General features: G+C 42.7%; 15 protein-coding genes, 1 long non-coding RNA gene, 1 other non-coding gene and 2 pseudogenes across 45 annotated transcripts; 12 read left to right on the forward strand and 7 right to left on the reverse strand.

Moving 5' to 3' along the window:
• The first annotated feature begins 469 nt into the window (after positions 1–469).
• LOC110500259 (cadherin-related family member 5-like) lies at positions 470–29,079 on the forward strand. Of its 2 annotated transcripts, none has more exons than XM_090214294.1 (15): positions 470–902; positions 4,784–4,890; positions 5,169–5,380; positions 5,518–5,574; positions 5,720–5,812; positions 5,908–5,994; positions 11,139–11,249; positions 13,051–13,224; positions 13,461–13,551; positions 13,758–13,864; positions 14,053–14,253; positions 14,383–14,514; positions 15,913–15,991; positions 19,515–19,705; positions 27,336–29,079. In XM_090214294.1, exons 2-15 carry the CDS (start codon positions 4,824–4,826, stop codon positions 27,372–27,374), a joined length of 1,641 nt encoding a protein of 546 aa, XP_090070420.1. In that variant the 5' UTR covers positions 470–902; positions 4,784–4,823; the 3' UTR covers positions 27,375–29,079. The 2 variants fall into 2 exon arrangements, with proteins under 2 accessions (XP_090070420.1, XP_021433193.1); XM_021577518.3 differs by lacking the exon at positions 27,336–29,079 and adding an exon at positions 24,327–26,212.
• A 15,255-nt stretch (positions 29,080–44,334) lies between these two features.
• Positions 44,335–58,609, forward strand: LOC110500261 (interferon regulatory factor 5). 2 transcript variants are annotated; one of them, XM_021577522.3, is made up of 10 exons: positions 44,389–44,775; positions 48,091–48,324; positions 55,356–55,542; positions 55,737–55,762; positions 55,857–55,884; positions 56,030–56,491; positions 56,991–57,046; positions 57,170–57,380; positions 57,767–57,888; positions 57,968–58,609. In XM_021577522.3, exons 2-10 carry the CDS (start codon positions 48,148–48,150, stop codon positions 58,136–58,138), a joined length of 1,440 nt encoding a protein of 479 aa, XP_021433197.1. In that variant the 5' UTR covers positions 44,389–44,775; positions 48,091–48,147; the 3' UTR covers positions 58,139–58,609. The 2 variants fall into 2 exon arrangements, with proteins under 2 accessions (XP_021433196.1, XP_021433197.1); XM_021577521.3 differs by having other exon boundaries at positions 44,335–44,775; positions 56,991–57,380.
• A 2,091-nt stretch (positions 58,610–60,700) lies between these two features.
• LOC110500260 (transportin-3) lies at positions 60,701–87,236 on the reverse strand. Its single transcript, XM_036957666.2, has 23 exons — positions 86,938–87,236; positions 83,640–83,840; positions 83,203–83,276; positions 82,824–82,980; positions 82,137–82,280; positions 81,701–81,876; positions 81,345–81,483; positions 81,115–81,261; positions 80,805–80,912; positions 80,608–80,699; positions 80,264–80,403; positions 79,802–79,993; positions 75,626–75,717; positions 75,415–75,491; positions 75,200–75,260; positions 74,793–74,933; positions 63,810–63,926; positions 63,603–63,697; positions 63,244–63,400; positions 62,800–62,967; positions 62,390–62,502; positions 61,718–61,809; positions 60,701–61,548 (listed from the first exon to the last, which is right to left on the reverse strand). Exons 1-22 carry the CDS (start codon positions 87,049–87,051, stop codon positions 61,749–61,751), a joined length of 2,766 nt encoding a protein of 921 aa, XP_036813561.1. The 5' UTR covers positions 87,052–87,236; the 3' UTR covers positions 60,701–61,548; positions 61,718–61,748.
• A 6,597-nt stretch (positions 87,237–93,833) lies between these two features.
• LOC100135983 (SWS1 opsin) lies at positions 93,834–95,843 on the forward strand. The gene is given in 5 exon segments (NM_001124321.1): positions 93,834–94,220; positions 94,363–94,531; positions 94,857–95,022; positions 95,132–95,371; positions 95,530–95,843. Coding segments are annotated over 5 exon segments (1,005 nt in total). The 5' UTR covers positions 93,834–93,880; the 3' UTR covers positions 95,620–95,843.
• Positions 95,844–95,972: 129 nt separating this feature from the next.
• Positions 95,973–108,582, reverse strand: LOC110500262 (calumenin-A). 4 transcript variants are annotated; one of them, XM_021577525.3, is made up of 7 exons: positions 108,249–108,582; positions 107,254–107,475; positions 100,253–100,434; positions 99,859–100,025; positions 99,674–99,734; positions 97,301–97,500; positions 95,973–97,186 (listed from the first exon to the last, which is right to left on the reverse strand). In XM_021577525.3, the coding sequence occupies exons 2-7, from the start codon at positions 107,472–107,474 to the stop codon at positions 97,082–97,084; spliced, it is 936 nt and encodes a 311-aa protein (XP_021433200.1). In that variant the 5' UTR covers position 107,475; positions 108,249–108,582; the 3' UTR covers positions 95,973–97,081. The 4 variants fall into 4 exon arrangements, with proteins under 4 accessions (XP_021433200.1, XP_021433198.1, XP_090070431.1 ...); XM_021577523.3 differs by having other exon boundaries at positions 100,241–100,434; XM_090214305.1 differs by having other exon boundaries at positions 108,245–108,394.
• A 3,205-nt stretch (positions 108,583–111,787) lies between these two features.
• On the forward strand, positions 111,788–130,072 carry LOC110500263 (regulator of nonsense transcripts 2). Its single transcript, XM_090214308.1, is given in 23 exon segments — positions 111,788–111,873; positions 113,490–113,858; positions 113,996–114,775; positions 114,956–115,116; positions 116,937–117,125; positions 117,218–117,361; positions 117,860–117,963; positions 118,123–118,208; positions 118,514–118,622; positions 118,779–118,892; positions 119,740–119,856; positions 120,411–120,596; positions 121,689–121,892; positions 122,400–122,675; positions 122,839–123,022; positions 124,258–124,418; positions 124,794–124,898; positions 124,968–125,066; positions 125,204–125,377; positions 126,307–126,448; positions 129,420–129,540; positions 129,863–129,937; positions 129,939–130,072. Coding segments are annotated over 22 exon segments (3,951 nt in total). The 5' UTR covers positions 111,788–111,873; position 113,490; the 3' UTR covers positions 129,991–130,072.
• Positions 130,073–135,935: 5,863 nt separating this feature from the next.
• Positions 135,936–168,811, forward strand: LOC110500266 (serine-threonine kinase receptor-associated protein). Of its 2 annotated transcripts, XM_090214304.1 has the most exons (10): positions 135,936–136,340; positions 142,132–142,241; positions 161,284–161,419; positions 163,019–163,100; positions 163,290–163,362; positions 163,448–163,547; positions 163,876–164,013; positions 164,293–164,429; positions 166,125–166,274; positions 168,068–168,811. In XM_090214304.1, the coding sequence occupies exons 2-10, from the start codon at positions 142,217–142,219 to the stop codon at positions 168,133–168,135; spliced, it is 909 nt and encodes a 302-aa protein (XP_090070430.1). In that variant the 5' UTR covers positions 135,936–136,340; positions 142,132–142,216; the 3' UTR covers positions 168,136–168,811. The 2 variants fall into 2 exon arrangements, with proteins under 2 accessions (XP_090070430.1, XP_021433216.1); XM_021577541.3 differs by lacking the exons at positions 135,936–136,340; positions 142,132–142,241 and adding an exon at positions 159,293–161,065.
• On the reverse strand, positions 136,545–144,492 carry LOC110500264 (uncharacterized). Its single transcript, XM_021577530.3, has 4 exons — positions 144,216–144,492; positions 142,886–143,114; positions 140,736–141,009; positions 136,545–140,428 (listed from the first exon to the last, which is right to left on the reverse strand). Exons 2-4 carry the CDS (start codon positions 142,976–142,978, stop codon positions 138,819–138,821), a joined length of 1,977 nt encoding a protein of 658 aa, XP_021433205.1. The 5' UTR covers positions 142,979–143,114; positions 144,216–144,492; the 3' UTR covers positions 136,545–138,818.
• A 116-nt stretch (positions 168,812–168,927) lies between the features above and the next one.
• On the forward strand, positions 168,928–193,020 carry LOC110500265 (lamina-associated polypeptide 2). Of its 11 annotated transcripts, none has more exons than XM_021577531.3 (14): positions 168,928–169,633; positions 184,788–184,905; positions 185,104–185,253; positions 185,659–185,768; positions 186,798–186,923; positions 187,406–187,483; positions 187,607–187,762; positions 188,037–188,195; positions 190,024–190,119; positions 190,342–190,407; positions 190,561–190,767; positions 191,054–191,185; positions 191,539–191,642; positions 191,882–193,020. In XM_021577531.3, exons 1-14 carry the CDS (start codon positions 169,403–169,405, stop codon positions 192,240–192,242), a joined length of 2,094 nt encoding a protein of 697 aa, XP_021433206.3. In that variant the 5' UTR covers positions 168,928–169,402; the 3' UTR covers positions 192,243–193,020. The 11 variants fall into 11 exon arrangements, with proteins under 11 accessions (XP_021433206.3, XP_021433207.3, XP_021433210.3 ...); XM_021577532.3 differs by having other exon boundaries at positions 191,057–191,185; XM_021577535.3 differs by lacking the exon at positions 190,561–190,767 and having other exon boundaries at positions 191,057–191,185.
• A 4,396-nt stretch (positions 193,021–197,416) lies between these two features.
• On the forward strand, positions 197,417–207,692 carry LOC110500267 (solute carrier family 25 member 3). 3 transcript variants are annotated; one of them, XM_021577543.3, is made up of 8 exons: positions 197,417–199,951; positions 200,359–200,516; positions 201,538–201,662; positions 203,121–203,300; positions 203,559–203,740; positions 204,391–204,563; positions 205,292–205,402; positions 207,243–207,692. In XM_021577543.3, exons 2-8 carry the CDS (start codon positions 200,375–200,377, stop codon positions 207,401–207,403), a joined length of 1,074 nt encoding a protein of 357 aa, XP_021433218.1. In that variant the 5' UTR covers positions 197,417–199,951; positions 200,359–200,374; the 3' UTR covers positions 207,404–207,692. The 3 variants fall into 3 exon arrangements, with proteins under 3 accessions (XP_021433218.1, XP_021433217.1, XP_036813574.1); XM_021577542.3 differs by lacking the exon at positions 201,538–201,662 and adding an exon at positions 202,500–202,630; XM_036957679.2 differs by lacking the exon at positions 201,538–201,662.
• LOC118943022 (small nucleolar RNA SNORA53) lies at positions 203,988–204,220 on the forward strand. Its single transcript, XR_005038758.1, has one exon. It is a non-coding gene; the product is annotated as a small nucleolar RNA SNORA53 (small nucleolar RNA).
• Positions 207,693–209,072: 1,380 nt separating the features above from the next.
• Positions 209,073–224,913, forward strand: LOC110500268 (L-lactate dehydrogenase B chain). Of its 5 annotated transcripts, none has more exons than XM_090214302.1 (9): positions 211,454–211,890; positions 211,984–212,085; positions 221,397–221,536; positions 221,779–221,896; positions 222,100–222,273; positions 222,543–222,716; positions 223,411–223,528; positions 223,912–224,035; positions 224,184–224,913. In XM_090214302.1, exons 3-9 carry the CDS (start codon positions 221,408–221,410, stop codon positions 224,349–224,351), a joined length of 1,005 nt encoding a protein of 334 aa, XP_090070428.1. In that variant the 5' UTR covers positions 211,454–211,890; positions 211,984–212,085; positions 221,397–221,407; the 3' UTR covers positions 224,352–224,913. The 5 variants fall into 5 exon arrangements, with proteins under 5 accessions (XP_036813575.1, XP_090070427.1, XP_090070428.1 ...); XM_090214303.1 differs by having other exon boundaries at positions 211,585–211,890; positions 211,987–212,085; XM_036957680.2 differs by lacking the exons at positions 211,454–211,890; positions 211,984–212,085 and adding an exon at positions 209,073–210,138.
• A 1,434-nt stretch (positions 224,914–226,347) lies between these two features.
• On the reverse strand, positions 226,348–227,087 carry LOC149973026 (uncharacterized). The gene is made up of 2 exons (XM_090214306.1): positions 226,848–227,087; positions 226,348–226,712 (listed from the first exon to the last, which is right to left on the reverse strand). Exons 1-2 carry the CDS (start codon positions 227,008–227,010, stop codon positions 226,411–226,413), a joined length of 465 nt encoding a protein of 154 aa, XP_090070432.1. The 5' UTR covers positions 227,011–227,087; the 3' UTR covers positions 226,348–226,410.
• A 1,023-nt stretch (positions 227,088–228,110) lies between these two features.
• On the forward strand, positions 228,111–236,083 carry LOC110500270 (glycogen [starch] synthase, liver-like; annotated as a pseudogene). The gene is made up of 6 exons (XR_016490432.1): positions 228,111–228,164; positions 233,031–233,217; positions 233,591–233,780; positions 234,013–234,198; positions 234,877–235,069; positions 235,976–236,083. The product of XR_016490432.1 is annotated as a glycogen [starch] synthase, liver-like (transcript).
• Positions 236,084–236,291: 208 nt separating this feature from the next.
• On the forward strand, positions 236,292–242,586 carry LOC149973027 (uncharacterized). Its single transcript, XR_016490261.1, has 4 exons — positions 236,292–236,348; positions 237,011–237,089; positions 238,298–239,716; positions 241,887–242,586. It is a non-coding gene; the product is annotated as an uncharacterized LOC149973027 (long non-coding RNA).
• Positions 242,391–243,807, reverse strand: LOC110500269 (spexin prohormone 1-like). Its single transcript, XM_021577547.3, has 5 exons — positions 243,696–243,807; positions 243,397–243,535; positions 243,068–243,130; positions 242,815–242,901; positions 242,391–242,648 (listed from the first exon to the last, which is right to left on the reverse strand). Exons 1-5 carry the CDS (start codon positions 243,699–243,701, stop codon positions 242,584–242,586), a joined length of 360 nt encoding a protein of 119 aa, XP_021433222.1. The 5' UTR covers positions 243,702–243,807; the 3' UTR covers positions 242,391–242,583.
• A 4,994-nt stretch (positions 243,808–248,801) lies between these two features.
• On the reverse strand, positions 248,802–252,384 carry LOC110500272 (vesicle transport protein GOT1B). The gene is made up of 5 exons (XM_021577552.3): positions 252,070–252,384; positions 251,515–251,606; positions 250,945–251,123; positions 250,607–250,688; positions 248,802–249,848 (listed from the first exon to the last, which is right to left on the reverse strand). Exons 1-5 carry the CDS (start codon positions 252,092–252,094, stop codon positions 249,810–249,812), a joined length of 417 nt encoding a protein of 138 aa, XP_021433227.1. The 5' UTR covers positions 252,095–252,384; the 3' UTR covers positions 248,802–249,809.
• Positions 252,257–273,017, forward strand: LOC110500271 (ATP-dependent DNA helicase Q1). Of its 6 annotated transcripts, XM_090214293.1 has the most exons (17): positions 252,523–252,654; positions 253,763–253,810; positions 254,426–254,446; positions 256,639–256,709; positions 257,413–257,634; positions 262,227–262,406; positions 265,955–266,061; positions 266,166–266,364; positions 266,636–266,802; positions 266,976–267,057; positions 267,167–267,433; positions 267,674–267,812; positions 267,939–268,030; positions 268,204–268,420; positions 268,733–268,868; positions 269,883–270,005; positions 271,910–273,017. In XM_090214293.1, the coding sequence occupies exons 4-16, from the start codon at positions 256,688–256,690 to the stop codon at positions 269,976–269,978; spliced, it is 1,926 nt and encodes a 641-aa protein (XP_090070419.1). In that variant the 5' UTR covers positions 252,523–252,654; positions 253,763–253,810; positions 254,426–254,446; positions 256,639–256,687; the 3' UTR covers positions 269,979–270,005; positions 271,910–273,017. The 6 variants fall into 6 exon arrangements, with proteins under 6 accessions (XP_090070418.1, XP_036813577.2, XP_021433224.2 ...); XM_090214292.1 differs by lacking the exon at positions 254,426–254,446 and having other exon boundaries at positions 252,257–252,654; XM_090214291.1 differs by lacking the exon at positions 269,883–270,005.
• A 3,020-nt stretch (positions 273,018–276,037) lies between these two features.
• Positions 276,038–283,702, reverse strand: LOC110501066 (tRNA ligase complex-associated NAD(P)H dehydrogenase PYROXD1-like; annotated as a pseudogene).
• Positions 283,703–286,441: the final 2,739 nt, after the last annotated feature.

Here is a 286,441-nt window from a genome sequence, read left to right on the forward strand (position 1 = left end):
GAAGTGATTGTGACTGTACTATCATTTAATCAACAGCAGAATAGATATCAATACCAAGGTAAACACTACCAAGGTAAGCTACATGTATACAGTACTGTTTGGGGTTGATAGAAAACATGCTGCAATAATCGCTTTACTTTATTTTTTAAATATTATTTTTCCTCGTCTGATTAATCATTTTCTTCCCGACACCAAAATCCATACTACTACAGTATGGCGGCACGTTTGTCGGTTTAATCCTAACTGGTGGTGTTGCAATGTGTTGCCATTAACAGAGCCTCTGTAGTTGGAAGGGAAACCAAGGCCTCTCTTCCTGCATGGATTCACAACACTAATGGGGTGTCATGATGATTCTTCAGCACACCGAGTGATCCGTCAGATGCTACCCAGCTGGGGGCTCATAGTGACTAGTGACTAGTGAGAGTGATACGGGGGCTTGGTGGGAGAGCTCTACTGACACCCCTAGGCTGGTTTGGTGTCATTAGCATTAGCAGCACAGCCAGCGTTGTTCTCGGTTTAACCTCCCTCTCTCTTAACTGCTGTACTGAATGGCTATCCTGTCCTGGAAATGCCAGCTAAGCCCCCAGTCTGTGCTCTACGCAGGAGCTCTTAATGCTCTCTTCCAACACACACACCTCCCTCTTTCTCTCCCTCTCTCTCTCTCTTTCTGCCACGCTCCCACGCTTGGGGAACAAGGCTCAACCGGTGGTGGTGGGAGAACCGGGACTGGAGTGTTTAGTGCTGTCGTCACTGCTCTTGATTGTTTGACCCTGGGAGAAAGTTCTGCCACAGGGGGAAATATGTGTCTGAAACCGAGGGGCTGGAACAGACAGAATAGGAGAGGGATACCACGAGCGTGAGAGCCTCGGCTCAGGCTTTGACCATTCAGCTACCGGACGCCAGTGAGTATGGTGTGAGCCTACATGTAAATTAGTGTAAGTTAGTATGTGTAGAAGAAAATCTGTGCATGTGTGTGTATGAGTGTATGTAAGAATGTGGGTGAAGCCTCCTGACATATTTTCACATCATTGCGACATCACATCACCTTGAGTCACATGTGCATTAAAGGTCTCCGACCTCCATTGCCGTCTATCTAAGTGGTGATAATTGCAAACAATAACTGTTAGTCTAGGGAACATAATATTCTAACTGAATTAATATCTGGTGTGTGTGACCAAAAATATCATCATGGATTAACCTTCTGTTATGCTATGACTCAACCTGGGTATTAATTTGTGGATGTCTATCATCAATGTATTACGAATTACAATTCGTACAATATGTTACAAAAATGCAACGTTACCAATTTGCTGTGGCTAATGTTAGCTAGGTGGCTAACGTTAGGTAGGAGGTTGACGTTAGCTAGGCTAGGGCTTAGGGTTAGGGGTTAAGGATAGGGTTAGGGATAGGGTTAAGGATAGAGTTAAAGATAGGTTAAATGGTTAAGTTTAGGGAATGTTCGAAGCGGGCCCTAATGGCTCAGTAATTGCTGTGTTCAGTAATCAAAAGCACTTTGATGAGTTTAGTTCATTGTGATGGGTGCAGGGCATGAAAGGAGTTCAGATAGCTTTTCAGAAAGAAACAAACTGGGCAACGCAGGTCTATTCAGCTAGAACTCAATTTCCAGCAACAGACAAAGGCAGACTGGGTGAGGCCCCTGTCAACACAGTGCACAGAGGTACTTAAACTACCATTGTGCTTTAATAAATTGTCGCCCTTTCACGATTCACTATTGCTTTTAAAATATGTTGAAATTTAGAAGAAAAAAAATACATTGAAATTGATATTTTTCACACTGAAGTCAGGACTTAATCAATCAGATTTCAAATTAATTTGGTTGGGGGCAGGTGATTCTCGTTTTCCTGGTAATTTCTCAACTGCGGTAAATTGCCTACATTGTGAAAACAGCCATTCAACCAGTTTTGAAAGGAGAAAACAGAATATTCTGCCCCATTGCACTTCATTGTAAAGTGCAAGGGAACCAATATATAAGTGCGCAACTGTATGTAAATGCAAGTTTGATGAAAGCTCCTCTACAACTTCTGCATCCCTCCGTTAAAACTACCTATTCATTGTATTATTATAGTGAACCAGATTGACCCAGACACAAACGGGTGACATAAGCACAAAAGGGGGGGAAACACAAACACACACACTTACGTCTACATCTGCCAGGGGCAGGTGTGTCAAGTCGGGCTGGATAGGATATAGAATAATATTCCATATGTAATCCCCTGTTATCTGCCCGCGTGACAGAGACTGACTTCCTGTTGCGAAGGTATTTCAATCAGATTAAAGACGGTATTAATCCAGAGACAGACTGACTCCACTCCTAATAACCAGTAGACACACACAGCATTATCCACAGCCTTACCAGCTGCGTTATCAGTCTCTACTCTTTTTAATAGATGTTCTATTGTGCAATACAAAAAAAGAACTGTTCCAAGAAATGTATCATTTCATTTTCATATACATGCCACACTAAATTAGTGAATTTATTTATTTTTTGGGGTGAGGGCCATGAACCCAATCAATATTATATATGGAGTGTGTAGAGCATTAACACCTGCTCTTTCCATGACATAGACTGACCAGGTGAATCCAGGTGAAAGCTATTATCCCTTATTGATGTCACTTGCTAAATCCACTTCAATCAATGTAGATGAAGGGGAGGAGACGGGTTAAAGAAGGATTTTTATGCCTTGAGACACCTGAGACATGGATTGTGTATGTGTGCCTTTCAGAGGTTGAATGGGAAAGACAAAAGATTTAAGCGCCTTTGAACAGGGTATAGTAGTAGGTGCCAGGCGCACCGGTTTGGGTCAAGAACTGCAACGCTGCTGAGTTATTCACGCTCAACAGTTTCCCGTGTGGATCAAGAATGGTCCACCACCCATAGGACATCCAGCCAACTTAACAACTCTGGGAAGCAACTCAATATTAGGAAGGTGTTCTTAATGTGTTGTCCAACATATCCACGGTGCTGGCATTATTCCAATTTGGCACATTGAGACAATTCTATTTTATCCACATCAAATCAGCAGTTATAATCTTAATTGCCACGTGTGTAAAAGCAATCACATTCATCATAAGGTATTACTTGTACTGAACCACACTTTTGTATTGAAGACCAAGTAATCATGGTGATTTCCATGAAATTTCAACTGAAAAAGTGAGACAAAAAAACTGTACATTCTGTATTTCTGTTACTAAGCAAGCATAGTATCACTGAGCATGCATGATCTCATGTAAAGGAAACTTTGGGCATCCCATCGTGATGTACCTGTACGTCACCTCATGATTCTCTTGCGCTGTCAGGTCAGAGAGGTCAGACGAGACCTTCCAAACACACGACTCAGACACATAGCCTAATTCTCACACTGAACATTATAAATACACTGAGCAGCATGTGCATTTTTACACTCAAGCCACAGGTGGCATCTAAACACACTGTCATTTAAACAATAAATAGCAAACAGTAAAATATATTAGAGTAAGATTCTATGACAGTTGACCACCCGAGTGGCGCAGCGGTCTAAGGCACTGCATCGCAGTGCTAGAGGCGTCACTAGAGACCCGGGTTTGATCCCGGGCCGTATTGAACAATGTTTGAACAATGTTTCCATTGGTGCGGCTGGCTTCCGGGTTCAGCGGGTGGGTGTTAAGGAGCCCGGTTTGGAGGGTCATGTTTCTCAGGATGCATGACTCGACCGTCACCTCCCGAGCCCTTAGTGGAGTTGCAACGATGAGACGAGATCGAAATTGGGGAGAAAAAATAATCATTGATGCTATGACAGTAAAGTTTTGAGAGCAGTAAAGGTGTGTGACCAATCCAGGTTCTGACTGCTGAGAGCAGGAAGGAGGGTGACTGACACTCAGTGGACACTCATAGGCAGAGCAATCTGATAAATGGACCTAGCAACAAAGCCTGGGTGCCAGTCTGTTTCTGCTCTCATATCAACTCCCTATGGAAATGTCATGCCAAACATGTTTAGCATGACATGGAGGGGAATAGCTAAATAGACTGGTACACAGGCTAACAATTGACTAGCACTGGCCCCAGGCTAATCAAACTGCAGTCATTTAATGTGATCAACAACATAAAACAAAACAAACATGAAAGGATTACTCGAGGGAGTGGTTCATTAGTCAACCTTAGTCATAATGAATTACGGTAAATAACACAAGTTGCCTTGTTTTGGTGTAAGACGTAGGCCTAAAAAACGTCAGAGAAAGGAAAATATTGAGGATTTAAAAGTTGATTATACGAGGAGCCAAAAAAAGCTTTCAGGCACTGAAACACTAAATAGACAATGAGGTGGGGTTTAACAAGAGAGGCCGCAGTGAAAGTCGTGTTACCCGTGCTGGTTACCGTAACTGCCTTGGCAGAAGGCTGTTAGGAGTGACTAAAGAGGGACTAAATAGTTTGTAGCAGTGGTTCTCAATCAGGGGTACTAGGCCTATCCACAGGTGGTACTTGAGAAGACTCATAAGACCCTAGTCCTACTGGTAAAATGCACGGGGTATAGTATTAGAAGGAGGACTAGCAGTGAATGCCAGGATGTAAACAAAGGGGAAACGGTTGTCAACTAGTGCTGGACTGACTGTACTTCATATTGGAAAACAAACCATCTTAATCACTAAAGTTTTTGGGGGATCCTGGTTACATAAATGCTGTCAATAATAATTTGCATATAATACAGAATTTAACATCCGGTCTCTGCTGGATTAAGTTATAAAAATGTAACACCGCTATTTTGCTGCTGGTTTCTGTGGGTTCCAGGTGTGGCTGAGAGACTGGAGGCTCAGGAGGCCAGAGGAAGATGTTGAACCCATGGGGGTTGTTCCTCTGCCAGCTGGTAATAAACACGTCCTACCATGTCATCAAAGGTAGGCCAGAGTTCAATCAAACTCTCACTGTGGGGAATAGCGGTCTTGCTTCTCAAGTTGCCTCAACATGAAACTGCAAATACTGTGTGACCACACTGGTATCATGTTATGGTTTTAGTAATTAACCACTTAAACCAAAACTACAATGCCACCTGGCCTAATAAAGAGAACAATGCTACTTATGGTTGAACCGCTAATGAACAATAAGTCATTGACATTTCATTTAAGTAATTTAATTGAGAGCAATTGACCCCAAATCTGTGTCTGTTGATTGACAGCCAGCCTCTGCCTGGGTGGGTCGGACATCTTTGCAACGGTGAGCGAGAACAGCCCCGTAGGAGAGTTCATAGCGAACCTCAGCATCATCGGAGACCCTACAGGAGTCAATAGCATTCGCTTGTGCCTCACCGGAGAGAATGCCAATTGGTTCTACCTTGAAGGGAGAACCATCAGGCTAAACTCATCCGTTTTAAGAGTCCTGGATCGAGAGGTAAGAAGACATCACGCTGTTGCTGTCCTTCTGTTTTAAGTCTTATACCAGAAAATCAGTTATCTGTTTTGATTGAATAGGACACATTAATATATTTGACAGTTAACAAGTCTAATTAATAGCTTTTTCTCTCCAAGCGCCAGGGATCTGTATTGATGGCAGCATTAACATGTTATGAAGATGACATAATACAGGTAAGGCATCTCAATTACTCCATTATCTCAACTAGGCCTACAGCATGTTATTCCCAACCTTTACATTTAGAATGTGAACCGACTCAAAATGAAGGAGAGGAAATACCTGCACTGAGTTTCTGAAAATACTGTTTTCTTTCACTAGAGTGAATACAGGGTCATAGTTGAGATCCTGAATGAAAACGACAACAAACCAAAGTTCTTTGAGAAGACTATACAACCACGTTACATAAGTGAGGTAAAGATACATCTCTAGATCACACTTTGATAATATAGATAATCTTGTGTTTCAGATGCATAATGACAGGTCTTCTGTATTTCATCAATCCTCAGCTCACTGCAGTCAACTCTGTAGTCTTCACTGTCAAGGCCATCGATGCTGATGGAGACACCATCACCTACATCATCGACAGAGCCTTGGTATGAAAAGTGGCACTGACAGATAGGGCTGCCGTGCTTCTAGCTCTTAAGAAACTTTGCAGTATATTTTTTTTATGTGTTATTTCGTACATTATTAGCCGCCCCCAAAAAATGGTGTTACTACATACAGCCGGGAATAACTTTTGGATATCAGAGCGGCAGTAACTCACCAGCAATACGACTAGGAATATGACTTTCCCAACTCGGATCCTTTGTTCGTACCCCCCAGGACAATTGAACTGATTCCAGAGGCTGATCCAAAACACCGCCGGTGGAGGAAAGGTACTCGGAGTGGACTTCTAGTCCGACTCAGGAGGCCTGCACTCCACCCACCACTTCCGAGTATATTACTCGCTAATGTTCAGTCTCTGGATAATAAAGTTGATGAGCTCAGGGCGAGGATTTCCTTCCAGAGAGACATCAAGGACTGTAACATACTCTGTTTCACGGAAACATCGGGATATACTGTCTGAGTCCATTCAGCCAGTTGGGTTCTCAGTTCATCGCGTAGACAGGAATACATATTCTTTCCGGGAAGAAGAAGGTCGGGGGTATATGTTTCATGATTAACTACTCATGGTGTAATTGAGCTAACATACAGAAACTCAAGTCCTTTTGTTCACCCGACTTAGAATGCCTCACAATCAAATGCCGACCGTATTACCCCGCAAGAGAATCCTCTTCGGTTATAGTCACAGCCGTGTATATTCCCCCTCAAGCAGACACCACGACAGCCCTCAAAGAACTTCACTGGACTTTATGCAAACTGGAAACCACATATCCTGAGGCCACATTTATTGTAGCTGGGGACTTTAACAGACCAAATTTGAGGAAAATGCTACCGAAGTTCTATCAACACATTGAATGTAGTATTCGCGCTGCTAAAACACTTGACCACTGCTACTACAACCCCCCCCCCCCGCACCCCCTACGGCAAATCTTATCATGACTCCATTTTGCTCCTCCCTTCCTATACGCAGAAACTCAAATAGGAAGTACCCGTGCTAAGGACTATTCAACGCTGGTCTGACCAATCGAAATCCAAGCTTCAAGATGATTTTGATCACGCGGACTGGGATATGTTCCGGGTAGCCTCCGAGTTTATCAGGAAGTGTATAGGAGTGTATGGGAGACTATTAAATCCTACATTAACCAGAAACCGTGGATAGATGGCAGCATTCGCACAAAACTGAAAGTGCGAACCATCGCATTTAACCATGGCAAGGTGACTGGGAATATGGCTGAATATAAACAGTGTAGTTATCTAATCCATAAGGCAATCAAAAAGGCAAAACGTCAGTATAGAGACAAAGTAGAGTCGCAATTCAATGGCTCAGACACGAGACGTATGTGGCAGGGTCTACAGACAATCACAGACTACAAAGGGAAAACCAGCCCCGTCGTGGATACGGACGTCTTGCTTCCGGACAAGCTAAACACCTTCTTCACCCGCTTTGAGGAAAACACAGTTCCACCGACGTGGCCCGCTACCACGGACTGTGGGCTCTCCTTCTCCGTGGCCGATGTGAGTAAGACATTTAAGCGTGTTAACCTTCGCATGGCTGCCGTGCCCAGACGGCATCCCTAGCCGCGTCCTCAGAGCATGCACAGACCAGCTGGCTGGAGTGTTTACGGATATATTCAATCTCTCCCTATCCCAGTCTGCTGTTCCCCATGCTCCAAAATGTCAACCATTGTTCCTGTACCCAAGAAAGCAAAGGTAACTGAACTAAATGACTATCGCCCCGTAGTACTCACTTCTGTCATCATGAAGTGTTTGCGAGACTAGTCAAGGATCATATCACCTCTACCTTACCTGGCACCCTAGAACCACTTCAATTTGCATACCACCCCAATAGATCCACAGACGATGCAATCGCCATCACACTGCACACTGGCCTTTCCCATCTGGACAAGAGGAATACCTATGTAAGAATGCTGTTCATTGACTATACTGTAGCTCAGCATTCAACACCATAGTACCCTCCAAGCTCATTATAAAGCTTGAGGCCCTGGGTCTGAACCCCGCCCTCTGAAATTGGGTCCTGGACTTCCTGACAGGCCAGCCCCTGGTGATGAAGGTAGGAAACAACACCTCCACTTCGCTGATCCTCAACACTGGGGCCCCACAAGGGTGCATTCTGAGCCCACTCCTGTACTTCCTGTTCACCCATGACTGCGTGGCCACGCACGCCTCCAACTCAATCATCAAGTTTGCAGATGACACAACAGAAGTAGGACTGATTACCAACAATAACGAGACAACCTACAGGGAGGAGGTGAGGGCCCTGGGAGTGTGGTGCCAAGAAAATAAACTCTCACCCAACATCATCAAAACAAAGGAGCTGATCGTGAACTTCGGGAAACAGCAGAGGGAGCACCCCCCTATCCACATCAACAGGACCTCTGCGTACACATCACTCACAAACTGAAATGGTCCACCCACACAGACAGTGTGGTGAAGAAGGCGCAACGGCGGCCTCAAGAGGCTGAAGAAATTTGACTTGGCACCTAAAACCCTCACAAACTTTTACAGATGCACAATTGATAGCATCATGTTGGGCTGTATCACCACTTGGTACGGCAACTGCACCGACCGCAACCGCGGGGCACTCCAAAAGGTGGGCGGTCTGCCCAACGCATCACCGGGGGCAAACTACCTGCCCTCCAGGACACCTACAGCACCCGATGTCACAAGAAGGCCAACAACACCATCAAGGACAACAAACACCCGAGTCACTGCCTGTTCACCCCGCTATCATCCAGAAGGCGAGGTCAGTAAAGGTGCATCCAAGCTGGGATCGAGAGACTGAAAAACAGCTTCTATCTCAAGGCCATCAGACTGTTAAATATCCATAACTAGCACATTAGAGGCTGCTTCCCTATATACATAGACTTGAAATTACTGTTCACTTTAATAATGAAACACTAGTCACATTAATAATGTTTACATATTTTCATTACTCATCTCATATGTATATACTGTATTCTATCCTATTCTACTGTACAGTGCCTTGCGAAAGTATTCGGCCCCCTTGAACTTTGCGACCTTTTGCCACATTTCAGGCTTCAAACATAAAGATATAAAACTGTATTTTTTTGTGAAGAATCAACAACAAGTGGGACACAATCATGAAGTGGAACGACATTTATTGGATATTTCAAACTTTTTTAACAAATCAAAAACTGAAAAATTGGGCGTGCAAAATTATTCAGCCCCTTTACTTTCAGTGCAGCAAACTCTCTCCAGAAGTTCAGTGAGGATCTCTGAATGATCCAATGTTGACCTAAATGACTAATGATGATAAATACAATCCACCTGTGTGTAATCAAGTCTCCGTATAAATGCACCTGCACTGTGATAGTCTCAGAGGTCCGTTAAAAGCGCAGAGAGCATCATAAAGAACAAGGAACACACCAGGCAGGTCCGAGATACTGTTGTGAAGAAGTTTAAAGCCGGATTTGGATACAAAAAGATTTCCCAAGCTTTAAACATCCCAAGGAGCACTGTGCAAGCGATAATATTGAAATGGAAGGAGTATCAGACCACTGCAAATCTACCAAGACCTGGCCGTCCCTCTAAACTTTCAGCTCATACAAGGAGAAGACTGATCAGAGATGCAGCCAAGAGGCCCATGATCACTCTGGATGAACTGCAGAGATCTATAGCTGAGGTGGGAGACTCTGTCCATAGGACAACAATCAGTCGTATATTGCACAAATCTGGCCTTTATGGAAGAGTGGCAAGAAGAAAGCCATTTCTTAAAGATATCCATAAAAAGTGTTGTTTAAAGTTTGCCACAAGCCACCTGGGAGACACACCAAACATGTGGAAGAAGGTGCTCTGGTCAGATGAAACCAAAATGGAACTTTTTGGCAACAATGCAAAACGTTATGTTTGGCGTAAAAGCAACACAGCTGAACACACCATCCCCACTGTCAAACACGGTGGTGGCAGCATCATGGTTTGGGCCTGCTTTTCTTCAGCAGGGACAGGGAAGATGGTTAAAATTGATGGGAAGATGGATGGAGCCAAATACAGGACCATTCTGGAAGAAAACCTGATGGAGTCTGCAAAAGACCTGAGACTGGGACGGAGATTTGTCTTCCAACAAGACAATGATCCAAAACATAAAGCAAAATCTACAATGGAATGGTTCAAAAATAAACATATCCAGGTGTTAGAATGGCCAAGTCAAAGTCCAGACCTGAATCCAATCGAGAATCTGTGGAAAGAACTGAAAACTGCTGTTCACAAATGCTCTCCATCCAACCTCACTGAGCTCGAGCTGTTTTGCAAGGAGGAATGGGAAAAAAAATCAGTCTCTCGATGTGCAAAACTGATAGAGACATACCCCAAGCGACTTACAGCTGTAATCGCAGCAAAAGGTGGCGCTACAAAGTATTAACTTAAGGGGGCTGAATAATTTTGCACGCCCAATTTTTCAGTTTTTGATTTGTTAAAAAAGTTTGAAATATCCAATAAATGTCGTTCCACTTCATGATTGTGTCCCACTTGTTGTTGATTCTTCACAAAAAAATACAGTTTTATATCTTTGTGTTTGAAGCCTGAAATGTGGCAAAAGGTCGCAAAAGTTCAACGGGGCCGAATACTTTCGCAAGGCACTGTAACTTAGTCTATGCCGCTCTGACATTGCTCGCCCAAGTATTTATATATTCTTAATTCCATTCCTTTACTTTAGATTTGTGTGAAGCTAGAAACACAAGCATTTCGCTACACCAGCAATAACATCTGCTAAACACGTTTATGGGACAAATACATTTTGATTTGATTTGACATTACCATGAGCTTGAATTTACAGAGAATCATTATGGGACCGTGTGTGACAGAATTTAGAGAGTATGAAGAGTTAATTGACAGCAGTCAAACTGTATTTTTACCAATAAAACTCCTCACTCTCTAGTAGGCACTTCACCACAGTGTTGAATCCTGTTGTCATGTTCCTGTTTATTTCAAACAACAACCCAATATATCCACAACCCAACATCTACTCAAATGAAATCTATTTGAAATGCTCCTGTACTTCCTAACCTTGCTGATTACACCTCTGTGTCAATCGCTCGGTAGACCATCTGTGCACTAAATTAATGAGAGTTCATTTCCATGTTTCCTCTCATCCCAGCCTGATGCCAGCTATTTCAGGATAGACCTACCCAACAGTGGTAAAGTGATCCTGGACAAGCCATTGGACTATGAGACCAAAACCCAGCTGCAGCTAGTCATCTACGCTGTGGTAAGACCTGCTACTTATCAGACCTGGGTTCGAATAGTATGTGTTTTCTTTCAAATACTTTGAGCGTCTGATTGAGCCTGTCTGAGGTACCAGACGGACGGGGTTGCACTTCTTGGACTATTTAAGTGAGCTCATTGAGTCAGACATGCTCAATCAAGCACACCTGAAAATGTTTAAAGAAAACAAATACCATTTGAACCCATTTCTGCTACTAATCCCCTTTTTCATTAATCAACAAGAACACATTGAGGTCAGAGGCCAATAATTCTGAAAGCCAGAGGCTATAACTGTGTACTCCCTGCCTAGTCATATAATTGAAAATGATAATCTGAAAATATGTAATCTATTACTATGCCACTGCCTGACTAGACGTGTATTATAATCTACTCAACTATTTATGAGTAAAGCCATCCTCAAATACTCTGTGGAGAGCAACCGATCATAAATAGTTACAATGCAAAGTACATTTCATCTTGCAGGCAGCATCATTCTCTAACCTTAAATCTCAAATGATGTGGAAGGACATGGCTGGGCTAAATACTGGTCTCCCGACCATGTCTTTGTCTTCTCTTACCGGAAAAACACATGGATTTCATGTGACCCCGTGATTTTGTGTGATCTCATGTGATCTAATGTCATTTCATGTGAAGTTAATGTAATAGCATGCGACAACATAAAACCACATGTGACAACATGTGAGCACATGGGAGAACATTATCTCATGTGAAACAAATGTGGAATAAATGTGACAACATGGGGATGAAACATTTCTACATGCAATACCATGACACTACACATGTAGTGACTGTATTTTCTTGACTGTATTTTCAACAAGGTTGGGATTTAATTTTAAGTCCAAAGTGTAGCAATACAGTCGAAATCGGTTACTGACACAGACATTGTGGCATAGCAGGAAGATCGGAATGCTGTAAACCAAGAGGTTGTGAGTTAAAATCCCAGGTAAGACATGTTGAATAATAATGACTGTATAAATAAACATACACAATGTAGTATTGTTTGTGAAAGTGTGTCAGATATGTAAGTTGAAAACACCATGTTAAAAGTGCTGAGTGTGTCACGACTCTGGATGTGGCCCAGATGCAGAAACAGGAGGCGGATTGTTATAATAAATATTCTGAGAATCTAACTAAGGGGCAGGCAAAGGGCAGGTCGAGGACAGGCAGAGGATCGTAATCCAAGTCAGAGTCAATCAGGGACAGAACGGCAGGCAGGCTCAGGGTCAGGACAGACAGAAAGGTCAGCACCGGGTAGAATAGAAAACAAAAACTTGAGAACAGGAGAAACATGCTGGTAAGACCTGACAAGACGAACTGGCAACAGACAAACAGAAAACGCAGGTATAAATACACAGGGGATAATGAGTCAAAAATAGGAGACACCTGGTGGGGGGGTGGAGATAAGCACAAGACAGGTGAACAGATCAGGGTGACAGAGGATGTATCATAATGAGTCATTATTGTTCGCAGGGCATCACCTGTGAAATCTCATGTGAACATTTGAATCCACATGTGAAAGGTTATGTGATCGCGTGAACATTCACATTAGAAACGTCATGTGAAATGTCATCACATGTGAAGTGTTCCAAAAACACATGGTTTCACGTGATTTCACATGTGCAAAACATGTAAAGATGTGAAATGTGAAATTGTGATTTTCCACATGTGAAATCAATGTGGTTTTGTGGGTTTGCTCTCAGTCTTGCTGGGTGGAAGAGTTTTCCATTATATTGGGTATCATTACTGAAGCTTAAGTAAAAAATAATAATAAATATCTACTCCAGGAAACCAACACCAAGGAGTGGTACAACACTTCCGCCTCTCTGACTGTGCACGTGAAGGACGGGGACGACCAGTACCCTCAGTTCCTACCGTGCACACCCATCTCCCAGGACAACAAACACACGGTTGTCTGCACCAATCCCGTCTACACAGTCAACATCACAGAAAAGGACCAGGTCATGACTGCTGCTTAGTTCTTTCATTGTAGAATTTGAATTATATGGATGTGCATACTGCATACACTATTGATTTATTTTTATTTTTTATTAACCCTTAATATATGTTAACCAGGAAAGACACTTGAAGTTAGAAATCTCTTTTGCGAGGGCAACCTAGCAGGAGTCAAGATCTAACAATTGATTGATTGAACAATCCATGTGGATTCTAAGATGCAGTAATTCTCTGGTTTCAGGACATGTTACTGAATTTCTCTCCTGGTCCAATTCATGCCGAAGATGGAGACAGAAGCCTTGATACGCCTTTGCTCTACTCCATTCTCTCAGGTGTGGGCCTACCTAATAGTGTCTGCTTAATCCATAGTCGCCAATAGGCATTTTCAAGGCCTATTGAGAGGCCAGTAGACTGCTCTGACGTTTCTTTTTTGAAAGGATTGCATTGCAGCCTTACACTTGACAGAAGTGAACTCATGTGGTCATTCTGTGTGATATCCCGGTGGCCTGTGTATTTACCTGTAACACATGTGCCTCAGGTGCTGACAAAAACAGGTTTCAGATTGACAACCGAACAGCAGAGATCACATTGACTAGACGGGTGGAAAACAGACACATGACACCTACATTCCGACTACGCATCATGGTAAGAAAATCTTGAATGAAACAACGATAAAAGCACTAGTATCAGTAGCGTTCCTAATCAAAAAGCCACAAATAAGACAATAAGCGCGTTACTAAGAGCCTTTTAAAATCTAATTTGGTAACCAAATAGATCTGAAATGGGATCTTCCTGGACTGTTTGACATTGAAAACACAATCAATCATGTACAGGCATCTCAGCTGAATGACCCAAAGAAGTACAGTGTGGCGACAGCGCTGGTCCGGGTGCTAGCAGAGAACCGGTTCCCTCCCCTCTTCAACAGAACCACGTACAAGGGCTTCATCGTCGAGAACTCCAGTCCTGCCACGCTAGTCTCCACCTATGGGAACGAGGTGCTTCTCATCCAAGCCATTGACCAGGACTTTGTAGATGTAAGCGATGGGATAATGTGTGTGTCTGACTACATTTAGTTAGTTTAAAGGGATAATAAACAAAAGTATTTTCATCCCATCTTGGTTCCTGGTACATCATCTCTCGGTTTAACTTCCCTCCATTTACAGGGGGTGAATCCAAAAATGCATTACTCTCTCCCGCCCACATCAGCCACAACTGCACTGTACCACATCACCCAGGAAGGGGTTATCATCGCTAAGACCGACCGCCTACGACCCTTCGAGAGGCACTTCCTAGAGGTACGATCATAGTCAGCCAAATATATACGGAACAAAAATATAAAATATAAAACGCAACATGCAATTACAGTTACAGTTCATATGATGAAATCAGTCAATTGAAATAAATTAATTTGGCCCTAATCTATTTATTTCACATGACTGGGAATACAGCTATGCATCTGTTGGTCACAGATACCTTAAAAAACGGTAGGAGCGTGGATCAGAAAACCAGTCAGTATCTGGTGTGACCACCATCTGCCTCATGCAGTGCGACACAACTCCTTCACATACAGTTGATCAGGCTGTTGATTGGGGCCTGTGGAATGTTGTCCCACTTCCTCTTCAATGGCTCTGCAAAGTTGCTGGATATTGGCAGGAACTGGAATTCGCTGTCGTACACACTTCAATTCAGAGCATTCCAAACTTGCTCAATGGGTGACATGTCTGGTGAGTATACAGGCCACGGAAGAACTGGGACAATTTCAGCTTCCAGGAATTGTGTACAGATTCTTTCGACATGGGGCCGTGCATTACCATGCTGAAACATAAGATGAATGGCACGACTATGGGCTTCAAGATCTTGTCACATTATCTCTTTGCATTCAAATTGCCATCAATAAAATCGTGTTCGTTGTCCATAGCATATGCCTGCCCATTGCATAACCCCACTGCCACCATGGGGCACTCTGTTCACAATGTTGACATCAGCAAACCGCTCACCCCCACGACGCCATACACGTGGTCTGCGGTTGTGAGGCCGGTTGGATGTACTGCTAAATTCTCTACAACGACGTTGGGAGGCGGTTTATAGTTGAGAAATAAACATTAAATTCTCTGGCAACAGCTCTGGTGGACATTCCTGCAGTCAGCATGCCAATTGCACACTCCCTCAAAATTTGAGACATCTGTGGCACTGTGTTGCACATTTTAGAGTGGACTTTTATTGCCCCCAGCACAAAGTGCACCTGTGTAATGATCATGCTGTTTAATAATCTTCTTGATATGCCAGACCTGACAGGTGGATGGGTTATCTTGGCAAAGGTCAAATGCTCACTAAGAGGGATAAACAAATTTGTGCACAACATTTGAGAGAAATAAGCTTTTTGTGCATTTGGAACATTTCTGGGATATTTTATTTCAGCACATGAAACATGGGCCCAACACTTTACATGTTGCGTTTATATATTTTTTCAGTGTAAAAACCTGGATTTGTTAAACAGGGACAGCTGGTTTTACTAGTCGTCCCTGGCTAACTGTATAGCTAGGTTAGGCCAGTAAGTGGCCCAGTAGTAATACAACTGTAGGTAACACACACATTGAAATTAGCTTAATTGAACATTAGGGTTACAAATACACATAGAAGCCTTTTTTGTCTCTAATCTACAGCTCTCTGTAATATCATTATTTATCCTATAGGTGGTCGCTATGGATGAGGAATCAGGTGAGGTTGCAAAAGCCTCAGTCGACATAGAGCTGCTACAAAGAGGCCAGCCAGGTAAGTACTGAGCAGGACTGACACGTCAAAGGGGAAGGGGCGGGTGAGGATACAGGTACCCCACATACAGACCACACATCAGCTCTTTGATAGGTAGGGAAAGTCACAATGACAGTGTAAGGGGTTTCTTCCATTGACGGAGAGGCGGACCAAAGCGCAGCATGGTTATTTTGACTCATGTTTTAATAAATCACTTCACATGAACAAACTAACAAACTAACAAGAAACGTGAAAACCCAAAACAGCCCTATCTGGTACAAAACACAGAGACAAGAACACTCACCCACAAACACACAGTGAAACCCAGGCTACCTAAGTATGATTCTCAATCAGAGACAACTAATGACACCTGCCTCTGATTGAGAATCATACTAGGCCAAAACATAGAAATACCCAAATCATAGAAAAACAAACATAGACTGCCCAGCCCAACTCACGCCCTGACCATACTAAATAATGACAAAACAAAAGGAAATAAAGGTCAGAACGTGACAGACAGTAGTGTGCACACACAACATATGGAGCTGATCAACACTGGTTAATACCACTAGGACTCTCTGAATGTCAATAAAGAACAATACTATTTTCTTACAGTGTGGCCTGTAGATGCAGGAAAGACATCAATTGAACTCGACCAAAACAATGGAAATGCCATGGCAACTATACTCACGTTTCCCCCATGGGGGGGAAAGATTCAGAATCTCTTAATTGGCCCCCATCAAAACCAGTCTACAGTTAGGCTATGGTATTTTCCGCTATTTTGGGATAAAAATCTGGGATAAAAAGTGCTTGTATGGATGTCAACCCCAATACATGTTCATGTCATTGTCACCATCCAACCCCATTACACTTAAAAACGGCTTCAAGGATCACCACAGATTTCAACATGCTATGCTACCAGCTCACATGAATGGCAGTTAACAGAAATCTTTTCTAACCCCGAAATTGACTATATCTAAATGTTATGCATCAAAAACAGCCAAACTGTTTAGTACTACATTGTGGGCCTGTTAAAACACAAAAAACACGACGGATTTTTACAAACAACCACTAAAATCAGTTTCTGGGATGTACGCTAAATGACGGCGTCCTTGTTCTTTCTCCCCACGGTCTGCATTCCAAATGACTGACACTCTTGATAAAGATGAGCAAAAACTACTGTATAAAATATATAATTAGAAAAAGGAGCTACAGTATATTGTATGTTCCCCCCAGAAAAAGGGAAATTATATTATTTTATGCTAATACAATTGCTCAGAGAAAGAGGTTTTGTTTGACAAGTAATATAATATGTACAGTGCCTTGCGAAAGTATTCGGCCCCCTTGAACTTTGCGACCTTTTGCCACATTTCAGGCTTCAAACATAAAGATATAAAACTGTATTTTTTTGTGAAGAATCAACAACAAGTGGGACACAATCATGAAGTGGAACGACATTGATTGGATATTTCAAACTTTTTTTTTTAACAAATCAAAAACTGAAAAATTGGGCGTGCAAAATTATTCAGCCCCCTTAAGTTAATACTTTGTAGCGCCACCTTTTGCTGCGATTACAGCTGTAAGTCGCTTGGGGTATGTCTCTATCAGTTTTGCACATCGAGAGACTGACATTTTTTCCCATTCCTCCTTGCAAAACAGCTCGAGCTCAGTGAGGTTGGATGGAGAGCATTTGTGAACAGCAGTTTTCAGTTCTTTCCACAGATTCTCGATTGGATTCAGGTCTGGACTTTGACTTGGCCATTCTAACACCTGGATATGTTTATTTTTGAACCATTCCATTGTAGATTTTGCTTTATGTTTTGGATCATTGTCTTGTTGGAAGACAAATCTTCGTCACAGTCTCAGGTCTTTTGCAGACTCCATCAGGTTTTCTTCCAGAATGGTCCTGTATTTGGCTCCATCCATCTTCCCATCAATTTTAACCATCTTCCCTGTCCCTGCTGAAGAAAAGCAGGCCCAAACCATGATGCTGCCACCACCATGTTTGACAGTGGGGATGGTGTGTTCAGCTGTGTTGCTTTTACGCCAAACATAATGTTTTGCATTGTTGCCAAAAAGTTCAATTTTGGTTTCATCTGACCAGAGCACCTTCTTCCACATGTTTGGTGTGTCTCCCAGGTGGCGTTTGGCAAACTTTAAACAACACTTTTTATGGATATCTTTAAGAAATGGCTTTCTTCTTGCCACTCTTCCATAAAGGCCAGATTTGTGCAATATTGTTGTTGTCCTATGGACAGAGTCTCCCACCTCAGCTGTAAATCTCTGCAGTTCATCCAGAGTGATCATGGGCCTCTTGGCTGCATCTCTGATCAGTCTTCTCCTTGTATGAGCTGAAAGTTTAGAGGGACGGCCAGGTCTTGGTAGATTTGCAGTGGTCTGATACTCCTTCCATTTCAATATTATCGCTTGCACAGTGCTCCTTGGGATGTTTAACGCTTGGGAAATCTTTTTGTATCCAAATCCGGCTTTAAACTTCTTCACAACAGTATCTCGGACCTGCCTGGTGTGTTCCTTGTTCTTCATGATGCTCTCTGCGCTTTTGACGGACCTCTGAGACTATCACAGTGCAGGTGCATTTATACAGAGACTTGATTACACACAGATGGATTGTATTTATCATTATTAGTCATTTAGGTCAACATTGGATCATTCAGAGATCCTCACTGAACTTCTGGAGAGAGTTTGCTGCACTGAAAGTAAAGGGGCTGAATAATTTTGCACGCCCAATTTTTCAGTTTTTGATTTGTTAAAAAAGTTTGAAATATCCAATAAATGTCGTTCCACTTCATGATTGTGTCCCACTTGTTGTTGATTCTTCACAAAAAAATACAGTTTTATATCTTTATGTTTGAAGCCTGAAATGTGGCAAAAGGTCGCAAAGTTCAAGGGGGCCGAATACTTTCGCAAGGCACTGTATATATATTTTAAGCTAGGGGTCAAAATGATTGGTACCCTGTTTTAAATGCCTTACCTTGCGAGGATAACGGCACAGAGCCTTTCTAAAATGTCCTTTATATCCTTCCTATGCGCTTATGGATTGCCCTCCTCAATTCAAACCACAGGTTTTCAATGTGTTTTAAGTCCGGAGACTACTATTGCAAAATGCAAAATGTTGATTTTGTGGCCAATTAACTATTTCTTTGTGGCTTTTAATGTGTGGTTGGTCTATTCATTAAATATTTGTGACCTTGTGATCTCCCAGTTCACCCCCCCCCCCCCCCCCCCCGGTCAATCATGCCACTCCAGGCAACATGAATACAATACGATGGACGTCAAGCTGCTCGAATTTCCCAGAATGTATTTTCTCCCCATTCAAAGAAGTGTAGACTGAGCGACTGCTTACAAACCAGACACAGACTTTCTCTTCATCTGGGCGTCAGGCACAACGTTTGGATGAATGAATAGGACTCTGCAGGGCTATGAGCACGAGCCAGTGCAAAGTGAAGATAATGGACCAGTTGTGCGGGCAGTTGGACTTCATACTCTAAACGTCTCTCCTATCCCTCCATCCTTTCCTCCATAGTTCCACGGACACCTTTCGGAGAAGAGCGGTTGTTCAGAGACCTGGATGTGAGGATGGCTGGCGGTATCATGGGTGGGATGCTGCTGCTGTTAGTGGCCATCCTGTTCCTGCTGATCCGATGGGCCAAGAGGAGACGGAGACGGGACCCGGCCAGACGAGGGGCTGTCATCCTGGGGAAGCACCCCAATGTGGTAAGGGCTGCTCCATGTACACATAACACACACTGTATCCACACACATGACTCTCACACACACACAGGAGCAACTAAAGCGCGCACACAAGTGAAAGAAATATATTGATCCAGGTGTTGAAATATTGAATGACCATTTGCTGGCCAGTTGCGACTGAAGGAATGGCCAGGAATGGCAAAGACACATAAAGTATAAGCATGCAACAACATGTAAACCCACTGAGTATTACAGTCAAACACAATGAAGCAACTGAGGATAGTTCGCTTATACAACCCTAATCTGAGCTAAATGTGTCATTAACCAGGTTTTCATCCAAACTTCTTATGCAAGTTTTTTTTTTTTAAAGCTGTTGGTGAACTTTCCAAATTTCGACAAAACCAAATACCAAAAGTGGGATATTTTTGTGTCGTCAAATTAATTATGCGAGAAATACCGGAGGAAACACCTTTATGGGCAAATATTGATACAATAACCATGATATTGAAGTAAACTTGAAGTCACGCAATGATATACTGTGTGGTCCTCCCACTACGACTCGGGAAGCCATGCAGTTTGTTAGACTACTGATGAAATGAATGATGATGAACTTCACAGCGTGGTGAAAGTGCACGGTGATCTTAATGCTCCTCTCCAATAAATATCAAAGGGTCTGATTCTGGTGACATGATGATCGATGCTTGACTGCCATTTGACAAGTAAAAATATCCTCACTTCTTATCTATAATAATCTCATCACGAAAACGAGCCTACCCGCACTGTATCCGAGAGCTGTTGGCTAGAACGCACGTGCCAATACCATAGTAGGCACATTTGCTATTTAACACAACAGTGTTTGTCAACAAGTCCATTTGGTGGAAACCACACTGGTTGTGAAAATGCACATATTTTCTATATGCAGGTTTTAGAATATTGGTATGACAATCGGTCGCCAATTGGATGGAAACCTAGCTACTGTCAAATCTAAACTAATCGACCACTTATCTAAACTACAGTGTAATTAATACAAGGCAAAAAAAACATTGAGACTAATATATATATTTTTCAACATGTCTGTAACGCCATATCAACTACCTTTATTTATCTAGGAAAGTCAGTTAAGCAAAACTCAGCATTTCAGACAGTCTTTCCTTCCTCCCGTCCTCACTCTCTCCCTCTATGCCCCTGATGTCTTTTTTCACTAATGCTGTTTATATAGAGCTTAAGGGGGTTCCAGATGGTGAGTTCTCATGAAAGCATTGCTTTGACGTACTCACTAGAGTGATGTTGTGGTTGTGACAGTGAGGTGGTGTAATGTGTGTTAAATGTTTACATGTGACGCACTTCCATTGCATAATTATGTAAATTGAAGTATGGCACCTGTGGTTGTACTGTGACGTCGTGGTTCTGCATTGTGTTTTGTTTTCCCAAGATGCAGCAACAAGTGGGGCAGTGACATTTCCGTTGTTGTTTTGGCTCTGTACTCCAGCACTTTGGACTTCAAATGATACATCGACTGAGGTTAAAGTGCAGACTGTCAGCTTTCATTTTGCACCATTTTAGGGGACCAAAAGTATTGGGACAAATTCACTTATGTGTATTAAAGTAGTAAAAAGATAAGTGGTCCCATATTCGTAGCACGCAATGATTACAGAAAGCTTGTGACTCTACAAATTTGTTGGATGCATTTGCTGTTTTTTTGGTTGTAGTTCAGATTATTTTGTACCCAACAGAAATGAATGGTAAATAATGTATTGTGTCATTTTGGAGTCACTTTTATGTTTCTAAACATTTCTACATTAATGTGGATGCTACCATCATTATGAATCATTCTGAATGAATCGTGAATAATGATGAGTGAGAAAGTTAGACGCACAAATATCATACCCCCAAGATATTCTAATCAAAAAACAGGGGAGGCTAGCATTTTTGGTGGGTATGATATTTACGCCTCTGTACCTTTCTCACTATCAGGTTGATAGGGGTGGTCTCATAGGTTGATAGGGGTGGTCTGGTGGGTGACCCGGCCTATGGAGTGCCTGTCCAGCGCTCTAACACCCATGGAAATGGAGAGGGGTTGAGTGGGGATGCCCAGCTCGGACTCCAGGGTAACATCCATAGAACTCATATCAGCCCCCAAGTCGATGAGTATCTGGAGGAACTTGGACTGGTCGCCCCACAGCAGGGTGGCATGGAGGGGGGTGAGTAGGAGGAGAAGCAACATTGTACATACCCACCATACCCACCAGAGTACTCATTCCTACCAATTAGCTAGGTCTCTTGAAGGGACAGGTAGACACATAATGACCGGCAGTATAGCAATACAAACAACTCTGGGTGTTAAGTCTGTCTCCGCATTCGGCTGGAGACAGCCTTGCCCTGCAGAGCTGCATCGGCTTGGGAAGGGTCAAATCAGCAGTCTTCGGAGGCTCTTGGAGGAACTCGGGTAAGCTCGGATCCTCTCGGAGACGAAGATGCCGGGGACTTCCAGAGTTCATCGGATGCAAGGTGGGATTCTTGAGTGAGCGTTTGGGACCACAATCAGACCTCTTCTCCCTCCTACGGTCCCGTAGCTAACCGAATGGTTAAAGCGATGAGTGAGTTGAGATCCGTCGGAAGTTCCCAGGCTGCAAGCTCGTCCTTTACTTCCTCCGATAATCCGTGCAGGAACGCGTCGAACAGTGCTTCCGGGTTCCAGGCACCCTCCTCTGGTAGTGTGCGGAAATCCACTGCATAGTCTACCACACAGAGGAAGTCCTGCCGAAGCTGGAGTAACTTCCGGGGAGCCTCTCTCCTGGACACCGGAGCCTTGAAAACTTCTCTCACCTCCTCCACGAATACCTCCAGACTGAGGCAGACGGCAGATTGTTGCTCCCACACCACCGTGGCTCAGGCGAGTGCCCCCCGGACATCAGCTTAAATGATGTACGCAATCTTCGAGCGGTCCGAGGGGAATGAAGAAGGCTGCAGCTCGCCCGGCAGGTTCTGGAATCTCCATCGTAGTGCTCCGGGGGAGGTAAGCGGGGTTCCTGGGAATCCGGGGTGACGGGGCTGCTACCAGCCGGGTTACTGAGGGGCATGGAGGTTACCGTTGTGGGAGGCTGCCTAGTAGGCAAACCACGGATTTGCTCCCGCAAAGTGTCCAATGCTAGGTCGTGACGTTCGGCCACGACCTGGAACCCTTCCATCAGACCAAGAAGCAACTCCTCGTGCCTTCCAATGAGGGCTCCTTGGGAGGAGATGGCATTGTGGAGCTGGTCCAAGTCTGCTGGGTCAGTCATGGCCAGTTCGTACTATCAGGTTTCAGGTAAGACCCAAGTGCAGACTGCGTTGAAGTAACAATGTGTATTGCAACAACAGGGGCAGGCAAACAACAGGTCAAGGCAGGCAGGGGTCGATAATCCAGAGTAGTGTGGCCAAGGTACAGGACGGCAGGCAGGCTCAGAGTCAGGACAGGCAAGGGTCAAAACCAGGAGAACGAGAAAAAGAGAGACAAAAGAGAGGAAAATCAGGAGCTGAGAGAAAACACTGGTTGACTTGAACAAACAAGACAAACTGGCACAGACAGAAAACACGGGTATAAGTACCCAGGGGATAATTGGGAAGATGGGCGACACCTGGAGGGGGGGATGAGACAAGCACAAGAACAGATGAAACAGATCAGGGCGTGACACTCACTTATCCTTACTCATGATTCATTCAGGATTATCCGTAATCATGGTAGCATGGTAGCACAGAGCCAAAACAATAAAAAATGTGTGAGTTTGGTGATGAGGTGAAATACTGACTTGTGTTTTGCATCATTATGGTCAGAACCCAACCCCATGTGTAAGCGGAATATCATAGATTCAGACATAGAATAGATCTAGTATCTATCTGTATCGATTCAGTAAGCTAATGTGTGGTGTTTTAATATTTTGACCAGATTCTCTGGAAGCTTCTTCCCAATAGCTAAACAACCGTACCTTCTGCGTGTGTGCTAGTTCAGCTGGCCAGAGCTGAAACAGGCTACTCTGGCAAATGTCAATGACGTACTGTCTATCATATCGTTTGGTGTTGCAAAATAACTGCGTTAGGCTACATGTTATGTTGTCATGTAGGCTAAATGCATTTGGTTTCACACCACATTTAAGATAAGGATATTGCAAATAATATTGTTTGCGTACTGCTTATGTTTGTGCTACTGCAGTATCCTTAGTTACAACAGACAGAGAAGGTTGTAGTTACATGTCAATCATGTCGTCTTAAATTAGCCTACAAAATAGATATTTTGGGGGGAATGCTCGTTCGAAACGCTACAGGGTTTTTATTTCCGCTGTTTAGAAATGTGTGCGTAAAGTAACACATGAACAGAATGTGATAAGGTTGTTTGGCTCTGTGGAAGAGGCATCCTGGGAGGCGGGGTATGAGCGTGGAGGGGCGGTTTGATCTGGTCGTACAGCCAAAGCTTTTCAGAAAACACTGTCAAACGTGCTGAATTGCTTGTCCATAGTTGTCCAACGTCATTTTGAAATTCTGAACGACACCAATGAGACTTTTGCACGGACAAGGACAACGCCGCATCAGTTGGAACATAACAAGTCACAAAGCAACCATTTCAACTCAAAGCAACCCTCTAAATGCCCCTTCTTTCCGTGATCGACAGGTGAACTCGGGCCGGCCCATGATCCCCCTGATTGAGGAGGTCTGCTACCAGAACAAAGGGTTCAGCATAGACTACGATGCCTCGGGAGGTTCCGGAAGCCTCTATGGGAGACATGGGGTCTACACCAGGAAACAGTCACTGATCCCACCACAACCACGCTCCCACAGCAGCCATCCAGACTGCGGCTCCAGGACCGTAACAGGCGACATGCTGCCTATACTGGTGATGCCAGAGCCCTTGGTTAAAGACCTCACTCCCACCCTCATCTCCAATGGCAGGAAAGCTGAGAGCACCATCAGCATGGGGGCTGTGACAAAAGACAAGAAGGAGAAGGAGAGGAATAAGCAGAGGGATCTGGAGAAGGAGGAGGAGGGGGAATGGGAGAAGGAGTGGGAACGCGCCGTTGACACAAAAGAGAAGGGATATTCCGAGGGGGAAAGGACGGATAAGTCAAGGGATGTTGTGGGTGCTTCTAGTGGTGCTTCTAGTGAGACCGCAGATGTAAGTGAGGCCTCTGAGGACCAAACAAACACACAAAAGCCTCAGAGTCACAGGATGAAAACACACCAAATCAGAGATCCCAAAGACGGACACAAAAGCACTTCTGAAGAGGAGTCTGAGACAGAAAACCAATATAAGAATATGCACTCGGTGATCTGTCTTTCAGACGATTATGACAGAGCCATGGAGGATGAAGCTGGAGCCAGGTCCCGTTGCTCCAGCATCAGGACGTCGACGGGGGAATCGCAGCGCAAGGGCTCAACGAAACAAACCGGCGACCAAGCAAACAGACGACCAAGTAACCCACAGATGCACCATTCAGACTCACACTCTGGGCTTCAGACTCACATTGAGGAAGATGCAAAAAAACTCTAACCATTTATTCAAAAATAAAACTGACATTATGGAGCCAAACGAACACTGTACACAGACAAAAATGTTTATAAATTGTTTTGTTTTCTCAGTGTTTTTTCTCTCTCCAATTCCAAATGATTATTTTGGGCCTAAACGAGCTCAACCACTTTTCAGGTCTTGATTGAGTAAATGGACGAATGTAAATCTGAAAACAGAAACGTGTGTTTTCTGTAAAACAGTGTGGGACCAGACTTAATGTGAATGAAGTCATTCTGTATTACTTTCATTTGCAGTGTTGAAGAACTAGTATTTCAGGAATTAAAGTCATAATGTAAGTGCATGCAATGTAACTACAGTGCTAGGGAAGCTTCTCTGAAAATATAGTTTACCAAGCTACCAATTACTTCACACTGGAAGAAATTAAGCTACACTAAAGCTACCCTTAAGACAAATATAGTGAACTAAACTTACTTTGAAAAAGTAGTTCACTACATCCAAACTACTATACTTAGTTAAAAATTATCATATCTAAATCTGAAATGCCATAGACTACATATTGCAAGAACAAATCACTCCGGAATCAGATGTTAACAGAATGTGTAGTGAGAATTAGGCACACAACATGTGTTTCAACTGAGAATTAGGCAGGTCTAATGCCAAAAAAAGAAAGAAAATTCTCGCCTACTTCACCTATATTTTCTTTTCTTGTTAGCAACAAAGTAGTGTGTAGTTCCAGTAGTTAGCTACACTGCTACATGGCAAAACACTAGCAAGATTAGAATTTTGCTACTGCAAAATGTAATTGAATTACTTGTTGAACTACACGTAGTTCACTACTCCCGAACACTGTGTAACTATAGTGTACAGTGATTATGTGGCGTCACTAGTGTTTGCCATAGAGTTAACCAAGGTTTCATACTGTAGATGTCCACACACGAAGACATTAGTGTCGTTTCAAAAACAATGGTTCAACCCCACTTGAATGATGTGTTCAGCACATTGCAAATAAACACATTTTGTGGTTTCAGTAACTGTTTCTAAATTGTGTTTTCTTATGAATAACTGGAAGGAATGGATGTATTCCATGTGCAGCTATGATAGAATGATATTGGGTGTACTGTGTATGTAATTATGATATTTGTATTAATGTATAATTGTAGCTAGTAATAACTAGCTAAAAACTACAACACTTGTCCTAAACATAAAGGCACACTTTCAATCACTGAGAAAAGTTAGGTTGTATTAGCTTTTTAGGCTTTTAATTGCCCTTGGGCTTCCTGAATCACACGTCCTGTCTGCCATGAGGCTCAGCAGCAGCCATGTTGACTTCCACGAGCCTGAACGATTGGACGAGTAGCGCTACGTGCATAAAGACTTCCCTAACAATGGCCAATAGGGAGTGGAGAATGGCCCTGACAGCCCATGAGACGTTGAGGAAACACCTGGCCATGGGCTGAAGGGTGTGGCTAAACAGTGCCCCGAACAGAGGTGTGATCACCTGTTCCCCTAGCACTACGACTAGTCCCACCATCAACACCTGGGTGCACACAGGTAAAGACAGGTGAACTAAATGCAACCAAATATAATATACTTTGAAATAACTGAATTCTAGTTATTAATCTGAATATACCCATGCACATCATTATCCCTCGGAGAGCAACTTTACCTTGATGACATACTGTGTGATGAAGCTGAGCAGCTCTATGATGAAGGCAGTAGCCAGGGTGAAGGGGAAGCTGAAGGACTGGAAGATTCTGCGCCAACAGCTGTGGATCATCTTATTCCCCCTGCAGAGACAAAATAAACTTCAGCAAGAAGGTCAATTTAAACAGTGTGTGTGGCAAGAAAGGTGTGTCACTACCTGTGCAGGTAATGGTCACAGGCATCTTCATCCTCTGGGCTCATGCTCTCTCTGTGATTGGGTAACATATGCACAGGTCTGTGAAATGAAAACAAAAATCTCAAAAACGTTATTAATAATCAATCAATAAATTGAATACTCAATGTGCACAACCAAACGACGCAGAACAACCAAACAATGCCTGAGTCGACATCCTTTGCAAGGGGCTGTGAGCTGCTGTGTGCTTGCTTACCTATCCTCCATGTGGTTGTTGGCTGTCCTCTCACCTGCTGCCTCTCTCTGTCTGTCCCCAGGATTTGCATGAGCCCTGTCATCCTCTCCAGGCTCCTTAGAGAGGGAGAACACACATCACTCACACCACTCTGGACATCAATCACACATCCACAGACTGGACTGCTTTTAATTGTGATTCATTATCAGTTATTATGTCTGTATGACATGTACTGTATATACTGTAGTACTATCTCTTTAGAAGCACTGTTGCCTTTAGAGATGTTAGTACTGCAAGACATTAGACATTAGTACTGTAAGTACACCCATTGGCTCGTCTCGCTCGCTGCTGTATTGCCATCTAGTGTCTTGCCCCAGGGGGCCCTTCATAGTGTCGAGTTTCAGGAGAAGATGCTGGAGTTTGTCCTTTTTCAGAGAGAGATCTATCAGAGAAAATAAAATAATACATTAACTTTAGCTAAACGCAAACCAAACATTAACTAGGTCTACATTTTGAAGAATAATTTTGCATCCTAGACAGTGAAAGGCCTATTTCTTAGGGTCATGCTCTGATCACTACCACATGCTGTGAAAAACATGATTCAGGTACATTAGTATCAACAAATCCACCCAGTTCATTTCCCCTTCGCCCTGTCAAAGACCTCTGACCTTTCCCTCTGACCACTGACCTTTGACATGGCGTTCCTTCTGGGCCCTGAGATGGGAACCGGCCTGCTGTTTGAGATGGAGTAGGTACTCATGGCTGCTGGGGGGAGTGTTGGAACTGGAGGGTCCTACATCATTATCATCATCATTCCCTTTGGTGCTATAGCCCTCTATGAAAAGACAAATCCTTCCACTCAAGTGATGTTTTGTCTTGCCTCAAGAACATCCTGGTTAGCGGGTTTTTGACTGAACAGGGCCCTCAGTCAAGAGATACTCTTCAACGCAATCTAGCGTTTGGAATGTAAGGAGTGTCTCACCATGATCAATGGACAGGAAGTTATCATCGATGACCTCATAATTCTCTGCCCTTTGGCTTTTGCTGTGATTGGTGGAGGGGACATTTACAGGTGTGCTCGGACCTATACTTGAGAGATGTAAAAATCTGCCCTGAGACAGAGGCAATACCCAAAGATAATCATCTGCTTTTGACAGTTGTTAGCCCTAAATTAACATGACGTAATCCATTCAATCATCACGCGCCTGCAGTCTTTTTTGGACCTATCATTTGTTACACAAATGCTCTCTTTTTTACCAGGGTTGAGATTGTTCTCCCTAGGCTGTGATGGCGGGGTAACATTCCCTGACACCAGCCCTTTCTCCACGTACTGAGGAACATTGCTTATCACCCTCTCGGTGGAACATCTGCAAAAACACAATAAACCATAGTGTTGCGCTCATAAGCCAGTTATCCAATTAGTGACAGAAGAAAAACAACATATAAAAGACAACGCAAGTCAAGCCATGGCTGTGATGTTGGGTGTTGGCTGTAATAGAAGGCTACAAACTACAAAACAAATAATCAGTTGGCTGTGATTTAGTATTCTACTGTAGTCGGCCTGTGTATTGTGCCAGTAACTGCAATGCAGTTACATGGTAACAGGTACACTCAGCAAATACACTCATTTTGCATCTACACTGCCTGCACAATTTCTTTCAAACATTCAGCAGGGGGTCTACTACCTTGAAGAATTCAAAGAGTTCTGCTCGGAGGCAGAGACAAGGTCCTCTCTTCCTGTTTTGATCCACTCCCCATGAAATGATGCCTAGATATGGGGAAAGTGTTAGAGAAAGAAATTAAAAACAGCATGCTGGTGAATTCAATGGATCACATTTCAATTATTTTACTCACCATAGTCAAAATTAGGTCAACTCTAGTACACTATGGTATCACAGACTTGCATTCACTTCATTTACTGATGTTTAGAGAACAGAAAGAGCCCGTGCAGGTTATTCCACATATCCCTTCCAAAGGTCATGGCTGAGATGAGACATATGGACATTAGTGAGAGATGACAAACAAGAGCACGTAGAAAACCATTTTAAAGTAGACGTATGGATCTATGCACATTTCCGCAATTGTTAGTTCACAATGGGCAGTTGCCATGGGGATAGAATATATAAACATTCAAGGTGAAATCAAAAACTTCAGACCTGAAAAGATTTGGGGGTACATAATATTTCCTGCTATAATTACATGTGTATGGAACCACTTGTTGAAGTGGACGGATGAAAAATGGCCACAATGCCTCCTATCGACTATATCATCAACCATTACCGTTCTCCTAGCAGCAGGATAATATGGATAATAAGGATCACATTCCCACCACTAACGTGTCAATACTATCTAACAATTTCTACTTATTATAGACATTTGTAGATACCTAAGTAAACATTTCTAGAGAATGTCGAAACATTTACAGACACTAAGGCGAGGTTTAGCATGTCTTTGCAGGGAGACTGAATGTGTTGCCATTATAATAGCCTATGGAAGCCCATTCCCCCCCATCATTTTATTTTTAATGTCAATACTATCTTATAGCATTTGTTTCTTCATTTGTAACATTTTGTGATTACATTGGGGGGTTCAACCTGTCAACTATCAGCTAATCATGAGTCTTGTCAGATAATCATCAAGCCCTTGATTGGTTGAATCAGGTGAACTAATTCAGGGCTAAAACAAAATTGTGAAATGTCTGGGTGTCCCCGAGGAGGTGTTTTAGAAGCACTGGGCTAACCTAATCAGGTTAAACTCCAGACCCTAGTTGGAGGGTATGACATAAAATGGTTTTATATGGGCTATGATGAGACCATATTTTTTCTAATTAAGTCATATGGTAAAAATAAATAATAGACAACTGCAATTGGACAATAGAACTAACAGGGGCGTGTTTGCTTTATGCAGGGTTGCATCATGTTGGCCTTTGCATCTGTAATACATTTAAAAAAAGGTTACTCACACAGTATGTCAACACTATTGTGTTAATTGATTCATTCCAGTCAATAATTGTGGATTGAAGGTCTAGGTAGCCTAGCCACCTGAAATTTGAATATTAACCAAATTTGATCACATTCACATTTTCTCTTAACACAAATAAATAGGACCATTTTAGGCTATAAATACACAGCTTAGGCTACAAATACATGACGTTACTGGTTATTTTCCCCTGGCCAGAGGGGATTAGCGCTTAATAGGCTTCTCTACCTGCAGCTGTGGTTGTTATCAGTAGGCTACCGTTGATCAGACTGAAGCAAAGATAAATTGTGCACGAGTTGACAAATCATGATGCAAATCAGTCTAAACAACTTTACTTTGTCCCTATTTTCTTTTCTTTTTTGGAATTTTACCCCTTTTTCTCCCCAATTTCATGGTATCCAATTGTTAATAGCTACTATCTTGTCTCATCGCTACAACTCCCGTACGGGCTCGGGAGAGACGAAGGTTGAAAGTCATGCGTCCTCCGATACACAACCCAACCAAGCCGCACTGCTTCTTAACACAGCGCCATCCAACCTGGAAGCCAGCTGCACCAATGTGTCGGAGGAAACACCTTGCACCTGGCAACCTTGGTTGGCGCGCACTGCTCCCAGCCCGCCACAGGAGTCGCTGGTGCTCGATGAGACAAGGATTTCCCTACCGGCCGAACCCTCCCTAACCCGTGCGACGCAAGGCCAATTGTGCGTCGCCCCACGGACCTCCCGGTCGCGGCCGGTTACGACAGAGCCTGGGCGCGATAAGTCCCTATTTTCAATGCATTCCGTGTCAATATGTTTTATCAAACCGAATCAAAAGTGTTGGGGCATATGCCAACTCGCCACACATTTGTTAGCGGCCCTGCTGATCTCTGCAACATGGTTAGATTGAGATCGCCACATAATTTTGAGATAGCATCTCAAACGTTTTAGCTATTGACACTTCTTTTTTCTTATTTTTTAAATATGTGAGATGGCTTCCATAGTATATTATGCAGGCAGCCCGAATGTTTTTTTTTATCTAACTAGGCAAGTCAGTTAAGAACAAATTCTTATTTACAACGACGGCCTACCGGGGAACATTGGGTTAACTGCCTTGTTCAGGGGCAGAACGACAGATTTGTACCTTGTCAGCTCTGGGATTTGATCCAGCAACCTTTCAGTTACTGGCCCAACGCTCTAACCACTTGGCTTCCTGCCGCCCCATTATTATAGATTTTCTTTCTTCAAAGTAAGAGTCCCCCTGCAAAAGTTTTTCACTGCATTGCAACCACCTTTGAAAAAATACATGGATAAATACATTTGATGTATTATATTTTTTATATTGCATTATTTATACCAGCATTTATTTTGAAATATTACACAAATACTGGTATATCGAAAGCGATTGTGTAGGCTTGTTTCACCTGTCTTGTGATTGTCTCCAACCCCCACCAGGTGTCTCCCATTACCTCATGTGTATTTATACCTGCGTTTTCTGTTTGTCTGCTGCCAATTCGTCGTGTCCCGTCAAGTCCTACCAGCATGTTCCCGTGTTTACTGTGCTCTAGTTTTGGCTTTTTCTAGTCTTCCCAGTTCTGACCTTTCTGCCTGTCCTGATCCTGATCCTGCTTTCCGTCCTGTACCTGCCTGACTCTGATTTGGATAACGACTCTTTGCCTGCCTTGACCTACCGATTGTCTGCCCCTTATACTGTAATAAACTCTGAGACTCATACTATCCACCTCCTGTGTTTTCATCTGGGTCTTAGTCTGAGCCGTGATAGTACGAACTGGCCATAACTGACCCAGCAGACTCGGATCAGCTCCGCAACGCTGTCTCTACTCAATGACCCACCATTGGAAGACACGAGGAGTTACTGCAAAGGACCAAAAGCTGCATCCCTGCGCCTTCCTTTCCCATCGTCTTAACCTTGCTGAGAGGAACTATAATGTGGGAAATCGAGAATTACTTGCAGTTAAGATGGCGTTATGGGATACTTATTGGCTTGTAGAGAGAACTGTTTTACCTCTCTCAGCTAAAGTGGGGTGGGAAATACTCAGTAGGGTCTATACTAACCAAATATGGTTCGTTTTGGAGGGGGACTGCGTTGTACATACAGCACTTCATTCTCCAACCCTTCCATAGTCCACAATGCAATACACTGGAATACATTTTTACATGGGATTCATACTGTTTAGTAGAAATAACTTTTCTACTTGTCTCAGCTAAAGTGGGGTTGGAAATACTCTGAAGGGTCTCTACCAAACAAAAATGTGTAGTTTCGTACATATCCAGCAACAGAGCTTTAAATGACCTGGTAGCCTACTATCCATGGTCCTGAAATCAATACACAAGCATCAGCAACAAAAAATAATCACAAAAGCTACACTTTTTTTTTTATCAAAAGGAATGTTAAATGTAATGAATACTAACTAGACTATCAGGACACAGTATAATCACACTTTCTGAACAGCAATGGAGAAAATTATTTACAAGTTGTAGGCCGATATGCGCTTCTTATCTATCAAGGTTTGCCTATTAACTAGTTACAAATAAGAAATACGCGAGACAAGATTATTTACAAGCTATATTGTCATGATTATGTATCACGGTCAGCAAAGGCATTTTCTGTAGAGTTTAAAATGTATCTTGGATAACTGATATAAAACATACTCTGGCATGCCATTGTGACAAAGCGTATTCATATTGCCCTCTAATAAGATTGCTTCAGAGAATAAGCACACAAACGCCATAACTAATTAAAAAAACATTACTTTTGTTGAAGCACCTTTGGTAGCGATTACAGCCTCGAGTCTTCTTGGGTATGACGCTACAAGCTTGGCACACCTGTATTTGGGGAGTTTCTCACATTCTTCTCTGCAGATCCTCTCAACCTCTGTCACGTTGCATGGGGAGCATTGCTGCACAGCTATTTTCAGGTCTCTCCAGAGATGTTTGATCGGGTTCAAGTCCGGGCTCTGGCTGGGCCACTCGAGGACATTGAGAGACTTGTCCCGAAGCCACTCCTGCGTTGTCTTGGCTGTGTGCTTAGGGTCGTTGTCCTGTTGGAAGGCAAACCTTCGCCCCAGTCTGAGGTCCTGAGCGTTCTGGAGCAGGTTTTCATCAAGTATCTCTCTGTACTTTGCTCCGTTAATCTTCCCCTCGATCCTGACTAGTCTCCCAGTCCCTGTCCCTGAAAAACATCCCCGCAGCATGATTCTGCCACCACCATGCTTCACCATAGGGATGGTGCCAGTTTTCCTCCAGACAATGATGGAGGCTACTGGGTTCTTGGAGATCTTCAATGCTGCAGACAGTTTTTGGTACCCTTCCCCAGATCTGTGCCTCGACACAATCCTGCCTTGGAGCTCTACGGACAATTCTTTCGACCTCATGGTTTGGTTTTTGCTCTGACATATAGTAGGTTCACCAGGTTACGTCAACTCAATTCCCACTGTGAAGATGAGCAATGCTGTAGCAGCATCCGTCTACTACTTATTCATTTTTTTAAATATGAAAAGAGACCATCCCTCAATTATAAGAGATGGTTGTTATGCTGTGCTTCGGTCAACCTGAATGATTCCTTGTCATCATGACAAAAGAGCCCCCTTAAACCGTATGAATATATTTTCTTTGGAATGTGTAAAAGACTTGTCTATGGTATTTCAAAGATACTGTACTTTAATAATAGGCTACATTGTTGTATGGGTGAAATGAAAAGTATGCTTTGCATAGCCCCATTTAATCAAAATGATTTTCTTTCTTTACAATTTAAACACATTTAGCATAGACAAGGCAATAAGGCAAACCATCTTCATTGTCACAGTGGCACCTCCAGGTGCCTATCAGACTTTATTGGAGAAAGGTATCTGGCATTTGGACTTGGTAGTAGTAGTTGTGTGTATGTTTTAAGCTAAGGATCCCATCTCCTGCTTCCAGACATTTCACCACCTAGATTACAAGGGTTGGATTTGCTCCAAAAAAATGCCATGTCAGCACAAGGCAAGTACAAAATCTAGTATAATTAGCCTCATATACGTTGTCTACTGGTATCGTTTTTAAATTGAGAACATATAGCTGAACAATATGTAAACAGTGTATGAGTAAACAGTGTATGAGTTATGAGTTAAGGGTCAAAAATGTCCCGCCACTATGTTCAACAGCAGAGAAAACCCCCTAAATTATATTTTTTTAACTTGAAATGTGATGACGTTTCCTAGAGTGACCGCAACATTAGGAAAGTGAAACATCGCCTTTGTTCATATTTCCATGAAAACTGTACACCACCAGGGTGATGATACAAAGATTGTCTTAGGGTCATTTTTGACCCGACAGTCCTAAAATCATTTACACACCACAAAACCACAAAGACATACACACACACAATAAGAAATTGAGATTATGTGTGTGTCACGCCCTGTTTCACCTGTCCTTGAGATTGTCTCCACCCCCTTCCAGGTGTCGCCAATCTTCCCCATTATCCCCTGTGTATTTTTACCTGTGTTCTCTGTTGCCAGTTCGTCTTGTCTGTCAAGTCAACCGGCGTTTTTGTCTCAACTCCTGCCTTTCCCCAGTCTCTCTTTTTCTCGCCCTCCTGGTTTTGACCCTTGCCTGTCCTGTCTCTGAGCCCGCCTGCCTGACCACTCTGCCTGCCCTGACCCTGAGCCTGCCTGCCGTCCTGTACCTTTGCCCCACCTCTGGATTATCGACCTCTGCCTGACCTGACCCTGAGCCTGCCTGCCATCCTGTACCATTGTCCCACTACTCTGGATTCTCAACCCCTTCCTGGCTTGACCTGTCGTTTGCCTGCCCCTGTTGCTGTAATAAACATTGTTACTTCAATACAGTCTGCACTTGGTTCTTACCTGAAGTACGAACTGATAGTACAAACTGGCCATGACTGACCCAGCAGACTTGGACCAGCTCCGCAACGCCATCTCCTCACAAGGAGCCATTATTGGTAGACACAAGGAGTTGCTTCGTGGTCTGATGGAAGGGTTCCAGGATGTGGCCGAAAGCCACGACCTAGCATTGGACGCATTGCGGGAGCAATTCCGTGGGGTGCATACTAGGCAGCCGACCATGACGGTAACCTCCCATCCCCTCAGTAACCCTGCTGATTGCAGTGCCATCATCCCGGTTTCCCTGGAACCCTGCTTACATCCCCCGGAGCTCTACGATGGAGATTCCAGAACCTGCCGGGCCGTTCTCTCCCAGTGCTCCCTCGTTTTCGAGCTGCAGCCTTCTTCATTCCCCTCGGACCGCTCAAAGATAGAGTACATTATTATGCTGATGTCTGGGGGGCACTCGCCTGAGCCACGGTGGTGTGGGAGCAACAATCCGCCATCTGCCTTAGTCTGGAGGTATTCGTTGTAGAGGTGAGAAAAGTTTGAGGCTCTGGTGTCAGGGAGAGAGGCTGCCCGGAGTTTACTCCAGCTTCGGCAGGACTCCCTCCGTGTGGCAGACTATGCAGTGGATTTCCACACGCTACCAGAGGAGGGTGCCTGGAACCCGGAAGCTCTGTTCGACACGTTCCTGCACGGATTATCGGAGGGAGTAAAGGACAAGCTTGCTGTCTGGGAACTTCCGATGGATCTCGACTCACTCATCGCTTTGACCATCCGGATCGATGGACGGCAACGGGAACGTAGGAGGGAGAAAAGGTTTGATCCCAATCGCAATCGCTCACTCTAGGATCACAACTTGCATACGTGTACACAGACTTAACAACCAGCGTTGTCTGTATTGCAGTACTGCCGGTCATTATCTGTCTACCTGTCCCTTCAAGAGACCTAGCTCATTTATAGGAATGAGTACTCTGGTGGGTCTTAAGGACAATGTAGCTTCTCCCCCTACTCACCCTCCTCTCCATGCCACCCTGCTGTGGGGTGACCAGTCCAAGTCTCTCCAGATACTCATCGACTCGGGTGCCGATATGAGTCTTATGGACATTACCCTGGCGTCCGAGCTGGGCATCCCCACTCAACCCCTCACCATTCCCATGAATGTTAGAGCAGCGAGATAATCCAATTCCTGCTAATTGAGTCTCCGCAGGTTCCTGTGGTATTGAGATTCTCTTGGCTTCTGTCGTTTGCCTGCCCCTGTTGCTGTAATAAATATTGTTATTTCAACACAGTCTGCATTTGGGTCTTACCTGAAACGTGATGGTGTGATACTGATTGAACTCAGACAAAACTAAAATGTTTTTGTGCATTTGCAGCATCTCCCCTCCACAACACCACACATGACTCAAGTTCACAGACAAAATAAAAACTATTTCAGACCAACTAAACAAAATAAAAATAATAAAAATGCATTGAAGCATTGTTTACTAAATGGGGAATGCAGTCAGAGGCTATAAAGGTGCTGAAGATGACTGTCCCCCCACAGTTTTCTCTTTGCTGAAGCCATGAGTGCACATTTCAGTGGCCAACAGATTGTAGATCTGATTTATTTCAGATGTCCAGGAGGAACAAGAGAACAATGACTTAGAAGAGGAGTAGGTATCTGAAGAAGAAGATGGGGAACAACCCAGAGCACGATCAACCCAGAGCACGATCCATCATCCTCAGATGAAGAAGAAAATCCCCAAGCTGAAAGAGAGACATTTTGTCAAAGAACAGCAAAACAACATAGTCCTTGTCACCACATGACACCCAGGGCAGGATGGCAGCACAACATGTCATACGGATGACCCCAGGGCCCACAAGACATGCAGTTGCCCATGTCCAGGTCATCGCCTCAACATTCTACATGTTCATCACACCAGCCATCAAAAAAATCATCCTAGAGATGACAAATTTGGAGGGTTTCCGTAAATATGGAGACAACTGGAAAAGTATGGATGAGATTGACCTGCGTGCCTACATAGGGCTGCTAATCTCAAATGGTGTGTATAGGTCCTGAGACGAGGCTACATGGAGTCTTTTGGATGCAAAGAGTGGAAGGGCAATTTTCCGTACCACGATGCCACTGAAAGTCTTTCACACTTTCTCAAGAATGCTATGATTTGATAACAGTGAGTCAAGACCTGCAGGACTTGTGAGAGACATTGGCGGCCATAAGAGAGGACTGGGAAAAGTGGGTGGAGCGTGTGCCATACCTCTACAACCCTGGGCCTGAAGTACCAGTGGATGAGCAACTGGTTCCATTCAGTGGTACATTTTTATTTTCATATCCGTAATGTAAATGATTTTCACTGTTCATTTTATAATGTATTGCTGTAATATCATTGATTTATGTGATTGTTTTATGTGACACTGATACTAATTAGTGATAGTATCTCTATTGTCAAAAGGTCGCTGTCCTTTCGGGCTGTATATACCCAGCAAGCCAGCAAAGTATGGCATCAAGATATGGGTGGCCTGTGACGCACAATCCAGCTACGCTTGGAAGATGCAAGTCTACACAGGGAAGCCGACCAGTGGAGGCCAGAGAAGAACCAGGGGTTGTGGGTTGTGCTTGATGTGAGAGGACACAATGATGTGAGGGGACACAATGTCATGTGTGACAATTTCTTCACTTCTTATGAATTCAGTCAGCAGCTCCTGAAGAGGAAGATCCCCATGGTAGGCACAGTTAGAAAGAACAAGTCTGAGCTCCCCCCAGCACTCCTTGCATCAAGGGGGAGAGAGGCCTTCTCATCAAAGTTTGCCTTCACCCCCACCACAACTCTAGTTTCTTACCTCCCTAAGAGGAAGAAGAATGTGGTCCTCCTGAGCACACAATGGCTGAGATCAGTGATCGTGAGGACAGGAAGCCAGCCATCATCCTGGACTACAACCACAACAAAGACAACATGGACAACCTGGACAAGGTGATTGGAACTTACAGCTGCAGGAGGATGACTGCCCACTGGCCCCTGGTCATGTTCCATAACATCATTGATGTGTCCTCATACAATACCTTCGTGATATGGAACAAAATCAACCCTACCTGGATGCCTGATAAGCGGAACAAGGGGAGGGTGTTCCTGGAGCAGCTGAGAAAGGCACTTGTAACCCCACACATTGAAAATAGGGATGGCCTCCCTCGCACAGCAGCCTCTGCAGCGCTTTTGAAAGCTGTTCAGGGGGCTGAATCTTGTCCTGATCCACCTGAGGCTGCAGCTGGGGCAGGTAAGAGGAGGAGATGCCAATTCTGCCCCCAAAGAAGGACTGTAAAACAAATACTATGTGCTGCACATGTGAGAAATACATCTACAAAGTCCATGCACCCACATTAGCATACTGTCCTACATGTGACAATTAGAGTTGATTGATTTATGTTCTTCACGTTTTTGTTTTGTATCTATTATCTTATTTTATTCTTATTTATTGTTGTTGTTTACACACCTTGGGGGTGGGGGCAATGGTTAAAAAAAAAATGGGAGAAGACTAGTATTTTGTAGTTGAATTCCTCATTGTACAGTATATATCACCACGTTGCCAAAAACATTAAAGGCTGTTATTGTTTCCCTTCAATAAAATGCATTCAAAACTACTTTCTGCAGATTTCTGCTACTTTCTTAGGCTATACAAGTGCTATCTCTTGCTAAAAAAATATATATGTTTACACCTATGCAGTACCTTTAGCAATAATAATAATGAACCTCTACTTCAGTAAAGAAAACAATTATGACAGGTGTGTTGTAATAAAAACGAGGGGTGTTCACTGATCAAATGCAGTCTTTCTGCATTGTGAAGAGGGAAAACACAGATATTTAAAGTTTGTGATGAATGACTGGTTGTTTCTTCATTCAAAATAGATTCGGGGTTTAAAATTAAATTAAGCTGCTTTATTTTAGAGGTTTAGTGAAGGCGGGTCATTTTTGACCCTTAGGACAAGGGGAGTATACAGAATGTTAAGACTACACAAGGATTAAGCTATTCTCTGCTTCAATTTGGCCTCAGCATCACACCATCCATACGTTGCCTCCGACCACATTTTAAGATCAAGTATAAATCATCTCTAATGCCATCATACTGTAGGCCAGTGGTTCCCAACTCCGGTCCTCGAGTAACCCCCCCCAACAGCAAAGTTTTATTGTAGCCGCAGACAAACACACTTGATTCAAATTGTCAACTAATCATCAGGCCCTCAATGCGTTTAATCAAGTATGTTTCTCCGGGGCTACAACAAAAGTGTACTGTTGGGGGAACTGGAGGACTGGAGTTGGGAACCACTGCTGTAATCCTATGGCTGCATTGGGAACCGCTGCTGTAAGCCTATGGCTGCATTGGGAACCGCTGCTGTAAGCCTATGGCTGCATTGGGAACCGCTGCTGTAAGCCTATGGCTGCATTGGGAACTGCTGCTGTAAGCCTATGGCTGCATTGGGAACCGCTGCTGTAAGCCTATGGCTGCATTGGGAACTGCTGCTGTAAGCCTATGGCTGCATTGGCGTTGCATGCCATTATCAGCTGCAAAATTGGTTCAGATAGCTGAAACAATTGTGACAATCAAGTCAAACTAATTGGAGAGCTTATGACTTCACAAAAAGGTCTAGTTCATTTGAGAATACAACACAGAAACAGACAAATTAGAGACAGATTCCACTTCTTTATTGCAGGATTGTCAAATCAAATCAAATTGCATTTGTCACATGCGCCAAATACAACAGGTGTAGTAGACCTTACAGTGAAATGCTTACTTACAAGCCCTTAACCAACAAAGCTTTAAGTTAAGAAAAAAAGTGTTGAGGAAAAAATAGATAAGTAAAAAATAAAAGTAACAAAAAAATAAACAGCAGCAGTAAAATAACAATAGCAAGGCTATATACAGGGGGTACCAGTACAGAGTCAATGTGCAGGGGCACCGGTTAGTCGAGGTAATTGAGGTAATATGCACATACAGGCAGAGTTAAAGTGACTATGCATAGATAATAAACAGAGAGTAGCAGCAGCGTAAAAGAGGGGTCTGGGTAGCCCTTTGATTAGCTGTTATGGCTTAGGGATAGAAGCTGTTAAGAAGCCTTTTTGACCTAGACTTGGCGCTCCGGTACCGCTTGCCGTGCAATAGCAGAGAGAACAGTCTATGACTAGGGTGGCTTGAGTCTTTGACATTTTTTAGGGCCTTCCTCTGACACCCGACTAGTATAGAGGTCCTGGATGGCAGGAAGCTTGGCCCCGGTGATGTACTGGGCCGTACGCACTACCCTATGTAGTGCCTTGCGGTCGGAGGCCGAGCAGTTGCCATACCAGGCAGTGATGCAACCCATCAGGATGCTCTTGATAGTGCAGCTGTAAAACCTTTTGAGGATCTGATGACCCAAAACTTTTCAGTCTCCTGAGGGGAATAGGTTTTGTCATGCACTCTTCACAACTGTCTTGATGTACTTGGAACATGTTAGTTTGTTGGTGATGTGGACACCAAGGAACTTGAAGCTCTCAACCTGCTCCACTACAGCCCCGTCGATGAGAATGGGGGGGTGCTCTGTCCTCCTTTTCCTGTAGCCCACAATAATCTCCTTTGTCTAGATCACATTGAGGGAGAGGTTGTTGTTCTTGCACCACACAGTCGGGTCTCTGACTTCCTCCCTATAGGCTGTCTCGTTGTTGTCGGTGATCAGGCTGTTGTGTCATCGGCAAACTTAATGATGGTGTTGGAGTTGTGCCTGGCTGTACAGTCATGAGTGAACAGGGGGTACAGGAGGGGACTGAGCACGTACCCCTGAGGTGCTCCCGTGTTGAGGATCAGCGTGGCGGATGTGTTGGTACCTACCCTTACCACCTGGGGACAGCCCGTCAAGTGGTACCGCCCTGGGGGCAGTCCCTCATTTTAAGTTCAATCCTGTTCCATGAACTGAACTCTCGTTTTAATATGGTGAAACTTCTTCTTTTTTTTCATTTTTTTTCAAAAGAAACATTGAACATACTCAAATCATAGTGTAAAAGCAGGTGAGCTGATTCTACTCTTTTTGGCCATATGCTGGTGTTTTGTGGTGGAAAACTGAGCGGATCAAGTATAACACGTCAACCCTGTTACTCATTTAAAAAATTATGTGTGAAGCTTGCATTCAATTGCCACTTTCAGATGCTCACAAATAGCTTCCATTCCCCATGTCACAAGGGAATCTATGGTTGATGTAGTCAACCGGTCAACCATGTTACTTTATTTGGCACTACAGCGGATGGTTCTAATCCTGAATGGTTATTGTTTAAAACCGCATTCCAGCCGGTGTCTATTCCACAAGTTACAACCGGATAAATCTATGACGTTAAATTGCTATTTACTCTGTTCCATCTGACTGCACAATCCACTGTCTCATCAGTCCAGCTAGGCACTATATAAACTTGATCTCCACTATAAAGATCTAGACATTATTTCACATTTCTTTTAGACTAAACATTTTGTTTTGAACGGCGGAGATTTGTATAAACCTTGCTGTCTGTCTCAACGACATTTGCAACATTGTTTCAATATTCAAATTAGACCTCCAGCTGTCCCATAGTAGTCTAGTGGGAGGCTTCTCTCGGGCCTAACACCCATGCTGATATATCCTCCAAACACGGGCATTATCACTTAATTATAGGCACTTACTATAGTCTTTAAAAAAATGTACTTCTTGAGATGTGAAAGAGTATTTCTTTTTTTATTCAAAGATTTAAGTTTTGTTTTTCAGTCAACAAAGAAAACACAATACACATTCACAAATGTGGCAGACATAATAGAATAAAAAATACAATGAAACAAACAAATTTGGAGCAGCACTATCAGCGATCATGTTTGGTATTTCCAGCTTTAGCTGAGATAACGAGAACATCATTCGTTTTATAGCCCCTTACACATCATGCATACAGACACATTTCCTTCATCACCACATTCACTCTGTCCAGTTTGAAATATAGTTGAGTAGTGGAGACCGACCCTGGGTTGTCTCTTGCGGAGGTCATAATTGAGCTTTACAAGAGGAAGAAAGTCAACAATCTGGTCAATCCACATGTTAAACGTAGGAGAGGAATCAGAAGCCTGCATTAGGAGAATACATTTGAAATCATGTTTTTTTTACAAAGTTGAACATGTGCTCTTTTATGACAGAATGTTAAAATTAGTTGAAATCCTCCCCCCCCCCAAAAAAATTTTTACCAAGTTACACTTCTCAAAAGGCACAGAATTGGTAGAACAACCTGTTTGTATTTGAACGTGACTTGTCTGAATGGATGGGGGTGTTGATGAACACTTCTTAATTTGAACCTCTCTTTCTTAGGGATGGAGTGAGAGACCCTAACTTCAGTAAAATTCTCTACACATCTACTAGCTCTTTTCCTGTTCAGAATGGAGGACAGCTTAACGGGGTGGGGCAGAAGAATGTTGTGTGTGTAAGTAGAGGGTGTGTGGCGCCCTCACCTGGCCCAGCTCAGACATCACACACCCCCAGGAGAGACTGGAGACAGGCCAATTACATCCTCAGGAAGTTCAACTCTGACAGGTGATTGGTCCGGACATGAAACTGTTTGTTTTTACCTTTATTCTTAATTCGTCAGATCCTTATGGATCTTCGGTAGCCCAAGCCCAAATTCCCTATGGACTGACTGGATTTGATAGGTATCTGCAATATGGTTAAACTTCCACCTTGCCTTTCAGTGAGCAAGTGGAGCTATTTTTCAAATCCTCTCCGATCTCAACAAGTGCATAGGGTCTAGGGGTCCATTTGGGATTGGGCCTCTGTGTAATGTGACTAACCTAACCTCTGACCCCTACCCCGTCAGAGCTAAGTTGATCTCAGACCGTGGCGGTGTAAGCATCACTTCTAACCACCTTGTTGTTGACGGCCTGATCAAGATCACTCTGGAGAGTGAGACAGAGGTAAGACCAGAACTTTAACCCTGACTCTGTCTGACCCTAATGCTGCGTTCATAACATCTCGTAAATTCTGAAATACCAGCATACGACTGGTAATTACTAGTGGGAAACTCGTCTATCATTTCTGAACTCTTGACTTCTCCTACATGTAAATCTGAAGTCACATACTAAGTAAATTACCTCGATAACAGCATTTTCTGCAGTCAAATGCAACAAAACCTTATTTATAAAAAATGATCTATTCATATGTTTTTTGAACACTAATTAGTTTGCCTGCATAATATCTGTACTTTTAGTTTATGTTTGTCTCAGCAGCCAATTGGTGTTCTCGACGAGTTCAAAGCACGTGAATGCACAGAACGCAGACAACTCGTTCCTCCCAGTTTACAAGTAATATTTTACGAGTTTTCCACTTACTGTGAACACAGCATTACCCTAGCATTGTTTAAATTGGGGACACACGGGGGAACGCCCAGCACCCAACATCAGAGTTTTTCCCCACAAAGCCGATCTGGAATTTATACTAGTGCGTTAATTAAGGATAGGTGTCCCGCTAGCGGGACAACTTCCGGTGTAACTGGAGGGCGCGCAATTCAAATAAATAATCATAAATAATATGGATATTAAATATTTAGGTACATATACAGTGGGGCAAAAAAGTATTTAGTCAGCCACCAATTGTGCAAGTTCTCCACTTAAAAAGATGATAGAGGCCTGTAATTTTCATCATAGGTACACTTCAACTATGACAGACAAAATGAGAGAAATAAATCCAGAAAATCACATTGTAGGATTTCTGTCAGGTTGGATGGGGAGCATCACTGCACAGCTGTTTTCAGATCTCTCCAGAGATGTAGGCATCATCATTGACAGTGGTGTAAAAAATACTTTAAAGTACGACTCTTGTCCGTTTACATTTAATTCACTACATTCCTAAAGAAAGTAATGTACTTTTTACTCCAAACATTTTCCTTGAACCCCAAAAGTACTCGTTAAATGTTCAATTCACACACTTATCAAGAGAACATCCCTGGTCATTCCTACTGCCTCTGATCTGGTGGACTCACTAAATAAACACACATGCTTAATTTGTAAATGATGTGCTCCTGGCAATCTGTAAATACAAATAAATAAATAAATGCCTACAATAAGGAATTTGAAATTATTTGTAATTTTACTTTTGATACTTGAGAATATTTGAGCAATTACATTTACTTTTGATACTTAAGTATATTAAAACCAAATACATTCAGACTTTTACTCAATAGTATTTTACTGGGGGACTTTCACTTTTACTTGGGTCGTTTTCTATAAGGTATCTTTACTTTTACTCAAGTATGACAATTGGGTACTTTTTACACCACTGAAAATAGATACATCTTACAACCACTAGGCTAGTACTAGGAGCCTGTCGAAAATGAAACAATGTTTTTCATATACTTCTGCCTACTTTAGAGCGCTGTCTATCAACCGGCAGGGTGGCACCAAGTTTGTTCATGTTTAACCTCAAATCATGGTTGGCCACTGTTTATGGAAAGTTTTCTGAATAATTATTGGACTATCTGACTGTCATTTTCCCACACAGTCATTGAACTTGTGACGGTGTTGGGCAAGGTTTTTGTCAGTTCACCTACCTAGTAAAAAGCTTAACCTGTGGCAGCGCGCATACTCTCTGCCTGGCCGGTTTCTGTTTGTGGAAGGAGGGATCCCTACAGTCAGCGTACTAGAACTCTTCGATACAAGGGAGCGAAATCATTTTGTGGAGAAGACCCATCGTTAAAAGGTGGGTGCCGCTTAAAGTTGTACTTATTTCCTAAAACAACTATAGTAGCCGACTGAGGTTGTTTTCAGACCGATTAACTCATCTTTTGAAGATTCTGTACATACTCCTGTCAGTGTCAGGCGGCCTATTTTCAGTTTTTGTCGCTTTTTGTTCACTTTTCTTTCAACCTGCCTTCTGCACACCCTGAATGAAAGCTAGTAAACCTATTCCTGTTTTAAAACCATTTTCATTTAAACCCATTTTCATTTAAACATACTATCTATGGAGTCTAGACAATAGAATCCAGACTTGTGCAATTATTAAGTTCTTGAAACTAATGGGAAGTCCCCTTTTTATCCCCACCATGTCTCCACCAACATTGTGGTTACTCACAATACTAACCTAAATGACAGAGTGAAAAGAAGGAAGCTTGTACAAAATACAAATAATCCAAAATGTGCATCCTGTTTGCAATAAAGCACTAAAGTAAAACTGCACAAACAAAATTAATGTCCTGAATACAAAGCGTTATGTTTGGGACAAATACAACACATCCCTGAGTACCACTCTTCATATTTTCAAGCATGGTGGTGGCTGGATTATGTTATGGGTATGCTTGTCATCGGCAAGGACTAGGCAGTTTTTTGGGGGTTATAAAAATACCTGGAATAAAGCTAAGTATAGGCAAAATCATAGAGGAAAACCTGCTTCAGTCTGCTCTCCAACAAACAGAGACAAATGCACCTTTCAGCAGCACAATAACCTAAAACACAAGGCCAAATATACACGAGTTGCTTATCAAGACAACATTGAATGTTCCTGGGAGACCTAGTTACAGTTTTGACTTAAATCGGCTTTAAAATCTATGGCAAGACTTGAACATTTTTGTCTAGCAATGATCAACAACTTGACAGAGCTTGAAGAATGAAAATAAATATGTATGCGCAAATATTGTACAATCCAGGTGTGCAAAGCTCTTAGAGACGTACCCAGAAAGACTCACAGCTGCAATCGCTGCCAAAAGTGACTCTAACATGTATTGACTCGGGGTTGAATACTTATGTAATCAAGATATATTTGTTTTTTTTCTTCATTTTTTAAATATTTTTTTTTTTACAAATGTTTGAGTTTTTCTTCCACTTTGACATTACAGTATTTTTTGTAGTATGTTGAGAGAGAAAAATACAATTAAATCCACAACAAAATGTGGAAAAAGAAAAGGGATGTGAATAATTTCTGAAGGCACAGTACAATGTAAAGTGCTTTAAGCACCAGCAAAATGTGCATAGGGTCCTGCCGGTATAAAGTCAATTCATTATGTATTGCTGAAGTGCTTATAGTTGAATCCCATTGAGCTTTTACTCTGCCACCTGTTATTAACTCATTCCTTAAATTAAGTCAAACTCAATTTTCACCTCACCACCTCTGCTCACTGGGTGGGAGCCTATAGCATGACATGTTTTTCATTCACAATGTGTTGAATGAATAACTCAAAATAAATGTGTGGTTGTGTACTGCATCACAAGACATCTCAGGGGGCACAATGTATGCAAGGATGGCTGGGGTGTGCTCCAGAGGGGGCCTAGTCCCCCCTGTCTGCAAGTTGGAGAATTTATAATTTTCAAACACCTAAAACAGCATTTTCCTGCAATCTATAGAGCCATAATCATTATTCTTAATTCTTAAATCATTATTCTTAAAAAAAATATATATATATATATATATATATATATATATATATATATATATACACACAGTATCCTGAGCTACCTGTGTCCTCCTGACTGGTGTTTTTATTTATATTAAGAAACTAAATATGCTTCTCTGGATTTCTGAAAAAAATCTGGGCAGAAGATTAAAAGGAATGCGAGTCTTATTTAATCAAATCAAATCAATTCATATAGCCCTTCGTACATCAGCTGATATCTCAAAGTGCTGTACAGAAACCCAGCCTAAAACCCCAAACAGCAAGCAATGCAGGTGTACAAGCACGGTGGCTAGGAAAAACTCCCTAGAAAGGCCAAAACCTAGGAAGAAACCTAGAGAGGAACCAGGCAATGTGGGGTGGCCAGTCCTCTTCTGGCTGTGCCGGGTGGAGATTATAACAGAACATGGCCAAGATGTTCAAATGTTCATAAGTGACCAGCATGGTGCAATAATAATAAGGCAGAACAGTTGAAACTGGAGCAGCAGCTCGGCCAGGTGGACTGGGGACAGCAAGGAGTCATCATGTCAGGTAGTCCTGAGGCATTCAATACATTTTGTAATTGCTTGCCTTTCTAAATTCTTAACAACCTTGCCAGCAGGCTAGGTAGACAAGCTAGCTACTCTTTTTTGATTGATAGCCTGAAATAACTTATTGGTAGCTAGTTATGAGGTTGGAAAATTGGAAACTCATCTGGACTATTTAATGCCAAATATAAACGGGACAAATCTGAGGGGGAACATGCCCCTGTGCACCCTATGGGCATGACGCCTCTGCACCCAGCTGTTGTTCTGTGTTACATACTCCTTAAAGTTACATTGCATTTTTCAACGTGTGTGTGTGTGTGTTGGTTCAAGGGCTCAGAAGGACATGTGTGGGAGCCTCGGGAAGAGGACATATTCTATCCAGATGCATTAGTTTGTCTGTCTCTGCGCGTCCAGAGGAAGATGCAAGCTGGCCTTGTATTTGCCTCTGATGTGCTGCTTGAGATGGAAGTTGGTCTTTGGCTGTAAAGGAGTTACCTGTATTCCTCTGTGTTCATATGATCCTCTGCGATCTCATACAATACACTTGTTTGACAGTGGACCCTGCATCTGTGCCCGCAGGGCCTATGCTTGTTGTCATAGTATCAAATCCAACATTTTAGGATGACAAAAGCAAATTTGGTACTGTCATGGAATGGCGTAAAGGATTAAGGAATAGTCTACAACTGTTACATGATGTGTATGTTAATTCACCAAACTCTATAATGTTGTTTTTTTATTGCCTTGGAAGTGTTTTTGTTCTGTATCCTTCAGCCACAGAGCACTTTTTTTGTTTTTCAGCAGATAATTTCATAAACAGGCCTGTTGCCATCATAAATAAAAACAGACTTGTTTACTACTCTCTCCACCCTCACACCTCTCTTTTCCCCACCCATCCTCTCCCTCCATTTTCCCCAGCCCTCTTACTGCAAATGGTAGGGAGTATCTTCTTTCAACCCTCCCCACATTACCCCCATTGCCTCATCACCCATCTGAACCATTACTCTTGTATCACGCTTCAAGACACTCCCTCAGTGCCCACTCTCTCCCCTACCCCCAGTGCCCCATCACCCATCTTAACCATTACTTTTCCCTTCACCTTTCCAGCCTCTTCACTCACCCCATCTGAATCCCATTTCTCCTCCCTGTGTGGTGCTCTGCCCCATGATGAGTGCGCAGCCTCGGAGGATCCGCCTAAAGCCCTGGCTGTTAGCCCAGGTGAACAGCGGGAGGTACCCCGGCCTGCAGTGGCTCAGCCCGGACCACCGGATCTTCCAGATCCCCTGGAGGCACGCCACAAGACACCTGCCCACCTCTGAGGAAGAGAACACCATCTTCAAGGTGAGAGGGGGGTCCATGCTGAGAATGGTATGACAGATCTGAATACTGTATGCCGTCATTTGGATATCAAACTGTAGTTAGATCAAAGTTTTGTCTTAGATCACTACTGGCAAGTCGAGGAACAGACATTTGTCAAAAGCTAAACCATTTTCAGAAGTGTTTAATCAAAACAGCACAGACATTATTCCCTTCAAATAGCACGTTTCAAAAAAGTATTTATAAGGAACTATGCTACTAAACTCAGCAAAAAAAGAAACGTCCTCTCACTGCCAACTGCGTTTATTTTCAGCGAACTTAACATGTGTAAAGATTTGTATGAACATAAGATTCAACAACTGCGACATAAACTGAACAAGTTCCACAGACATGTGACTAACAGAAATGGACTAATGTGTCCCTGAACAAAGGGGGAGGGGGGTCAAAATCAAACGTAACAGTCAGTATCTGGTGTGACCACCAGCTGCATTAAGTACTCCAGTGCATCTCCTCCTCATGGACTGCACCAGATTTGTCAGTTCTTGCTGTGAGATATTACCCCACTCTTCCACCAAGGCACCTGCAAGTTCCCGGACATTTCTGAGGGGAATGGCCCTCACCCTCCGATCCAACAGGTCCCAGACGAGCTCAATGGGATTGAGATCCGGGCTCTTCGCTGGCCATGGCAGATCACTGACATTCCTGTCTTGCAGGAAATCACGCACAGAACAAGCAGTATGGCTGGTGGCATTGTCATGCTGGATGAGCCTGCAGGAAGGGTACCACATGAGGGAGGAGGATGTCTTCCCTGTAACGCACAGCGTTGAGATTGCCTGCAATAACATCAAGCTCAGTCCGATGATGCTGTGACACACCGCCCCAGACCATAACGGACCCTACACCTCACAATCGATCCTGCTCCAGAGTACAGGCCTCGGTGTAACGCTAATTCCTTCGACGTTAAACACGGACCTGCCTTTACAACAGGCCTACAAGCCCTCAGTCCAGCCTTTCTCAGCCTATTGTGGAAATTCTGAGCACTCATGGAGGGGTTGTGTGTTCCTGGTGTAACTCGGGCAGTTGTTGCCGTCCTGTACGTGTCCCGCGGGTGTGATGTTCGGATGTACCGATCCTGTGCAGGTGTTGTTACACGTGGTCTGCCACTGCGAGGATGATCAGCTGTCCGTCCTGTCTCCCTGTAGCGCTGTCTTATGCGTCTCGCAGTATGGCCAGTATTGCCCTGGCCTCATCTGCAGTCCTCATGCCTCCTTGCAGCATGCCTAAGGCACGGTCACGCAGATGAGCAGGTACCCTGGGCATCTTTCTTTTGGTGTTTTTCAGAGTCAGTAGAAAGGCCTCTTTAGTGTCTTAAGTTTTCATAACTGTGACCTTAATTGCCTACCGTCTGTAAGCTGGTAGTGCTTTAACGACCGTTCCACAGGTGCATGTTCATTAATTGTTTATGGTTCATTGAACAAGCATGGGAAACGGTGTTTATACCCTGTGAAGGTCTGTGAAGTTATTTGGATTTTTACGAATTATCTTTGAAAGACAGGGCCCTGGAAAAGGGATCTTTCTTTTTTTGTTTGTCACCCACACACTTCCTTATCCCATTCAGCGATAAATGCAACTGTTTTAGTGAACTGAAAGAGCCTTAGTTTCATTTCCACTGCTTCTCTAGTGTCAAACCTCTCTGGGTGTTCCTGACCTCGTGTATAAGGATGTCCACATGATATCCACTGCACCAACAGCAGTAATTGCCTACTCCCTGCCTGCTTTTGGCTGGAGTCATTTCCTCATTAGCCATTACCCTGTTCTCCATTTACAGTGCATTCGGAAAGTATTCAGACCCCTTTTTGCACATTTTATTACGTTACAGCTTTATTCTAAAATGTATTAAAATGTATTAAATACGTTTTTCCCTTATCAGTCTACACCAATACCCTATAATGACAAAGCAAACCGTTTTTTGACATTTTTGCAAATGTAGAAAAAAAAAGGAGAAAAAAACAGAAGTACCTTATTTACGTAAGTATTCAGACCTTTTGCTCTGAGACTCCGGTGTATCCTGGGAAGTGTACCAAAAAAAATATGCAGCATTGAAGGTGCACAAGAACACAGTGGCCATCATTCTTAAGTGGAAGAAGTTAGGAACCACCAAGACTCTTCCTAGAGCTGCCCGCCCGGCAAAACAGAGCAATCGGGGGAGAACGGCCTTAGTTCGAGGTGTGACCAAGAACCTGATGATCACTCTGACAGAGGTCTAGAGAGTTCCTTTGTGGAAATGGGAGAACCTTCCAAAAGGACAACCATCACTGCAGCACTCCACCAATCTGACCTTTATGGTAGAGTGGCCAGACGGAAGCCACTCCTCAGTAAAAGGCACATGATAGCCCGCTTGGAGTTTGCCAAAAGACACCTGAAGGACTCAGACCATGAGAAACAAGATTATCTGGCCTGAATGCCAAGCGTCACATCAGGAGGAAACCTGGCACTATTCCTGTGGTGAAGCATGGTGGTGGCAGCATCATGCTGTGGGGATGTTTTTCAGCGGCAGGGATTGGGAGACTAGTCCAGGATCGAGGGAAGGATGAACAGAGCAAAGTACAGAGAGATCCTTGATGAACCTGCTCCAGAGCAATCAGCACCTCAGACTGGAGTGACGGTTCACCTTCCAACAGGACAACAACCCTAAGCACACAGCCAAGACAACGCAGGAGTGGCTTCGGGACAAGTCTGTGAATGTCCTCAAGTGGCCCATCCAGAGCCCGGACTTGAACCCGATCGAACATCTCTGGAGAGACATGAAAATGGCTGTGCAGCGACACTCCCCATCCAACCTGACAGAGCTTGAGTGGATCTGCAGAGAAAAATAGGAGAAACTCCCCAAATACAGGTGTGCCAAGCTTCAATCAATCAATCAAATGTATTTTATATAGCCCTTCGTACATCAGCTGATATCTCAAAGTGCTGTACAGAAACCCAGCCTAAAACCCCAAACAGCAAGCAATGCAGGTGAAGAAGCACGGTGGCTAGGAAAAACTCCCTAGAAAGGCCAAAACCTAGGAAGAAACCTAGAGAGGAACCAGGCTATGTGGGGTGGCCAGTCCTCTTCTGGCTGTGCCGGGTGGAGATTATAACAAAACATGGTCAAGATGTTCAAATGTTCATAAATGACCAGCATGGTCGAATAATAATAAGGCAGAATAGTTGAAACTGGAGCAGCAGCACAGTCAGGTGGACTGGGGACAGCAAGGAGTCATCATGTCAGGTATTCCTGGGGCATGGTCCTAGGGCTCAGGTCCTCCGAGAGAGAGAAAGAAAGAGAGAATTAGAGAGAGCATATGTGGGATGGCCAGTCCTCTTCTGGCTGTGCCGGGTGGAGATTATAACAGAACATGGCCAAGCTGTTCAAATGTTCATAAATGATCAGCATGGTCGAATAATAATAAGGCAGAACAGTTGAAACTGGAGCAGCAGCACAGCCAGGTGGACTGGGGACAGCAAGGAGTCATCATGTCAGGTAGTCCTGGGGCATGGTCCTAGGGCTCAGGTCCTCCGAGAGAGAGAAGGAGAGAATTAGAGAACGCACACTTAGATTCACACAGGACACCGAATAGGACAGGAGAAGTACTCCAGATATAACAAACTGACCCTAGCCCCCCGACACATAAACTACTGCAGCATAAATACTGGAGGCTGAGACAGGAGGGGTCAGGAGACACTGTGGCCCACTCCGAGGACACCCCCGGACAGGGCCAAACAGGAAGGATATAACCCCACCCACTTTGCCAAAGCACAGCCCCCACACCACTAGAGGGATATCTTCAACCACCAACTTACCATCCTGAGACAAGGCTGAGTATAGCCCACAAAGACCTCCGCCACGGCACAACTTAAGGGGGGGGGGGGGGGGGGGCGCCAACCCAGACAGGATGACCACATCAGTGACTCAACCCACTCAGGTGACGCACCTCCTCCAGGGACGGCATGAGAGAGCCCCAGTAAAGCCAGTGACTCAGCCCCTGTAATAGGGTTAGAGGCAGAGAATCCCAGTGGAAAGAGGGGAACCGGCCAGGCAGAGACAGCAAGGGTGGTTCGTTGCTCCAGAGCCTTTCCGTTCACCCTCCCACTCCTGGGCCAGACTACACTCAATCATATGACCCACTGAAGAGATGAGTCTTCAGTAAAGACTTAAAGGTTGAGACCGAGTTTGCGTCTCTGACATGGGTAGGCAGACCGTTCCATAAAAATTGAGCTCTATAGGAGAAAGCCCTGCCTCCAGCTGTTTGCTTAAAAATTCTAGGGACAATTAGGAGGCCTGCGTCTTGTGACCGTAGCGTACGTGTAGGTATGTACGGCAGGACCAAATCAGAGAGATAGATAGGAGCAAGCCCATGTAATGCTTTGTAGGTTAGCAGTAAAACCTTGAAATCAGCCCTTGCTTTGACAGGAAGCCAGTGTAGAGAGGCTAGCACTGGAGTAATATGATCAAATTTTTTGGTTCTAGTCAGGATTCTAGCAGCCGTATTTAGCACCAACTGAAGTTTATTTAGTGCTTTATCCGGGTAGCCGGAAAGTAGAGCATTGCAGTAGTCTAACCTGGAAGTGACAAAAGCATGGATTAATTTTTCTGCATCATTTTTGGACAGAAAGTTCCTGATTTTTGCAATGTTACGTAGATGGAAAAAAGCTGTCCTTGAAATGGTCTTGATATGTTCTTCAAAAGAGAGATCAGGGTCCAGAGTAACGCCGAGGTCCTTCACAGTTTTATTTGAGACGACTGTACAACCATTAAGATTAATTGTCAGATTCAACAGAAGATCTCTTTGTTTCTTGGGACCTAGAACAAGCATCTCTGTTTTGTCCGAGTTTAAAAGTAGAAAGTTTGCAGCCATCCACTTCCTTATGTCTGAAACACATTCTTCTAGCAAGGGCAATTTTGGGGCTTCACCATGTTTAATTGAAATGTACAGCTGTGTGTCATCCGCATAGCAGTGAAAGTTAACATTATGTTTTCGAATAACATCCCCAAGAGGTAAAATATATAGTGAAAACAATAGTGGTCCTAAAACGGAACCTTGAGGAACACCGAAATTTACAGTTGATTTGTCAGAGGACAGACCATTCACAGAGACAAACTGATATCTTTCCGACAGATAAGATCTAAACCAGGCCAGAACTTGTCCGTGTAGACCAATTTGGGTTTCCAATCTCTCCAAAAGAATGTGGTGATCGATGGTATCAAAAGCAGCACTAAGGTCTAGGAGCACGAGGACAGATGCAGAGCCTCGGTCCGATGCCATTAAAATGTCATTTACCACCTTCACAAGTGCCGTCTCAGTGCTATGATGGGGTCTAAAACCAGACTGAAGCATTTCGTATACATTGTTTGTCTTCAGGAAGGCAGTGAGTTGTTGCGCAACAGCCTTTTCTAAAATTTTTGAGAGGAATGGAAGATTCGATATAGGCCGATAGTTTTTTATATTTTCTGGGTCAAGGTTTGGCTTTTTCAAGAGAGGCTTTATTACTGCCACTTTTAGTGAGTTTGGTACACATCCGGTGGATAGAGAGCCGTTTATTATGTTCAACATAGGAGGGCCAAGCACAGGAAGCAGCTCTTTCAGTAGTTTAGTTGGAATAGGGTCCAGTATGCAGCTTGAAGGTTTAGAGGCCATGATTATTTTCATCATTGTGTCAAGAGATATAGTACTAAAACACTTGAGTGTCTCTCTTGATCCTAGGTCCTGGCAGAGTTGTGCAGACTCAGGACAACTGAGCTTTGAAGGAATACGCAGATTTAAGGAAGAGTCCGTAATTTGCTTTCTAATAATCATAATCTTTTCCTCAAAGAAGTTCATGAATTTATCACTGCTAAAGTGAAAGTCATCCTCTCTTGGGGAATGCTGCTTTTTAGTTAGCTTTGCGACAGTATCAAAAAGGAATTTCGGATTGTTCTTATTTTCCTCAATTAAGTTAGAAAAATAGGATGATCGAGCAGCAGTAAGGGCTCTTCGGTACTGCACAGTACTGTCTTTCCAAGCTAGTCGGAAGACTTCCAGTTTGGTGTGGCGCCATTTCCGTTCCAATTTTCTGGAAGCTTGCTTCAGAGCTCGGGTATTTTCTGTGTACCAGGGAGCTAGTTTCTTATGAGAAATGTTTTTAGTTTTTAGGGGTGCAACTGCATCTAGGGTATTGCGCAAGGTTAAGTTGAGTTCCTCAGTTAGGTGGTTAACTGATTTTTGTCCTCTGGCGTCCTTGGGTAGGCAGAAGGAGTCTGGAAGGACATCAAGGAATCTTTGTGTTGTCTGTGAATTTATAGCACGACTTTTGATGATCCTTGGTTAGGGTCTGAGCAGATTATTTGTTGCAATTGCAAACGTAATAAAATGGTGGTCCGATAGTCCAGGATTATGAGGAAAAACATTAAGATCCACAACATTTATTCCATATTCCATTTATTCCAAGCTTGTAGTGTCATACCCAAGGAGACTTGAGGCTTTAATCTCTGCCAAAGGAGTAAAGGGTCTGAATACTTATGTAAATGTGATATTTCTGCTACAATTTCTAAACACCTGTTTTTGGGTTGTCATTATGTGGTATTGTGTGTAGATTGATGAGGGGGGGGGGGGGGACTATTTAGTCCATTTTAGAATAAGGTTGTAATGTAACAAAGTGTGGAAAAAGTCAAGGCGTCTGAATACTTTCTGAATGCACCCTAGTTGTGACTAATGTGGTTGGTTAATGGCAGTGCAGTAACCCACCCATGACCCCTGTAAGCTTATGAAACAACAAGTTAAATACTTGGCAGTGGCCAACTTTTTACAGGCACATAATGCCAAAATTAAATTGTTTATTAATCATTTGTTCCAGGGCACTTCAATTAGCACTGCTACCCTTAATAATTGGCCCTTGGGGATGAATTTGATGGAGATGAATTTGATTTGAATTTAATTTAACCCTCACCTATTTGATTCCATCCAGATGTGACCCCTTCTCCCATTAATTAAAATGTAACCTCATTCTCCTCCTTGCCTACCCCTCTCTTCCCCCAGGCCTGGGCTCTGGAGACGGGGAAGTACCAGGAGGGTCTGGATGAGCCTGACCCTGCCAAGTGGAAGGCCAACCTGCGCTGTGCCCTCAACAAGAGCCGGGAGTTCAAACTGAAATACGACGGCACCAAGGAGACACCTGTCCAGCCCTACAAGATCTATGAGGTCTGTGACCAGCCCTGCAATGGAGGTAAGAGTGTGTGTAAGCATGCAGGCTCATTGGCAGCTTTGCAAGTCTTATCTGATTGTCTGTCTTCGAATTTAAATGAGTTATTTTAGAATAACTTTGTTGAACTTGTCTAACCTCCAGATATGAATGTTTTGTGAAACTAATGAGATTTTCTCCCCCATGTTGATGGCATATTGCTTTTGATTTGGTTTCAGACACAGTTGATGAAGATGAGGAGGAGGTAAGGTGTAGACAATCACTTTTCCATTATTTCAGAACAATCTGAGAACAATACCCATATATCAGCTTTTTTACCCATATATTGTCTTTTTCAGATGCCGAATATTGTTGGTCTCTCCATTGGTAAGTGTATACTGTCAATACACCTTTGCTACTGAGCCATGGGTGAATTGGGCAGAAATCGATTGAAAGGTTAACCATTTGAAATGTGCCACTATTGACATTATGCGACGTCTTAAGTGTGTGTGTGTCCTCCTGTCTCTCCCAGACCCCAGAATTAGTGACCCACACAGTTTTCAGACATTCCCTACTGCACATAGGATAGACTTTCCCTTCAGCTCCGCTCTCAATGACAAATATGGCACCCCCCACCACACCCCTATGTACTCCAATCCCAACGGGAGCATTACCATGGCAGCGCATCTCCCTCAGCCAACCATGGCTCCCCCGGAGTTTTCTGCCGACGTTCCATTGGTGGTGAAGTTGGAACATGGGGTCTTTGTGCACCCTGGACCGGTAGGACCCTCCAACAGCCTGGGGATGGGTGGAGGGAGCATGCAGCCTCCTGTGGTCACCGAGATGTCCCCCATGGTTCCTTCTGCTGCATCTGTGGCTCCGGTTGCCCCTAACCCAGGTGCCGACCCCATGGAGGCCATGTCAGGAGTCCAGAACCAGGAAGAAGAGCAGGCGGTGCCACCCTACAAATATGACCTGCTGAACAGCCTGCCATGTGAGTGGAATAGAACCTATAGGTCCAAGCTGTGTTGAGAAGAATACTGCTTTAGTGCACTAGTTCCTTGCATGTTATCCAAAAAAATCATTCATTGCAATTCCCCTACCATAAAAACAGGGTGTTCAACTTTATTTGGTATTGCAATACATTCACTCAAATTGACTCATTCGATGGATTATAGGCTATCGGGCATTAGTGTAGTAGTCTGGAATACCTGCCTGTCACACCCATCAAATGGAACACACCGGCAGCTGTCTGAAAGTGTGGGGGATGGTAAGACAGGTTCTGTCGTGAATTGGAATGGGCAAAATCGAGTTTTGCCCTTTTAATAGCTAAAGCGGTAATGTGTTATTCATTGATTCTAACCCCTATTCAGTCTTATGACAACTTGGTATCAGAATACTATTGGGCATGATTAGAAAGAGCTTTATTCAATGTTGACTTTTTGAAGTGCCCACAATTATTCTAACACTACATTATTTGACTCTGGTTTCAGTGACTGACCTAGACATGAAGTTCCAGTACCGGGGTCGCAAGATGGGCTCCCTGACGGTGAGTAACCACCAAGGCTGCCGGCTGTACTACGGCCACCTGGAGCCCACCCCGGAGCAGGTGGACCTGTTCGGCCCTGTCACCCTCAACCAAGTTCTCTTCCCTGGCTCGGCCGACATCCAGAACGAGAAGCAGCGGTTCTACACAGAGCACCTGCTGGATGTGATGGACCGAGGCCTGATCCTGGAGATCTGGGAGCAGGATATATACGCTATCAGGTTGTGTCAGTGCAAGGTGTATTGGTCTGGGCCGGGCGTTGACGAGCAGGGGCCACCCAACCCTATGGAGAGGGAGAGGAAGTACAAAGTATTCAGCCTCAATAACTTCCTGCACGGTGAGTCAGTCAATCCATTTTATTGCTGGGTATTTTAGTCATCTAAGGCACAAGTTTCATAGTGTTTGAATCCCCATCTGATCCCTCAAAACACCCTATTTTTCGATTGAGATTCAATAATCACATAACACCAAATTATCCTGTCAGATGACAATGCTGGACTCCATTGCCATGGTTTTTCAGTTAACTTGAGGCTGTCTGAGTTTCAATTGATCCCTGAATATTTCAGTCACATGCCCTTTCTGTGAGTAAGCTCTTGAGTAGTACTTATTGCTTGTACTGCTATTGTTGCACAGGCCAGGCATCCAAATGGATTAGCTGTAGAACAAATATTACAGGAGATAACCTTTATTCCTCCCTCTCATGCACACACATACCAACAACAGGGCTCATCTTGTTCCAGAAGGGTGAAACTCCCACCCCACCACCGTTTGAGCTCTACTTCTGCTTTGGGGAGGACTGGCCAGACCAACGGAAACCCAAGGAGAAGAAGCTCATCGTTGTGCAGGTGAGCCGAACGAATTGACCCCATACCCTTGACAGATCCAGTACACACACATGACATAACAGGGACTCTCCATGTCTAGGTGGTCCCCGTGGTGGCGCGGATCCTAACAGAGATGTTTTCTGGAGACCTGTCCTGGTCCACAGACAGCATCCGGCTGCAGATCTCCAACCCAGACCTGAAGGATCAGACGGTGGAACAGTTCAAGGAACTCCAGAGGCTTCTCCAGAGTCAGCATGGCCTGGGACCCTGAGTCAGGGGCCTCTTTCTGGGTCTTAAACAGGGCCTGCCTGTCCTGGATAAATAACCTTATTCAACTCCCATTAATGTTTTGTGTGTTGGAATTATTAGCCTTCTTTCAACTCTGAGCCTCCCTCAATATAATCTTCATCCATACCATCCAGCCTAGAGCTCTGTGTCTTAACGGGATCTTGGGTAGAACTACTTCTACATCATCAAAACCCAGACTGCTGTATCCTCATTGTGTTTAGTCTCTTAAATTATTTTTTGAATTACAATAATTACCACTGCAGTATTTTTTTTAATATATAGTTGTGGCAGATATTACTTTTAACTGTCACTAATTTCTAGCCATTTTCCTTTCGCAACACTGTAACTGGCTCTCTCGAGAGAATTGACACTGATGCTATGAAGCCAAAAATGTGACACACACAATGTGAAAAGTATTGTAATGTTATTTTTTATGAATACATTAATCAGCAAAGTGGTAATTCATTTATTGACCAAAACAGACCATTTTGTACTCGGGTCAACTGTCAGAGGGTGTTTAAGTCAAGGCTTTGTAAGGATGCAGTTGAGAATGGGTGGAAGTATCCACTGGTACTGTCGCATCACCCTCAGATTCCATAGGCAATTCTAGAACATTGAGAAACGCTTACCTTCATTCAGTTAACAGCTGGAAGGGAACCTGTTTGACTTGAACACAGAGACCGGGTCGTACATTGTGGGCGTGATCCAAACATGTACTTGGCAGTGAGGGTGAACTGGTCAGCAAATTACCCTCAGCTGTCACTCACCACCCTTCTCTGGAGTTCTCTGGAGCAACAAAGAACACCTTGACTAGAGGTCGACCGATTATGATTAACGCCGATACTGATGATTTTATTTGTAATAATGACAATTACAACAATACTGAATATAATGCAAAGTGTAATATGTGCCATGTAAAAAAGCTAACATTTAAGTTCCTTGCAACATGAGACTTCAATATTCCAAGGTAAGAGGTTTTAGGTTGTATTTATAGGACTATTTCCCTCTATACCATTTGTATTTCATATACCTTTGACATTGCCAGTGTAACAGTATAGCTTCCGTCCCTCTCCTCGCCCCTACCTGGGCTCGAACCAGGAACACAGACATCCACCCCCGAAGCATCGCTCTGCAAGGGGAACTACTCCAAGTCTGAGCAAGTGACTTTTGAAACGCTATTAGCGCGCACCCTGCTAACTAGCTAGCCATTTCACATCGGTTACACCAGCCTAATCTCGGGAGTCGATAGGCTTGAAGCACAATGAAGAGCTGCTGGCAAATGCACGCTTATGAGCCTGCTGCTGCCTACCGCCACTCAGTCAGACTTAATAACATAACACACATACGAGCCTTTGGTCATTATGGTTGAATCCGGAAACTATCATTTTGAAAAAATGTTTATTTCAGTGAAATACAGAACCGTATTTTATCAAACGGGTGGCATCCCCAAGTCTAAATACTGCTGTTACATTGTACAACCTTCAATGTTATGTCATAATTACGTAATGTTCGCCAAGCGGCCCAAACTGTTGCATATACCCTGACTGCGTGCAATGAACGCAAGAGAAGTGACAATTTCACCTGGTTATTAATATTGCCTGCTAACCTGGATTTATTTTAGCCAAATATGCAGGTTTAAAAATATATACTTCTGTGTATTGATTTTTAAAAAGGCATTGATGTTTATGGTTAGGTACAGTCGTGCAACGATTGTGCTTTTCACAAATGCGCTTTTGTTAAATCATCCCCGTTTGGCGAAGTTGGCTGTCTTCGTTACGAATAAAGCCTTCACAGTTTGCAACGAGCCAGGCGGCCCAAACTGCTGCATATACCCTGACGGTTGCAAGAGAAGTGACACATTTTACCAAGTTAAGAAATTCATGTTAGCAGGCAATATTAACTAAATATGCAGGTTTAAAAATATATACTTCTGTGTATTGATTTTAAGAAAAGGCATTGATGTTTATGGTTCGGTACACATTGGAGCAACGAGTCCTTTTTCGATTGCAGGAAACGCTATATAAACTTGTAATATCAACCATGTGTAGTTAACTAGTGGTTATGATTGATTGGTTTTTTATAAGATACGTTTAATGCTAGCTAGCAACTTACCTTGGCTTCTTACTGCATTCACGTAACAGGCACTCTCCTTGTGGAGTGCAATGAGAGGCAGGTGGTTAGAGCGTTGGACTAGTTAACTGTAAGGTTGCAAGATTGAATCCCTGAGCTGACGAAGTAAAAATCTGTCGTTCTGCCCCTGAACAAGGCAGTTAACCCACCGTTCCTAGGCAGTCATTGAAAATAAGTGTGTTAACTGACTTGCCTAGTTAAATAAAGGTATTAAAATAAATCCAATTCGGCCAAATCGGTGTCCAAAAATACCGATTTCCGATTGTTTTGAAAACTTGAAATCGGCCCTAATTAAATTGGCCATTCCGATTAATCGGTCGACCTCTAACCTTGACCAACTTGTTATTTTTAGGGGGTGAGGGATCTGGTATGAACAAACATCTAAACTCTAAAACATGATACAGACAACGGCAAATTTGTTCCTCACGGTTGTTTTATTGTTGTTCACAACATGGCTACAACGCCGACGGTGGTGTCTACCTCCAAGAATGGACGATGCCAGAGGTGGAAGAACAAAAAAAATATATATACTATTTGCCAGAGTCCCACTCGACCTGTCACAACTCTCCTTCCCTGGTAATAGAGAACAGTAAAACTCCAGCCAACATGTTTAAAAAGGTCAAAGGTGACGCCAAATCTCCCAGCATTCCCTTCAACCATTTCCTAAATGCCTCCACAAAGCAGTGGTGACTATTTTGTGAAGGGCCTCGTGGGTTTGCTATTTATTTTTCTATATGGCACCGACAGCAAGACCATGTTAAAGTTCTAAAGACACATCCATGAAAATAAATCATTTCTCAATTTAAAAACGTACAAGTCTTTTTTTGATGCATTATGATTAGCAACGAGGCACATCCTTTGTTTTTTTCCCCCCTTCCCTTCACTTGTTCTTTTTGAAGATGGATCCTGTAGAAATCCAAATGACGCAGAACTAATCCCATTTCTTTGAGTCGGTGAATTCTCCCTCCTCGGACATGCCCCCCTGCCCCGCCCCCTTTCAACCCTCGTGCCACCTGTAACTGTGGTGACAGTGAGGCAGGGGAGCGAGAGGGAGCGGAAGGGGGGGCGTCTTCTCACACAGCCAAAGGCGCATTTCGTTTCCGGGTTCACCCTGTCACTCCAATCCTTGCGATGCGTCTTGATTGGCTTTCCACAGTGCCAAGTCCCGCCCATCTGTCCAGTAGGAGATCCCTTTAGATTCTCGTCTGCTGCGGTCTTCAGCCTCTTTGCCGTCACCTCTGAATGTTCGCCAAAATATTTAACCTGAGGAAGAAAAACATTTAAATGACAAGAAATCAATGGAGATGTTACTGACATTTGCCAACCTAAATACGATCAGATATTTTTTTGGAACCATCTAAAAGACATGGGGTGAGATGAGTCTGCAGATCCCAGTGCGGGGGCTGTTTAGGTTTCTGTGTTGATGCCTAACCTGGTGTTCTGGCAGAGCTCTTTGGGCGTGGCTATCGGAACAATCTGGTGAACTCCCGGATAGCCCAGCACACCTGCTTACACTCCTCCGCACTGGAGAAAGAGGGGAAGAGCGAGAAAAGGGCAACGTTATTAATGTGGTGCATTTACATAGGTAATTCAACACATTCAGGCTCGCCATTTATTCAAGGTCACTTTAAATGAATCTGAAATGAACCCACGTCGAGCATGCAGGGTCTCTCACAAGACTCCCACTGTGAACTCAAGGTGCTCCCTGAGAATTACTATCTAGCGGTCATCTGTCTGAAGCTCCCATTCCCTCAGAGAGACCGCATGTGAGGGAGGGTGGAGCGCTGGAAAACTGGGGAAGGGATGCTTCTAGGCGAGCCTGAACGTGTGGCAGGGAATCCATTAGGTTTCCCTACTCCGGTTTTCCAGCGTTCCACTGCTGCAGGAGCAGCTTGTTTGAGCATGCCTAGTGACACATGAGCTCTTCCCAGAGTCAGAACATAAACAGCTAGCTGTTTTCCAGTGGGAAAATGCAAAGTTTCACCTGCCATAACTCCTGAACTTATGAGGACAACACATGGCCAGTTAGATCATTTCTGGCGGAAAAGAATGCACCAGATTCCACTTGAGAAGCATGGAAGGGGCGTGGCTGTGATATGCTCACCTGGTGACCTGCTTGTGGAAGTCTGTGAGCTGTTTGTGTGTGACGGTCACCGCCCCGCCTGACGTCTCCTTAGGAAGCCCCTTCAGCGCGTTCTCCAGCCAGCGGCAGAACGTCTAGAAAACATATCTGCAACGTTAAACATCAAACACACATCAGGAGGCAATGCAATGGTAGTACTACAACTCTTTCTCACAAGGGAAAGTGCTGTCATGCCCATGTCATTGGAAGTGTGTGTAAATATGAATTGTGGTCCCTGTTGAAAGATGTTCTCTTAGCGCCATCTTGTGGTATGACAGCGAGCACCTGTCGAAGACTGTATGTGTACATCTACTTTCAACTGCGTATGTATTATACAAGTACTGTCAGGAGTGGTAGAGCTAAGAGCGTGTGTCAATATACATGTGACTCACCGGCCTGTCGAACACCATGATCTCCCAGAGCACCTCAGCCACATCGGGGAGTGTGTAAGGTGGCAGGCAAAAGCAGCATGTGTGCATGAGCTGGGTGACCAACTGCTGCCCGTGCTGCCCCATGGCCTGGCCTATTAGCTGCTTCCGCAGCTCAAAGTCATCCTCGTGCTGCAACGAAGAAAAAAAAAGAAAAAAAAAACGTGACAATCTGACTGACATATTGTTGTTATTCAGAGGAGACTTTTGGTTGATCGTCAGACAGTGAATCCCCATGTTTGAGGGGGTCAGTTTGAGCAAGGCGAGGCACAGATTTGCTCATCTTGATGACAAAGAATAATTTGGGATACAAATGTATTTGTAGATCAGTGATTCTGCGCAGTCTGCAACAGAGACAAACAAACATTGACTGTTGAAATAGATTTGACTTTGTTGGGGCTGACTCACGTCGTTGCTGACACCCGTGTGGATGAGGTCTCTGACGAACTTCATGACACTGCAGTTGGCGTCCCGGTGGTCCAGTGTGGTGGCAGCGATAGCGCACTGGATGATGTGGACAATGATGCCACTGCTGAGCAGGGTGACGGGACTACGCTGGACAAACCTGCAGAGAGAAGAAGCAAGAGAGAATCTTCTTTATAACCTAAATGCTACTGTAAAACAAGTATGCCTGTGTCAGGTCCCCAGCAATGGTTATTTTTCATTCTTGCCCCTCAGACAAAGCCCATTGAGTTTACATTTAAAAGTGAACTTATTATTTTGAGGGAGAGGAGCAACTGCTTGAACTGTGTTCCAGTTGATCATACCTGGTGGCGAGTCTGAAGAGGTCATCTACTGTGTCTGGGTGGTTACGGAGACCGTTGGGCTGCTCCAACAGCTGGAAGGTGGGCATACACAGAGCCTACGGGGAGCGAGAAGGGACAAAGTCAGTTCAAAACCAATAGAACAAACCAGAGTTCCACTGCCACTCCAGTGAACTACAAGTACCTATGAAAGTGGTGTGTTTGTCCTACCTGTAGCATGTCTAGTAGACCTTGTCTGCAGCCTTCCTCCATGCCGTACTCATCCACCAGGATGCTGCCCAGATAAAGGAAGCAGGAGTGGGGATACACCTGATACACACTGACCATCTGAAACACCACACATTTAACATCTTTACACCTGATACACACTAACCATCTGAAACACCACACATTTAACATCTTTACACCTGGTACACACACTGACAAGGGCCTGACCTTATCTTTTGGGACTGAATTTTTACCTGTCCGAAAGCTCAAGTCTGAAAATTGGTGACTGAAAATTGTGTTGTATGATGCAAGGAACCACTTTACCAATAACATTCATTATTATCACTGGTTTTGACAATGGAATGCTGCTGGTCTCTGATCCCATGTATTATATCTCCTGCCGTTGTGCCTTGAGTAAGTACTGCACAGATAGGCTACTGAATATAAAACACATGGTCGGTCAACCCTCCATCTGGAGAACTACTGGAGTACAGGCTTTTTAGCCAACCCTGCTCAAGCAAGTCAGCTTATAAAGGTCCTGTTGAGCAAGGTGGTGTGTTAGAGCAGGGCTGGAGCAAAATCCTGCACACCCAGTAGCTCTCCTGGACGAGGGTTGGCCACCCTGCAACATTACAACTAGGGATGCACGATATAAAACAAACAAAAAAAATGTAACTTTTTTTTTTTTTTAATTGTAAAAATAGGTGAACATAACAGAAGATATTAGCTAAAAACACCAACATTGGTATCGATGTATAGGTATGCACGTTAGCTTTGACAATGTAAGTACATGACGTAATGCAATGTAAAATTTTGCGCTAAAATAATACTTCTTGACCCGTAAAATAAGCTTTTAATTTGACACGTCAAATAACAGTTCTATTATAGAATGTTGCGTGTTCCGAATTTGCACATGCAAGCCAAGTGCCACCACTACTATCAGTAGCACTGTCAAAACTGTACAAAAGAAAGTCTGCAAACAACCAAACACTGGCCACAAACGATGCGTTTACAATACCGCATTAGTAATAAAGCATTATTTGTTCGACCGCAACTTCTGGGGTAGCTAGCTTTAGCTTGGTACCTAAGCTAGCACCAAAACAACCAGCCAGAAAACAATGATGAGTAGAAACCAGTCATTTTCATTATTCTTAGTAATGATTTAGGAATCCTTGTAAGTATTAGCTAGGTTGCCACTTGTTTACCTATTGAAATTGAACTTCAGTTCATGAAAATAAATAGCTAGCTAACGCTACTGAAACAGATGTTGTTTTGCTATGTTTGCATCCATCAGCTAGCTAGCACTGTAGGTAAGTTACGTATCGATGAATCGTTGTGACATATGAAATGAGAGTGGTAGAGTAATCAATGTGTAATAACTACGTTAAAAAAAAGTATGAATGTGTTAAATGTGATGCAGTCATATTCAGGTCCTGACTGGTCAAAAGTGTTATTTGACACATATCTTTTATGACACGCAAAGACCCAAAACGGTGTTCCATAGAAATCCTGGTTGAGAATGAAACAACTGAACGAAACAGCACAGCAAGTAGGTGAGAGAAATAGGTTTGATTATGTTTTACTGGTAATGGGGACATATGTAAATGCAAACAACATAACTTTTTTGGTCAGTGTGGTGTGTGTGTGTGTGACCTTTAACTAGGCAAGTCAGTTAAGAACAAATTCTTATTTACAATGATGGCCAAACCCGGACAACGCTGGGCCAATTTTGTGCCGCCCTATGGGACTCCCAATTACAGCCTCTCGCACTGAGATGCAGTGCCTTATACCGCTGTGTCAAAGTGTGTGTGTGCGAACTATTTAACTGTACTAGAATGCATAAAAAGGCCCCTAAAATGTAAAAATCTATTTTGGGCAAGGTATCGTAATCAGCCAAAAATGTAATTTTGGTGTACCGCTAATTACAACCAAATACTTATGTCTTCATTAAATGAGTGAAATTATTTTATAAACCAGGGATTAAAATGATTAAGGTGGGCGAGGTAGCCTACTAAAAAGTTTATATTTGTAAGGTTAAAATATTCAGTGTTCAGGTGAGATCTTTACAGCAAAGGAGTTACTTGTCAATTGGGCTATTCTAAGAATATTTGTTAACCTCTGAGCACGGAACCCGGTAGCGGGCTGAAATTCCACAACATACGGTGATCGCTACATAAATAGTCATATTAAACATTCACGAAAATACAAGTGTCTCACATGTATCGGAAGCCTAGAATCTTGCTAATCCAACTGCGTTGTAAGATTTAAAAAATTATTTATTGCGAAAGAATACGATGCGATTATCTGAGGATAGAGCCCCATAAAAAATAAAAAAAGCACAGGCGTAACAAAATCACATACGGCATTAAAATAAATTGTTTACCTTTGACGATCTTCGTCTGTTTGCAATCCCAATGCTCATTGTTACACAATGAATGATCTTTTGTTTGATAAAATCAGTTATAGCCTAACACAAAACTTTTTGTGAACCGCTTTTGTTGTGAATTCCATCTCATTCCATTTGACTACACATTCCAGGTAAATAACCCACACAAAACCTGACTTTTCCAGTCATGTTTGGTTTCATTGCAATCAACTGGTTTGTTTGTAACACAACCAAACCTGATGGGCCATTTCGCAGGACGTATTGACTGAAATAAACCGATTTGAAGACAAAGTAATGACATCACTGTGCACCAATGATATGACCACTGTTTCGTTGATTGACTATTTTAACACAATGACCACTGATGGTCATGAAATCTAGCTGGGTAGATAGCAAATGAGCTGAGGTAAACGGCAATATGCAATGGTTGTGTGTTGGAAGACCAACCCATGTCGTAAACTCCGGCGTAAAGAGAGTCATTCGCTATTGAAGTTATTCCGGAAGGAGCTACGCATTTTACGCACAGCGTTGTTTTGGTAAATGCGCAGATTTAGCTGTTATATATACACACACACAGTGCCTTGCAAAAGTATTGGGCACCCTTGAACTTTGGGACCTTTTGCCACAGTTCAGGCTTCAAACATAAAAAGATATAAAACTATTTTTTTTGTGAAGAATCAACAACAAATGGGACACAATCATGAAGTGGAACGACATTTATTGGATATTTCAAACTTTTTTAACAAATCAAAAACTGAAAAATTGGGCGTGCAAAATTATTCAGCCCCCTTAAGTTAATACTTTGTAGCGCCACCTTTTGCTGCGATTACAGCTGTAAGTCGCTTGGGGTATGTCTCTATCAGTTTTGCACATCGAGAGACTGACATTTTTTCCCATTCCTCCTTGCAAAACAGCTTGAGCTCAGTGAGGTTGGATGGAGAGCAGTTTTCAGTTCTTTCCACAGATTCTCGATTGGATTTAGGTCTGGACTTTGACTTGGCCATTCTAACACCTGGATATGTTTATTTTTTAACCATTCCATTGTAGATTTTGCTTTATGTTTTGGATCATTGTCTTGTTGGAAGACAAATCTCCGTCCCAGTCTCAGGTTTTTTGCAGACCATCAGGTTCTTCCAGAATGGTCCTGTATTTGGCTCCATCCATCTTCCCATCAATTTTAACCATCTTCCCTGTCCCTGCTGAAGAAAAGCAGGCCCAAACCATGATGCTGCCACCACCATGTTTGACAGTGGGGATGGTGTGTTCAGGGTGATGAGCTGTTTTGCTTTTACGCCAAACATAACGTTTTGCATTGTTGCCAAAAAGTTCAATTTTGGTTTCATCTGACCAGAGCACCTTCTTCCACATGTTTGGTGTGTCTCCCAGGTGGCTTGTGGCAAACTTTAAACAACACTTTTTATGGATATCTTTAAGAAATGGCTTTCTTGCCACTCTTCCATAAAGGCCAGATTTGTGCAATATACGACTGATTGTTGTCCTATGGACAGAGTCTCCCACCTCAGCTGTAGCTCTCTGCAGTTCATCCAGAGTGATCATGGGCCTCTTGGCTGCATCTCTGATCAGTCTTCTCCTTGTATGAGCTGAAAGTTTAGAGGGACGGCCAGGTCTTGATAGATTTGCAGTGGTCTGATACTCCTTCCATTTCAATATTAATCGCTTGCACAGTGCTCCTTGGGATGTTTAAAGCTTGGGAAATCTTTTTGTATCTAAATGGAGGAAGTGGAGGAATATTTTTTGAACGGAGACGACACCGCTGTAGCCACTGTGTATAATCTGTAACGGTGCCTGCAGAAGAGGAACAATGTCACCGTTTTGGACTGGTAAGTTCTTCTCATGCTAATGCCCTTGTTTGAAATTAATAATATAAAATGTGATTTTTTTACATTTTAGAAGCAATATATAAAAATGTAATGTAATGTGATGAAATTATGTAATGAAAAGTGATTAAATGTGTCTGCCGCCCCACCCCAACCCACATGAAATAGCCTATTTGAGGCTGTTGAGGGGAGGGCAGGCCCACAACAATGGCCAAAGTGAAATGGAGACAGTAGATCTAGCTGGTCTGTCATAATATAATGGAGACAGTAGATCTAGCTGAAATGTCAATATACAGTGGGGCAAAAAAGTATTTAGTCAGTCACCAATTGTGCAAGTTCTCCTACTTTAAAAAGGAGAGAGGCCTGTAATTTTCATCATAGGTACACTTCAACTATGACAAAATGAGACAAAAATCAGGAAAATCACATTGTAGGATTTTTAATGAATTTATTTGCAAATTATGGTGGAAAATAAGTATTTGGTCACCTACAAACAAGCAAGATTTCTGGCTCTCACAGACCTGTAACTTCTTCTTTAAGAGGCTCCTCTGTCCTCCACTCGTTACCCATATTAATGGCACCTGTTTGAACTTGTTATCAGTATAAAAGACACCTGTCCACAACCTCAAACAGTCACACTCCAATCTCCACTATGGCCAAGACCAAAGAGCTGTCAAAGGACACCAGAAACAAAATTGTAGACCTTCACCAGGCTGGGAAGACTGAATCTGCAATAGGTAAGCAGCTTGGTTTGAAGAAATCAACTGTGGGAGCAATTCTTAGGAAATGGAAGACATACAAGACCAATGATAATCTCCCTCGGTCTGGGGCTCCACGCATATCTCACCCCTTGGGGTCAAATGATCACAAGAACGGTGAGCAAAAATCCCAGAACCACACGGGGGGACCTAGTGAACGACCTGCAGAGAGCTGGGACCAAAGTAACAAAGCCTACCATCAGTAACACACTATGCCGCCAGGGACTCAAATCCTGCAGTGCCAGACATGTCCCCCTGCTTAAGCCAGTACATGTCCAGGCCCGTCTGAAGTTCGCTAGAGAGCATTTGGATGATCCAGAAGAAGATTGGGAGAATGTCATATGGTCAGATGAAACCAAAATATAACTTTTTGGTAAAAACTCAACTCGTCGTGTTTGGAGGACAAAGAATGCTGAGTTGTATCCAAAGGACACCACACCTACAGTGAAGCATGGGTGTGGAAACATCATGCTTTGGGGCTGTTTTTCTGCAAAGGGACCAGGACGACTGATCCGTGTAAAGGAAAGAATGAATGGGGCCATGTATCGTGAGATTTTGAATGAAAACCTCCTTCCATCAGAAAGGGCATTGAAGATGAAACGTGACTGGGTCTTTCAGCATGACAATGATCCCAAACACACCGCCCGGGCAACGAAGGAGTGGCTTCGTAAGAAGCATTTCAAGGTCCTGAAGTGGCCTAGCCAGTCTCCAGATCTCAACCCCATAGAAAATCTTTGGAGGGAGTTTAAAGTCTGTGTTGCCCAGTAACAGCCCCAAAACATCACTGCTCTAGAGGAGATCTGCATGGAGGAATGGGCCAAAATACCAGCAACAGTGTGAAAACCTTGTGAAGACTTACAGAAAACGTTTGACCTCTGTTATATACCCTTTGTTGGCAATGACAAAGTATTGAGATAAACTTTTGTTATTGACCAAATACTTTTCTGGATTTTTAAAAATCATTTTGTCTGTCATAGTTGAAGTGTACCTATGATGAAAATTACAGGCCTCTCATCTTTTTAAGTGGGAGAACTTGCACAATTCGTGGCTGACTAAATACTTTTTTGCCCCACTGTAAAATAGACAGATCTCGCAGGTCTATAATAATATATTCAACCTTATGTTCCCTGTACTCAGATATACACTGCTCAAAAAAATAAAAGGTAACACTAAAATAACATCCTAGATCTGAATGAATGAAATATTCTTACTGTCCACTTAGGAAGCAACACTGATTGACAATAAATTTCACATGCTGTTGTACAAATGGAATATAGACAACAGGTGGAAATTATAGGCAATTAGCAAGACACCCCCAATAAAGGAGTGGTTCTGCAAGTGATAACCACAGACCACTTCTCAGTTCCTATGCTTCCTGGCTGATGTTTTGGTCACTTTTGAATGCTGGCGGTGCTTTCACTCTAGTGGTAGTATGAGACGGAGTCTACAACCCACACAAGTGGCTCAGGTAGTGCAGCTCATCCAGGATGGCACATCAATGCGAGCTGTGGCAAGAAGGTTTGCTGTGTCTGTCAGCGTAGTGTTCAGAGCATGGAGGCGCTACCAGGAGACAGGCCAGTACATCAGGAGACGTGGAGGAGGCCGTAGGAGGGCAACAACCCAGCAGCAGGACCGCTACCTCCGCCTTTGTGCAAGGAGGAGCAGGAGGAGCACTGCCAGAGCCCTGCAAAATGACCTCCAGCAGGCCACAAATGTGCATGTGTCTGCTCAAACGGTCAGAAACAGACTCCATGAGGGTGGTATGAGGGCCAGACGTCCACAGGTGGGGGTTGTGCTTACAGCCCAACACCGTGCAGGACGTTTTTCATTTGCCAGAAAACACCAAGATTGACAAATTCCCACTGGCGCCCTGTGCTCTTCACAGATGAAAGCAGGTTCTAACTGAGCACGTGTGACAGACATGACAGTCTGGAGACGCCGTGGAGAACGTTCTGCTGCCTGCAACATCCTCCAGCATGACCGGTTGGGCGGTGGGTCAGTCATGGTGTGGGGTGGCATTTCTTTGGGGGGCCGCACAGCCCTCCATGTGCTCGCCAGAGGTAGCCTGACTGCCATTAGGTACCGAGATGAGATCCTCAGACCCCTTGTGAGACCATATGCTGGTGCGGTTGGCCCTGGGTTCCTCCTAATGCAAGACAATGCTAGACCTCATGTGGCTGGAGTGTGTAAGCAGTTCCTGCAAGAGGAAGGCATTGATGCTATGGACTGGCCCGCCCGTTCCCCAGACCTGAATCCAATTGAGCACATCTGGGACATCATGTCTCGCTCCATCCACCAACGCCACGTTGCACCACAGACTGTCCAGGACTTGGCGGATGCTTTAGTCCAGGACCATCCGCCACCTCATCAGGAGCATGCCCAGGCGTTGTAGGGAGGTCATTCAGGCACGTGGAGGCCACACACACACACACTACTGAGCCTCATTTTGACTTGTTTTAAGGACATTACATCAAAGTTGGATCAGCCTGTAGTGTGGTTTTCCACTTTAATTTTGAGTGTGACTCCAAATCCAGACCTCCATGGGTTGATAAATTTGATTTCCATTGATAATTTGTGTGATTTTGTTGTCAGCACATTCAACTATGTAAAGAAAAAAGTATTTAATAAGAATATTTCATTCATTCAGATCTAGGATGTGTTATTTTAGTGTTCCCTTTATTTTTTTGAACAGTGTGTGTGTATATATATATATATATTATTATACCTCAGCAGCACAATATTGTGTAGAGCTTTGGCAAAGTGGGTGATGTTATATCCTTCCTGTTTGGCCCTGTCCGGGGGTCTCATAGGATGGGTCCGCATTGTCTCTGACCCCTCCTGTCTCAGCCTCCAGTATTTATGCTGCAGTAGTTTGTGTCGGGGGGCTAGGGTCAGTTTGTTATATCTGGAGTACTACTTCTGTCTTATCCGGTGTCCTGTGTGAATTTAAGTATGCTCTCTCTAATTCTCCCGGAGAAGGACCTGAGCCCTAGGACCATGCGTCAGGACTACCTGGCATGATGACTTCTTGCTGTCCCCAGTCCACCTGGCCTTGCTGCTGTTCCAGTTTCAACTGTTCTGCCTGCGGCTATGGAACCCTAAACTGTTCATATTTAGTCTTGAGGTGCTGTCCTGTTGCATCCTCTACAACTACTGTGATTATTATTATTTGACCCTGCTGGTCATCTATGAACATTTGAAAATCTCAGCCATGTTCTGTTATAATCTCCACCCGGCACAGCCAGAAGAGGACTGGCCACCCATCAGCCTGGTTCCTCTGTAGGTTTCTTCCTAGGTTTTGGATCTTTCTCTGGAGTTTTTCCTAACCACCGTGCTTCTACACCTGCATTGCTTGCTGTTTGGGGTTTTAGGCTGGGTTTCTGTACAGCACTGAGATATTAGCTGATGTACAAATGGCTATATAAATACATTTGATTTGATAGAGGACTGAGGGTCTTCCAAATATTGAAAGTGTGTAAATAGTTACCCATGTTATTTTGTAAATGTTTTTTGATTTTTTTCTCCCATATTTTTCTCATTTTTTGGGGGAGGTGTGTTAGAATACCATTTTGTATATAGTTATTTGTTTCAAAATGTATACCTTCACCAATTTGGCCACTTGGGTACATTTGGGCTACGCACCCATATCAAAATATGTGTTGGCCATTTGCGGCAATAAACGAGTTCCTGTAGAAAGTTATTTTAGTTAGTATGCATTAAATGTCATGTCCGACTAACAGTTAACTAGCGAGATTGAAATTAAAGCAGTGTAGTTTGGCTGGTTATCTAGTTAGTCTTTTGCATATCATTATTTTGCAAATGTACTTCAGTCTCGCTCTCCCTCCCTCTGGAAACTGGCACACAGCTGATGCACAGGATTCTTATTGTTGACCAAAAATGTGCTATAACTGGGAAATAGCTTACTAGCAATTATCAAATGTGCAAACGCGGATCCCTTTGACCTCAAACACATCTTGCATGATTGAAAGACCACTTTGCCTATGTGATAGAATTACATATTTACCTGATTTGGTTGATATTAATAGTTAACGATGATATACTTAACTATAGTAAGACATTTCTGTTCTTTTAAATGTTGATTTTCTGTAAAGGGATGGTTTCCACTAACTTCATGCAGTTAACCTCTTGGATATAGGGGGCGCTCTTAATTTTTGGATGAAAAACGTTCCCGTTTTAAACAAGATATTTTGTCACGAAAAGATGCTCGACTATGCATATAATTGACAGCTTTGGAAAGAAAACACTCGGACGTTTCCAAAACTGCAAAGATATTGTCTGTGAGTGCCACAGAACTGATGTTACAGGCGAAACCCAGATAAGAATCCAATCAGGAAGTGACGCATTTTTTGAAACCGCCTCATGCCAATGACTCCTTATATGGCTGTGAAGGAGCTAGGAGTCAGCTTACGTTTTCCACGTTTTCCCCAAGGTGTCTGCAGCATTGTGACGTCTTTAGGCATTTCCATTGGAGAATGGCTGTAAGAGACCATATAGGGCGAGTGGACGCATGGTGTCTCCCGGAGAAAACCTTGCGTAAAACACTGAGGTAGCCATTTTTCCAATCGTTTCTTATGAGAAACCAACTGCCTCCACGGATATATTATCGAATACATATGTTAAAAACAGCTTGAGGATGGATCCTAAACAACATTTGCCGTGTTTCAGTTGATATTATGGAGCAAATTTTGAAAAAAGTTCGGCGTTATAGATAGTATTTTTCTGTCGATTTCTCAGCCAAGCAGGATGAACAAACATTTTGTGAAAATGTTGCCTGCTGCCAGCACAGCCTAGCATAGCATTATGCCATGCTAAACTTACACAAATGCTTGTCTAGCGTTGGCTGTAATGCATATTTTGAAAATCTGAGATGACAATGTTGTTAACAAAAGGCTAAGCTTGTGTTTCAATATATTTATTTCATTTGCGATTTTCATGAATAGGAAACGTTGCGTTATGGTAATGCGCTTGAGGCTATGATTACGCTCCCGGATACGGGATTGCTCGTCGCTAGAGGTTAATACGGGCTTATGGTAAGGGAAATGGGTTTTGCTAGAGATTGCTTGAGCTGACAATGACTTGGTGATAAAAACCTAAAGCCGGCATTCCATATACGAGATGTGGTGTGTGTAACCCAGATAGAGATAGCCTAGAAGAAGTTAGAACAATCACTCATTGTCTTATCTTCCAGGCATCTGGGAAACTAAGCCGGGTTGGGGGTTAAAATAAAATAAAACTGTGCGGATGACCACAGGATAAATCCAAAGTGGCTAATGGTGCCTCCAACCTTTTTTGGGAGGGGTGGAACCAGCCATGACTAAGCATCTTTAGTATATAAAAAAAAAAACTGTAAAGTTTGTCTTTAAAGTTTAGGCTGCTCAGCCCAACAGTCACGAGTGTTGGGTTGACTAGTCTCATTGTAATAATTCAACAAAATGAAATAAAGATGATTGTTTGAAGAAATAAAAGTCTCTCTCAGTATGAATTTCCACGACACCGGTCAGTGCAGGCCTACAATAATTATACTGTATTCCGATGCGCTCTGCAGAGATCGGGAGTGAGCAAAACATCGCACCCGGAGGACACTGATCTAATTATGAGCAAAGTAACCTAAATATATATTTTTTCAAAAATGACTAGCCCGGGGGCAAGCAGACAAGCGTTAATGTTATGCTGACCATCTGAAACACACACTGTTAAGACCTATACTAGGGTCAAAAAATGTCCAGTAACTTTCTAGATTCAAGAGGGAATAATCAGGAAGCAAGGGAATCTGTCAATCCAGGAGTTTTGAAAAGTTACCGGAATTTTGCAACCCTATACTGTACATTCAGCCTAACTTTGTCATAAGTCACCAGCTGCCTGCCCTGGGCTCAACAAGCACCCAGTGGCGATGGACATTGTATACACAAATAACAGACACGCCAACAAAGATTAACCCATCTGCATATGGGGCGTATTGTGACCCAAACACAGGAACACGCACCTGTGTGACGAGTGGCTGTAGTAGAGAGGCAGAGCCCTTGCCCACGCAGCGCACAGCGAACCGCAGGCAGCGACAGCAGCGTTCCACAATGCGGTTATCAGCCTGGTGTGTGTTTAGAGTCTGTGACAGGACCGGCCAGATCTACAGAGAAACACCAAATATAGGTTTAGCATGAGAAACTGTGGGAATGTCTGTACGCAATCATGGCCTCAAATTGAAATTACAATCTGAAAAGGAGAAAAGCGCCAAGGTAGTTGAGCACCAAAATAGTTCCATTAAAACAACTTAGTCCAATTAATGTGTTGAACAACGCAGGTTGTATGCAAATGGTAGCTTCGTCCAAATACAACAAAAAAAAAAGCTCAAATGTAGAGGGTGAAAAAAAAAAAAAATGTCAGTTGCTTTACCTCCTGGATGACTTTCTGACATGGGTGTGTTTGTCCATTCTCTACAATGGGGTTTGTGTGTCTGGGGGGGAGAAAAAAAACATTAAGCCAAACATTTCTGCTTAAAATATTAATCAGCCCAAATCATATCATTATAGCTACATTAGACAGTTTGTGGCCTGTGCAACCAGGATATGTATATATAGCACAATGCGTTATAAATGAGTCGAGTGTACCGGAAGATTACTGCTAGTCTGTCCAGCCAGACAGTGGGGTCAGCGGCTTTCCCATTGCTGGGGTCCTGAGAGAGAAGCTGAAGATAGGAGACAAATAAGCAAACCTGTTGGTATCACACAAATACCCAATCCACAAAACTACTACTATTGTAGTGGGTTACACACAACCTACAACCAAACTTGCACATAAACAAATGGTAGAAAAACACACCTTTTTGAGGGCCATGACCTGCACAGCACACAGGTCACTCAAACACTCAGCAATCTTCTCCAGGGGCAGACGAGCCAGGACCAGGGCTGTACCTGCATTGCAAAACAACCAGCATTACCATGGTGACAGAGCAACACCACTCGTTTAATACAAATCAAACTCATTAGGTAATCAAATAAAAACTGGACCCACAGTCCAGAGAGAACAAGTTGCTGAAAGAAATGGACTAGCAAGTGAGACAGAAATGAATAAAAACAAGAGATTGAAAGTGAAAGTGAGAGATGGAATAGAGGGAGTGGAGCAGAGAAAGAAAGACCGACAGACCAAAGTAGTAGAAAGAGTGGCATGGTATAAATGCTTGGACTACATTCATTTTGGAGAATCTCTTATACAAATGGGTTAAAGTTATGTATAATAGTAAATAATGGCCACTTCTCAGAAAGTATTAAAATTGTCAAAAGGAGTTAAAACACATGTCAACTATTGCCATTAGAGGTCGACCGATTAATTGGAATGGCCGATTAATTAGGGCCGATTTCAAGTTTATAACAATCGGAAATCGGTATTTTTGGGCGCAGATGAAAAAAAAAATATATATATACACACACACACACACACCTTTATTTAACTAGGCAAGTCAGTTAAAAACACATTCTTATTTTCAATGACGGCCTAGGAACGGTGGGTTAACTGCCTTGTTCAGGGGCAGAACGACAGATTTTCATCCTTGTCAGCTCGGGGATCCATCTTGCAACCTTACAGTTAACTGGTCCAAAGCAATAACGACCTGCCTCTCTCTCGTTGCACTCCACAAGGAGACTGCCTGTTACACGAATGCAGTAAGCCAAGGTAAGTTGCTAGCTATATAACTTATCTTATAAAAAACAATCACTAGTTATGGTTGATGATATTACTAGATATTATCTAGCGTGTCCTGCGTTGCATATAATCTGACTGAGCATGGTAGGCAGAAGCAGGCACGTAAACATTCATTCAAACAGCACTTTCGTGCGTTTTGCCAGCAGCTCTTCGTTGTGCGTCAAAAGCATTGCGCTGTTTATGACTTCAAGCCTATCAACTCCCGAGATGAGGCTGGTGTAACCGAAGTGAAATGGCTAGCTAGTTAGCGCATGCTAATAGCGTTTCAAAAGTCACTCGCTCTGGGCCTCCTAGTAGTTGTTCCCCTTGCTCTGCATGGGTAACGCTGCTTCGATGGTGGCTGTTGTCGCTGTGTTGCTGGTTCGAGCGAGGAGAGGGACGGAAGCTATACTGTTATACTGGCAATACTAAAGTGCCTATAAGAACATCCAATAGTCAAAGGTATATGAAATACAAATGGTAGAGGGAAACAGTCCTATAATAACTACAACCTAAATAATAACTACAACCTACTTATGGCCCTGCCTACACAACTTTCTAACAGTGTTTTATTCTACTTTATTTGGAATGGGCCTATTCATATAATGATTATGAATTCAGAGGGAAGAAATGACTAAATATTAAAGCATTAGACCTCTCACTTAAATGCTTCAATCATACAAAAACATATACTTATATCCAAACTGGTTCTCTAGCAGATTAGTAAGAATGGCTCACCTAGTATTCAAGAATGGCCTTTTTTCTCTTCATTCAGATTACAACCTCTCAATTTTGGTTATTTTTAACACAAGACATAGAAAACTGTTGGCAATTTCAGTTTAATCCACCAGAAGAGACAGAACAAATATTATCATTAAACTCCAATACACTAATTGATTAAAAAAGTGTTTTTGGAGAAAAATAAAAAAATTATAATCTTCTAAATTATATAAATACGACTGGTGGAGTTCACACTGGCAGTTAACAAAAACATATGGAAATGTCTGCTCTAACCAAAATCACAACCAACGGATTGCAGCATTACTGCACAAATGGAGGAGTCAAGTGGAAGAAGGTAAGGAACTTGTCTTTTGTCCCTACATGAAGACCAAAATCATTTACAGCTGTGCCATACAGGTTGACAAAGTAGTCAGGAGATTTGCGATGTACCGATTCCCTGGCACATGGTTAGTGAACTGATAGAATTTCAATTATACAAAATTCTTGCGATAGTGCGCACACACACACAGTACCAGTCAAAAGTTTACACCTATTCATTCCAGGGTTATTTTTACTATTTTCTACACAGTGTAGAATAATAGTGAAGACAACATATGGACTCATGTTTTAACCAAGAAAGTGTTAAACCAAAATGTATTTTATATTTGAGAATCTTCAAAGTAGCCAACCTTTGCCTTGATGACAGATTTGCACACTTGGAATTATCTCAACCAGCTTCATGAAGTAGTCACCTGGAATGCATTTCAATTAACAGGTGTGCCTTCTTAAAAGTGAATGTGGAATTTCTTTCCTTCTTAATGCGTTTGAGCCCATCAGTTGTGTTGTGACCAGATAGGGTTATCTTCTGTATACCAGCCCTATTTGGTATAAGACCAAGTCCACATTATGGCAAAAGACCAAGTCCATATTATGGCAAGAACAGCGCAAATAAGCAAAGAGAAATAGTCCATCATTACTTTAAGACACGAAGGTCAGTCAATCCAGAACATTATGAACTTTTAAATGTTTCTTCAAGTGCAGTCGCAAAAACCATCAAGCACTATGATGAAACTTGCTCTCGTGAGAACCACCACAGGAAAGGAAGACCCAGAGTTACTTGTACTGCAGAGGATAAGTTCATTAGAGTTACCAGAATCAGAAATTGCAGCCCATATAAATGCTTCAGAGTTCAGAAAAGACTGCATGAATCAGGCCTTCACGGTCAAATTGCTGCAAAGAAACCACTACTAAAGGACACCAAAAATAAGACTTGCTTGGGCCAAAATACACAAGCAACGGACATTAGACTGGTGGAAAACTGTCCTTTGGTCTGATGAGACAAGATGATCTCTGCATGTGTAGTTCCCACCGTAAAGCATGGAGGTGGTGTGATGGTGCTTTGCTGGTGACACTGTCAGTGATTTATTAAGAATTCAAGGCACACAACCAGCATGGCTACCAAAGCATTTTGCAGCGATAAGCCATCCCATCTGGTTTGCGCTTAGTGGGACTATCATTTGTCTTTCCACAGAACAATGACCCAACACACCTCCAGGTTGTGTCAGGGCTATTTGACCAATAAGGAGAGTGATGGAGTGCTGCATCAGATGACCAGGCCTCCACAATCACCCAACCTCAACCCAATTGAGATGGTTTGGGATGAGTTGGACTGCAGAGTGAAAGAAAAGCAGCCAACAAGTGCTTAGCATGTGTGGGAACTCCTTCAAGACTGCCAAGGCAAAGGGTGGCTGGCCCCTTTGAAGAATCTCAAATATAAAATATATTTTGATTTGTTTAACACTTTCGGTTACTACACGATTCCATGTGTTACTTCATAGTTTTTACATTTTCACTATTATTCTACAACGTAGAAAAAAGCACAAATAAAGAAAAATGCTTGAATAAATAGTTGTCCAAACTTTTTGACTGGTACTCTGTGTGTAAAAAAACCACAAAAAACACAAGAGATACAACCATCCCAGCTCTGCAAACTCGACTGTGAAGAACCAATCATTAGATCACTTGTTTTGGTACTGCCCATATGTACTGTTGCTTGTTTTTGGTCGCAGGTTCAGAGGAATGGCTGAAAGCTCCAGGTAAATGTTGGAATCTAACTCCACAAATTGTATAAGTCAGTCAAATCGATCAATAATACTCTTAGCAAAGGTTTTTTAACTTTAAATTTACAATCTGTAGAAATTATGAAAATAGAAAGTTTCAAAACGTTTGTGAAAAATATATGGCAGCTAGAAATCAAAACTGGATGGTCTTCAGAGATAGATGGGAGGGGTTGAGAGTAGTTGAAGGATGGGACTAAAATAAACAAAAGATAAGTCGTGTAAAATATAATTGTGTCCGTAAAATGTATATATATAGTATTTATGAGCTGAAAGTGGAAGCATAAATATTTTGGTCCATTAGTTTACTCCAATTAGGGGAGGGGGGGGTAGTAGGTTTAGGGGGAAAATAATAAACATCTACAAAATAAAATAAGTGGGATTGAAAATGCAGACGACACTGATAGAAGCCACAATCTGCCATATTAAAACTGATCTACCCCATAAAAAGTGTCAAAAATAAGGGTGGCATAACATTTACCTTTGAGGAGGCCTACGGCGGCTTCGGTGGTCAGGGCAAAGGAGTCGAGGGCACGGGCGATGTCCAGCAGGCCCTGGAAGTGCTGGGCCATGTGGTCCCGGCACACAGAGCAGATGTTATGGATCGCCTTGGCCGCCACGGAAGCCAGGGTCTTCTCCCTCAGGCCCTTCATCAGGTAGTTCAGCACGGGGTCTGTGACAGAGCGGGGCTAAGGTCATACACATCCATAGTATACAACCAAGAGGGGCACAGGCAGAGGTGTAACAAAACAGAGTGACAGGCATTTGACACAGGACGGAAAAAGGAATGGAAAACAGAGAAAAATGACAAGGAAACAGACGTGCTCAAAACTAGAGTTATACACACACTAACACACAGATGAAGATGAACCTCCAAATTGATTAACTCAATCACTCAGGTCCCGAGCTAAGCAATTGACTGTAACGTGACCACTGAACCTACCTAGGAACCGCGGGTTGCGGTCAACGACCTCGCTCATCTCCCCCACCAGCTCAATGCTGGTGTAGCGCACGGCGATATGGACAGTCTCTGGCAGCAGCACCACCTGCTCTAACACCTCTGTCAGGGTGGGGTTGTTCTCACTGACAGGGGGAAAGCATTAACACGTTACACACAGGAGTTATACATTACGCACAAATTAAAGATTGAAACGTTACAAACACCCTGGGGGGGGGGGGGGGGGTAATATACAAATCTACAGCAGTTGTACACATTCTACACAGTGGGGAAGGGATTTAGTCATTATTCATTCTATTAATGAGGAATGACGTGCAGAGGACACTCACGGGTCTACACTCTTGGCGATGGCGGCCATGATGAAGAGAACAGCCTCGGTCACCTCCCAGGGAGGGTTGCCTTCTTTTAGAGTGGAGTACAACTGAGAGAGTGAGAGGGAGAAAGAGGAAAAACAGGAGAAGACAGTCGGTATATCTTGTCATCTAAATGACATAATTTGAACTTGCAATTTCCAAAAGGTTGCTACCTGGGAGAAACATTCCATGGAGCCCACAAGGAAAATGACATCCTTCACAAGATCAGACACCCTCATCCTGAACTCCCCAAAGTCATCTGTATCTTCTGGGATGCCCTCCTGTGGATGAACACAAAAGTGGAGACCATGAGTGAAGGATACTCTGCTACCAAAGCCAAATGATGTACTGAAGTACTTGGTAATACATGCACATGATTAAGGGATTCTACAATCAGATACGACATAAGCAGAGTATTGGGGAGTATGGTTGGCATCACTGGAATTGGTTGAGGACTACTTGTCATGTGTTGGTGGTTCTTACGTGGTCGGGGTCTAGTTGGCAGTGGCGGGCCAGGCCGTGCAGCAGTCTCTGGATATAGGGTCTGAAGATGCCGTGGAGGGCAGGGTCGTTGGTCTTATACAGGTTCTCTCCCAGACGATACCAGAAGTTAAATGAGATCTCCACAACCTGAGATTCACCAGAAGAGAACACACACACTTGAAATCCACCCAAAACAGAGTGTGTGTGTGGGCATATCTTGTGTTGTGTACCTCATATTGGGGGTGTCCTGCACAGATGAGCAGCAGCTCAAGCGTTCGCAGGTCTCCCATGCCCTGGCCTGGACTCTTGACTGTGGTCTCCAGAAACGTCTCACACAACTCAGTGAAGATCCTACAGTAATTCAACACTCTGACAGAACAAGGGAGAAGGAGAGAGAGTTAAGGAAGGAGAGAGTTGTGGATAAAAGTTATCATTCTTTTCTTCCACACAGAGGACAGTGGAGAAGAGTCAGACGAGTTCAACATCAAGAGCAATGGAGGAAGGATAGGTTTGGGGCAGGAAGGAGTGTGGTGATTGGATAGGTGATCTTGGTGTATGTATGTAAAGGGGAGTAGTGTGTTCATACTTGTCGAGGTCCTCCCGTGCCACAGCCATATGGTAGGCCGTCTCCAGCGTGAGGACGCCCTGAAAAAGCTGCAGGGCCAGGGGCATGTGTGTGTCCACGTTCTCGATGGCGTACAGCGCTGAACACACACAGTCGGACGCAGCCTCGTGCAGGTTAGTGGACGTCTCGTCTCTTTGCTGCCAAACAGACAAAAAAATAACAGTATGCCAAAGAGATGTTCGGTGGCTGAAACCCATGCATTATGCATACAAGCGATTAGCATTCTAAACCGGCATAAATTATTGCCCCGCCCCCCCCCCCCATGGTTGTTGCACAAATAAGGGTTTGGAACGAATGCTGCTCTAATATTTCAAGAGACTTTGGGAGTGTTTGTCACTAGCACTGTTTATTTGTGCTTCCAAATTGCCATGAGAGATAGTGAGAGAAAGAGACATACCAGCACTTGGAAAAGGACCATCAGGAGCTGGTTGTTGGCCATAAAGTTGCTGTCCAGGACTCCCAGGTTGAACCAGCTTCCCAGACAGCGGAACACCTTGATCAGCATCTTCTCATTGCTGCCAGACTTCTCCACACATGTCATCTAGAGACAACACACATGCGCTAACAACACTGATCCTTATCAAAACCACAACGCTGCGTCTGAAGCCAAACGCACGAGGAAGTTCACCCAACGAAACAGGAGTCACAACAGATGTTATTGACTCAAGGAAAATTGTTGATTGTAGGTTGAGGTAACCCCCAACACAAGCAGTATAGTTCTGTCTCTTTTCTGTTGGTTTTGGGAGGACAACTCCTACATCCTTACACTTAATCCTCAAAAACATCTACAGTCAAACTTGGACATTCTGCAGAGAAAATTATACTACAAAGTGAGTGGTTCAGTTTGTCCCTCTAAGGTAGTGGTAGTAGCTGAATAGCTTTGTGATAATGAGGCTGTACATCACAGGGTTTTATAATGAGAGGATGAACCCATGGGTGGTCTGCTTAACCAGTAAGGGGGAGTGGTGACAGGTGCTCTAGTTTAGACCAGCTGAAATCAGGTGGGTAAAATAGGCTAGTATGCGAGTATTGGCGAGAGAAAGATAAATGGATAGTGTGCGTGTCGGCCAGAGAGAACTCTCACCAGTAGGGTGACCACAGTACTGGAGTAATAGGCCAGGTCCTCGATGATCTCTGTCCTGCGATTGGCTCCGATGCGTAGGGAGCGGCTGTGGACCTCCTCGGGGAGCACTGTAAGGATCTCTATCAGAAACGTCATGGAGCTGACATCATTGCTATACCTGAGAGGCAAGGAGAGTGGAGCAGAGACGGCAGCAGTCAGTAAATGAGAAAATTAGCATGAAGGAGATGTATTTGAAGCTTAACGTCACCTCAAAAATACCAACTATTTACAATGGCTTTTGACTTTATAGAACCACCCACAGTCTAATATCCTGTAACTCTGGCATTCTGTTACCCACAGGTGTGATCTGAGATGAGTGGTTGAACAGCAGGGGTCTTACTTTTCAATGAGGGTGTGGACACAGCCCTTCCAGGAGGCCATCTGTAGGGCGAGGTCTGCAATGGCCAGAGCAAGCTGAGAGAGGGAGGAGAGAAATTAGACAAGAAATCAGGAAGAACTTGTAAGGATTAGAGTATCTTAATGCCACGTAATACTGTACTTGTTAAATTGTACCACAGCTACACCCCTGTGGTGGTACATTGGGGTAAATGCTAGAGTTCTATTGCTACTGTGCCATGTGCATGGCTAAGCCTTTGGGACATTTCGATGGTGAGTGGGACATTCCTCGAGAGCATTCTAGGAGCATAAAGGCTAAGACAGAAATCCAAGTCATCCGAGAGTGTCAGTGGTCACTGACAGAGGGTGATACCGGATGGACAATAATTGGATGGAAGGAGCTTTACCCTAGGTTACATCAACGTGCGAGGAGGCCATTACCTGAGTGACGATGATGGGGGAGAGGTCTTTGAGGCTCTGTATGTGTGAGAGCAGGGAGTCTCGGAGGGCGATGTGGGTCTCTGGGGGGAGCTCAAAGAACGACGTCTGGATCTTCATCTTCATGGTCTGGGCGGCAAAGTAACAAGACTCCACGTCCTGTTTCAGCTGGAGGAGCTGGTCTGCCATCTCCCACGCATACATCTGTGGGGAGGGGATACAGGGAAAACAGTTAGCGCCACCTTTAACTTTATTCAGACAGGAAGGTTACGGAAACAAGGAAGTCAAAAACAGGGATACTGGTGCGGAACCGCTCTGAATGAGAGATGTGCCCCTGCTACAGTGGTAAATATGAAAATCAAAGCCCATTCCAAATGAAGCAAATAAACCCACTTCCGTTTCATTGTTTAAACCATTTTTCCCATGTGGCTGCACTTGTTATCCTGGGACAGTGCTGTATTTCAGGCCCTTTTCAAGTGTCACCTCATTTCTTTCTACAAAAAAAGGACCTTCTGTCAGCGAGACGCATCAATTAATTCAGGCTACAAGAATGTAGACCTAATGACAATCACTGACTTATTACACCTTTTGGTGTTTTTTAACATACGTCTCTTTCCAATTATCAAATGGGTGCACAGTGCACGATTTTAGATTTATTTCTAAAATCTAGTACTTTTTCATGTGATTTGGTTGACAATCAGAAGAAATCATGACTGGTTGTGTTCATGCCACATTAAAGGGTAATACATTTTTGGCATTAAAATGGCATGTCTTAACTATTAGGCCCCTAAAAATAGTCAGACATGTTACGCCGATTGTCAAAAAAAAAATCACTACAAAAAGTAGGCTACCTGTCCATGTTCGTCCACTCCATTAGCCTAGGCTATAACCCCCTAAACAGACTGGATCCACACTGAAAATACACAATCATTAGTTTGATAAAAGACCTACTCACAAAAGAGATGGAATTGTTAATACATTTAGAAAATTCCAAAGAAAAAGCAGAATAAACTAAATCGAACATCTTTATATCAAAAAGACAGACTTTGGTCTATAATCTTGGGGGGAAAAAATGTCTTTCAATGAAGCAAATAGAGCCCAGTTTCAAATAATCACTGAGGATAACTGTTGCAGACTTCAGATGCGCATCACATCGGCAACTTTTTTTAAATTCTGTTATATTCATGGTTTTTTGTTGTTGTCTTTTTTTTTTTTTTACAATAAAATTAAGTGTCTTGACTGTGATAAGGGCTCAGGGGAAAAAGCGGTGTGTCTGCTAAATTAACAATGCAAGGCTATGCAATTTCACAGGCATAGGCCTCTACAAGTAAGCGCCACTGCTGAGGTTACTGCCTTTTTGAAGATTGTGTTCCACAATATAATCAGTTGACATTAAGGTTTCAATAACTTCACTTGCTTTTAAATTAGGAATTGTTATCTGTAATGGTTATGATAAATTAGGCATCGTTGGCATAGTCCTACAGAAAAAGGTAAACAATTTTAAAGATATTTTGTTCTCAAATGGGGAAGAAAATAAGGTGAGAACTCGAACAGTCACAAAAAAAAAGCACCTCCCAGTAAATGGATTACTTTGCTTACATTCTCAGGTCTGGGTTCCAACCTACTCAAATTATTTCAAAACCACACTAATCACACAAACACCCAAAGGGAGTAGGCCCATTTAAAAAATGCAGTAGGCCAAATCTGATACCCTTCCTATGCAACACCATCAGGTGTCTGTTGCTAGCTGCCTTCATAGAGGGCTTGTTGCCTTAACCAACAGTTGGTCAGCTATTAGATATTCTGGAGTATGGTCTAAAGTAAAACCTGGTAAAAATGTGTATGAGAATTTATATTGCAAAGTGAAACAGCCAAGCCCCTTCCCCATTTGTCCATCAGTGTCCAGTATGTCCTGGCAGCCAGGGTGAAAAAGCTGCTGACAGCACAGAGCACACACACAGTGCTCATCACTCAGATGGCTCCTACTCTCCCAATTTAGACCGTTCAGATCCAAGTGCCAGCAAACTCAGGAAGTTGCTTGTGTCACAGTCTAAAGTGTTTTAAAACATGTTATGCGACATTTCATTTTTTCTTAGGGAATCAACACATGGCTTTGTGAGGCCTTTCTGTGGGAACTGCATGATAGTGGGGAGAAATAGCAGTTTTGAATCCAGTTACCCTGAGGCTGTCTCTCTTAATGCAACCTGTAGGAAGGCCATCTATTATAAAAGTTATCACAATAATACGTTAAGGTTGGTAGGAATACGTAGCGGCAACATGAAGGTGGGCCGTATTTCAGATCATTGGTTGTCCGATGACAGACAATGATTACATTTCCTGCAGTAGTTAAGGCAGTAACCAATGAATATGCGGAAACCAGACCGACGCAGCACCAATGGAGGAAAAAAAACAAAAAACAAATGCGGAAATAAAACGGCTAACGTTAACCAACAGCAAACAACTTTAAGTGGCACACCATTTACCCAACATAATCAACACAAATGGAAGTTGTTCGTGTAGCTAGCCAAGTTAACGTTCGCTGACTAACTCAAAGCAAAAGCCCCCCTGGCAATATCGTTAGCCCGCTAGCTAACTTTAGCTAGCGAGGCAACACGCCCCTCTACTAAGCAATTTAGCCTTATGTGGCTAAAACGGCAGGTTTGCTAGCAAGTAATGGACGCTAGCATGGTGGCCACCCTTGCCTCGCGCTCTTCCTGTGCCATGGCCGGCTAACGTAACTGTCATTAGTGCGAGCTACTGATTATGTCAAGATAGTAGTTTAGTTAACCCTAGGCAACTACATAAGCTAACTAGCAATACATGGATGTTAAACTAGTTACTGTATCTGCTGTGTGGCTAACTAGCTAGCATTGTCAAACGCCATGGATTGTTTAAAGACTAACGTTACACGCGAGAGAAAGCTAGCTTGTGTTCGCTTTATTATCTTCGTTGCACATAGGAATCCCCATAGATCTATACCCGTTTCCATTTGACAGTTACTAGCAGGCTAGTAGTGGAAAGAGCAACTGTGCGGCTAATGCTAAGTAGTTAGTTTGCTAGCTATCTATCAAACTAGCTTAACTAAGCTAACTAGATAATGCTATGCAGTTTGTTGCTAGCTAGCGTGTGAATCTATGCTCATTCATTCGTAGTTGGGTTAGCATATACAAATACATGTTTTTTATCACCATGGTATTACGCATTCTGATGCAATGTTTTGTTTTCGGCCTCACACGACCTGCCTAGCCATGTCTTGTTCTAGGCCCATTCCAAGTCCCCCCCATCTCTCGAGTTTACTTACCGATCTCTGTAGCTCCCCCAGCCACACCGAAGCTCGCTCTTTACCGGCGGGGTCCGGATCATGATAAAGAGCCTGCACAGCTTGATACACAAGTGCGACTGTCGGTTTCTCCATAGCGCTATGCTACGTTACAGTTTAGTGTAAATGTGAAGGCGCTACAAATCCCACAGATTATGTTTAGACGGGGTAATATTTATTCGTTCCTTGTGCTCGCTGTTCCGACCGCCATCTCAATCGAACACAGGCTCCCCGTGTGTCACCGACAAACGCCCCCGTCTAGAAATACAGATACAGGAACTAAAAGCTGTACACACTAAAAGCTTCACATATTCGAGAGACACAATGGGCGGGTCTCTTTTACTGTTATTGTAAAAACAAGAAACACCATATCAATTGAATTGAATTAATGGTTACAATGTATAACTATGTTGCTATGCGGTATGTAAACATTTTTTTGTAAGAGAACCCCAATATACATTGAAAGACCGTTAGATGTCAGCATAGCGCATGATTTACAACAGTTGTTCTCAAACTGGGGTACTAGTACCAAAAATGCCTATTAATCTGTGCTAGGAGTACCCCTGAGGGTACCTACCTGGCCAATCCACAGAGGGTATTTGGGAATATGCATAATAACATTTGCTTAACTATCAGATGGGCATGAGGGGGTACTTCAGTTCAGATTGAGCGAGATGTGATTTAGTAACCAAAAAAGGTTGAAAACCACTTACAACAATCGAACCAGATAGTGGGTCATTACAGGTTTGCGTCCTCGAAGCAATTGTCAATAGTTTCCCTGCAGGAGAGTAACCTGATGCAAAGGAGACATTGGACCCCAAATTATTCCTGGACAGGTCACATGGTTAGAAAAACTCCTGGCACTATTAGCATGTTTCATGTGTGTAAGTACACTACATGGACAAAAGTATGTGGACAGCTGCTTGTCGAACATCTCATTCCAAAATCATGGGCATTAATATGGAGATGGTCCTCCCTTTGCTCCTTCAACAGCCTCAACTCTTCTGGAAAGGCTTTCAACTAGATGTTGGAACATTGCTGCGGGGACTTGCTTCCATTCAGCCACAAGAGCATTAGAGCGGTCGGGCACGGATGTTGGGTGATTAGGCCTGGCTCGCACTCAGCGTTCCAATTCATCCTGAAGGTGTTTGATGAGGTTGAGGCCAGGGCTCTGTGCAGGCCAGTTAAGTTCTCCGACAAACCATTTCTGTATGGACCTCGCTTTGTGCACAGGGTAATTGTCATGCTGAAACAGGAAATGGTTTTCCCCAAACTGTTGTCACAAAGTTGAAAGTACAGAATTATCTAAAATATCATAGAATGCTATAGCGTTAGGATTTCCCTTCACTGGAACTAATGGGCCTAGTGTGAACCATGAAAAACAGCCCCAGACCATTATTCCTCCTGCACCAAACTTTACAGTTGGCACTATGCATTCAGGCAGGTAGCATTCTCCTGGCATCAGCCAACCCAGATCGTCCGTCGGACTGCCAGATGGTGAAGCATGATTCATCACCCCAGAGAATGCGTTTCCACTGCTCCAGACGCTTGGCATTATGCATGGTGATCTACAACTTCGCGGCTGCTCCTAGACGTTTCCACTTCACAATAACACACTTACAGTTGACCGGGGCAGATCTAGCAGGGCAGAAATTTGACGAACTGTCTTGTTGGAAAGGTGGTGTCCTATGACGGTGCCAAGTTGAAAGTCACTGAGTCGTCAGTAAGGCCATTCTACTGACACTGTTTGTCTATGGAGATTGCATAGCTGTGTGCTCGATTTTATACACCTGTCAGCAACGAGTGTGGCTGAAATAGCTGAATCCTCTCATTTGGAGTGTCCAGTGTATATATAGAGTATCTCAAGTTTGATAATTGTTGCTTGCTCTATAAGGAGTGTTGTTTTACATTTACTATGGATGTTTAGAAGCCTGTGTGTGAAATATTTGATTAAAGCATCACTATATTTTAAAAGTGCAACTCTTAGGTGCACTTGACTTAGCTTGCCTGGCGCATCAAGAGGGTGTGGTTTACCCCTTTAGGATCATTATGCTGTTACTCCACCCTCACAAGATTACATTTATTTCATAAATCCCTTTTTAAATCAGCAGTTGTCAAAAAGGGCTTTACAGATATCCAGGCTAAAACCCAAAAGAGCAAGCAATGCGGAGGCAGAAGCACAGTGGCTCGGAAAAACTCCCTAGAAAGCAGGAACCTATAAAGAAACTTAGAGAGGAACCAGGCTTCGAGGGGTGGCCAGTCCTCTTCTGACTGTACCGGGTAGATCCCACTGGTGTCACCAACCCCCACAACTGCTAATCTAAGGGTTTTCAAATGGATGCTTTTCTATTGGCCATGATCTCACAAGAGCAGATTGGACCGAAGTACAAGGTTCGTTCTATTCAGTTTATTTTGTGGATCACTTTTTGGAGGATACTTTTGTCAGAAAACACAAAATGCAAAAGAGTCAAGAGTGTCATTTTAAGCAATTTTACAGCTGTTAAAACAATTCCTTTTGGGCTGCTATTACATTCTTATCTTGGCAAAATGGAAAGGAAAAGTAAAAGGGAAGAAAATACATGCAAAATACTCAGTTATAGAGAGCCATTGGTGTTAGCATCCTCTGTTTGAAGGCAGCAGCAGACCACCGTCAAACCCAGGTCGTATCATACCCATACGTCTAACCCATACAGCTTGGTTATGATACAACCCTGAGTCTGGGGGTGATATTTATCTTGCACCCGTTCTTTCACTCGCTCTCCATCTTTTCTTCATCATGTATCTGGAAGGACTGTAGTGGTCCTTCATCTTCACCTAGTTTGAGGAAAGAATCTTCAAAATAAGGTTCATCGCAATGCATGCACTTCGGTTTGCTGTGCAGTACAAACACAGTTTTGTTGTCATTAGTGTCAAACTATATCAAATCCTTTTTAATGCTAAAAGTCATATACATTTTTCCAAAGATCCAATCTCAGTCAAATAAGCATTGTCAACTGAGATTTCTCCTTAAAGCTAAAATCTCAAACTGATCAATATACCTCAAATTAAACAACCGACCCAAATGCTAAGGTGAAATATAGTCTGTTAAACAAGCCTACTTACACATACAAAAATTCTGGAAATGAAAATAGCATACCTTTATTGTTGATGGTAAATTGGGAGAAGCTCTGGTTTTCAAGCAAAAACTAGATCAAAACCCTACTGCCATTAAATGTAACTTGAGTAGCACTGATCTGAAAAGACACGAGACACAGAGAGAGGAGGACAGAGGAGAAGGATGGAAGAGGAAACGGTTCCTTGGAGAGGTTCCAAGGGGAAGAAGATTGGCTGACTGTGTGCAGGTGTATAAAAAGGAGGACGGGGGGCACGGTGAGGAGGAGGAGGGACATTTACCAATAAACCCACCCCTGATCTTTCCTCAAATTAGTCATTTGACCCTACAATCTGTGGCTAAAGGGATGATCTTGTAGTTTGATCCTTATCCCATGTTTACATCCCTGCAGTTTGCAGAGATTGGAAGGATTGGCCAGGTACATCTCAGGTAAATCTTGTTTCCAGATTAAGGCTCATCCCTATATTGTGGCATTTTAAGACACCAATGTCAAGCGATCTAGTATACATGGCAGGCAACAGGCAGCAGGTGGATGGCAGAAAGGTTTCACATGTGATGAAGCTCAGGGAAAGGGCCGTTGACAACAAAACTAAGCATCTTATGTAGCTAACATTAGCTGTACCTGTTAGCCATGAACATGTATGAGTTTTAAAAAATAACTCCAACTACTATAGCATACAGTTTATTAAGTAAATCAATAAGATGGGGAAAACCTTTCCTTGTTTACATAGTGGGGTGGTGTCATGAGAGTATGTTTTCCTATTGGTGTGTCTCCATGAGTTATTGGTAAAAAAAAAACAGTAACTGAAAAAAGTAGCTGAGACACTTTGCAGATCCAATGTCAATGGCTGCCATCCCTGACAATATAGTATCGCAACAGTATCGTGAAGAGGACAAATAGACAAAACGCTCTGAATATCCATGTCCTGCACAGAGAATAATTATTTGTTAGTGAGGTATGTTGATCAGAATTCGCCTGATTTCAACTCTCAGAAACGTGAGTGAGGGAGGGAGGAATGGACGAAGGGGTGGGGTGTATTGGGGGCTGATTGTGCTCTAATTGGCTTGCTGCCCGGATAGTTGCAAGCATTCTGTTTTCACCCAATCAAGGTTATCTATAACTCTAAACCGTAATCTCTGTCCCGCGTCAAATGTCATCATTGAAATAGTGTAATGCAAGGAGCAGTTTAAGGGTCAAATGCCTTGCTCAAGGGCCAGAGTTCTTGGTACGAATTGGGGATTCAAATCCACCTCTCTAACCTACCTGCCGTTCATTACATGGCACTCATTTTTTGTTCCATTCAAGCTACATCTTGATTCCAGTAGGTTAATAATTTAAACCTGAATGTGCACTGTTAAAATAAGTGCTTTGTAATACCCAAAATAGTGGCAACTGAGCTGCCACCAACTTGAAGGAGACAAAACATCTGCCTTAAAAGCCTTAAGATTGCTTGCTGTTTGGGGTTTTAGGCTGGGTTTCTGTACAGCACTCTGTGACATTGACTGACGTAAAAAGGGGTTTATAAATACATTTGATTTGATTGAAAACTTGAACCTTGCTGGATTATTTAAACACATCATCCTAAACTGTTATGAAACATTACATGGTGTATTGTAACATCACTTAATCAAGAGGAGTGCAACACCTGACTGGACTGAGAGCCCTACCGAGAAAAAAAGTTGAAAGCATAATGTTGATGTTTTGAGTCCTGTTCAGTGCAGAATTAGATACCTTCTCTTTTGGTGCCATTTCCTCTCTCTAAAGCTTCTAAACACTACTATGGTGTTTCAATCCTGTCTAGTGCAGAATTAGATCACTTCATCTGGAGAATTGTAATGGTTAACATTGTTTCATGTATTTAATCATTTGCCATTTTGGCAGGCATTATCATGCACAGTGTTCAAATCACCATCAGTGACTGGAGGTTGAACTGTGTGAATTGAGAATTCTGCACTTGCCTCTTCCATTAACAATTATGAGTTTGGGAATGGGTGCTGTGCTCAATGAACGTCAATTTGTCTGACTGTTATGATATCCATTCATCAGGATCCATTACACCTCATGACACAACAAGCTTAATACTAGTATAAAAAACATACCTTTCTTTCTTCAAACATGTATACAACATTGTGTGAAATAATTATGAAGTCTAATAATGTTGAATTACCCACAATCAGAGTCAAGCGGCAAGATAGAAAATGCAAGCTGATTAAAACCACTTCCAATGAGTTCAATCACTAAATGTTGTCTCTCTTTGGTTATCCTCATGAAAGATACTTACATTTTGAGCAACACATTAAGTTGTATTCAATCTTACATTTTTTGGTCAAATTAAATTAACAAATCATTTAAACAACTTGCATAATTAAAAATATATGTATTTTGGGGGTATTTTCACACTTTATTGAAATGACAGAGGGGATACAGATAGGTGTGAGAAACAGATTAAAGGGTTGGAGCGGGGGAATTTATCCCAGTCTTCGGTGGGGAGAGGGGTGTTTTAGTGTGTTACCGCTAGACCACAGGCACTGCATGACTTGCATTCATTTTTTCTTAAGTGTTTTTTGTTTGTTGTCAATGTCAATAAACCCAGAATCATTTCTTATAGTCTGGCTGTGTTGTTGAGTGGGTAAAATTCAAACAAAATGTATCATTTAACTGCCCCTCCTGTTTCTAATCTGTCTAAGTAAAGCATTGAAAAAAATAACAACAAATATTCTTCATAGTCCCTTATCATCAATCAATATATAATCTTTAAACCATGTCCATTTCTAACCCACTTATTGTATGAGAAACACAGTTTTTGTGTTTTGATGCTGCCTTTTACATGCACTGAAAGTCCAAAAATACAAATATTTTTACAACACTCTTAAAAACACCAATATTCAGGTTGAAGAACCACTTTAGGTGTCTCAGAGTACTTCACTTCTGTTTTAAACACACTCTGTGAACTACAACACTTACATTGGGTTAACATTCAAACACCCTCTAAACACCAGATCTCAGTTTAGGTGCACTACTTTTCATGGTTTCACTAAACAATCATGGTGTTTTGAGACATTCTATTTTTACATGTAGACTTGTATCTTTCACAGTGCTCCGTGTGCTAGAGCTTCCCTGTAGAAATGTAGACAACAAGAGCAAGGCTCTCTATGTTAGTTTAGAATCGGCAATCAATTAATTCATTGGTTGATGGATTAGCACTTAACAATAATGAATTGTTAAAGTGGAGTTTCCAAACATTGTTGATGTGATTGCCACTGCCCAGTCAGCTTGTTCTTTTTACCCCTGTTCACCACATCCCCATCCCCCTCCCCTTAGGTTACGTTCGTGGAAGGTTAATGTCTATCAAAGATTAGTCCCTCAGAGATTAATGGGAACTGGATAAGGCAGTTACCACCTCATTAGAACAGCCTACACAGCTTAGCTTGATTCAGTGATATACATTACAAACTCCAGAAGTATGGCAATGCTTTCTATCTTAACACTGTCCGCACCAACAAAAACAACGTGTCTCTGTTATGAATTCAATTATTCTTCTAAATTGTATTCTTTCACACTGGCTCTTTAAGATGGATTACTGCGCCCAACAAAGTAAGGTCTCTACTTACGGGTCATGGTCATGGGGGCAGCTTAATCCTAAAGTTTATTCTTCCACCTACAAGATCAGGAAGATCCACAGGAGAAGCTTGTTCCTGACATAATGTAAAGAGGGTGAGTGGTTTGTGGTCATATAAAAGGGAGCCTTTCAGCGTCACAGTGCACATCTAAGGAACGGACGGGTAGGGGTACTGAGTCAGAGAGGAGCCAAGATGGGAAAGAACTTCCATCTGTACGAGAACATCTCTAAGGTCAGCCCATTTGAGGGGCCACAGTATCACCTGGCCCCAATATGGGCTTTCTACCTACAGGCTGCTTTCATGGGCTTTGTGTTCTTTGCTGGAACACCCCTAAACTTTATCATTCTCGTGGTGACAGTGAAGTACAAGAAGCTGAGACAACCGCTAAACTACATCCTGGTCAATGTCTCGTTAGCAGGTTTTATCTTTGTGACTTTCTCTGTGAGTCAAGTGTTCGTTTCTAGTGCGAGAGGATACTACTTCCTGGGTTACACCTTGTGTGCAATGGAAGCTTGCATGGGTTCAATAGCAGGTAAAACTCATCGTAGCAACAAAAACAGCAACAACTTAAGCGATTCATTTTACTCCTCTGATTATTTACATGCCAACTAGTTTTTGTGTTCGATGTCTTTGATATCTCCTAACCTATTGATAGCTTCTTCTCTCTTACTCAGGGTTGGTGTCAGCTTGGTCTCTGGCTGTCCTTGCCTTTGAGAGATACGTGGTCATCTGCAAACCCTTCGGCACCTTCAAATTTGACAACAACCAGGCTCTGGCGGCTGTTGCCTTCACCTGGGTCATGGGGATCGGATGTGCAACCCCACCATTCTTCGGCTGGAGCAGGTATTCATCCCCAGCCTCTCACAAACACTTTGATCTTGTCTGGATTAATAAATACTCTTTGTATTTGGCTACTATTAGGTTATTTGGTTCATATTGCACACACAGGGGATGGGGAAAATGGAAAATATCCTAAAATGAGTTCAAAATGTGTTGCCGTACATGTAAGGTTCTGAGCAGCAATTTACGTCACTAATTGGCTACAATGTTTGCATCGCTCGCTGCTTTTCAAGTTAGATAGGTCGCTGATTTATATAGGCATGGAGGAAACCCTGCAGAGAGACAATGTGAGGGGCCTGAGTTACAGTAACCTGGGTTTGTTTTACAGGTATATCCCTGAGGGTCTGGGCTGCTCCTGTGGACCTGACTGGTATACAAACAATGAGGAGTACCACTGTGCCAGCTACACCAAATTCCTCATTGTTACCTGTTTCCTCATGCCCATGTCCATCATCTTTTTCTCCTACTCCCAACTACTGGGAGCACTACGGGCTGTGAGTACAATGCTTTCTGGGTTAAAAAACAAAACAAAGTACAGTATAGTCAATTTTTGGAACCCAGATGTGACCAGTTTGTCCTGTCTGTGTGTGTGTGTGTGTGTAGGTGGCAGCTGCACAGGCTGAGTCAGCTTCCACCCAGAAGGCAGAAAAGGAAGTATCCAGGATGGTGATTGTGATGGTGTGCTCCTTCATTCTGTGTTACGGCCCCTACGCCTTGGCAGGCTTGTACTTCGCCTATACAACAAGCGAGAACAAAGACTACCGCCTGGTCACCATCCCTGCTTTCTTCTCTAAAAGCTCCTGTGTATACAACCCTCTCATTTACGCCTTCATGAACAAACAGGTGATTCTATAAGCCCCAAATACATAGAAATACACTGACAGTGGCACACATACTCATTGACATACACTCAGAAATGAAGCACATGAATTAAGAGTCTGAATAAGACACACAACCTTATGTTCATTCTCTGTCATATAAATCTCTGTCTCCCTCCTCAGTTCAACGCCTGCATCATGGAGACAGTGTTTGGAAAGCAGATTGAGGAGACTTCAGTTTCAGCCTCCAAGACAGAGGTCTCCACAGCCTAATCTTTGACTCTGGTCTCAGTCCATCAGGAGCCCATCCCCAACAGCCAACAGTCTTGGGGTGGATTCAATAAACCATCTAAGGTTCCCTAACACTTGATTGAAATTGTGAGTTCAGGGGAAATAGGGTTAATTGAATCTACTCCTTTATGAAATACTCATGTCAAATTATTGTAAGATATCAGGTAAATAAAGATTTATATTGTATTACGATGCACTTTTAAAAACAGTGGTGGACAGTGTTTTATTTCAACCACGCTCTCCATTTCCTGGATATCTTAACTAAATCATTAACACAAACACAACCAGACATACAAAATAAGATGTACACTGAGGCTCAAACTTGAACAAATAAGTTTACTCAATTCATTTTTTTATTGAGAAAATGGGCTGTGGAATCCAAAGTACAGCATTTAATCCAAAAGATGAATGTCCATACATTCTATGTATAAACTCAGAAAATAAAACACTTGCCAAGTATGTACATACTTCAATATAATCTTAATTTAGGGCAAGCGGAATTCAGTAACAACGCTGCAATGCACCAACCTTTCAGTTCAGCATGCCCCATAGAAAGGAAGTACAACCGCTTTTATTTCTAACCAATAGAACAGATGCTTTCTCACATGTGTGCTGGTTCTCAATAGTCTAAAATGGTTTCCTTTTGTTTCACATTGGTCATCCAACATGTTTCTTTCACCTATCATTTGTTTCTAGATCAGTGCAGATGGAGACAAGGAGAGGAAGCCACTGCAGACTATTGAGAGGGAGTGATTGACAGGAGAAAAGGCTACAGAAGCAGTGATGAACTTGGCAACATTGTAATAACAACCCTAGTCATGACAGACAAATACAGTACATATGAAGAAGAGGGGGGTCAAAGTGAGTGTTTATGGAGAAACAGAGCAGGGTGAGGGATGACTTCACTGTAGTGGACTCACGTTCCCATGACCCTCTGATATTTAGTGTCGGTTTCATTGGTTGAGCTCCCAAAAGACTACTCAGAGAAGGCACACACTGGGTAAAAGGATACGTATGAGGCTAACGTCGGTTAGCATCTCTTATCTACTAACTATACTAAGAAATTATGGGCTATCATTACAATCAGTGTCATTCAAAACATGACTGTAAAAAACACCAAATAATTCCCACATATGAAGGGTTTGTTGGAAGAATTATAAATTATTACAACTCCAAATGGAATATTCAGTGCTTGTGAGTATAGCATCCTATTTTAAACAAAGGCAAAAATAATGACCAAACTAAACTACCTATGTTTGTAACGGAACAATAAAATGAAGTGTTGGGATGGGTAGTCAGTAAATATAACACCCACGCAACTATTGAGTGCTATCAACCACAAACTAATTGGAGACGTAGTGTATGAATAGGTGTCGTACAAAGTACATTTGATCATTTATCAAATCAAGTTTAAAACTGTTTTATCTAGCTAGGACCAAATAACCTAAAACTCATCATGCCGTACTAGCGCCTCACCAAAGTCAGTTGCTTGACTTCCTACAAACAGGTCGTACTTGTTCAGGATTTCTTCCTTGCTGAGCTTTCCATCCTGAAATCAAAACAAAAAAGATATTTAGTCAATAGAATGCTTAAAACAGACACAGCCATGTGAGTGAAAGAGAGAATGAAAACCAATAGAGACAAGAGAGAGCGATTGTCTCACCTTGTTCAAGTCAGACTCGTAGACGAGGTGTTTGGCCTCGGCCTCTGCATGGTCGTAATCTGAAGGAAGGATCCAGTCCAAAGTCTCCTCCCGATCCATCTTCCCGTCTTTGTTCTTGTCTCGGAACTCTGAAAACTGCTCACGCTCCGTAGCAACCCAGTCTGGCTCCTCCATCTCATCTTCATGGTTGTACATGTCACCTAGGAAACGAGGGGGATGAAAGTGTGTCTGAGGGTAGAAACATCAATATAGTAAATCTATAACCCGTTCAAAGGCATATAAATCTTTTGTCTTACCCAGTCACCATCAACATGGCACACATACACAATCCATATCTCAGTTGTCTCAAGGCTTAAAAATCCTTCTTTAACCCGTCTCCTCTGCTTCCTCTACACTGATTGAAGTGGATTTAACAAGTGACATCAATAAGGCCTAGTCACTTTACCCTGCCTTCATGTACATACAGTGCCTTGCGAAAGTATTCGGCCCCCTTGAACTTTGCAACCTTTTGCCACATTTCAGGCTTCAAACATAAAGATATAAAACTGTATTTTTTTGTGAAGAATCAACAACAAGTGGGACACAATCATGAAATGGAACGACATTTATTGGATATTTCAAACTTTTTTAACAAATCAAAAACTGAAAAATTGGGCGTGCACAATTATTCAGCCCCTTTACTTTCAGTGCAGCAAACTCTCTCCAGAAGTTCAGTGAGGATCTCTGAATGATCCAATGTTGACCTAAATGACTAATGATGATAAATACAATCCACCTGTGTGTAATCAAGTCTCCGTATAAATGCACCTGCACTGTGATAGTCTCAGAGGTCCGTTAAAAGCGCAGAGAGCATCATGAAGAACAAGGAACACACCAGGCAGGTCCGAGATACTGTTGTGAAGAAGTTTAAAGCCGGATTTGGATACAAAAAGATTTCCCAGGCTTTAAACATCCCAAGGAGCACTGTGCAAGCGATAATATTGAAATGGAAGGAGTATCAGACCCCTGCAAATCTACCAAGATCTGGCCGTCCCTCAACTTTCAGCTCATACAAGGAGAAGACTGATCAGAGATGCAGCCAAGAGGCCCATGATCACTCTGGATGAACTGCAGAGATCTACAGCTGAGGTGGGAGACTCTGTCCATAGGACAACAATCAGTCGTATATTGCACAAATCTGGCCTTTATGGAAGAATGGCAAGAAGAAAGACATTTCTTAAAGATATCCATAAAAAGTGTTGTTTAAAGTTTGCCACAAGCCACCTGGGAGACACACCAAACATGTGGAAGAAGGTGCTCTGGTCAGATGAAACCAAAATGGAACTTTTTGGCAACAATGCAAAACGTTATGTTTGGCGTAAAAGCAACACAGCTGAACACACCATCCCCACTGTCAAACATGGTGGTGGCAGCATCATGGTTTGGGCCTGCTTTTCTTCAGCAGGGACAGGGAAGATGGTTAAAATTGATGGGAAGATGGATGGAGCCAAATACAGGACCATTCTGGAAGAAAACCTGATGGAGTCTGCAAAAGACCTGAGACTGGGACGGAGATTTGTCTTCCAACAAGACAATGATCCAAAACATAAAGCAAAATCAATGGAATGGTTCAAAAATAAACATATCCAGGTGTTAGAATGGCCAAGTCAAAGTCCAGACCTGAATCCAATCGAGAATCTGTGGAAAGAACTGAAAACTGCTGTTCACAAATGCTCTCCATCCAACCTCACTGAGCTCGAGCTGTTTTGCAAGGAGGAATGGGAAAAAATGTCAGTCTCTCGGTGTGCAAAACTGATAGAGACATACCCCAAGCGACTTACAGCTGTAATCGCAGCAAAAGGTGGCGCTACAAAGTATTAACTTAAGGGGGCTGAATAATTTTGCACGCCCAATTTCAGTTTTTGATTTGTTAAAAAAGTTTGAAATATCCAATAAATGTCGTTCCACTTCATGATTGTGTCCCACTTGTTGATTCTTCACAAAAAAATACAGTTTTATATCTTTATGTTTGAAGCCTGAAATGTGGCAAAAGGTCGCAAAGTTCAAGGGGGCCCGAATACTTTCGCAAGGCACTGTATCTATCTCAAGTTCCTTGTACTAGTACTCCCTGTATATAGCTCCATTCTTGTGCATTTTATTCCTCGTGTTACTTTTTTCCCCCATTAATTTTTGAAACTTTGCATCGTTGGGAAAGGTTCGTAAGCAAGCATTTCACTGTAAAGTCTACACCAGTTGTATTCAGGGCATCTGATACATAAAACGTGATTTCATTTGATTTAAGGGATCATAGCTTCACCTGTTCAGTCTGTCATGGAAAGAGCAGGTGTTCATAATGTTTTGTATACTCAAGGGTATGTCCACTTCAGTCCTTACCTATGTATTCATTCAGGTCAATGAAACCATCACCATTCTTATCAATGTCCTCCATGGTTTCCTGTGGGGTAAACAAGGAGAAAGAGGAGGATGGTCAGAGAGCCGACCGGTGAACACTGGTCCCGTGTTAAATTCTTTCCAAATACCTTTAAATCTAATGAACACAGAGAATGAAACACACATACCAGCACCACTATGTCCTTCATGTGGTCGTACTCCTCTGGGTGTAGGAAGGCTGTGAACTCCTCTTTGTTGGCGATTTGGTCTCCGTTCTGGTCGGCCATTTTGAAACGCCTCTCGTCCCTCGCCATCATGTGCTGGTAGTTGTAACCATCATCTGGTTCCGGGTCATCTGTGGGGTCAAAGGGAAGCGGCTATGATCTCTAGTTAATCACACGTGATACACCACGACCTGAATTGATACGGTACATCAACCAATCAGTGAAACTAATACTAAAGGCCTTGCAACTATCGAATCAGTCGAATTAGTCATAACCAACACCAACATTTGTTTTGGACATATTGCATGTCCCGGGCTCATGCATGCGCATGTCATGCCCTTCTTACCCAGATAGGTACCATAAGTTACATTCCTGTATTCCTCCCAAGAAATCATGCCGTCATTGTTGACATCAAAGTCCTTCCATTGGCGGTCCACGTTCTCATAGATGTACTTCTTCTGAGCCTTCTTAATCCACGCTCTCAGCTCAACCTCAGTGACAAAACCATCACTGTCCCCATCAATCTTCTCTACAATCACACTGTATCAGAAAGGGGAAGAGCGAGAAAGAGAGAGACTGTGAACTAAAAATGTAGTTCAAAAAGAGGTCAAACTATATTTACTACAATACCAATGTAATAACAGTCAATACCAAAATCTAGTAGAGTCTACGTGAAAGTGATCGCCTGTTCTTTGAATCTGATGATGGGAAAGGGGGAATTCTACCTCTCTATTTACTGGTGATGGGTTCAGATTTCAAGACTTTAAATGTTGTTAATCACCAGTTATACTAGAGACATAAGGGGTGCCATAGTCTAGGGTTTACACCAGAAGTTAGTGGTTATCTGTAGGAGGAATGTATATGGTGGAAGCAATTAAGCTTGGAATGTACTGAGTGCAGGGAAGACGATCATGTTGGCAGGCACTGATAAGGGTGGAGAGCTGTGGATTAGTGAGGAAGGGGGTCGAGGTCAGGTCACATTAGGAGAGAAGGAACAGTTTATTGCCCGTATCACTTAACTTCATGCCTAGAAATAAAGATGTAATGTTTAGAGAGAAGGAGACCACACAAATTGGGGTGGGTATATACAGTCGTGGCCAAAAGTTGAGAATGAAAATAAATATTTGTGTCAAATTCTGCTGCCTCAGTTTGTATGATGGCAATTTGCATATACTCCAGAATGTTATGAAGAGTGATCAGATGAATTGCAATTAATTGCAAAGTCCGTCTTTGCCATGCAAAGGAACTGAATCCCCCCCAAAACATTTCTACTGCATTTCAGCCCTGCCACAAAAGGACCAGCTGACATGTCAGTGATTCTCTAATTAACACAGGTGTGAGTGTTGATGAGGACAAGGCTGGAGATCACTCTGTCATGCTGATTGAGTTTGAAAACCAGACTGGAAGCTTCAAAAGGAGAGATGGTGCTTGGAATCATTGTTCTTCCTCTGTCAACCATGGTTACCTGCAAGGAAACATGTGCCGTCATCATTGCTTTACACAAAAAGGGCTTCACAGGCAAGGATATTGCTGCCAGTAAGATTGATTTAGGTGCAACCATTTATCGGATCATCAAGAACTTCAAGGAGAGCGGTGCAATTGTTGTGAAGGCGGCTTCAGGGCACCCAAGAAAGTCCAGCAAGCTCCAGGACCGTCTCCTAAAGTTGACTCAGCTGCGGGATCGGGGCACCACCAGTAGAGAGCTTGCTCAGGAATGGCAGCAGGCAGGTGTGAGTGCATCTGCACGCACAGTGAGGCGAATACTTTTGGAGGATGGCCTGGTGTCAAGAAGGGCAGCAAAGAAGCGACTTCTCTCCAGGAAAAACATCAGGGACAGACTGATATTCTGCAAAAGGTACAGGGATTGGACTGCTGAGGACTGGGGCAAAGTCGTTTTCTCTGATGAATCCCCTTTCCGATTGTTTGGGGCATCCGGAAAAAAGCTTCTCCGGAGAAGACAAGGTGAGCGCTACCATCAGTCCTGTGTCATGCCAACAGTAAAGCATCCTGTGACCATTCATGTGTGGGGTTGCTTCTCAGCCAAGGGAGTGGGCTCGCTCACAATTTTGCCTAAGAACACGGCCATGAATAAAGAATGGTACCAACACGTCCTCCGAGAGCAACTTCGCCCAACCACCCAGGAACAGTTTAGTGATGAACAATGCCTTTTCTAGCATGATGAAGCACCTTGCCGTAAGGCAGAAGTGACAACTAAGTGGCTCGGGGAACAAAACATCAATATTTTGGGTCCATGGCCAGGAAACTCCCCAGACCTTAAATTTAGAACACAACTCAAGCAAACAAGTCTATACGTTGATTAACTTCTACTGAAAACAGGACATACTTCCTCATATGTTTTACATTGCAATGTGTACTCTCCCATGTATATTACTCCGCCACGTTATCATACAGGTAACTTGTTGGTAGCGAACTACATGAACAGTCTCCGGTAATTGGCAAGGCCAATGTACACGGTCACCGACATAACCGTTCAAGGGATAGGGGTCAAAAAGAGGGAGTTCACAACTGTACAGTTGCTTACATGGATATGCTTCTTAATAAAAGCCTACTTGAAACAAGCCATTACACTTTGTTGTTATTACCATGGCATTTCATTACTATTATTTCAGGTCATTACTTATAAATATTAAAATCAACAAATTATGAAACTAATGATTGTCTGTTCTGCTACGAAAAGACAGAATCACGATCACTCGATCACTTATTTTGGTATTGCCCCAATATAGCTTGTTTCTTGTCACAGGTTCAAGAATGGCTGAAAAATCACAACATTGATCTAAAATTAACCCTACAAATAGCACTGGTTGGGACATTTGGAAAGCCAGTCAAACAATCAACAAAATATTTTTACTTAAAGTATTATCTTCAATTTACAATCTGTAGATGCTATGCGATTAGAAAGGTTCAGAATTTATGTGAAACATCACAGCTGAAAAATATTTGGCACATGGAAATCATAAGAGGGCGGTTTAAAGAGATATGTGGGATGGACTGAAAGAAGCTGAGGGGTGGGGTTAAGGTGATGTGGGATGGACTGAGAGAAGCTGAGGGGTGGGGTTAATGTGATATGTGGGATGGACTGAGAGAAGCTGAGGGGTGGGGTTAAGGTGATGTGGGATGGACTGAGAGAAGCTGAAGGGTGGGGTTAAGGTGATGTGGGATGGACTGAGAGAAGCTGAGGGGTGGGGTTAATGTGATGTGGGATGGACTGAGAGTAGCTGAGGGGTGGTTTAAATTATATTGTTCTATTATGACTGAACAAGATGTATAATGTATAAATACTATCTATTGTAAAATGTGTATAGAATGAACAGTACCAGTCAAGTTCGCACATACCTACTCATTCAAGGGTTCTTAATTTTTACTATTTTCTACTTTGTAGAATAATTGTGAAGACATCAAAACTATGAAATCATGTAGTGACTAAAAAAAGTTAAATCTAAATATATTTGAGATTCGTTAAAGTAGCCACCCTTTGCCTTGATGCCAACTCTTGGCATTCTCTCAACCAGTGCCAACAGTCCTGAAGGAGTTTCCACATAGCCAATAAGTGCTCAGCATGCTTTTTCTTCACTGCGGTCCAACTCATCCCAAACCATCTCAATTGGGTTGAGGTCGGGTGACTGTGGAAACCAGGTCATCTGATGTAGCTCTCATTCTTGGTCAAAAGCCCTTAGAGCTTGGAGGTGTGTTGGGTCATTGTCCTGTTGAAAAACAAATGAAAGTCCCACTAAGCCCAACCAGATGGGATGGCGTATCACTGCAGAATGCTGGTTAAGCGTGCCTTGAATTCCAAATAAATCACAGACAGTGTCACCAGCAAAGCACCCCCCACACCATAACACCACCTCCATGCTTCATGTTGGGAACCACACATGCGGAGATCATCCGTTCAACTACTCTGCGTCTCACAAAGACAAGGGACAAGGCGGTTGGAAGCAAAAATGTCAAATTCGGACTCAGACCAAAGGACAGATGTCCACCAGTCTAAATGTCCATTGCTCATATTTCTTGGCCCACGCAATTCTTTTCTCCTCATTGGTGTCCTTTTGTAGTGGTTTCTATGTAGCAATTCGACTATGAAGGCCGGATTCACACAGTTTGTGACTTTTTCTTATCATAAATCGCACACCTCATGTAGCCTAGCCCATAGGCTTATACAGTTTTAGTCTGAAGTTTACATACACCTTAGGAAAATACATTTAATCTCATTTTCTCACAATTCCTGACATTGAATCCTAGTAAAAAGTCCCTTATTAGGTCAGTTAGGATCACCACTTTATTTTAAGAATGTGAGAATTAATTAACATTTCTCTATTCTATTTCAGCTTTTATTTATTTCACCACATTCCCAGTGGGTCAGAAGTTTACATACACTCAATTAGTATTTGGTAGCATTGCCTTTAAATTGTTTAACTTGGGTCAAACGTTTCAGGTAGCCTTCCACAAGCTTCCTACAATAATTTGGGTGAATTTTGTCCCATTCCTCCTGACAGAGCTGGTGTAACTGAGCCAGGTTTGTAGGCCTCCTTGCTCGCACACACTTTTTCAGTTCTGCCCACAAATTTCTATAGGATTGAGGTCAGGGCTTTGTGATGGCTACTCCAATACCTTGGCTTTGTCCTTAAGCCAGTTTGCCACAACTTTGGAAGTATGCTTGGTGTCATTGTCCATTTGGAAGACCCATTTACGACCAAGCTTGAACTTCCTGACTGATGTCGCTTCAATATATCCACATAATTTTCCTTCCACATGATATCATCTATTTTGTGAAGTGCCCCAGTCCCCCCTGCAGCAAAGCATCCCCACAACATACTGCCACCCCTGTACTTCACGGCTGGGATGGTGTTCTTCGGCTTGCAAGCATCCCCCTTTTTCCTCCAAACATAACGATGGTCATTATGGCCAAACAGTTCTATTTTTGTTTCATCAGACCAGAGAGCATTTCTCCAAAAAGTATGACCTTTGTCGCCATGTGTAGTTGCAAACCGTAGTCTGGCTTTTTTAACGGCGGTTTTGGAGCAGTGGCTTCTCCTGGCTGAGCGACCTTTCAGGTTATGTCAACACAGGACTTGTTTTACTGTGGATATAGATACTTTTGTGCCGGTTTCCTCCAGCATCTTCACAAGGTCCTTTGCTGTTGTTCTAGGATTGATTTGCACAAAAACAAAAATGCATTTCAAGCAACTTTTTTCAAATCAGCAAGAGTCACATCATGCAGCCTTACAATATATTAAAAACCATAACATAGTCAACGTTTTTTGTATTACAATGAAAGATACATTGATAAAAACTCTAAATTAAGCATATAGGAATATCCATATTCTTTGTTAACCTCTCAACACAGAATAGCCAAATGTGCGCACTACCTCAAATCGTTTGGAAAAATATTCATATTTTATTCAGCTTTGTTCAAAATGTATTGTTCATATTATAAAATGCCACAAAATCTTGTCTGCTAAATTAACTAGTGTAGCCCACAGCCATTTGGCATAGCCAGATCAGGAAAAGTCAGAGTATGCTATTCTGTTCTCCTGAAATAGACTACATTTTCTTCATATCATGCTTCTTTAGACCTGTCTAAAATAAATCATACATTTATTGTGAAGGTGTAGGCTATTTTACATGGATTTATTAGACTTTTTAAAATATAGATGTTCCAAAGGTCTGCATCAATGGCTTGTATGCGTTGTGTGGAAGCCAGGAGATGCTAAATGTGTTTATGTTAATTAAACGGTCAATTACCGTGAGACCGACAACTATTTGCGTGACAATCACTGGCTAACGAAATTTCGTGACCGTCACAGCCCTAGTCGAGACAGGCTACTTTTGGAAACTTTCTGAGTGGACATTTAGGCCCATAGAGAGAATCAGCGAACTGACACACGCACACCCCCATAAAAGCACCCATGAATCAAAACCACCAGTGTACTGTCAGACACAAGAGGAAATATTTATTCTTTCACTAAAACATAATAAAAGAAAACCTTGGCCGACGTTAGGCTTCCTGAGAGAAGGATGCAAGATAAAAGTATGAAGGCGACAGCTATGCCATAGTATGAAGATGAAATTGACCATCATTAAAATAGAAACAAATACACAGAACATGTCCATAGCCTATTTATCAGCTATGTTGATTATCAAGGGATTGGAAAGATTTTTCAAATACTGTGAGGAACTATTATAATGGACTTCGTTGACTTACTGTGGGAAGTGAAGAAAATATGACTTAGAAGCCAGGCAGGGCACTTTCCTACTTTGACATTTGCGAGAAGCAGGCCAGGTACTTCTATGCGTGTTCAGGTGCATGCGCTCCATCAACATTAACAGGTCAGAGAAACCAGACATGCTCATATGGAGGTCGTAAATTATGATTTGAAATAAATCAAAACATGTTTGTCAGAAGTGTAGCAGGTTTTGAACTGTGCAAACAACATTTCCACTCAGAGAATGAGAACAGTAACTGACTAATTAATACATGCATTTACAGAAATGTATGTAACCAGATTACAGGAATGAATGGTAAATTGCCCGTTTTATAAACGGTAGCCTACCACATGGGAATTTCTAAAAGTGCATTGCAGTCCTAGGCTACTATTATACTTTGCAGGGATAGGAGGACAGCAATTTTTTTGATCTGCTTCAGGGCAGCATATCGGCCAGAACCAGGCCTGATCAGCGTTGATTAGTCTATAATTTAAGAAAAGATTCTGTATCAAATTATACCATGCCTGGTTGGACAGGCTTGGCAAATTGTCCATTTGACACAACATTAGAGCATTATAGGCCTCAGAGCCAAAACAACCTTGTCAACTGCTGTTGAATAATTAATGAAGTCAGAAACATCCAAACTTTTTTTTTAAAAAGACTGATTTATTTACTAGCAAGCAATGAAAATGTGCATTGTATAAAAAAACTTTTTTTTTTTTTTTTTTTAAAGAGTCCACACATCAAATAATGTAAACTGAAGAGCCCCTAGCCTATAGCACTCTACATCCCGCTCATCAAGCAATTAGCTGCTTAAGCAAAGGTAAGTTGTAAAGGGGAGATGTAGAAAGTTTAATAGACCAACTAGGTTAACAAAACATTTGCAAAACAATCCCGCTATTAGGTACAGTTTATCTACGTGAAAATAATTTTTTAAATCCTAAAATTAATGTAGGCCTATTTAAACAGTTTTATTTTCGCTCTTCATCTGTAATCATCAGTTACACAGTTATTCAATTACCGTCACAGCCCTACCCTCAACTTGATACTATTGATGCACAGCCGACCCGAGGAAAGGTGGCCACATTGGACTATTGAGACGCAACCAGGCCGACACTTGAGTCTACTCACCCTAGCCTGCGCTTGCTCTCCTCTGGGCTGAGGTCGTCAAAAGACTTGGCCTCCTTTTGTCCTAGGAAGGCATCGTGGTCGTAGTCAAAGCCCTGAGCATCGTCATGCTCGCGGCTACTGAGAGGTGCATCGTGGTGAATGCGTTCCTTTTTCTCTGTGGGTTTACTGGTGGCATAGACCACGCAGAGGGCAAAGCACATGAGCAACGGCCTGATCTCCATCCTATGAGAGAGAGCAAGAGAGATATTAAAAACATTCTGGAAGAGGTGTCAACATCAAAGCCTGTGAATAGCTCACAGGCAGCATCTGCATTTGCTGCTCATTAGGGCTGCTTCTTTGACAGGCTCTTTGACATTAAGGTGTTACAGGACTTGTTTCACATGATCAACTGTTGGTTGTTTATTAAACTGCTGCTGGCAGCATGTCAGCATAGACTTGTGATAGGACATTTAAAAACGGAAGAAAATAGATAGTCCTGTAGATACGATATGAGTCAGGCAGGAATGCCAAATATCATGAGTGCACTGCCATGCAGACATGTGTGGTATTTGTAACATTGACGTTTTTAAATAGTTTACAGTAATTGAATACAGATCAGGGGAATGCAATAACAAAATTGCTCACTATAACGGTAAAGTGGAAAGAATGTAGCTTTTGGCTGTCTGAACACAAATAAAAAGGCACAGATTGTAACAATGTAGCAACATATACACCAGTCACACGGACTACACTGTTTATGTAAAATGTTCCATTTCGCTACATTACAAAATGTGGGACAACAAACCAGAAATCAGTTGTTGACAGTAATGTAAGATATGTTGTATTCAGTCTCTTCATCATAATAAGATCGGCTGCTAGCCGTTAGCTCTCGTCAGACTATTGGAATGCATCTGAATTGCAAATCCTACCATTTAGGGTTAGCTGATCATACAAAGTAACACTATCAACGCATCAATATTAGCTTGTAAGAGAAGTAATATCATTGTATTACCTACCTGGCTGATGATTCCAGACACAATATGTACACTATGTCTATTCCACAAGCCAACAGCTTAATAAACACACCCCAGCCTCGGCCCTTTTCCTTCTTAAAGGAGATCCAATGAGATTATAGATATGAGCCTTCACGAGCTTTGATTGGTCCACTTCAGCAAAAAGGCACATTTGGCCGATGACTTCATGTTCCATAATAAAACGTTTATTCATCGCATTCACATTTAATTGGATTACACGAAAGTTTGTAGTGTTTGAACCAATCGTGTTTCAGAGAATGCATTTACGCTGGGTAATATCTTCGCTGCATTCCCTTTGCCCGAAACCTCATCCTGTGCACCTGATTGGCTACTAATTGCCACGTCCCCAAATTTGAGTAAATCTTTCTAGAACTGTCATCATACACTGAAGTTTACATGGACATGTGTTTCAGTTGATGTTGAGCATTGGATAAAATAGAAATACATATAAAGTTCAAATGTTCTTCTCGCCATACTGTATTTCAGTCATCTGTCTTGAGTGGACCTGAAACTTTAACTTGCTGGCTTCAGTATCTTGGACAAGACCAAAATGTATGCCGCTGACTACGTATTACGTTTATGGGGAGATGGGTATGGCAGAGGGTAAATTAATTAATAGCATACTAAATGTTGTTTAACATTTGAGTTTGAACTTTTGTGGGATTAGATGTCGCCCTAACATGATTTTTTTTCTTCTTCCCCATTTCACTGTCAATGGAGGTAGGCTAAACTCACTTTGGCATGAATGCATATGCAACATTCACTGAAAAAAAATAGAAATATATACAGTTTATTGGTTAGTACAGTTTAGCAGACGTTATAGCAGGTGCAGCTAAATGCTTGTTACTAGCTCATAAAAATGCAGATAAAATGCCAAAGTACACTAATATATAACATCTTGAAATGTCAGAACAAATCCAATTAATCCAAATGCAATCTTATACGGTATTACACCGGATAAATGTACACATTAGTAAGGAACGACTCTGCGGAAGCGAACCAGGTACACGGACAGGAACAGCATCAGAACTGCGAAACAAAAACAGACGAGAACCAAAGAGGCAGTGGGGAACTGACAAATATAGGGGAGGTAATAAACAGGTGATTGAGTCCAGGTGAGTCCAATATCGTTGATGTGTGTGACAAGGGAAGGCAGGTGTGCATAATGATGGTGGCAGGAGTGCATAATGCAGGGCAGTCTGGCGCTCGGGGAGAAGAGCGGGAGCAGACGTGACAACATGATATACTAAGAATGATAAAGTATGTACAGCAGTAGATATATTAGAGTGAGCTATGTCAAGAATCAGCATATTAAACACATTTGCGGTGTGTACAGACAGTGTAACAAATAAAACGTCCAGTAGTAGAAATAATAGAATAAGCTATGTCGAGAATACAGTATTTGTATACACAGCAAAAAAAAACATGAACAAAAAACTAAATCGAGTCTGGAATATAAATATATATTGTATGTGAATGGTGTGTACACTGAGTATACCGAACATTAGAAACAACTTCCTAGAAAGGCCACTCTAAAATGTGCAGTTTTGTCACACAACGTCACAGATATGTCAAGTTTTCAGGGAGCTTGCAATTGGTATTTTGACGACAGGAATGGCCACCAGAGCTGTTGCCAGATAATTAAATGTTCAGTTCTCTAACATAATGTTGTTTTAGGGAATTTGTTGTCGGGTGTGAAGGGACCATTTCAGGTCCTCAGTGATGTGCACGCAGGGTAACTTGAAGCTTTTGACCATCCCTGGCTCCCTTCGGTGTGGATGGGGGCGTGCACTCTTTGCTGTTTCCTGTAGTCCATGATCAAGATAGACAAGCAGTCATGAATCACATTGCCAATCTACTGGCAAATCCTTTTCAATTCAACATTGGAAATCGCAAATTCAACAATGTGTCACCACCTACACCACCCGATGTCACAGGAAGGCCATAAAGATCATCAAGGACAACAACCACCCGAGCCACAGCCTGTTCACCCCGCTATCATCCAGAAAGCGAGGTCAGTACAGGTGCATTAAAGCAGGGACCGAGAGACTGAAAAACAGCTTCTATCTCAAGGCCATTAGTGGTGGCTGTTTAACAGTCTGATGGCCTTGAGATAGAAGCTGTTTTTCAGTCTCTCGGTCCCAGCTTTGATGCACCTGTACTGACCTCGCCTTCTGGATGATAGCGGGGTGAACAGGCAGTGGCTCGGGTGGTTGTTGTCCTTGATGATCTTAATGGCCTTCCTGTGAAATCGGGTGGTGTAGGTGTCCTGGAGGGCAGGTAGTTTGCCCCCGGTGGTGTGTTGTGCAGACCTCACTACCCTCTGGAGAGCCTTGCGGTTGTGGGCGGAGCAGTTGCTGTACCAGGCACGACAGGATGCTCTTGATTGTGCATCTGTAGAAGTTTGTGAGTGCTTTTGGTGACAAGCCTAATTTCTTCAGCCTCCTGAGGTTCACGATGCTGTCTGTGTGGATGGACCAATTCAGTTTGTCTGTGATGTGTACGCTGAGGAACTTAAAACTTACTACCCTCTCCACTACTGTCCCATCGATGTGGATAGGGGGGTGCTCCCTCTGCTGTTTCCTGAAGTCCACAATCATCTCCTTAGTTTTGTTGACGTTGAGTGTGAGGTTATTTTCCTGACACCACACTCCGCGGGCCCTTACCTCCTCCCTGTAGGCCGTCTCGTCGTTGTTGGTAATCAAGCCTACCACTGTAGTGTCGTCCGGAAACTTGATGATTGAGTTGGAGGCATTTAACCTCCAACCCGCTGTTCCTAGGCCTTCATTGTAAATAAGATTTTTTTTAAACTGACTTGCCTAGTTAAAGTCTTAACTATGTTTTTGTTAAAGGCAGTAAATTATGCTTTGTCCCACCAAGATTTACGTGCTAAAATCGCCACTGTGGACCGGTAAAACAAGTTCTCTCCATTGAATTTGTTCTCTTATCAGTAATAGATGAGGGAAAACTGACAAAAATAGAATGGAAACTTTTAGACTATTGAAACCATAACACATTTCTATAAATGTATATAATGGATAATAGGATAATGTTTTACTAAAATGTATAATATTTCGTACCATTAGTTCTGTTTTCTATTATGCATGCAGACATCTGACAGTAAACGAAATAAAACGTGATAACCGAATATTTATCAGTTTAGACCGTTAATTCTTTACCCACAGCAGTTAAGAGTGTTAGGCCAATAACCCGACCAAGGCACTTAATCATAATTGCTCCTGTAAATCTGCTGAATGACTAATGTATAAATAATTGACTGGAACTCTCTGCTGCAACTGTTGCTCCAGCAGACACAACAGAGACCCACTCCCTAATATAATCTGCGACATTGCCTGTCTAAATTAAAGTACCATGAATACATAACTAAATTATAAAATTGGTGTAGTTCAATTTATCTACTGATAAAAATACTACTATATTAAAGATGTTCAATCTGCTTATCCATTCAATAAACAAAGCAGATTAGACCCTACATTTCCTTTCAGGCAGATTATTTGGTGCCTAATCCAAGGGGTCCTTTGCCGCACAAGGAAATCATTTTTACTTATCAACACAAGTCCGATGTTTATTTTGAGAGAAATCGAAGGTAATAATTTGGTTTTAGACTATATTCTATAATGAACGATATGTAATTATTACTAATATATGTTGACACTTGTTTTTGGTTTATGCAGACGATTGACATCGACGATCTTAATGTTCGCGGGCTACCAAGGCATTTGTTTACCTCTCGAGTCGCGACTCAATCCGAAGTGGCCTAACAGTTATCTAGCTAACGCGTTAGCAACGTAACTTTGGTTTAATGTGTACAGTTTTGTCAAAACTGGTGGTAAAAACATTTATACACTTTTTCGTAGTTATAAAATAATTGCACATAGTAGTCGTACAATTGCTAAATTACGGTTCTTACCTAACCGTTGTGTTCAGCAAGTTAGCTTAGTTCATGTTATGTTAGCTATACGTGCGTCGTAGGTAAGACAATGTCAACATAGCTAACGTTACCTAAACAGCACTATCACACATGCAATTTAATAAGAGTCAAATAGGCTCACAACGCACGTTGGCAAACATGTAATTGGCGTGTAGTCAACTTGGAGGTTTTATGCATTTTATGACATTACCTAGATATGGTAGTTGGCGGAGATTTGAAAATAACTAGCGAACGTTAACTAACGTTCGCTATTGCAATATTCAATCACTGACATTTCATCTTGTGACGCTTTCACCAACGGCTGGCTCAAACTTTTAGCAACTCGGTCAGTCACAAATCAAAGTTTGTCACTTGAGCCGAATACAACACCTTACAGTTAAATGCTTACATTTTGTGATACATGTATAGCTAGCAATGTGAATTAGCCAATGATATGATCAACGAATATTAACGTTAAGTCAAAGTTGATATATATTTTTTTGATAAAAAAAACATGACCTTGCGCACACCCAGAATAGTTTATGCACAGGTACTGACGAACAGCGAATAAACTAAGTGGCACACTCCATGTATAAACTCCCAGCAATTGAATGGGTATTTACCAACGTTTCGGGGTCACTGTGCCTTCTTCAGGGTAATATCATGAGTACTTGAACCGGGTTATGTAGACAAACAGTGCAATTAGTGTAACCAATGACAATAGTGAGGGGTGTGTCATAATTATTAAGTTAATTCAAATTTATTCGTGAAACTGTTAAAAAATAGTATATGGCATATTAAATATATTACGCTATTATCATATAGAAACATAATGGAATATTGTAAATCATATTAGCATCAACATATAATATTGTTTAATTAAATTTCACATAATTTCGTATTTCATTTTTGTTACATGAAATCATTTGGTTCAACCTTAATATATAATGAGCATCATCAACAGGGGGAACATATTAGGTGTATAAGCTGTTTATTAAGGAAACATTTGTTCATAAGAAGGGCCTGAGATCAAAGTCAATATTCAGGCCTCTAGGGTTCAATGTTTTTTTATTAAACCTTTATTTAACTAGACAAGTCAGTTAAGAACACATTCTTATTTACAATGACGGCCTAGGAACAGTGGGTTAACTTCCTTGTTCAGGGGAAGAACGGCAGATGTTTACCTTGTCAGCTCGGGGATTCGGTTACTGGCCCAACGTTATTAACTAGGCTTGCCTAGCACTGATATGGGTAACACTGCTAATGTGAATGATTCAACTTTGTTTTTCTAGAATGCTTGCTGAGGGCAAGAGATCATTAAACATGGATGAGAAAGAGGTGAGCTCCTTTAGTAACAAGGAGAAAGACAGAGAGGGTGATAGACGGCCCGCCTCCTCCCGGGATAAAGTGAAGGATGAGGCAAAGATGAGTGGCAAGAAAGATATCGGTAAGGCCGCAGAGGAAAAGAGGAGGAGACTTGAGGAGGACAAAAGAAAGAAGGAAGAAAAGGAGCGGAAACGGAAAGAGGAGGAGAAACAGAAGGCAGAGGAGGAGCAGAGGATGAAGGAGGAAGAGGAGAAGAAACAGCAGGAGGAGCAGGAGAGGAAAGTTCAGGAGGAGGAGGCCAAGAGACAGCGTGAAGAGGAGGCAGCTCAACTCAAGTAAGAGCTCAGGGGTGGAACCACCATAGTAATGTATCTACTGTAGGTGCTCTCAACATCATAAACTTTGTGTATGGTTAGTATTTGTGAATTCCGATAATTGCTAACTTGATTCTCCATCTTTCTTCCCACTCCAGGGAGAAGGAAGAGGGTCACCAGCTCCACCAGGAGGCCTGGGAGCGCCACCAGTGCCGGAAGGAGCTGCGCATCCGCAATCAGAACGCCCACGAGGGCCGTCCCGAGGAAACCTTCTTTAGCCGCCTTGACTCCAGCTTGAAGAAGAACACGGCCTTCGTCAAGAAGCTGCGCACGCTCACTGAGCAGCAGCGTGAAGCCCTCTCCAATGACTTCGGCTCGCTCAACCTCAGCAAGTACATCGGCGAGGCGGTGGGCTCAGTGGTGGAGGCCAAGCTGAAGATCTCTGATGTGGGCTGCGCTGTGCACCTGTGCTCCCTCTTTCACCAGCGCTACGCTGAATTCGCCCCATTGCTCCTCCAGGCCTGGAAGAGGCACTTTGAGGCGCGCAAGGAGGAGAAGGCGCCCAACGTGAGCAAGCTGCGCACCGACCTGCGCTTCATCGCAGAGCTTACCATCGTGGGCCTGTTTACGGACAAGGAGGGCCTTTCGCTCATCTACGAGCAGCTGAAGAGCATCATTGGAACAGACCGCGAGACACACACGCATGTGTCGGTGGTCATCAGCTTCTGTAAGCACTGCGGGGACGACATTGCGGGCCTGGTGCCTCGCAAAGTGAAGGCTGCACGGGAGAAGTTTGGCCTGGCCTTCCCTCCCAGTGAGATCATCAACACGGAGAAGCAGCAGCCCTTCCAGAACCTTCTGAGGGAGTACTTCACCTCGCTCACCAAGCACCTGAAGAAGGACCACCGCGAGTTGCAGAACATCGAGAGGCAGAACAGGTGATGGGGCCTAGGCTTCCTGGGAGAATTCTTTCAACATGACCCATCTCACAACTTCTCTTGTATTATTGATTTCAGTGTATACTCCTGCCACAGTACAAGACGCATAGCCATTTTGAGTAACATGCTAAATGTCTTTTAGTGTACATACTGACACCTCCATGTTTTTTCTTCCTCCAGGCGTATCCTCCACTCCAAAGGGGAGCTGAGTGAGGACAGACACAAGCAGTATGAGGAGTTTGCTACATCCTACCAGAAGTTGCTGGCTAACACCCAGTCTCTGGCTGACTTTCTGGATGAGAACATGCCAGAACTTCCACTGGACAAGACTGTGCAGGAAGGTAAAGAATAACAATCCTTGTATACTCTTTATTACTTTGGTATAGGAACAATATACAGTGCCTTGCGAAAGTATTCGGCCCCCTTGAACTTTGCGACCTTTTGCCACATTTCAGGCTTCAAACATAAAGATATAAAACTGTATTTTTTTGTAAAGAATCAACAACAAGTGGGACACAATCATGAAGTGGAACGACATTTATTGGATATTTCAAACTTTTTTAACAAATCAAAAACTGAAAAATTGGGCGCGCAAAATTATTCAGCCCCCTTAAGTTAATACTTTGTAGCGCCACCTTTTGCTGCGATTAAAAGCTGTATGTCGCTTGGGGTATGTCTCTATCAGTTTTGCACATCGAGAGACTGACATTTTTTCCCATTCCTCGTTGCAAAACAGCTCGAGCTCAGTGAGGTTGGATGGAGAGCATTTGTGAACAGCAGTTTTCAGTTCTTTCCACAGATTCTCGATTGGATTCAGGTCTGGACTTTGACTTGGCCATTCTAACACCTGGATATGTTTATTTTTGAACCATTCCATTGTAGATTTTGCTTTATGTTTTGGATCATTGTCTTGTTGGAAGACAAATCTCTGTCCCAGTCTCAGGTCTTTTGCAGTCTCCATCAGGTTTTCTTCCAGAATGGTCCTGTATTTGGCTCCATCCATCTCCCCATCAATTTTAACCATCGTCCCTGCTGAAGAAAAGCAGGCCCAAACCATGATGCTGCCACCACCATGTTTGACAGTGGGGATGGTGTGTTCAGCTGTGTTGCTTTTACGCCAAACATAACGTTTTGCATTGTTGCCAAAAAGTTCAATTTTGGTTTCATCTGACCAGAGCACCTTCTTCCACATGTTTGGTGTGTCTCCCAGGTGGCTTGTGGCAAACTTTAAACAACACTTTTTATGGATATCTTTAAGAAATGGCTTTCTTCTTGCCACTCTTCCATAAAGGCCAGATTTGTGCAATATACGACTGATTGTTGTCCTATGGACAGAGTCTCCCACCTCAGCTGTAGATCTCTGCAGTTCATCCAGAGTGATCATGGGCCTCTTGGCTGCATCTCTGATCAGTCTTCTCCTTGTATGAGCTGAAAGTTTAGAGGGACGGCCAGGTCTTGGTAGATTTGCAGTGGTCTGATACTCCTTCCATTTCAATATTATCGCTTGCACAGTGCTCCTTGGGATGTTTAAAGCTTGGGAAATATTTTTGTATCCAAATCCGGCTTTAAACTTCTTCACAACAGTATCTCGGACCTGCCTGGTGTGTTCCTTGTTCTTCATGATGCTCTCTGCGCTTTTGACGGACCTCTGAGACTATCACAGTGCAGGTGCATTTATACGGAGACTTGATTACACACAGGTGGATTGTATTTATCATCATTAGTCATTTAGGTCAACATTGGATCATTCAGAGATCCTCACTGAACCTCTGGAGAGAGTTTGCTGCACTGAAAGTAAAGGGGCTGAATAATTTTGCACGCCCAATTTTTCAGTTTTTGATTTGTTTAAAAAGTTTGAAATATCCAATAAATGTCGTTCCACTTCATGATTGTGTCCCACTTGTTGTTGATTCTTCACAAAAAAATACAGTTTTATATCTTTATGTTTGAAGCCTGAAATGTGGCAAAAGGTCGCAAAGTTCAAGGGGGCCGAATACTTTCGCAAGGCACTGTATAAAGACTGTGCGTTTTGTTGTCATTTTGGGTGATTTTTGTTATAAAGCCACATTGTTATCATGTTTTTTTGCTGTTGGTTATATGTAGCCAACAGTCTTTGGTGTCTGTATGTATCTAACCATCTCCTCTCCTCTCTGTGTGATAGAGCACGGCCCTGGCATTGACATCTTCACCCCTGGGAAGCCCGGGGAGTATGACCTGGAGGGGGGCATCTGGGAGGACGAGGATGCCAGGAACTTCTATGAGAACATGGTGGACCTGAAGGCCTTCGTCCCCGCCATCCTGTTCAAAGATAACGAGAAGGGCAAGGACAAAGAAGAGGCTGCTGGTAAAGGTACAGCCGCATACACACATGCACGCATGCACACACACACGGACTCACACTGTCTGAATGACCATTCTCTTGTTGCTGTATCCTTTCCTCAGAGGCTAAAGATGCTGCGGCCACCACAGAGGAGTTGGAGTTGGAGCTCGAGTCTCTAGACATCGCTGATGACCCTCTGGAGCTGGATGGACCTGACGAGGCAGAGAACGAGGCAGAGCTTGCCAAAAAACTATTGGACGAGCAAGGTAAAGATGAAGGTATTCTCTACCCACCAGCCTGCCTGCCACCAAGCAGCACACAACACCCAGCGCTTTGCACTGCCAGCTGTCCATTTTGACAGTTACATCAAGAGGGCGGCAATAATCGAATATCTACAACCTCTGGATAGAGGAGGCATGTTGGTTATTGACATGGACAGTGTCTTGGTGTTTGTGTGTCTCTTCCAGGGCTCAAGTTAGGGTATGAGAGAGGTCAGGGAAACAGAGCTAGAGCCCACTCATGGGTGCTCAGGGCCAATCAAGTAAACAGAGGTGTGTTGCTGAGCATGTGGAAACCAGACAGTCATTCACAAGGTTTCTAATATTCCACATGTATCAACCCCATTCTTAGGTCTATACCTATGCTATGGCTTTGCTCTTTCTGTTTCTGTCGCTGAGTGACTCTTTAAGTTCGCTAAGGGGATATTTGGAGCATGACTTTGTTGTATTCATGTTTGACTGTGTCCTCCCTGTTTCCGTGTGAAGAACAAGAGGATGAGGAGGCAAGCACCGGGTCCCACCTGAAGCTCATCGTGGACGCCTTCATCCAGCAGCTTCCCAACTGCGTCAACAGAGACCTCATAGACAAGGCAAGGAGAGAACACAACACACCTTCAGCATACCCGAAGGATCTATTCCATGCGTAACAATTTGAGTTTAGCCACAAAGGCAATGATTCACAGGGAATGTGGTACTAAATACGCAATTGTGCAGTGAATTAGTCTGACCGTTTGTGTGTTTGTTCACAGGCTGCCATGGATTTCTGCATGAACATGAACACCAAGTCAAACAGGAGGAAGCTGGTCCGGGCTCTCTTCACCGTTCCCAGACAAAGGTACCAGACTCACTATAAAGCTAGCAGATAGTTCATTTGAAAGGATTTGATCAGGAAGCTGGTCCAGACTTTCTTCACTGTTCCCTGACAAAGCACACATGCACACACACACACACACACACACACACGCAAATAGTTAATTTGGAAGGATTTGATCATGGATTGATTTGTGTGGGAATGTTGTTGTTTTTTTTGTCCCTTTTCCCCACTAGGTGGTGTCGTTGCTCATTTAATTTGAAATGGCTTAAAGGAGTCAATGGTACTAACACCATTGTAAAGCTCATGGTTGTGTTGTGTTCTTCCAGGTTGGATCTGCTGCCATTTTACTCCCGTCTGGTGGCCACCCTTCACCCCTGCATGTCAGATGTGGCCGATGACCTGTGCTCTATACTCAAAGGAGACTTCAGGTTCCATGTAGGTCCCAAGACTTTACAACAACTATTAACACCTTTGTCTTTGTTGTGTCTTTCATACAGAACCACTGCCTCATTAAAATAGGACCTGTACTGAAGAAAACAAACAGTTTTGAAGGAGATGTCAATACAGAATGCTTGCTGTGTTGCTTTGTAGATCCGGAAGAAGGACCAGATCAACATTGAAACCAAAAATAAAACTGTACGGTTTATCGGGGAGCTGGCGAAGTTCAAGCTGTTCTCTAAAACGGACACTCTGCATTGTCTGAAGGTAGGGGATGCTTCTCTTTCACCAGGAAGCTGTGCTTTCATTAGCTAGGTTTCCATCCAATTGGTTGACAGATTTTCATGCAACTATTCTAAAATCTGAAGAAGAAAAAAACAATTTTCAAATATTCCAACAAGAGGTGTGTTTCCATCATGTACCAAATAAAAAGCAGAAGTACAATGTTTCCATTTCATTTTTAACTCTACCAATGGTTTTGTCACCAAAACTGTCGCGATAAATAGGTAACTTGCCCAATCTGGTTTTGGCGCATGCTCTCGAGACAACAGTTCGCTGATGAAGTGGACAGGGTGGGTAGGTTATATGATGAGATGTGGATAAGAGCAATATCATTTGCATTTGATAATTGACAGCCTTGCATCCATCATCACGTCACCAGCATTCAAATAACACCTTCAAAGCTCATCACCATCCATCACTTAACCACCAGAACTTATTTCAGCTGCCTATAAACTCTTAATACTTTTCCATGCCGTAGTGGTAGTACAACTTCATATCCAGCATTTACATCATCATGATGGTTTTATTATATCAATATTTGCGCATGAAGGAGTTTTCACTGCAATTGTCACATAATTCATTTTACCGACACAAAATGATCCCACCATGTCGAACGAACAAATTGTTTGTCGACATTTATGAAATTGTACTGACACTTCCTTTCTCCGTCACGCCTGTCGTGATTTTTAAAAATTATATATGACATGACTTTACTCGCATAAAAACTGTGAATGGAAACTAGGTTACTGTTACAATTATTGTATTACACTGTCATCATCATGTTACTGAGTGATGTGTGTGTTTGTGTGTGTGTGTGTGTGTTGCTCTACAGATGCTGCTGTCAGACTTCTCCCACCACCACATAGAGATGGCCTGCACTCTGCTGGAGACCAGTGGACGCTTCCTCTTCCGATCCCCCGACTCCCACCTCCGGACCAGCGTCCTTCTGGTACAAACACACACACGCACACACGGCAATGCACACACGTACGTATACAGCACAGGAGGTTGGCGAAACCTTTAATTAGGGAGAACGGCCTCGTGGTAATGACTGGAGCAGAATCGGTGGCATTTTTTTTGAATAGATTGGACACATGGTTTCCAGGTGTTTGATGCCGTTCCATTTGCTCCGTTCCGGCTATTATTAGGAGCCGTTCTCCCCTCAGCAGCCTCCGCTAATGTATAAGCACACACACCTATCAAACACGATACTGGAATTCCCCAAAGGTTTTGGAGTGCATCCAAAGTCCCGGAGAGAGACATGTCTTGGCCTTCCTAACTGGTGCCGAAATCCAGGGTTAAATCTGATTTATAAAGTGCTATTAATCCAGCTTTATTGTCCCTAAATTGCATTTGGACGAGGTTATTCATGTCGCGTGCACAGCTGCCATATTTTCTAGGTTACGTTTAGCAATATAATAAGATAACAAACCTTTTTTGAGGGATTTCAGTTGGGTTCTATATTGAAGGGCTCACTTGTTTTTGTATGTTTGCTTGTTTCAGGAGCAAATGATGCGTAAGAAGCAGGCGCAGCACCTGGATGCTCGCTACGTGACCATGGTGGAGAATGCCTACTACTACTGCAACCCCCCGCCCATGGAGAAGACTGTCAGGAAGAAGAGGCCCCCGCTGCAAGAGTACATCCGCAAACTGCTCTACAAGGACCTCTCCAAGGTCACCACGGAGAAGGTAGGAAGATGATTACATTTGAGTCACTTAGCAGACGCTCGTATCCAGAGCAACTTACAGTTAGTGCATTCGTCTTAAGAGACAGTCAGCTCCAAAAGTATTGGGACAGGGACACGTTTGTTTGTTGTTTTGCCTCGGTACTCCAGCACTTTGCGGTTGAAATGATACTATGAGGTTAAAGTGCAGACTGTCAGCTTTAATTTGAAGGTATTTTGATCCATATCGGGTGAACCGTTTATGAAATTACATAAATTTTTTCTCCATACATTTTTGTCCATAGTCCCCGCATTTTAGGGGACCAAAGGTATTGGGTCAAATTCACTTATGTGTATTATAATAGTAAAATATATTTGGTTACATATTCCTAGCACGCAATGACTATACAAACTTGTTGGATGCATCTGCTGTGTTTCAGATCATTTTGTGCCCAATAGAAATGAATGGTGCATAATGTATTGCGTAATTTTGGAGTCGCTTTTATTGTAGATAAGAATAGAATGCGTTTCTACATTCTACATTAATGTGGATGCTGCCTTGATGCTATGGATCATCCTGAATGAATCGCTATGCGTGAGAAAGTTAGACGCGCAAATGTCATAACCCCCAATACATGCTAACCTCTGACAATTACAGTAACAGTGGAGGTTAGTATTTTTTTGGGGGAGGTATCATATTTAGACCTCTGGAACTTTCACTGGAACGGTTTCGCCACCTTGTAGAGTCCATGCCTCAACAAATTGTAGGCTGTTTTGAAGGCAAAAGGGGAGCAACTCAATATTAGGAAGGTTTTACTAATATTTTGTACACTCATGCTACACACACATCACAACTGCTGCGACCAAACTCTTATTATACAGCTCTATTTATACCCTTGCCCCTCATCAAAACACTATAGAGAGATTTGAGGGTCTTGACCCCCCCCCCTATTAGTCTGTACTTTCTTTAACATACCAAAAAACTAAACCACAACAGAAGTATCAAACACCTGCCGATTATCATCTTTCCTCTCCCTTCTCGTTCTCCGCTTCCTTGTCTCCCTCTTCCTCATCTCCTTCCTCTCCATTCCCTTCTCTCCTCCCTCCCCTACCCTAGGTGTTGAGGCAGATGCGTAAACTCCCCTGGCAGGACCCAGAGTCTAAAGGCTACCTGATCTGTTGCATGGTCAACATCTGGAACATCAAGTACAACAGCATCCACTGTGTGGCCAACCTGCTGGCCGGCCTTGTGGCCTACCAGGAGGACGTGGGCATCCACGTGGTGGATGGGGTCCTGGAGGACATCCGCCTGGGAATGGAGGTGAGCACCATGGGAGGGTGTGGGGAGGGCAAGGCAAGCCCAGGGTGGTGAGCTGTTTCTGGGATTGGAGGTGAGGACCAGGGAGGAGGAGCTGGTTGGAGTCAGGCCCAGATTCAAGAGTTCATTCCTGGATGTAAGGGCTATGTGAAGAGCCCGAGCAGATTGATGGTACTTTTTTTATGACTTGAATGAGTGATTGTTGAGGCTACGTGTTGTATACCGTGTGAACAGGCTGTCGAACTGCTTGTTTCTGGTTCAGATATGTGGTTTGCGTGACACACAGTAACAAATTGAGTGCTAAATCTGAGGTTCATGTGGGTGAAGTCTTCCCTGGGGCTTATTTATGGTGTTTCTGAGCACAGATGCACTCAACTTCAACACCTTTCTGCCATTCCACCTCACCTGCTTTCTCTCATCTCTCCCCCTCCTCTCCATGTCTATCCATCTCGCCCGTTTTCTCCTCGATCTCAACCCCCATCATCGCTCCTTCTCCCCTCTCCTTTGCAGGTGAACCAGCCCAAGTTCAACCAGCGTCGGATCAGCAGTGCCAAGTTTCTGGGGGAGCTCTACAACTACCGCATGGTGGAGTCAGCGGTCATCTTCCGCACCCTCTTCTCCTTCATCTCGTTCGGCGTGAACCCGGACGGCAGCCCCAGCCCCCTGGATCCCCCCGAGCACCTGTTCCGCATCCGCATGGTCTGCACCCTGCTTGACACCTGCGGACAGTACTTTGACCGCGGCTCCAGCAAGAGGAAGCTGGACTGCTTCCTCATCTACTTCCAGGTCAGTCGGTATGACCGTTTAACCTCCCCTTATTTCACTCCTCTCAGCCTCTCTCTCTCTCTCACCATGAATGGTTTTTGATACTGTTGTGTCATAATGTCAAATACATGAATTCGTTACAAGACTGTCCCTAAACTCTGATGTGTTGTTGTCTGTCCTCCAGAGGTATATCTGGTGGAAGAAGAGTGTGGAGGTGTGGAGTGCGGAGCACCAGTTCCCCATCGACATTGACTACATGATCAGTGACACCCTGGAGCTTCTCCGGCCCAAGATGAAGCTCTGCATCTCCCTGGAAGACTCCACACGACACGTCACCGAGTTGGAGAGGGAGTTCCTCGTTAAACTGGGTAAGAGACTGAGAGAGAGAGCGATTGACAGACACACAGGAATGCAGGCATAAGGGCACACACACATGCACACACACACGCACACTACAACAAGGTTGTTAAAGATCATTGTCATACACGAGTCCCGCACATGTTTCTAGTGCGTGTGTGTGTGTATGCCTGCAGGCCTCGGAAATATGTTGCTGTAGCAGCTAGCTCCTCAGGTTGGCCCACTCCTGCTCTCTGTCCTCCCTGCTGAGCAACATTCCCCCGTGTGTAGGAGGCTGCTTCAGCTCCTACCACTCTCTGTCTGTCTGTCAGACAGGTCTAATTCCCTCATAATAACACGCATACCTGGCCCTCTCACACATATACTACAAACACACAGCAGTCAGACCTGCCTGCACTGTAGCCTGCCACTTAAAGCGCACACTCTTAAGTCTGCACAAACAAAAACACATTTACTCAAGTAAGTGTTCACTTCAGGGTTTATAGGGGAATATGAATAAATACCTGAGTGACATCCCAATGACACGATGTGTCAATACATTGTCAAATACAACATAGCCCTATTGCGCCTGCTGTTCTAAAGTGGCACAATACTGAAAGTGTTTCTTTAGGTGAAACGCAGTTGGTCGCTATCTGATGGAGAGGAAAGTAAAAGAGATGCACAGAGATAGAGAAACAATCAAGAGACCGACAGGATGTAGATAATGAAATACCCCGTGGGACACGGAGGAGGAAGAAGGAAGCACTCATTTAGCGGGTGTAATGCGTTCTGAGTCACAGAACAAGTAGTCCGCTGTATTAACCCAGGCACAGAAAATTGTTTCAAGGTTTCAAGGTGCTGACGTGGAATGCGAGAGAGAACGCTTTTGAAAAACCCTGTGCGTGTCTGTCTGTCTGTACCGTGAATGTTATGAGTGATTGATGAGGGTGATGTAAGCCACAGGCTGTACAGTGGCCTCATTGTTTCGCCATTCATCCTTTAACCAAGATAAGGCACTGAAGGCATTCCTCTGCCTCTGCTGAACCCTCCTTAACTAAGTTCTACTGCTTAGTAGCGTCTCTTAACGTATACATCTATCTGCTCCTCTACTGCTCTCAGCTCATCAGGCTTCTGAAGTTATAGTCACGGTCTCCCCAAGCATCTGTTTTCTCTCGAAGTCTCTTGCTTCAAGACTTAGTCTTGCAACCTGACGCTGCGCCATTCGAATGAAGGTGTGTGTGTGTGTGCGTATGTTTGTGTCCTGAAGGACTGGCCATGGATGGACAGAAGGACGGCCGGCCCTCCAGTGCCATGGGGAGTGAAGGCGAGGCCCTAGACGAGGATGACGAGGATGACGACGAAGAGGGAGGGGCGGACACAGAGGAACAGTCTGGCAATGAGAGCGAGATGAACGAGCCAGAGGAAGAAGTGATTCTGTCCATTTTTTATTCATCCATTCATTCATTGCATGTCTAAGACACAAGTCTCTCATAATAGGTGGATACTAGATCTCTCACTCATTCACTCATCTATCATTCATTAATTTGGCCCTCACCCCTAGTTTTGTAGGGGGGGGGGGGGTCGCAAACTGAGGACAGAAGCCCAGTCCTAAGCAAGATACTGTATAAGGAAGCGGGTCATCTTGTTGTGTTGCTAGATTGATATGTTGACTCAACTCTTATCATGCCCGACGTACAACATAGCTCTCCAGGTTTAGTGTTTTGTTTTTCTACCTTACAGAAGCTAGCACACAATCACCCCCCCCCCCCTCCCCCCCATCTAAGAACCTGCTGTGTGTTCCAGGAAGGGTCTGAGAATGAGGAAGAGGAGCGGGAGGAAGAGGAGGAGGAGAACACTGACTATCTGACTGACTCCAACAAGGAGAACGAGACGGACGAGGAGAACAATGTAAGAAGATGGCAAGGAGAGGGAGAAAGGGAGAGGGGTTATTGTGTTGCTGACGGTCTTGTCCTGTAGGAGGTGACCATCCGTGGTGGCGGTCTGAAGCATGTGGCATGTGCTGAGGATGAGGACTTCATCCAGGCTCTGGACAAGATGATGCTGGAGAACCTGCAGGTACAGTATCTCTCCTATTCTCTCTAATCTGTGTGCCACAGTCACTATGTCCGTAGTACTGTACTACTTTTGTTTTAAAAAACGGGTATTAACAGGAGTTGTGTGTGTGTGTGTGTGTGTGTGCGCTGCGTGTGTAGCAGCGGAGCGGGGAGGCAGTGAAGGTGCACCAGTTGGACGTGGCCATCCCCCTGCAGCTGAAGAGCCAGCTGAAGAAAGGCCCTGGAGGACCCGTCTGCTCTGGAGAGGGAGACGGAGTCATCTCAGACACCATGCAGTTTGTCATGCTCACGCGCAAGGGCAACAAACAGCAGGTACACTCACGCACACATACTAACTTGTTGAAGTCTCCTTCGCTGTTAGTTCAGTCAGATCCCTCCACAGAATCAGCACTGTCAGACCCAGTGATAATATTGACTCTGAGCTGTGTGTGTGTGTGTGTGTGTGTGTGTGTGTGTGTGTGTGTGTGTGTGTGTGTGTGTGTGTGTGTGTGTATTTAGGCCCAGTCCGCTGGTGGAATGAATGGTGGTGGGGTAGAGACGACAAGCTCTTTTACTGTTGTAGGTTCAGAGTGTGTACACATTCTCTGCCCAGAAAAATCAAGACGTTAAAGTAAACCTCTCTAAACTCAGTCCACTACACTTCCAGCAACTGCTTTTAAAGGACATTTACCGGATAACAAACCTTATGTAAACATTATGTTTTGACCAAATAACAGTACCGGCTATAGACGTTTTTTGTTGATGTAAAATGAAGCTATATAAATTGCTTAATGCATTATAGATGACGTGTCTCTCCATACACCCCCATGGTAAAACACACTATCCTCTCCTGTAGTGCCTTTCCTGAGGTGAGGATAAAGCGGTTCAGTGTGTGTTAGTAAGCGTCACAGCTATCTGGACCCCTCCTTGTCAGACACATTCACTGCATTCCTCTGTCAGCTCCACACCATGGGAGTGGCCCTCCCTCACTTTCTCTGCTGCCTGGACCTCTGTCCGGGAAACACATTTGAGTTTTAGCACAGCCAGAGAAAAAACATCACGGGGCATGTTGTAAAAGGTTGAATAGTGAGCCAGGAGAGCATGTTTCTGCAGTGTGAATACTGAGCACTTGTCCCATTGTCTGCCGACAGCATGAGATGTAACTCTTGCTCCTTCTCAATGCTTAATGTGCCTGTTTCAGATCTCCTAACTGGAGTTAAAGTTCTTGAATGTGTCTCTGTTTTGTCTCTCTTGTTTTCCAGTTTAAGATCCTGAACGTGCCTTTATCCTCCCACCTGGCTGCCAACCACTTCAACCAGCAGCAGGCAGAGCAGGAGGAGAGGATGAGGATGAAGAAGCTCACTCTGGACATCAACGAGAGACAGGAGCAAGAAGACTACCAAGGTATTAAATAGGGTGTCCACTCACTCTGCCTCGAGTGGGTGAAAACTCACGTTGGTGATAAAATGTCACTTCCTTATGTTATAAAATACATTTTACCAAGACAAATATGATTATTCATGTTCTGAATCATTCGGTGTGGTCTTTATCTAACATATCATTAACTTTATATCCAAAATGTTGGATTTCATAACCTAATACAGCCGATAAAAAACACAGTCACCACTAGCCGGCCTCCGCCCAGTACCCTGCCCTGAACCTTAGTCACTGTTACTAGCCGGCTACCACCCGGTACTTTACCCTGCACCTTAGAGACTGCTGCCCTATGTACATACAGTGGGGCAAAAAAGTATGTAGTCAGCCACCAATTGTGCAAGTTCTCCCACTTAAAAAGATTAGAGAGGCCTGTAATTTTCATCATAGGTACACTTCAACTATGACAGACAAAATGAGAAAAATAAATCCAGAAAATCACATTATAGGATTTTTAATGAATTTATTTGCAAATTATGGTGGAAAATAAGTATTTGGTCACCTACAAACAAGCAAGATTTCTGGCTCTCACAGACCTGTAACTTATTCTTTGCGAGGCTCCTCTGTCCTCCACTCGTTACCTGTATTAATGGCACCTGTTGGAACTTGTTATTAGTATAAAAGACACCTGTCCACAACCTCAAACCGTCACACTCCAAACTCCACTATGGCCAAGACTAAAGAGCTGTCAAAGGACACCAGAAACAAAATTGTAGACCTGCACCAGGCTGGGAAGACTGAATCTGCAATAGGTAAGCAGCTTGGTTTGAAGAAATCAACTGTGGGAGCAATTATTAGGAAATGGAAGACATAGAAGACCACTGATAATCTCCTTCGATCTGGGGCTCCACGCAAGATCTCACCCCGTGGGGTCAAAATGATCACAAGAACGGTGAGCAAAAATCCCAGAACCACACGGGGGGACCTAGTGAATGACCTGCAGAGAGCTGGGACCAAAGTAACAAAGCCTACCATCAGTAACACACTACGCCGCCAGGGACTCAAATCCTGCAGTGCCAGACGTGTCCCCCTGCTTAAGCCAGTACATGTCCAGGCCCGTCTGAAGTTTGCTAGAGAGCATTTGGATGATCCAGAAGAAGATTGGGAGAATGTCATATGGTCAGATGAAACCAAAATATAACTTTTTGGTAAAAACTCAACTCGTCGTGTTTGGAGGACAAAGAATGCTGAGTTGCATCCAAAGAACACCATACCTACTGTGAAGCATGGGGGTGTAAACATCATGCTTTGGGGCTGTTTTTCTGCAAAGGGACCAGAACGACTGATCTGTGTAAAGGAAAGAATGAATGGGCCATGTATCGTGAGATTTTGAGTGAAGACCTCCTTCCATCAGCAAGGGCATTGAAGATGAAACGTGGCTGGGTCTTTCAGCATGACAATGATCCCAAATACACCGCCCGGGCAACGAAGTAGTGGCTTCGTAAGAAGCATTTCAAGGTCCTGGAGTGGCCTAGCCAGTCTCCAGATCTCAACCCCATAGAAAATCTTTGGAGTGAGTTGAAAGTCCGTGTTGCCCAGCAACAGCCCCAAAACATCACTGCTCTAGAGGAGATCTGCATGGAGGAATGGGCCAAAATACCAGCAACAGTGTGTGAAAACCTTGTTAAGACTTACAGAAAACGTTTGACCTCTCTCATTGCCAACAAAGGGTATATAACAAAGTATTGAGATAAACTTTTATTATTGACCAAATACTTATTTTCCAACATAATTTGCAAATAAATTCATAAAAAATCCTACAATGTGATTTTCTGGATTTTTTTTCTCATTTTGTCTGTCATGGTTGAAGTGTACCTATGATGAAAATTACAGGCCTCTCATCTTTTTAAGTGGGAGAACTTGCACAATTGGTGCCTGACTAAATACTTTCTTGCCCCACTGTATATTTTCTGACATTGCTCGTTCTGATATTTCTTAATTTCTTAATTTTTTTACTTTATGCATTATGTGTGTTACTGCACTGTTGGAGCTAGAAATACAAGCATTTCTCTGCACCTGCAATACAAATCTGTGTACGTGACCAATAAACGTCGTTTTGATTTGAGTAAGCACCGTGCTCTGTTGAAATAGCGACGCAGGCCTCTTGTAGCATCTTTTGAAGATTTGACATTTTGTGGCTGTCGTCTTTAAAGTTGTTTTTGCAGGTCGCAGAAAAGCTAAATTAGCATGACACGAGCTGAATTAAATGTAAAAGGCTTTGAAAATAATAAACTTGGTATACGCTCAGTGCTCCGTTGACATTTCACAGAGATATGCTTGTTTTTGTGTGAAATCTTCTAACTGAAAAAGCGTATAATATGGAAATACTATGTGTCATGTCTCAAAACCGATATCCATCTTACCTCTATTGTTTTATGTACTGCCGATTCAAAGAAAGATGACGAGTTCAATGGGAAAGTGAGCCTGTCAGGGAGCAGTAGCCTTAATTCTTGCACAGAATCCTCCTAGCTGACGCAATGCAATTGTCCTGACTGTTGCCTACTTTTCTTCTCGCGCCTCCATTGATTTAGTTCTGGCCATCCTACAAGAGTTTAAAACTCCCAATAGGTTTTGTAACGGATTATGATAGACATGATGTTTGGAAGAGACATGAGGTTCTCTTAGAGGAGTATCTACACATTATTTTACTCCTTTGTCAAAAGATGCATTTTTGATTGGACACCCTTTTATTATACAGTACTGATAAGAAGAGGGACAGATGGAGAATGGGTCATTAGGAAAAGAAATGGGGAGTGTTTTTGAGAGATGACGAGAGAAAGCAGCAGGAGTACGACCAAAATTCAACATGCCTACACGTTGTTGGTTTGTGTAGCGTTGTTTTAACGTTGTTGGTTCGTGTTGCATTTGTTTCTGTAGCATTGTCTTAAACTCGCTTGGTTTGTGTAGCGTTGTGTTTACCTTCTTGGTTTTTGCTATGTAGAAATGATGGCGTCTCTGGCCCAGCGGCCCGCTCCTGCCAACACCAACCGGGAGCGGCGCCCGCGCTACCAACACCCCAAAGGGGCACCCAACGCCGACCTCATCTTCAAGACCGGAGGAAGGTGAGACTCGCTCCTCAACTTACCTACCCACTACACACACACCACCAGGGCCTGGAATCAACAGCAGACCACCAGCCAAATGCTGGTAGAAAGTCTGAGTGACTGGTGAACTTTCTTTAATGCAGCTGTCACAGTGGCTGGGACAGTGGTGGAATGAAACTTTTGTTTTGTGTCCTAATCACCACCACACCTAAATACACTCACACACAGCCTGTATTCACTGCAGGGGGGAATAGGGTTGGCATTAGAATGGGATCCTGTCGAAGGACGTGGTGCTAGTCAACTCACTGACTCTCCCTCCTTGTTCTCTGCACCTGAACAGAAAGCAGGAAACAAAGCAGGAGAGAAATGAAAGGCACGAAAAGCGTGACAGACAAGAAAGGCAAGAGAAACAACAGTTATGAGGGCCAGGAGGCTAGGGCCAGCCAGCTCAGTCGGACACGCTACTGACAGACTGCATTCTGCACTCAGGCCCTGCTTATGTTTTGAGTATTCTGATCAGATACAGACTTGTCCCCCTTTATTTTTGCACAGTGAAAGAAAATATATCTGTTCTGCTTTGCAGGCACTAAAGTGCATTTTCATATTATTTTTCCTTAAAGCTGTAAAGATTCCTTTCTATCTTTGGAAATAAAGATTGCCCGAACTTTCTATTTTCATCAGAACAGAAATAGCTTGTGGTTCTTTGTCCTTCCCTCATATTTGTCTTGGAAAAGTGACAAAATCATTCAGAAAGGAGATATTTAGATCCACGCCAACATAACGCATCATATTCATGCCTAACATACATTTGACAGATGCTTACATGATACTGATGGCAAAGTACACAATTATGTTTTTGATGAATAACAAAACTTTATTTTGGATTGTCACTCACAATTACATTTTCTCACGAACAGACGCTAGACCATTGCAACCTATGGATGGAAGGAGATGCAGTAATGATGGTACTGAAGGAGTGAATGGGGACAGATATTGGGGCAGGAGGTTGAGGGAAGGATGGGTGTGGGAAAGGAGGTGGATCTTGGATGGATGTTTTGGGGATTTGAGGATGGGATAAATACTCCAGTGAGTGTTCTGGAGACAGCTACTACAGTAAAGCCCTGCTCTGTCCCCTAGGAGATGCTGATTGGAGTCTGGCCGAGGGAGCAAGCAAATGAGAGAGCAAGACAGGGCGAGCGGACCATCGGTCTCGCCTGAGCAGGGAGTGAGTCCGCCAGCCGCCCACTGACGCAAGCGCAGACCCCCACACCTAACCCCGCCGCCGGAGGAAGAGAAGGAGAAAGGGCATCAACGAGGGGTGGGGAAGAGGGGGGCACCCCCTTCAGCCAGCTAAGGCGTTCCAGAGAACACCCCTTCCTTTCTGTGCGTCGCCCGGGACGACACCAGCACAGCAGCACAAACACCCACCCCGCCTGAACAAAAGAACGAATCAAAAGATGAACGATCGACCAGCTGTCGGACGTATGTACGGGCAGACATGGACGCAGACAAACAGACGCACGGACAGCTGGGCTGCAGGACAAGGGACTACAGTCGTCTTCTCTTCGCTCCCGTGCAGGATGAGGATATGGTGTACAAGGGCTCACAAGAGGAGGACAATGGACAGAATGTGTCAAAGCAAAGGGGACGGGTGAGGGTGTAACATCTTTGGAGATGAACTGTGCTTCTCTTACTGGGAACAGGTCTGTTGTTCAGTCTTTTTTTTCTCTTTATCTAGCTAAATCACACACTGTTCAAAGGCAGCTTGATGGAGGAGGAGGAGAGGGAGCACAGATGGGGTCACCACTACTAAATGACTCGATAAACAAGGGAACAAGGAGGACAGGATGATGTACAGAAAGGCGTGGTTGCTTGTGTGAGCAATGGTTACAGATGTAGGATCTTCATTTGAGTCAGTTTGCTACAGCAGGACAATAATCCTGCAGCAACAGGAAATGTGAATTATTATGATTAACAGACTTTTTGGTTGATACATTTTTGTAAAGTTGAAATTAAAATCTTCAGAAGCCTTTTTAAACCTCATGAACTACACGTTTTAAAATGTCCTGCATTGCAGGAAAGTAAGTTGTCCTGAAACAGGGTGATCAAATTAAGGTCCTACATCTGTACCATAGAGATGGTTTGCTCCTCCTAACCCTGTTGGAAGTGGAACACCTTGTCACGGTGACGACCCTGACCCCGAGGCTGTTACAAGACCAGGGTTGACTGACCAGCGTTTCATCATCAGAAATAAAAAAAAATATATAAGTGATGAATATAATACATATTCTTTATTTTTTCAGCATTTTTGCTTTCTAGATGTTTCCTTTATTTTCATGAAAAATCTATACTTTTTTGGGGTGATATACAGTTTGTTGATTTGGAATTTGTCTGCTGTATTGTAGTTTTTGACAAATGGATAAGATACTGTGGATAAGATCTGTGCTCTTGCCTCCTGAGTCATACTCAGTGATGATCATTTCTGTTTGATTATTTCTGTCTGTTGAATATATAGATAGATAATCTGTACTGTACTGCATGGGCTTTTCTGCACCAGCTCTGTAAGCCGATTTCTGCCTGTGTTTCAGTAAAAGTGTCAGTTTGTGACTCACTCCTCTGGCTTGACTTCTTTACTGCGTCCATGATCTGTGTCCCACCCAGGGTTGGGTAGGTTACTTTCTAAGTACAGTTACTGGTTCGTCACCGGTCCAAAATTATCAGTAATGTAACTTTTGGATTCCCCAAACTCAGTAAAGTAATCTGATTACATTTAGTTACTTGTAGATGTATTACCCCTTAAGAGGCCTTAGAAGAATACAAAAATGTATGTTACCAATTGAACCAAATTTATTGCAGGATAAATAAATGTTGAAGTTTACATAGGTGGCCTTATATGGATGTTACATTTTACTTTATGAGTTAGTTATGTAGGCTTCTTCTAACCCATCGCTTTCTACTACATATAAAACGATTAAATTATATATTTACATTAAAAAACAGTCTATCAGAATTCCAGTCAATCCAATAGATGTTATACCCATTAATCTTCAAGAATAGGACTTGGAAATATAGAAGTATAGATTAGCCAAATGGTTTTACCTGAGCATAACCCTAAAACGAAGGACTTATTAGCCAGCCCAATGTTGTTTATTTTGTTGTCATGGAGGACTGATTCGAGCTGAAAATAAATAATGCGCTCATGGAATTGCATGCTTTGAGCACTACAGAAAAGTGCTAAATGAATGCCATATACTGCATTTGCTATAGGCCTGTTGGTTAACTTTTTTTGTGACACTTTGATATCTTGATAATATGCAGCTGTTTAAAGGGCAAATCCACAGATGAAACTGCCTTCTCAGCAGAGTTGCAAAGAAAAAGCCATATCCCAGACTGGCCAAAAAAAAGAAAAGATTAAGATGTGCAAAGGACACAGACACTGGACAGAGGAACTTTGCCTAGAATGCCAGCATCCCAGAGTCACCTCTTCACTGTTGATGTTGAGACTGGTGTTTTGTGGGTACTATTTAAAATGAAGCTGCTAGTTGAGGTCTGTTTCTCAAACTAGACACTCTAAAGTACTTGTCCTCTTGCTCAGTTGTGCACCGTGGCCTCCAATGCCTCTTTCTATTCTGGTTAGAGCCAGTTTGAGCTGTTCTGTGAAGCGACAAGTACACAGGGGCAGGGTAGCCTAGTGGTGAGAGTGTTGGACTAGTAACCGAAAGGTTGCAAGTTCAAATCCCCAAGCTGACAAGGTACAAATCTGTTGTTCTACCCCTGAACAGGCAGTTAACTCACTGTTCTTAGGACGTCATTGAAAATAAGAATTTGTTCTTAACTGACAAAACAGTGTTGTAAGAGATCTTCAGTTTCTTGACAATTTCTCGCATGGAATAGCCTTCATTTCTCGTTTCAGAAGAAAGATCTTTGTTTCTGGCCATTTTGAGCCTGTAATCGAACCCACAAATTCTGATGCTCCAGATACTCAACTAGTCTAAAGAAGGCCAGTTTTATTGCTACTTTATTGCTACTACTGCTAATCAGAACAACAGCTTTTAGCCGTGCTAAGATAATTACAAAAGTGTTTTCTAATGATCTATTAGCCTTTTTAAAATGATAAACTTGGATTAGCTAACACAACGTGCCATTGGAACACAGGAGTGATGGTTGCTGATAATGGGCCTCTGTACGCCTATGTAGATATTCCACAAACAATCTGCCGTTTCCAGCTACAATAGTCATTTACAACATTAATAATGTCTACACTATTATTTCTGATCAATTTGATGTTATTTTAATGGACAAAAATGTGCTGTTCTTTCAAAAACAAGGACATTTCGAAGTGACCCCAAACTTTTGAACGGTAGTGTATAAATACAGTTGAAGTCGGAAGTTTACATACACTTAGGTTGGAATCATTAAAACTCGATTTTCAACCACTCCACAAATTTCTTACTAACAAACTATAGTTTTGGCAAGTCGGTTAGGACATCTACTTTGTGCATGACACAAGTAATTCTTCCAACAATTGTTTACAGACAGATTATTTAACTTATAATTCAATGTATCACAATTCCAGTGGGTCAGAAGTTTACATACACTAAGTTGACTGTGCCTTTCAACAGCTTGACAATTATGCAATGGCTTTAGAAGCTTCTGATAGGCTAATTGACATCATTTGAGTCAATTGGAGGTGTACCTGTGGATGTATTTCAAGGCCTACCTTCAAACTCAGTGCCTCTGCTTGACATCATGGGAAAATCAAAAGAAATCAGCCAAGACCTCAGAAAAAAAGATTGTAGACCTCTACAAGTCTGGTTCATCCTTGGGAGCAATTTCCAAACACCTGGAGGTACCACGTTCATCTGTACAAACAATAGTACGCAAGTATAAACACCATGGGACCAAGCAGCCATCATACCGCTCAGGAAGGAGATGCGTTTTGTCTCCTGGAGATGAACGTACTTTGGTGTGAAAAGTGCAAATCAATCCCAGAACAACAGCAAAGGACCTAGTGAAGATGCTGGAGGAAACAGGTACAAAAGTATCTATATCCACAGTAAAACGAGTCCGATATCGACATAATCTGAAAGGCCGCTCAGCGAGGAAGAAGCCACGGCTCCAAATTAAAAAGCCAGACTACGGTTTGCAACTGCACATGGGGACAAAGATCGTACTTTTTGCAGAAATGTCCTCTGGTCTGGTGAAACAAAAATAGAACTGTTTGGCCATAATGACTATCGTTATGTTTGGAGGAAAAAGGGGGATGCTTGCAAGCCAAAGAACACCGTCCCAACTGTGAAGCATGGGGGTGGCAACATCATGTTGTGGGGGTGCTTTGCTGCAGGAGGGACTGGTGCACTTCACAAAATAGATGGCATCATGAGGAATGGAAATTATGTGGATATATTGAAGCAACATCTCAAGACATCAGAAGCTTGGTTGCAAATGGATCTTCCAAATGAACAATGACCCCAAGCATACTTCCAAAGTTGTGGCAAAATATCTTAAGGACAACAAAGTCAAGGTATTGGAGTGGCCATCACAAAGCCCTGACCTCAATCCTATAGAAAAAATGTGGGCAGAACTGAAAAAGTGTGTACGAGCAAGGAGGCCTACAAACCTGACTCAGTTACACCAGCTCTGTCAGGAGGAATGGGCAAAAAAAATCACCCAACTTATTGTGGAAAGCTTGTGGAAGGCTACCCAAAACATTTCACCCATGTTAAACAATTTAAAGGCAATGCTACCAATTGAGTGTATGTAAACTTCTTATACACTGAAAATGTGATGAAAGAATTAAAAGCAGAAATAAATCACTCTCTACTATTATTCTGACATTTCACATTCTTACAATAAAGTGGTGATCCTAACTGACCTAGAAAATAATTTTTACTAGGATTAAATGTCAGAAATTGTGTAAACTTCCAACTTCAACTGTATATGTGCCTTTTTTCAATGCTGATTGGAATGTCATTGAGAAAACATAGAAGTGTCAGATTATTTTTTGGAAATCCTCTCTGAATTTAAAAGTAATCCTCGAAGTAAGCATTCGTTTTTCAAAATGTATCTGTAATCTTATTCCAATATTTTTGCTGGTAACGTAATGGATTACAGTTACCGTTTTTTTGTAGTCCCTTACATGGTCCCGCTTATATGGCTTGGAGCCTTTGCTCCTCCATTGATGTACCTTTATGTGTATTAGAGGGAGTGCAAGACTATATTAGTGCATCTGCGTGTAAGAGAAAGAGGTTGTATGACAGAGGGAGTGTGTGTCTTTGTTAGAGGACACTCTTAGAGGGTTTTACAATTACAGACCCTAAACATGCTTATTTCCTCACTTTCTGCCTGAGTACCTCCCCTCAACACACACACACACACACATTACCAAACCACAGCTTTAGTTGCCCTTGCTCACACTCCCAAAGAAGCCAATGCCCCAGATCTTCTTGGTCACACACACTCAGATACACACTTAGACCAATGCCCCACAGAGGGAAAGAAAGGCTCTCTGTTGGGGCTGGGAAAAGTGGTCTGACTGCAGTGTAGACAGCATACCCATGTGAAACTGGGAGCTACCGTCCACCTATCAGAGAGAGGACACAGTGGGCTACAGCGCTCCAGGAAATATTCTGTATGTAAGAGAAAGTATCTCAATAGTCTTCCAATTTTCCTCTGCCGTCAGATCTGAAAAAGGGAAAGCTTAAAACAATATCAAGGAAGATTTATGGGAATTTGACTCTCCAATTATTTCATCGTAGCGGCAGAAAGGAGACACGGAACTTTGGAATCATGACCTTCATGGATGGACAGTCAAAAGGGTAATAGAATGAGTGTTTAGAATGTAAGCTGAGATGAGTTAATGCATGCATGGAAATCGTGTCGGTTTACTGTTCAATTAAAACCATGGTGAATTATTTCCCAGGGAAGGTCAATCATTATAAACCAAATACTGAGATTTTACTCATCCATAACATTCCATAGTAAATGCCCTGCGAAGAATAACAAACTCTGGATAGGAAAAGTAATGTATATTACTCTCTTTATTAAGTGACACAGATGTCCATTAAACGTTGTGTACAATATGACAATGAGCAAAAAAATATGAAGGCGCTGTTGTACCATACCAGCAACTTAAATTGACAATTTGTAAATGTTAATTGAATGTCAAATAAAGATGTTGTCCGTGAGGCTTTTTTGTTTCTCGCTCTGGGTCTGCAAACTACAGGTATATTTCCCCCAGTGTGTGTTTGTGTGTATTAGATACTTCAAGAGTTACTGTAGATTTACTACAAAACCGGAGTCAAGATATTAATAGTTAAATATGTTTCACTCACACAACCACAATAATGTGTGCATGATGTAACACAGGATCCTTCATGAGTTACTGTAGATGAACTACAGAACCGGAGTCTGACTTTTTTCATCAAATAAAACTTTAAAATGGACAAACATGTTTCACGCAGACACACCCGAGCACACGTACACACACTCGCACACACACACACACACACACACACACACACACACACACACACACACACACACACACACACACACACACACACACACACACACACACGCGCGCACACACACAGGGTTATGTACCAATATAGCTGCAGTCCAGAGAGAAACAAGAGGCATCAGTTATGATGACAGTTCAATTACATATTGCAAATGCAAGTGCAGCATACATGAACAAAAGAAATTGGTCCTTGTGAGTATTTCTGGATTCTGTGGCTTCAGTGTTTGTGTTTTGGGCATTACAAGCCCTTGCCAGTCCTCACTAAGTACATTTCTCCACCCTCAAAGTAGTAAAAGTCTACTTTTCAAACCACATTCAGTGGTTTTGTGTGGGAGGCACGTCCATGGAGTAAAAAATACCCTTCAGCCAGCGGTGTAGTGACATATCACTCCTTTCCTAAAAACTCAAACCTGGGCTCTTTTCTGTGACTTAACAGTCAGAAAAATGTCATATGAGGAGATTAAACACATGGGGTCGCTTCAGAACTTCCAATAATGTTATATCCTTAGAGCTGAGCATATGAGGTAAATGAATGTAAACTAGTTTAATTGCTGCTTACTTTGCTTGCTATGTCAATCAATCGTTACGTTTATAAGCTTTGCTCTTGCCTGAAGGAATGTAGCCCCTTCCGAGTGACCTGTCTTCAACATACCATAAGGCACCAGTGGAAATCAATGGGTGCATAAATACCTATATAGTAAAATATAATCAATATGCATGAGTAGGATGGTTACCGTCCTCACAGGGAATATAGGTACATTCTAATAGATCAGTGAGTGAAGCTAATTCAACCTTATTCTACCAGGAAATAAGCCACGTCCTTGTTCATGCTCATAAGAACTGCATGGTGAGATACATCACACTCATAATAACCCCCTGGACAACAACAATGCTCATATCGGTTAACAAAATAACATGCTGTGAGGCTCTTCAGTTCTCAGGTGACTTCAATGTCAGTTTCTAATGATTCAAGTTCACTTTATCAGTACCAGCAGTACCAGCCTCAAACCGATCAGTAATCAATATAGTGTCATACAAAGTAAATGTAGTTTTTTTGGGGAGGGGGTATATAAATCCATCTTTGGAGAGTGACAGGATGAAAGGATTCTCACTGGTAGCTGAGTATGTGACATCAGAGGGAGGCAAAGGGAGTAAAACATCTGTCTCTGCCAAATGTGCCAATGCCAAAGGCATTCAGCTGTCTGCGTTCCCCTTTGCACAGGCCTGTTTTTTGTCTGTTTTGGCCCAGAGAAAAAAATAGAGGTACATGTCTACTGTGATGTAGCGGAAAAACCATGTCTTGGTTCAGAGGCAATGTAAAACACTGAGTAGGATTACAGTTAAATAGAGCACAATAAAGAGACGGAGCTTTGATGCATATAACAGCTCCGTGGGAGTGTGGGAGTTGTTGGGTGAATGTATTTGTGGGTATGAGTGCATGTGCACGTATGTGTTTGACGAGTGCGTGTGTACACACGTGCGCGTGTGTGTATTTGAAGAAAAAAAAACGTACGCGTGCTCATTTGTCAACTAGGCCATGTGACGCGTCGGACTCGTTTGTCAGCATTCATTGGCTCAGAACCTGGTGTGCCGGGTTTCAACCAGGAACCTGTTTCATTCCACAGTAAATAGGGGTATCCTCTCCTGCCACACCTCACATCCTTTCAGAAAAAAATCGCCGGAGGCATTAGTTGCGCCTGTCCACCTGGAATCTGAATGGAGGTTATGCAGAGGAGACAATTAAAGAAGGAAGACAGAGGTGGCGATCCCAGAGTTAGAAAGTGTCTTTCAGCAGTCCCAGTTTCCGGAGCGCATCCTTGCGCGACTCATCCGACGCTCCCCGTCCGGAGAACTGCACAGTGATCCCTTGGGAGCGGAAGGACGGCTTGGAGACGGCGGACTTCGGCCGGGGCTCCGGGGGAGACGCCACCACCCTGTTGGAGCTAGGGGGAGTGCTGTAGCAGAAAGGTCTGGGGGCTTGAGAAGGCACTGGGGATGAAGCTTTGCTGGGGGACCTCACTAGAGTGTGTGTGAGGATGTCAGGGTTGGTAATGGGGGAGGGGGTGGTGTGGGATGGGGTGACCATTCTGGTCTTCCCCCCGTAGCTGTTGACCTCGTAGGGCATGGTTTCTACTTTGGTTGGGATGGAGGTGGAGGTTGGTGGAGGCATCCTTTTGGCTGGGGTGGAGTTGAAAGCTGGGGGAGGCATCACTCTGGCTGGGGTGGGGGTGGAGACAGGGGGAGGCATCACTTTGGCTGGGGTGAAGTTGGAGGCTGGGGTAGGCATCACTCTGGCGGAGGTGGATGCTGGGGAAGGTATGGCCCTGCTCTGGATGTCTGGTTGTGGTGGATCAGGCCTGGTTGTGGTAACAGGAGCAGGTTTCATTACCTTAGTCTTACCCCCATAAGGGTTGAAGTCACTGTGAGAGGTCACTGGGTGGGCCTTGCTGCCATGGCAACTGGTGGAGGGAGCAGCAGCAGCCTTAGAGGGGTTCACCACGATGGTCTTCCCGCCGTAGCTGTTAAAGTCCTTGGACGAAACTTCGGGCGGGGGAGAAGTAGGCTTGTTGTCATGGATACTGGCGTGAGAGCTGTTGGTGTTGACTGTTACTGGTGGCAAGGGGCTTGCCTGGCTGGCCACGCCTGGTTTACTCATGGGTGTCAGTGTAGGTGTAGGAACGGGTGTAGGGGTGGCAACCGGAATCGGGGCAGCAGCGGGTTTGGCGTTTGTGCTGCTCTTGGGGGTGATTATAAGAGAGAAATCCCCTGACGGGGAGCGGTTTCGGCTCAAGCCCAGTTTGGACAGTGCCTCCATCCGGGACTTATTTGGAGTGGGATCCCTGCAAGACACACTGCGGGTGGGAAGGTTTACCTGGACCTTCTGCAGCCCATGGAGTTCCTCTGCCTCCACAGGGTGGGACGTCCCTGATAGGTTAGCCAGCATCTGAGACTTCCTGTCCTGGAGGTTCACACTGGCCAGCGAATCGCTGTGGTGCTGATTGCTGCCCATTATCATGCTGATGTTGACGGGGTAATGGTTGGGCTTGGCTGAGGTGGTCGGACCCTGTTTGATTGGATAATCTGGGGAGGTGGGTGGTCTCTCTATGTTCTCCAAATCAAGGTTCCTACGGTGGTTGGACAGGAGGGAGGAGGAGAGGATGTTGGTGTTCCCCCCGCTCCCCTGGTTCTCGGCGATCTTCTGGGCGATGACGACGGGGGTGGGGACGGAGCCTACAGGCTGGTACAGGGCGTGGCCATAGGGGCCATTGTCTTTTCCAGGAAGGGGCAGGTTGCACTCTGTAGGGAAGTTTTCTATCACCTCGCGCCTCGGTTTGTTATCAAAATGCCTCTCAGGGTTGTTCATTACCATATTCTGGGTGAAATCTGCAAAAAGAAAGTTTGAGAGGTAAACTCATCAGTTCCCTATACATTCTGTATATTCAAAGGACAAGGTCAATGGCAAGTCTATATCTTCAAAAAACCATTGGGTCAATGGCAAGTCTGAATCATATTTCTTGTAGAATGACTACACGCTGCAAATGTCAATGCTGAGTAATCCGTCATTCTGATGACAGTGATAAAGTCTGATCTCATTTGACTGTAGCAATTCCAATGATCAAAGGGACTGGTAATCATAATCAAATGTAAACAGTACTCTTCAGGGTGGAGCAAGTAGTGGACTGTGCTGTACCTGGCATGGAGGACTTGAACGGTGCCTGTATGGGGTGGACTAGATCAGGCTGTGCTGGGCGAACCAGGTCTATGATGTCCTGGTCCTTGGTGCTGGTGGGTCTGTCCAAGGCTGAGCGGGGTGGTACGGGGCTGGGGGCAGATGCCAGGATGGGGGGTCCTGGTCCATCAAGCTCATCTACTGCTGGGGCAGTCAGAAGGGAGTCAATGGTCTCCTCAAAGAACAAGATACAATCCTGCTCCTCCTGGCTTAAGAACTGAAGCGCTTTATCCTCCTGTAGGGGGCGACACAGAGCACAGGGCAACACAACACACACGAGTCACTTGGATGGGAAGAACCGGCTACAGGGACACACTAGTAGATCATCAAAAACGTAGGTTAACGGTGCTCTTTGGTTAAGGGGTAATTGGTCATACATGAGTTACTGTTATACAATAATGTATGTCACAGTAATGTATCTCCTATAACATCTCAGGTCTAGTGTATGGAATATACTTCCTGTTGCCCAAAAGAGTTATGTAAAGGATGTAAACAAACATAGATCCTGTTGGTTTAGCCTTTCTCCTCCTACTTGAAAGGACCATACACACTACACCAAATGTTGATCTGCCGTTTGTCTGGCGTTCGTTTGGTGCGCCATGTATTAGAGACCACCCGCTGGTGGACAGCTGACTGCCAACATTTTTGCACAATTCTTAACTGAGAGACCCTGTGTCCCAATCCATAAAGCTGCCTGCCATCTCTCGTATGTTTATGTATGTGTATGAGCGACAGTGAGAACACAGGGCTGCTTGTTCGTGCTCTCCCACCTCCCAACCTTCTAAATCCCCCCAACATAGCTCAGAGCCCTGGAGGGAGGAGCCTACACCCTCTAGCCCCTCCTACAGGGAGACCTCACTGCCTACATGTTACATCACTACCTGTCCCTCTGTACAGAGCACATGCAGCCACAGAACAACAGGCATAGGGTATCCAATGATAGGGCTGCTTTGACAGCTGCTGGATGACACTGACTATAGCTTTTCCACTGCTCTCTGGGTTCTGTTTCACTCAAGATAATGTGCTGAATTAAAGGGCAACCTGGTTAGATTGTTTAAAATTAACCGTAATGGGTTTAGGAAAAAGGCATAAGGTCAACAGAATGCACAATCCAGCTAGAGACTAGCTATATATACTGTAGATCCCCCATAAAACAATGTGCCATCTAAATACACACATGTAGGGAGTAGACACACAAACCCAGGAAAGCACACACAGACACAAATAACTGGCTGACCATGGCCCATTTTATATTGCAACAAGAAAGTAAAAAACAGATGCACCCATACACCTTTCATTGACAATTACCACCACTGTCAATTAGTGACAAACAAACTATTTTTGTTTGCCGTTTCAGGTTACGACCCTGTGCCTGTGATTACTAGGGTAACAGGTTGCCACTGCAGCAGAATGCCATCTCGTTGCTAGGCATCACTGTAAGGATGGAGAGATCAACCTTTACCAGAGGTAAATATTTACCACAACACAGACCTGTTCTATTCAGCCACACATACACACACCAACCATACACACACACACACACACACACATGTGCACACGCACCCATGTGTACACTCACACGCACGCACACACACACACCTGCAGACAAACTTAGTTGAAACCAAACACCACTGACTTTTGTTGTGTGATGCAGGACCTACAAAACTGCACCGTAACCGGTTTCCCTTAGTCTCCGTGGTGTGTGTGTGTGTGTGTGTGTGTGTGTGTGTGTGTGTGTGTGTGTGTGTGTGTGTGTGTATGTGTGTGTGTATATATGTGTGTGTGTGTGTGTGTGTGTGTGTCATCCCTGAGGCATGCAACAGGATGTAGTGGTTAATCCTGTGTAATTTCTCAGTGACAGTATGACAGAGGGGGGTATGGAGACAGACTTCGCTGTATAAACAGCACAGTCAGGTTTGAAAAGCACAGCAAGTCACACAATGAAAAGCACCTGCTCTCAACCAGGAACAGGTGAATTCTTCAATGCCATACCCCCCTAACATGGGTGCATAAATTGTGAACAAATGGAGAAATATTTCAAATGTTATATTTGAGATACTAAGAGAAAAAAAAAACATTAACTGAAATGTTTTCATTCAAGTTATACTCACAAATGGTCTACTGCGGGAGTTTCTATTTGCGCCATCATGACCCCCGTTGACCCCGAAATGGAGGTTAGGATTGGCCTGCACTCGGACGTCCATGGTTATCGGGTCAAATGCCAGGTGACTTGTGGGTATCTCATGAGGGGTCAGTGGTTTCCGAGCAGTCCTTGGAGATAAAGTCCGGGAACGTGTCTGCTCTCACTCTGAATAATCTATTAATCTCCTCAAACACAGTCTAGAAACAAATAGAGAGAGGAGGAACGGCATAAAGGAGGCCAGCTCAAACAATAACACAGTAGTAGTTGTACAGTATAAGACTACTTCCCTGATAGCCTGGACTAAGACTGTACCGTAATAGAATGAATGTAATAATACAGTGGTGTTTTGGTTTACTATAACATCAATACCATGTTGTTGACTGTTTAAATAATCTCGGGGGAAACAGCTGGTGAGAACAGAACACTCCCCCACAGCTCTCCTTGGGAAAATGTCTCCCTCCTTCCTTCCCCCTCCCCAAACACTTATTCAGTGTAAGTCTACATCATGTAAATACCAAACTCTCAACACAAAGTTTGAACTCCAAGCTGACACTGAGTCAACCATCTCAGCTGAAGTGAAGTATCAAAAGTTATTTTGCAGCAGGTCGTCATGTTTGCCATTGCTGGTCTCCTCAGCTGGGGGGAGGCACATCCCCAAGTCATAGGCAAGAAGAAGGTGCACCTTGTTCAGTAGGTCCCTCGACGAGTGCGTCCTTGTCACTTGTGATAGTTATTACACTCTCTATAGCAGGTAGTTATTACAATATACCTATTACATGTAGTTATTACAATATACCTATTACATGTAGTTATTACAATATACCTATTACATGTAGTCACGTTTTTTTCCCCCACCAGTCACTCCATGGGAAGTTATGGCACAGAATCACTGGTACAGAGCTCATGAACTGATAGACGAGTTATTCTGGATCAGGTATGTTAGCGACGAGCAAACAGGCTCCACCAGACAAGCCCTCCTTGTTTAGGACCTTCAAATAAACCTACATTGGACGCTCAAAGCTGTTGAGTGATTTGTCAAGGTGACTGCTTTGACACATTCCATTCTCGCCACTGGTTTCGATGTAGTCTATGAGTTTAGGTCATGATCAAATAAAACCTAAAATTAAGATAGTTTGCAGTGGGACACTGGGACTTCCTATTCCCAGTCCCAGTATTTTCTACGCAAATATTCTACCCAGTGAGTCCAAAATAGGTTTCCATAGACACAGGGTATGGTAGACACATTTACATTGAATGTACTTTACTTAACTTTATTAAAAATTGAGAGATGCACTTACCTTTTAAAATAATCTTAAAATAACCATAGGCTACAGAGATAAATATAAAAAATGTCCCAAAACGCCACTCTGTATACAGGGATGGAGTAACAAACTCTTCCTTTTCGAAAACAAAAACATTAAATCGTTAGCTTTGTTCTGTAAATTCTCTTCCCTCCCGTCTCCTCGCGGAACAGGCGTGCTTGGCGAACTCCCCGTGCGTAATGTGGCAGGTCTCCTGTTCCAGTGGAGCGTTAAGCGCACAGGACTCCACCCAATACAGCAGCTGAGCAGTAAACTGGAGCTTTCATTCAAGTGCTGGAGACTGCCCACTGACTCATATAAACGACTAAGACCGCCTTTCTTTGAGTCCCAGTTAAATATGTCGGCGATTAAAGGCTTTTTCACTTACACATTTAAGCAACCTTGAACTTAACGCATGCACTAACGTGTCACATCTGGAATGTTCTGCAAACCTTTTGCTACAGACCCTATAACCTTAATAATTATGAGTTCATATCATGCACGAAATGTAATTAATAATACTGTTTAGCCTACACATTCCGTGTAGCAGCTTTTGCCCTGCCCTGATTGGGACCAACATTTAACAAACCAGACTCTCTAGACTAGAGTTTCATTAGTTTCAGCTTTGGCACAAATGAGATTGGCACCCAGTGCACGACATACCCTGGCCTTGTTAATAACATTTAATTCATAGGCAGGCATGTCTGTTATTTTCATGAATCATAGAGCATCTATTTTATTCCCCAGCCTAATGAATGACATAATTATTGTAATTCCAAAATAACTGTTATCACCATAGCCACACCAAAATTAAAATGCAAGACAATTGGAGTGTTATGTAGTTTGGTTTACCTTCCAATATTGCGTTTAATTTGAGGACATGTATTTTTTTAGTCATAACTCGGAAGTCTTTGGCCGCAGTTTTTGCTGCTGGCGTTACCCTATTCGTCACCCATAATAGAATGAGGGTTCGTCTTTGTAGCTGTGCCATAATGGCTTCCGTGACCGCATAGCAGCACCGTCGAGCGCTATCGCCATTTTAAAGTAACATATATTCTTATTTTGTGTTTGAAAAAAGCGTAATGCTAATATCGGGGATTTAACGCCACCTGCAGTGCTGGAGCACCCAGTGGCGATCCATCATTCACGGAAGGCGGAGCAGAACCCCACCTGTTTGAGCCCCACCTGTTCAGCTAAAAAATATATACAGTTGAAGTCGGAAGTTTACATACACTTAGGTTGGAGTCATTAAAACTCGTTTTTCAACCACTCCACAAATTTCTTGTTAAGAAACTATAGTTTTGGCAAGTCGGTTAGGACATCTACTTTGTGCATGACACAAATAATTTTTCCAACAATTGTTTACAGGCAGATTATTTCACTGTATCACAATTCCAGTGGGTCAGAAGTTTACATACACTAAGTTGACTGTGCCTTTCAACAGCTTGAAAATTATGTAATGGCTTTAGAAGCTTCTGATAGGCTAATTGACATCATTTGAGTCAATTGGAGGTGTACCTGTGGATGTATTTCAAGGCCGACCGTCAAACTCAGTGCCTTTGCTTGACATCATGGGAAAATCAAAAGAAATCAGCCAAGACCTCAGAAAAAAAATTATAGACCTGCACAATTCTTGTTCATCTTTCCAAACGCATGAAGGTACCACGCTCATCTGTACAAACAATAGTACGCAAGTATAAACACCATGGGACCACGGAGCCGTCCTACCGCTCAGGAAGTAGGTGCGTTCTGTCTCCTAGAGATTAACGTACTTTGGTGCGAAAAGTGCAAATCAATTCCAGAACAACAGGTACAAAAGTATCTTCATCCACAGTAAAACAAGTCCTATATCGACATAAACTGAAAAGCCGCTCAAGAAAGAAGCCACGGCTCCAAAACCGACATAAAAAAAACAGACTACGGTTTGCAACTGCACATGGGGACAAATATGGTACTTTTTGGAGAAATGTCCTCTGGTCTGATGAAACAAAAATAGAACTGTTTGGCCATAATGACCATTGTTATGTTTGGAGGAAAAAGGGGGAGGCTTGCAAGCCGAAGAACACTGTCCCAACTGTGAAGCACGGGGATGGCAGCATCATGTTGTGAGGGTGCTTTGCTGCAGGAGGGACTAGTGCACTTTACAAAATAGATGGCGTCATGAGGAATGGAAATTATGTGGATATATTGAAGCAACATCTCAAGACTTGGTCGCAAATGTGTCTTCCAAATGGACAATGACCCCAAGCATACTTCCAAAGTTGTGGCAAAATGGCTTAAGAACAACAAAGTCAAGGTATTGGAGTGGCCATCATAAAGCCCTGACCTCAATCCTATAGAACATTTGTGGGCAGAACTGAAAAAGCGTGTGTGAGCAAGGAGGCGTGCAAACCTGACTCAGTTATACCAGCTCTGTCAGGAGGAATAGCCCAAAATTCACCCAAATAATTGTGGGGAGCTTGTGGAAGGCTACCCGAAATGTTTGGCCCAAGTTAAACAATTTAAAGGCAATGCTACCAAATACTAATACTGTGACGAAAGAAATAAAAGCTGAAATAAATAAATAAAAGCTGAAATAAATCATTCTCTCTACTATTATTCTGACATTTCACATTCTTAAAATAAAGTGGTGATCTTAACTGATCTAAAACAGGGAATATTTACTAGGATTAAATGTCTGGAATTGTGAAAAACTGAGTTTAAATTTATTTGGCTAAGGTGTATGTAAAACTTCCGACTTCAACTGTATATACAGTACCAGTCAAAAGTTTGGACACACGTACTCATTCAGGGGTATTTCCTAATTTTTACTATTTTCTACATTGTAGAACAATAGTGAAGACATCAAAACTATGAAATAACATATGGAATCAGGCAGTAACCAAAAAAGTGTAAAAAAAAAATCTAAATATATTTGAAATTGGAGATTCTTCAAAGTAGCTACCCTTTGCCTTGATGACAGCTTTGCACACTCTTGGCATTCTCTCAACCAGCTTCACCAGGAATTCAGAATGCAGAATTATTCAACTCAGAATTCCAGTTCGGGAACGCTGTGCCACCAAACGCCTGAGTATGCCTCTTCCTAGAGCTCTAACCTGAAGATCACTGACGTCATGATTCAACCTTGTTCCCCCCCCCCCAGAGTTCCCAGTTGTCTTGACAGCACCATAAATCCAGAGAATGACAGATTTTGATGACAAAATTTGCCCTCAAGAAGGACCACCGCGCCACCTTCCTGTTCAATTGAGCACAGTACAACGGTGAGTCCTAAAATGTCTTGCATGCTGCTGCATAAATGATGTAATATGCCAGGAAGATATCTATACCATAGCTAAGAAAGTATTGCTAAGTGTATGTTGTGTAGTAAGCTGTTAGTAGCCCATGTGCCTCACCCTAATAATTTGGTCCCTTTCCCACCTCATAATTTAGCCTACTGTTCTGACTTCGTAGTGCTTGCACAAGATTTACATGCTAAATTTGCCACTGATCCCCGCTATCTAGCAGTGGTGTAAAAAGTATTCAAATCTCATGCTTGAGCAAAATGAAAAGATACCTTAATAGAAAATGACAAGGTAAAGTGAGTCACCCAGTAAAATACTACTTGAGCAAAAATCTAAAAGTATTTGGTTGTAAATATTTCTTAAGTATCAAAAGTAAATGTAGTTGCTAAAATATACTTAAGTATCAAAAGTAAAAGTACATATAATTTAAAATTCCTTGTATTAAGATGGCACAATTTTCTGTTTTTTTTATTATTTATTTTTGGATACTCAGACATCATTTACAAACACAGTATTTGTGTTTAGTGAGTCTGCCAGATCAGAGGCAGTAGTGATGACCAGGGATGTTCTCTTGATAAGTATGCGAATTGGACACTCTCCTGTCCTGCTAAGCATTTAAAGTGTAACGAGTACTTTTGGGTGTCAGGGAAAATGTATGGAGTAAAAAGTACCACATTTTCTTTAGGAATGTAATGAAGTAAAAGTAGTCAAAAATATAACTAGTAAAGTAAAATACAAATACCCCAAAAAACGACTTAAGTAGCACTTCAAAGTATTTAAAAAAAATACTTTGAATAAATTTTCTCCCCTTTTCTCCCCAATTTAGTGGTATCCAATTGTTAGTAATTACTATCTTGTCTCATCGCTACAACTCCCGTACGGGCTCAGGAGAGACGAAGGTCGAAAGTCATGCGTCCTCCGAAAGACAACCCAACCAAGCCGCACTGCTTCTTAACACAGCGCGCATCCAACCAGGAAGCCAGCCACACCAATGTGTCGGAGGAAACACCGTGCACTTGGCGACCTTGGTTAGCGCGCACTGCGCCCGGCCCGCCACAGGAGTCGCTGAAGCGATGAGACAAGGATATCCCTACCGGCCAAACCCTCACTAACCCGGACGACACTAGGCCAATTGTGCGTCGCCACACGGACCTCCCGGTCGCGGCCGCCTGCGACAGAGCCTGGGCGCGAACCCAGAGTCTCTGGTGGCACAGCTAGCGCTGCCACCCGGGAGGCCACCAAAGTATTTTTACTTAAGTACCTTACACCACTGCCATCTAGTGGCCTCAACAAATGAATGCATTTTCTTCAAACAATATTGGGTTTAGGGACTCCCAGTGGTGATTTTAGCATGTCAATATTGGTGATAAATCCCAGCAAAGCCACTGCACAACACAACACTAAACAATACATGAATTGCACTATAACAGTGACCAACGGTGCACACAAACTGTTAGGGCCTACATAAAGCTGTCCCAACAGCAGAGCTTTCTTTTCAGCACCATGGAGTGAATCCTTACCACCGCTACGCCTGGCTATCAGCATTTTCTGGCAGCGAAACAGTTCATTCAGCCTCATTTACTGCCTTTTTAAAAACCATATCTGATATGGCTGACTTGTTTAAACAAATGTGTTGTCTACTGACAATTGAGATGTACAAACTATGGCATAAGAGAACGATGAGCGGATAAGAGGCAATCCGTCATTTCCAATAAGACCTTAATGAGCGAGCTAAGACGGTCGTAGTCAATATAACTATTTGTTCAGGGGAATAATTCAGAACATGGGCCGTTCTTACAGTATTCTCTCTGTACACAAGGTGAGGAACATAGGATAAATAAATGGGGCATATAAGCAGACAATGAAATCTCTTACAATATTCGATGATGACATTTCTCTAAAACAGGCCATAGGCTACATGTTCACCACCAAGTTAGAACAGTAGGCTAAATTATCAGGGGGAAAGGGACCACATTTTTAGGGTGAGGCACATTGATATCATGCATATTTTCCTGGCATATTTCATCATTTATGCAGCAGCATACAAGACATTTTTGGACTCACCATTGTGCTGTGCTCACTTGAACAGGAAGGTGGCTCTGCGGTCCTTCTCATGGGCAATTTTTTTCATTCAACTTTGTCATCAAAGTCTGGCATTCTCTGGATTTATGGTGCTTTCAAAACAACTGGGAACTAAAAAAGAAAAACGAGGTGGAATCATGATGACGTCAATGATCTTCAGGTCGTAGCTCTAGAAAGAGGCCCCAAGTTCCCTACTTGAATTCCGAGTTGTATGACCGTTCAAAACGTATAGTTCTCAGTTGTCTTGAAAGCAATGAAGTTTGAGATTTCCCAGTTTCCAGTTGTTTTGAACGCGGCAGAAGTCATGCTGAATTGACAGCATGGTCAATGTATTCAACCTTTTCTGGCCCATGGTGTTGCACGTGAATGTTTGTCCTTTTAACCTTGGAAAAGAGACCCTTAAACCCAGACTTGGACCACACACTCTCTCCACCAAATAGCAGGGGAAGAAAATAATTTATCTGCATATGACAAGGATTTGCCAGTAGATTGTCAACGTGATTCATGATGATGACTGCTTGTCTAGCTTGCTAGCTAAGATTTTGAAAGAATGATGTTGACATGATCAGTCCAATCAAGATAGATAAAACGTGATTTGACATCATTTTATCTGTGGCCAATGGCGAGCCTTCTTGGATTTGCACCTCTTATGTAAATATATGGCAGCACCCAAGGGGGCTAGAACTTCCTAGCTGTCCCTGTAGATTGTGCTGTGACGAAGTGTCCCCGTGAGTGACAGAACACTGAGCCAATCACGGCGCAACTAGAGAAGATTACCAACTCCTACGCTCTGTATTTTCCACTGCCTGCCCCTCCACCACAGAAAGCACTGAGTTAGGCTGAAACACCTGCATTTTGGAGCTGCCTTACTCAAGAAAGCAAAGAAGTTTGTATGAGGCTTTATTAACTACATTCTTTTTACATTGTTTGCAAACTGATATGTGACACGTATTAATGCCAAAATAACATGTAAAACAGGCAACAAAAAAATATATATATATAAAACTGTGCTGTGCCCTATCTTCCCTGAATGACAGGTCTCCATTGCCAGTGATATAGCTTAAAGCCACTTACAAACCATAGGCAGCCCAATTTCAAGAAGGGGATAATGATCTGATCATTGGCTGATTGCTCCCAACCCATAATAATCCCTACCCTGTTGACTACTTTGTCCATGATGAAAACAAGATATATCCATCTAGAGCCCTATTTCTACCTCTATGTCGCCACCTGAAAGACACTCAAGAAGCCCTCAATGGCAATGTCCATGCTAAAACAGTTTTTATTCATTCAGAGCATTGAACTATTAAATAACTGAAGACAAGATGGCCGACTGTTATTTTCAACGTAATATACTCACATTTGACGTCTTCATGTCATCCAGAAGCATGACAGACAGTGGATGAATATAAAATATTAAAGGGATAGTTCACCCAAATCACACACTGGTTTCCTTACCCTGTAAGCAGTCTACGGACAAGGTGCGTCCATACTTGCAAACATTTGAAAAAGTTTAAGTTTAAACTTTTTCATTCTCAAAATTCTCATCAGCTAATTAAAATCATTGATGTAGTTGCAGGTGATAAAACGTTACATGTTAGCTGTTGCCATTGCATAACCTGGAACATTTTGCCCTATGCTAACCTGACCAGGTGGCAGTGATTATTTCCTGTAACAAATTCTGCATCAGCCAATTACAAATGTTGATGTAGTTGGACATGATAAAACACTTTTCCATGAGAGCGTCCCATAACAGAAGTCAAATGGCACCATCTGATAATTAAAGATAGTAAAACACACATGAGATTTCAATTGGATGAATAGCCCACAGTGTGGCGAGCCCGACTGCTGGTAATTTTGCCGTTCGCGGCAAGTTCTAATTCATTCAAACAATCAATCAAATGTATTTATAAAGCCCTTTTTTACATCAGCAGATGTCTCAAAGTGCTGTACAGAAACCCAGCCTAAAACCCCAAACAGCAAGCAACGCAGATGTAGAAGCACAGTGGCTAGAAAAAACTCCCTAGAAAGGCAGGAACCTAGAAAGAAACCTAGAGAGGATCCAGGCTCTGTGGTGTGGCCAGTCCTCTTTTGGCTGTGCCGGGTGGAGATTATAAGAGTACATGGCCATTTATGGCCAGATTGTTCTTCAAGATGTTCAAATGTTCATAGATGAGCAGCAGGGTCAAATAATAATCACAGTGGTTGTAGAAGGTGCAATAGATCAGTAAATCAAGAGTAAATGTCAGTTGGCTTTTCATAGCCGATCATTCAGAGGTCGTGACAGCAGGTGCGGTAGAGAGAGAGAGTCGAAATAATCAAATAATTACACCAGATATAACAGACTGACCCTAGCTCCCCGGCACATACACTATTGCAGCAAAGATACTGGAGACTGAGACAAGTGGGTTGGGGGACACTGTGGCCCTGTCCGACGATACCCCCGGACAGGGCCAACCTGGCAGGATATAACCCAACCAACTTTGCCAAAGCACAGCTCCCACACCACTAGAGGGATATCAACAGACCAACGTACTACCCTGAGACAAGGCTGAGTAGAGCCTAGGATGATATCCTCCAGTGCACAAGCCCGAGGGAGTTTAAAAAAAATAGTCTGTGACTCAACCCACTCAACCCCTCCTAGAGACAGCATGGAAGAGCACTAGTAAGCCAGTGACTCAGCCTCTGTGAATCCCAGTGGAGAGAGGGGAGCCGGCCAGGCAGAGACAGCAAGGGCAGTTCGTCGCTCCAGTGCTTTGCCACTCACCTTCGCACCCTTGGGCCAGACTACAATCAATCATAGGACCTACTGAAGAGATGAGTCTTCAGTAAAGACTCAGAGTCTGCATCTCTTACATGGATAGGCAGATCATTCCATAAAAAATGAGCTCAACGGGAGAAAGCCCTGCCTCCAGCTGTTTGCTTAGAAATTCTAGGGACAATAAGGAGGCCTGCGTCTTATGACTGTAGCGTACGTGTAGGTATGTACAGCAGGACCAAATCGGAGAGATATGTAGGAGCAAGCACATGTAATGTTTTGTAGGTTAGCAGTAAAACCTTGAAATCAGCCCTAGCCTTAACAGGAAGCCTATGTAGAGAGGCTAGCACTGGAGTAATAAGAGCCAATTTTTTGGTTCTAGTCAGGAATTGAGCAGCCGAGTTAAGCACTAACTGAAGTTTATTTAGTGCATTATCCAGATAGCCGGAGAGTAGAGCATTGCAGTAGACTAATCTAGAAGTGACAAAAGCAAAAGCATTTTTGCCACATTTTTGGACAAACACTTTCAGATTTTTGCAATGTTACGAAGATGGAAAAAAGCTGTCCTTGAACTATTCTTGATATGTTCGTCCAAAGAGAGATCAGGGACCAGAGCAACGCCGAGGTCCTGAGGACCTTCAGTTTTATTTGAGACTGTACAACCGTCAATATTAATTGTCAGATTCAACAGCAGATCTCTGTTTCTTGGGACCTAGAAACTAGCATCTCTGTTTTGCCCGAGTTTAAAAGTAAAATATTTTCTGCCATCCACTTCCTTATGTCTGAAACACAGGCTTCCAGGGTAGGCAATTTTGGGGCTTCACCATGTGGTCCTAAAACGGAGCCTTGAGGAACACCAAAACGTACAATTGATTTGTCAGAGGACAAACAATCCACAGAGACAAACTGATATCTTTCCGACAGATAAGATCTAAACTAGGCCAGAACTTGTCAGTGTAGACCAATTTGGGTTTCTAATCTCTCCAAAAGAATGTGGTGATCGATAGTATCAAAAGCAGCCCTAAGCTCTAGGAGCACGAGGAGTGCAGAGCCTCGGTCTGACGTCATTAAAAGGTCATTTACCACCTTCACAAGTGCAGTCTCAGTGCTATGATAGGGTCTAAAACCAGACTGAAGCGTTTCATATACATTGTTTGTTTTCTGGAAGGCAGTGAGTTGCTGCGCAACAGATTTTTCTAAACATTCTGAGAGAATGGGAGATTCAATATAGGCTGATATTTAAATTTAAAAAATCTGGGTCAAGGTTTGGCTTTTTCAAGAGAGGCTTTATTATTGCCACTGTTAGTGTGTTTGGTACACAACCAGTGGATAAAGAGCCATTTATTATGTTCAACATAGGAGGGCCACGCACAGGAAGTAGCTCTTTCAGTAGTTTAGTTGGAATAGGGTCCAGTATGCAGCTTGACGGTTTAGAGGCCATGACTATTTTCATGAATGTGTCAAGAGATACAAAAAAAATGTAAACGTGCCAATCTCCATGTATCCTAGGTCCTGGCAGTTCTGTACAGACTCAGAACAATTGAGCTTTGGAGAGATACGCAGATTCAAAGTGGAGTCCATAATTTGCTTTCTAATGATCATGATCTTTTCATCAAAGAAGTTCATGAATTTATCACTGCTGAAGTGAAATATATCCTCTCTTGTTGAATGCTGCTTTATAGTTAGCTTTTCAACAGTATCTAATATAAATTTGGGATTGTTCTTAGCCTCGTTTTACACAGTAAATTCATCAGGCTTGAGCCATGTTCCAGTCAGGCCAATCACATCAAGATTATGATCAGTGAATAGTTCATTGACTATGACTGCTTTGGAAGTGAGGGATCTAACATTAAGTAGCCCTATTTTGAGATATCACAATCTCTTTCAATAATGACAGGAATGGAGGAGGCCTTTATTCCAGTGAGATTGCTAAGGCGAATACCACCATGTTTTGTTTTGCTCAACCTAGGTTGAGGCACAGACACTGTCTCAATGGGGATGGCTGAGCTGACTACACTGACTGTGCTAGTGGCAGACTCCACTAAACTGGCAGGTTGGCTAAAAGCGTGCTACTATACAACTACTACTATCTGTACTTACTGGTGGCACAGAGGCTGTTTCATCCTTTCCTACACTTAAAATTGCCCTTGCCTAACTATTGCATCTGAAGCTGTGCTTGCAACATGGCTATCCTCACCATAAGGTGATAGTTCTCTTGTATATTATGAGTACAGTGGCTGCAATTAGATTGCATAGTGTTAATGTTACTAAACTCAGCAAAAAGATAAACGTCCCTTTTTCAGGACCCTGTCTTTCAAAGATAATTCGTAAAAATCCAAATAACTTCACAGATCTTCATTGTAAAGGGTTTAAACACTGTTTCCCATGCTTGTTCAATGAACCATAAACAATTAATAAACATGCACCTTTGGAACGGTCATTAAGACCGTAAGTTCATACAGCTTACAGACGGTAGGCAATTAAGGTCACAATTATCAAAACTTAGGACACTAAATAGGCCTTTCTAATAAATTGCAATGTCCGTACTGTGAGATGCCTAAGACAGCGAGACAGGATGGACAGCTGATCGTCCTCGCAGTGGCAGACCACGTGTAACAACACCTGCCCAGGATCGGTACATCCGAACATCACGGGACAGGTACAGGACGCGGGACAGGTACCGGATGGCAACAACTGCCTGAGTTACACCAGGAATACACAATTCCTCCATCAGTGCTCATGCTGTCTGCAATTGGCTGTGAGAGGCTAGACTGAGGTCTTGTAGGCCTGTTGTAAGGCAGGTCCTCACCAGACATCACCGGCAACAACGTTGCCTATGGTCACAAACCCACACCGTTGCTGGACCAGACAGGACTGACAAAAAGTGCTCTTCACTGACGAGTCAGGGTTTTGTCTCACCAGGGGTGATGGTCTGGTTCACGTTTAACGTCGAAGGAATGAGCGTTACACCAAGGCCTGTACTCTGGAGCAGGATCGATTTGGAGGTGGAGGGTCCTTTGAAATGTGTTAGTGTGTTGCTAAGGAAAATTCAGCCAACTCATTGAAAATCAAGACTAATATAGCCTACATGTATCTTTCTTATAGTACTGCATCTTTCTTCAGCCTTGTAGACAATCACATTGCTGGCTAATAATCAAGTTTATCCACATTTTTTAAAAGTTACAACTTTATTCCCCCCCAAAATGTCCTCATCAATCTACACACAGTAACCCATAATGACAAAGCAAAAACAGATTTTTTAGAATTTTTGGCAAATGTATATATTTTTTTTAACTGATTAGTATTCAGACCCTTTGCTATGAGACTCAAAATTGAGCTCAGGTTCATCCTGTTTCTATGAATCATCCTTGAGATGTTTCTACAACTTGATTGGAGTCCACCTGTGGTAAATTCAATTTATTGGACATGATTTGGAAAGCACACACCTGTCTATATAATGTCCCACAGTTGACAGTGCATGTCTGAGCAAAAACCAAGCCATGAGGTCGAAGAAATTGTCCGTAGAGCGCCGAGACAGTATTGTAACGATGCACAGATCTGGGGAAAGGTGCCAAAACAATATCTGCAGCGTTGGATGTCCCCAAGAACAAGGCCAAACTGAGCAATCGTGGGAGAAGGGCCTTGCTCAGGGAGGTGACCAAGAACCTCCTGGTCACTCTGAAAGAGCTCCAGAGTTCCTCTGTAGAGTTGGGAGAACCTTCTAGAAGGACAACCATCTCTGCAGCACTCCATCAATCAGCCCTTTATTGTAGAGTGGCCAGACGGAGGCGACTCAGTAAAAGGCACATGACAGCCCACTTGGAGTTTGCCAAAAGGCACCTAAAGGACTCTCAGACCATGAGAAACAAGATTCTCTGGTCTGATGAAACCAAGATTGAACTCTTTGGCCTGAATGCCAAGCGTCAAGTCTGGAGGAAACCTGGCACCATCCGTAAGGTAAAGCATAGTGGTGGCAGGAGACTAGTCAGGATCGAGGGAAATATGAACGGAGCAAAGTACAGAAAGATCCTTGATGAAGTGAACAGTTTTTTTCCTTCAAGAGATACTTCGGGATTTTGGTAATGAGTAATGGTAATGCCCTTTAACTGCGTGCAGTTTGAAGGAAGTTGCTAACTAGCGCAATCCTGAAGTATCCCTTTAACAACAACGCTTGACATGAGGGGGCCTCAAACCTTTTAAGTAGAAAAAGTCTAAACGTAAACTTTAAATGTTCGCAAGTATGTTCTCGGTATGTTAGTTTCCCTGGCACCATTTCCACATGGTAATGTTTTAGCATTTTTGGCACAAATCCCGTCCAAGTCATGTGACCAATATTAGCATTTTTTTACGCATCATGTCCAAATCATCCAAAACTAAATCCAATGTATTGTGAAGCTCAACAGTCACATATAGATGATTTGAACATGATGCGCAAGCAATTATAAAATCGGTCTCATGACTTGAATGGGAAAGCATGTCATACTTTGTCCATAGACTGGTTACAGGGAAGGAAACCCAATATGATATTTAGTCATTTGGGTGAATTATCCCTTTAATAGTTTTGGCTGTGAGGGATGAAAAAATTCATCGGCATCTGCAACAATTATTTGAATAATTCAATGGGTGTTTTGTGCACAAAGGTGATGATTAAAGTGTCTTATTAGAAATGTTCAAATTTGACTTCTCCATGTCTGGGAAGTGTCTTCCTGGGCCGGACAAAAGCTAAACTGCAATACCGAAAGTGTCCTCAACGCCAGCAAGACAAAGAGGCTGATCGGGAACTACAGGAAATGGAGGGGCGCACATGCCCCCATCCACATTCTTTGGAGCTACAGTGGAGAGGATCGAGAGCGTAATGTTCTTCGGTGTCCACATCACTAAGGAACGAATATGGTCCACACACACCCACACAGTTGTGAAGAGGGCACGACAGCGCCTCTTCCCCCTCAGGAGGCTGAAAAGATTTGGCATGGGCCCTCAGATCCTCAAAAGGTCCTACAGCTGCACCATTGAGAGCATCGTGACTGCCTGCATCACCGCTTGGTACAGCAACTGCAAAGCTCTACAGAGGGTGATGAGTACAGCCCAGTACATCACTGGGGCCAAGTTCCATGCAATCCTGGACCTCTATAACAGGCGATGTCAGATGAAGGCCCAAAAAATTGCCAAAGCCATATGTTCTCTCTACCAGCACATGGCAAGCGGTACCAGTGCACTGAAAACAACAGGACCATGAACAGCTTATACCCCCAAGCCACAAGACTTCTAAACAAGACTGCTAAATAGTTAATCAAATGGATACTCTGACTGCCTGCACTGACCCTTTTTGCACTAACTCTCTTGTACACACTGGACTACCCAAACACGCACACATTTCACACTCACCACATATGCTGTGGCTACTGTCTTATCTATCGTGTTGCCTAGTCACCTTACTTCTACATATATGTACATAGCTACCTCAATTAACTTGTACCCTTGCTCATCGACTCGGTACTGGTACTCCCTGTATATACCCATGTTATTTGTACTCTTATTCGCTGTGTATTTATTCCTCATGTCACTATTTAAAAAAAAAAAAAATTATAATCTTTAACACTGCATTGTTAGAAAAGGACCCGTAAGTAAGCATTTCACTGTTAGTCTACACCTGTTGTTTACGAAGCATGTGACAAATTAAATTAGATTATATTTGTCCTCTGGGTACAGTGAAAAGCAGTGGTGTAAAATGTTAGGGTGTCTGTACTTTACAATTTATATTTGACAACTTTTACTTCACTACATTCCTAAAGAAAACAATGTACTTTTTACTCCATACATTTTCCCTGACACCCAAAAGTACTGGTTACATTTTTAATGCTTAGCAGGAGAAGAAAATGGTCACACACTTATCAAGGGAACATCCCTGGTCATCCCTACAGACGGACTGACTAAACACACGCTTAGATTGTAAATGATGTCTGAGTGTTGGAGCATGCCCCTGGCTATCTGTAAATTAAAAAAACAAGAACATGATGCTGTCTGGTTTGCTTAATATAAGAAATTATTTATATTTTTGCTTTTACTTTTGATACTTAAGTATATTTAAAACCAAATACTTGAACTTTTACTCAAGTAGTATTTTACTGGGTGACTTGAATCATTTTCTATTAGGGTACAGTTGAAGTCGGAAGTTTACATACACTTAGCTTGGAGTCATTAAAACTTGTTTTTCAACCACTCCACACATTTCTTGTTAACAAATTATAGTTTTGGCAAGTCAGTTAGGAGGACATCTACTTTGTGCATGACACAAGTAATTCTTCCAACAATTGTTTACAGACAGATTATTTCACTTATAATTCAATGTATCACAATTCCAGTGGGTCAGAAGTTTACATACACTAAGTTACCTGTGCCTTTAAACCGCTTGGACAATTCCAGGAAATTATGTCATGGCTTTAGGAGCTTCTGATAGGCTAATTGACATAATTTGAGTCTATTGGATGTATTTCAAGGCCTACCTTCAAACTCTGTGCCTATTTGCTTGACATCATGGGACAACCAAAATAAATCAGCCAAGACCTCAGAAAAAAAGATTGTAGACCTCCACAAGCCTGGTTCATCCTTGAGAGCAATTTCCAAATGCCTAAAGGTAGCACATTCATCTTAACAAACAATAGTACGCAAGTATAAACACCATGGGACCATACTGCCGTCATACCGCTCAGGAAGGAGACGCGTTCTGTCTCTTAGAGAGGAACGTACTTTGATGCGAAAAGTGCAAATCAATCCCAGAACAACAGCAAAGGATATTGTGAAGATGCTGGAGAAAACCGGTACAAAAGTATCTATATCTACAGTAAAACGAGTCCTATATCGACATAATCTGAAAGGCCGCTCCGCAAGGAGGGGCCACTGCTCCAAAACCGACATTAAGAAGCCAGACTACGGTTTGCAACTGCACATGGGGACAAAGATCGTACTTTTTGGAGAAATGTCCTCTGGTCTGATTAAACAAAAATAAAACTGTTTGGCCATAATGACCATCTTTATGTTTGGAGGAAAAAGGGGGAGGCTTGTAAGCCTAAGAACACCATCCCAACCGTGAAGTACAGGGGTGGCAGCATCATGTTGTGGGGGTGCTTTGCTGCAGGACTTCACAAAATTTGCACTTCACAAAATAGATGGCATCCTGAGGGAGGAAAATTATGTGGATATATTGAAGCAACATCTCAAGACATCAGTCAGGAAGTTAAAGCTTGGTCGAAAATAGGTCTTCCAAATGGACAATGACCCCAAGCATACTTCCAAAGTTGTGGCAAAATGGCTTAAGGACAACAAAGTCAAGGTATTGGAGTGCCATCACAAAGCTCTGACCTCAATCTCATAGAACATTTGTGGGCAGAACTGAAAAAGCATGTGTGAGCAAGGAGGCCTACAAACCCAACTCAGTTACACCAGCTCTGTCAGGAGGAATGGGACAAAATTGACCCAATGTATTGTGGAAGGCTACCTGAAACGTTTGACCCAAGTTAAACAATTTAAAGGCAATGCTACCAAATACTAATTGAGTGTATGTAAACTTCTGACCCACTGTGAATGTGATGAAAGAAATAAAAGCTGAAATAAATAATTCTCTCTACTATTATTCTAACAGTTCACATTCTTAAAATAAAGTGGCCCTAAAACAGGGAATTTGTACTAGGATTAAATGTCAGGAATTGTGAAAAACAGTTTAGATGTATTTGGCTAAGGTGTATGTGAACTTCAGACATCAACTGTATCTTTACTTTTATTCAAGTTTAACGATTGGGTATTTTCTCCATCATTGGTGAAAAGTGTGCTTCTAGACCAGAACCCTGGTGGCCTTAATCCAGAGCCCTCTTTCTACATCTGTTTCATGTACCATCTGTGTGTGACAAAACCATCTAAAACAAGCCTTAATGTTATTTTCAACACCATAAAGCTCTAAGACCTTTCTTTGCACAAATTGTACCCCTCACACGCCTGATGCTCTAGATTTCCACAGGTCCCCCCCGAAAGTTCTGTAAATTGTACAATATTATAATATTCAATGTAGCACATTAAAAGTCTTGATGATAGATTATTTCATTGTACCACCAATGATTCTTAGTCTTGACCATTAATTTAGATCTGGGACTTTTATTTAGAAAAGACTATAGCTTTCATGATACCGGAAGTATTTCTATATTTACAATGTTTTTTAAATACCTAAGGTCGCTAACTGCACGTTGCTAGTTAGTTGCAATATTGTAGCTATTAGCGCGCTATTTCCTAGCTGGGAGAGAAGCCCTTTGCCTTCACAGAAACATCAATATCTTCGCTTAATTCCTTCTCTCTTTTTTCATAACATTTAGTTAACGGTGTTTGCGTTATCTTCAAACTATCTAGAATCGTTGGCTAGCTAATGTTTGTCAAGCTAACTTTGGTACCATTGGAAGCTAACGTTAGGCTATTCAGCACTAGCCAGAGTTTTAGCAATCTCATTCCATACATTAGCTAGCCAGTTGCAAGCTGGCATTTATATTCACTAACTAGCTCCATACTTTTGGCGATTTTATTTAGCATTTTGTATTGTTTACTAGCTCGTCTGTCTGAAACAAAGGTGAGCATGGCAATGAGACAGACACCACTCACCTGCTCTGGCCACACAAGACCTGTGGTGGATCTAGCCTTCAGTGGCATCACCCCATACGGGTATTTTCTCATCAGTGCCTGCAAGGGTAAGATTAGATAACCATAGATCATTGTTTAGAAAATATTGAATGTATAGTAGAGGTTAACAAAGTTATATTACCTAATTTTCTCAGGTGGGGGTCTGAATAGAGAGGGGAATTTAATAATGTATTTAGGAAATTATCATCGACTTTTTCACTTATGTATGTGCTACAGTTGGAGGTACTGTAGTTGTCTAACCACTTATGATTGTTCCTTCTTGTAGATGGCAAACCCATGTTGCGCCAGGGAGACACAGGGGACTGGATCGGAACGTTCCTGGGTCACAAGGGTGCTGTCTGGGGGGCCACTCTGAATAATGAAGCCACCAAGGCAGCCACTGCTGCTGCAGATTTTACTGCGTATGTATTTAGGCCTACAACATAGCCTGGCTATGATCATGTTATGACAACAATGTAGAGAGCAATGGTAATTGTGTCTTTTATGTAGGCTCTAAAGGAGACTATTCCTTTATCATGACTTTCAGTTCCATTACACATAAGAGTCATTTGACGAAGGCGTTTTGTTAAAAGCAACATGCTCAATCTGAACATTAACACGCGTCGCTTGCGGTACGGTTTTGGAAGAATAAGGACCTTATCTTTCATATCAACGAGAAATAATTTTCAAAATACAAAAGGTTAAATTGATACACCTTGATAGGGTTAGTGTTGCTACACGGCCATATCTCCATGTTACAGCACTTGCTTATGGGAAACCGATGGAGGACAAGCAGCGACCACCTTTACTAATTGTCTATCTAGCATTCTCACAATCACGGCCGGTTGTGATACAGCCTGAAATCAAACCAGGGTCTGTAGTGACGCCTCTATCACTAAGATGTAGTGTCTTAGACCGCTGTGCCACTCGGGAGCCCATGCCTTTGATGTCTAGCAAACAGGTTTAGCTTACCTTGTCAGACAGACCCAAAGTCAATTCTAGACAACATCGTTCGGGAACCAATAAAACAAGCACCTTCCCGTTGATGGGATGTGGTTGCAGCCTGGAGCAAAACAATATACCATTATTGTGTTTTTGTTTGAGCTGGTAGCTTACAAAGCTAACTGGCTTTTTGTCAGACTGGCATCACGTAATTTTGCGACTAATGTTGTCGTTCCATATCTCTGAAAGTGAGTGATTTGTTGGCAACTGACTTATTTTGAGCACATAGGCTTCATAAATCATAAAGGCAATGTTAACTGACTGATATTATCTCATAGAACAAAACATATAAGATCTCCTAAGCCTGTGTTAAACTCGGACCTTATTTTCGGCGTATATCCCAAAACACCATTATTTCCCCCATTTAATTTCCCCCGTAGGAATGGTGAACAAACCATAGGTAGAAAATGCCAACAAATTTCTGATTTTTAGGACTACAAGCTGGCGGGCTCTATAAGAGTTGGCTACGGCACATACAGTATAGAACCAGGCTATAACCATTTACTGTACTTCCGAACAGAATGAGTGGAAAGTCTTCAATTATTAATATTGTTCAATGAGAGATCTCCAAAGACTTCTGACATTAGCTTATTACTCTCCTAGCCTGGGTGCTAGTCTGTCTGCTTTAGCCAACTCCTTTGTCATTTCAACAACAGAGTTCGTGAAAGCAAAAGAATGTCTGGCAAGTGGTAATTAGGCTACTATATTATTTTTCTTGGCTGATGTAGACTGTTGGGTAGGAGCGTTGGGTCAGTAACTGAAAGGTTGCTGGATTGAATCCCCGAGCTGACAAGGTAATACAAATCTGTTGCTCTGCCCCTGAGCAAGGCAGTTAACCAACTGTTCCCTGGGTCGCCAATGACATGGATGTTAAGGCAGCCCCCCGCACCTCTCTTGATTCAGAAGGGTTGGGTTAAATACGGAAGACACATTTCAGTTGAATGCATTCAGTTGTACAACTGACTAGGTATCCCCCTTTCCCTTTTTATACTGATGATGACTATCTCTTTGCTCTTCAGGAAGGTGTGGGATGCCGTGACTGGAGATGAGGTGCTCACGCTGGCACACAAGCACATTGTCAAGTCAGTCAATTTTACTCAGGTACTACAGTTACTTGGAATTGATATGGGTTTTACTGAATGTGTCAAATGTATGAGATTGAGGACTTAAATTCTCCCTGTCATGACAGTGTAAACCTGTTTACATGTCTCGCGTATCTTTTTTGTTCTGGGGACTTTCATATATTGGATATTTCAGTCAACTTCTTCCGCCTCCATTTCTCTCTGACAGGATAGCAGTTGTCTGTTAACAGGAGGGAATGATAAGATAATACGCATCTACGACCTCAACAAACCGGAAGCAGGTTTGTACCAATGCAAGGCCTTGTTTAATTGTTTGTGTCAACGTTTGGTTGTGTTGAGATATGTATTGTGTTTTGTTTCCCTCAGAACCGCAAGAGATTACAGGGCACACGTCTGCCATAAAGAAAGCCCTGTGGTGTAACAACGACACACAGATCCTCTCTGCCGCTGATGACAAAACCGTACGGTCAGTGCTCTTTGATCTACCTGGTTCTACATTTGTCATGGATATTATCATGATGCCAAAAGGATGATAGGATGACCACACACCTTATATATACTATCGGGAACATTTGGAAGCATTTGCAGTCATTTTTCCTTGCGGCAAAAAGTCTCTGCCCACTACGAACACAAGAGGGCAGTGTGTGATTATCACATTGAAAAGTCATAAACATACTATGGTCATAAGTCTGGCCATCACTCTGATTTTTGCTGTCATTTCTTGATGACTTTTCAATCAACCGAGTACTGTATCTATTGATCTAAAATATGTATTTCTATATTCCCTTGTGTAGACTGTGGGACAGGAATTCCACTGAGGTTGTGAAGCAGCTCTCCTTCGACATGTCAGTCAGCAGCATGGAGTACATCCCTGACGGAGAGGTTTTGGTCATCACCTATGGAAAGACCATCGCGTTCTACAATGCCCTCAGGTACAATACACAAAACCCAGGCATTGCCCTCAGGCATAGCTCGAGGTAGGCGTTGTCACTAACCACACATCTAGGATAAGATTTTCCCACCCCCAAACCTAGCCTAAACCATTAGGGGACTGATAAAATATCTGACCCTGAATCATAGGTTAGGGACTACTTCTACCTACTCCTCAGGGGCAGTCATAGTATACAGTATATGACATCTATTATAGTTTGATTTCTCTCATATTTGATTGTAATTGCTAGTGCTAAAGCTGTGTGTGTGTTTCTCCCTAGCCTTGACATGATCAAGACTGTGGATGCCCCTGCCTCCATTCACTCTGCCTCGCTGCATCCAGATAAGGACTTCTTTGTTGCCGGGGGAGATGACTTCAAGCTCTACAAATTTGACTACGGCACCAAGGAGGAGTTGGGTAAAGCAGCAGCTTAAACTACAATTAAAAAAAAAAATCCCACCAATTTACAGTGCATTTGGCAAGTATTCAGACCCCTGGACTTTTCCCATATTTTGTAACGTTACAGCCTTATTCTAAAATTGATTAAATAGATTTTTCCCCTCATCAATCTACACACCATACCCCATAATGACAAAACAGAAACAGGTTTTAGTATTAAAAAAAAACATTTAAAAAACGGAAATAATACATTTACATAAGTATACCCTTTACTCAGTACTTTGCTGAAGCACCTTTGGCAGTGATTACAGCCTCGAGTCTTCTTGGGTATGACGCTACATGCTTGGCACACCTGTATTTGGGGAGTTTTTCTGATTCTTCTCTGCAGATCCTCTCAAGCTCTGTCAGGTTGGATGGGGAGCAATCGCTGCACAGCTATTTTCATGTCTCTCCAGAGATTTTCGATCGGGTTCAAGTCCGGGCTCTGGCTGGGCCACTCGAGGACATTGAGACTTGACCCAAAGCCACGCCTGCATTGTATTGGCTGTGTGCTTAGGGTTGTTGTCCTGTTGTATGGTGAACCTTCGGCTCAGTCTGAGATCCTGAGTGCTCTGGAGCAGGTTTTTTGTTCAAGGATCTCTCTGTACTTTGCTCCGTTCAACTTTCCCTCGATTCTGACTAGTCTCCCAGTCCCTGCCGCTGAGAAACATCCCCACAGCATGATGCTGCCACCACCATGCTTCACCGTAGGGATGGTGCCAAGTTTTCTCCAGGCGTGATTCTTGGCATTCAGGCCAAAGAGTTCAATCTTGGCTTCATCAGACCAGAGAATCCTGTTTCTCATGGTCTGAGAGTCCTTTAGGTGCCTTTTTGCAAACCCCAAGTGGGCTGTCATGTGCCTTTTACTGAGGAGTGGCTTCCGTCTGGCCACTCTACCATAAAGGGCTAATTGGTGGAGGGCTGGAGAGATGGTTGTCATCCTGGAAGGTTCTTCCATCTCCACAGAGGACCTCTGAAGCTCTGTCAGAGTGACCATCGGGTTCTTGGTCACATCCCTGACCAAGGCCAGCTCTATGAAGAGTCTTGGTGGTTCCAAACTTCTTCCATTTAAGAATGGAGGCCAATGTATTCTTTGGGACTTTCAATGCTGCAGAATCTATAGGTAATTCCTTCAACATCATGGCTTGGTTTTTGCTCTGACATGCACTGTCAACTGTGGGATCTTATATAAACAGGTGTGTATATTTTCAAACCATGTCCAATCATTTGAATTTACCACAGGTGGACTCCAAGTTGTATAAACATCTCATGGATGATCAATGGAGACAGGATGTACCTGAGCTCAATTTCGAGTGTCATAGCAAAGTTTTTTTTATTTTTATAAATTTGCAAAATGTTCTAAAAAACTGTTTTTGCTTTGTCATCATGGGGTATTGTGTGTAGATTGATGAGAAAAAAAATACGTCATCCATTTTCGAATAAGGCTGTAACGTAACAAAATGTGGAAAAAGTCAAGGGGTCTGAATACTTTCCGAATTACCTGTATATAAGAGAATGCTCACTAAATCCTAACCAACTCACTGACATCGACCGCATACTGTTGGGACAGGAGTGGCTCCCTCACATGTATGGTTTTATAACCTGTGTGTGGACATGTTTAGGGTTAGGGTCATGTTTAACACTGCTGTGGCTCTCTTTCCGCTCCTCCTGTAGAGTCATACAAGGGCCACTTTGGACCAGTCCACTGCGTGCGGTTCAGTCCAGACGGGGAGCTGTATGCCAGTGGCTCTGAGGATGGTACGCTCCGGCTGTGGCAGACTGCGGTCGGCAAAACCTATGGCCTGTGGAAGTGTGTCCTTCCTGGTGAGTTTTCATGCTTAATGCCAAATAATTAATAGGGGTTCCTAGGAGCTTTATCTGAAATGACTGGGTAGATATAAGCAATATGGCATGGTATTGGCAAGGTGATGACCGGTGCCTGGTTTCCTCCAGATGTGATGCTTGGCATTCAGGCCAAAGAGTTCAATCTTGGTTTCATCAGTCCAGAGAATCTTGTTTCTCATGTTCTGAGAGTCCTTTAGGTGCCTTTTGACCAACTCCAAGTGGGCTGTCATGTGCCTTTTACTGAGGAGTGGCTTCCGTCTGGCCACTCTACCATAAAGGGCTGATTGGAGGAGTGCTGCAGAGATGGTTGTCCTTCTGGTAGGTTCTCTCATCTCCACAGAGGACCTCTGGAGCTCTGTCAGAGTGACCATCGGGTTCTTGGTAACATCCCTGACCAAGGCCCTTCTCCCCCGATTGCTCGATTTGGCAGGGTCTTGGTGGTTCCAAACTTCTTCCGTTTAAGAATAATGGAGGCCACGATGTTCTTGGGGAGCTTCAATGCTGCAGGAATGTTTTGGTACCCTTCCCCAGATCTGTGCCTCGACACAATCCTGTCTTGGATCTCTACAGATAATCCTACAGACCTCATTGCTTGGTTTTTGCTCTTAAATGCACTGTCAACTGTGGGATCTTAAATAGACAGGTGTGTGTGCCTTTCCAAATCATTTCCAATCACTTGAATTTACCACAGGTGGTCTCCAAGTTGTAGAAACAGCTCAAGGATGATCAATGGAAACAGGATGCAGCTCAATTTCGAATCTCATAGCAAAGGGTCTGAATACTTATGTAAATAAGGTATTTCTGCCTCCTGAGTGGCACAGTGGTCTAATGCACTGCATCGCAGTGCTAGCTGTGCCACTAGAGATTCTTGGTTTGAGTCCAGTCTCAGTCGCAGCCGGCCGCAACCGGGAAACCAATGGGGAGGCGCACAATTGTCCCAGCATCGTCCGGGTAAGGGGAGGGTTTGGCCGGCAGGCATGTCCTTGTCCCATCGCGCACTAGCTACTCCTGTGGCAGGTCGGGCGCAGTGCACGCTGACACGGTCGCCGGGTCCTCTGACACATATGTACGGCTGGCTTCCGGGTTAAGTGGGCATTGTGTCAAGAAGCAGTGCGGCTTGCTTGGGTTGTGTTTCGGAGGACACATGGCTCTTGACCTTTGCCTCTCCCGAGTCCGTACGGGAGTTGCAGCGATGACACAAGACTGTAACTACCAATTGGATACCACTAAATTGGGGAGAAAAAGGGGTAAAAGTAACAACTGAAAAACCATATATATATATATATATATATATATATATATATATATATTTTTTTTTTAAATACATTTTCTAAAGACCTGTTTTTGATTTGTTATTATGGGGTATTGTGTGTAGATTGAGGGGGGGGGGGTGAATTATTTAATACATTTTAGAATAAGTCTGTACGCAGGGGTGGGAAACTCAAGTCCTCAAAGGCCTGATTGGTGTCACACCTTTTCTCCATCCTTAGCAAACACAGCTGAATAATCAAATTGCGTTCTAAACTGAAGATCATGATTAGGTGATTATGGAGTCAGGTGTGTTAGCTGGTGCACAATTGTGACACCAATCAGGCCCTCGAGGACTGGAATTGCCCACCCTTGCACGTAACAAAGTGTGGAAAAAGTCAATGGGTCTGAATATTTCCGAATGCACTGTATCTTATCGGAAGGGGTGCTGACTTCGTTAAGACGCTTAAAACCGAAATGCAATCAACCATGCAAATGTCATTGAGTGTTATTTTCCTCAACAGAGGAGCTGGTGTCCGAGAACTCTGACACAATATACTGCACTCCTGCTGCTCCTGAGATCAAGGCCTGAGACAGGGGGGAGATGAAAGAAAGGAGAGCAGAAGGAGGTGAGGAGAAGAGCAGGGTGTTCCAGTCTCTTCAGAACACCAAGCCCCAGCAAGGACCTGAGCCCCTCCTCTTCACCAGGAACTGATCTGGAGTTGAGCTCTCGATTTACACACCTGTTCAGGCAGACCCAACACACACATGTACACACACAAAATGGGTTCTAGTGGTAATTAGAAGAACACACAAAGAGATTGGGCTCCAGAGGAAAGTAGTAGACCTGTGAGCATCAGGCTCATCGCTGCCTGCTTTCTCTCTGATCAGCTCAATCTGTCCCCCCTGATCTGTTTGTATGTTCAACACTGTGACCCCATGAGCAATTTTTGTTTTAAATGTATTGACTTCAGGGGCAATTTGGTTCTCTGGATTTTTTTCTTTCATTTTACAATATGGGAATACACACATAGTTACATGGGGAGGGAAACTGATGCTATCTTTGAGAAATTATGTTAATTTTCTCAATGAAATGATCTTATTCAGTAAAAGTGGTGTATTGTCCATAGGTGTACCCTAAACTAGTATATGGGGTAATGTTCTCTAACAGGCCAGAGAGTAAAATTACTTAAGTTGTTTGCTTTGTATTTTTGTCCTTGGTTGCAACTTTGCAGTTATGTAATTAAATAAAGAGATACATACATCCATTCATTTTTTTTATGCACAAAAAAAGCTTTTTGTGGCAGCAAGACAAGTTCTTATATCAATTAAAGGGTAGTGCTTTGCAGTGCATTGTCAAATGGTTTGACTCACATACGTTTAAAATGTAAATAGAGGGAAAATAGAAATATAAATGCATTTCGGTAGCTCATGAACGCCTAAACTGAGCACGTACTCTCTACCAATGGCAAAGCCCGATGTTACTGCGCTTGTCCAATAGTGTCCGCTTTCACAGGGCAGTGGGTCCATTCTCACCGCGTTTGTTCCTTCAATGTTGGCAGAGGGCCGGTGTCCTAGCAGATATTGGTATAATAGCCCAAGCACCTCAAAGGGTGAGGTTTGTCTTGTTTAGCGCGTCCACTTCTTAATTCTACTGTCAAGGAGAGTTCTACAAAAGAGGAACCAACACGAGTAAGCTAAGGTGCTAAGATTGTAACTGGAAGCTTGAAGTATCAAGTTTGTGTACACGGGTAATTTTGCAGATTTAATCCAACAAGAGGCGCTAGTTAGCTAACATAGCCAGCTAAATACTTCATTTTGTTGTTACCGAAACGGAGTTGCTTTTCATAGCGAGCAACATGCCGGAATATCTGGAGGACCCGTCTGTTCTCACCAAAGATAAACTCAAGAGCGAGCTTTTGGCCAACAATGTTGCTCTCCCAACCGGGGACCAGCGAAAGGACGTTTATGTGCGTCTGTATCTGAAAAACTTGACCGTGCAGAACAACAAGATCCTATCTACAGACGCCTTCTCCAGCGACGAGGAGTTGCTTGTCCCGGTAGTGTCAAACAAAAGTCGCTCGGGCAGGGTGAGTTGTAAGATTTCTTTCCCGCGCGCGAATATAGTAATTGTAACAATGTTTCCAGTGTGAATGTTACAAGTAAATGTAGGAAAGATGTTACTGTTTTTGAAAGGGTGTTTTAATCTCCCTTTTTTTTAAAAACCGATGTGATTTGGTATTCTAGGTAATTTCATTTTATTTAATTGTTTTACATGCATAAAATTAAAATATCGTTCTTTTCAATTACAGCGTGTTCCATCACGTTTAAATATAAAAAACGAACACATTTTAGCTGTATTGTATTACAAATCAGTTTAAAGTTTCCCGCTTAAAATATCTGCCACTGCTGAATGCACCCTTATGGAAACCCGTTCTCGCCACTCGTGTTTTGTGTGGAAATATCCGTACTACTTAAAATGTCGATATGTAAGTAAACATGTCCATACTAAACAGAAATTGAGATATGTAAATCAAGGTTCGAGATACTAACTCGAAATTTAGATAGTAGAACATAGAGTTCCTTCAGAAAGTATTCACACCCCTTGATTTAAGTCTCCCAAGAGTTTTGCACACTTGGATTGTACAAAATTTGCATTATTTTTATTATTTTTTGCATTATTGCATTATTTTTTAAATTCTTTAAGCTCTTTCAAGTTGGATGTTGATCATTGCTAGACAGCATTTTCAAGTCTTGCCATTAGATTTTAAAGTAAAAACTGTATTTCAGCTACTCAATGTCATATTTGGCCTCAAGGTGAAATTCCTGAGTGGTTTCCTTCCTCTGGCAACTGAGTTAGGAAAGATGCCTGTATCGTTGTGGTGACTGTGTGTATTGATACACCATCCAAATTTGAATGAATAAATTCATGCTCAAATGTCTGCTTTTATTTTTACCCATCTATCAATAGGTGACTTTTTTGTGAAGCGTTGAAAAACTTCCTTGGTCTTTTTGGTTGGATCTGTGTTTGAAATTGACTACTCGTCTGAGGAAACTTACAGATAATTGCATGTGTGGGGTGCAGAGAGGTAGTCATAAAAACTGTTTTTTAAACACTATTATTGAACAGGCCATGTACTTATTAAGTGCTTTTACTCCTGAACTTAAGTTTTGCCATAACAAAGGGGTTTAATACTTAATGACTCAAGACATTTCAGCTTTTCATTTTTTATTAATTTGTTAAAAATGTCTAAACAACGTCACTTTGACAGTATGGGTATTGTGCGGAGACCAGTGACACATCTCAATTTAATCAGTTTTAAATTCAGGCTCTAACACAACAATGTGGGAAAAGGCAAGGGCTGTGAGAACTTTCTGAAGACATTGTACCTGTCAATGTAATGTAGGACTAGATTGGCAGTTCTTAAAAACTCAACTCTACAGTGTGTTGTCAAGTATCAAGGAAACAGCTGTCACCTTCATGTGGAACAGTCTGGGTGTTTTTCCTAATCCACCAAGCCCCCCTTTCTTCTTTGGGGAAGTTGTGGGGCGACTTTAATGAACTGATATTTGTGAAGCATTTGTGAAAAACCGCTGTTCTTAGACTCTTACGGTTCGTGTACTGTATAGTAGGCCTACAAAATTGGAATGCGTTGTATGCGTGCTTTAAAGAAAAATGTATTCAGGTGCGTACACCTTGTTGCCCTGCATCAGTTGTGAATGACTGAATGAAAAGAACAGCTTGCTGTCACACAACTTCTGCAGTTCACACTAGTCTTTGTACATTGAGGTAAGGTTACGGTCACCTCACCTGTATTTGCTCAGTTTTAGGGGGGGAACCATTGACATTTGTTGAGAGGTGTGGACAGTGAGAATATCAATCACTTGTCTTCTGCCCACAAAAACACAAACTATATGATTCAGATTGTTTAATAGTCACATGTACAGGGTTGCAGGTGTGATTGCAGGGTACAGTGAAAATCTTAGGCTTTGAGCTCCAACATGCAGGACTAGTGAAGTAAAATAAATACAATTGTAATAGAAATAACACTATAGACGTAACTGGCAGTAATGAATGAATGAGTAAATAAATGTCCATTGGGGTGGAGGCAGAGTAAAGAATGTTGAGGGGGTGGAGTGACCATGCGGTTAAACCATTTAATCTTCTCGGAGTTGTGTATGCAAAAGAATTTGAAGTTATTAAATGTCTCCATGCGGCCCTGTTGATGAGGATGGGTCCTTATCCAGCCTGGTTCCTGCTGAAGTCCACAATCGGCTCCTTTGTTTTGCTAACATTGAGGGAGAGGTTGTTTACCTGGCACCACGCCATCAGAGTGCCTACCTCCTCCCTGTACGCTGTGTTGTTGGTGATCAGGCCTACTACTGACATGTCTTGATGGAGTTGGAACTGTGTGAGGCCATGCAGTCATGGGTATACAGATAATACAGGAGGGGACTGAGGATGCACCCTTGTGGGGCCCCTGTATTGAGGATCGGTGTCGGGGAGATAATGTTGCCTACCTTCACCACTTGGGGGCGGCCCATCAGGAAGTCCAGGACCCAGTTGCATAGGGAGGAGTTCAGCCCCAGGGCTGTGTATTGAGCTTATAAGGCACAATCCACGGGAAGCTAGAAGTTCAATCAAATTATATTTTTACTTACTGTCCCGGTGGGCAGGGCGGTTGTTCATTATGAAGAGTGGAATTGGAGACTAAAGACAACAGACCCACGTTTGCAAAGTCTGTTTAATAATACGTTATTTTAGGAATGTCTTATTCTCCCTGTCATAATGACCAACCATCCTGCCACATGGCACAGTAAGTTGAAATTAAATTTAACTTCCCTCTGAATGTTTTTGTGCAACCCAATAAGCTAGGAAGCAACAATGGTGTATGCAAGTACACACGCGTTGCTAAAAGCAGCTAGTGTCACAAGTGGTGGAATCCACAGAAGGGATGGAGCTGGACCGGAGAAGTTTTGTTTATGTTAGGGGAAACGTCTAGGTATGCAGAGAAGAGGAAAGGAACTTCAAGGAGTTTTGAGTGTGCTGGAAATGGCATTATAGAAGAGGTAATGGAATTGAAGGAAATCGAGGTTCCTGGTGTGGAGGATAGGGCTATTTTCCTATTGTGTTTCTCTATTGAGGAAATACTTTCTGTGGAAGTCTGCACGCATTCCCTTATCACTGAACATATGTTTGGTTAACTGTGTGTGTGTAGGCTAGTACTTTTACATTAGATTTAAATGCTATCGTAGCAGTGCTCTTCCTGGTGTTTTCATATAGTCACCTGACTCCCAAGCATGTCGGTCAGTGATTTACAGCTTACCATAAAGCAGTTGAGGTAGTCATCCACTGGCACACTCAGAACTTTACACACATTTTCACTCATAATAGCTATCAAAATAAACCTTTTGGGATAAAAGTGAAGAAAAACTGTTTTCCCACCAAAGGTTTAGTTCAACTAAGGTTGAATGGTTTATTGTCATTTGAAGTGAATTGTTTCACATGCAGCGGTCATCATAAGGACCACAGATATGAAAACCATCCATAACGGTGGTTAGCCATGTGCACATCATGATTCACAACCAAGCAGTTTGTTATAGTTTACCTCTAAAACCACATAACATAGTCAGTTTCAATATTACTTCGCCAAGCCATGATTTCTGTCTGAATAGAAACAACTTGGTCAGACTGAGAGCATTATGGAAATCTAGGCGATCATGCGACTGGACTATGTTAAACCATATTGTTCTGCAATGCATTGACGCAATCTTCATTCCATGTAATTGAATCCTCTAGTGTACAAACCTTCTGCAAGCACAGGGATTGTCTGGGCCTTGGGGCTAGCCATGACCTCAGTGCCTTGATATCACTTTTAAAATGTGTGGTCAGAAAGCGGCAGATAAGTGATGGAACAAACTGGAAGTCGCAAATTTTATTTTTCCCATTTCTTCCTTGGAATTCTGTGATTATATAATGTGCTCAGCTGGGCTGAGATCCAGCTCCAACTTTACTGAGGCCTACAGTAAGGAGTCTAGTATAAGCTAGTGGGAGACTGATAGCTGCTAAATCCCCCTGTGTTTCTGTCTGGGATTCTTTCCCTCTCTCTTTACTACTCCCACCAAGGGTTGCACATTTTGTGGAATATTCAGAGGTGGAAACTTAATGTGGGAATTAACGGAAATATATGCAAATTAATATTGATACCATTTAAATGTTGTTTTTGTTGCATTGCATATATTTACCATATATGGAGACATAAACCTTTTACCTCATCATAAGTAGACATAATTAAAATTATTAAATCCTTAAAAAAAAAGAATGTAGTAATGAATTGAACTTTAATTAAATGAGTTGACTCTTCACATGGGATGATTTCACTGAACAACAACAGAAAGGGAATGTTGAATGATCCATTGCATCTCCCAGAAATATTTTCAACATACATCTGTAAAATTATAGTCTAGAAACTAAGGCTTTGGTTGTCTTCCTCTCAGGCTTCCATGTCTTCTCACTGGACCTCCTCAATGTCCACCTCTTGAACATCAGACTCTGAGGCCTTATCTTCACTGTCACTTTCCAACGCTGTTGAGGATGGCTTGTTGTCAGGCTCAAAAAGCCTAAAATTTGCCCAGACGGCCACCAATTTTTCAACCCTTGTATTGGTCAGCCTGTTGTGTGCTTTGGTGTGTGTGTTCCCAAACAAGGACCAGTTGCGCTCTGAGGCAACTGATTTTGGAGGGGGATGGAGCCAACAGGGTATAGAGCCTCAGATCCACAAAGTCCCTTCCACCAGATTGGTGATGAGATATGTTGGCACAACTGCCATATTGCATCTCTATCCCAAAGCCCTTGCTTGGAAGTGTACTTCGCCAGACTGCCAAGAACCTTGCCCATGGTATTTATGACACCATAGACCTTGTTGATCTCATACTTGGGGTCCAACATGGATGCTGCGGCATGTACGGGCTTCAGGCAGAAGTCTTCACACTTTTTGATGCATTTCAAAACGGCAGTTTCCTCTGCATGGCGCAACAATGAAGTGGGCAGGGCAGTATGGATTTCTTATCTTACATCTGCAAGCAGAGTCTGAACATCAGACAGGATGGTATTGTCTCCCTCAATCCGTGCAATGGCTACTGCTATAGGTTTCAGGCTGCTTACCACACTCTCCCAAAATACATAATCCAGAAGGATCCTCTTGATGGGGCTGTCCATATCAGGCAGACAGTGATATGGCCATTTCTTGGAGAGACTCCTTCCCCTCCACCCCAACGGGTGTTGCTGGGCAGCTTCAATGTGGTGCTCTTATTCTTCTCACTTTGCTTGGTGAAATAGATTGCTGCTATAACTCTGACGCGTCACATACTTAACAATTTCCTTGGCTCTCTGGTAGAGTGTATCCATTGTTTTCAGTGCCATGATGTCCTTTAGGAGCAAATTCAATGCATGAGCAACACAGCCAATGGGTATGATGTGAGGGTAGGACTCCCCCACTTTAGACCAAGCAGCCATCATGTTCACAGCATTGTCTATCACCTTCTGTGGTCCAAGGTCATTGCCTTCAGCTCATCTGCAATGTACAGACTGGTGTGTCTGTTGTCCCTTGTGTCTGTGCTCTTGTAGAATACTGGTTGAGGGGTGGAGATTATGTAGTTTATTATTCCTTGCCCACGAACATTCGACCACCCATCAGATGATTGCAATAGTCTGCTTTCCCTATGATTTGGTTCACCTTCACTTGAACTCTGTTGAACTCTGCATCCAGCAAATGAGTAGAGAAAGCATGTCAGTTGGAGTGGTGTATGCTGAGCAAAGAACATTCAGAAATCTCTTCCCATACACATTTCCTGTGAGCATCAGAGGTGAACCAGTTATATACACAGCTCAAGTAAGACATTCCTCAGCATTTCTCTGACTACGTTCCTCCATTGAGTCCAGGAGGACCATAAGCTGTTGCTACCGATAAGGTGTCTGATTCATAATTTTCACCTCGAATAGAAGTAGAGGGACTTTTTGTCAGAGGGTGCTTGTTGTAAATGCTGAGGGAACTTTATGCACTTGTCCAGATGATTCTGCATTCTTGGTGCATTCTTCATGTGATTTGGCACAGTATTTGCAAATGTACACAGCTTCTTCTATTTTAGCTGCAGTGAAATGTCTCCACACATCAAATGGTGCCCGTGGCATTTTCCAGTAAAGATACAATTCAATGTACAGATAAATTAAGCAGTTAGATTAAACACCTTCTTTGTAAGATAAATGTAAAAAATATAAATATATATTTTCACTGTTATTTAACCAGGTAGGCTAGTTGAGAACAAGTGCTCATTTACAACTGCGACCTGGCCAAGATAAAGCAAAGCAGTGCGACACACAACAACAGTTACACATGAAATGAACAATCATACAGTCAATAGCACAATAGAGAAAAAAAGTATATATACAGTGTGTGCAAATGAGGTAAGGCAATAAATGGGCCATAGTGGCGAAATAATAATTAGAATTTAGCAATTAAACACTGGAGTGATAGATGTGCAGAAGATGAATGTGCAAGTAGAGACTCGGGTGCAAAGGAGCAAAACAATAAATAACAGTATGGGGATGAGGTAGTTGGATGGGCTATTTACAGGTGCAGTGATCTGTGAGCTGCTCAGACAGCTGGTGCTTAAAGTTAGTGAGGGAGATATGGATCTCCAGCGTCAGTGATTTTTGCAATTTGTTCCAGCGGAGAACTGGAAGGAAAGGCGGCCAAAAGAGGAATTGACTTTGGGGGTGACCAGTGAAATATACCTGCTGGAGCGCGTGCTACAGGTGGGTGCTGCTATGGTGACCAGTGAGCTGAGATAAGGCGGGGCGTTACCTAGCAAAGACTTATAGATGACCTGGAGCCAGTGGGTTTGGCGACGAATATGAAGCGAGGGCCAGCCAATGAGAGCGTACAGGTCGCAGTGGTGGGTAGTATATGGGGCTTTGGTGACAACGGATGGCACTGTGATAGACTACATCCAATTTGCTGAGTAGCGTGTTGGAAGCTATTTTGTAAATGACATCGCCAAAGTCTAGGATCGGTAGGATAGTCAGTTTTACGAGGGTATGTTTGGCAGCGTGAGCGAAGGATGCTTTGTTGCAAAATAGGAGGCTGATTCTAGATTTAATTTTGGATTGGAAATGCTTAATGTGAGTCTGGAAGGAGAGTTTACAGTCTAATCAGACACCTAGAATATGTGGACAACTACAAATACCTAAGTCAGAATCGTCCAGAGTAGTGATGCTGGGCGGGCGGGCAGGTGCAGGCAGTGATCTGTTGAATAGTATGCATTTAGTTGCATTTAAGAGCAGTTGGAGGCCACGGAAGGAGAATTGTATGGTATTGAAGCTTGCCTGGAGGGTTGTTAACACAGTGTCCAAAGAAGTGCCAGAAGTATACAGAATGGTGTCGTCTGCGTAGAGGTGGATCAGAGAATCACCAGCAGCAAGAGCGACATCCTAGGTGTATACAGAGAAAAAAGTCGGCCCGAGAATTGAACCCTGTGGCACCCCCATAGACTGCCAGAGGTCCGGACAACAGGCTGGTGAACCAGCCAAGGCAGTCATTTGAGAAACCAAGGCTGTCAAGTCTTCCAATAAGAATGCGGTGATTGACAAAGTTGAAATCCTTGGCCAGGTCGATGAATACAGCTGTGCACAGTATTGTCTCTTGTCAATGGCGGTTATGATATCGTTTAGGACTTTGAGCGTGGCTGAGGTGCACCCATGACCAGCTTGGAAACCAGATTGCATAGCGGAGAAGGTACGGTGGGATTCGGTTATCGGTGATCTGTTTGGTAACTTGGCTTTCAAAGACCTTAGAAAGGCAGGGTAGGATAGATATAGCAGTTTGGGTCTAGAACGTCTTCCCCTTTGAAGAGGGGGATGACCGCGGCAGCTTTCAAATCTTTGGGATGTCAAACGATACGAGAGGTTGAACAGGCTAATAGGGGTTGCAACAATTTCGTCTGATAATTTAGAAAGAGATGGTCCAGATTGTCTAGCCCTGCTGATTTGTCGGGGTCAGATTTTGCAGCTCTTTCAGCACATCAGCTATTTGGGTGAAGGAGAAATGGGGGAGGCTTGAGCAAGTTGCTGTGGCGGGTGCAGGGCTGGTGACCAGGGTCGGGGTGGCCAGGTGGGAAGCATGGCCGGCCATAGAAAAATGCTTATTGAAGTTATCAATTATTGTGGATTTATCGGTGGTGACAGTGTTTCCTAACCTCAGTGCAGTGTGCAGCTGGGAGCAGTTGCTCTTATTCTCCATGGACTTTACAGTGAAACATGTATGGAAACAGGCGAATTAACACTCCTCAGTTAGCAGGCTCATGCAAGCTAAAACCCACATGGTAGCAAAAACTAACTAGCAGAAATTAACAAATTAGAAATGATTTGAACACACTTTGCTGTAGGCTACTATTTACTAGTTAAAAACATGTATGTCATATAAAATATTCACCCCACCCAGTATTGTAATCAAAATATACCAGAAAGCATGTAGTCCATGGCTCAGTGTAGTAGTGTGGGCTCAATAGCATCTCATTTGTGTGCAAGATCTTGCGAATCAGCTGCACATGTGATTGAAGAATGCACTGTGTATGCAGAGGGTTGCAATTCCATTTAATTGGGGATAGTTTAACCAAAATATGCCACAAGACCTAGAGTTGCCTTGTTCATCTCACAAAAGGTTCTCTGTTATAAGCTAACGGTTTTTGATGCATTTTAAGCCAAATTCCCAGGCTTAAAATGTCTTCAAAAATCAGGAAATCTACTGAAAGGTTTCCAACCCTTTGCGACCCTACTCCCACCCCATCAAATGTTCCATGGCAGAGTTCAAATGGAATATGGCAAAAACCATAGGAATAGAGTTATAGAACTTCCTGATTCCTGTCACTTTTTTTTTTGCTTGCATCATTATAAGTCAGTCAGCCAGAGTATTCCCAACTCTTACCACCTCTGCCATGCTCAGTTTAATGTGTAAGGAATTTGATTTGCTATCGGCTGGCAGTGCCAATTTTAGAGTTGTAATCCTGGTGGGGCAAACAAAACATGGGATGCATGCCTGCAAAGCCACTACACATAAACATAGCTGATATGGCAGATTTGTTCAAACAAATCTGGTTTCTACTTACAATTGAGATGTACAATCTACAACTGTTGACTGAAAGTAACTGAAAGTAAAATCAGTCCAATCAAAGCTACTGTAGAGAAGGTGATTTGATGTCATGTCATTCTATCTGTGGCTAATGACCTTGAGTCTTCTTGGATGGGCACTTCTAATATAACTCTATGACAGCACCCAAGGGGTTTACCCTGCAACGCTCCACATTTTCTGCTGGCTTGCCCCACCACCACATAAAGCGCGGAGCTAGGCTGAAACGCCTGCATTTTGGAGCTGCCTTATTCAAGAAGAAAAAAATATACCATGTTTGTATGTGGCTTTATTAACTCAATGATATACAGTACTGGTCAAAAGTTTTAGAACACCTAAAATACTTTTTTCTACATAGTAGAATAATAGTGAAGATATCAAAACTATGAAATAACACATGGAATCTGGCATGTAGTAACCAATAAAGTGTAAAGCAAATCAAAATGTATTTAATGTTCGTGATTCTTCAAATAGCCACCCTTTGCCTTGATGACGACTTTGCACACGCTTGGCATTCTCTCAACCAGCTTCATGAGGTAGTCACCTGGAATGCATTTCAATTAACAGGTGTGCCTTAAGTTAATTTGTGGAATTTCTTAATGCGTTTGAGACAATCAAGTTGCGTTGTGACCAAGGTACAGAAGATGGCCCTATTTGGTAAAAGACCAAGTCCATATTATGGTAAGAACAGCTCAAATAAACAATGTGAAATGATAGTCCATTACTTTAAGACATAGTCAGTCAATAAGGAACATTTCAAGGACTTTCACAAAAAGTGCAGTCACGATAACTGGCACTCATGAGGACTGCCACAGGAATGGAAGACTCAGAGTTACCTCTGCTGCAGAGGATAAGTTCATTAGACTTCCCAGCCTCAGAATGTGCAGCCCAGATAAATGCTTCAGTGTTCAAGTAACACACATCTCAACATCAACTGTTCAGAGGAGACTGTGTGAATCAATCCTTCCTGATCAAATTGCTGCAATGAAACCACTACTAAAAGACACCAATAAGAAGAATAGACTTGCTTGGGTCAAGAAACACGAGCAATGGACATTAGACCGGTGGAAATTTGTCCTTTTGGTCTGGAGTCCAAATTTGAGATTTTTGGTTCCATCCGCTGTGTCTTCGAGACCTGGTGTGGGTGAACGGATGATCTCTGAATGTTAATTTCCCACCGTGAAGCGATACGCCATCCCATCTGGTTTGGGCTTAGTGGGAATATCATTTGTTTTTCAACAGGACAATGGCCTAACACACATCCAGGCTGTGTAAGGGCTATTTCACCAAGAAGGGGAGTGATGGAGTGCTGCATCAGATGACCTTGCCTCCACAATCCCCCGACCTCAACCCAATTGAGATGGTTTGGGATGAGGCAGACCGCAGTGTGAAGGGAAAGCACCCAACAAGTACGCCGCATATGTGGGAACTCCTTCAACACTGTTGGAAAACCATTCCAGGTGAAGCTGGTTGAGAGAATGCCAAGCGTGTGCTACGCTGTCAAGGCAAAGGGTGGCTATTTGGAAAATCTCATAACATTTTGGGTCATTTCATGATTCCTTGTGTGTTATTTCATAGTTTTTGTGTTCACACTGTAGAAAATAGTACAAATAAATTGAAACCCTTGAATGAGTAGCTGTTCTAAAACTTTTGACCGGTAGTGTATATGAAATATTCGTTCAAATCGACGCATGGCTTTTATTCCAGCTGTTAAGGAATATGAATCAGTAATGTATGCACAGAAAGTGATATGGTTGTTTTAGCTCTGTGGAAGAGGTGTCCTGGGGCTGGGCTAGGCAGTCCAATATGGTCGTGCACCCTAGGCCAAGGTGGAAAATACCCCCTTGCTGTGAACTACAATTGACTGCCGGTTGGCCGCTATACCTTGCCTGACTACTCAAACTGAATTCTTCCACTGCTCATTAGCTGTGTACTTCAGTCTGACACTGCCGTCATTGAAGTCGTTTGTGGTGACATCAAAATGAGGTGTGTTGTACAAAACGACGTAATCAGTGATCGGATCATCTCTAACCAATCAGAGTATCAAAGCTAATGGCGAATTTTGAAACCGCCGCTTTACCTGCGTGTGTTCTGTGTCTGGCCCAACCCATCAGTTTCTGGGACTAAACAGAATGGCTTGAATGTTTGTCCTTTCTAGAAAAATACTTGTCGGCAGAGTGGAGAGATTCTCTAAAGGCCCCCCTTTCGACAAAAATTCTCTGCAGCCTGGTTGCAGGGGGTTGAAGCTGAGCTACGAACTACGAATCAGGTTTGAGGAGTTAACCTTGATAAACTGGTACCACGAAAGTGGCTCACCTTTTTAGCCAGGTACATTTCTACAGCAACAACTCCTTCAGAACTAACCTGCTCCAGGGCAGGCTAACTCCATTTTATCCTGAAAGCAATGTCAACGAGTTGAGGACCAATGAAACCGGATACCCTTCCTCTAGCAAAGTTTGTCTCATCATCCCCTTCATTTGAGGACAAATTCAATATTTTATTAATTATACTGAACAGAAATATAAATGCCTCATGCAACAATGTCAACGGTTTCACTGAGTTACAGTTCATATAACGAAGTCAGTCAATTGAAATAAAATCATTAGGCCCTAATCTATGGATTTCACATGACTGGGCAGGGGTGCAGCCTTGAAGGGGCATAGGCCCACCCACTTGGCAGCCAGACCCAGACAATCAGAATTCGTTTTCCTTGACAAAAGGACTTTATTACTGAGAGCATTACTCCTCAGCACCAGACCCACCCCTCAGACGATCCTGCATGGGAGGAAACCGGATGTGGCGGTCCTGAGCTAGCGTGGTTAAACGTGGTCTGCGGTTGTGATGCCTGTTGGACGTAAATGCCAAATTCTCTAAAACGACATTGGAGGCAGCTTATGGTAGAGAAATGAACATTCAATTCTCTGGCAACAGCTCTGGTGGACATTCCTGCAGTCAGCATGCCAATTGCAATCTTCCTCAACTTGAGACATCTGTGGCGTTGTGTGACACAACTGCACATTTTAAAGTGGCCGTTTATTGTCCCCAGCACAACGTGCACCTTAGTAATGGTCATGCTGTTTAATCGGCTTCGAATCTTGGCAAAGGAGATGCTCAGTAACAGGGATGCAAACAAATTTGTGCACAAAATTTGAGCGAATAAGCTTTTTTTTGCTCATCTGAGGTACAAACACTTTACATGTTGCGTTTTAATATTTATGTTCAGTGTCAAAAAAAAATCTTAAAAGAAAAATGTCTCACATTACACATTCAGTAATGACAGTATTTGCTTTTCAAACTGTATATTTTCTCGCATTTGTATTTAGACATTTGCGAAAGGCAAACTGGCAGTCGCAATCAACCATTGACATATATATGGCAGTTCCCATTCATGTCAAGACTAGCAGCCATTGCTAGTGTACCCATGAGTTTAAGTCAAAACCCTTCTATGGATTATATGTCTATGCCCACAACGCAACAAGCTATTCCATAGAAGGAAAAGGGTGCTTGTGCATTGATAAGCACACCAAAGATGGCATTAACGATAAGTAATAAAATGCTTCGTAGTATACCGCTCTGTTTGATCTCTGGTTGTTTGCTTACCGCCTTTAGATGGTTGAGTCGTTCAGCCAGCATGTAGCATGACCAACGCAATGTGTAGAGTATTGTTGTGTAGGTTACCTCTGAATGTTTAGACGAGGAAATCCCTTCATCCTCAGGACAAGGGCGGACACACTACATTAGTAGAGGCAATTGTATGTGTAATGTACACTGAGTGTACAAAACATTTTAAGAACACCTTCCCAATATTGAGTTGTTTTCTGAACAGCCTGAATTTGTTGGCATGGACCCGACAAGGTGTCGAACATTCCACAGCGATGCTGGCCCATGTTGCCTCCAATTTTTTCCCACAGTTGTCTGGATGTCCTTTGGGTGGTGGACTGTTTCTTGACACAAACTGTTGAGCTTGAAAAACCCAGCAGCATTGCAGTTCTTGACACAAACCGGTGCGCGTGGCACCTACCACCATACCCTGTTCAAAGGCACTCAAATCTTTAGTCTGTCCTTCGTTGACCTTTCTCCTCCCATTCATCTACACTGATTTTGAAGTGACATCAATAAGGGATCATATCGTTCACCTTATCTTTCTGTCATGGAAAGAGCAGGTGTCCTTAATGTTTTGAACATTGTGTATATGATTCATGACTTGCATTAGGAAAACATATTTCTGATTCATCTGAACGAGGACTTGTTTATTTACGAGTGGTGTTTATCAATCTCGCGGTGGTTTAGGTCAGAAGATGGCGTAAAACTAGCTCTGCTGATAATTAGTGTGTGATTAGAAACCTTTTTACTGGGTTTAACATCTGTGGTGTTGCTTGCGAAAGCAGCGCAGGGAGCTCTCGCTCTCTCTCTCGCTACAAAGAGGTTATCTGTGGATTTCAAATGTTAACCTTTCTGATCTCCCCATCCCGGATCCGGGATCGTGAATACAGACTCAAGCTCATTACCATAACGCAACGTTAACTATTCATGAAAATCGCAAATGAAATGAAATAAATATGCTAGCTCTCAAGCTTAGCCTTTTGTTAACAACACTGTCATCTCAGATTTTCAAAATATGCTTCTCAACCATTGCAAAACAAGCATTTGTGTAACAGTATTGATGGCTAACGTAGCATTTAGCGTAGCATTTAGCATTAGCATTCAGCTGGCAACATTTACACAAAAACAGAAAAGCATTCAAATAAAATAATTTACCTTTGAAGAACTTCAGATGTTTTCAATGAGGAGACTCTCAGATAGCAAATGATAGCAGTTTTTCCTGAAAGATTATTTGTTTAGGACAAATCGCTCCGTTTTCTGCGTCACGTTTAGCTATGAAAAAACCCCTGTATCCAGGATTGTGTAAATCTATCAGCAAGCTCATTAGCATAACACAACGTTAACTATTCATGAACATGGCTAATGAAATTAATCTATTTGCTCTCAAGCTTAGCCTTTTGTTAACAACACTCATCTCAGATTTTCAAAATATGCTTTTGAACCATAGCTAAACAAGCATTTGTGTAAGAGTATTGATAGCCTAGCATTGCATTAAGCCTAGCATTCAGCATGCAACATTTTCCACAAAAAAACATAAAAGCATTCAAATAAAATAATTTACCTTTGAAGAACTTCAGATGTTTTCAATGAGGAGACTCTGTTAGATAGCAAATGTTCCGTTTTTACAAAAAATATTATTTGTGTCGACTAATCACTCCGTTTTGTTCATCACGTTTAGGTAAGTGGGGAAAAGAAAAAAAAGTCATTAAAACGTGAACTTTTTTCCAAATTAACTCCATAATATCGACAGAAACATGGCAAACGATGTTTAGAATCAATCCTCAAGGTGTTTTTCACATATCTATCGACGATAAAATCCATCGTGGCAGTTTACTTTCAATTCTGAAGAAATGGAACGCTCATGGACTTACTGATTACGCACACAGGACACCGGGCGGGACACCAGGTAAATGTAGTCTCTTATGGTCAATCTTCCAATGATATGCCTACAAACACGTCACAATGCTGCAGACACCTCGGGGAATATACAGAAAGCGCAGGCTCATTCCTGGCGCATTCACAGCCATATAAGGAGACATTGGAACACAGCGCCTTCAGAATCCGCGGCATTTCCTGTATGAAACATCATCTTGGTTTCGCCTGTTGCATTAGTTCTGGGGCACGCACAGATAATATCTTTGCAGTTTTGGAGACGTCAGAGTTGTGTCTTTCCAAGGCTGTCAATTCCATGCATAGTCGAGCATCTTTTCGTGACAAAATATTGCGCTTAAAACGGGCACGTCTTTTTATCCAATAATGACACAGCGCTCATGTTCAGTAGCAGAAAGGGGATTGCAGCACAAATTGAAGTGCATTTAAAATAACTCAGAAATATAATTATTAATATAATGGGCATTCCCATTCAAGTCATGGTTCTGTGATTGGTGGTAGGCTAATTCTGTGACTATAGATCTCAACACTTTACACCAATCTGACCTCTGTGATCCCTCTTTCACAGAAAGCCACGAGGAAAACAGACAAGCCTCGGCCAGAGGACCTGGATGTGACTGAGCTGACCAGTGAGGGCCTGAAGGATGAGTTGCTCAAGTATGGAATCAACGTAGGACCCATTGTGGGTGAGTCAGTCCGTAAGAGTTGGGAATTAAGAGTTGTATTGAATTTATTTTAATAATGGACATTATTGTTGCAATCTTCATTTATTAATAAAGTTGTGTTGAATTCATTTGAATAATGTCTGAACTTTTGGCAGCCTCCACCCATAAGAGGGATTCATAAAGTTCTATTGAATTTATTTGAATGTCTTGTCATGGCAGCCTCAACCCGTAAGCTGTATGAGAGAAGGCTCCAGAAGCTGTTGGACCAGGGTCCTCCTGAGACCGTGGCTTTACCGGTGGTCATCACTCAGGTCGACAGCAACCACAACGGCAACTCTGACTCAGACCGCTACAGCGACAAGGAAGAAGGTAAGAAATGGAACACTCAGTCGTCCTCTTTATTAGGGCGGCAGGGTAGCCTAGTGGTTAGAGCGTTGGACTAGTAACCGAAAGGTTGCAAGTTCGAATCCCTGTGCTGACAAGGTACAAATCTGTCGTTCTGCCCCTGAACAGGAAGTTAATCCACTGTTCCTAGGCTGTCATTGAAAATAAGAATTTGTTCTTAACTGACTTGCCTAGTTAAATAAAGGCAAAATAAGTTTATTACAGATTCAAATCAGATTCATCTTGGCAGTTTACACGTTAGATATTTTTTTACGGAGATACCTACTCTCAAACCAAATTGGCCCTCTGGGATAATACGAATCATGGATTGATTGGTTGGTCAATAGACTGATTGACAGAGCACGACATTGCTGGACATTTTGTGTTTAGAGGTGACTACAGAACCAGAGCCTGTCCCAGTCCCCGTGGTGGAGAGACCTGTCAGAAGCAGAGGGAAGACCCCAGTCACCACCAGGACCCGCAGCAGCCAGCACAACCGGGTAAGTCCCTCTTTTTAAAATTTTAATATCTTTATTTAATCAGTGGACAAAAGCATATCCTCACCCTAGGTAAACCTCATGGTTTGCATTCCTTCAAATCTCACAATACAGAATGTGTTAAAATCTGAGTTAAATAGCATGCATATCTCAAGTTGTGATTTGGCCCCAAATGCTACACATTTGGCAATGATGAGTAGTCCCATTAGAGGCTATAGGATGTGCAGCGGCACAGCTGGGTTCGATTAAACCGGTCTCTAATAAATAATTTGAGAGCGAGGAAGTGTGTCCTTTATGAGTTGCCTATAGGGGTGTGAATCACGTGTGTGTGGAAAACAAAGCACCAAATGTCTTTCTGAAGGACCCTCTCTGTGTGTCTGTCTGCTGAGAGTTAGTGCAGCAGGCTTTGATTTCAGGACTGGCCACATGACTTGAATTAGCTTGTTTTTTTTTCTTTGCCGCTGGGTGCCTCTAGTCCACTATTGCTCGATCTGTCCCTGTTTCATTCTTTCCTCGCAAGAACATACTTAAAGCCCCTGCTTATTATTTTTACTTTTCTTTGCAAATCCTTTTCTTTAAGGTTCTTAAAAAATATATTTTTAAGCCGCTTTAATTTTCTCCTCTTTTCCTGATACTTTGGGAGGTGTTGGTGACATCTTGTCTCAAATCTTGAACGTCCCAGATGGTAACCTATTCAACTGAAGCTGCCGGTCTCATGTGGATATTGTAACCACATTAAAGGGATAGTTTGAGATTTATCTACTACCTCAAGTTAGCTGTTCCTGTACGTTTCCAGTCATGGGCTAACTCTAGTTAGCGTTGTCTCGCACCTCTTAACTTCCTTCATACTGGAAGTATAGACATCAGAATGGTATCCCAGAGTTCATCTGACTCTGGGGAAGTCGATGGGCTTCATTGGCAAAATCTCGAACTTTCCCTTTTAAAAGCAACTTTACTCACTGAAGTTGGCTTTGTAAGGTGTGTTCGCAAAGAGGTGGAAGGTCGGGTGTTCTGAGAAATTTGTGTGTTTAGATCTATGCTCCGGAGGAGGAGGATGATGATGATCTTGAGGAAGAGCATCCTGTGTTGAACATAAAGCGACCATTGAGGAGATCATCTCATAGAGTCGACCAGATGGTCCCTGCAAACGATGATACTGTAATAAACACTGAGCCTATCCATCTCCTTGGGTTTCTGGTGCAATGGAGAAGTGTTTAACTTGATAATCACCTTTTTTTGTGGATAGTGTTAGTCATGTTATATATTTAAGGTTTATTTGGAATTGTACGCATTATCAGCTAAAAGCTGAATTGCAGCATACAAAGGCCTAAATAAGTAAAAATTAGATGTTATATACAATTAGTTAAGCAGCATTAAGCTGTCTCACAAAGGCATAGGCTGTCTTAATTCACTGGGTTCTCTACATCCACTATTAAATATTATATGTTTGGATTTATTTGGGAAGCTACTTTTGTGTGGGTGGGTGTGTCCTCCCTTTCACCACATCACCTGGTGCCACTGTCTTCCTCAGATATAGTGAACAATGAACACTAACACAGGTGGCAGGTCTCGCCTTAAGCCTAGGTGCATGATTACCTCAATTATTACGCAGCTTCCTCATTCTCCTCGTCCTGCTCCAGGATGTCTCTGAGCTTTCAGCTGGTGAGGGAGTTCTTCACCCTCCAAGAGAGGCAAAGACCAAGGCACCTCTGCTTCTGGTGGGTTTGTGATCAATAGACATGGGTTTTTTGTCATGTCCTCAGTAAACTTTCCACTGATTCATTAGTCAGTCTTCCCTCTAATTTCCTTTCGCCTCTCTCTCCCCATCTGTCATGTTCCAGGAAGTCCTTAAGGAACCTAAGCTTATATTGGCAGAGAAACCAAGCTCTAAGTCCACTCCCTTACTGCATGGCCTAGCCCATGCCCAGTCCACTAGGACTATCCATCAGGTTGTCCTAACAGCCAGGGCCGAGTCTCCATCACCCAGACTGACTCAGGTACCTGTGAGGTTCACTGTGGTTACTTGTCACTCACTGTCACTATGAATGGTTGTTGTGTTCATGGCTCGGATTGATATTGGAAGTTGTTTAATGGGTGTACATAGCTAATGTTCACATAGTCACTGTGGTGTCTCTTAGTCATAGTAAGATATGTGGGACTGTGCCATTTTGCATATTTTTTTCTTAATGTTGAAGAGTCACTCACCCACCCACCTGACATTTTGGCTATTTAGTCTAGTACTCTAAAGTCTCTACTGTGTCTTACCATCAGTCTGTCCCTGACCAAGCCCTCCCCCTGAATGTGAATGCTGCTGCGCTCTGGTTCCCCAAAGCCAAACCCAGCGGGCCCCCAGTCAAGAACCCCAGCCACGGTGTCCCTGAGGGCCACAAACTCCCGGTGTCTAGAGAGCCCTCACTCCCTGGCAGACCTGTAGGAGGGTGCTTTCCTTGCCCTTTTCACTTATTCACTCACTGGGAGATAGAAATAGCCTTTTGGTCAATCACTGGACACTAAAAGTGATTTGTTCCATTTTAATGTATACATTTGTGTGTGAGCATACTTTCCTAACTTTGTTGGTTTTGATGTGCTTCTCACCTGTGCAACTTAACGTTAACAATGGAGACACAAGATGATGTAATCCTATATTCGAGAGAGCCAGCTTCTTCAGAATTGGGACGTCGGTCCCAAGATGGAATGGGTTCAAGTGAGGTGTGGCATTAGATTGAGTTTGAGGCTGTAACACTGCAGGTCAAAATACATTTAAAAGATATGTCAAACAAAAAGTGAATGATAAAAAATGTGGATCGAAACAATAATAATAATATATATACACATTTACAACTGTAGCAATGATAAATGACTGCTGGGTGGTGGGGGCAGGGGGAGAGTCCGTTTGGGAATGTCCATAGGGACCACAGGGGCGCCTGAGTGGTACAGTTGTCTAAGGCACTGCATCTCAAGTGAATTGAACTGTAATAATATATATAATATAATATAATAATATATATATTTATTTATTTACGCTGTAACAATTGTAAATGTCCATTGGGGGTGGGTGGTGGCAGGGTAATGTTTGTCTGGGGGGTTTAGGAAGCGGAGATTTTATCTTCTTGACCTTCCTGCCACACCTGGTATTTATTGTAGGTGTCCTGGTGGGCTGGCAGACGGCGGAAGTAGGGGGTCCAATCAAAAACACATTTTTGCCAATAGGTAAATGAATGTTAATTGTGTAGATACTATAGTCCAAACCTAATTTCTCTATCATAATCCGTTCAAATGGTCTTGCTGTTTTAACCTTTGTAAAATGGCCCAAATTAGGGTGACTAAATCAATGGAGGTCAGACAAAAAGGGGCGGCAACATGGAAAATAGCATCTTCTCGAATCCGGAGGACATAAAACAATATAGAGGTAAGATGTTTATCGATTTTGAGACGGGACAGAAGATTTCTCACAAAAACAAGCATGTCTCTGTGAAATGCATTTTAATTTTAATTGTTTTTTTAAATTTTATTTAGCCCGTTCATGCTAATTTAGCTTTTTGCGATTTGCAGACTACCACCACAACATGTACAATCCTCAAATGTTCCTGCGAGAAAGCGGCACCGCTCTGTCAAGAGTTCGGTGCTTATCGGATGTATTAGGTTACGAAATCCAACTTTTTAGATATAATGTTAGACCCCACGGAATGATTCAGAACATGTATAATCTTATTTGTCTTGGTAAAATGAATTTAATAAAATAAGGGAAATGAAAGTTCATCACCAAACCGTGTTTTCGCCCACTCTGGGCAGAATTGGTGGACAACCTAGAGGAAGCCAAATGAGATGTGGCAATAGAGACAGCGGAAACGTGGGGGGACTGGTGGTAAAGGAACTATGGAAGGCTCACTGCTCCCTTCTATAGTTCTAGCTAGTCTCTAGTCTCGCTATTAAACTGGTAGAGCTACATGTCAATGTTTCGTTCCAATGGGCATACCTTGACGCCAGCCTGATTTACTGAGCATGGTTGGATGATTTGATCGATTTCGGGATGGGTTCGAAATAATGACATACCATGTGTAAATGGCGAGTGCAGCACAAAGCCAAACATCTCGACTGTTTCAACGCAGTGGACAAGTTTGACCTCTGGTGTAAGAAGAACTTCCTGGGAAAAAATGCTGCCACCAAGATCAAAGACCTTTTCATCCACTTCGAAAATCAATTCTCGTTTGTTTCTTGTGTGTTTATCTATTCCGAAAGCCATTCTCTTGTATTCTAGCTGTGTTGTGAGGAGGATGGTGGTCTTCCTCTCACTCTGACTACGAAAGCTCCCAGTCGTGAGCTAAACACCCTACTCAATACAGCTCTTTTAGAGGTTTGTGACATCTCTCACGTGCTATAGTACTTGGGACATCACTCTGTATTGAGTGTTTTTATCTGATTTTTGGATCTGTTCACAATTTGCTCAATGTTCTGATCACTGGCTATTTGTTTTGGTCTCACTCTCTTGCCATCAGTCTCTCTCCTGGGTCTGTATGGATTTCAACCAACCTCTTCTATAACTGATATTTCTAATCCATATCTGTGGTCATCACAGGATCCTGCACCAAGTATCCATGCTCCAGTAGGACAGAGCATAAGACCCCTGAAACAATTGCCTCTGGTGTGTATATGAACTTAATCACACTGTCCTCATAGGATACACACTACTGTAATATTGCTCACTGGATTTTAAATGCACCTGTGTAAGTGATGGCCAGACTCTTCTAGTATAAGATACTGATCCAGTGTGTTACTTACCCTATCCCTGTTAAAGGGGGTACCACAGAAAGTCCGCCCACTCCAAGTAGCCAACCCTTCCCCACTACCTCGTTTGTCTGGAAATGACCCCAATGCCTCCTTCACCGTCAGGCCTGTAAGCTACGTCTCACACACCCCCTCATCTCCATCGCTGAAAGAACAACTGGAATCCCTATCATCGCTCTCTGCCAAGTTTGACATGCTGTCCAATCGCTTTACTCGGGTATACAGTTTAAAGTATATTATCCAATAGTTGTCCTCAAGAGTTCTGGTCTCCTCACAATGGTTTGTTGTGGTGGCACCTGGAATTTGGAACTTAATTGTGTTGTTGAGGAGTGAAAGTGATCACACTGTTTTTCCTTAGACACGGTAGAGTTGTAAACATATGGGTGATGATTATGAATGGGGCTACTGTAGTGTGTGTGTGGTGTACAGCTGTGTGAAAGATGTGAGGGGAGGGAAAGAAGACTCTCGCTCTTACTAACACGCGCTCACCTCTCTTTGACCAGCAGGATCAGCGTAAGTCTAAAAATGACCTCGAACCTAAGTGGAAACAGCAGAAAAACACCCCCTTCCTGTCCTCTGTGACCCCAGTGAGGGGGCAGGACAGTGTCTCCTCGAGTATCTCTAAGGAGCCATGGGTACGAAAGTAATTCATTGCTATGCCTTATGCATGTATTACCTAGGGTCTGTGCTGGTTTGTTTGTCAAGGTGGTATTATTCACAAGACAAGGTAATGATGTTTGTCACAAGCCTTGGGTTTACCGGTGGTTTGGTCACATGGGGCATAGGACTGCAACAGGGCCATCTAGTGGTCTTTAGGAGTACGCCCTCTAGCCTATCCCAAAAAGAATACCCCTCTAGCCCTTATGTGAAGGTGGTGGTTTTGGCATTGACTTGGTAACACGCAAATAGAACAATGTCTCATCCTCACTCTAATCGCTCCGTGTTGGCCTCAACGTCTAAGGAATGTGTACTAAAATGTGTGTTGCAGGTGGAGAAGATAGCAGCTGGTGAGCAGACACCCAACAGGGTGGATGAGAAGGATATCCTGAAGGAGATGTTCCCCTACGAGACCAACACTCCAACAGGAATCAAGTAAGACTGCTTCACAGGAATGACAAGACTGTGGTCTTGACTGCCTTATTCTATTGGCATACATAAACTTCTTTAATACATCCTTGCTATATCTGGCAGACTCCCACCCAGTCTTGTCATTCCTGTAAAGCAGTGTCCTGTAACTAATTTAAGCGTTTGATTGTTATACTTGCCTGATGGCAACTCATGTGTGGAATGTCACAATGAATCTCAACTTTCTTCCTCTCTCGTCCTTCTAGCGCCACCTGTCGACGTCCCATCCGAGGGGCAGCCGGCAGGCCCCTAAAGTCTGGTGACCTGTGGACAGATGAGACCCTCCTGCGCTCTTCTCACTCTTCCTACACAGAGAGCCGCACCGCTACCGTCCACAGAGTCCCCACCCTGCCCCCCTCTACCAGGCTGTTAACGTCAGTGGCACCCCCTGCTGGAAAGGCCATAGCGCCACCCCATGGCCTGCCTGTCTGGCTGAAGCTGCTGCTCCTCGGCATTGTAGCTGGCTTCATATTCTTCATCTACCAGACCATGGAGACCAACGCTATGGCCCCCTTCGGAGGGTCCTCAGATTCCACGCAGACCAGTGGTCGTGAGGTCCGCAAGTGAAGCCTGGAAGACAGTGCTCTGGCAGTATAATGTTACTGCCACCACTTTCATCGTTCCTAGCTTCCTTGGCATTCTTGTTTTTGTTTTTTTCCCCTGTTTCCATCACTCATAATTGGTTAAATGGTCTGGTACGGGAGCCTAATTTGTATCGACGCCTGCTGAAGACGACAATGTCCAAAATGATATATTGAACATTGAAGATGACCACCACCTTCTCATTCTAAAATGACAATACTGTCTTCTGTTTGTTTCAGTCCGTCCTTTCCCCATCTGTGAGGCTGAGAGAAAGCCAGTCGCACCAATGATCTCCAGATAACGTACATACACCGAAACAGTGGCTTCCAAATGATGTGAACTTGCCTTATATGGTCTATGTTTTAGTTTTACATCTCTGCATGGTGTAATCGTATGATTGCATTTGCCGGAGTCTGTGAAAGAGAATTGCCTGTGTCTGTGTTTAACACGGTTTGCTTTTGTAATGCTGTCACCATAATCCAATGCAGTTAGATGTAATCTAATGCAGTTATTAGCAAAAAAAGAACAGTCAGGCAAAGACTGAAGGAATTTCAACCAATTGTATTCAGTTATTTCTTGATCGAACCATGTATACAGCGGGTATGTGTGTGTGAGACTGGGATTCTTAAAACTCATGCACACATATAGCTCGGTCTCTTTTTTTTATTTTTTTATTGTCTGTGGAGCCTAATTAGTCATGTATGATGTATTCATTGTAATAAATAATGTAATATCCTCTCAATAAAACTATAATATGTAAGGATAATGTCTATTGAGGATTTAAACTTTTTTTTTTTTTTTTACTAAACTTGAAACAATAATAGTAATAATGTGATTTTAAAGCACCATACAAAAAACCCAAGGACACTGTACAGCGAAGAGTAAAAACAAATTGAATATTAGCTGTGAGCAGCAATGAACAGGGTTCACAGCATGACAAAGGAAACCAGATCGGTTGGATTATAAAGCAAGCACTCTGTTTCTACATGAGACTCTTTATGTGCAATAAGGGAAAGGGTGGGATACCAGTCAGTTGTACAACTGAATGCCTTCAAATGAAATGTCTCTTCCGCATTTAACCCAACCTCTCTGAATCAGTGAAGGCATTACCAAGTTTATCTCTGAATACCACAAGAATGACGCAAGTTTAGTCTAGCGCTGTAGGATGGTTATCTTTGAGTGCAGCAGGTAATCATTCTTAATCATTAATAATGTATTGAGTTTATTTGCCAATTCTGGGGTCAATTTGACTAATGGTTTATGTTAAGGTAAGTAAAAAAAATTCAGCGTTTAGTGTAAGTATTTGTTTGTGTAAATGATTTAAGTCTGTTGGTACACTCCACATTAGTGTTACAAAATGCATCAATACACTCTCAGCTGTAACACTTTGACTGCGCAACCGGTAGGACTTCCAGTTTCTAAATTACCAAAATGCAATATCCACTTTTCATTATGTTCAGACCACATTCTAGGGCAACAATATGTGATTATACAGATATACTAATAATGATATTTCACATTGTGTGTCTGCATAATTGAAATCTAACATTAATTTGCATTAGACCAAGCCCACTGGATCAGTAGTTATTACTCTAGTATCCTATGGCGTCACTAGTGCCACCAATTGGTCTGGTGCAGCCATCTGGGGTTGCAGTGACTTTATATTCGCATCGCTTCTAAGGGATGTATACATGGAGGTTAACATACCATATTTCATTGCCCCAGTTCTTCTATCCCTGATGTGATATGCCATCTAGTGCTGTAGCCTGACCGACTCTGAATGCAGCAACTAATTAGACTGACCCAATGAGTCTAAATACAAAATCGGAGTGAATCTGACGTGTGGTTCATGAGGAAAAGATGATTGCAGATTTTGAGCATTAGCGTTACATATGCACAGAATGATTAGTTTCCTTGTTTTTTTTTTTTTTTAGATATTAATACCAAATTCGGTGTGGGTCATCTCATTTTTGGGACGTCCATGATAACGATGACAAGTTTCAGATTAAGTGATTTGACGGGTTTAAATGGACACGTAAAATCTGTGATTTGTCAACTGCCACCTTTTTACCAATCCTTTAGCTTTTCTCAAACCATTTACCATGGGCTTACGTTCCAAATTTGGTGCCATTTGGTCCCATGGTTCATAAGACACATAGGAGCAAGAATGTTTTGCATGTTAGCATATCTGCTGGTATAGTGTGGCCATCTTTAAATGCATCAATGTTATTTATCTCAAACTGTTTAGGGACTATTGTGATGAGTCGGAAGACCACATTTGGAGTGAATCTGCCTTTTAGTCCCTGAGAAGATTTTGTTTGGTTATTTAAAGTCTCACATAGTCACAGTTAATTATTAGATTCCTTTTTTATAATATATCAATGCCAAATGTAACATGGTTCATCATGGTAATGTCTTTGATGACCCTAAAAAGTTTCAAGTTGATAGGCCATTGTGGAGTGGATTTAAATGGACATAAGTCTGATTTCCTGATTTTATCAATTGCCATCTCTGAAGTGGGCCTACATACCGAATTTGGTGTTATTTGGACTGGAATTTTGTGTTATATGGTTCAAAGGTTTTCAAAAAAATTCCAAGATGGAGGAAAATATATCCTGACGGACCTTATGGGTCTTTGAGGTAAATTTGTTCAGTATGAAGAAAACGCCTACATACAAAGTTTCAAGTCTCTAGGTCAAACGGGGCGGCGGATATGAGGGCTTAAGTGAGACTGCTAATTTGAAATTATAATATAAATAAAAACTACTTATTTTAAGCTAGGGCTAAACTCTGGTGGTGCCAGAATAACAACCTATCCCTCAACGTAACCAAGACTAAGGAGATGATTGTGGACCACAGGAAAAGGAGGACAGAGCACCCCTCCATTCTCATCGACGGGGCTGTAGTGGAGCAGGTTGAGAGCTTCAAGTTCCTTGGTGTCCACATCACCAACAAACTAGAATGGTCCAAACACACCAAGACAGTCATGAAGAGGGCACGACAAAGACAATTCTCCCTCAGGAAACTAAAAGGATTTGGCATGGGTCCTGAGATCCTCAAAAGGTTCTACAGCTGCAACATCGAGACTGGTTGCATCACTGCCTACAGAGTGTAGTGCGTACGGCCCAGTACATCACTGGGGCTAAGCTGCCTGCCATTCAGGACCTCTACAGGAAGGTCTGTAGACCAGGACCTCTACAGGAAGAGGAAGGCCCTAAAAATGGTCAAAGACTCCAGCCACCCCAGTCATAGACACTTCTCTCTACTACCACATGGCAAGCGGTACCAGAGTGCCAAGTCTAAGACAAAAAGGCTTCTAACCAGTTTTTACCCCCAAGCCATACGACTCCTGAACAGGTAATCAAATGGCTACCCGGACTATTTGCATTGTGTGCCCCCCCAACCCCTCTTTTACGCTGCTGTTACTCTGTTTATCATATATGCATAGTCACTTTAACCACATCTACATGTACATACGACCTCAATCAGCCTGACTAACCGTTGTCTATATGTAGCCTCACTACTTTTATAGCCTCGCTACTGTATGTAGCCTCGCTACTGTTTTTATCAGTCTTTTTGCTGTTTTTGTTTATTTACTTACCAATTGTTCACTTAATACCTTTTTTGCAATTCTGAGGGGAAAGCCAGACTGAACAGGTGGAATTTTTGTCTGCTTTTGAAGGTGGTGATGGAGTCAGAGTTGTGGGTGGCTTGAGGGAAGAGAGTTCCAGAATTTGGGTGCAGCGGTACTGAATGCCCGGTCCCCCATTATTGTTTTAGGGATGGTGAGTAGTCCTGAGTCAGGGGAGCGGAGACAGCGGGAAGGCGTGTGTGTATGGAGGAGGTTGGAGAGGTATGAGGGGCCAGGCTATGTAGGGCCTTGTAGGTGAGGACTAAGATCTTGTAGGTAATGCAGAATTTGACTGGGAGCCAGTGATGCAAAGTGGGGGTAATGTGTTCTGAGGGTCTGGTGTGTGAGAGGACCCTGGCAGCGGAGCTCTGGACGTACTAGAGCCGCAGTAGTCCAGACTAGTGGTCTTCACGGGTCCACCCAAACCTGAAATTCTCACTTTTTCCTTGGGTCCAGGTCGGGTCCTGTTTGATTGTCATCAGGTCTGGGGTCCTCTACACTACATAATCCTCTACAGTGCATTCGGAAAGTATTCAGACCCCTTGACTTTTTCCACATTTTGTTACGTTACAGCCTTATTGTAAAATGTATTAAATTAATGTTTCTCATCATCAATCTACCCCATAATGACAAAGCAAAAACAGAAATACCTTATTTACAAATGTATTCGGACCCTTTAATATGAGACTTAAAATTGAGCTCAGTGGCATCCTGTTTACATTGATCATCCTTGAGATGTTTCTACAACTTGATTGGAGTCCACCTGTGGTAAATTCAATGTATTGGACATGATTTGGAAAGGCACACACCTGTCTATATAAGGTCCCACAGTTGACAGTGCATGTCAGAGCAAAAACCAAGCCGTGAGGTCGAAGGAACTGTCCGTAGAGCTCCGAGACAGGATTGTGTCGGGACACAGGTCTGGGGAAGGGTACAACAAAAATTTCTGCAGCATTGAAGGTTCCCAAGAACATAGTGACCACCATTATTCTTAAATGGAAGCAGTTTGAAACCACCAAGACTCTTCCAGAAGCTGGCCACCCGGCCAAACTGAGCAATCATGGGCGAAGGGCCTTGGTCAGGGAGATGACCAAGAACCCGATGGTCACTCTGACAGAGCTCCAGAGTGTATATGGGAGAACCTTCCAGAAGGACAACCATCTCTGCAGCACTCCTCCAATCTGGCTTTTAAGGTAGAGTGGCCAGACAGATGCCACTCCTCAGTAAAAGGCACATGATAGACCGCTTGGAGTTTGCCAAAAGGCACCTAAAGGACTCTCAGACCATGAGAAACAAGATTCTCTGGTCTGATGAAACCAAGATTGATCTCTTTGGCCTGAATGCCAAGCATCACGTCTGGAGGAAACGTGGCACCATCTGTAAGGTGAAGCATGGTGGTGGCAGCATCATGCTGTGGGAATGTTGTTCATCGGCGGCAGGGACTGGGAAACTAGTCAGGATCAAGGGACGGATGAACGGAGCCAACTACAGAGAGATCCTTGATGAAAACCTGCTCCAGGGCGCTCATGACCTCAGACTGGGGCAAAGGTTCCTGTTCCAACAGGACAATGACCATAAGTACACAGCCGAGACAATGTAAGAGTGGCTTCGGGACAAGTCTCTGAATGTCCTTGAATGGCCCAGCGATAGCCCGGACTTGAACCCGACCGAACATCTCTGGAGAGACTTGAAAATAGCTGTGCAGCGACGCTCTCCATCCAACCTGACAGAGCTTGAGAGGATCTGCAGAGAAGAATGGGAGAAACTCCCCAAATACAGGTGTGCCAAGCTTGTAGCGTCGTACCCAAGATAACTTGAGGCTGTAATCGCTGCCAAAGGTGCTTCAACAAAGTATTGAGTAAATGGTCAGAATACTTATGTAAATGTGATATTTCCATTTTTGTTTTTTTTACATTTGCATAAATGCCTTAACTTGTTTTTGCTTTGTCATTATGGGGTATTGTGTGTAGATTGATTAGGGGGGGGGACTATTTGATCCATTTTAGAATAAGGCTATAATGTTTTTTTTGTGTTTAAAGTCAAAGGGTCTGAGAACTTTCTGAATACACTGTATGTCACCACAGCTCTGCATAGGCTGTAAGATATGTATTTTACACCAATAAGATTAATTCATTTATAAAGGTCTGTTTGTCGTCGGGTTCGGTTTGTTTTTTCTCGGGTCCGTTCAGGTCCGGGTCCCCCTTTAAAAAAATGATCAGGTCCATTTGGGTCCAACGTTTTGGTCAAGACATGATGTAACAAGTGCTGGTGGAAGAAGGCAGATTTGGTGATGTATTTTATGTGGGGCTCAAAGGAGAGAGTGGGACCCAAGTTTCTAACCGCAGATGGAAGAGCCCTCGATGGACATTATGAAGTCTCCTACTTTCTTGAGGAGAGCTTTGGGAGCCACCAGAATTATCTGTTTTATTACTGTTGAGTTTGAGTAGATTGGATATCATCCAGTTCTCATATCTGTTATATTTGATCAGAGACGGGGAGAGAGATGAAAGGTGGGTTTGGTGTGGATGTAAATCTGGGGGTTATCCGCATAGCAGTGGATGTTGAGACCATAGCGGCGGATGATCTGGCTCAGGGGAAGCATGTAGATAATAAAAGTCAGAGGTTCGAGGACGGAGCCCTGAGGCACTCCTTGGACCAGCCTTTCCAAAATAGCTACAGTATTTTTCTTACAGCAGTACCTTCTAGCTGCAGAGGGGGAGCTGAGCCTGCCCTTACAAAAAAAGATTGACGTTTTGAAACTGCAGTCGACTGGTATTTTGGACGGAGTAATTGCAGAATAACTGCAGTTACACTGCAAAATTACTGGGGTAAAAAACACTGTTCTTTTGGATGCAGTATTTGCAACATATTGCCGTTATAATGCACTCTAACTGCAGTTATACTTCAGTGTACTGCAGTTATACTGCACTCTGACAGCAGTCTTTTTTTTGTAAGGGTGTCAATGAAAAAATACAGGCTCAACTGAATACCCTCTACTTAGCCCAGAGTAGAAATCAGGAATAGTTTCACCTATTGCACTCATACTCACCCTGATGCTAATTTTAACCCAGACACCAACACACAGTCAACCAGAAGCAGGATTGAGCTGACTGACCATTGCCAAAGGATTGTTAAATATAGATTGTAGTAGAGGCATGAAGGCATTTTCTGTGGTTTCTGCTCTCTGATTTGATATTTATTAAACTGGTCCAATCATTCAGAGGTCCACTTGATAAGAGCTTCGCATGCTACTCGGGAACAAGGACATTCTGACATTTCTGACTTAACTGGTTGAACGTGGCAACTACAACCATAGCAAATTGGAAATGTCAGAGTTTCCTAGTTCTGACTAGCACGTGAATGCCGCAAAAGTCAAGACTGCCCTGACACTGATGACCTGCAGGGATGAAGCCTGCCCTGCACTACATGCCTAGATTAATACAATGGACAAGAATAGACTGCCAAGGCATCGTAATCTACTTACTCAGACCTCTCTCTCTTTCTCTCTTTATTGCTCTCTCTCTCTGTATCGCTCTCTCTCTCTGCCCCCTCTCCCTCTCTCGCTCCCTCTCAAATCAATTCAAAGGACTTTATTGGCCTGGGAAACATGTTTACATCACCTCACTCCCTGTCTTTACCTGGCACACACAGCACTCCATCATGTATCAACTAAATTGGCAGGAATACAAATGTAAAAACCAGCAAAAATCATTTTAACCGTTTCTGAACACAAGAAAGCAATAAGCACAGCAAATGTGTTTAGTCTTCCATGTGGTTGGTGGCACTGCCACTTCTAAAACTCAATTTAAAGAGAATTCTAGCATTGTATTTCTATGATAGCACTGAAGGCCTAGGAAAGTCCTATTTCGTGATTGGACTCCGCATTTTGATTGATCGAACTGTCATTGCATATATCGTCCCTGATAGGACGAGACGCAGAAGGACTATCCCACTTTTTCCCGTGACGTAGGACGAAGGACAAAATGATTTATCGCGAGGTCGTTCGGCCCCTGTGACCGCCGGTTGAAGTACAGTGGAGGCTCCATTTTAAGACACGGAAAGAGTGAGTGCAGTACTACGAAATATCTAAAATAACAATCCGATTTCACAATGTTAGAGTAGAATAGATTCTGAAGGCTTGTCTTTACTGTAATGCTTTGTTTAGGACGTTTAGAATGTTTTATGTTGCTAGCTTGTCTTGCGCAACCGTTCCACCTTGGGAAAGCTAGCTAATCGGCTAGTAGTGAGCAAGCTAACGTACTTCAGCTAACTATAGGAATAGCTAGTTTACACCAACAATAACATGATCTAATACTGTTTGCCTTCCCATTCAATGTTGTCTGGATGTCAAATTATAACTACACCCCCTTCCTAGCCTGTTGTCAGTGTAAGCAGAGCTGTTTTACTGTTGGTCGTGTTTCTATAGCAAGGTAGTGATCTAGCCTGCTAACATTCGCTTTCATTCTACAGACCGGTTTTGGACACCATGTATCCGAACACACTAACGCAGTTGTCCCGGGCTAATCCCTTCAACGCCCCGCTATTCTCCCTCCAAGAAATCGAGGAGCCCAAACAGAGCCTCCCCGCAAATGGACAGAGCCGCAACCTCGCTGCCGCAGCAATTGCTGGTAAACCAAGGTTCTGCATGCTAACAAGTAACGTTACGGTTAGCAAGTAACGTTAGCTAGCTAGCGAGCAATTACGCAGTCAACTGAATCAACGATGAGACGAGATACCGATTTTTATTCAACATGTGTATTTTAATATATACGACTTGTGTGCTCGTCAAACGTTCACAGCTATTTAGCCACTGTTATTACATGTGTAATGTCAAAGACAGGCCTTGTCTATGGAGGACACGGAAGGGCAGATGTAAACTCTGAAATATGCCGCAGGTATTTGAACTGAATTCATGACCCCCAATCGCTGTTCAAAACTAAGGTGAGAGGCCACTGTCTCACGTGCAAAGTAGAAGTTAAGCCAATGTCTGTATTGCTTTCTAGCACACCAACCAGCTAATGATATGCGTCTGACCCCTAAACGGGGGCATTGGTTCTCAATTCGGATAAGTTTGACAAGTTTTGTCAAGATTTAGGATCACTTGAAATGCTATCCTTTTTGTAACGTAAAGCATGGCCTTCAACAACCCCTGTTATATTCTGACCATTGCAATAGTATTGCTGTTTTTCATTGTTGCCTTAAAATTTTCAATTGAATATTTTTGTTTGTTTTTACGGCTTAGCCGGCCAAGTTCTAAAGGTGACATTAGCAATTATTGAACCACCATATGTTTGTCAGGCTTTTGGTTAGTTTTAGAGCTTGCTGACCAGTGTCCTTTATTATAGCCTAAATACTGTGTGCTGGTTGGTTGATTAGTTATATAGCTAGTCTGCTCTGCTGTTACAGCGCCTGTTGCACAACAGTCTTCCCTCGCAGGGAGTAAATATTCTATGTGTGCATGGCTCTTTGCACCTGTGATATAGGCCTATGCAGACTACATAGGACAGGACACACACAATTAAGTTCCACTTGAATTTTGCCTTTAGCCTAGTGAAGATGCAGTTTGCTCTTACTTATTACCACTTTTCTAATGAACAACATCAACACTTAAGTCCCCATTTTGAAAGTATTGCCTGACTCTTTCTTCAGAGGGAGACAGCTGTGAGTTCGGCTCACGGAAGTATTTACTCCTCTGTGGGTTTGGTGGCATCATCAGCTGTGGCACCACACACGCAGCCCTAGTGCCCCTCGATCTGGTCAAATGCAGAATGCAGGTCTGTCTATCCCTGTGGCCTGGAGCCACTTAAAACCCAACACGCTGTGTTGTTTTTGTTGTCTGAAATGCAATTTGCATGGGAGAATGGATGTATCAAGCAGCCCGGTTTTGTGCAGTTGTGGTGGAATCTTTGTCATTGTTGTTCCTCACGTTTTATCCCACTTGATCACCTGATTTTTGTTTTCGAATAACCTACATCGCATGGTAAGTGTGTGATTCATAATCACCAGTGTTTTTGATTAATGAACCTCCCTGCCTGCTACATTCCCCTTCCCAATCCAAAGCTAAAGGACTTGTAGGTCACTGAGGTCAGGAGTGACGATGGGAAAATTTGTTCAGGATGTTCACCTTGCTGTTTATAACATGATCAAAGTGCAGCTATTTGCTAGAATGTGGCCTATAGCTTTATAAGTAGGTTCAAAGGCCCAAGTAATTTACACCTCAATGGAACTATTCCCAGCTTTAAATTGACTAAAGTACAAAAGATTCATATATTTATGTAAGCTATATGTATTATTTTAACTAACTATGCAGCTGATGCTTCAACACTCTTTTTATTTTTTTATTTTTTAGTAAACGTTCAAATTCAGGACGTAAACTGATTCAAATTCAAAAATGTTATCATAGACGAGTATTGAGATACATTGGAATGTCAGTTTACTTCCTGAATTTAAAAGGAATTGACCTAAATCCTGATTCACAAGTGTTTGAAATTTGATCTGGCTCATTCCCTGGTGTGTTCTAATGTAATGGTGGCATGTTTGTTGGTGATTATTGTCCTGTGTTGCATGTGTCGTGATTGCGTGTTGGGCACGTATTGTGTTTTTTGCTGCAGACTCTGCAGATGTGAGCTGTGAGTTTGGCTCAACAAAATACTATGCCCTGTGTGGGTTTGGGGGTATCCTGAGCTGCGGCCTCACACACACAGCTGTTGTACCCCTCGACCTTGTCAAGTGCCGCATCCAGGTTTGTGGTACCCCCTGTAGCTGTCTGCTGTGTGAAGGCCTCCGTAGCTCCTGTAAGGAAAGGTGCCCAATCCCAAATCTACCCCTACGACTTTAGTTTCAACTTTATTGTCCCAGAGGGATTGTTCAACAATTGTGGCTTTAAAATTAATCGAGACTTTGCAGTCCCAATGTACCCTTAATTCCTAAGCACTTGAATAAATGAGGGAAAAAATTGGGTGAAAAACTTGATTTGGGATTGGGCGGAAGATTGCTGTAGATTAGCAGACATCAGATAAATCACTAGCTATAAGTAGTAGTGTTCATCTGGATAAACCCCTAGTTCACAACCTGAAACCTAGCGAGTGTGTTTTTTTTATTTATTTTTTTATTATTTTTTTATGAACATGGCCCAGAAACCTTAGATAAAATTACCTAGATTTCAGCTCATAGGGCTCTAGTCCCATTGTTCCTTTGACTCTCTGCTAATCAAAAAAATGTTTCTTCCTTAGGTGGACCCTGACAAGTACAAGAGCATTGGCAAAGGCTTCTCCCTCACATTGAAGGAGGATGGAGCCCGAGGGCTGGCAAAGGGCTGGGCCCCTACCTTCATCGGCTACTCCATGCAGGGTCTCTGCAAGTTTGGCTTCTATGAGATGTTCAAGATCTTCTACAGTGACATGCTTGGAGAGGTCAGTCAGGGGTAGGAACCAATGTGGGGAGAAACCAACACTGTTGGATTCCAGTGTTTACAGTATTTTAAAGGAACAGTTCACCCACCAAAAATAATTAATTGCATGCTAATTACCAGACGCTTTTATGCAATTACAGTACAGTGAGCACTTACATTTTTAGTATTTATATGTAATCCCTGTGGGACTTTTAACATGGCATTGGTTTTGCTAGCCCACACAGGACCACAACTGACTTCGCCCCCTCTCATCTAACAGGAGAACACCTACCTGTGGAGGACATCCCTGTACCTGGCTGCGTCTGCCAGTGCAGAGTTCTTTGCTGACATTGCCCTGGCCCCCATGGAGGCTTGCAAAGTGCGTATCCAGACCTGCCCCGGCTACGCCAACAACCTCAGACAGTGTGCTCCCAAGATGTTTGCAGAGGAGGGAGTATGGGCGTGAGTAGATATTGTGTTTGCGATGTTATTAGGTTTTTGTATTTGTTTTGGTGGCTGTGTAACCTGTAAAGGTATTCCATCCTTCTCAGGGACAGCTATGAGGTGTATGCTTTTGTTCCTACACTAGGTGAACAAACCTGCTTCAACTTGTGGCCTTTATTAGATTGTGTGTTTCATGGCTGGTATGAAACATAAACCTGCAAAAGTAATTCTTGCTCCCAATAGCTGATTTGAGAGGTTACCACCAAACACGCTCCTTAGATCCACCTCTGGAGGGCACTCCTGTGCTGATGCTGTTGTCTGAGTGCTGCAGCTCCAGCCTGGAGGCCCTCAGCAGCTTTTTGGCTGTACAGTTGGAGGTGCTTGAGTCATTGGCGTGTGAGAGCAGTCTACCTGCCTCCCAGCACCCCTGCTGCACTGGCAACCCTCAGTTCCACTGACGGGACCCTACCAGTAGAGCTATGCTGGGGGATGGACAATCCCATAGGCCCTAATGGTATTTTCCAGGTTTGCGCCTTGATAGTTTAACGTAGTTTGTTCTCATCTCCGTTTCCACTATTGTGTGGGGAAAATTGACTGTTGAAAGTCGGTGCCTTGTTAGTGACCACCATATTGACGAGAACTCTGATCTGTATGTACGGAACTTTCAGGTTCTACAAGGGTGTGGTTCCCCTGTGGATGCGGCAGATCCCCTACACCATGATGAAGTTTGCCTGCTTTGAGAGGACCGTGGAGCTGCTCTACAAACACGTGGTGCCCAAACCACGTGCTGACTGCACCAAGTCCGAACAGCTGATCGTCACCTTCACGGCCGGCTACATCGGTGAGTAGTAGTACCACAGGAAATAGGATGAAGGTGGGTCTAGGAGCTCACCTTGAGTCATGTTTGTGTTGTCCTCGTAATAACTAAGGTACATATTAACGTTTTGCTATGGTGTGCACTAATGAATACGACCCAGGTCTCTCTGGGTAAGTAGTTGCCATTGGTCACAGATCTAGGATCATGTTACGCTTCCACAATTTGGTTAGGATTTGGATTTGTCACGTGCGCCGAATACAACAGGTGTTGACCTTAGTGAAATGCTTACCTACAAACCCTAACCAACAATGTAGTTTTAAAAATAATAAGAAATAAAAGGTAACAAATACTTAGAGCAGCAGTAAAATAACAATGCCCCCACACTTTCACTCTACCGGTACCCCCTGTATATAGCCTCGCTATTGTTATTTTACTGCTGCTCTTTAAGTATTTGTTACTTTTTATTTCTTATTCTTCTTTTTTAAGCGTAATATGATCCTAGATCTGTGACCAATGGCAACTACTTACCCAGAGAGACCTGGGTCGTATTCATTAGTGCACACCATAGCAAAATGTTGTGCAACGGAAAATGAAAACAAGTGTTACTTATTGGACATGTACAGGTAGTTGTCCCTCCCTGTTTCAATCAGTTTTCTTCCATTTGGTGACGGACAAAGACGACCCTGGCTTCTGTTTGATGGTATATAGTGGTCCTATATCGCAGTGTGTGCTGATTTGTCTGTCCCCTGCAGCTGGTGTGTTCTGTGCCATCGTGTCCCACCCAGCGGACTCAGTGGTGTCTGTACTGAACAAGGAGAGTGGCAGCACCGCCGTCCAAGTGCTCAAGAAGCTGGGACCTAAAGGTGAGTGGACAACCGTAGGGCTTGTCTCATTTAGGAAACACATCCTTCCTCAAAGTTGTCACCGATGTGATTTGGTACCTCGGGGTACTTTATCCAATCAAACCCTCTCAGGTTACTGGGCGAGAATAGGTGGGTCTAAATAAATATTTAATGGCCCAATTCTAACAACACGCTCCATAGATCCATATCTGGAGGGTGCTCCTGTGTGCTGGTGCTGTTCAAATCAAATGTATTTATATAGCCCTTCGTACATCAGCTGTTATCTGAAAGTGCTGTACAGAAACCCAGCCTAAAACCCCAAACAGCAAGCAATGCAGGTGTTGAAGCACGTTGGCTAGGAAAAACTCCCTAGAAAGGCCAAAACCTAGGAAGAATCCTAGAGGAACCAGGCTATTTGGGGTGGCCAGTCCTCTTCTGGCTGTCCCGGGTGGAGATTATAACAGAACATGGCCAAGATGTTCAAATGTTCATAAATGACCAGCATGGTCAAATAATAGGTCTGAGACAGGTAGCACGTCCGGTGAACAGGTCAGGATTCCATAGCCGCAGGCAGGACAGTTGAAACTGGAGCAGCAGCACGGCCAGGTGGACTGGGGACAGCAAGGAGTCATCATGTCCGGTAGTCCTGAGGCATGGTCCTAGGGCTCAGGTCCTCCGAGAGAAAGAGAGAATTAGAGAAAGCATACTTAAAGTCACACAGGACACCGGATAAGACAGGAGAAGTACTCAATATATAATAAACTACTGCAGCATAAATACTGGAGGCTGAGACGGGTGGGGTCAGGAGACCCTGTGGCCCCATCCGATGATACCCCCGGACAGGGCCAAACAGGAAGGATATAACCCCACCCACTTTGCCAAAGCACAGCCCCCACACCACTAGAGGGATATCTTCAACCACCAACTTACCATCCTGAGACAAGGCCGAGTATAGCCCACAAAGATCTTCGCCACGGCACAACCCAAGGGGGGGCGCCAACCCAGACAGGAAGATCACATCAGTGACTCAACCCGCTCAGGTGACGCACCCCTCCTAGGGACGGCATGAAAGAGAACCAGTAAGCCAGTGACTCAGCCCCTGTAATAGGGTAAGAGGCAGAGAATCCCAGTGGAAAGAGGGGAACCGGCCAGACAGAGAAAGCCAGGGCGGTTCGTTGCTCCAGAGCCTTTCCGTTCACCTTCATACTCCTGGGCCAGACTACACTCAGTCATATGACCCACTGAAGAGATGAGTCTTCAGAAAATACTTAAAGGTTGAGACCGAGTTTGCGTCTCTCACATGGGTAGGCAGACCATTCCATAAAAATTGAGCTCTATAGGAGAAGACCCTGCCTCCGGCTGTTTGCTTAGAAATTCTAGGGACGATTAGGAGGCCTGCATCTTGTGACCGTAGCGTACGTGTAGGTATGTACGGCAGGACCAAATCAGAGAGATAGGTAGGAGCAAGCCCATGTAATGATCTGTAGGTTAGCAGTAAAACCTTAATCAGCCCTTGACTTGACAGGAAGTTGTGGTCTCTCTTGAGTGCTGCAGCTCCAGCCTGGAGGCCCTCAGCAGCTTTCTGGCTGTACAATTGGAGGTGCTTGAGTCATTGGTGTGTGAGAGCAGTCTACCTGTCCCCCAACCAGGCTGGGGGTGGCTAACACTTGTTTTAGTCCCTTTGGATAGAGTCCTGTAACATTCCATGTACAGTCCTTCTACTGAATATGGCCTTTTTAAATATTGCATGTATGACTGCCTAACATTGAGTGTTTGGCCCACTCAAAGAAACTAAAAAGCAGATGTAATTTATTTATACACTTCTAGCAAACACCTCCCTTCCATTCTCTCCCCCTTTAAGGTGTTTGGAAGGGCCTGGTTGCCCGTATCATCATGATCGGTACTCTGACCGCTCTGCAGTGGTTCATCTACGACTCCGTGAAGGTCTACTTCCGCCTGCCCCGTCCCCCTCCCCCCGAGATGCCAGAGTCCCTCAAGAAGAAGCTGGGGCTCACTGAGTAAAAAAAACAACATCTCCAGGACCCCCTCTCGACTCACCTCACCCCCCTGGCTGCAGCACACAGCTCTGTTTTCTATATTTATGTTCCTAAAGCAGCTCCTCTTCTCCAGGGCTGTTCCTCCCATGTATATTTAAGAGAAAGAGAGACTGGAAGGGAGGGATCCATGTTTGTCCCCCCTCTGCACTGAGGTACAGGAGAATATACGTACTGTAGAAACATGGTCTGGTTTTATCAAATCATGTCATTAGTAATGTGGAAATGATAAAAAATTAAAATGTTTCCCTCTAAAACATGTTCAGTTTTAATTTCTTGAAGTTTTCCACTGAAAATAATTTTGGTATTGGGTTTAAGTGGTATATTGGTATGCTATACATTTTAAGCTGCCTCCCTTCCAGCATTGGGGATCGCCCTGTCGATTTCTATGGTCACAAGCACTGTTTGACAAACTGTACACACCACTCTTGTTGCTCATGGGAATTTTGCTGGTTTAAAGCTTCCTTAAAATTCTACACATTTTGTCATAGGGTGTAAAGAAAATGTTGCCGTTTTAAAGAATTTTCATGCAATTATATACATTTTGCCATGTCCATGTGATTTGAGTAACTAAAAAATTACAACTATCTGTGGGCAAAAACAAACAGCTGACATGGTCTTGTTGATCTGGGCATTTCTGACAAGTTATAAATAGCTTTCTACGGTATGCAATGAATTACACTTACAAGAGGAAATGATGCTGCACTAACCAATGGAGAAATTGCACCTTGTGCATTCCTATACAACTTTCAGGAGTTCCTTTCAAAAAATATATTATAAAAAATGTAACCATGTAAATCTCTTTAGGACAAGGGGACGTATCAGTATATTTGCCTGTATTTACCCCCCCCCCAAAAAAAATGAGATGCTAATGTGGCTATCATAAAGTACTACAAATGCCACGATGATCTGGACGAAATTGCCGAATCACGGAAAAGGTAAGAATCTCTGGATGTGCTATGTTAGCTAGGCTCGACATTTATTCTCTACATTTTTTAAATTAACAATTCTGAGTACTGTCTGGTGCAAGTTCTAAATTGACACAACTGTTGGCAAAAGTGTCATCTAGAGATGACTTGCAGGAATTTGTAGTCTTGCATGATGTCTACTTTGATGCTGATTAGGATTTTGGGATCAGAGTAAAGAAAGCTGAACAGATTGCTAAAAGTCACATTGTCCAGGAGATATTTACATGGTTATGAAAACCTCACTCCAGGGTAAGCCTACATGAAACACAGCCCTTATATTGAGTGTTTCTAAAAATCCCATTGGGGGAAAAATGATTGGTGGAAAAACAATTGGAACCATTTCCCTGTTTTACTGCTAGGTTTTGTGGATATGACACCCTCTGTGGAGCTCTATACCCATAGAAATGAGTGCAGGATTTGTTTCTGTTCTCTAAAACACTAGAGGGCGCTATATACCATGTACAGCCTGTGTCAGAACAGATGACCAGAATATTGATTGCATTTGTATTACTTTGATATACAAAAAAAAATATTTAGTGATGCTCATTTCTGATGACTGTCCCTGGATAGAGGATGACCCCATTTATTAAAAATGCATCCTGTCAGAACATCAAAATTGCCTCTGCGTCATTCTGCTTTGTGAAATGGAAGCGTGAGCATTGATAGTATGTGATTTGGATGCAGGGCTAGGAGGCGAGCAGAACTACTTGAGGCTCGCGGGTATCTAATGGACTAGTATATCAAGCATGCGTCCCATCAACAGCCTCCCAATGTTAATCGGACCGCATTGTGTTCAGTAACCATGTCATTATAATCCATTTGGCTGCTTTTAATAATGGGTTTTTCACATTTCCGTTCCCTGAAAGCGGAAGACAGAATGGAAGCGATGATTCCAGGAAATGAGATGTGTTCGTGAAACCTGGAGCTCAGGTCTGCGGAATGTTGAGATTGAGGGGGGGTCATGGGAAATGGATTCCCATTTCTTTGTGGCCCCTTGGTGACCATTGAGTGCTTTCAAATAGTAATGACTCAGACGTACTCTGCTGCTACTGCTGTTAGAAAAAAAAGTGATTATTTTAAAAAGGGGGGATGTTGGTGAGCATGGAATATATTCCCCCAAATGTGTAAAATTCTGAAATTGCTTTACAGATGTTGATATCATGGTATGATTAATTCAGTCAGTAATTTAGTAATTTCTTAACTATTACTTGTGGTGTTATGTAGCCTAATGCATCATATGTATACACTTTTCCTTTAATCAATTAGTACTTGTAATGTACTTCCCAGGACTAACTACCACCTCAAGCAAGTTAACATTCCAGAGATGCTCAGTACCGCTATAGATAACTATCCTTATAAGTTGTATTCGTCATATGTACCGGATACACAATAAAAAAATTAAATATAAGAACAAAGTAATGGCTCAGTAAAATAGAATAAACACAACATTTCCTCAAGTTAACATCGTCCTGGGGTGTAAACTCTAAAAGGATAGCTGCTGAGGGGACAAGCTCGGTTTGCTATTTTTACCCTGGTCCCTAATATATCTATGTGGACTACTGAGGTGACGACAGCTGCAGCCCATCAGTGGCAGTTCTCCCAATAATCCCCAGAGAGACAGGCCTGCCAATGTTTTTCCACTTCTATCTTCAATGTTATTTTAGTATTACAACTGAAGACCCAATGCGGAACTGAAGACTACTATGGTTGAGAGAAGTCCTGAAAAGCTTCAAAGGTATAGTACTATGGAAACACAAGATATTGGAAATGATGATATCGGAACTATTTTATATCAGGCACTTATTGCAGTCTCTTCATTGTTTGATTGCACCACAGTGGATTGCACCCACAGTGGATTGCACCCACAGCACAGGAAACAGTTAATATGAATATCCTTCCTCCTCTGTGTGTGCGCATGTGTGAATGTTTGTGCTGTCATGCAGAAGTGTGTGTGTGTCTACTCCATTGTGTCTCTGCCCTTGTGCTGGTCTTGGAGAGGTCACTGAAACAGTAGCCAGTGTTCCTGTGTCACGAGCTGGGCCGAGTTAGGGGGTGGGCTGCGCCTGAGTCTTGTGTATCCGAAATGGTACCCCTATAACTTATGTAGTGAACAACCTCCGGCCAACCTCATGGGCCTCTGTCATGTGTAGTATAAAGCAGTAGCTAACTTACTATGTAGGGAACGTGAGGTAAAACACATGCATCATGTGACTAGTGTTTCTCATTGATCATGGCACTTGGTGATATAGTTGTGTGAAACACTTTCAGGGATTGTGGCCAAGAGAGGTAAATTATCCAATGTGTGAATGCAAAATAATTGTCCTTCATTACATTGAGAACATCTATATTTACCATACACAGTCAGACTAAGGGAAATCTAATCTGGTTACGGTGCCCATCTTTTGTGTTTTGAAGGTTAAGTTTTGACTCATGTGTCCTTTAATAGAAGGAACAATGGCTATCATTGGGCAGATTGGATTATACTGATCCCTGGGGCACCGGTCTATGGCCCGTTACGTGAACAGGCAAAAGCGGTGAAGGAGGAGCGCCCTTCTCAAATCTAACAGTAATCTGAGCTGCTCGGTCATGTTGTCAACAACGCAGCATGGTGCATCGTCCAGAAGCATTCATCTATTTTCTGTAAAATATGTTAGACTTCTCAAACTAGTTTTCATTGGGAAGGCAGATAAAGCATTTTTAACATACAGAGGTTGGCCTTTTCTGTCATATTACCCGCTCCCATCAAATTCATTACACATATTTTAGGGGATAAATTGAAATAGAATCTCAAGTGCTTCACATTACAACCAGATTTGCTACCGCTCATGACCTTGTTAATGGTTGGACTGGATTGTGTGTCATTGTGTCCTGTAGTCACATGTACCCACCGTGTGTGTGATGATAAGGACATCTGACAGGGAGAGAGGGAGTGAGAGAGAAGAGGTGGGAGAGAGGGAGATGTAAAGATAGAGACAAGGGAGGTGGGAGGGGGACAAAAAAAAGACAGACAGAGAGAGAGGAATAGAGGGAGGGAGAGAGCTTGCTGCACCACACTAAACGCCCCCTGCTTGCATGTTCACCAAACAATGCCATTGCTGCAGCTGACTGGATGTCCTTAACAGGATCAGTGTCCTCACACCCCATTGGCTGAGAATATAGGAGTGACTTAAACCCCATTGGGTGCTGCGGCTTCATGTGTGAGATTCATAGGATTGCAGCAACATCAGGAGAGGGAGGGAGAATAGCCATCTAATACAGTATGTGATACATGAGTTTACCCCTCTATTAAATTAATCTGTTGGAGAACAGTGGAATAGATATAGCAGAGTGGAATGGAACACCGTGAAATGGAACACCAAAACCTTAGGCTAGTACAGTAGAAATGTAGTAGTTTTACCATAGGTCTATGTTAACCTCTACGGGATCGGTGCCCCCCCCCCCGCGAGACGGTTGTGCTAAAGTACGGTTGTGCTAACGTGCTAATGTTGTAAGTAAAAAGAACATTTCCCAGGACATAGACGTCTTATATGGGCAGAAAGCTTAAATTCTTGTTAATCTAACTGCACTGTCCAATTTACAGTAGCTATTACAGTGAAAGAAATACCATGTTATTGTTTGAGAAGACTGCACAACAACAAAAAGTTTTATCACGGCAACTGGTTTGATACATTCACTTCTGAAGGTAAATAATGTACTTACATTCAGTAATCTTGCTCTGATTTGTCATCCTGAGGGTCCCAGAGATAAAATGTAGCATAGTTTTGTTTGATAAAATAAATGTCTATATTCAAATGTAGGAACTGGGTTCTACAGTTTGAATCCCTGCTGTGTCTGCCCCCTCTAGATGTGTGAAGGTTAGTGTCTATCCTGTAGGGAAGCTAATTATCCATAATTTATGACATCCCTGGGAGTATGTAAACTACATTTTTTGGATTACCATATCATTTTTGTATGTTCTCTATAGTTATGTACTTGAAAATATATGAACTGATCAATTCGGCACATTTGGGCAGACTTGATACAACATTTTGAACAGTAATGCAATGGTTCATTGGATCAGTCTAAAACTTTTTACACACAATGCTACCATCTAGTGGCCAAAATCTAAATTGCACCTATACTCCTAAGTGATATAATGGCCTTTCTCTTGCATTTCAAAGATGATGGAAAAAATATAAAATAGAAAACGCATGTTTTTTTCTTTGTATTATCTTTTCCCAGATCTAATGTGTTATATTATCCTACATTCATTTCACATTTCCACAAACTTCAAAGTATTTCCTTTCAATTGGTATCAAGAATATGCATGTCCTTGCTAAAGGTCCTGAGCTACAGGCAGTTAGATTTGGGTATGTCATTTTAGGCAAAAATTGAAAAAAGGGTCCGATCCTTAAACGTCATCATAAAAATGCACAACATGATTTAAATAAATGTTTTCCTCCACCTACATAATCCCTCCAAAAACTGGGAACACTAAAACATGACAAAGGGGAGGACAAACAATGTGAGCACTGAGCCAAAGTAAACATCCTAGCGGCAGGGCGTTGTCTGTACAGGAAACAGGCAGTGTCTATCGTCTGTCCACTGTCTGGTTTTATTGACATCATCACCCCTCTCTCTCCAGTTGACCGAGTGACTATTGGACCTGTTGCAGTAGTTACAATAAGAGACCCTTAGACCCTTGCAATATTACATCATCGTACTATACCCTTTACACATCACACTGCGAGGGAATGACAAAGGTTGACTGTATGTTACTGTAAAAAAAAGTTTGTAACCTGGCGGCCTTAACATTTTTAAGTACAATTTGGATTTCGTGTTGAGTTAACCCAATCTAAAGTTACTTCAACCTAGTTAAGTAAGTGGAACTGACAAGTTGGATTTAATAACTTGTTGAGTGAACTTGATACTTTTAGTCAAATCAATGTGCTTCAACTGATGTTTTTAGTTGTCTAACAAAGCTATTCAAGTTGTTTTGACAAATTACCAAGTGGAGAGGACAAGTATTTGATAGTCAGAAAAACATAACTTTTAGTTGTTTTAATTTACTAATGTTTGTAACCTGGCTGCCTTCAAATGTCAAGTTGTGTCAACTTCCTATATAGTTGAAACAACTACTTAGAAGTGACTAAATCTTTCGAATTATTTAATAGAGATTTCAGAAAAGAACATTACGCTCTCATCTGTCTCTTGCTCAGATGTGAGTTTTTTCACCAGCATAGTCTACACGTCCTCTCTCCTCATCCTTGCCTTCTCAAAACCCATTGGATGAAAAAGCCAGAGGTGCCGCTCCTCTGACCTTCTCCTCCAATGGGTTTTGAGGAGGCGAGGAGAGAGGACGCGAGGAGGATACAATTGATATTCTTTCCGTGTCAAACTCAGCCAGTGGTGAAGCCCTACTTTGCATCCTCCTCTTTGGCTAAAAACCCGTTAAACCCCGAACTCCATAAGTGAAGTCATCACGTCCTCTCACTACCTGACTGTCGACGCTGCTTCAATTGCCTGCCTCTTAGGACCAAAAAGGGATATAACCGATCTTTAAAATATATGCAAAAGGTATGTATGTAGCTACCGCCGGTGTTTGCTTTGACTTTGAGTGAATTGCTATCATAGTTTTCGATTATGTGTCATGTGACGCACGACTGACTCATCACTTCGGTGTATGCTCAAAAATGCACGTAGGCCTACACACACTTTTTGGATACGTTTTGTAGCTTGCAACCTGGTTGCAATAGCCTGAATAATGTTCTTGATATTCCTACATGGTTTGGTATTTGACATTTAGAATAGACGATGTAGGCTACGCGAAGCCTAATAGCGTGCTGTGTTTTAGCGAGGTGGCTTAGCTCCCTTTAATAGCGGTTGTCGTTAAAGGGGTGGATGTCGCTAATTTGACAGGAAACTTACTTTTTCCTCGTTGAGCTTCGTGAGCGACTCCGTCTTGAACGTGACAAAGTTCTTGTATTACGGAATGTCATTTGAAGACGTGGTTAATGATTGACTGACGACATGAATATTGGTTTGAACTGTGCAGATTGTTAATGGACTGTGACAACCTCCACCTCGTTTGTCTAATGTTATAGATGTTCTGCCACCTTGCAGCCGACCAGTGTAAAACACAAAAAAGCATCCGGCCATTAAAGACGATAGGACTATTGCCTCAATGTGATTACAAAAGGGTATTAAACATTGGCCTACAAGGATATAGCTACGGTTGTTTTAGGGAATTATAATTTACCTATTGTGATATCAGTTATTGCATGTCCGACATCTTGAAGCTTCAATATTTTTAACATGATCAAGCCTATTAATATTAATAGGCCTCTGTAGGGCGAGTCCACGACAGCAAGGCCCAAACATATATATTTTTGGTATCTCAGACTGGTCAGGCAATTCTCACGTAAAAACTTAATTGGGAGGAAGAATGTTTGATATTCTTTTTACATTTGTATCATAAACCACTTGAGAAGATCATGAGGCCAATTTAGGCCATTTTTCCCCCCCATACATGCCTCTTGAAAGACCCTATGATACAGACATCTTGGTGTCATTATACATTTACATTTGAGTAATTTAGCAGACACTTATCCAGAGCAACTAAGTCAGTAATGACTGCTTACATTTTTCCGTAGCTACACGCGCACCATGCTCTACCAACTGAGCCACACGGAACCCATTATGGTTCTTAGTGTGCTCTAAAATGTGGATGTCTAGATTCTGAAATACATTTTGTCACATTATCTCAAGTACCCTTCTTGATTTTGTTCATATTGTTTAAAACGATGTACTGTACAAGTACATGACATTTCCAGAGTGGGTGCTCTTCAACTTTTAAGTAATGATAAATGTTATGAGCACCACCAACACTGGGAATGGGCAAATTGATTTAAAGGGAACTCCCTCTGCTTGTGATTTGCTGAATGTGCACTCCTAAAAGAGGTCTGGGATTGTTTAAAGGAGAAGTTTACTCTATTTGAACCAAATCCTTATTTTTGATGTAAGTGGCATGTTATAGACTTTTGTTGTTGCTATTTCACTGTTTTTTAAAAACTTACCCCAACAGCGATATCCTTCCTCATGCTTGTTCAGCAGTAGTTGTAGGGGCACAGAAAACATGAACAAAGGCTCCAAAAACACCCCAATACGTCCTTTAAAAAACATCAACAAACTATCGCCTTGTTCACTGGCTAGTTGGAACTAGGAAACAAAAAAATGTCTGACTTACTAACTGGTTGAACCTGGCACATGATAACTACAACCAGTTGTGCAGAACGATTAATTTCTTGGCGCACCCATCCCATTACCGGGATCATTTTCGTCAACATCCGCTGAATTGCAGAGGGCCAAATTCAAATGAAATTACAAAAAAAGATTACATTTTCATGAAATCACAAGTGCAATATAGCAAAACACAGCTTAGCTTGTTGTTAATCCACCTGGCGTGTCAGATTTTTAAAAAAAAGCTTTACAGCAAAAGCTATCCAAGCATTTATGTTAGGACATCTCTCTCAGCAGACAAAACATTACAAACAGCTAGCAGCAAAGTAGATTGGTCACAAAAGTCAGAAAAGCAATCAAATGAATCGCTTACATTTGATGATCTTCGGATGTTTGCACTCACGAGACTCCCAGTTACACAATAAATGTTACTTTTGTTCTATGAAGATTATTTTTTATATCCAAAATACCTCCATTTGGTTGGCACGTTTTGTTCAGAAATCCACAGGCTCGAGTGGTCACGACGGGGCAGACGAAAATTCCAAATAGTATCCGTAAAGTTTGTAGAAACATATCAAATGTTTATAACCAATCCTCAGGTTGTTTTTACAATAAATAATCGATAATATTTCAACCCGGACTGTAGCTATTTCAATAGGAGAGAGAGAGAAAATGTCTGCTCCAAGCTATTGCACATGCAAAACTCTGCTGGTACCCAGCCATCCACTGACGCGATGTGATCGTTCTCGCTAATTTTTCAGAATAAAAGCCTGAAACTATGTCTAAAGACTGTTCACACCATGTGGAAGCCATAGAGAAAGGAATATGGTTGATATACATATAAATGGAGGGAAGGTATGCAATGGAACAGGGAGATTCGTTTCTCTTAGGCACTTCCTTGTTGGATTTTCCTCAGGTTTTCGCCTGCAATATCAGTTCTGTTATACTCACAGACAAAATTTTGACAGTTTTGGAAACTTCAGTGTTTTCTATCCTAATCTGACAATTATATGCATATTCTAGATTCTGGGCCTGAGAAATAGGCAGTTTCATTTGGGTATGTTTTTCATCCAAACATAAAAATACTGCCCCGTACACTCAACAGGTTAACTAATATTTTTGTTAGTTTTTAAACAACTAATTGAAGTGGTTCAATTTGAATTCCATGTAGTTTTTCTGTGAGCTCAATGTGCATATTGCACAGTTTCTCTAGAGATAAATCAGATCCAGTGTGAACTGTGCGACGTAGTAGGGAGTTGTAGTTTCCAACAAGGCCAATATTCTACATAGTTTAATGCAGAAAATTTAAATAGCATTTAAAAAATAAATAAAAAAATGTTTACATTACATACAATTTACAATAACATCAAATTGATCAGAAATACAGTGCAGACATTGTTAATGTTGTAAATGACTATTGTAGCTGGAACATTTTTTATTTTTTAAATGGAATATCTACATAGGCGTACAGAGGTCCATTATCAGCAACCATCACTCCTGTGTTCCAATGGCACGTTGTTTTAGCTAATCCAAGTTTATCATTTTAAAAGGCCAATTGATCATTAGAAAACCCTTTTGCAATATGTTAGCACAGCTGGAAACTGTTCTGAGTTAAAGAAGCAGTAAAACTGGCCTTTAGACTAGTTGAGTATCTGGAGCGTCAGCATTTGTGGCTTCCATTACAGGCACAAAATGGCCAGAAACAAAAACCTTTCTTCTGAAACTCGTCAGTCTATTCTTGTTCTGAGAAATGAAGGCTATTCCATCTCATACAACGCTGTGTACTACTCCCTTCACAGAACAGCCCTTCTGGCTCTAACAGAATAGAAAGACGTCGACAGTGAAGAGGCGACTCCGGGTTGCAGGAATGTGTTCTGTGTTCTTTTGCCCATCTTAATCTTTTATTTTTATTGGCCAGTCTGAGATATGGCTTTTTCTTTGCAACTTTGCCCATCTCAGACTGGCCAATAAAAATAAAATATTAAGATGGGCAAAAGAACAGACACTGGACCTCTGCCTAGAAGGCCAGCATCCTGGAGTCGCCTCTATTTAAAATCGTTTAACCATTTTTTAACTAGGCAAGTCAGTTAAGAACAAATTGTTATTTACAATGACAACCTAGGAACAGTGGGTTAACTGCCTTGATCAGGGGCAGAATGATAGATTTTTTAAAAACTTGTCAGCTTGGGGATTTGATCTAGCAACCTTTCGCTTACTGGCCCAACGCTCTAACCACTAGGCTACCTGTCGCCCCAGGTAAAAGCCTCTTCACGGTTGACTTTGAGACTGGTGTTTTATGAATACTATTTAATGAAGCTGCCAGTTGAGGACTTGAGGTGTCTGTTTCTCAAACTAGACACTCTAATCTACTTGTCCTCTTGCTCAGTTGTGCACCCGGGCCCCCCATTCCTCTTTCTATTCTGGTTAGAGCCAGTATGCGCTGTTCTGTGAAGGGAGTAGTACACAATCAGTTTCCTTGGCAGTTTCTCACATGGAAATAGCCATAATTTCTCAGAACAAGAATAGACTGACGAGTTTCAGAAGAAAGGTCTTTGTTTCTGGCCTTTTTGAGCCTTTTTGAACCCACAAATGCTGATGCTCCAGATTCTCAACTAGTCTAAAGGCCAGTTGTATTGATTATTTTATCAGAACAACAGTTTTCAGCTGTGCTAACATAGTTGCAATAGTTTTTTTTTTAAAGTTTATTTTTATTTTTATTTTTTACCCCTTTTTCTCCCCAATTTCATGGTATCCAATTGTTTTAGTAGCTACTATCTTGTCTCATCGCTACAACTCCCGTACGGGCTCGGGAGAGACGAAGGTTGAAAGTCATGCATCCTCCGATACACAACCCAACCAAGCCGCACTGCTTCTTAACACAGCGCGCATCCAACCCGGAAGCCAGCCGCACCAATGTGTCGGAGAAAACACTGTGCACCTGGCAACCTTGGTTAGTGCGCACTGCACCCGGCCCGCCACTGGAGTCGCTGGTGCGCGATGAGACAAGGACATCCCTACCGGCCAAGCCCTCCCTAACCCGGACAACGCTAGGCCAATTGTTCATCGCCCCACGGACCTCCCGGTCGCGGCCGGTTACCTGGGCGCAAACCCAGAGTCTCTGATGGCACAGCTGGCGCTGCAGTACAGCGCCCTTAACCACTGTGTCACCCGGGAGGCCCGCAATAGGTTTTTCTAATGATCAATTAGCCTTTTTAAAATGATAAACTTAGATTATCTAAAACAACGTGCCATTGGAACACTGGAGTGATGTTTGCTATGCCGTTAATCCATCTCTGCTACTTTTAGTTATGATCCAATTTGTAAACATTACCAACAAAGTGAATGTGAAAATGGATTCAAAATGGTTGCCCTCTGCTGGTGACTTGCAGGATGTGCGACGATGTGAGCAAAAGGAGGTCTGCGATTGCCTACTATGCCAATTTCTCTGTATACAATGGGCCTTAACTTTAAAACTAGCAGAGATCCCACTCCGGAACTTTGATATACCGGTAGAGTATATATTATGTTCAACAATATATTACAACTTTTGCCAAATATGTTTATTAATGTCAAAAGTGTTATTGAAATAAACATACTACTAATTACAGAGTAAGAGAGAAGGCTTTGTAGTATCTGTAGGTACTACATTTCGCTTTGTCACACCTACAGATGGAACATTATGGAGTCTTAAAATGTCACAGATTTTGCAGATTCAATTAATTACATATTAAAGCATAATTGAGAAATATGTCATATATATATATATAATATATATATATAGTTCTCCTTGTGAAGAATCACCCTAAAATATCCTTCCTTTTACAGAAGATTAAAATATATTAAGACATTTATCACTGTTTTAATATTTGAGAATCGCAATAACATTACTATTACCAATCACATCCGGCTGTGTTAGAACAGGTGTCTTCAGCTGAAATTCTATTCAGGTCAAATTGTAACAACACTGTTGCATGACCTTTGTCACTGTTCTGTCTCTGGACTCTAGTATCCTTTTTAGCTTCTGATGGAGGATTAAAGCCACTGTTGGTAAACAACACAAATCAAAAGTTATTCGTCATATGCTTTGTAAACAACCGGTGTAGAGTAAAAGGGAAATGCTTACTTAGTCTACACCTGTTGTTTAACACGCATGTGACAAATTAACTTTTGAATTGTTTGCCAACTGTTGTAACTGCCTCTCGCTTGGACATGCAATAGTCTAGATATTTGCGATTTATGTCTGCGATTACACCTCAGCAGCAGATGGAGGGGGCAGTGGGTTTTGTGGATTATGATTTTGAGTCGGGCCTATAGATGAGGATTAGGGTGACCTCAAAGGTGCGTGTTTATCGGACCCTTTTTTTGGGGGGGGGGGGTTACTGTGTATTCTCTGGTCCAGGAGAACCTCAAGGGGACCTCCTGGTTGGATAAGGACAAAGTAGCTAAATCTGGGCCTGTGGAAGTAGGATGTCTCCCTGCTGCCTTTGATCTGTGGTAGGCCTTGCATTGGCCTGCTCTGCTTTATCCTAGCCTGGCATGATCACTACTTGGTGGTGCCTGTATCTGGCGGCAAGGAACCTTGCCAGACAAAGCAAGTATCCTGTTTGATCAATATTGTTAGTTTGATAACCAGGCAATGTCCGGTCATTGTGATTGCCTTAGGAAATCACCCTGGCCTAGCTGTTGCTTTATATTGTTCCGTATGTCTAGCCAGAATATTCTAGTAAAATGACGAAAGGACATAATTATTGTCCTTGGGATTTGATGGTTAACTTATTACTCGTGTGTTTCCTTGGTAGGGACTGCTCAGTAAGGAAGGTTGTAATGGTAGGATGTCCAGGCTTTTGATTCCAAAGATCCTCTCCTATAAGTGTTTGAAGCTGTATTCTACTGTTGGTCTGCGGTTGGTTGCCTGCCAAAGCAGCAGGACTGAAGTTGACCAATGGTTTGAAGCAATGCCAGTTTACTAGTCTTAAATTGGGCTACAGTATATCAAGCAATATTCACTAACTGCACTGTAGTAGCTATGGAAAACAATCGGAGGACATTTTAGAAACGTGACCTTAAACCCACTATACACTATGCAAAATGGTTTCCAAATGGTTACGAAATGCGTGTCTAAACAAGACCTTTGGCCCCTGGCCTCAAACACTAGGGACAGGCCTAGTTTAGGATACTGTTTAGTGTAGGCTATTTCAATTACTTTCAAGGACATTTTGTAGCAAGTATTTGGATATGTTTTCTTTGAAAATAGGCTACAAGTAGTTGAATATTCAGAATGCATTTTCAAATATTGAAATACTTCATGCGTTTGAACCCAGGTCTGTTTGGTCCTAGGTGTATTTGAAATAATGTATTAGGAAGTTAGTAGTTTAGGCTATATATCAGAAGTTTATTTGAAAATACTTTCAAAAGTAGCTGATTTTGACAATACATTTTAAAAAATAACTTAAATATGCATTTATTTGAACCCACGTTTGACTAGGATATTGGTTTTGACTCCGTCTGGAGTAAATCAATTAAATACAGCGGTGTTTGTTTGATTGGCTTAAGAAATGCATTCCTTGGGCTAGATTCCCAGACAGATTAAGCCTATGACTGGACTAAAAGAGCGTGCTCAATGTTGAGGCAAGAGCATGATTACCTCACACAAATTTCACACACTTTAATCTTGGACCAGGTTTCTCTTTGAATATGTATTTTCTCTCAAGTACACTCACCTTAATTAACTAGACTAAAGGCTAAACTCTCTCCTTCCTTCTCTCCCTCCTCCAGCGTTGTGAATCATGTCGTCTGTGATGCAGAAGTTGATCACCCCCATGGCCAGCGGCCCTGCTGAGCCCCCCAGGAACAAAGTGACCGTGGTTGGGGTGGGCATGGTGGGCATGGCCTGTGCCGTCAGCATCCTCCTCAGGGTAAGATGTCGTACTGTTACTTTACAACTGCATTACTACCCTTACTATTGTGTTTATTAGTACTTTACCTCTGAATTACTACTACTATTCTGACACCAACAAATAGTTACCACTCAGTTATTACGTGGGCTGGTTGTAGTTGTGGATTTTACCATATCATTTCTAAGTAAATACCAGGTATTCGTGGCCAAACTATCCTTCTGGCCCTTCTTTCCACCCCTACCACCTCCTCCTTCCTGTAGGACTTGGCTGATGAGCTGGCTCTGGTTGACGTGATGGAGGATAAGCTGAAGGGAGAGATGATGGACCTGCAGCACGGCAGCCTCTTCCTAAAGACATCTAAGATAGTCGCCGACAAAGGTAAGAGAATCCCCCTTGTGTGTGTGCCACTGGAGTGGTTCAGAGCAATGAATGTATTTTGCCATTGAAAATGTAATGCAGCTTGTTTTGAAACCAGTTTAAGGTTGATTGCATTTCATTGATTGCCATTTAGATGTTTTTTCCCCCCTGCTAAATGGGAAAAGTCTACGTAATTCAATTGCTCTTTCCCAATCTCTGTCCAGACTATGCCGTGACTGCAAACTCCCGCATCGTGGTTGTGACCGCTGGCGTGCGTCAGCAGGAGGGAGAGAGCAGGCTCAACCTGGTCCAGAGGAACGTCAACATCTTCAAACACATCATCCCCCAGATCGTCAAACACTCCCCCAACTGCACCCTTATCGTGGTGTCCAACCCAGGTACACACACACTGACAATTTTAATCTTGGACACAAGGTAAATTGTTTCCATCATTATCCCATAGATTGCATTGGCCAACCCAGTTCCAACATTCCACCCTTACCAACTGCTACAGTATCACACCACTCCACAATTCAAGATAAGAGGGCACTGTGACAACAGTGGGTGGCAGGGATGGGCAGTCAGTCATTAATGTTGTCAAGGGTGTGTGTGTGTGTGTGTGTTTGACCATATCCCTAACTCTATCCCTGTGTCTCCCTACCCCTAGTGGATGTGCTGACCTATGTGACATGGAAGTTGAGCGGCCTGCCCAAACACCGTGTCATCGGCAGCGGCACCAACCTGGACTCCGCCCGCTTCCGTTTTCTGATGGCTGAGCGCCTGGGCATCCATGCCACCAGCTTCAACGGATGGGTGCTGGGAGAACACGGCGATACCAGCGGTGGGTAGGGATGATGGTGATTGGTCCTGGTAGAGCACGGCGATACCAGCGGTGGGTAGGGATGATGGTGATTGGTCCTGGTAGAGCACGGCGATACCAGCGGTGGGTAGGGATGATGGTGATTGGTCCTGCTAGAGCACGGCGATACCAGCGGTGGGTAGAGATGATGGTGATTGGTCCTGGTAGAGCACGGCGATACCAGCGGTGGGTAGGGATGATGGTGATTGGTCCTGGTAGAGCACGGCGATACCAGCGGTGGGTAGGGATGATGGTGATTGGTCCTGCTAGAGCACGGCAATACCAGCGGTGGGTAGGGATGATGGTGATTGGTCCTGGTAGAGCACGGCGATACCAGCGGTGGGTAGGGATGATGGTGATTGGTCCTGGTAGAGCACGGAGACACCAGCGGTGGGTAGGGATGATGATGATGTCAGTGGAGTGCATACTTTAGTGGGAATCTGAGCGCATGTGTGAACTTCTTGTCACACCTAGTAAGCCACACCCATTTGGCAGCTTTAACAGCTTTTAAAACAAAAGTACTTGTTTTGGCATTGTTACATCACTCTGCACATCCACATCCATCTCTGTCAGAAATAATGAGTGAGTTGACTCTGCGTGTGTTTAAAAAAAAAAAACAAGAAGGAAATCCTGATTATTTTCTGGGTAAAATAATAAATATCTCTGTATGTGTTAGTCCCTGTGTGGAGCGGTGTCAGCGTAGCTGGAGTCAACCTGCAGAAGCTGAACCCAGAGTTTGGCCTTGACGGAGACAAGGAGGACTGGAAGGCCACCCATAAGGAAGTGGTTGACAGGTAAATACCCCAGACCTATCCCCAGCTCCATCCAGAGTCTAAATATGTACCTCTGACTCACCTAGCACTCGTAGTACAGCTAGAGTTTCCACCGTACTGCTCACCACCTTCTGATTCATTCATATCTACTGGAGCTGTCAAGGTGTAAGGGCTAAAATAAGGATGAGATCAGGCTGGGCTAATTTTTGGTATCATTAATATAACGAGTTCTACTGACATTGTATACTAGAATAAGTATCAAAGCCCGCCCTCACATTTGTATTTTGCATTAACCTTTTATTTGAGTTAACGTTCATGCACCTGATGAGAGTTTTACCTGTTCAAGATGTCAACAGTTGGACGTAGATGCTGACTGACAGTGATTATTTTGTGTGCTCCTCCAGTGCCTATGAGGTGATCAAGCTGAAGGGGTATACCAACTGGGCCATCGGCCTGAGTGTGGCTGATCTCACTGAGAGCATCATCAAGAACATGAGCAGGATCCACCCTGTCTCCACCATGGTCAAGGTGACGGGAGAACACACACACATGCGTGCAGACACATGCACAGTTACACATTATGTGCATGTAAACACACACACAAAGAGCGAGAGAGTGAAGCTAACACACACATTTCTTTGTGATGATGACTGACAGCTGTGTTTTGCTTCCCCAGGACATGTATGGTATTGGCGAGGAGGTGTTCCTGTCCCTGCCATGCGTGCTGAACAGCAACGGAGTGGGCAGCGTGATCAACATGACCCTGACCGACGCTGAGGTGGGCCAGCTGAAGAAAAGTGCAGACACACTCTGGGGCATCCAGAAGGACCTCAAGGACGTCTAGAGACGCACAGCTACCCTTTCTCCCTCCGTTCCCGATGCAGGCAATCCCAGACCTAGTTCCACCCGTCCTCCGATCTACTGTGTCCATCTCCCTTTCATCTTAATCTACTGGTATACATTCTGCCTTTCACCTCCCCCCCTTTCCTTTTGTAGGATGAGGTTACTGTGTTGTTTCCGTGCTAGGTGCTGTGTGAACCAGTATGACTATGTACCCTCATTGGATTCATGTGTTGCAGCTGTTGTACTACGATCAAAAAGTGTTGGCTTTATCCTCCATTTGCACTTTCTTGAAGCACTGTTCTGTTCACTTCCTGTCGGGAGCGCAGGAACAAAGACCCTATAACTGGGTCTCCTCCTGTTGGGGAGCAGTGGTGTTGGTTATTGTGCGAGATGTTCAGTCTGACATTGATTGCCAGAAAGAAACAAAGGGAGGGGCAGAGGTGGAATCAATCGAAACGGCCTACTTTAGTAGTTTTTATTTTATTTTTTACATACTGTAACACCCATGTTTGTGTAATGAATGACAACAACCAATGAGTAACTCAATAAATACTTTAACCTTATGACGCATGTTATTGTGTCCAATGACATAAATGTTCCTCAATAAACTAGGCTACACAATGCCTTCCTGCTGTTAGATATTGCTACTAAGTAATTTGACATTTAAAAAAAATGAGTGACGTGTAGAAGGAAATCCAGATCCCTTGTCATACTTTTATTCACATAAACCATCAAATTAATTTGGACAATACTGACATTTTCAGTAAAGAACATGCCGTACTGTTGGCTACTTAACATCACTTTTCTTCCCCAGCCAACAAATTAAGGCCCTGTTCAGCTGTTTAGTGGTTGCTGAAATGAGTCTAGCTGATTCAAGACAATTCCACTCCATTACCAAAAGTATGTGGACACCCCTTCAAATTAGTGGCTTCGGCTATATCAGCCACACCTGTCAAAAAAAGCTGTCTGTCCTCGGTTGCAATACTCACTACTGAGTTCCAAACTGCCTCTGGAGGCAACGTCAGCACAATAACTGTTCGTCGGGAGCTTAATGAAATGGGTTTCCATGGCCGAGCAGCAAGCCTAAGAGCCCATGCTCAATGCCAAGTGTCAGCTGGAGTGATGTAAAGCTCGCCGCCATTGGACTCTGGAGCAGTGCAAATGTGTTTTCTGGAGTGATGAATCACGCTTCACCATCTGGCAGTCCGAAGGACGAATCTGGGCATGACGGATGCCAGGAGAACGCTACCTGCCCGACTGCATAGTGCCAACTAAAGTTTGGTGGTGGAAAAATAATGGTCTGGGATGGTTTTCATGGTTTAGGCTAGGCCCCTTAGTTCCGGTGAAGGGAAATCTTAATGCTACAGCATTCTAGACAATTCTGTGCTTCCAACTTTGTGGGGCAACAGTTTTGGGAAGGCCTTTCCTTCTTTCAGCATGACAATGCCTCCGTGCACAAAGTGAGGTCCATACAGAAATTATTTGTTGAGATCAGTGTGGAAGAACTTTACTGGCTTGCACAGAGCCCTGACCTCAACTCCATAGGACACCTTTGGGATGAATTGGAATGACGACTGCGATCCAGGCCTAATCGCCCAACATCAGTGCCTGACCTCACTAATGCTCTTGTGGCTGAATGGAAGCAATTCCCTGCAGCAATGTTCCAACATCTAGTGAGTGGAAAGCCTTCCCAGAAGAGTGGAGGCTGGTATAGCAGCAAAGGAGGGACCAAATACATATTAATGCCCATGATTTTGGAATGAGATGTTCGACGAGCAGGTATCCACATACTTTTGGTCATGTAGTGTGCTTTTAGCGATTGAGTGTATTTTCCTTATTGTGATTACAAGGTGTAATAATTACATCACACAAGACATGTACAAAAATTTTATTCAGCAGACTTGTATTTCCCAAACCCACCTTATAAGTAGACAATATGACACACAAACTCTTTACCTCATGAGTGAATGGTTATAAGGATGCTGCTATAACTGCTATAGCAAAAGCAATTGACCATCTCCATTGTTTAAACATTGGTTCCTTCTTGTGAAGGAACCAATTTAGGCAGGAATTTCTAGTTCTCTGAAGTAGAGTAGAATAGGCAACAGTTTGCTTGTACTGGATCTTATGAGGTTGGCCTTGGATGGGTTAAATTTGTCGCGCTTTCCAAATCGGAGACCAAACGGGTTGAAGTTGAATTTGCTGGTCCGAGTTAAGCGATGTTTGCAGATAATTTGTTGCTGGTCTTCATCACCTTCTTTCAAAAGGTAACAAAGGTTCGCATCGTCAGGTAAATTCGGACTGATGACCTTACTTCTCATCACAACAGAGTGCCCCTCTTGTGCCTTAGCAGGTGTATGTCCTGAGAAAAGAGAGCGCATCACATTTTATTTTATTAATTTTGGATATTAAAAAGTTTGTCTCAGGACATTATGAGAAGAAAATGAACCTATAAGAAATCAAAAAGTCATTAGAATATATCAAAGCAAGAAATTACCTGGAATATCCGTCCACCCAAATCCTGGAGTTGGAGTCCCCCATGTTCCATACTGGCGAATTATCGCACAAACCAGGAAAAATGCCAGCATTCTCATTCTGTCAAAATCCAAGTGATCACACTTCGCATCCAACCAATGCAGCAAGAAACAATGTGTGGTCATCTACACTAAGCTGTCTTTCTTTGATGCATGACGTGTATTCTCTGCCTTTTATATTTCCGTCTGTATGCACCGGATTGTTAGGAGCGAGATGACAGCGGATGAGTCGCGTTCGTGGCGCTGTCCACTGTTTAGTGGTGCTGAAATGAATAATTCATTACCTTCTAGGAAATGTTGACAATCCGTGCCAAGCGATGACTTTTCTCTGAAAATTTGACTGTCAGGTGTGGTCATTGTTGAATTGATGCTGTTTGCTAGAGTGCATGAGAGGTTTGAGGGATATGGGAAGATTTTGGGCAGCAGACACTAGCCAAATATCAATTATGCGTTTGCTTGACATCCAGAATCCAGGGCCATCAGAAGTGGATGCATTCTATTTGACCAACATTCAACCCCATGCTTAAAACACAACTCATTCAGGACGCATGGGGGTGCCAAGTGTTTGCATAGCCAACACAACATATGGGGACTATTTCTGGGAATGAAACCCAGATTATTTAATGACAAATTATGCCATATACCACCAATATGCCTACCTATAGGCTAAACCACCTATAGGCTAGGCAATATTGAGAAATAGGACTATGGGGGTGCCAAGCAAAAATTAAAGCAGGAAGCACCAGTGATTCGGTCTATAAAAAAGTGGTCAGATGAAGCAGATGCTAAACTACAGGACTGTTTTGCTAGCACAGATTGGAATATATTCCGGGATTCTTCCGATGGCATTGAGGAGTATACCACATCAGTCACTGGCTTTATCAATAAATGCATTTAGGATGTTGTCCTCACAGTGACTGTACGTACATACCCCAACCTGAAGCCATGGATTACAGGCAACATTCACACTGAGCTAAAGGGTAGAGCTGCCACTTTCAAGGAGAGGGACTCTAACCTGGAAGCTTATAATAAATCCCGCTATGCCTTCTGACGAACCATCAAACAGGCAAAGCGTACTCCGACGCTCGTCGGATGTAGCAGGTCTTGCAAACTATTACAGACTACAAAAGGGAAGCACAGCCGAGAGCTGCCCAGTGACACGAGCCTACCAGACGAGCTAAATAACTTTTATGCTCACTTTGAGGCAAGTAAACACTGAAACATGCATGAGAGCATCAGATGTTCCAGGCGACTGTATGAACAAGCTCACCGCAGCCGATGTGAGTAAGACCTTTAAACAGGTCAACATTCACAAGGCCGCTGGGCCAGATGGTTTACCAGGACATGTACTCCGAGCATGCGCTGCCAACTGGCAAGTGTCTTCACTGACATTTTCAACCTTTCCCTGTCTGAGTTTCAAGCAGACCACCATAGTCCCTGTTCCCAAGAACACTAAGGTAACCTGCCTAAATGACGACCGACCCGAAGCACTAAAGTCTGTAGCCATGAAATGCTTTGAAAAGCTGATCATTGCTCACACCAGTATCCCAGAAACCCTAGACCCACTCCAATTTGCATACCGCACCAACAGATCCACAGATCATGCAATCTCTATTACATGCCACACTGCCTTTCCCATCTGGACAAAAGGAACACCTATGTGAGAATGCTATTCATTGACTACAGCCCACAGTTCAACACCATAGTGCCCTCAAAGCTCATCACTAAGCTAAGGACCTTGGGACTAAACACCTCCCTCTGCAACTATATCCTGGACTTCCTGATGGGCTGCCCCCAAGTGGTAAGGGTAGGTAACAACACATCCGCCACGCTGATCCTCCACACAGGGATCCCTCCTGTACTCCCTGTTCCCTCATGACTGCACGTCCAGGTACGACTCCAACACTATCGTTAAGTTTGCTGATGACACAAAAGCCTGATCATCGACAACGATGAGACAGTCTATAGGGAGGAGGTCAGAGACCTGACCGTGTGGTGCAAGGACAACAACCTCTCCCTCAATGTGATCAAGACAAAGGAGATGATTGTGGACAACAGGAAAGGAGGACCGAGCACGCCCCCATTCTCATCGACGGGGCTGTAGTGGAGAAGGTTGAGAGCTTCAAGTTCCTTGGTGTCCACATCACCAACAAACTAACATGGTCCAAGCACACCAAGACAGTAGTGAAGAGGGCACGACAAAAGCTATTCCCCCTCAGGAGACTGAAAAGATTTGGCATGGGTCCTCAGATCCTCAAAAGAATTTACAGCTGCACCATCGAGAGCATGGTTGCATCACTGCCTGGTATGGCAGCTGCTCGGCCTCCGACCGCAAGGCACTACAGAGGGTAGTGTGTACGGCCCAGTACATCACCGGGGCCAAGCTTCCATCCTGGACCTCTATACCAGGCGTTGTCAGAGGAAGGCCCTAAAAATTGTCAAAGACTGTTCTCTCTGCTACCGCACAGCAAGCGGTACCGGAGCGCCAAGTCTAGGTCCAAGAGGCTTCTAAACAGCTTCTACACCCAAGCCATAAGACTCCTGAACAGCTAATCAAATGGCTACCCAGACTATTTGCATTGCCCCCCCTTACGCTGCTGCTACTCTCTGTTATTATCTTTGCATAGCCACTTTAATTACTCTACCTACATGTAGAATTATCTCAATTACCTCAACACCGGTGCCCCCCGCACATTAACACTGTACTGGTACCGCCCTTGATTACCAACAACGACGAGATGGCCTACAGGGAGGAGGTGAGGGCCCTCGGAATGTGGTGTCAGGAAAATAACCTCACACTCAACGTCAACAAAACAAAGGAAGATGATTGTGGACTTCAGGAAACAGCAGAGGGAGCACCCCCCTATCCACATCGATGGGACAGTAGTGGAGAGGGTAGTAAGTTTTAAGTTCCTCAGCGTACACATCACGGACAAACTGAATTGGTCCACCCACACAGACAGCGTCGTGAAGAAGGCGCAGCAGCGCCTCTTCAACCTCAGGAGGCTGAAGAAATTCGGCTTGTCACCAAAAGCACTCACAAACTTCTACAGATGCACAATCGAGAGCATCCTGTCGGGCTGTATCACCGCCTGGTACGGCAACTGCTCCGCCCACAACCATAAGGCTCTCCAGAGGGTAGTGAGATCTGCACAACGCATCACCGGGGGCAAACTACCTGCCCTCCAGGACACCTACACCACCCGATGTCACAGGAAGGCGATAAAGATCATCAAGGACAACAACCACCCGAGCCACTGCCTGTTTACCCCGCTATCATCCAGAAGGCGAGGTCAGTACAGGTGCATCAAAGCAGGGACCGAAAGACTGAAAAACAGCTTCTATCTCAAGGCCATCAGACTGTTAAACAGCCACCACTAACATTGAGTGGCTGCTGCCAACACACTGACTCAACTCCAGCCACTTTAATAATGGAAATTGATGTAAAATATATCACTAGCCACTTTAAACAATGCTACTTAATATAATGTTTACATACATTACTCATCTCATATGTATACGTATATACTGTACTCTATCTCATCTACTGCATCTTTATGTAATACATGTATCACTAGCCACTTTAAACTATGCCACTTTGTTTACATACCCTACATTACTCATCTCATATGTATACGTATATACTGTACTCGATACCATCTACTGCATCTTGCCTATACCATTCTGTACCATCGCTCATTCATATATCTGTATGTACATATTCTTTATCCCTTTACACTTGTGTGTATAAGGTAGTAGTTTTGGAATTGTTAGGTTAGATTACTCGTTGGTTATTACTGCATTGTCGGAACTAGAAGCACAAGCATTTCGCTACACTCGCATTAACATCTGCTAACCATGTGTGTGTGACAAATACATTTGATTTGATTTGATTTGTACATGGCCCCACTATTGTTATTTACTGCTGCTCTTTTATTATTTGTTATTCTTATCTCTTACTTTTTTTTGGGGGGGGGGGGGGGGGGGATTTTCGTAAAACTGCATTGTTGGTTAAGGGCTTGTAAGTAAGCATTTCACTGTAAGGTGAAAGACCTGTTTGATTTGATTTGATTTGATGTTGTTCGCTTGAAAAGGCTACATGGACTGAACATGGATTAAGAGCGAGGTCAGGTTTCAATGTGTTGATACACTGCCCAGCCCTAACACTTGGCTGCCACTGAACGAGGAGAAGCAAAGTTCAAGCAAACATTGCGTCACATAATTATGCGTGATCAGCAGCAGAAAGTAACTGTAGTCTACCTGGGTTTTGTTTTTGTCGCAATGACAGTTTTTTTCCCTAACATAAACTATTGTTTCAAAACAAAAGTGTAATTTGTGTCATTATTTAGGCTTTTGTAATTAATGTCGAGGTCCCTTAATTGCAGACATATGATATGCATGATAATAAAACTCCAGGAGTCCTAATATAGTCTACATTGCTTGAAAAAGGAACCGTAGCCCTATAAATAGTAGGGTCAAATTCATAATATAAATAATAAACATTAGCATTTTTATGTAAAAAATACAATATGAATGAGTATTTTTTTTATATCATGAATTTGGCGTACTGTTTAAGGCTAGGGAAAACACAAAATAATGACTGTAAAACTTTGATTTATAAAGGATGTAGGATCTTCATTTGATCACTCTTTTGTTGCTGAGAATTGTCCTGCACAGTAGGAAATGCAAACCTGTGGTGTATTTGAGTTTTAAAAATGCTTTTAAAGTTTGTTATTTCCAGTAACCAAAAACATATCAACCCCCATAAAAATTGGCTCAACCCCCATAAAAATTGGCTCAACCCCCATAAACTGGCTCAAATTAAGATCCTATATCTGTATATTTTCCACCTTTGCTCACTATTGGCTTTGTCAAAACATTACTCTTGATGTCTGTGTGTGTGGACTTCAGTCCCGTGCATGCAGCCAGGGAATGTTGACTTTCTGTTCAAAGACGAGGGTCAGATTCAATCACAAAAAGTAGGCTGCCTGGACAGTGGACTTCTTGGAGTGACGAAATGGGACCATGGGATGTGTGTTGAGTCCAACTGAACTCCAGTGGCATATTTGGATGTGAGAAGATCCAATACTTATTTTCCACCATAATTTGCAAATAAATTCATTAAAAATCCTACAATGTGATTTTCAGGATTTTTTTCCCTCATTTTGTCTGTAATAGTTAAGGTGTACATATGATGAAAATTACAGGTCTCTCTCATCTTTTTAAGTGGGAGAACTTGCACAATTGGTGGCTGACTAAATACTTTTTTGCCCCACTGTAGCATCATTCTTGTTGTTTTATTGTGTTAATTTTACATTTTTTTACTTTCGTTAATTTAGTAAATGTTTTCTTAACTCTATTTTTTTTCAACTGCATTGTTGGTTAAGTGCTTGTAAGTACGCATTTCGCAGTAAGGTCTACATCTTTTGTATTTGGTGCATGTGACAAATACACTTTTAATGTAACTACATTTTGCAATAGCTTGGTGGTAGTTGAACTGAATTCAAATCTTGGTAGTGTTTTTTTTTCATGTAGCGATTTAGCTAACTACTGGAGCTACACACTACTTTTATTTGCAAAAAGGAAATAAAATAGGGGTGTTTATGTATTTAATAGGCTAAATGACACATTCTGTTAACATATGACCCCAAAGTGATCTGTTCTTGCAATGTGTAGTCTGTGACATTTCAGACATAGACATGATAATGTTTCACAAAGTAGTTTGGACGTAGTGAAATGCTTTTTCAAAGTTAATTTAGTTAAGTAAAGTATATGGTTCTTTGTCTAGCTTAAATTCTTCCAGAGTGAAGTAATTGGTAGCTTGGTAAACTATATTTTAAGAGTAACTTCCCCAACACTGCTTATCATGTATATGTATTTGGCATCAGGGAAACGTCTTATGCACCTATCATGTTGTGCAAACGTAATGCAGGGGTTTCTGATTGTTGATGGTCCTCTTCACAAATATTTGACTGTAACTTATCTTTTATGCAGCATTTTCAAGTTTCAAGTTTGTTATTTATATCATGGTCTTAGTTTTTGTTAATTCCAGACTATTAATCGTGCAAAATACACAATATCATGCAGAACTATCTCTTAATATGTGGACACACCCCTTATGTGTGTCATAACAAGTCACAAGTTAGAAAGTTTGTGGGATCCACACAGTGATCCAGACCAAGGCCAAGATAACAGTGGATGAATGGGGGGAGAACTTATTCATGATGGGTTCGTTTTACGAACACAATTTCAAGACCCAGGTGGAGCAGTGTGAGACCCCAAAACCCAGCCATCAAGAAAGCTATGTGGGCCTTTATTGACAACGGCTGCCTGGTACTCTACTACAGATGTATTATATTATCTTATTTTCTATTCTATTCTATAGGTGGGACATGCAAGTGGAGAATACACAATCCTGTAGTAGTACTTTCTGTCCAGAAGAGGGCAGACATGCACTTCTACAGAAGTAGGCCGACACTGTTAACGCCAATGGAGTTAGTTAGAGATGATGAATCCCCAAGTTGGCAGACAAAACACCATCTCCAGGATCAGAGACAAACAAATACATCAACAGCTTCAGAAACTATTATTTAGTGGTATTTCAGCTTTGCCCCATGTGTTTGATACTGTGATTGTGGGACTCGTGTTGGTTGGTACTGTCTTCTAGAACCACATATATCTTTCCCTTATGTGCTGTATGTTTTAGGTTGACTTTGGGCGCTGGCTGATCGAGGGCAGTCCCTATGTGGTCCTATTTGACACGGGGTCAGCAGCCTGGAACCTGGACCGATGGAAGGGGGATCTGTGGGACACCTGGGGTTATCGGTATGCCCGCCCATGACAGTGAGGCAAACGTTTTTGGATCCATGGTTGACTGGTTCTTTAAGAGGTAATTTGTCAGCTTGTTAAGGATGCTGTGAAAAATACTCTGAAAGAGGTTTAAAGATTGCTGTATGGGTTTATTTTTGAAGTCACGGATATCTGCTCGATGTGAATACTTTAATGTCAGATACCTTTAAAAATAAATGATACAGTAGCCTACTTCTTTTTACTCAAAACATATTCACCCTCTTGGGTAATATGAGATGATAGAGCTAATCATCAGTAATTCGTTGCTTTCATTCCTAGTTAACCGACCAGCTTGGAGACTCGCCCAATGTCCTCGACCATTTCCACGAGTGACAGGCAGGGGGAGGACTTATTCTCTGTCGCTTGCGGAAGATTCCCTTGGCAACCATCTTCACAACCCATGCCACTCTGTTGGGACAATACCTCTGTGCCGGAAATGTGGACTTCTACAACAAATTGGACAAGGTAAAGAGGCCACACACGCACACACACAAACCTATAAACGTTTGTTATTTAAATTCCTCACAAATGTTTTCAGCTTTAACAATGTTGGGGTAATAATACATTAAGCGTTGTTTGAGTTAGTTTGAGTTTTGTTTTTTCCAGTATCTCTCCAGTGATTCAGTGAGCTATAGGTCTGTGGCTTTGTTATTCAAATGCCTCAGAAAATGTTTTGCTCGTCACAGAGTCAGGTGTTTTTGTTAGATTTAGAGTTTCTCCCAGTGTCTCCCCTGTGTGTCAGTGAGCTATGGGTCTGTGTTGTGTTTGCGCTGGTTGTATGGTACTGTAATTGGCCCTCAGGCTAAGTGTAAAAAGGTCATTGTGGACCTAAAGGTCATTCACTGAGCAGGCTGGGTAATTGACAGCAGCTTCTCATTATGGGGAGGAACAGGAAGCCTCCTCCTCGCTGGCAGACAGGTTACTCAAGGGAGATCCTACTTCAAACATTTGTCAAACTCAAAACCCATAGCCCCAATAATAGTTAGTGTAGAACATTTGAAAGAGTTTTAATCACAGGTTTCATTCAGTATTTAACTGATATTTACTTAGAATGTACATGACAATTGGTAAATACACAATAGTTATCTCTTAATAATGACATATTAATGACTCTTGTGTTGATTTCTGATGTGCCCCTGTCAGCTCAACATAGACCAGGAGGCTGGTGAGGGGCAGGTCTACCATCGCTACTGTCTGGAGAGAGCTGCTGTCCACAGATATGGTGATGCCGAACGGATTGAACATCAAGAAGTTCTCAGCCATGCACGAGTTCCCAGAACTTTCACTCCACTAACCAGGGTCCGATTCAGGAATATATCAGGGGACACTTCTATGGGTAATAATTAAGTCCTTATTATGTTTTCAAGTTTGTTATCCAATATACTGCTAACTACAGTACCAGTCAAAAGTTTAGACACACCTACTCATTCAAGGGTTTTTCTTTATTTCTACTTTTTTCTACATTGTAGAATAATAGTGAAGACATCAAAACTATGGAATAACGCATATGGAATCATGTAGTAACCAAAAAAGTGTTAAACAAATCAAAATATATATTTTATTCAATGCTATTTTAAAGTGGCCACCCTTTGCCTTGATGATAGCTTGCACACTCTTGGCATTTTCTCAACCAGCTTCACCTGTAATGCTTTTCCAGCAGTCTTGAAGGAGTTCCCACATATGCTGAGCACTTGTTGGCTGCTTTTCCTTCACTCTGCCATCAACTAAGTAATGATGGACTGTCATTTCTCTTTGCTTATTTGAGTTGTTCTTGCCATAATATGGACTTGGTCTTTTAGCAAATAGGGCTGTCTTCTGTATACCACCCCTACCTTGTCACAACCCAACTGATTGGCTCAAACGCATTAAGATGGAAAGAAATTCCACAAATTAACTTTTAACACCTGTTAATTGAAATGCATTCCGAATGACTACCTCATGAAGCTGGCTGAGAGAATGCCAAGAGTGTGCAAAGCTGTCATCAAGGCAAACGCTGGCTACTTTGTAGAATCTCAAATATAAAATAATATTTTGATTTGTTTAACACTTTTTTGGTTACTACATGATCCCATATGTGTTCTGTCATAGTTTTGATGTCTGCACTATTATTCTGCAAAGTAGAAAATAGTCAAAATAATGGGCCTCTAATCCATACTGCACTTTTACTGGTCTCTCTCAAAACAAAATGACAGTTTAATCCTTACTTCTTCATCTCATTTATGCTTTTTTCCTTCTCTCCCAGGTGCACAAGAATGACGTCACAGTGGTGGTTTTTTCATCATGCCAGCCAAGACCAACAACTTTAACGTGGAGATGCTGAAGGGACAGGCGGTATTGCAAACAGCTCTGGTACGTCTCTGCAACCCACAATGGTACACCTCATGGAGTTCTGCAAAATGTCTGCAATGTTGGCACCAATCATTGAATAAAAATAACATTAGAATTTGCATTCTTCTTAGAATTTTGCCTTGGAACTCGAGTTGCCAACATGGTTCCTATTAACATGTTCAATCTCAAACAGTTTGCTCATTATCTACTGTATGTATCTCTCTCTGACAGGGACACTGTGAAAGATACTGTACGTTTGGCAAGAGGCTTTACGAGGCTTTGTTAAAGTAAGTTAATTAAAAACAATTAAAATAATATCGAGTCTCTCTTCCACCAGTGTATTCGCCAGACCTGTACTGTATGTCATATCAGTGTAACACCCCTCTATTTGACAACCCTACCATTTAGCCAGGAAATCCTTAGCAGGCTTTTGTTATGAAGGAACTAAGGCTGCACTTCAAATCAAATCAAATCAAATGTTATTTGTCACATGCGCCGAATACAACAAGTGTAGACCTTACCCTGAAACGCTTCCTTTACAAGCCCTTAACCAACAGTGCAGTTCAAGAAGAGTTAAGAAAATATTTACCAAAGAAATTAAAATTAAAAAAAATAAAAAGTAACACAATAAAATAACAATAACTACCAATAGTCTATATACAGGGGTACCAGTCAGTGAGAAGGGGTACAGCTTAGTTGAGGTAATTTGTACATGTAGGTAGGGGTGAAGTAACTATGCATAGATAATAAACAGCTAGTAGCAGCAGTGTATAAAACAAATGGTTGGGGGGGGTCAATTCATAGGGATGGTGTGCGACCTTTGGGTCTTCCACGTTACCAAAGTGTGGAACGAGCTTCCGTGTTAATGAAGGGCTTGTCAATGCGGGTTCTAATGTGATTACTTGAGTGTTGCTTTTCTGACCTGCTGATGACCTCATGATGTCTTCAGAGGAGACATCCCTGTATTGGACACCATCCTGGAGAGAGACGACTTCACCGTCACGAAGAGAGCCATCTATGCCACACAGGTAGGAGTTGAAGAGACAGATCATGTATGAAATATACTGCGGTAAAGGTTATAGAATAGAATAGTTGTAAGAAGTGCATTATACACAGTAATAAAGCCATTAAGTGTTAGGTTGTTGAGAATGCTGACAGTCACCATATTGTAGATTGGGTCAGGTCTACACTATGTTTAAAAGACTGGCGTATAGACATTTGTATGATGAACATCAAATAAAACAGAGTTGGGGTGTGAGACCAGAGTGGTAGAAAGACAGAGAAAACTGGACAACAAGGTAATAAAGTGATGTATCGTCCAGAGAATCCCCATACGTTGTACCCTGCTGTTTCCTGAATGGAGTAACTAAATATTGACGCGGTAGAATGGGCCGATAGGATCAATGTGAGCTATGACCCTGTAAGGTGATCAATTCAGAATGGGACTGGGGGACACCTGGTGCTAAAACCATGAATGAATGGACCCTGCAGTTATACAGCCCAGCGTGAATCATTGAACCTCCATAACACCAGGCCATGGGCCAATAGATTGGATGGTGTTGCAGTGTTTAATAGCAAAGTGCCAATAACCATGGCGTTGTCACATAGATTTATTCATGTCACACGTGTTCAGGCGTTAAAAGGATGACACAGGTGTTTGATTGGTGGACAGATGGTGGCCGTTGCCGTTTCCGTTGGCCCTGAGATGGACCAGTGCAGAATTACTTGTCTGTCTGCACTTTTGCTGCATTCACACAGTGGTTAGGGTGACAAATGGCTTTGCATGTCTGCTAAGTTCTTACGCCTCAGAGCTGACGTGAGATGTAGCAGCCTGTTCACTTGTGACATGTTTTTCACATAACTGTCTCTTCAGCAACTCTTTTACAAGCAAATTAATATCTTCTGGGAGAAAGGCTTGTGTTTCTTTTGAGGGTAATCCCAAGAGAAGAGAATAATTAAATATCATTAGGCCAATGGATAGATATTCTTCTTCAGATCCATATTCCTGATGTCTACCCGTAAAGGTTATTAGTCATGGATCAGTGACTTATAGATGTTGATACGCGCCGTGTTTACTGCTCAAGGCACGTGCACACTGATGACGCAGTCACAGCACATGCACGTGCATGCACACACACACACACACACACACACACACACACACACACACACACACACACACACACACACACACACACACACACACTGTACTCTGTCTGTCTCTCTCTCTCTGCAGAGACACACCCTTCCTCCAGTGACCACTCACAGCGTGCGGGATGACACCTCTGACCCCATCCTGGCCAACGTGAGACGCATCGGCCTCCTCAGCGCTCGCACTGACCGAGTCAAGGTCTGCAGGATGTTCGTTCGATGTCCGTGTTTGTTTTATGATAATGTTTTGCCTCGTTTATTGTGTTAAACCAGTTGAAGAATTGTCTGGAGAAGGTCTGGCAGCCGAGACATTGACAATATAGAAAGTATCATAAAGGCTCATGCGTGCTTATGATAAGCAATACCTGTTGCTTTTATGTAAGGTACTATCAAAGTGGGTTTTTTTCTTCCATTAGAGCAGTGGTTCCCAAACTGTTGGTCGGGATGACATTGGTATGGAAAAACGCTTTCATTGTAAACTTAAAGGACTAAAATCAAACAGAAAGTATGTGGAAAAGATAATGGACTTACACATTTTTCTAAAATAACTTATAATTGTTGAGAATTTACAATCAATTAAATAAAAGCTAGACAATTAGGCCCCCATTGACTTTGTTATAATGTTTGAGCATTGAACAAACCATTAGCCATGGCAAACTGTATAGAATTTCAGGAAATTGGCTTTAAAACGGCAACATTTTCTTTTAGCTCCATGGCAGGGTGTGTGGAATTGCAAGAGATCAGCTTTGAAATTTCCTCTCCGCTGCCACGAGAATATGTTTGACTTATTCTTTAGTCTGTGTATGTCTTTTCACCGCACAACACTTATGGTGGGTTGCAGCTCAAAAGACTGTTCAATTGGTGGGTCACGAACCAAAAAGTTAGGGAACCCCTGCATTAGAGTATACAGTATATGCCATTTAGCAGACACTTTTATCCTTAGTTACTTACAGTCATGCGTGCATAGATTTGACATATGTTTGGTCCTGGAAATCGAACCCACTATCCTAGTGTTGCCAGCGCCATGCTCTACTAACTGAGCTACAGAGGACCCTTGGAGCATACAGTATAGCCAGTGTAGTGTTGATCTATATTTTATTCTAAATGGTACTAACAGACATGTTTCCTGATAGTATCAGATAGTGTTCCACCCAGAGTTCCTGTCCCCCACCAGTCCCCAGCTTCCTATGGACAATGGGGAGTTTGTATGAGGCTGTCGCCTGGGGGTCTTCCCTTCTTACTACGAGCCCTGGGGATACACACCAGGTGACCTGTCACACTTACACAGCCTGCAAACATAAACTCCATCACTTTGGTTTTCTCTGGCTAATGTTTATGTCTGTGTTTTTGTGTATTCCTTCATGTGTGTGGAGTGTTGTATGATGTGTGGGTGCACTATTATGTTGTAGTTGTTATTGTTCCCCAGCTGAGTGTACTGTGATGGGGGATACCCAGTGTGACCACCAACCTGTCTGGCTTCGGCTGCTTTTTGGAGGAACATGCGGTATGTACAGAACATGCGTACACACCTCTTCAGTTTCATAACCAAATCAGTGCATAGTTTGATTGACCTCTTATGGAAGAGCTCTGATATATTTGGGGAGTTCCCCGAAAACCCAGAAGAACGGAGTGACTCTCTTTTTATAGCCCCTACTTCAAGTCAGCAGTTTAGGATAGAATAAATACTCTGTTTATAATAGAATGGAATACATTATTCCTGCGTCTCACTGGTACCGTACCTGTCCCGCTCCTCTCAGGAATCTACATAGTGGACCGGGAGTTTAGTAAATGACAAGACATCCTTTGGTATTTGTCCAATCTGTTACTACTGTTTTCTGAGCACTTCCTTTTTTACATTTACATTTTTATTTTATTTGATTTATTTCACCTTTATTTAACCAGGTAGGCTAGTTGAGAACAAGTTCTCATTTGCAACTGCGACCTGGCTAAGATAAAGCATAGCAGTGTGAACAGACAACAACACAGAGTTACACATGGAGTAAACAATAAACAATAAGCAAGTCAATAACAGTAGAAAAAAAAAAAGAATCTATATACATTGTGTGCAAAAGGCATGAGGAGGTAGGCAATAAATAGGCCATAGGAGTGAATAATTACAATTTAGCAGATTAACACTGGAGTGATAAATGATCAGATGAACATGTGCAGGTAGAGATACTGGTGTGCAAAAGAGCAGAAAAGTAAATAAAATATAAACAGTATGGGGATGAGGTAGGTCAATTGGGTGGGCTATATACCGATGGACTATGTACAGCTGCAGCGATCGGTTAGTTGCTCAGATAGCAGATGTTTAAAGTTGGTGAGGGAGATAAAAGTCTCCAACTTCAGAGATTTTTGCAATTCGTTCCAGTCGCAGGCAGCAGAGAACTGGAAGGAAAAGCGGCCAAATGAGGTTTTGGCTTTAGGGATGATCAGTGAGATACACCTGCTGGAGCGCGTGCTACGGGTAGGTGTTGCCATCGTGACCAGTGAACTGAGATAAGGCGGAGCTTTACCTAGCATATACTTGTAGATGACCTGGAGCCAGTGGGTCTGGCGGCGAACATGTAGCGAGGGCCAGCCGACTAGAGCATACAGGTCGCAGTGGTGGGTGGTATAAGGTGCTTTAGTAACAAAACGGATGGCACTGTGATAAACTGCATCCAGTTTGCTGAGTAGAGTATTGGAAGCTATTTTGTAGAAGTCGAGGATCGGTAGGATAGTCAGTTTTACTAGGGTAAGTTTGGCGGTGTGAGTGAAGGAGGCTTTGTTGCGAAATAGAAAGCCGACTCTAGATTTGATTTTGGATTAGAGATGTTTGATATGAGTCTGGAAGGAGAGTTTGCAGTCTAGCCAGACACCTAGGTACTTATAGATGTCCACATATTCTAGGTCGGAACCATCCAGGGTGGTGATGCTAGTCGGGCGTGCGGGTGCAGGCAGCGAACGGTTGAAAAGCATGCATTTGGTTTTACTAGCGTTTAAGAGCAGTTGGAGGCCACGGAAGGAGTGTTGTATGGCATTGAAGCTCGTTTGGAGGTTTGATAGCACAGTGTCCAAAGAATGGCCAGAAGTATACAGAATGGTGTCGTCTGCGTAGAGGTGGATCAGGGAATCGCCCGCAGCAAGAGCAACATCATTGAAATATACAGAGAAAAGAGTCGGCCCGAGAATTGAACTCTGTGGTACCTCCATAGAGACTGCCAGAGGACCAGACAACGTGCCCTCCGATTTGACACACTGAACTCTGTCTGTAAAGTAGTTGGTGAACCAGGCAAGGCAGTCATTAGAAAAACCGAGGCTACTGAGTCTAAGAATATGGTGATATGGTGATTGACAGAGTCGAAAGCCTTGGCCAGGTCGATGAAGACGGCTGCACAGTACTGTCTTTTATCGATGGCGGTTATGATATCGTTTAGTACCTTGAGCGTGGCTGAGGTGCACCCGTGACCGGCTCGGAAACCGCATTGCACAGCGGAGAAGGTTCCTTCTTGAGTAAAACAACCTCTCCCTGTTTCTCTCTCTCTCTGCTCATGTGTTCACGGTTTGTATGTTGCATGTATTGTACAGGTGCAGTTGCGCTGTGGTTTGTCCAGAGACATGAATCATTTGTCTCTCTCTCTCTCTTTCTCTCTCTCTCTCTCTCTCTGTGCCCCCCTCCCCCTCGGCGTCAGTGCACTCTAACCCCCACCACAGTGATGAGGAGGATGATGACGAAGAGCCATATGATGAAGATGAGGAGGCAGAGCGGGACAGGTAGAACATCAAAGCCCCCTTCACTCTGGGTGTCACCCCCGAGGGCAAGAAGACACACCCAGGAGAGACTGCCAACCGAGAGATCTCTCGCTACTACCCTGGGATGGCCAACCATGGTCCTTGAGAGCTGCAGTATGTGCAGGTTTTTGTTCCAGCCCAGAACGTACAATATTGGATCTGTTGTAGGGACACTGAGCCTTAAACAGCTGTTACACATACCACCTTTGCATATTTTCTAAGAGACAATAGCTATTCTTTTGATGATCAAGTCCCCTCACACCCATAGGAAATGAGACATGAATCGTTTAATCAATAATTATATATCAGGAATTGCATTGAGAGGTCTCTCTCTCTATAGCCTGGGATGGCCAACCCTAGTCCTGAGTACATTACTTCTATGATCAGATACCCTTAGACAAATGTTGCTATGAATTCAAAATAATTTTATTAAACATTTTCTTTAAATAATACATTCAAACATTTTCAGTGTAGCCGTACTTAAGAGTCCAGTGTTTTTCTCACGTTGCATTAAATAGTCTACATCCAACAACAAGAGATCAACAGATGCAATAGATTAGAATGTTGTCAACAATAATAAATACATGATAAAATGCTTCAGAAGTACTCTCTTTTCCATGCCGGCAAGTCTTGAAAGTACAGCTGTTCAGGATTTTCTTCTCCTGAAACGAAAAAAGATAAGTGCAATTAACTTTATGGCAATTTCAAACCTATAGCTTGGATGTAGTTAAGGGAACCCGATGCCTGAATTAGCGCTTATTGAGGTGCGCTTCCTAGCTTGGATGTGTCCTTAACCCTTACCGTAGGCTGCAATATGACCCAACTCACCATCCTCCCTGGCTTGCTGCAGGAAATTGAGCAGGACTGTGGCTGCCTGGTTCACACTGAGTTTCTCTGTGTTTTGACTCCGAGTCTCTGAAAAGAGGATGCCATACAGAGTAATGACAGGTAAAAGATGATGGTAAAATCTCAAATCACCCTATTCCCCATACAGTGCACTACTTTACAGAGCCATACAGGAGCAGAGCCATACAAAGTAAGAATATGTGCATACTGCCAAATTCAAGTGTATTGTATTTACCTAAATGTAATGTGTCATATACGTCTCCCTCTTTCCTGTCCTCGCTGATAAACCGCCGTCCCTCTGTAATAACATACAGAGTTATGAAATACAATATATTTTAGTTGCATTCATAAATAAACATACATAATTAGGAAATAATAGGACAACTTCAGATTTAAATGATGTTAATCCCTTTACATTAAAGATCATTATAGCCACAAAAACAGCTTATAAATGCATAATATTTCCAATTATTCTCTGTGGAGGACATAAATGCAGAAACACATTTGAAAGGTATGTCAAAGGAATGCAAAGTATGATTAGGCTAATATAGGTAGAAGACATACGGGTGCCCTTGAGGTACAGCATTGCCTGAGGTGACCAATTTCTCCTCTGGAAACTGCCCTTCGGTGCGCTCCACGAATGGGAGACGAGCGTTACCAGAAGTAAAAGAGCAAGTGCATAAGCTGTAATAGTCCTCACACCCTGAAACAGTCAAAAGTAGAGTTATGCCATATGAACAAGCAGACAATGTAAAACAAACATGCGTTCAAAATGAATGACAAGGTAATCATTTGCATGTGCCATGCTCATCTCCATTCATAAAAACGCAAAAGATCAAAATGTACCTCAACAGGCAACTTACCTTCATTGCGACGGAGGATATTAGATCCCTGTAATGCCAGTAGAGATCCGTTTCAAGTGGAAAAGGGCAGAAGTTGTGTGCCTTGGCAAATGTTACCCCTGTATTTATATTGGACTGGTGAGGGAGACCTCGTAGCCCACAGCGCAACGCGTTATGGATGTCAACAGCAATAGGTCATGTCAATTTGATGAAAGAGAGGTGGACTCCAAGCGCAGAGAGGGAATGCAGAGAGGAACCAATCAAATCAATCACTCACATTTTAATGTACACAATACACATTTTATGTATACAATTAGCTGCCAAAGGCAATCATAGATCTACAGTGCCTTCATAGTATTCACACCCCTTGAATTTTTACACATTTATTGTGTTACAAAAGTGGGATTACAATGGATTTAATTGTCATTTTTTGTTAATGATCTACACAAAATACCCTGTAAAGGCAAAGTTGAAAACAATTCAAAAGGTTGTTAAAAAGTCATGAAAAATTAAACAGTAATACAGTATATCTCCATTACGTAGTTATTCGACCCACCGAGTCAATACGTGTTAGTAATTACAGCTGTGAGTCTTTCTGGGTCTCTAAAAGCTTTCAATACCTGGATTGTACAATATTTGCATGTTAACATCTAAATTCTTCAAGCTCTGTCAAGTTGGTTGTTGATCTTTGTTAGACAGCCATTTTCAAGTCTTGCCATACATTTTCAAGACGATTTAAGTCAAAACTGTAGGAACATTAGATGTCGTCTTGGTAAGCAACTCCAGTGTATATTTGGCCTTGTGTTTTAGGTTATTTTCCTGCTGAAAGGTGAATTTGTCTCACAGTGTCTGTTGGAAAGCAGACTGAACCAGGTTTTCCTTTAGGATTTTGCTGGTGTTTAGCTATATTACATATATTTTTGTCCTAAAAAAATCCCTAGTCCTTGCCGATGACAAGCATACCCACAACATTCAGCCACCACCGTGCTTGAAAATGTGAATAGTGGTACTCAGTGAGTTAGGAAGGACGCCTTAATCTTTGAAGTGATTGGGTATATTGATACACCATTCAAAGTGTAATGAATAACTTCACCATGCTCAAAGGGATATTCAATGTCTGCTTTTATGAGAAAAGAAATTCCATCTACCAATAGGTGCCCTTCTTAGAGAAACCTTCCTGGTCTTTGTGGTTGAATATGTGTTTTAAATTGCCTTGATGACAGCTTTGCACATGCTTGGCATTCTCTCAACCAGCTTCATGAAGTAGTCACCTGGAATGCATTTCAATTAACAGGTGTCCCTTGTTAAAAGATCATTTGTGGAATTTCTTTCCTTCTTAATGTGTTTGAGCCAATCAGTTGTGTTGTGACAAGGTAGGGGTGGTATACAGAAGAAGATAGCCATTGTGACGTAGAAGTCCATCACTGGCCGCGGGCAGCATTTGGTACTTTAACGCACGCACACATTCATCACTCCTCCCTGCTCCATTATCAGATAAGTTAACAATGTGGGTCGACACACAAGTTAACTTCTCTATCTTAGTACATACATTTCACACTTAATTCAGCAACTTAAGGGATAAAGAAATAATGTGGTCATATCTAATATAAGCAATATTTATTATACTTATCAATGTTATGGATGAGCGTGTTTGTTTGTTTGTTTGTTTGTTTGTTTGTTCTGTTCCTCTCTCTCCATCTCTGTAGCTTCCGGGTATGCTGGATAAGGACCCGAGCTAAGGGAATGGGATGACTTTGTAGTGCCTGTCCCGAATGGCTCATTAATGTAAATGGGCATATTGAAAGACACTATATCAGTAGTGATGTAATTTTGTAAATGTTATATTGGGATATTATTTCATAAAAAACGTGTTGCAATGTATATACTTTAGTATGCTTAGTGAATGGAAAATGTAGGTTTTAATAGGTAATTGCTTAATTAATTAGTGTTAATTGTTCTGAGGGGAGGGGCTAGTCCTTCAAAAGGAGCCTCTCTTTCAGTTCATGAAGAGGCATTTTGGATTGAGCTGTGGATGGGGGCAGCATTGTTTTTTTTTTTTTTAGCTGTCCCATAAGGTATACGTTTGATGGAAGTACAGTTGTTTTTGTTCTGGAATCACCATGTAAATGAACACCCTTGCACAGAAGAACTTTTGCACCTCCGCCATCTTTTTATTTTGATAGAGGTTAGGTTTTCCAGTTTAGCCTTCTGGCCCACTCTACGTGACAGCCCTATTTGGTAAAAGACGAAGTCCATATTATGGAAAGCGCTATGATGAAACCACAGGAAAGGAAGACCCAGAGTTACCTCTGCTGCAGAGGATAAGTTCGTTAGAGTTAACTGCACCTCAGATTGCAACCCAAATAAATGATTCATGGAGTTCAACTAACAGACACATCTCAACATCGACTGTTCATGCCTTCATGGTCAAATTGCTGCGAAGAAACCACTACTAAAGGACACCACTAAGAAGAAGAGACTTGCTTGGGCCAATGAACACGCACAATGGACATTAGACCGGTGAAAATCTGTCCTTTGGTTTGATGAGTCAAAATTTGAAATTTTTGGTTCCAACCGCCATGTCTTTGTGAGATTTTTGGTTCCCACCGTGAATCATGGAAGAGGAGGTGTGGGGGTGCTTTGTTGGTTACACTCTGTGATTTATTTAGAATTGAAGGCACACTTAACCAGCATGGTTACAACAACATTCTGCAGCGATACGCCATCCCATCTGGTTTGCGCTTAGTAGGACTATCATTTGTTTTTCAACAGTAGAATGACCCAAAACACACCTCCAGGCTGTGTAAGGGCTATTTGACCAAGAAGGACAGTGATGGAGTGCTGCATCAGATGACCTGGCCTCCACAATAACCCAACCTCAACCCAAGTGAGATGGTTTGGGATGAGTTTGACTGCAGAGGGAAGGAAATGCAGCCAACAAGTGCTCAGCATATGTGGGAACTCCTTCAAAACTGTTGGAAAAGCTGGTGGCTAATTGAAGTGTGGCTAATTTGAAGAATCTCAAATATAAAATATAATATATAAAATAAGTTAACACTTTTTTGGTTACTACATGATTCCATATGTGTTATTTAATCGTTTTGATTTCTTCACTATTATTCTACAATGTAGAATATTAAAAATAAAGAAAAACCCTTGAATGAGTAGGTGTGTCCTAACTTTTGACTGGTACTGTAATTCAACTTTGACATTATGGGGTATTGTATGTAGTCCAGTGACAAAAAAAACATCTAAATTTAATAACTTTTAAATTCAGGCTGTAACACAACATTTGGAAAAAGTCAAGGGGTGTGACTATTTTCTAAAGGCACTGTTTAAGGTCATATTTTATCAAAATTAAAGAAAGAAGCCATTTCATGCAAAATGCTGAGACACTATCAGTATTCTTACTGTTGTAAAAAATGAAAGTAATTGCTTTGGAAATATTGATATGTTTACTTCTTGTGCAGTGAAGCGGTTCATGGATAGATGCCTGGTCGTTTTTATGAATGAACAGCTGACAGTCTCCCAATGAATGTAGGAGTGTTTGATTGGGATAGACTCAGGGAAGCTGGAGGTGATGGGTTCCCTGGGATTCTCATTGACATTACCATCAATTATTATATCTAGCCTAATGCTGGTAAACAATCCAAAACTAAACTAAACAATTGCAGAAAAGTTTAGCAGTAGGCCTAGCATATGCCTACAGTGAAATGTGTATTGAGACAAAGAATACATTCTTCCAAAAGTTATTCATACATTAAAAATGAACAAAATGATAGTAGGACCATCTGGACCTGTGATAGTTAAATACAACAGTACAAAGAAAAGCTCTACAATCTTACAACTTGTGTGGATAAATGTTGGGATAAATAGGCCTGCCATTATAATGTGTTCCATTTTCATTTTTTGGGGTCCCGAATGGCGCTGTGGCCTAAAGGCACTGCATCTCAATGCTAGAGGCATCACAACAGACACTCCTGGTTCGAATCCAGGCCATGATTGGGAGTCCCATAGGGCGGCGCACAATTGGCCCACTGTCGTCCAGGTCTGCCCGGTGTTGGCCGTTATTGAAAAATAAGAATTGATTCATAACGGACTTGCCAAGTTAAGTAAAGGTTAAATAAAAAAGTCCATTCATGTGAGTAGTGATGTCATGTTTTTGACCCTGTGAGACTATTACCATAGTGTATACAAGTGCCTTGTTTGGCCTATGCCATTGTGTAGATTGATGAGGGAAAAAAACTATTTAATACATTTTAGAATTATACTGTAGCGTAACAAAATGTGAAAAAAGTCAAGGGGTTTTTAGAACAAAAATATGAATACAAAATGCAACAATTTTACTGAGTTACAAGTCATATAAGGAAATCAGCCAATTGAAATAAATAAATTAGGCCCTAATCTATGGATTTCACATGACTGGGCCCACCCACTGGGGAGCCAGCCCCAGTCAATCAGAATGAGTTTTTCCCCACAAAAGGGCTTTATTGGAGACAGAAATACTCAGTTTCATCAGGTTCAGGTGGCTGGTCTCAGACGATCCCGCAGGTGAAGAAGCCGGACGGGGAGGTCCTAGGCTGGCGTGGTCGGAGTAGAGTTTGGGTTGGTCTGCGGTTGTGAGGCCGGTTGGACGTACTGCCAAATTCATTAAAACGACTTTGGCGGCTTATGGTAGGGAAATTCAATTATCTGGCAACAGCTCTGGTGGACATTCCTGCAGTCAGCATACCAATTGCACACTCCCTCAAAACTTGAGACATCTGTGATATTGTGTTGTGTGACAAAACTGCACATTTTAAAGTGGTCTTTTATTGTCCCCAGCACAAGGTGCACCTGTGTAATGATCATGCTGTTTAATTAGTTTCTTGATATGCGACATCGGTCAGGTGGGTGGATTATCTTGGCAAATTATAAATATTGACTAACAGGGATGTAAACAAATGTGTGCACATAATTTGAGAGAATTAAGATTTGTGCTCGTATGGAACATTTCTGTGATCTTTTATTTCAGCTCATGAAACATGGGACCAACACTTAAGATGTTGCATTTATGTTTTTGTTCAGTATATTTGCAATTTGTCACAATCAAAACACAATGAATGACAGACAACGGCACAAGGCAAGTTCTTTTAAAAGTGTAATTACAAAAGTGTCAGACAAAACATTGTCAAACCATTGTCATTTCACATGTAACCATTCCATTCAGTTCCTCCATTCCTATAGTTTAGATTGATACAATTCCAACTCAAAATGTTGCTCTTTAAAAAAATCTAAACAAAATCTACAGAAGTTCTCATCCAGTCATACACAGAAATGACAGAAAAATAAGGGGAAAATATGCAACTGCCAGATCTGGTACTCATAACAGGCGTGAGAGAAAAGGAAAGTATTTTCTTCCACAGGACTCAAGTTGTAGTCCAGAAAGCACAGGCACCATAAGTAAGACCAGGAGTCTTTCCAATACCTGACCAGGAAACCACCTATAACTATGGCTTTGAGCTTTCCTTGGTCCTATTGTCAGGAAACCCTAACATGGTCTAAGATCTGTTTGTGCCATCTTGCTAACCCCTAGTTAATTTTTGGCAAGACAGCACAGCATTAGGAAAACCCCCTGGCCACATCTACATTGTAATAATAGGACTAGCTCTCCTCCTCCACACCTCTTCTGAGATTGTCCAGAGGCTATCTTCAGAGGCGATGACAGGGTGAGTTTGTCTGTACATTCAATAGTAGAGTAAGAGAGCCAAAATGCTTCTCTTCAGTCCATTAGAGGGACTCTCCTCCTCGTGGGGAGTTCTCCAGTAGAGGAGAGCAGCATTCAACAACGACATGTAAAACATTCTGGGGTAGCCATTGTAACCAACTCCAGATTCATTAGTAACTGTCGCCCGTAGCAACCAGGACTGGTACCCTTGAATGGTACGGACCTTAAAACTGCAGAATCAAGATACAAAAAAGCAGACAGTTTTCCCTTTAAATGGGAAGAGGTCTTCATATACAAAGTCTCATGAAAATGACCTAGCTAACTGTTGGAAGTAAGCAATTGACCAATGGGGGTTAAGTGGCTTTATGAGAACTACTGTATCATAAATATAATAGAGATTTATTTTCTTCATAAACAAAAAGTCACTGTTATACCATGGTGTTGCTCTCTCCCACTTTGTCCACAAACTGAAAGAGAGAGAGAAAATAAACAAATATAAGTCAACAGTCTACCGTCCCATTTGCAAAGTAGAGCAAAATAGATGACATATACAAGCTTCACTAAAACGTTTAGTGCATAGTTGTACACGGGAAATGAAATGTTTGCTTGACGTGACTGAGTAGACTATACAAAACAGTGTGAAGGATAAATGCTGTTGCTGGTGTCCTAGTATAAATTACTTCCAATACCAATGGTTCCCTACTCTGGTCAGCCATAAGGCAACATTACAATATAACATACATTATAAACAGATGTGGATCATGCTCACATGCAAGGGAAAATCTGCAGTGACTGACCAAGACTGCGGATTGTCCTCAGAGTTAATTACGAAGGCTTTAAAGAGAGAGACACATTCTCCTCAAAACAAGTGACTCCACAAACATACACCTCTGAACACACACACACACACACACACACAAACACACAAACACACGCTCTTAGATGAGAAGATTGAGTGACACTGTATGAGACCCTACAGCCTTCCAGAACCACTGTCAGAAACAAAGTGGACCCTGTGTTGTCTTTAGTGCAACTACCTCAGCCCACACAGCACCCACTGCATTGTAGCTCCTGTTCCCATACTCTTACTCACCCAGTGGTGTAGTGGAGGGTAAACGCAAGTAAACACAGTTTACCCACCGGGAAAAAATACATTGAAACTATAGGAGCGTTACTTTTTCGCCACGACCGGCGATCAGAATTTACCCAACATCACTGTACTCACCCCACTGATGAATGGGAGGTTTAGCAGGGAGCCCAGGATGGGTATCCTTCTGATGAAGCCTACTGCCACTGGGAAGAAACCCCTGGAGAAGATAAAGAGAAAGACAGAGAGAGGGGGCAGAGAAAGAGAGTTAGTTGATAACAGCAAGCACATGATGATGGACTACGGCTCTTTACACACAGCAAGCCCTTGCATTAAATGGGGGCTGCACTCAACAGGGGGTGGGGGCGAGACACAGTTGACAGGATAAAACAAAGTTTGGCTTGATTCCCTCCAGACTAGATCTTATTCTAAAGATAAGCTTAACAAACTGAGCCTGGTGCCTGTACTGTACCCACCTGAATAAAAGGAAGAAGCCATAGACCTCCAGGACCACTCCCACAATGGGCCAGCCTATAAGAACGATCAACACTCCACCCAGGAAGAAGCTGGTGGCCTTCATCTTGTGTTTCTGGAAGAAGAAGCGGAACGTCCTCTCCAGACCGATCACAAATGACAGGCCAGCCACAAACAAGATCTAAAGAGAGAGATAGAAGGGACAGGGAACGGACAATGTCAATGTTTGTTGACAATGACAGAGTACTTCACAATTACTACTCTATAAGGTGGTGATTGTTCTCAGTTGAGAGAGAGAGAGAGAGAGAGAGAGAGAGAGAGAGAGAGAGAGAGAGAGAGAGAGAGAGAGAGAGAGAGAGAGGCACACACTGATAGAGGGTGAACTGTTAACCCTCATGCAAGGAGCTCTGACTGCAGCTGTGTGTTTCTCAGTGTCACTCAGAGATAATGGAATTGCAGATCACACCAACATCCAATAAATATAGCAATACATAAGCCTCCTGTATGTAGCTGCAGAAGGTAGGCAAACATCCTGAATATGAACTGGAGATGGTGATGATGAAATCACTCACATTTCCTATTGCAAGGAGGGCTTTGTCAAAAAACAGGATCATTCCAAAGAAGAGGAAAAACACACCGAAGCCTGTAAGTCCCATTCCGATCTCTGCAAGAAAGAGGAATCACATTATTTCAAGTATCCAAGCACACTAACGTTAATACGTTTCAAATCACAGGAGGATGCTGGGGGGAGGACGGCTCATTATAATGGCCGGAACACAGCGAATGGATGGCATCCAACATACCATTCCACGAGCCTGTCCTCCCCAATTAGGTGCCACCAACCTCCTGTGGTTTCAATTTACGTCCTCGCTCCCTTGCCAGCCATCTGGCTCAGAATGAATATCATTAATTCGCTAGCTAACGTTAGCTGTCAATGGTCACTCTATCTAGCAAAACATTCTATTTAGCTAGCTAGCTATTTCTAGCTGGTTTCCTCACATAAAATAATAGCCTAGCTTAATTTAGCTAGTAATGTAGCTGAGAGAGGCTAGCTTGCTAACGTTAGCTAGAGCTGGAACAAGTTGGCCAGCAGCAACAGCCGTTAGATAAAATAGAAATCGCCTTACTCTGTGAGTCCGTTAGAGAGATCATTTTGTCAATGAATCAACAGCTTGTAAAATTTACAAGTTGACACTGTTAATTGCACTGTACTAAAATACAAGTTCAAGTACTATTACAACAGCTGCCACTGTAGCACTAGCCACGTCTTCCGGAAACACGCCTTCTTGGTTACGTTAGAAAGATTATTCTTCCGGACAAAACCAGGGGGGCATTCAACATTCTTAAAGGTTCTATCAAAACGTTGGTGAAAAGATTAAGGAGAGCACTTCTCTGCTGAATATAACTAGGTAGTTGTTGGAAAATATCTGCCCTGCCTACATACACTTGTCCATTTTCCGGATGGAAAATGTTTTCTAGGTTCTATTGTATTGTAAAATAAAGGTTAAATAAAATAAAACATTGATTCAGCATGGATTGCAGTTGGTTTGTTGAATGTACCCCATACGTGGAGATAGTGAAAGCAACCGCAATTTGATTGGTCTCCACAACATTATTTTTTTCACCGGCGGGAGCTGTCAAGCAACCATCACGAAAAAAGCAAGCAAATGAACAGTGCAAACTCAAGAAGTGGGGAGAGTGAATGGTCAACGGTGAGTGTTGCTTTGCTTTGCTTTGTCATATCAATTCTACTTTCCATAATTTCGTTACATATGTAGCTGTCAAAAAGTTGAAGTATAATTTGCTAGCTGGTCGGCTAGGTTGGCTAACATTAACGTTAGCTGTTTGGAGCAGGTGGCTGATTCCCGATGGAGGCTTGTTATCGTACTGCTAGGGTGGTTGATTATTGGTAATCTATTAGCTATCTAACTATCATTGGCTAGCTAGCTATCTAATGTGACGAAGACAATTATAAGACAAAGAGTAAAGCCACATGGAGGGCTTTCCCGGTTCACACACATGTCCGTTTACTTTACACAATTCATGTTTACATTCCGGCCTGCTTGTCAAAGCACAAGGAAACAGCTTGTTCATGTATGGATAGATTATACGTATATTTTATGCATGGTATATCAGACCATATACCACGGGTATGACAAAACATTTAGTTTTACTACTCTAATTACATTGGTAACTAGTTTATAGTAGCAATACGGCTCCTCGGGGGTTTGTGATATATGGCCAATATACCAGGGCTACTCCACGTTGCGTCGTGACGTGGTAAGAACATACCTTAGTCATGCTTAAGAACAGCCTTTAGCCGTGGTATATTAGCCATATACCACACCTTTTCGGGCCTAATTGCTTAAATGAAGCACAGTATATTTGCACGCTAGAATTCAATGGCAATAGTTCATTATTCACATTATTCATGTTCTATGTTTGAGCTGCTTTTGAAAGCAATAGTCGAATTGAAAACATTATTATTGGCATTGTTGAATTCGATTTTCATAATGGAAAGCTAGGACTGATGGCTCGGTTAGCTAAACTAGCAGGTCTGTTTGTTTGGTAACCATAGCAACTACTGTAGCTATCTAGTAAGTTTGCTAGCTGCTTCAGTGAATGTTGAACACATTTCTAGAGGCAAATGTGTTAAATTATAGCCATGTTATAAAAGGGATATTCAACCCGGGACTCGTTATACTTTCTGAAGGCACTGTAAATAACATGTAAAGCATTGCTTACAATCTGTATCCCTTAACATTGCATATGTAAGGGATAATCAACGAGGGTCTGTCTATGCGTTCTCTGTCCCTTCAGAAAGGATTAACACCCCTGGACTTTTTCCACATTTTGTTGTGTTACAAGGTGAGATTAAAATGGATTTTAATTGTCATTTTCTGTCAAATATCTACACAAAATACTGTAATATCTACTGTAGGGTCTTCTAAAGACCCCAAACATTCATTATGTTGTTATTCATTTGCTTACGTGCCATTGTACTTAAGCTTACTGTATAGCTGAATATTGAGGCCTTTGTCTGTGTCTAGCTCTCTGCCAAAACTCGCATCACCGCGTTGGTGAGAAAAGGGACTGAGGGTGATAGCCAGGCAGAGACAGCGTCTGTTTTTCTTTGAAACAAGGGCAGATTTGCATACTGCAGAGACAGGATCTTAGAGACCTTGTGTTAAGAATAACTTGTTATTTTACCTGCACATGCAGGGTTTGACATAGGAGATCATACCATAAGGTGTGATCTCGGGTATATAATATTTATTTTGTTTGGGGCAGAACTCAGGAGAGACATCAGTTGTATGTCTGATGTTTGATCTTTGACTTCTGTCTACAGCGGTATTTTGATTAAAATTGTTATGATTTATAAGTGCACATTTTGAGTGTTCCTTATTTGTAAATAACGGAGCCCAGAAAAGTGGAACCAACACTACACAAAAAAAATTGAACATTTGTAATCACCTTTGGCAGCAATTACAGCGGTCTTTCTCGGTAAGTCTCCAGCTTGTAAACCTGTATTGTACAATATTTGCACATTTATTATTTTTTACATTTCTTCAAGCCCTGTCAAGTTGATTGTTGATCATTGGTAGACGGCCTTTTTTGCAGCCTTGCCATAGATTTGCAAGCCATTTTGTCAAAATGGTAACTAGGCCACTCAGGAACATTCAATGTTGTCTTAGTAAGCAACTTCAGTGTATATTTGGCCTTGTGTTTTAAGTTATTGTCCCGATGAAAGGTGAATTTGTCTCCCAATGTCAGTTGGAAAGCAGACTGAACCAGGCTTTCCTTTAGGATTCTGCCTGTGCTTAGCTCTATTCCGTTTCTTTTATCTTTAAAAACTCCCTAGTCCTTGCCGATGACATGCATACCCATAACATTCAGCCAACACCATGCTTGAAAATATGGAGTTCTACTCAAGATGTGGTTTGTTGGATTTGCCCCAAACATAACACTTTGTATTCAGGACATAAAGTTAATTTCTTTGCCACATTCTATGCAATTTTACTTTAGTGCCTTATTGCAAACAGGATGCATGTTTTGGAATATATTTTATTCTGTACAAGCTTCCTTCTTTTCACTCTGACATTTAGGTCAGTGTTGTGGATAAACTACAGTGATGTTGATCCAACCTCAGTTTTCTCATATCAAAACCATTAAACTCTGTAACTGTTTTAAAGTCACCATTGGCCTCATGTAGGACTGGGCGATATGGCCTAAAAATCATATCTCCATTTTTTTCATTCTAACTTATGGGCGATTCTCGTTTAAAAAAAAAAAAAAGTTTTCTCTAAGGGTTGTTGTACTATTAAAGGTCAAATACACAGCATTTCAAACAGTCAGCAATAATGGCCATGAATTCAGGGCTTGTGACATTATACCTAGGCTAAATATAAGCCTTTCCTCAACCATAAAAACCACTAATAATTGAATTCATTTATCAAAATCTTTGTATTAAAAATTTAGCCAACTTGGATCTATTTGCTAGCTAACAGAGTTGAACACTTGTATTGTTATGAACACAACCTTCTCTCTGTCTCCAACTGTTTGAAAAGCATGTTTGTATGTCCACTTTTGTCCACTGTGTTTTATGCTTATTGCACATTTATAAATCAGACTAGACAGCTAGTATAATAACAACCTTTGGCTAAAATGATGCTAGCGGTACGTGGTACCCCAATGCCGTGTATGACAAACTGAGCAATAATTTTCCAGAATCAATGTTCATTGATACTCTCGTTTTAGTAGTCTGCTCTGCGCGCAATTTGAGCAGTTGAGAACTTTTCTAATGATAAACGTTTTAACTTCTCCTCTATTACAGTAAAATAATGTCTCAATGTGTTTTGGTTTCCATATGTCTTATTCTGCTGGACCAAACCTCAAATGCAAATAGTGAGACTGCTTGTCGGAGAGGAAGATGTGACCTCTCATCTTTGTGTGTGTGTGTGTGTGTGTCTAAACCATAGAGGAAGAGACGAAGCGAGAGGTTTGACTTTCGCTAAAATCTGTCAAAAAATACAGCCATTGTGTTTCTATGGGCTTATTTTGGACCTAATCTTGTCTACTGCCTCTCCGCTTTTGGGACAATGACTCCCATTGTTAGGGTGGAGAAGTGTATCTCATCATTATATACAGATGTGTGGTGTAAATGGGAAGGTGCACAGAGGAACGAAGGAGATGAGACCATCTACTAATAGGTGCCCTTCTTTGAGAGGCATTGGAAAACGTCCCTGGTCTTTGGGGTTGAATCTGTTTTTGAAATTCACTCCTCGACTGCAGGGACCTTACCGATAATTGTTTGTGTGAGGTACAGAGATGATCTAGTCATTCAAAAGATCATGTTAAACACTATTATTGCACACAGTGAGTCCATGCAACTTATTATGTGACTTGATAAACACATTTTTACTTCTGAACTTATTTAGGCTTGCCATTGTAAAGAGTTTGAATACTTATTGACAAGACATTTCAGCTTTTAATTTGTAAACATTTCTAAAAATGTAATTCCACTTTGACATTATCTGGTATTGTGTGTAGGCCAGTGACACACAATCTCATTTTAATCATTTTTAAATTCAGGCTGCCTGTAACACAACAAAATTAAGGGGTGGGAATTCTTTCTGAAGACGCTATCTTGCTAGCTACATTGCATAACACTGACATTTCCCCCCCTTATTCAACAGAGTGATAAGTCTGCAAGGTGGTTGATTGGATTGTAGATTTACCTTGGAAATGGACAGTGACAGTGCCCATGGTAAGTGACTGTGATCTCACATTTCTATCCCCCTTCCTCAAAAGTATGGTACAAACCCCATAGAGAAACAGACAGAGCTGAGCTTGGATCTCATCATCCAAAGTATTGGATATGTTATTGTTTTTGAGAGTCCACAGGGACAGGTGCTACTCTATCCTCCCCCAGACGGTGTAGTGGTGACTGTAAGAGACTGACGTGTCTGACACCATTAGCGCCCTATCTGTGAAACATAGGTCGTTAGTGACTTGGAGGTGTCAGCCTTGACAGTCTCCTTTTGTAGGATCGCATGACATTGGTTCCAGAGGAAAGCTAACCAGGGCAGATTGTGGCAAACTTTGAAATGGATTGATATTAGGCCCTGGCCAACAAATATTTATGGTGTTTATCTACAAGGATTTAGCACAGCATTTGAAAGAGAAGTGCGCTTGCTGTTTTCCATTTCTGATTCACGGTACCACTCTTGTCTTTGCGCATGTGTGTTCAATGCATATTCTATATTATAAATATGTAGGGCCTAGATACCGTAGAGAACGTTGACTGCAGTGTATGGAAAAAGTCATTAAAATATAAAATGGTGATTAGCCTGTTGTTCTCCTCCCTACCAGAGGGGCATGTGTGTTACATGATTGCTCCATCGTAAGAAATATACAAAATCTTTGTTAAATAATTGTTTTTATATTTTTGTTCATATTCTCCTCCTAAGATGTGCAGACAGAGCTGGACTCTGTGGAGGCAGAGCTGGAGGTGGTGGAGCTGCAGATAGCTGAGCTGCTGGAGAAGCAGGCTAGCCTGACCTCCAGGAGGAAACGGCTGCTCCGCAAGCTGGAGGAGGCATGTGACTCCGCCCAGCCCTCTGTATCCTCCTCAGACTCTGGATCTGGACCTGCAATGACCAAGCAGGAGCTGCTGCGCTATGAGAATGATGGTACAGTAGAGGTTACAATGTATAGGATGTGGCACATGCGTACAATATACACTGAGTGTACAAAACATTAAGAACACCTTCCTAATATTGAGTTGCACTTTTGCGCTCAGAACAGCCTCAAATTGTCAGGGCATGGACTCTTTAATGTGTCTAAAGCATTCAACAGGGATGCTGGCGAATGTTGTCAAGTTTTCGGAATGTCCTTTGGTTGGTGGACCATTCTTGATACACACGGGAAACTGTTGAGTGTGAAAAACCCAGCAGCGTTGCAGTTCTTGACACACTCAAACTGGTGTGCCTGGCATCTACTAACATTCACCCTCCTGAATGGCACACATGCAGAATCCATGCCTCAATTGTCTCTAGGTTTAACAATTCTTCTTTAATCTGTCACCTCCCCTTCATCTACACTGTTTGAAGTGGATTTAAGGGATGATAGCGTTTACCTGGATTCACCTGGTCAGTCTGTTAGGGATGCAAATGTTCTGTATATAATGAGATCTGTATATAATGACGAGATACTTGTTTTTCCCGCCCTAACAATGGGAGTCGTCCCAAGGCGGGAAGGCAGGGACAAGTTTAGGCCCAAAATAATCCCATATCAATTATGGACAGATTCTGTCGAGAGTGAAACCTCTTGCTTTCGTCGCCTCTTCCTCTCTGATACTATGCATGCGTACAAGGACCGGACATTTTTCATTAAAAGCCTAATGGAAACATGCAACAATAACAAGCCTATTGTCTTACAGTCAAAAGGCAATTTAACATGCAACTCCTGTAACGAAGCAGCTAATAAAACCACATTTTCAAACATTTGCCCAAATGCAAATAGAGGAAAACATCGTTCTAAAGTACGCACCTAATGCGAAGGAAAGTAAAACGTTAAGGTTTCAAACAATTATCTGCCTCACGCTCACATTGCAAAGTGGTGGGTGACACGCTGATAGTCAATGGTTGGCATGCTATAGCCTACAGTATGCATCCGAATGGGAGGCGCGCTTTACGAGTTGATTGAGAAATAAAAATAGCTCCATTTTAATGGTGGCCACCAAAATTAACACGCGATTGCATTTAGAATTATCTGTTGCGTAATGACTGGGCTTACAAAAGCAGGTTTCACTCCAGTAGCCTACAGTCTTTTTGAGGTGCAACTCTTTCTGACAGGTGGTAGGCTATTCTGCTCCTCAAACTAGGCTCTGTATGCTGTGCACGTGTGATAAATAAAATGCATAATGACTAACGAAAATATACATGTGGCAATTCTAATTCCACCAAATTATGCACCAGCTACTCTATCTGGGGTCCAGAAACATTAAGGCAGTTATATACAATTTAAAATATTACATTACATTTCATAACACTTTAGTCAATACATTTAGTGTGTTCCCTCAGGCCTCTACGCCACTCCTATATTTACAATACAACATCCATGTGTTTTATTGTGTGTCTGCCTGTCTCTTTACAGTCCCTGCTATTCCATAAGGTGTATTTTATCTGATTCAACTGCTTGCATCAGCATCAGCCATGGCTCTATGTAGTACTGTGCGTATGACCAAAAGTATGTGGACACCTGCTCGTCGAACATCTCATTCCAAAATCATGGGCATTGATATGGAGTTGGTTCCCCTTTTGCTGACATACCAGCCTCCACTCTTCTGGGAAGGCTTTCCACCAGATGTTTGAACATTGCTGCGGGGACTTGCTTCCATTTAGCCACGAGCATTAATGAGGGGGGGGTTCCGTTCTGTGAACTTGTGGCCTACCTCTACGTGGCTGAGCCGTTGTTGCTCCTAGACGTTTCCACTTCACAATAACAGCACTTGACAGGGCAGAAATTTGACCAACTGATTTGTTGGAAAACTGCCATCCTATGATAATGCCACATTGAAAGTCACTGAGCTCTTCAGTAAGGCCATTCTACTGCCAATGTTTTGTTATGGAGATTGCATGGCTATGTGCTCGATTTTATACACCTGTCAGCAACAGGTGTGGCTGACAGCCGAATCCACTAATTTGAAGGGGTGTTCACTGAATTTTAAATATTGTTAATCCTCAGTTATACTAGAGACATGAGGGGTGCATAGTCTAGGGTTTTACACCAGAAGTTAATGGTTATCTGTAGGAGGAATGTATATGGTGGATGCAATTATTAAGCTTAGAATGTACAGAGTGCAGGGAAGATGATCACGTGTTGGCAGGCACTGATAAGGGTAGAGAGCTGTGGATTTGTGAGGAAGGGGGTCGAGGTCAGGTCAGGTCACATTATGGGAGAAGGAACAGTTTATTGCCCGTATCACTTAACTTCATGCCTAGCAATAAAGACGATGTAATGTTTAGAGAGAAGGAGGAGACTTCACCTAAATTGGGTTACATATATTTTATTACTGGAGGAAATATGTTTTTGTCTTATGTACAGTTGAAGTCGGAAGTTCACATACACTTAGGTTGGAGTCATTAACTCGTTTTTCAACCACTCCACAAATTTCTTGTTAACAAACTATAGTTTTGGCAAGTCGGTTAGGACATCTACTTTGTGCATGACACAAGTGTTTTTTCCAACATTTGTTTAACAGACAGATTATTTCATGTATAATTCACTATCACAATTCCAGTGGGTCAGAAATATACATACACAAAGTTGACTGTGCCTTTTAACAGCTTGGAAAATTCCAGAAAATTATGTCATGGCTTTAGAAGCATCTGATAGGCTAATTGACATAATTTGAGTCAATTGGAGGTGTACCTGTGGATGTATTTCAAGGCCTACCTTCAAACTCAGTGCCTCTTTGCTTGACATCATGGGGAAAACAGCCAAGACCTCAGAAAAAATAATTGTAGACCTCCACAGTCTAGTTCATCCTTGGGAGCAATTTCCAAACGCCTGAAGATACCACGTTCATCTGTACAAACAATAGTACGCAAGTATAAACACCATGGGACCACGCAGCCGTCATACCGCTCAGGAAGGAGATGCGTTCTGTCTCCTGGAGATTAACTTACTTTCGTGCGAAAAGTGGAAATCAATCCCAGAACAACACAGCAAAGGACCTTGTGAAGAAGCTGGAGGAAACGGGTACAAAAGTATCTATATCCACAGTAAAACGAGTCCTATATCGACATAACTTGAAAGGCCGCTCAGCAAGGAAGAAGCCACTGCTCTAAAACCACCATTTAAAAAAGCCAGACTAGGGTCTCTGGTCTGATGAAACAAAAACAGAACTGTTAGGCCATAATGGCCATTGTTATGTTTGGAGGAAAAAGGGGGAGGCTTGCAAGCCAAAGAACACCATCCCAACCGTGAAGCACGGGGGTGGCAGCATCATGTTGTGGGGGTGCTTTGCTGCAGGAGGGACTGGTGCACTTTACAAAATAGATGGCATCATGATTAAGGAAAAATGTGGCTTTAATATATCCACATACATCTCAAGACATCAGTTAAAGCTTGGTCAAAAATGTGTCTTCCAAATGGACAATAACCCCAAGCACACTTCCAAAGTTGTGGCAAAATGGCTTAAGGACAACAAAGTCAAGGTATTGGAGTGGCCATTACAAAGCCCTGACCTCAAACCGATAGAACATTTGTGGGCAGAACTGAAAGTGTGTGCGAGCAAGGAGGCCAACAAACCTGACTTAGTTACACCAGCTTTGTCAGGAGGAATGGGTAAAAATATCACCCAACTTATTGTGGGAACCTTGTGGAAGGCTACCTGAAACGTTTGACCCAAGTTAAACAATTTTAAAGGCAATGCTACCAAATACTAATTGAGTGCATGTAAACTTCTGACACACTGGGAATGTGATGAAATAAATAAAAGCTGAAATAAATCATTCACTCTACTATTGTTCTGACATTTCACATTCTTAAAATAAAGTGGTGATCCTAACTGACCTAAGACAAGACATTTTTACTAGGATTAATTGTCAGGAATTGTGAAACTGCGTTTACATACACCTTAGCCAAATATTTTTCAAATTCCGATATCAACTGTATATATGTGTGTGTGTGTGTGTGTGTGTGTGTGTGTGTGTGTTTAGTTAAATGAATTAAGAAGCACAACCACACTGCTGTGTGCGTAGTATGTTCCAGACCTGGGTTCAAATACTATTTTAAAAATCTACTACTTTCACATACATTTCTAAGTAGGTATTAAGATATTTATTTTTTGATAAGACAAGTAGTTGAATATTGGTATGTATTTGACAATACTCATACATTTGACTCAAATACACTCCCATTAATTTAAATCAGGAAAATATTTTCAAATATAAGGCTATTTTGGAAATTAAAATACTTCCAATAGAAGTAGTTGATTCCGGCCACATTTATTTGAAAATACACAACTACATAGAAAATATATATTTCAATAACAAATAATCAAAGATGTATTTTAACTCGGGTCTGATATGTTCACATCCAATAAGATGGGCAATCTTTCAAGGCGCTGAATTGAGCACACAGTTCAATTAAAGCAAAAATAAATATGTAGGTTGTGTCCGAAGTGCTATTTTATTAGGTAGGCTACAATCTTGAAGGCTGAATATATTGCTGTACTGTATTTTGACATGCTTGAATGTTTTCTTTCCAAACCTAGATTTCTCGTGGTCTACAGAGCTGCAGCAGAATCTGAAGGATGCGTTCCAGCTCTCTAAGTTTCGTCCTCTCCAGCTGAAGGCCATCAACCTTAGTATGTCTGGTAAAGACCTCTTCCTAGTGATGCCCACTGGACGAGGGAAAAGCCTCTGCTATCAGCTACCTGCAGTCTGCTCTGAGGGTAAGGGGAGAATGCACAAAGGCGCACACACACAAAATTCATTCATGCGTATATAGATGCAGACACACATACACCAGGTGATGTGCATATACTGAAAAGCCTAATGTTACAGTTCATTGAATGTATCGTGACTTTTTACTTTTATTTATTTAATCCACTAACTATGTTTAATTGTTACCTTATTTTAAATTAATAATGTAGCAATTAACGCATTAGGTTTTGGGGCACCACGGAAGAAGTTGTTTACGGCGTTACCATAAGGTCTTTACCTATAACATCGATAAACAGTCATCTTGTTAATCACTACCTCATTCTGAACAATTGTAACCTTGGATCTGCAAAAACCCCAGCATTATTCACTACTACACAGTACTACACAAATTGGTTGAATAATTTATTTACTAGCTAACTAAATAATAATGCAGAATACACACACACTTACAATTGAAATCGGAAGTTTACATAGACCTTAGCCAAATACATTTAAACTCAGTTTTTCACAATCCCTGACATTTAATCCTAGTAAATATTCCCTGTTTTAGTTCAGTTAGGATCACCACTTTATTTTAAGAATGTGAAATGTCAGAATAATAGTAGAGAGAATGATCCATTTCAGCTTTTATTTCTTTCATCACATTCCCAGTGTGTCAGAAGTTTACATGCACTCAATTAGTATTTGGTAACATTGCCTGAATTTTAGCCCATTCCTCCTGACAGAGCTGGTGTAACTGAGTCAGGTTTGTAGGCCTCATTGCTCGTACACGCTTTTTCAGTTCTGCCCACAATTTCTATAGGATTGAGGTCAGGGCTTTGTGATGGCCACTCCAATACCTTGACTTTGTTGTCCTTAAGCCATTTTTCCACAACTTTGGAAGTGTGCTTGGGGTCATTGTTCATTTGATAGACCCATTTGCGACCAAGCTTTAACTTCCTGACTGATGTCTTGAGATGTTGCTTTAATATATCCACAAAAAAGAATCCTCCTCATGATGCTGCCTCCCCTGTGCTTCATGGTTGGCATGGTGTTCTTTGGCTTGCAAGCCTCCCCCTTTTTCCTCCAAACATAACGATGGTCATTATGGCCAAACATTTCTACTTTTGTTTCATCAGACCAGAGGATATTTCTCCAAAAAGCATGATATTTGTCCCCATGTACAGTTGCAAACCATAGTCTGGCTTTTTTTATGGCGGTTTTGGAGCAGTGGCTTCTTCCTTGCTGAGCGGCCTTTCAGGTTATGTCGATATAGGACTCGTTTTACTGTGGATATAGATACTTTTGTACCCGTTTCCTCCAGCTTCTTCACAAGGTCCTTTGCTGTGTTGTTCTGGGATTGATTTGCACTTTTCGCACCAAAGTAAGTTCATCTCTAGGAGACAGAACGCATCTCCTTCCTGAGCGGTATGATTGCTGTGTGGTCCCATGGTGTTTATACTTGCGTACTATTGTTTGTACAGATGAACGTGGTACCTTCAGGCGTTTGGAAAGATGAACGAGACTTGTGGAGGTCTACATTTTTTTTCTTCTGAGGTCTTGGCTGATTTCTTTTGATTTCCCATGATGTCAAGCAAAGAGGCACTGAGTTTGAAGGTAGGCGTTGAAATACATCCACAGGTACACCTCCAATTGACTCCAATGCTGTCAGATGCTTCTAAAGCCATGACATAATTTTCGATTTTCGTAACTTTAATCATATAGTTTGCTCACGAACTGCAACCTGTTTGGAGTAAGAAATCATGTATTTACGTGTGAAATGCTTTGGTTCGTTGTTTATCTCTGTCGGAACCAAGCCTTCTTGCAGAGGGTTGGTGGGCATTTCCTGTGAGCCACTTGTACATGGTCTGATTGTCCACCAGAGGTCACAATGTCCTTCTTAGTTGTCCAGTCTCCATGGAGTGTTTCCTCAGAACTTCCTCTTAGCTGTACCAGTGATTTGTCTGGGAGGGGAGTTCTCCTCTCTCCACCTCTGGGAGATAGTCAAAATTTCAAATCACTTTTCACAGGCAGCTACAGATTGGTGTCCTGGTCTGGTAGGGGAGTTAATTTCCTTCACCTCGTGTTGTGGTTGAAAGTTTCAACCATTTCAAACATGTAGCTCTCCGCCTCACGTTTCCTGGTCTAAAGGTTGATTCCTCTTCCAAGCCTTTATGCACTCTTGGTAAAAGGGGTGTTCCGTCATGCTAACAAGCTCTCTGAACTCCCTCGAGGCTTGGCTACTTAATGTGTAAAGGATATGATTAGAAGTTGTATGACGACTCCTAAAATCACATACCGATCTTAACAAAAATACGTTCATATTTATTTTCAAATCATTTGCACAACATATTGGATGGGAACTTGACAGATGAAGGGGGTATCCTTTCCAAGTTACAGTATTTGGTCCATACAGTTTTTAATAACATCGCAAAATGAAAAACAATATGACATTAGTTTTCTACATCTCCCCACTGACCATTCCCCAAGTGTCTGTGAACAAAGTCATTCCTTTGGTTGATACTAAAGGGTAGAGAGAGACTTCTCTCCTGCTTAAATTTACAACGGGGTGTGGAGGTGTCAAACCCCCCCTTTGCGGGTGGGAGAGGGTCTGGTTATTGTCAGCCATTGCCAAGCTGATCTGACCTATTGGGATCCTCACAGGACAGTCATGACGGGTGTGCTGTGCAAACACGTACTGCAGACAGGGATCAAAAAAAAAAATCCTGGGAGCACTGGTGCTCCCAACTTAAAGTTAGGAGCACCAGAAAATACTTTTTTTTTTTTTTTATGATTGAGATAAATTCATAGGCTGTTACTTACTTTTGAACCACATGTTGTGCCCTAGAAACTAATATGTAACACTGTAAAGACATTTGTTTATTACAAAAGTTAAAATGTTGACACGAATACCTGTCATTGGAATTACAAAGTAATTTGGGGAATGTTTGTTTTCTAAATTGTGTAAAAGCACTGTTTTCCAATTGAGATGCATTACATTTTAAAACTATACACCATCTTTAAAAACGTCAGGTTTGTGATGACATGCAGGAGATTGTCATTCAGCCATTGCTCTCCTGAAAAAGCTATCTCTTTTCCTTTCTGTTCCCCCAGATGTTTGGATATACTGGTGAAGTTACCAGGGTGTTAGCTAGCTAGCCAATGAGGTAAACAAATGGTTAACGACACGTCCCGGTGATCCGCTATAGGAAAGTAAAAATGTTGCCCTGGTAATATGGGTCAGATCCTTTGACCTGGTTCTTCTAGAAGTAAGCCATTTTCGCTGTAGTAAACGGAGCAACAATGATGCTAACGAATCTGCGCTCCCTTTTTCTCTAGGGAATTTGGAAACAACGGTACAGCCTTTATTCCAACTATTATTATAAGGGAGATTTTTTTTTCCCTTAGATTTTTTCCCCCCTAGGCGCATTGTGCTCCCAAAATAAAACTCCTGGTTGCACAGCAAAATATTTGGTCACATATGCGACTAAATTGGTCTGACTTTAAAGCTCTGATCGCAGATGGTTGCAGCCATTACTCACTGCAGTGTTATTTTAACGTGTTTGTGTGCTGCCAGGTTTCACTCTGGTCGTAACTCCTCTAGTTTCTCTGATGGAGGATCAGCTCATGTACTTAAAGTCCATTGACGTTGAAGCCGTCTCTCTCAACGCATCCAGCAGTAAGGTAATAACCAACACAAACATTTTTGACATATTATTGACACTTGGCTGGTATTGATTATACCTTTTAGGACTTGTGTTTTATTAGACTTCTGCTATGTACCTCAGGAACATGCTAAAATGGTCCTAGCGGGGATGACGGACACCAAATCGCTTTTCAAGCTGCTGTATGTGACTCCAGAGAAGATAGCGAAGAGCAAGCTGCTGATGTCGAGGCTGGAGAAGGCCTACAACGCAGGAAGGCTTAGCCGTATTGCTGTGGACGAGGTGCACTGCTGCAGCCAGTGGGGACACGACTTCAGACCTGGTGAGAGACCGTACAACTGTACTGTATATGGGCTACTTACTTTTTTATTAGTCTCCTTACTTTGTTGTGGAAGGTAAAGGGCTACTCCAACAAATCACTCAATGTAGAATTCCCAAACAATAGCCAAACAAGGATATCCTCATAATTAAACAGAACACTTCAATGTATCTCTATGCATGCCAGTTAGAATGCATGCCCAATAGATTGCTTAATTCTAAGTAGTATGCTCAGGTTTGTGTGGGGCTGATAGCTACCCCTCCTCTCCCACCAGACTACAAGCTCCTGGGGATCCTGAAGAGGCAATTCCCAAAGGTTCCATTGCTAGGGCTGACGGCCACAGCAACCAGCAGTGTTCTAAAGGACTGTCAGAAGATCCTGTGTGTCCCTGAGCCAGTCACACTCACTGCCTCCTTCAACCGCACCAACCTCTACTACGAGGTGGGCGTCATGGCAACCTTACACACCTGGCCGCCACCTGCTTGGCAAACACCTGTTGTTCTTTTGACCTTTAAAAATACACACACTTGTTTTGCTAAAGGGGATGCTTGTTAAGATTCCCGCTGTGTCTCTGCACTGAAGTATTGAGGATCTGTACTGTTTTTGTCTCGCAGGTACTTCTTAAAGACTCGAACAGTGTTGATTCAATCAGTAACATTTCAGCACTGATCAAGGAGAGATATAAGGACCAGTCAGGTACTTTGAAAGGGAAAAACAAAGAATAGTTCAAAATTTAGTGTCACATTTTTGAAACATCAGCAGCTTGTTATCCAGACTTGAGGTGTTATGCTTCTGCTTTTGGCAGGGATAGTGTACGTGTTTTCCCAGAAGGATGCAGAAACGGTGTCAGCAGACCTACAGAAGAAAGGCATCAATGCATATCCATACCACGCTAACATGAATCCAGAGGACAAGTCACGGGTTCACCGCAAATGGGCCAACAACAAGATCCAGGTGGTGGTAGCTACTGTGGCGTTCGGGATGGGGATCGACAAGCCTGACGTCAGATTTGTCATCCATCACACCATCAGCAAGTCCATAGAGAACTACTATCAGGAGAGCGGACGAGCAGGTAGACGACTTTATTTGTATTTTCTTCCCCCACTCAAAAATGTGATAATTTAAGAACACCTGATCCCTTTACTCCCCCCCCCCCCCCCCCCTCTGATTTTCCAATTGCACTTTTACTTTGACCGCAGCCATGGGAGTGGCCAGTTAAAAAAAATTACAAATCCAGTTTTAAACTCTTCCTCTTAACTCCTAACTTATTTTCCCCTTATCTTTTAACATGATCCTCTCTCCGTTCCTCCAGGCAGAGACGATAAGCCGGCTGACTGCATTGTGTACTTTGGCTTCAACGACATCTTCAGGATCAGCACCATGGTTGTCATGGAGAATGTAGGACAACAGAAGCTGCTGACCATGGTCGACTACTGTCAGAACGTAGACAGGTACTGAGCTGGACCAGTCACAATGCTCTCATTGACATCACTAGATTACTTGTGACCATTTCAGTTGTGTAGATAGCTGTTTGAGGATCTCAAGGGTACAGTACCGTGTATCTCTATTGTTTTAAGGTGTCGGCGCTCAGTGATCGCTGTTCACTTTGATGAGGTTTGGGACAATGAAGGATGCAACAAGATGTGTGATGTCTGTCGCCGTGGCAATGGTAGGAGTACAATATGGTGAACATACCACTTTTCAAATCCAACATACATGGCATGCTAGGGGCATAGGGGTAGAATTGGAATTGGGCATATGAGTTACTCTCCCATCTAATCGAAAGAGCTGGCATAATTTATGTTGAGTAATCATACCTAGTATCCCTGTGTGTCCATCCAGACTATATCACGGTGGACATCACGCAGCATGCTAAAGATGTGGTCCAGATTGTGGAGCTGGCGGGCTCTCTGGACGAGAAGCTGACCCCCCTGAAGGTGACTGAGTCGTGGATGGGGAAGGGTCCGGCCAAACGCAGGAAGATGATCCAGACCACCACCTTGTCTCGCCTGGAGGTGGAGGCCATCATCACAAGCCTATTGCTGCAGGGATATCTCAGGTACTGGCTGACTTAACTTTAAACCCTTTTCCAGTTCAATATGCTTACTGCTGCAGGGCTACCTCAGGTAGGCCTATGACCTAGGGCATGTTCAGTGGGGCACATCATAGGAAAGACTTTTGCATCAAAAATGTGTTTTCATTTCAGGCAGTACCTCCCAAAAGAACATATCCTTGTCTTATACCAGGTACTGACTAAGGACAAATAGGGTTGTCGAGAGTGGAGGCTGGAGAGAATTGTGAGCAGGTCATAATCTACTTGCTTTTAGAATGTTGATCCTTGTTTACCCCCTTTTTAAAATTTTCTCCACAGTGAAGACTTCAGTTTCACTCCATACACTACCTACTTCTACCTGAAGCTGGGTCGTAAGGCCCCATTGCTGAAGAACCAGAGTCACTCCATCACCATGAAGAGGAGGAGGAGGAGGACAGGCCTGGAAGCAAACACGGTCAGTACTACACAGCAAACGGTACAGAAATCATTCAGGAAAGCCTTTGGGTGCATCTCAATAGACTAACATGGTTCATCTGCACGGAATCGATATGATAATTGACTACCCGGTAACTTTTTTTATTTTTCTAGTCTGTGCAGACTAAGGCTAGGAAGCCACTTTTGTCTGAAATACATCATCCTGGGATGTCTTATCTTTTCTGCGTATCACATTTTATTTGTCTATTTCTCCATCTGCACTTCTGACTGAAATGTTTCAGTTAATTACCTAATGTAATTATTTCCCCGTTTTAAAGTAGTACTTCACTCAACCTATTTCTCACCGTCTCAATCCTCATCTCCGATGTCTTTGCCCCATCTTCTCTGCTCTTTCAATCTGTTTTTTGTCTTCTCTGTTTCTGCTCCGAGTACCTCTATTGTTTACTTGTCTACTTACCTGCAGGTAAGTGAACTATGTTGTCAGTTTCTTTTCCTTTCAGGCCAGCGGATGAAGACCTGGATATTTTTTCTTCGTCATTTTGATTGATTTGAATAATACAATCACCAGCTAAATCAGAGCGTTTCCCTTTTTATCAATGTTAATTATTATTTTAAATATTGAGTAGAATCATTCTTACCATCACCCCTGATTGTCATTAGCACACTTACTGTAAGCAAAACAGATTTCCCTAATCACTGTATATGTAAATCACTGTAGTTCTAATGCTGTAGGTTTTCTAAACAATGTAGTGTTGCGTAATACCAGATAGGCGCCAGTATAAGGGCTCCAAGTGCAGGACAACAGCTGTGGTTTTTGGTGTTTGCTGAGCTCTTATCTAATCCATGTTGACATTTGCTAAATGTGACCAAGGTGCCGGTAATGGTTGATAACAATCAATCCTAACACCTTGATATGGGAAGGTGCTTCTCTGCTTACGTTATCACCCACACCTAGCTTAGTTTAGGTGTGTGTGTGTGTGTGTGAGAGAGAGAGAGAGACAGGCAGGTTAAAGCTGTTGTTGATGACCTACAGGTAAAAGTGTCCCAGGTAAAGACCAAAGAAGGAAAGAGATCTGGTGACAATGCTACAAACTCCCCTGTCAGCAAGAAAGTCAAGAAAGACCTCTAGTGCCCTTCTGAAGAGACCAAAGAAAAAGTACAGTTCCCTGATTCTCTATTCAACCCACTGCATCTATGGCATGGCACTGTCTGGACAACCATGTGTATGTCAACTAGGTTAAAAACATATGTAATGTTTGGTCCTGAATGATGTCCTTACAGAATGCGTAATTATTCCTAAAGTAATTAAATATGCATGATGTCATACAGTATCAGTAAAAAGTTTGGACACACCTACTCATTCCAGGGTTTTTTATTTTTAATATTTTCTACATTGTAGAATATTAGTGAAGACATCAAAACTATGAAATAACACATGGAATCATGTAGTAACCAAAAAAGTGTAAAATCAAAATATATTTGAGATTCTTCAAAGTAACCACCCTTTGTCTTGATGACAGCTTTGCACATGCTTGGCATTCTCTCAACCAGCTTCATGAGGTAGTCACCTGGAATGCATTTCAATTAACAGCTGTGCCTTGTCAAAAGTTCATTTGTGGAATTTATTTCCTTAATGTGTTTGAGCCGATCAGTTGTGTTGTGATGAGGTAGGGTTGGTATACATAACATAGCCCTATTTTGTAAAAGACCAAGTCCATATTATGGCAAGACCAGCTCAAATAAGCAAAAGGAAACGACAGTCCATCATTACTTTAAGACATAAAGGTCAGTCAGTGTGGAAACTTCAAGTGCAGTTGCAAAAACAATCAAGCGCTATGATGAAACTGGCTCTCATGAGGACCGCTACTGGAAAGGAAGACCCAGAGTTACCTCTGCTGCAGAGGATAAGTTCATTAGAGTTAACTGCACCTCAGATTACAGCCCAAATAAATGTTTCAGAGTTCAAGTAACAGACACATCTCAACATCAACTGTTCAGAGGAGGCTGCGTGAATCAGGCCTTCATGGTTCAATTGCTGCAAAGGAACCACTACTAAGGGACACCAATAAGAAGAGGAGACTTGCTTGGGCCAAGAAACACGAGCAATGGACTTTAGACTGGTGGAAATCTGTCCTTTGGTCTGATGAGTCCAAATGTTTGATTTTTGGTTCCAACCGCCTTGTCTTTGAGATGCAGAGTAGGTGAACTGATGAACATCACATGTGTGGTTCCCCCTGTGAAACATGGAGGTGGTGTGGGGGTGCTTTGCTGGTTACAAGGTCAGTGATTTATTTAGAATTCAAGGGACTTAACCAGCATGGCTACCACAGCATTCTGCAGCGATACACCATCCCATCTGGTTTGCGCTAAGTAGGACTATCATTTGTTTTTCAACAGTACAATGACCAAGAAGGCTATTTGACCAAGAAGGAGAGTGATAGAGTGCTGCATCAGATGACCTGGCCTCCACAATCACCCGACCTCAACCCAATTGACATGGTTTGGGATGAGTTGGACCGTAGAGTGAAGGAAAAGAAGCCAACAAGTGCTCAGCCAATGTGGGAACTCCTTCAAGACTATTGGAAAAGCATTCCTCATGAAGCTGGTTGAGAGAATGCCAAGAGCTGTCATCAAGACAAAGGGTGGCTACTTTGAAAAATATTAAATAGATTTTGATTTGTTTAACACTTTAACACGTGTGTTATTTCATAGGTTGTCTTCACTATTAATCTACAATGTAGAAAATAGTACAAATAAAGAAAAACCCTTGAATGAGTAGGTGTCTCAACTTTTGACTGGTACAGTGTTTCTGTAAACACTCAACCATTGTTACTGCTTTCATGGTTTGTGTCGTAACTCAGCCCTGTGTGTACGTCCTGTCAACGTCTACACACATGGCTGTAGATTCATTATGGAGCATGCTTTCACTAACTCATGCTATGCTACACTAACATGGTTCTGTATAACAGCATGCCCAGTCCCAAGTCAACCCATCTTTGATTTATGATTGGTTCTTCAGTTAAGTCAGGGGTCACTGACACTTCCTTTTGTCTCCCACAGGAGGACCAATTAGCTGGTGGAGCTAAAGAGGTAGTGGTGACCTCCCAGTCCCCTCCTCCCGTTGCCCCCAACGACAGCAGCACTCCCCCTCCCAGACACAACAAACTGATCAAGATGCGTAAAGAGCAGCAGAATCTGGCCAGGAAACAAGACGAGAACCATGACCAGACAGAAAGCCAGACACGGGAGGACCAGAATGACCCTGCTGCTGCCCAGCCCACTGCCATTGACGTAGATGTAGAGATCAATATTATAGAGAAAGTTAATGACAGCAAATCCCCATTACCGCATTTAAAACTAAATTCTACAACCCCTCAAAAGAAGCGGAGGAAACCCTGTATTGCTGCTCTTGCTGCAGTCCTAGCTCCCTCAGAAGCTGTGGTTACAGACTGTGAACACCAGAGGCCAGCATTGGTCAACTCTCCCTCCCAGGTCTCCATCTCTGAGGCTGCAGTGGAGGAGCTCTGTGACCTGAGGAACTACTACAGCAAACAGCTGAGGCAGATAAACGACATTTCCCATGAGTACTTGCAAAATCAGGGGTGCTCAGACCCAGGGGTGCTGGCCTGTATCAGAGAGCCACTAAAGAGCCTGCACCTCCCCCGTGGCTCAACCATCGCCCGGACGGCACGCAACCTGTGGAACCGAGTCAGCTCCAGAAGGAAACTCATATAAAGATGACCATTGACCTTCCCTGGGACAGTTGACGTTCAGATATGGACACTCCTGTATCTCTCTTTTTCAGGTTTCATGTTGCCAGACCTAGAGCCCTGGTGCAGACAAGTCTACTTTTTTTTAAACACCTGTTCTATTTTTCTGGACCGAGAGAATATCCCCATCCAAGTTAATTTGAGATTGTAATATTTTACTGTTGGATCAATACCACTTGTTAGCCTAAGATGAAGAGCTGGTTTTGTTTTGGATAAATTTACCACACATGAACTGAAAGGTTTGTAATCTAAACAGCCACAATGTGCACGCTCGTGAATTTGATTCACTCTAATACGTTTTATAATACTGCACTGCAGCTTTGAGAAGGTCCATTCACATTTGTGGAACACAGTATAATCTTTAACTATCATTAATAAACAGTGATTTGAAATTGAAATGGAAATGTTTCATGTGACCATCTTTTGGTTGTAAAGTTATTTTTTTTGCATCCTATTTTGGTATATTTTCTAATTCCTTTTGCATTCCACTAACCCCCCCCTCCCCCCCCCCCCCCCCAACAAAAAAAAAACACAGTAAGAGCACTTATCAGGAAAATAATTAATCTACATACACTGTAAAAAAAAATGTGGTGAATCTGCTTAAACAAATTTAAGGCATCAATTTACACAATATTATTGAGTAGGTGCAATTGCCTTTTGTTTTATAATAACTTATAAATAACTTATAAAATAACTTCAATAAGTTATTCAAACGTACACAAAGTCCAGGGAAATAAGAATAGCTGTAATATGAATGAGATTTACTTCATTTCTGATTAGTTACTTTCAGTGATGGCGTCTTAATGTTTAACTTTGTTAATTTGCCATTTACCAGCTTTGGCATGTATTGTTAAGTGCTCAATCCACCTGCAGTAATTGGAGGTAGAAATGCAAGCATTACAATGTGCTGGATTTGCCTCTGTCATTTAGGGTGCTGATGGTGGAAATGTGTGGTCTCACCATTAAGTCAATTCGTCTGACTGTTTTGATATCTGTTCATCATGATCCATTACACCTCATGGCACCTCATGCTGCTTAATCCTAATAAATAAATATACTTGTCTTTCTTCAAACATGTACACAACATTGTGTAAAAAAAAAGTCTACAAATGTTTGATTACCCACAATCCTCTAAAAACAGCCACTTGGCAAGTTGTTGCAAGTGAATTAAACTCTTTGGTTATCCTCAAAATATACTTACATTTCATGCAACATTGAGTTGGATTTATTCTTAACTTGTTTGGTAAAATTACTTGCATTGATTTTTATTAAGTATATTTTGGTTCAATTCACCCCAGATTTATTTTGATTTTTTACAATGTACAGCAGATGAATCATAATAACCCTTGGCTTGTAAACAATGTTAACTTGTGGCTTGATATTGATACGCATATCTGTTCTTAGCCATGCACGATTCAGTCAAGAGCCCCGTTTATACCTGGTGCTAACACACGTCCTAATATTGTCCAAATTTTTAGACGATTAAAAGAACTGATTGTGATCAGATTTTCCGGACTGTTTCCCGAGGTAGTCGGGGACGAATTGATTGGTTGGATGAAAGCTCGATGGACAGGTCAAAGGGTGGAGTGTACAGGTGAGAGTAAAATAAAGACTAGCCACCTTTCGGGAGGTTGGGTTGCGACACACAAGGTTGCCAGTTCGAATGCCAATGCAGGTTTTGTTTTCCAACCTTACCAATTACAAATCTACCTGACTGAACAGCTTTGTATAGGTAAAAAATGTGTTGTGCCCTCCCAATTGCTTGCGCAGTAGACCAGGCACTGGGATAGGGACCCGAACGTCACGTTCTAAACTTGCCAATGCCCTTTCTCAACAAAGGTATATTTATAGCCCTGGTTACACCTTGCATTAACATGTGTTTTTCGTGATCAAACACATGGATCACACAGAAAAGCGGGTTGACTCATAACCCGCAATCTGCTGTTATGTCTGGGTTTAGGGTCATGAAATAGTGTGGATGATTGTGGGAGGGGGTTGCATGCAGTTTTAATAAAGAAAAAACAGTGCATAATAAAAAGTCATAAATTGATAATTATTGTGCAATTCATATCTATAGGCTACATTGCAATTTTTTAAAACATTTTTATTTCATTTTTATCTGGCATTAGTGCGTAGGCCCTAAAGCGTCGGCCTAACTGTATGCGCATCAAATGTTTTGGGGAAAAAGTTATCAATCCACTAAAAGGGAACTGTAAAGCGCATTCTCTATATTTGCAGTTTAGGTTCGGCTCTGGGCCTCAAGAGTTTCACTATCACATATAGTCGGGCGGTTGTGGATGGGTTATTAGCAATTGCTGATGGGTGCTGGTGAACAAACAGCTAACCCGCGCATCACTAGTCTACACATTTGCAGCGTCTAAACATTGTATTAAAATGTGTATCTTAAGCCTTGTTCACATTGGCAGTTTAAAGCGACTATATCTGATTTTAAACTGTTCTTTTTCTTTCAGTCTGAACAGCCAAAAAGCACATGGAATCTGATGTTTCAAACCAACTTCGTAAGTGATTTGAAATAATATACAAATCTGATTTATTTGCTCTCAAGTGGTTTTTGGACTTATTTGGCATATTGTGTTACTTGCTCACTACAGTGTTGACAGTTTGGCAAGAATATGTGGTAGCTAACGAGCTTGTTAATTGTTTACAAACAAATTAGTGAATGTGCTAGAAAGCTAAATGGCTACCTAGCTAGCTAGCGTCTGTTCTTCCACTATAATTTTGAACATTCAAAGCAACTGGGAAATGTCCATGGTAGGCATTGTTGTCAGTTTAGCTTGCTACAGTACATAACTTTGAGTGATAGGAAGCAAGAGCAAGACCACCAATCAGTCTGCACCACTGCGCACACACTCGTTGTTACTATGACAACTAGCATGTTAGCAAATGACTGCTGTATGACCACATTCGATTTGGTCACTTGTAACTTGCAGTTTGGACAGTCAGTGTTCCAAAATGTATTTGAAAAATAAAACTGATTTCAGGTTTAAGTGCTGCAGTGTGAACAAGACTTTCTATCTGCTGTGTCTGCATTGTTACCAGATGACCTGGTCCCTCCCTGTATGCAAAGGGTTTGAGAGCCATTGTTTCAAAATAATGTTTTATGTTAAAACAAATACTGACACATTGAGTCAATAGTGCCACCTGTCAATGATTTTAGAGGGACAATTTTAAATGGTTTGATAATCCAGATCTGTTTACACTATCCAGATACAATGTGTCCCTGACGACCTCCGGAGGTGGTCAAGAAGATCAGATCACAATCAGTTTTTTGAATCGCCTACACCGATCTAAAAATGTGGGCAAGATCAGGACGTTAGCACCAGATATAAACGGGGCTAAAGCCGACATTAGTATTGATTTACGAGGAAGTTCTTGGCCCCTCAGTCAAAGTAGTCCTCTATGTTGGGGTTGAGTCTTCTCTGTACGGTGTTAGGTCCATCTGGTTGAGGATGAAGTTCTCAAAGGTCTCCTCCAGGTCAGTCTCTCCAATAAAGATTGCTCCCAACATCCTCCCTCCGCTCAGCACCATCTTGACATACTCATGTCCCTTAATACAGCGCACTAACAACTCCTGGTTCAGACCCAGACCCTGGCCATTAAACTTCCCCAGCAGAACCCCAGCAGAACCACCTGGAGGAAAAACAGCACAGCAAGTGGACACACCTTTTTTAGCAAGTCAAGTGATGATGTATTACTACAGGAAATTCATCTAGTTGCAGATTTAACATGTATCAACATCTGACGCAGAAAGGCATAGCAACTTTGCCTTCACACACCTTGTAGTTTAAGAACTTTAATGTGAGAGAAGAGAGCCTCCCGAGTGGCGCAGTGGTCTAAGGCACTAAGGCTATCTGTGCCACTTGAGATTCTGAGTCCACGCTCTGTCGCAGCTGGCCGCGACCGGGAGACCCATGGGGCGGTGCACAATTGGCCTAGCGTCATCTGGGTTAGGGGAGGGTTTGGCCGGCAGGGATGTCCTTGTCCCATCGCGCACTAGCGACTCCTGTGGCGGGCCGGGTGCAAGTGCATGCTGACACGGTAGCCAGCTGTACGGTGTTTCCTCCGACACATTGGTGTGGCTGGCTTCTGGGTTAAGTGGGCATTGTGTTATGAAGCAGTGCGGCTTGGTTGGGTTGTGTTTTGGAGGACGCACAGCTCTCGACTTTCGCCTCTTCCGAGTCCGTACGGTTGTTGCAGCGATGAGACAAGACTAACTACCAATTGGATACTATGAAATTGGGGATTTAAAAAAAAGTGAGAAGAGTTCAAAGCAGAAGTCCAGCTCTATGGTTTCAGACAGGATATCAGCAGACATGCATCGCCCTGTGTACCAGCCCACCTGACGAGCCTGCATCTAGACACATCTATGGAGGAGAGATGTATACAGGATATCATGTCATATCACAACTGAATTGATGACAGGATCAAATCAAATTTCATTGGTCACATGCAGATATTAATGTGAGTGTAGCAAACTGCTTGTGCTTCTAGTAGTGACAGTGGAGTAATATCTAACAATTTCACAACAACTACCTAATACACACAAATGTGTAAAGGGATGGAATAAGAATATGTACATATAAATATATGGATGCCGAGCGGCATAGGCAAGATGCAATAGATGGTATAAAATACAGTATATACAGTGCCTTGCGAAAGTATTCGGCCCCTTGAACTTTGCGACCTTTTGCCACATTTCAGGCTTCAAACATAAAGATATAAAACTGTATTTTTTTGTGAAGAATCAACAACAAGTGGGACACAATCATGAAGTGGAACGACATTTATTGGATATTTCAAACTTTTTTAACAAATCAAAAACTGAAAAATTGGGCGTGCAAAATTATTCAGCCCCTTTACTTTCAGTGCAGCAAACTCTCTCCAGAAGTTCAGTGAGGATCTCTGAATGATCCAATGTTGACCTAAATGACTAATGATGATAAATACAATCCACCTGTGTGTAATCAAGTCTCCGTATAAATGCACCTGCACTGTGATAGTCTCAGAGGTCCGTTAAAAGCGCAGAGAGCATCATGAAGAACAAGGAACACACCAGGCAGGTCCGAGATACTGTTGTGAAGAAGTTTAAAGCCGGATTTGGATACAAAAAGATTTCCCAAGCTTTAAACATCCCAAGGAGCACTGTGCAAGCGATAATATTGAAATGGAAGGAGTATCAGACCACTGCAAATCTACCAAGACCTGGCCGTCCCTCTAAACTTTCAGCTCATACAAGGAGAAGACTGATCAGAGATGCAGCCAAGAGGCCCATGATCACTCTGGATGAACTGCAGAGATCTACAGCTGAGGTGGGAGACTCTATCCATAGGACAACAATCAGTCGTATATTGCACAAATCTGGCCTTTATGGAAGAGTGGCAAGAAGAAAGCCATTTCTTAAAGATATCCATAAAAAGTGTCGTTTAAAGTTTGCCACAAGCCACCTGGGAGACACACCAAACATGTGGAAGAAGGTGCTCTGGTCAGATGAAACCAAAATGGAACTTTTTGGCAACAATGCAAAACGTTATGTTTGGCGTAAAAGCAACACAGCTCATCACACTGAACACACCATCCCCACTGTCAAACATGGTGGTGGCAGCATCATGGTTTGGGCCTGCTTTTCTTCAGCAGGGACAGGGAAGATGGTTAAAATTGATGGGAAGATGGATGGAGCCAAATACAGGACCATTCTGGAAGAAAACCTGATGGCGTCTGCAAAAGACCTGAGACTGGGACGGAGATTTGTCTTCCAACAAGACAATGATCCAAAACATAAAGCAAAATCTACAATGGAATGGTTCAAAAATAAACATATCCAGGTGTTAGAATGGCCAAGTCAAAGTCCAGACCTGAATCCAATCGAGAATCTGTGAAAAGAACTGAAAACTGCTGTTCACAAATGCTCTCCATCCAACCTCACTGAGCTCGAGCTGTTTTGCAAGGAGGAATGGGAAAAAATTTCAGTCTCTCGATGTGCAAAACTGATAGAGACATACCCCAAGCGACTTACAGCTGTAATCGCAGCAAAAGGTGGCGCTACAAAGTATTAACTTAAGGGGGCTGAATAATTTTGCACGCCCAATTTTTCAGTTTTTGATTTGTTAAAAAAGTTTGAAATATCCAATAAATGTCGTTCCACTTCATGATTGATTCTTCACAAAAAAATACAGTTTTATATCTTTGTTTGAAGCCTGAAATGTGGCAAAAGGTCGCAAAGTTCTAGGGGGCCGAATACTTTCGCAAGGCACTGTACATATGAGATGAGTAATGTAAAATATGTAAACATTATTTAAAGTGACTAGTGATATGAGTCTGTATGTAGGCAGCAGCCTCTCTGAGTTCGTGAAGGCTGTTTATCAGTCTGATGGCCTTGAGATAGAAGCTGTCTTTGTCTCTCGGTTCCAGCTTTGATGCACCTGTACTGACCTCATCTCCTGGATGGTAAGCGGGGTGAACAGGCAGTGGCTCGGGTGGCTGTTTGTCCTTGATCTTTTTGGCCTTCCTGTGACATCGGGTGCTGTAGGTGTCCTGTAGGGCAGGTAGTTTGCCCCCGGTAATGCGTTGTGCAGACCTTACCACCCTCTGGAGAACATTGCGGTTGAGGGCGGTGCAGTTGCCGTACCAGGCGGTGATACAGCCCGACGGGATGCTCTCAATTGTGCATCTATAAAAGTCTGAGTGTTTTAGGTAACAAGCCAAATTTCTACAGCCTCCTGAGGTTGAAGAGGCGCTGTTGCGCCTTCTTCACCACACTGTGTGGGTGGACCATTTCAGTTTGCCCCTAATGTGTATATAGAGGAACTTAACTTTCCACCTTTTCCACTACTGTCCCGTCAACCTGGATAGGGGGGTGCTCCCTCTGCTGTTTCCTGAAGTCCAAGATCATCTCCTATGTTTTGTTGATTGAGTGAAAGGTTGTTTTCCTGACAACACACTCCAAGTGCCCTCACCTCCTCCCTGTAGACTGTCTCATCGTTGTTGGTAATCAAGCCCACTACTGTTGTGTCGTCTGCAAACTTGATGATTGAGTTGGAGGTGTGCATGGCCACGCAGTCATGGGTGAACAGGGAGTACAGGAGGGGGCTGAGCATCCACCCATGTGGGGCCCCAGTATTGAGGGTCAGTAAAGTGGAGATGTTGTTTCATACCTTCACCACCTGGGGTTGGCCCGTCAGAAAGTCCAGGACCCAATTGCACAGGGCAGGGTTGAGCCCCAGGGCCTCGAGCTAAATGATGAGCTTGGATGGTACCATGGTGTTGAATGCTGAGCTGTAGTCAATAAACAGCATTCTTACATAGCTATTCCTCTTGTCCAGATGGGATAGGGCAGTGTGTAGTGTGGTGGCGATTGCATCGTCTGTGGACCTGTTGGGGCGGTATGCAAACTGAAGTGGGTCTTGGGTGGCAGGTAAGGTGGAGGTGATATGATCCTTGACTAGTCTCTCAAAGCACTTCATGATGACAGAAGTGAGTGTTATGGGGCAATAGTCATTTAGTTCAGTTATCTTTGCCTTCTTGGGTACAGGAACAATGGTGGCCATCTTGAAGCATGTGGGGACAGCAGACTGGGATAGGGAGCGATTGAATATGTCCAGCCAGCTGGTCTGCGCATGCTCTGAGGACGCGGCTCGGGATGCTGTCTGGGCCAGCAGCCTTGCGAGGGTTATCACATTTAAATGTTTTACTCACGTCAACCACGGAGAAGGAGAGGGGGGCCCGCAGTTCTTGGTAGCGGGCCGCGTTGGTGGCACTGTATTATCCTCAAAAAAAGTGTTTAGTTTGTCTGTAAGCAAGACATCGGTGACCGTGACATGGACGTTTTTTTTTGTAGTCCGTAATTGCCTGTAGACCCTGCCACATACGTCTCATGTCTGAGCCACTGTATTGCGACTCCACTTTGTCCCTATACCGACATTTCGCGTGTTTGATTGCCTTGCGGAGGAAGTAAATATACTGTTTATATTTGGCCATATTCATTGTCATCTTTCCATGGTTGACTACTGTGGTTTGTGCTTTCTTTCAGTTTTGCGCAAATGCCGCCATCTATCCACGGTTTCTGGTTAGGGTAGGTTTTAATAGTCACAATGGGTACAACATCTCCAATGCACGTCCTTAAAAACTCACTCACCGAGTCAGCGTTTAGATCGATGTCATTCTCTGAGGCTTCCTGGAACATTTCCCGGTCCGTGTGATCAAAACAATCTTGAAGCGTGGATTCCAATTGGTCTGACCAGCGTTGAATGGTTCTAGTCACGGGGTACATCCTGTTTGAGTTTCTGCCTGTAGGACGTTAGGAGTCGTGGTCGGATTTGCCGAAGGGAGGGCGGGGGAGGGCCTTGTATGCTTTGCGGTAGTTAGAGAAGCAGTGGTCCCGTGTATTGCCGGTGCGCGTGCTACAGTTAATGTGCTGATCGATTTTAGGTAGCCTTGTTCTCAAATTAGCTTTGTTAAAATCCCCAGCTACAATAAATGGAGCCTCAGGATATATGGTTTCCAGGATAGTTCACCACAAAATCCAAAGGCCTCATACCCAAAGAAATAGTCAGACGCAGCAGAACGTCATTAGAAGAGATACAGTGTGGTTTGTGTACCTGCTGCCAGAGGTGGCTTGGCTCCCAGCCTGCTGTACATACGTCTCCAGCAGAGTAAATGTCTGGTTCTGTGATCATGTGATCGTCCACTCTCCGCCCAGAGTCCTCAGCCAATGCAAACTGAACAGAATATGTATAGACAAATATTGGTAAATATTGCTTCTGTGTAGAAGTGGCATGAGTTGTCATGAAGTAATGGATTATATGAAACATCTAGCATCTGTTTTACTTATGTTGTTTCCATGGAGAAAAGGTTTGGTGTTTGGCACAACTCCTGTGGCACTGATGATGAAGTCACAGCCAAACGTCTTCCGATTGGTCAGCTGAGCGTACACTGGCCAAGAGCCTATAATTGGGGAAAACAGCACAGTGGATGAAAAGCTAAAATAAAAGATCCCGGAAATGTTCCCTATGCACAAAAAGCTTATTTCTCTCAAATTTTTGGCACAAATTTGTTTACATCCCTGTAGTGAGAATTTCTCCTTTGCCAAGATAATCCATCCACCTGACAGGTGTGGCATATCAAAAAGCTGATTAAACAGCATGATCATTACCCAGGTGCACCTTGTGCTGGGGACAAAACACCACTCTAAAATGTGCCGTTTTGTCACACAACACAATGCCACAGATGTCTTAAGTTTTGACTGCAAAAATGTCTACCAGAACTGTTACCAGAGAATTGAATTTGTAAGTATATATATGGCGTTGTGTGGTCGAGCGGTTTGCTAATGTCAACGTTGTGAACAGAGTGCCCCAAACTATGGACAGCGAACACAATTGCATTTTATCGATTGCAATTTGAATGTATAGATACCGTGACGGGATCCTTGTCAAGCCATTCATCTGCCGCCATCACCTCATGTTTCAGCATGATAATGCATGGCCCCATGTCGCAAGGATCTGTACACAATTCCTGGAAGCTGAAAATGTCCCAGTTCTTCCAATGCCTGCATACTCATCAGACCTGTCACCCATTGAGCATGTTTGGGATTCTCTTGATCGTCTTGTACGACAGCGTGTTCCAGTTCCCGCCAATATCCAACAACTTCGCACAGCCATTGAAGAGGAGTGGGACATAACATTCCACAGGCCACAATCAATAGCCTGATCAACTCTATGCGAAGGACGTGGTTCTGATCCACACCCCTACCTTTTTTTAAAGGTATCTGTGACCAAAAGATGCATATCTGTAATCATATGTGAAATCAACAGACTAGGGCCTAATGATTTTATTTCAATTTACTGATTTTTCTTATATCACCTGTAACTCAGTAAAATATTTGAAATTGTTGCATTCATATTGTTATTCAGTATAATTGACTATCTGATTCATGGAAATTAACACATTTTCAGCACATCATATTCAGTCACTTATTTCCATCTCTTTCACACTGGTATGTTCCACTGTCATAGGTTCCACTCACCAGTGTCTGCTGTCTGTGAGGCAAGTGGTGACAGCAGGAAGTCCTGGTGAGTGTAGATCGGTTTCACCTCAGACTGGTACTCCACTGACACCCTGTGAGACACCTGGCCACAGCAAGAGTTAAAACAACTTCGGTTACTATGAATTACTACTCCAGGCTGACCTTTCTTTCCTCGTTCCAGACAAATTCCCACCTCTGGATGGATACATTTCAACCAATCTGTTATCTTTTTATAACAGATTTATAAACCATCTATAAACAAACTAATAGAATTGCTTTACTAAAACCAAATAATATTATAGTTGTATTCTATAATTGTGAACACAAAGAGGCACATTTACCTCCTCTGCTCCTCTCAGACTGATGTCTTCATGCCAGTATGGTCCCAGGGCACTGCCTGGCTCTTCCAACCCTCTACTCTGGCCTTGTCTGTTGCCACTTACAGCAAGGCCCTGTGTAGCCACAGGCCCCTCTATGGTGTAGTGAGCACTCTTACACGTAGCAGCTCTCTCTGGTTTGTCTGTGTCCAGGGGGGGATGAGGAACTGGTCGGCTCCCGCGTCAAAGAAGGTGTTTCCTATGGCCTTGTCTTTCACTGCCCAGATCACCTCACAACCTCCCACCTCATACCCGAACACAAAATATACAGTACATTTAACTATAATATATACACATTTGAGATTTTAGAACAAGACCAATTCAGACAAAATAATGGCAGAATGTCGATATACTCACATTAGGCAATCCCTCCGTTTCCAATGACTACAATTCGCTTGGCTTTGGATAACCGCTTCTAAAACTCCTGCCAGTACAAAATACATCATGAGTACTAGATTAACTGAAGTGAATGGATGCTAAACAAGAACATCTGTACTAGGAAGCCATTGTCAAGTACCTGGGCACAGTTTGTGCCTCGTATCCCCAGCACATAGGGGTTATCCTGGGTAAGGAGTTTGGGTCTGCCCCCACTACAGATACACAGCTTCTCATAGTGGATCTCCAGACCATTCACTGTGTGCAGAGTTTGAGAGAAGGAACATCCCATTATGCTTCAATTTTAATAGCACATACTGTACATTATTGTATGCATGCTCTGTATGACAACAGGTGACATAGTAATTAATGAAAAGACATCCACAAGGTGGTAGTGTTGGATAGGGATTTATGCTTGGGACATAATGGTACACTATATATATACATACAGTGGGGCAAAAAAGTATTTAGTCAGCCACCAATATTGTGCAAGTTCTCCCACTTAAACAAATGAGAGAGGCCTGTAATTTTCATCATAGGTACACTTCAACTGTGACAGACAAAATGAGAAGAAAAAAAATCCAGAAAATCACATTGTAGGATTTTTTATGAATTTATTTGCAAATTATTGTGGAAAATAAGTATTTGGTCACCTACAAACAAGGAAGATTTCTGGCTCTCACATACCTGTAACTTCTTCTTTAAGAGGCTCCTCTGTCCTCCACTCGTTACCTGTATTGTTATCAGTATAAAAGACACCTGTCCACACTCCACTATGGCCAAGACCAAAGAGCTGTCAAAGGACACCAGAAACAAAATTGTAGACCTGCACCAGGCTGGGAAGACTGAATCTGCAATAGGTAAGCAGCTTGGTTTGACAAAATCAACTGTGGGAGCAATTATTAGGAAATGGAAAACATACAAGACCACTGATAATCTCCCTCGATCTGGGGCTTCACGCCAGATCTCACCCCGTGGGGTCAAAATGATCACAAGAACGGTGAGCAAAAATCCCAGAAACACACGGGGGGACCTAGTGAATGACCTGCAGAAAGCTGGGACCAAGGTAACAAAGCCTACCATCAGAAAGTGCATTGAAGTTGAAACGTGGCTGGGTGTATCAGCATGACAATGATCCCAAACACACCGCCCGGACAACGAAGGAGTGGCTTCGTAAGAAGCATTTCAAGGTCCCGGAGTGGCCTAGCCAGTCTCCAGATCTCAACCCCATAGAAAATCTTTGGAGGGAGTTGAAAGTCCGTGTTGCCCAGCAACAGCCCCAAAACATCACTGCTCTAGAGGAGATCTGCTTGGAGGAATGGGCCAAAATACCAGCAACAGTGTGTGAAAACCTTGTGAAGACTTACAGAAAACGTTTGACCTCTGTCATTGCCAACAAAGGGTATATAACAAAGTATTGAGAAACTTTTGTTATTGACCAAATACTTATTTTCCACAATAATTTGCAAATACATTCATAAAAAAATCCTACAATGTGATTTTCTGGATTTTTTTCTTCTCATTTTGTCTGTCATAGTTGAAGTGTACCTATGATGAAAATTACAGGCCTCTCATCTTTTTAAGTGGGAGAACTTGCACAATTGGTGGCTGACCTAAATACTTTTTTGCCCCACTGTAAGTATGTGGACATCCCTTCAAATTATTGGATTTGGCTATTTCAGCCACACCCATTGCTGACAGGTTTTTTTAAATCGAGCAAACAGCCATGTAATCTCCATAGACAAACATTGGCAGTAGAATGGCTTTACTGAAGAGCTCAGTGACTTTCAATGTGGCAATGTCGTAGAATGCCACCTTTCCAACAAGTCAGTTAGTGCCCCGGTCAACTGTAAGTGCCGGAATTGTGAAGTGGAAATGTCTAGGAGCAACAAAGGCTCAGCCACGAAGTGGTAGGCCACACAAGCTCAGAGAACGCGACCATGGAGTGCTGAAGCACGTAAAAATCATCTGTTCCAACACTGCACCAAACTGCCTCTGGAAGTAACATCAGCAGAAAAACTGTTCGTCGGGACCTTCAGGAAATGGTTTTCATGGCCGAGCAACCGCACACAAGCCTAAAATTACAATGTGCAATGTCAACCGCCGGCTGGAGTGGTGTAAAGTTCGCCGCCATTGGACTCTGGAGCAGTGGAAACGCGCTCTCTGGAGTGATGAATCACGCTTCACCATCTGGCAGTCCGACGGACAAATATGGGTTTGGCGGATGCCAGGAGAAACGCTACCTGCCCAAATGCATAGTGCCAACTGTAAAGTTTGGTGGAGGAGCAATAATGGTCTGTTGCTGTGTTTCATGGTTCGGCCTAGGCCCCTTAGTTCCAGTGAAGGTAAATCTTAACGCTACAACATACAATGACATTCTAGACGATTCTTCGCTTCCAACTTTGTGGCAACAGTTTCGGGAGGTCCTTTCCTGTTTCAGCATGACAATGTGGTCCAAGAGGCTATGTTGAAAGGGCGTTCAATCGGAGGGACTGAAATTGAAACCGTCAGGGTGGTGGTAATGTTGGTTTGTGTGCTTGACAGATTGCCCCGACACTCTCCCTATATTGATGGAGGGAAACTAGGGCATTCCTTATCACTGTTTCTACAATGTTTTCTTTTCCAAAGTCGTTTTTCTCATTCTGAAGGTTTTATTTCTGTCTGGATGCCTCCACTCTCTATTTGTTAACCGGTGTGGCATGCTGGTGGCATCACTGTTTGGCTAAAGGAGAGAGAGCGCCATTGATTGTCCCAATAAAAAGGCCACAGCAATTTTGTGTTTTGAAAAAAATAAACATATAGTCTGAATATCATGAAAAATATTCCGTAGTAAAACATGCATGCTTTTGCTAGTAGAGAGGGTTTTTTTCAATTTGCAAAGGAGAAAATACATATTCTGTCCATTACGATCCGGGAATATACAGGTTTCTCTCTGCATAATGAAATGTACTTTTGACCCAGCCGCTTGCCATAAGTTTGGTCACCAACAAGGAAGTATATTGCGTTGAAAATTCAGAGCAACAAACTAGTG

This window comes from Oncorhynchus mykiss, chromosome 21 (genome assembly GCF_057628025.1).
Source record: "Oncorhynchus mykiss isolate SJ-2025 chromosome 21, ASM5762802v1, whole genome shotgun sequence".
In the NCBI taxonomy this organism is placed as follows: domain Eukaryota; kingdom Metazoa; phylum Chordata; class Actinopteri; order Salmoniformes; family Salmonidae; genus Oncorhynchus; species Oncorhynchus mykiss.

What these genes read in the sequence shown, in the direction of transcription:
- LOC110500259 (XM_021577518.3), top strand. Translation starts at nt 4,824, where the DNA reads ATGTTGAACCCATGGGGGTTGTTCCTCTGCCAGCTGGTAATAAACACG. An exon ending in GTCCTACCATGTCATCAAAG is followed by an intron (nt 4,891 to 5,168) that starts GTAGGCCAGAGT and finishes GTTGATTGACAG; the next exon opens with CCAGCCTCTGCCTGGGTGGG. An exon ending in TGGGGAAGCACCCCAATGTG is followed by an intron (nt 19,706 to 24,326) that starts GTAAGGGCTGCT and finishes CGTGATCGACAG; the next exon opens with GTGAACTCGGGCCGGCCCAT.
- LOC110500261 (XM_021577521.3), top strand. Translation starts at nt 48,148, where the DNA reads ATGATGAGTGCGCAGCCTCGGAGGATCCGCCTAAAGCCCTGGCTGTTA. An exon ending in TGACCAGCCCTGCAATGGAG is followed by an intron (nt 55,543 to 55,736) that starts GTAAGAGTGTGT and finishes ATTTGGTTTCAG; the next exon opens with ACACAGTTGATGAAGATGAG. An exon ending in AGAAGCTCATCGTTGTGCAG is followed by an intron (nt 57,889 to 57,967) that starts GTGAGCCGAACG and finishes CTCCATGTCTAG; the next exon opens with GTGGTCCCCGTGGTGGCGCG.
- LOC110500260 (XM_036957666.2), bottom strand. Translation starts at nt 87,051, where the DNA reads ATGGAGAAACCGACAGTCGCACTTGTGTATCAAGCTGTGCAGGCTCTT. An exon ending in TGGGGGAGCTACAGAGATCG is followed by an intron (nt 83,841 to 86,937) that starts GTAAGTAAACTC and finishes CCCTCCCCACAG; the next exon opens with ATGTATGCGTGGGAGATGGC. An exon ending in CGCCGTAGGCCTCCTCAAAG is followed by an intron (nt 75,718 to 79,801) that starts GTAAATGTTATG and finishes TTTGCAATGCAG; the next exon opens with GTACAGCCCTGGTCCTGGCT.
- LOC110500262 (XM_021577523.3), bottom strand. Translation starts at nt 107,474, where the DNA reads ATGGAGATCAGGCCGTTGCTCATGTGCTTTGCCCTCTGCGTGGTCTAT. An exon ending in GAGAGCAAGCGCAGGCTAGG is followed by an intron (nt 100,435 to 107,253) that starts GTGAGTAGACTC and finishes TTTCTGATACAG; the next exon opens with TGTGATTGTAGAGAAGATTG. An exon ending in ACGAGTCTGACTTGAACAAG is followed by an intron (nt 97,187 to 97,300) that starts GTGAGACAATCG and finishes TTTTGATTTCAG; the next exon opens with GATGGAAAGCTCAGCAAGGA.
- LOC110500264 (XM_021577530.3), bottom strand. Translation starts at nt 142,978, where the DNA reads ATGGACGTCCGAGTGCAGGCCAATCCTAACCTCCATTTCGGGGTCAAC. An exon ending in ACTCCCGCAGTAGACCATTT is followed by an intron (nt 141,010 to 142,885) that starts GTGAGTATAACT and finishes CGCCCCCTACAG; the next exon opens with GAGGATAAAGCGCTTCAGTT. An exon ending in GTTCAAGTCCTCCATGCCAG is followed by an intron (nt 140,429 to 140,735) that starts GTACAGCACAGT and finishes TTCTTTTTGCAG; the next exon opens with ATTTCACCCAGAATATGGTA.
- LOC110500266 (XM_021577541.3), top strand. Translation starts at nt 160,954, where the DNA reads ATGGCAATGAGACAGACACCACTCACCTGCTCTGGCCACACAAGACCT. An exon ending in CCTCAACAAACCGGAAGCAG is followed by an intron (nt 163,363 to 163,447) that starts GTTTGTACCAAT and finishes TGTTTCCCTCAG; the next exon opens with AACCGCAAGAGATTACAGGG. An exon ending in GTGGAAGTGTGTCCTTCCTG is followed by an intron (nt 166,275 to 168,067) that starts GTGAGTTTTCAT and finishes TTTCCTCAACAG; the next exon opens with AGGAGCTGGTGTCCGAGAAC.
- LOC110500265 (XM_021577531.3), top strand. Translation starts at nt 169,403, where the DNA reads ATGCCGGAATATCTGGAGGACCCGTCTGTTCTCACCAAAGATAAACTC. An exon ending in ACAAAAGTCGCTCGGGCAGG is followed by an intron (nt 169,634 to 184,787) that starts GTGAGTTGTAAG and finishes CCTCTTTCACAG; the next exon opens with AAAGCCACGAGGAAAACAGA. An exon ending in TGTCCAATCGCTTTACTCGG is followed by an intron (nt 190,768 to 191,053) that starts GTATACAGTTTA and finishes CTCTTTGACCAG; the next exon opens with CAGGATCAGCGTAAGTCTAA.
- LOC110500267 (XM_021577542.3), top strand. Translation starts at nt 200,375, where the DNA reads ATGTATCCGAACACACTAACGCAGTTGTCCCGGGCTAATCCCTTCAAC. An exon ending in GCAGAGGAGGGAGTATGGGC is followed by an intron (nt 203,741 to 204,390) that starts GTGAGTAGATAT and finishes CGGAACTTTCAG; the next exon opens with GTTCTACAAGGGTGTGGTTC. An exon ending in CAAGAAGCTGGGACCTAAAG is followed by an intron (nt 205,403 to 207,242) that starts GTGAGTGGACAA and finishes TCCCCCTTTAAG; the next exon opens with GTGTTTGGAAGGGCCTGGTT.
- LOC110500268 (XM_036957680.2), top strand. Translation starts at nt 221,408, where the DNA reads ATGTCGTCTGTGATGCAGAAGTTGATCACCCCCATGGCCAGCGGCCCT. An exon ending in CATAAGGAAGTGGTTGACAG is followed by an intron (nt 223,529 to 223,911) that starts GTAAATACCCCA and finishes GTGCTCCTCCAG; the next exon opens with TGCCTATGAGGTGATCAAGC. An exon ending in CTGTCTCCACCATGGTCAAG is followed by an intron (nt 224,036 to 224,183) that starts GTGACGGGAGAA and finishes TTGCTTCCCCAG; the next exon opens with GACATGTATGGTATTGGCGA.
- LOC149973026 (XM_090214306.1), bottom strand. Translation starts at nt 227,010, where the DNA reads ATGACCACACATTGTTTCTTGCTGCATTGGTTGGATGCGAAGTGTGAT. An exon ending in TGGGTGGACGGATATTCCAG is followed by an intron (nt 226,713 to 226,847) that starts GTAATTTCTTGC and finishes CTCTTTTCTCAG; the next exon opens with GACATACACCTGCTAAGGCA.
- LOC110500269 (XM_021577547.3), bottom strand. An exon ending in GCTGTACCTCAAGGGCACCC is followed by an intron (nt 243,131 to 243,396) that starts GTATGTCTTCTA and finishes ATGTTATTACAG; the next exon opens with AGGGACGGCGGTTTATCAGC. An exon ending in ATATGACACATTACATTTAG is followed by an intron (nt 242,902 to 243,067) that starts GTAAATACAATA and finishes TCCTCTTTTCAG; the next exon opens with AGACTCGGAGTCAAAACACA.
- LOC110500272 (XM_021577552.3), bottom strand. Translation starts at nt 252,094, where the DNA reads ATGATCTCTCTAACGGACTCACAGA. An exon ending in CTCTCTAACGGACTCACAGA is followed by an intron (nt 251,607 to 252,069) that starts GTAAGGCGATTT and finishes TCTTTCTTGCAG; the next exon opens with AGATCGGAATGGGACTTACA. An exon ending in ACCTCCCATTCATCAGTGGG is followed by an intron (nt 249,849 to 250,606) that starts GTGAGTACAGTG and finishes TCTCTCTTTCAG; the next exon opens with TTTGTGGACAAAGTGGGAGA.
- LOC110500271 (XM_036957682.2), top strand. Translation starts at nt 256,688, where the DNA reads ATGGACAGTGACAGTGCCCATG. An exon ending in ACCTGCAGTCTGCTCTGAGG is followed by an intron (nt 262,407 to 265,954) that starts GTAAGGGGAGAA and finishes GTGTGCTGCCAG; the next exon opens with GTTTCACTCTGGTCGTAACT. An exon ending in TCAGGAGAGCGGACGAGCAG is followed by an intron (nt 267,434 to 267,673) that starts GTAGACGACTTT and finishes CCGTTCCTCCAG; the next exon opens with GCAGAGACGATAAGCCGGCT.